The sequence below is a fragment of the Heterodontus francisci genome, chromosome 1, assembly GCF_036365525.1.
Source record: "Heterodontus francisci isolate sHetFra1 chromosome 1, sHetFra1.hap1, whole genome shotgun sequence".
Classification (NCBI taxonomy): domain Eukaryota; kingdom Metazoa; phylum Chordata; class Chondrichthyes; order Heterodontiformes; family Heterodontidae; genus Heterodontus; species Heterodontus francisci.
The window spans coordinates 171,007,528-171,249,210 of record NC_090371.1 but is presented as its reverse complement, the minus strand read 5'-3'; the positions used below and the strand labels follow the sequence as shown (position 1 = coordinate 171,249,210).

At 42.7% G+C, this 241,683-nt stretch overlaps 4 protein-coding genes and 1 non-coding gene across 15 annotated transcripts; 3 read left to right on the top strand and 2 right to left on the bottom strand.

Annotated features, from left to right (window-relative positions):
• Positions 1-17,908: 17,908 nt before the first annotated feature.
• ppef2a (protein phosphatase with EF-hand domain 2a) lies at positions 17,909-72,526 on the top strand. Its single transcript, XM_068014409.1, has 17 exons — positions 17,909-17,963; positions 23,364-23,387; positions 26,150-26,277; positions 30,746-30,803; positions 35,048-35,226; positions 42,887-43,001; positions 45,250-45,296; positions 50,484-50,650; positions 52,117-52,153; positions 52,237-52,386; positions 53,912-54,292; positions 57,908-58,093; positions 60,919-61,061; positions 65,809-65,915; positions 66,630-66,793; positions 70,501-70,588; positions 72,345-72,526. Exons 1-17 carry the CDS (start codon positions 17,909-17,911, stop codon positions 72,524-72,526), a joined length of 2,211 nt encoding a protein of 736 aa, XP_067870510.1.
• A 3,811-nt stretch (positions 72,527-76,337) lies between these two features.
• On the bottom strand, positions 76,338-141,033 carry nup54 (nucleoporin 54). 7 transcript variants are annotated; one of them, XM_068038585.1, is made up of 14 exons: positions 140,916-141,029; positions 111,399-111,682; positions 109,785-109,859; positions 92,673-92,753; positions 90,010-90,147; positions 89,392-89,615; positions 87,873-88,060; positions 85,843-86,039; positions 85,102-85,156; positions 84,031-84,124; positions 81,528-81,635; positions 78,359-78,478; positions 78,107-78,217; positions 76,338-77,733 (listed from the first exon to the last, which is right to left on the bottom strand). In XM_068038585.1, exons 1-14 carry the CDS (start codon positions 141,002-141,004, stop codon positions 77,605-77,607), a joined length of 1,893 nt encoding a protein of 630 aa, XP_067894686.1. In that variant the 5' UTR covers positions 141,005-141,029; the 3' UTR covers positions 76,338-77,604. The 7 variants fall into 7 exon arrangements, with proteins under 7 accessions (XP_067894686.1, XP_067894705.1, XP_067894695.1 ...); XM_068038604.1 differs by lacking the exon at positions 111,399-111,682 and adding an exon at positions 132,126-132,227 and having other exon boundaries at positions 140,916-141,002; XM_068038594.1 differs by lacking the exon at positions 92,673-92,753 and having other exon boundaries at positions 140,916-141,033.
• An 11,305-nt stretch (positions 141,034-152,338) lies between these two features.
• Positions 152,339-166,715, top strand: LOC137373576 (liver-expressed antimicrobial peptide 2-like). 5 transcript variants are annotated; one of them, XM_068038555.1, is made up of 3 exons: positions 152,339-152,420; positions 157,583-157,734; positions 166,258-166,715. In XM_068038555.1, the coding sequence occupies exons 1-3, from the start codon at positions 152,355-152,357 to the stop codon at positions 166,292-166,294; spliced, it is 255 nt and encodes an 84-aa protein (XP_067894656.1). In that variant the 5' UTR covers positions 152,339-152,354; the 3' UTR covers positions 166,295-166,715. The 5 variants fall into 5 exon arrangements, 3 of the variants coding, with proteins under 3 accessions (XP_067894656.1, XP_067894645.1, XP_067894665.1); XM_068038544.1 differs by having other exon boundaries at positions 166,255-166,715; XM_068038564.1 differs by lacking the exon at positions 166,258-166,715 and adding an exon at positions 158,042-158,105.
• Positions 166,716-167,131: 416 nt separating this feature from the next.
• LOC137373571 (lysosome membrane protein 2-like) lies at positions 167,132-240,530 on the bottom strand. Its single transcript, XM_068038534.1, has 12 exons — positions 240,313-240,530; positions 221,854-222,011; positions 212,638-212,785; positions 209,862-210,053; positions 208,877-208,968; positions 208,376-208,495; positions 204,126-204,304; positions 202,643-202,761; positions 192,110-192,183; positions 176,263-176,314; positions 175,006-175,164; positions 167,132-168,281 (listed from the first exon to the last, which is right to left on the bottom strand). Exons 1-12 carry the CDS (start codon positions 240,433-240,435, stop codon positions 168,240-168,242), a joined length of 1,458 nt encoding a protein of 485 aa, XP_067894635.1. The 5' UTR covers positions 240,436-240,530; the 3' UTR covers positions 167,132-168,239.
• On the top strand, positions 211,271-211,372 carry LOC137377893 (U6 spliceosomal RNA). The gene has a single exon (XR_010976508.1). It is a non-coding gene; the product is annotated as a U6 spliceosomal RNA (small nuclear RNA).
• Positions 240,531-241,683: the final 1,153 nt, after the last annotated feature.

The following is a 241,683-nucleotide window of genomic DNA, read 5'->3' as shown; positions in this document are numbered from 1 at the left end:
AAGTCTACCTCATGGCCTTCTTTCACTCCATTAAGGGTACCCAGGACGATTACCGCTGCTTCATGTTGCCGACCATTACCATTATATAGCAACCCGAGAAAGCATCAGTAAGTAGGGCAGACAGGATGGAAATTCTTTGGGAGCTATGCCCCTGTACCTCCTCTGCTGCTATTTTCATGGGTGGTGGTGGGGGGGGGTGGGGGGGTGGGGTGCGGTGGTGAGTTGCCAGGGGAAGGTAAATCCTGGTCAGCGTACTGATGTGATGGTCGGCCTTACCAACTGGATTTTCCATCATTCTTCAGTGTGATACCTCTCTGTTAACTCAGGTGGAATCACAGAGGAGAATCCAGGCCACAACCTACAAAACAATAGGAATGCTCCTAAGTTATGCAGTTGCTATGGAATTGTCAGCTTGAAATGAAGGTTGTGCAGAAAGAGTGCCAGACAGCAAAGTAGAATAGAATATGGATGTGATATTTCTTTCTATTTAAGCAATTTGATAAATGCTATTCTTCTTGGATATCTTTAAGTAATGTAAGTCAATAGAGTTTAGTCTATCCAATGATATTTACCATTATTACATGCTATTTAGAAATGGCAAGGCTTTCTGTAAGTAATGTTGAAGTGTAAGATTTTTGAAATAGAGCAAAATGAAAAGCATTTTAACATGCCATTGACGCCATCACAGCTTTCAGTGCTCCCTCTGAACTTTAGTCCCTTAGTCAATGGACTTGTGTATGCTTTTCACATTATCAGCAATAGTAAGCAGTTTTGAAATGATGTGATCTCCTTAGCTGAGCACAGCTAAACATACATCATAGCTCTCATCTGTCAAAGGTACAGGAAATAAAAAATAAATCACAACCTCAGTGACAGTTTGGGAGGGATTTTGATTACATTTATTCACAAGGTATTGGCACAGGTTACATCAAGTTTCATGAGCTCAGGCCTGTATATGAGCTAGTGTCATTGGCAGGAGGAAATAAACAGGAGGTTTAAACTAAAAAAAAATCCCTCTATAATCCCAATGCACTTGAGTATGTTGGCTCAATTAAACTAGTCACATGGGGACATGAAGCCACTTATAACAGCTTAAAATAAAGTGCCATACTACTGAGTGTTACTCAGCCTATTACCAGGAGAAAACATGATTCTGGCAAGGGAACACTAGCATAACCGTTAAATAAATCTGGCCTTGGAGTCTGAGCTCGTCTTTACTGTGATATTACAATAATATGAAACAGAATTTACTTCACCTAGCATCCAATACGAGGAGTTGTTCCACAAGCTTAACAGATTTATTTCACGTTGGAGAGAGCCTCCAAAAAACAGTTTCAAATGCTGGTCATTGTTAAATAAGACACGGTACTGTGAATGAGCCAGCTCACAGAGGATTCGTGGAGAATCTCAAAGCTTACTAGGGTCACTACTGGGACAGATACAGCAAACAGTTACCAGGTAAGGAAGTTATGTTTACTATTCCTATCAGTGCCATTTCCTCTCTGGCCTGGAGCAGTTGTGAATTAACTGAGCAGTGATTGAGGTTAATAAGGCTTACACAATGGAGTTTATTTCTGTGGCGGATTGGTAGATTACTAAAGTTGGCTCTTTGATATCACAGAAAAGGTGCTCCAATGCCAGTACCAACAACTCATGTCCGACCACTGACAATAGCTTGTTTATTTCCCTCCCCTTCACCTCCCACACTAAAAAGAATACTTATTTCCATGCTGGCGTTACATATAAATTGTAGAATTTACACTGCATTTATTATTCCAGCTTTGGTATAATGGAATGTATAAAGCTAATTTTAAAATGCTGATTGTTCTTAATCATTATGTGTCGGAGACAAGGACCTCCACAAGCACAAGGCAGCTAACCAGTCAACACTTTGCTCACAGGCTCTACAGTGTGCACTTAGTCAGTCTGTAAAGGATGCATTTGTTTTTTTTTTGGAAGCTATGTATCCTCCTCTATATTATTCTTTAAATATGTAAAGCATGCTCCAGTGACGCTATGGGGGCCCAATTGCAATTTTAACTGGAGGACTGCCCAGGGAATCCATTGTGGTTTCCTGACCAAGCCAACCTAACAGGAAGCAGAGCTGGGGCCAGAAGAGGCCTAAAAAGGTAAGCGGATTTTATATTTGTAACTTTCCTCATGGACCAGACAGTGCTGAAGAGCTGTTCTGGGCCCCACAAGGAAAGTTTAAACCTCCTCGCCTCAGACCTTCCCCTACCCTGATCTCAAGGTCCCAGACCACCCCGAACCCTCTCCCAACCACTTACCTGAGTGCCGGGGACTATTCCTTCAGCTCCCAACCAATAGTTTCCTGCCACCCAAGATGGCGCTCCCTCCCACGGCCAGCTATCGCTTCCAGTCAAGTTTGGACTGAAAACTGATGAATCTTTGCCGATGAGGGTTAGGAGTTAAAATCTCCTCAAGATAATGTTAGTTTACCGTGTCTCAGCTTCTATCAGCTCTCTTGTTCCCTACAAACCTTCATCATTTCCCATCCCTCCTGTTCCCACTGGTGCAACCCTCTTCATTGTTCCCTCAAATACAGGAGTGCCAACTTTAATGAACTTTGCGTTCAACTGGCTTAACCTTTCACTACCAGTTAGGGCTTGGCCACATCCAGCATTGCTGGGCTCGCTGCTACCGAAAATGCACACTGCTCATTCTTCCTCCTACTCCAGTCCTGATCCCCGTCTCCCTTTAATTTCTCCACCATCTCCTCCATGCCTGCTCTGGGGCCAATTTGTGTGTAAGACTTACCACTTGCACCATTCCCACTAAACCTCTATCTACTCAACCCAGGCTTCTTGGCCCCCATGTCAGCTGACATTATAAACAGTTCTTTCTCATTTGGAAAGAACTAAGAGGGCATCTTTTCCCCCTGTGTGCTTGTGAACTATTGTCTCAGATCCATGTTCAATGATCTTGGATAGGAGAGGGAGGCAAGGCCTCAGTGCCACCATAGGAAAGCAGCCATTTGGAATGTTGGATCAGGGAAGAGGGAGAACAGTGGCCATTGTTGGCCTGCAGTGGTGGGGTCTCTGCAAGGGTGGGCACTGAAGAACATTGTCTCGTATTCAGAGGGGAATAGCAAGAGGAAGATCCCAAGGCGAGACCATCTCTCCAAGGAGGGGGAGAGACCAACTGGCATGATTTTCATACACGTAGTGTTTGTAGATCCCCATGCTGCACAGCAGCAGCTCAGAGGGATGGAGGGCTGGAACCCAACTGGGCATGCCGGTGAAGCTCAAATAGGGGATGGACAGGAGCCAGCCACACCAAGGAGGGCAGGGAGTATACCGGACTCCCTCAACTACCTGAAAATGTCTGAGTGCCAGTGTCAGCAAAGACTGTGGCTCTCCAGGGAGGCTGTGACCAAACTGAAGCGCCATGTGCAGCTTGAGCGGTGACCAATGGGCTTTGGTGGACACCCAATGCCCGTGGCCCCGAAGATCACCGTGGCACTCAACTTTCAAGTGTCTGGGTCTTTCCAGGGATCCTCTGGGGACAGGTGTGGGGTCTGACAGGCAGCAGTGCATTGCTGCATCAATGATGTGACCAATGCCTTGTTCAAGAGGGCCAGCAACTATGCGCGCTACCTGACCGACCCTGACCGTCAGGTAGGGAGGGCCATTGATTTCGGGGCCATTGCTGAATTTCCCCAGGTGCAAAGTGTCATCGGCTGCACGCAGGTGACCATTGTTATAACCAGGTGAGAAAGAGGTCCAGGGTTCCCTTTCAGCCTTCACCTGGTCTTACTGTAAAAGGGTGTAATTTTAAACATGCCATGTTTTTAGCTCCTCCTTGGTGAATCCTTGTTCACCGCTTTCCAATTACAAGGAAAAGAAACCAGCACAAACAGGCTTTCTTAGGTTTAAAGAAGAAAAGTTGACATTTATTGAACTTAAACTCTAATTCGGTTAACGCTTACGGATACACGACACGCCCCATGCTAGCATGCATACGCGATACACACATGCAAATAGAGACAGAAAAGAGCAGAAGAAAAATAGAGTGGTCAGTTTGAGGCAATATCTGAAGAGGGTTTTTTGTTGCTGAGTTTTGAGCATGCTGTGGAGTCCTTGATTGTAGGTAGATCTTGCTTTTTGTTGGGGCCCAGTATTCTTCTTAAACCTTGTTCACTGTAAGAGACTTTTCTCTCTTGGGGTTCATGTGTCTTCAGTAGATTCAGATGCTTGTGAGAAAGAGATGGGAGCAGGCAGAGAGACAGGAGTTCTTCTTCAATCCAGGAGCATTCTGCTTTCTGTAGACTCTCAGTTCACAGCTGTCCAATTCAGAAAAACCCCCAGATTGCCAAGCAGGTTAGTCATGTGACTAACTGGTTTGACAATGTCTGTTTGTGGATTGTATTGGAGCAGGGGATAGCTCCTTTGTTCCAAGCACTGTCTGTTCATAAGCAAAAATGTCTTTCCAGCCAGGGGCCTGACAACCCCTTATCACAGGCCTTCTCTTCATCCCGGCAACAATTTGAAATTTAATGTCCATGTGGCAAAATTAATGTGCCTCATTCTTAGCAGGTGGGGGACCTGCATGACACCATCAAGGTTCCCATGGATCAGCCAGCTGCCTCTATCAGCAGGTATGGCTTCCTTTCCATGAAAGCTCAACTCGTCTGCAACCACCGGAAGCGCATCCTTCAGGTGTGTGCCTGCTTCCCTGGAAGCAGCCAAGGTGCCTACATACTTGAGTAGTCCCTGGTGCGTCAGCTTTTCCAGCCCCTACATGCCTTCAGGGATGGTTTCTCGGGGACAAGAGCTACCCATTGAAGTCATGGCTACTGATGCCTGTGAAGAACCCTCACACTGCTGCAGAGGAGAGGTACAGCACCTGCCACAGGTCCACCCGAGCGACTATCAAGCAGCCATTGGGCTGCTGAAGCTGAGATTTCGGTTCCTGGAGCGATCCGGTGGAACCCTGCAGTGTGTCCCAGTCAGGGTCTGCTGTGCTCTGCACAATCTAGCACTGCAGAGGCAGGTAAGCCTTGCATGAAGAGGATATGATTGACCGCCAGTCCTCATCCGATGAGGAGAATGTGGAGGAGGCTGCCGAGCAGGTAATGTGGGATGATGAACCCCTTGCACCAGAAGTGAGGGCCATTGACGGATGTGCAAGGGAGGCTTGGGACAATCTCATACATACGTGGTTCCTGCCGCCATGATGCTCTCTCAAAGTTGATGCAATAAGTCTCACCTCAGTGTAGTCCGCCTGTCACCTCCTTTCTATTGCACTCCAGTGCTGGCACCCAGGTTCACCACACAGACTCACACAGCTGAGATACTGACCAAACGTGGCCTGGGTTGACTTTGGCGGGTGTCCTCTGGCTGCCTGAGGCCTGGAAGGCCTCGGCTGGCTGAGGGAGTCCTGCACTGGTGCAGAAGCTTCTTCAGGCGTCGCAGCTACTGGAGGTAGGCTCACTGGCGGAGGGGCTGAGAAGCCGCTGTCCACACCGGAGCGCCCTAAGGGATGCCCCCAGCTGTGGAGGTCAACCTTTCCTCTTCCCTTTCAAGGCTCACTTGAACCTCCCTGCTGACCAGAGAAGGACTAGGATCTGGAGAAGACTCCAGGCACCTCGTCCTTCTCTCACCTTGCCATTGCTGCATTGAGCTCATGGCCAAGGCAATGATGTGCAGGTCTGTGCGCATCTGTGGGATATGACTGTCCATGAGTGAGGCCAACCTCTCGATGGAGGAAGCCATGTGCTTACACACCGGAGACATGGCAGCACTCCTGGCATGGATGGACTCCTCCATCGTCTGCTCATGGCCATGCATAACCTCTGACATCTCCACCAGATGTTCCCTTACTTCTCGCTGCAACTCCAGCTTGTCCTGTGCTGTCACCACCAGAGGCTTGTCATCGGCCTGGGGCTCGCCATGGACCTGGCCACCCACAATCTGACCTCCGACTGTCAGTGGCCTCGCAGGGCACAGCCTCCATCAGCTGCTTGTGCACCTGTGTGGTGCTCTCACCAGCTTGTGACCCTGCATCTACTCTCAAGCACATACTGTCTTCACCTGGTCTTATTGTAACAGGGTTTAATTTCAAACACAGTGTGTTTCGAGCTCCCCCTTTGGTGAATCCTTGTTCACCACTTTCTAATTATAAGGCAAAGAAATGAGCATAAACAGCTTTCTGAGGTTTAAAGAGGAAAAGTGAAATTTATTAAACCTTAAACTTAAACTCTAATATGGTTAACGCCTACGGATATACAATGCGCCCACGCTAGCATGCACACATGATACACACGTGCAAATAGGGATAGAAAAGAGCAGATGAAAAATAAAATGGAGAGGTTTGAGGCAATTGTGCTTCAAGGGCGGCACAGTGGCGCAGTGGTTAGCACCGCAGCCTCACAGCTCCAGCGACCCGGGTTCAATTCTGGGTACTACCTGTGTGGAGTTTGCAAGTTCTCCCTGTGTCTGCGTGGGTTTCCTCCGGGTGCTCAGGTTTCCTCCCACATGCCAAAGACTTGCAGGTTGATAGGTAAATTGGCCATTATAAATTGCCCCTAGTATAGGTAGGTGGTAGGGAAATATAGGGACAGGTGGGGATGTGGTAGGAATATGGGATTAGTGTAGGATTAGTATAAATGGGTGGTTGATGGTCGGCACAGACTTGGTGGGCCGAAGGGCCTGTTTCAGTGCTGTATCTCTAAAATAAAAAAAAATAAAAAAAGCTCATTGTAGTCCTTTTGTACGTAGTCTTGTTTTTCATTGGGGCCCAGTATTCTTCTTAAACCTTGTCTACTGTAGGAGACTTTTCTCTCTTGGGGTTCATGTGTCTTCAATGGTTTCCGAAGCTGGTGAGAGTTAGATGAGAGCAGACAGAGGAGAGGTGTTCTCAGTCCAGGAGAAAACAGCCTTCTGAGTTCAAAATCCCTGTTGGAAGCTCAAATTCAAAAAAACTCCAACAGTCAGCCATTCATGTAACCAAACTGGTCTAACCCGTCTGTTTGTGTAGTAGGCCATCTTAACCTGGAATGCTAGCTTCTCCACCTTCAACGTCTGGTAATCAAAAGTCCATTGAGGATTAAATTGGAGCAGGGAATATCTCCTTTGTCCTTTGAAGTACTTGTCTGTTGATATGCTGATGTCTCTCTCCAGCCAAAGTCTCCAGCTGTTTTTTTAAAGCAAGTTCTTTCTTCACCAACAATAGTTTAAAATCAATGTTCATGTAATGAAATTAATTTTCCTCATTCTTGGTAGATGGGGCCTTGCCTGACACAGGCAACAGCAAGGGCATTGGTGGAATGGCAGGAGTATGAGCAAGAATGCTGTCATTGTGACAGAGGTCAGCAAGTTTGTGTTTATGGAGGTACTGCCACTTTCCCGGAGTGGTACCTCAGCTTTCTTGTCTGATGGAGAACAGGTTGATGGACAGCTGTGAGGCCCTGGAAACCCCTTTGAACTATGGTATCCAGAGCCATGACGGCAACAGTCTGAGCTTGCACGGCAGCACTCAAACATTCGATGGAAGCTGTTTGTGCTGCAAGAGAAGCTGTGACATCAGCCATCGGACATTGCATCATGGTGGGTTCCACAGGTGGTCTGCTGCACTAGGCACCTGCTCCATGTTGGCTGGGCTCCAAGCTTTGCCCAAATCCCTTTGCTAAGTTGGTGCTCGACTCCTCCATGCTCCTCAACAATGGCATGCCTCCCAGTGCACCAAGTATTTGGTTAATACACTCATCATCCTTCTTCTGTAACCTGGCTCATCAAAGTCATCATCTGAGTCCTCTGCAGCAGAATTAGTGTGCGACCATGCCTTCCGGTAAGCTAACATGTTAGAATTAGAATTAGAATTAGAACATTACAGCGCAGTACAGGCCCTTCGGCCCTCGATGTTGCGCCGACCTGTGAAACCATCTGACCTACACTATTCCATTTTCATCCATATGTCTATCCAATGACCACTTAAATGCCCTTAAAGTTGGCGAATCTACTACTGTTGCAGGCAGGGCGTTCCACGCCCTTACTACTCTCTGAGTAAAGAAACTACCTCTCACATCTGTCCTATATCTATCACCCCTCAATTTAAAGCTATGTCCCCTTGTGTTTGCCATCACCATCCGAGGAAAAAGACTCTCACTATCCACCCTATCTAACCCTCTGATTATCTTATATGTCTCTATTAAGTCACCTCTCCTCCTCCTTCTCTCCAACGAAAACAACCTCAAGTCCCTCAGCCTTTCCTCGTAAGACCTTCCCTCCATACCAGGCAACATCCTAGTAAATCTCCTCTGCACCCTTTCCATAGCTTCCACATCCTTCCTATAATGCGGTGACCAGAACTGCACGCAATACTCCAGGTGTGGTCTCACCAGAGTTTTGTACAGCTGCAGCATGACCTCGTGGCTCCGAAACCCGATCCCCCTACTAATAAAAGCTAACACACCATATGCCTTCTTAACAGCCCTATTAACCTGGGTAGCAACCTTCAGGGATTTATGCACCTGGACACCAAGATCTCTCTGTTCATCTACACTACCAAGAATCTTCCCATTAGCCCAGTACTCTGCATTCCTGTTACTCCTTCCAAAGTGAATCACCTCGCACTTTTCCACATTAAACTCCATTTGCCATCTCTCAGCCCAGCTCTGCAGCCTATCTATGTCCCTCTGTACCCTACAATATCCTTCGGCACTATCCACAACTCCACCTACCTTAGTGTCATCCGCAAATTTACTAACCCACCCTTCTACACCCTCTTCCAGGTCATTTATAAAAATGACAAACAGCAGTGGCCCCAAAACAGATCCTTGCAGTACACCACTAGTAACTAAACTCCAGGAAACTCTTTGCACTGGAAGACCAACAAGTTTCAGGCAGACCAAAGAGCATCTTTCACCAAGTCAATGGTCCTCCAGCAGCAGTTGTAAGTTGTCTCGGTGTGCGTCCCTGGAAACAGCCCTGTGTTACGGAGCTGCTTGGGATGAACCTCAACAAAAACCACTGCAACTCTTTCCAGATCTTCTTTGCAAGGGCACATTTCAGTAGGAGGTGGGCAATGGTCTCTTCCCTGTTGCAGCTGTCTTGAGGGTGGCATGTGGTGGCACAGAGACTCCGGGTGTACATGAAGGATCTGACGGGGAGGGCCCTGCTCACCACCAGCCAAGCTACATCTTGGTGCTTGTTTGAAAGTTCTGGAGATGAGGCATTCTGCCAAATGAGTTTGACAGTCTGCTTGGGGAACCATCCAACAGGATCCACCATCACCTTTTCCTCCAGGGCCTTGAGGACGTTCTGTGTGGACCAAAGCCTGATGGACTTGTGGCCAAAGGTGTTTTTCTGCAAAACCTTTTCCACAAGGTTTAGAGGATATCGGACAGTCCAACTGAACAGAGCATTCTGTGGCCAGACCCATCCTTCGCAACACCGGGGACAGATAGAACCTCAGCATGTAGTGACATTTGGTGTTTGCATACCAAGGGTCTACACACAGCTTAATACAGCACATTGGGTACGCTTTTCCTCACCTTTATCTAGAGATTTGTATAGGGTGTCACCATGGACACGGTACATTTTCAACTTCCAGATAAAACAGAAGATGGCTTGGGTGACTGCCACAGCGCAGGAGTGGGTATTGGGCCAGATCTGCGCCATGTACAGTAAAACCAATAACGCTTCGCACCTGATGACCAGGTTTTTAATTGCAATGGAGAGGAAGTGTCGCTCCCACATGCCCAGTTTCTGTTTCACCATGGCTATACGCTCCTCTCAGTTTTTGGCGCATGCCCCAGCCCCTCTGAACCAGATCCCCAGCACCTTCAGGTAGTCTGACCTGATGATGAAGGGGACAAAGGATCAGTTAGCCCAATTCCCAAAGAACAGGGCCTCACTCTTGCCTTGATTTACTTTGGCTCCCGAGGCCAGTGTGAACCAATCACAGATGCTCATAGGTCTGCGAACTGATAGCGGATCTGAGCAGAAGACAGCGATGTCATCCATGTTCAGGGAGGCTTTGACTTGCGTGCCTGGCATCATCACCCCTCTTATGCTCACATTCTTCTTGATGGACTTGGAAAAAGGTTTGATACAACACATGGACAAGACAGAAGAGAGAGGACAGCCTTGTCTGACTCCTGACTTGATCAGGAAAGCTTTCCGATTCCCATTCATTGATTTGAACTGCACTACTGATGTTTGTGTAGAGCAATTGGATCCAATTGCGGGTTCCCTCCCCAAACCCCATTTTGGAGAGCATGTCTATCATGTATGTGTGTGATAGCCTTCTCCTGGTCCAAGCTGATGAGGCAGGTATCCGCCCTCCTGTCATGTGCATAGGCAATCATATCCCTGAGTAGTGCGAGGCTATCAGAGATCTTCCTGCTAGGTACAGCGCAGGTCTGATCAGGATGGATCACCAAGTCCAGAGCAGACTTGACCCAATTGGCAATGACCTTGGACAGAATTTTGTAGTCCACATTAAGCAGTGAAATGTGCTGCCAATTTCTGATTTCCTCCTTCTTCGCCTTCTGTTTGTCGATGAGGGTGATGATACCTTTTCTCTGGATTCTGACATGCTGCCAGCCAGAAGCGTACTCTCGTACACCTCCAGCTGGTCTGGGCTGATCCAGTCCCACAGTGTCTAATACAACTGGGCTGGTAAACCATCGCTTCTGGGAATTTTACTCATCTTGAAGGACCTGACAGACTTTGTCAGCTCGTCCAGAGTTAGTGGTTTGTCCAGACTCTCCAGCATACTGTCGTCTAAGACCTCTGCAATAGGGAACAGGAAGGACTGGGAGGCCATGCTGTCTGTGCACTTCACGTAATACAGGCCAGCATAAAAAGATTTGCTAATCCCTTGTATGTCAGGCTGCGATGACATTACCGAGCCGTCCTCTTCATTCAGACTGCTGATTACAGAGCTCTCTGTGTGTACCTTTTGGAAGAAGAAACACAAACATGTCTCATCCTGCTCAATGGAGCCGACTCAGGACCAGAAGGTGATCTTGGAAGCCTCCAGGGTAAAGAGTGAGGCCTGCTGGCTCTTTATCTCTTAGAGATCCTCCCCGACATCAACCCCCATTGACTGCAACAGGAACAGATTCTGCATGCTTTTGAGGATGAAGAATCTCTTTGTGTTCACCTTGATTGCTTACCACTGGTGTGTCGGGGACTCAGAGAGGGGTTTCACAGTTCTCTAACCTTTGTAATCCCTTTTGAGTTCCTCGATGTTTTCTGGGGTCAACAGTTTGATGTTCAGTTTCCATGGCCCTCAGGGTGGCACTGTGGCCTCACAGCTCCAGGGACCCGGGTTCAATTCTGGGTACTGCCTGTGCGGAGTTTGCAAGTTCTCCCTGTGACTGCGTGGGTTTTCGCCGGGTGCTCTGGTTTCCTCCCACCGCCAAAGACTTGCAGGTGATAGGTAAATTGGCCATTGTAAATTGCCTCTAGTGTAGGTAGGTGGTAGGGAATATGGGATTACTGTAGGGTTAGTATAAATGGGTGGTTCTTGGTCAGCATGGACTCAGTGGGCCGAAGGGCCTGTATCTCAAAATAAACATAAACTATAGACGCTATGGAGCCGAAATTTGCGGACAGGATTTCTCTGCTTTCTAACTCTTCCCCACGAGCTCCATTTCATTGTCTGAAAACCTTAGTACTCGCACTCTTGCCTGTTCAGCCATGATTCAAAGTATCTCAGCCACAAAACTCCCACCATTTCTTGCAGCCACAATACACCTCCCTTTTAAAGGTGTAGGCTGTCTTTAGGTAGCATGAGCCACTCGTGATATCGGCCACCCCCTGCTGATTCATGCAGCCAATGAACAGTACAGATAGTGCTGGCTGCAGGCAGCAATCATGTAAAGCAGCAGGCAGCACATATTTAACTTACTGTCTGCTTTGCAATAAATGGTTGCAAGTTAATTGCGTACTGCAATTCCCCACACGCATTTCCGGAGTTAGTCAATTTAACCCGCTATTTCCCGATATCCACCTGTAAGAATACACCATAATATAAGAAAAATAAAAATATCCTGGTCCCAAAAGTCTGCAAGCCAATGATTCCGGCACTGATGTCAGGATTGTGCCCCCACCAGGAAAATCTCCTGCTGATCCCATCAAACTTTCCAAGGTCGGAGTAGGTTCCCTAATTTATCTGCAAATTGCTGCTGTCTGCTCAGTTTGGGGAACATCAAGAATATCTTCCATCTGAAAGAAGCCAGAAAATTCAATATAGCTGCCCAAGCAAGTGGTTAGTGGTGGGAGGAGAGTGAGAGGGGTAGGAGGTGTGGGAGGGTGTGAGAGCGGGTGGGAGGTTGTGGGAGGGACAGGGAGGTTGTGGGAGGGGTTGGGTGGGTGTGTGAGGGGTCTGAGGTGGTGGGAGGTGTGTCAGCTGGTGAGAAGTATGTGAGATGGTGGGAGGTGTGAGAGGTGGTGGGAAGGGCTGGCAGGGTGTGGGAAGGGGTCTGAGGAGTGGGAGTGTGTGGGAGATGTGGGAGGATATGAGGGGGTGTGGGAAGGTGCCTGAGATGTGTGAGGTGTGGGAGATGTGAGAGGTGGTGGGAGGTGTGAGGGGGGTGAGAGGTATTGGGAGGGTTTTGGAGGGGGTCTTAGGTGTGGAAAGGTGTGTGAGGTGGGTTTTTTATTTGTTCATGGGATATGGGTGTCAGTGGCTAAGCCAGCATTTATTGCCCATCCCTAATTGCCGTTGAGAAGGTGGTGGTGAGCTGCCTTCTTGAACCACTACAGTCAATGTGGGGTAGGTACACCCACAGTGCTGTTAGGAAGGGAATTCTAGGATTTTGACCCAGCGACAGTGAAGGAACAGCGTTATATTTCCAAGTCAGGATGGTGTGTGGCTTGGAGGGGAATTTGCAGGTGATGGTGTTTCCATGTATCTGCTACCCTTGTGCTTCTAGTTGGTAGAAGTCATGGGTTTGGAAGGTGCTGTCTAAGGAGCCTTGGTGTGCTGCAGGGCATCTTGTAGATGGTACACACTGCTGCCGCTGTGTGTCGGTGATGGAGGGAGTGAATGTTTGTGGCTGGGGTGCTAATCAAGCAGGCTGCTTTGTCCTGGATGGTGTTGATCTTCTTGAGTGTTGTTGGAGCTGCACCCATCCAGGCAAGTGGAGAGTATTCCATTACACTCCTGACTTGTGCCTTGTAGAAGGTGTACAGGCTTTGGGGAGTCAGGAGGTGAGTTACTCGCCACAGGATTCCTAACTTCTGACCTGCTCTTGTAGCCACGGTATTTATATGGCTACTCCAGTTCAGTTTCTGGTCAATGGTAACCCCCAGGATGTTGATAGTGGGGGATTCAGTGGTGGTAATGCCATTGAATGTCAAGGCGAGATGGTTAGATTCTCTCTTGTTTGAGATAGTCATTTCCTGGCACTTGTGTGGTGGGAATGTTACTTGCCACTTATCAGCCCAAGCCTGGATATTGTCCAGGAGGAGTCGTAAATGGTGCTGAACATTGTGCAATCATCAGCGAACATCCCCACTTCTGACCTAATGATGGAGGGAAGGTTATTGATGAAGCAGTTGAAGATGGTTGGGCCTAGGACACTACCCCTCTCACACCCTCCCACCACCTCCCACACCATCCCACAGCTCCTACCCCTCGGACTTCCCTCCCACCACACTAACCACTGGTGGGAGAGGTGGTGAGAGGTGTGAGGGGGGTGGGAGGTGTGTGAGGGTATGTGAGGTGGTGGGAGGTGTGAGAGGGGGTGGGAGGGTGTGGGAGGGGTTGGAAGGGTATGGGAGGGGGTCTGAGGTGTGGAAGGGTGTGTGAAGTGGTGGGAAAGGGTGGGGAGTGGGGTCTGAGGTGTGGGAGGGTGTGAGGGATGGGAGGGTGTGGGAGGGGGTCTGAAGTGTGGGAGGGTGTGGGAGGTGGAGGGGGTGGGGTCTGAGGTGTAGGAGGTGTGAGCTGTGGGGTCTGAGGTGTGGGAGGGTGCATTGTCAAGTCATAAATGTTCCATTTAAAAATAAAAAAGGATTGCCAAGTCTTTGATGATCCCGAATTCAATGGCAGCCTGGACTCCCAGTTGGCTTCAGCCAGTGGGTCATCTGGTATGCCAGCTCTGACCAGGCTTTTCTTTATTGACCGTACACCAGCTCCCTGAAGGCTTAGGGTTGCTGTATCTCTGATGTTCAAAGTCCCCACCCACTTATGATGATAGTCATGCAAGGGTTGGAGGTGTTTCATTACTATTTAGCAAAAATCTAACAACTTTGCTGGTACGCTTTCAACCACTTTCACTGCTTTCTTTAGTAGATATAATATACTGGGTACTTCTGACTGTAAATTAGGTCCACTGAGCAATTAACTTTCCATGAATTCTAAGTGTCTCATTGACCTGCAATCCAATTCAGACTCTTAAGGTGATTGAGTTAAACAGTTTAGTAAACGTTGCTAAGAGACAGTTGGAAAGTTGGCTATTGCAGGTGCGAAACAAACTGGCATGCTGCCATGAATCAAAAATAATTTGTAAACACTCCTAAAACATCAGCAGTGTACTGACTTGGAAATGTCCTAAATTAGCATTGTGCAACTAATTATAATGATAGAAAAAAGAAAAAGCTGGGGAAAGCTCAAAACATTAAATAAAAACACCATTGGTCAGGAATTTCTTCAAGCCTTTTCCCACTCTGCCACCCTTCTTAACATAAGGAAATGGGGTTTCTGCTGAACTGCGGGCAAAGTTACAGTGGAAGAGCAGGAAAGCTATTGAAGAAATTGCCAGTTGATATGCTGGAATGGCAAAGCAGATCAGCCAGTAGTCAGGGAGAATTCCCTTTTCCCTGGTCTTGGGGGAAACGGCGTTCTACATATGTAATGAAAAAAGAAAAGGGGCAGACAGACTTCCTGATATCAGCTCTCTAGGTTTCCACTGGCACTGCCCTGTGATTTTCCAAACCTGTGCTGTTATTATAATGATGCAGAAGGGTATTCCCAGCTTCCCACCTAAGTTTCTATATATCTCACACTTTATCAATAACTGGAGATAGCTGGTGCTGAAAACCAAGGTCTGCAGGGGGTCCGGGGAGCAAACTGGAGATGTTGAAGGCAAATCTTGAATTTTTTTTTAACTTCTGCTGAAATAGTTGTGAAGATTCCTGGAGATTGTGTGGGTTGTTACTATGCAGCTGATAGAAGAAATGAACTGAATTTTACGATCAGAGTGACTCAAACGGTACTAGTTCTAATTAATTAGCTGAAACCCCATCTTTCACCTGGATTATGGAGGGGAAAATTCAGCAATGGTTCCCACTCCTGATCACTACCCAGTAATCCCTGCTGAAAATTATTCACTCAGCAAGGACAGGATCAGGTTCATGTCCCTCATGTATTAATAGTCTGCAAAACTCACTGCCTTGGTTCACACAGGAAAAATGGACACTTGGCTGAGGTTCTGAATGAATGCTGATGCCAGTGGAATAGTGAGTCACTGCTTTTAGGAAAAGGAGGGGGCAAAAAATTAAAACTTTTTTTGTGTGTAACAGTAATAATTTTAGTCACTTGTGATCATGCATTCCATAATCTAATAACCATTCGCATGATTTTTCCCCCCAGCCTTTCCTTTAAGCTGGTGGTTCAAATATTGATATTGATCAAACAGACAATTGCTGTCTGTACACAGAATGAATATTTGTGGTTGGAGAAAATGTTTAAGAAATTATTAGTATAACCATGAAAGCCCTGAACTTCCAGGAGAGAACATTTATGGAGCAGATCTGAGGCCAAATAAAACTTCCACCTGGCCAATGGATGTACCTCTTCCCATACCTTGAGTTCTGGGTGTGTTCTCATGCTATTGTCACCAATGAAGTGTCCCCTCAATTGGTGGTGGGGGTGGGGGGCGGGGTGGTGTTGTTGGAGGTGGGGCTGCTGCAAGGATTGCACTGTGGCACATTAATGTACATAAGTGGACCTGGACACCTAGACCAATATTTTTAAAAGAAATTGAAGGGTTGCTGCTTTCCCATTAGGCTGCATTGCTGAAATCAATCACCCCAAATTCGTCCCCTTCCTGACAGCCCAAATTCCAGTGGATTTCTGCCTCAGGCTCCTGAAATAACTGGACCGATAATGGTGTGGAGCTTAGAAACTTAGAAACATAGAAAATAGGAGCAGTAGGCCATTCAGCCCTTCGAGCCTGCTCCGCTATTCATTATGATCATGGCTGATCATCCAACTCAGTAACCTGTTCCCGCTTTCTCCCCATATCCTTTGATCCCTTTAAGCCCAAGATCTATATCTAACTCCTTCTTGAAAACACACAATGTTTTGGCCTCAACTGCTTTCTGTGGTAGGAAATTGCACAAACTTACCACTCTCTGGGTGAAGAAATTTCTCCTCATCGCAGTCCTGATAGGTTTACCCCGTATCCTTAGACTATGACCCCTGGTTCTAGACTCCCCCACCATCCTTCCTGCATCTACCCTGACAAGTCCTGTTAGAATTTTATAAGTTTCTGTGAGATCCTCCCTCGCTCTTCTGAACTCCAGCGAATATAATCCTAACCGACTCAATCTCTCCTCATATGTCAGTCCTGCCATCCCAGGAATCAGTCTGGTAAACCTTCGCTGCACTCCCTCTATAGCAAGAACATCCTTCCTCAGATAAGGAAACCAAAACTGCACACAATATTCCAGGTGTGGCCTCACCAAGGCCTTGTATAATTGCAGCAAGACATCCCTGCTCCTGTACTCGAATCCTCTCGCTATGAAGGCCAACATACCATTTGCCTTTTTTACCGCCTGTCGCGCCTGCATGCTTACATTCAGCGACTGGTGTACGTGAACACCCAGGCCTCGCTGCATATTCCCCTCTCTTAGTTTATAGCCGTTCAGATAATGATCTGTCTTCCTGTTTTTGCTACCAAAGTGAATAACCTCACATTTATCCACATTATACTGCATCTGCCATACATTAGCCCACTCACTCAACTTGTCCAAATCACTCTGAAGCCTCTCTGCATCCTCCTCACAACTCACCCTCCCACCCAGTTTTGTGTCATCTGCAAATGTGGACATATTACATGTAGTTCCCTCATCTAAATCATTAATATATATTGTGAGTAGCTGGGGTCCTAGCACCGATCCCTGCGGTACCCCACGAGTCACCGCCTGCCATTCGGAAAAAGATCCATTTATCCCTAATCTTTGTTTCCTGTCTGCCAACCAATTTTCTATCCATCGCAATACACTACCCCTAATCCCATGCACTTTAATTTTACATGCTAATCTCTTATGTGGGACTTTGTCGAAAGCCTCAAATAAACCACATCCACTGGCTCCCCCTCATCAACTTTACTAGTTAGATCCTCGAAGAATTCTAGTAGATTTATCAAGCATGATTTCCCTTTTGTAAATCCATGCTGACTCTGCCCGATTCTACCACTATTTTCTAAGTGCTCTGCTATAAAATCTTTGATATTGGACTCTAGAATTTTCCCCACTACCAATGTCAGGCTGACTGGTCTATAATTCCCTGCTTTCTCCCTACCTCCCTTTTTAAACATTAGCTACTCTCCGATCTGTAGGAACTGTTCCAGAGTCTATAGAATCTTGGAAGATGAGCACCAATGCATCCACTATTTCTAGGGCCATCTATCTTTTCATAGCATCAACCTGTTTCGCTCTTAATATTCTACTTGCAAACTTCCAATGCAAAATACAGGAATTCTTTTCCATTTCCTGAATTCTTGAGACTCGAAGCTGTACCTGTAAGTCATTGTATAAGTCCTTGTTGAGTCATTTTGAACCAAGTATGTACTATATCCACTAGTTTATTCCACTGTCCAATAGCTTACGTTAAATTTTTAACCTTCCATAAATAAGCAATTTTCTTCTCACAGCTTTTGAAGGATAGGGTGGTGAAAAAGAAAGAGATTTTGGAAGACCAAGGAGTCATGGGATGTGGTAGTTCTAGAGTTAATACTAAATCAATGAAGAAGACAGAAAAAGGTAAGACTGGAGTACTGCTTACTCACTTTCTGTTCATTGTGGCATAATAGCAGCTTTGGGGATTATATATCTGTTAGGAAATATATCAGACACATAAACCTAGGACACAATTTACATTTTCAGTGGTATTTTATCCTTATTAACTCTTGCTTTACTTATGCCATTTTTTCCTCATTATTGTATAGTGTGACTGCGACCTCCAACTGGGTCAGTATAATTCTTTCAGCTCTTTATGCTATGCATATTATTATTTTTATCTGCACAGAAGAATTTCCTGAGATACCACTGTTCCATGCAAAAACACTTCTCCAAGGATTATAAGTTTCCACATAGTCCACAGTGTTTTTAAGTGTAACTTATTACTATTTTATTCAAAATTACTTCCATGGATCCTCCTTTTGGTTGTGTGAGAGAGCATTCTACAAATGGCATTGGTACTGTTACTCTGTGTTCGGCCAGATGCATCTGCAATAGGACCACATAATGGATTGTGCGAATATGCCAAAAGGACAAAAATGTGGCATCAGTTGAGGTGTTCAAGAGGGGGACAGACACCCATTTGGGAATTAAGAATATTAAAGGGAGAAAAGATGGAGAAGTGGTATTAAAAGACATGGCCAACAAAATAGTATAGCAGTATCAATGGGCTGAATGGTCTATTCCAGTTCCTATGACCACTGTATGAAGACCAAGGTCCTACTTTCCTATTTGGCTGACATGGACATAACCTGATCCAGCCAGCAAAGACAACCAGTGAGAACTAGTAACATTTACTGCATATGTGGCTGGCAGATCACAGCATCATGTAGCACTGGTAATAGAGTCTGGGATATATATAGAATTACACAAATCACAAATTGAATTTGTGATGAACTTCAGAAAACATTGTTGCAGTATTACCACTAGCTTTTGTCATTGTTTCTCTCATTCATAACTGAGGACTGAAAACATATGCTTGAAAATCAGAACTGACGCTGTGGTGAATCTATTTAGAAATTTGCTAAACTCTCTTGAAGTAATAGAGGAAAAACAATAGGGTCTGATTTATGTGGGAAAGTTTCCAAACTGGGAATAAAATTCTTGCAATGTCATAATAAGCATATAAAAATCAAAGTCTGAAAACATTTTCCAGCACTTGGCCCATAGCCTTGTATGCTATGGTGTTTCAAGTGCTCATCTAAATATTTTTAAATGTTGTGAGGGTTCCTGCCTCTACCACCCCTTCAGACAGTGTGTTCCAGATTCCAACCACCCTCTGGGTGAAATTTTTTCCTCAAATCCCCCTAAATCTCCTGCCCTTTACCTTAAATCTATGCCCCCTGGTTATTGACCCCTCCGCTAAGGAAAAAAGTTTCTTCCTATCTACCCTATCAATGCCCCTCATAATTTTGTACACCTCAATCATGTCCCCCATCAGCCTTCTCTGCTCTAAGGAAAACAACCTTAGCCTATCCAGTCTCTCTTCATAGCTGAAATGCTACAGCCCAGGCAACATCCTGCTGAATCTCCTCTGCACCCTCTCCAGTGCAATCACATCCTTCCTATAGTGTGGTGCCCAGAATTGTACACAGTACTCCAGCTGTGGCCTAACTAGCGTTTTATACAGTTCCGTCATAACCTCTCTGCTCTTATATTCTATGCCTCGGCTAATAATTATATAAGGCAAGTATCCCATATACCTTCCTAACCACCTTATCTACCTATGCTGCTGCCTTCAGTGATCTATGGACAAGTACAACAAGGTCCCTCTGACCCTTTGTACTTTCTAGGGTCCTACCATCCATTGTATATTCCCTTGCCTTGTTAGTCCTCCCAAAGTGCATCACCTCACACCTCTGTCATTTTTATAATGAGACTGGGTGTAATCAGTTTGTTGTTTTGGGGGCAGTAGAAGGACCCAGTAACCCTCCACGCCCTCCCACCCCACCCCCCACAACTTCCTCTGGGTCGATGAGCTTTTTTTGTGTTTCACGGGTCTTTGGGTTGGAGGCAGCACAGATGAACTGAAAGCTGTTGAAGGCCCATTCCTAGATGCCTCTCCCAAACAACATGAACTTCAGTAGAATCAGTGATGGAGTTTCATAGTAGGCACAATCCTGATGGAACTGGATATTCTGGGCCTAGATAGAAATGATTGAATGACATTCTCATTCTAATTTCTGATATTCACCTGTTCTGTAGAACTATAGGGTAAATTCAGTGATCCTGCACCCCTGATCTAGAGCTATGCTCAAAGGGAATGCAGGCCAGTGAAATGGGGCTAAGTGTTGTATCCCTATCTCCCCACGAGTGAAGTTCCTCACCAGGACCATTGGTGAGGGGAATTTACCCAAATGGTGGTAGAGCTGTCACTTATTCCCACATTTGTACTTGTATATTATGCAGGTTACTTATATATATTGCCAGCTCAGGGGTCACAAACAGTAGAGGAGGTGCCTCCTCCAGACAGTATGGAGTTAGAAGCAAATCAGCATCGAGTTGCATGTTCTTCCTGAGTGGAATATCTGTGTTACTAAAACTCACCTGTTTGTTACTTCATGTGCCTCAATCAAATTTGCTACCAATAACACAGTACCAACCTCTCTCCCAAAATAGTCCACAACATACATGGAGATTATGGTTTCTTTATTTTATTATTTATTTTATTTAGAGATACAGCACTGAAACAGGCCCTTCAGCCCACCGAGTCTGTGCCGACCAACAACCACCCATTTATACTAACCCTGCAGTAATCCCATAATCCCTATCACCTACCTACACGAGGGCCAATTTACCTATCACCTGCAAGTCTTTGGCTGACACTTCACTCGTGGGGAGATAGGGATACAACACTTAGCCCCATTTCACTGACCTGCAATCCCTTTGAGCATAGCTCTAGATCAGGGGCGCAGGATCACTGAATTTACCCTATAGTCTTTGGTTTCATTCAGATTTTTTTTTTTGCATCTATGTACAAGCACACAGTAAGATGCTTGACTCTTCCTGATGGATTCCATTATGCCATGTTTTATTTCTTTCAGATGGGCAAAGTTTATAACATTTGAATTTGTTCAAACCTATATATTCAAACTTTTCCTCCAAATATTGATCTATCCCCAGGAACTCCAGCAAATACTAACCAATTCTGGAGAGACCCTACAAGAACTGACTCTGCATGGTGAAACTCCTATCCTGACTGTTAAGCAACAGCCCCAGTTCCCAAAAAGAAGAGTACTATCACTACATTAATACACAGTAATTGAAATATAGATCAATAAATACAGAAAAAATGCAGATCGCAGAACTGGTCAGACACTTTGCTCAAGTTATGGACAAAGAAAAGACTGATGACCTTGCAGTCTCCATACACCCTCAAAGACAGCCTAGTGTCCACAGAGACCCTAGTTTAACAACCTCTTTAAATAAGAGCTTAGCAGCTCATGTAGTTTATAGTTTAGTGATATTCTCTGCCACATAACAGGATATGCTAAAATATAAAAACATGACTAGTAAATTGGATAATTTGAACATGGCCCTTAAATGGACTGAACCCAAATAATTTCTGCTTATTAGCCTGGATATTAAATTGATCAACATGGTCACCAAGGTTATATTTACCAATGTTAACCATTCCTTATTAGTCCTGTGGTGTGGAGAAGCTGAACAGTACCTGCACCTACTGCAACCAGCAGTGGTTCAGCTCATGACAAGGATTGTTCACAGTGGAAATGGTGTGTTCTGGCTATAGTTTTCAGTTCTCAGACCACTACCTTTTCAATGATGTATTATAATAGTCTTAATCAAACACAAACTGGTAGTAAGACCACATGCATTTCAAATCTCGAAACAAGGAGCTATACAAGGGAATGGTTATGGATGGTAAACTATTATGAAAGTTTGAGATGTCATCTACTGCAGCTAAATCTTTAAGACAGTTTATTTATTATGACCTCTGTGAGATTGCTAACGTTAAAATTCAAGGAATGAACCCCCAGACCAGTTTAAAGAATTACATGACAAGATTTCACGTTTTAAAACTTTTATTAAAATAATTAAACTAAAATAAATCTCTGTTAACTAAATAGTACTTTGTAAGCAGCTGATCCCTGAAATTAGAAAGAAACGTATTTTCTTTACTTATTAAAACACTTGAAAACCTCACACCACACTTATAAATTACACAGTCCTTCTTGATGATGAAATTGTTGCGGTTAGAAGTCCCAAACTCCTGACAGTTGCAAAAGGTTTGACCTCCGAGACCTTTCTCAAAGTCAATATCCTCTTCGCTCACTTCTCCGAGCACTTTCAACCTCAACATCCGTGAATAAGGCAACTTCTGGTGATCCTGTTGGTCTTTTACTTCACTGTAAACCTCAACTTTCAAAACAGGTTCAAGTCTTTTCAGCCTTTTGCTGTAACAGTCTTCTCTGAGAGCAGGTGTTACCTGTCTCTCTCCCTTGAGGCTGCCACCGCTGGTTGTCTTCCTTTCCCACAGCCTGTTGTGGCTGCTACCACTGGTCTCCCATTTTTCTTACATGTCTGAAGCCTGTCTGCCTTCATAAAATCTCTTAAATTTATCTGGAATCAAAAGTCAATAGCTTATTATCCTTTTCCAATATGCAAAGTCCAGAAGTCTGGCTTCAGCAGAGCCACCTGGACCTTCCATCGTTTCCAGGTGTTAGCAGCTGCCATGCACGTTTGCATCCTCAGAGTCACTCACTCCTTGTTTACGATCTGAAAGTTTGGGAAGGTGAAACCCATTGTTCTTCAGGTGTTATACCCCTGCAGTCTTTGTTTTTCAAATAACTCTTTGATCTGTGTTCTCAGTTGTCCTGGTAATGAAGATTTCTGTCTTGGCTTCAAGCAGAGTTGATATGAAGTCACCTGACTTCTCTGACTCCATCTTAAACTTTAAACATCAGTTTTTAAAACATATTCATGTTACAAAGTCCAGCATTCAAAACATAGTTAACTGGAATACTATTCCAGATAACCTGCAAGTCAATGCTAAAATGGATAAAGTGGTCCTAGTTACAGAAACAAGATTTCTGATGTCCTGTGCTGCTGTACCTGCTACACACACGTGGAGCTCCTCTAAACTTTGGCTATTGACAAACTAGTTCTCCAGGCTTAAGTAGGTGTGGTGTGTCCCAAAGGGAGACAGAACATACTCCATACTCAGGCAAATAGATGCTCTATCTGTGTGGATCTCTTAGTAGCTTAATTTGGAGACTCTTAACCATGGCAATGATGACTTTCTGCATGTATTGATGGATCAAAACAATTAACATATTATTGAGCCATATACCTAGAGTGTACTCATATTTTACAGATGTGTTATTTGCATCATTTTCTTATGTAGCTCGTTCTCAATAAATAGTATGACTGAATTCACTTTTTTGTTTGTTTTATATATCCTAGAATATCAATGCACAGCTGGGACAGGTAAGAAATAATATCAATAATGTAATAGATCCTTGTAGCCAGCTTCCATTAAAATCAGGTTTATATTGGTTTTACTTATTGACACTAAATTTAACTGTGATCACTGTTTACACAGTGGGATAAATTCAGCAAGGATGCACTCCTGGTGCATAGCACTGCTAGTTTGTAGCACCACAATTGGAGCTGGAGGTTTATAGCAGTATCTCTGATCCATGTTCCTGTCTAATGAGAATCCAAATTGGAGCATGTTGTTGGTGTACAAGTATGTTTGGACTGGAGCTTTTATAAAAAAAAGATAAATGCTGTACTCGTAAATGGGAGCATCATTTTTGTCACACATTTAGAGCACTTCAATGTTATGGTAGAAAAATCAGCTGCAGAATAAAGCCCTATGAATTAATTTGTGGGATGCGGATATCACTGGCAAGACTGGTATTTATTGCCCATCCCTTGTTCCTCACTGAAGGTGGTGGTGAACCATATTGAACCGCCGGTAGAAGTCTGACACAAGTAAGTGGCTTACTAGACCAGTTCAAAGGGCAGTTAAGAAGCCACATTGGTGGGGACGAGTCACATATAAGCCAGAACAGGTAAAGTCAGCAGGTTTCCTTTCCCTAAAACACAGTAACAACAATAACAACTTATATTTATATAGCACGTTTAACATAATAAAACATCCCAAAGCACTTCATAGGAGCATTATAAAGCAATATTTGACATGGAGCCATGTAAGGGGATACTAGGGCAAATGACCAAAAGCTGGTCAAAGAGGTTGTTATTAAGGAATGTCTTAAAGGAGGAAAGCAAGGTAGAGAGGTGGAGGGGTGTAGGGAGGGTATTCCAGAGCTTAGGGCCTTGGCAACTAAAGACACAACCACCAATAGTGAAGTGATTAAAATCAGGGATGTTCAAGAGGCCCAAGTTGCAGGATAGCAGATATCTCGGAGGGTTTTAGGGCTGGAGGAGATTACAGAGATAGGGTGGGGGGGGGGGGGGTGGTGGCAGGAGGGGCAGTGGAGGGGTGAGGCCATGAAGCGATTTGAAAACAAGGATGAGAATGTTAAAATTAAGGCATCACTTTACTGGGAGCCAGTGTAGGTCAGTGAGCACAGGGGTGATTGGGGAATGGGGACTTGGTGTGAGTTAAGACATGGGCAGCAGACTTTTGGAGGTTCCCAAGTTTATGGAGGGTAGAACGTGTGAGGCCAGCCAGGAGAGCATTGAAATAGTCTAGTCTAGAAGTAGCAAAGACATGAATGAGGGTTTCAGCAGCAGATGAGTTGAAGCAGGGATGGAGTTGGGTGATCTTATGGAGGTGGAAAAAGGTGGTCTTAATGATAGTGTGGACATGTAGTTGAAAGCTCATCTCTCTGTCAAATATGACACTAAAGTTGTGAGCAAGCTGGTTCAGGCTCAGAGAATTGTCAGGGAGAGAGATGGAGTTGACGGCTAAGGAATGGAGTTTGTCATGGGGACGAAAGACAATGGCTTTGGTCTTCCCAGTATTTAATAGAAGGAAATTTCTGCTCATCTAGTTCTGGATGTCAGCAAGCAGTCTGACAATTTAGAGACAGTGGAGGAGTCGAGAGAGGTAGTGATTAAGTAGAGCTGGGTATCATCAGCGTACTTGTGGAAACTGATATAGTGTTTTCAGATGATATTGCCAAGGGGAAGCATATAGATGAGAAATAGGAGGGGGCCAAGGACAGATCCTTGGAGGACACCAAAGGTAACGGTGCGACAGTGTGACAGTAGTTCACCAATTGGGCTTTACAACAATCCAACAGTTTCATTGTCTCTTCTACTGATATCAGCTTTTCACATCCAGATTTATTTTAATACTTATTCAAATTTTCAAGCTGCAATGGTGGGATTATGAGCTCACATTCTGTGGATTATTAGAGGCCTCTGGATTACTAGTCCAGTTACATAACCACTACATTATCATACCCATGCATTAGAATGCCTTTATCCCCAATTTGAAAAAAAAAGTTTTATTGCACCAGTGTGAATTTTTCCACCTTCATCCTTATGGCCAACCTGATTGAAACTGTCAACTATTTTTGAACAAGAAGAATTTTTCTAATAGGAACTGAATTGAAGCTGCCAAAACTCATTTTATATAGGATTCTTACAGCCAGTAAAGAGAAGACTCCTAATCCAGCAGCTTAAATTGGATTTGAACCCAGGTTTTGGAAAAAAGGACAGTGAGATATTACACAGTGTGAAGTTCCACTTCACTGCAACCTTCCATCCCTATAACACTATCAAAGGGTTGTACAGCCAAGTTCTTCCATCATAAACCTCTTTGGTTTGCTCTTTTTCTCCCCACCTTAAAGTTTCACAATTCTGTTTCAAACTTTTTCTTTCCAAAGTGTCAGTTTCATTCTCTGAACACATTGGGAATGTTTTGTTTTCTCTGTTACCTCTGAAAATGGGTGGAGACAGGGCACAATGTAGCATTAAATTAGGTGGAAATCAGTTTTGGTTGAACGTGGAAATTCCTATTCAAAGTAGGCAGGAACACACCATGAAAATATATTTTAAAAAAGGGTTAAAAACTCCATTTTGCTGGTGGGGATCCTGTTGGGAGTTCATCCCGCATGAAAAATTAGCCTTGACCCAGGAAAAATGGGTCAAGGTTATGATGCAATGACAGCAGACAGGTGGAAGTCCCATTTCACTGCCACCCCACCAGGAAGGGGAGAATCCACTCTGTAACTGAACTATTTTCTGTGTATTCTGTGTATTCCTCCTCACAGCCATCAAGGCTGCTGTTCTAATTCAGAGGTGGTATCGTCAATATGTTGCCCGGATGGAAGTTCGCAGACAGTGCACATGGACTATTTTTCAATCCATTGAATACGCAGGGGAGCAGGATCAGATCAAGGTAAGGATGAACAGACTTGAATTATTTTTCACTACATATCTTCTCACCTCCTAAAGCCTCTAGCATAAGCCACAAGTTAATTGTTAAAAATCTGACAGATTCATACAGAATGAGGGTTCCTGAGCTAGATTGTAAAAGGGAACTGGAAAACAGGGCTGAATTTTACCAGCCCTTTGAGGACAGGCTGGGAGGCAGGAAGGCTGGCAAAATGGCACTGGAAGACATTGGGTGGCGTGCCCAACATCTTCCCACCACCGTGCCATTTTGGCACTGGCAGGAAAGTTGGCAGATGGCCCTCCCGCCTACAGCCCAATTGACCTAAGTAAGGGCCTCCTCCCACCTCCATTGGCCCAATGCCACATGGAGAGACCACCAGCAAAATCCTGGCAGCCTTTCAGCAGGCTTTGAAGGCGCATGGCCATCGATGTGTCCTCATCATCCAGTTGCAACCCCAGCAGTGGCCACTGCTACTAGTGGCACTGCTGAGTTGCTGGCCCTCAAGATTGGGCTGGCTGCTCTTGGGGGCAAGCTGCCATCCTGAATAGGGAAGGCAGCCACTTAATTGGCTGCTGCTGCCAAAATACGGCCCCAGGCCCTAACACCCGTCAAAACGGGATTGCCTCCTGCTTTTGGCACAGGCGGCAAGACCACTGCCACCTCCACTAAATCCAGCCCACCATTTGAGTCACAAACTGGACTGTGACCATCTCCACTTGGGAATTAAATTATAGTATTATTGGTGCGGAAGAAGGTAATTTGGCCCTTTGTCCTCATACAGGTGCTTAATAGACATCAAAGCTCTCTCTTCCAATCCATTTGAGCTGGGATACTGCGGGCAGAAACTGAAAGACCAGTAAGCATTAGATTTCTACAGAATTCAAGCCAGGCCCACAATCCATGATCCGAAGAAGTCCTGGCCAGGGCCTAAACAGAAAACTGGCTTGGAAAATTAATCATGGCACTAATAAATCCAATAGGGAATTCAGGAGAAATTTCTTCACCGAGAGAATAGTTCGAGAATGGAAATTGCTACCACAATGAATAGTTGAAGTGACTAATATAGATGCATTTAATAGAAAACTAGAGGGATAAAGAAGTCAAAGATTATGTTAATAGGGTTAATGTAAAAGGGGTGGAAGGAGGCTCGTGTGGAGCATAAACACTGGTATAGACCAATTGAGACAAATTATCTAATTCTTCATTGTAAATTTATGTAATTTTCAAGTTTTATTAATTCCCTCCTCAACTTTCTCTACTCCAGTGAATGCAGCCCTTGTTTGCAATTCTCTCATCAGTACTATTTCCTCTCAACTCTAGTAACATTCAGTGAATCGATGTCACACGCAGTACTCCAAATGTGACCTCTTAATATCCTGTACAGATTTATCATTAGCTTCTTGAATTTTTCATTGGTTATGTGTAAAATCCAGAACCACCTTTGCCCTCTTTGTGGCTTTTTCCCATCTTAGTTCTGCTTTTGAAGATCAGTGTGTCTACACCCCAGACCTCTCGATTCCATTGAGAATTTTATTGTTTATGTTATAGCTTCATTTTCCATTCCTTTTCCCAAATTGTACAACTTCATATTTATCTACATTTACATAAAAATACAAAAATATTTTCATAAATCAGGGCTGAGAGAGACTGAAATTCTTGAGCACACTTGATTGTATCTGTTTCTGAGTCTTAGAAGCAATTTCAACATTTAATCTGCAATATTCTTTCATTTTGCACCAGTGGACAAAAGAGCAGATAACTCACAAATTTGCCGGTCTTTGCAATGAAAAGACATATTGGCCTGTAAATTCAGCCATGCAGCACCCATTTTTCAAGCAATAATTGGCCTACTATGTGCTCCACATAGCAGGAAGTAAGCCTGCACACATTTCCAGCCGTAAATGTGCTGCTCATCATATTAATGACGAAAATAATACAGGTCAGATCCCCCCCACCCCCCCCACCCCCCACAACTGAGGCAGAAGTTAGGCTATTTGCATAAGTCCCACTACAAGATTGATTTGCTGTGAGGCAGCAGCACTGGCTGCACTGAGCAGAACCAAACCTTGGGACCACCATCTACCAAAAGGGTAAGTTTTTGAAATTTACTTAACCTGAATATGGAGCCAGAAGGAGCTGGACTGCTTCTCTCTACCCAGTATTTAAAGAACATGGGCTGCCATTTCCCCTCTTTCCAGGCCTCCTATCTCCTGGCACCTACTTCACTTACCTGAGGGCCACTGTGATGCTACCAGTGGTCTGATCTTGGTGTCCACTTTGCCAGCTGGCTGGTCACATCACATCACATTGACTCCATTTAATATTGGAGGTGCCTTTCATGTTCCTGAATTCCTACCTGTTAGATCAAACTGTTGAATACTACAGTAACAGCAGCACATTGTGAGACTAACAGGGATTTGAACTCTGCGACCTCATGCAACAAGACACACAGTTAACTGTGCCAGTGGGGACTTGCCATGCCAATGGCTGTGAAGATGACCTGAATGTTTTTGTGCCAGGGATATTCCAGGCTAATACAGTGAACATCACTCACATCTCACAGTCATCGGTGCACAGTGCAGCAAACAGATGACAAATGCACTACTTACCAGGTTAAATCACTACATCTCCTTCCCATTTGATGAAAACAGCCAAGGTGAGAGAGCCCTGAAGTTCACAGGAGTGCATGACTTCCCTTGAATGCAAGGTGCAATTGACTGCAGTCATGTTGCTATCAGTGAATCTCAGGACCAACCAAGATGTTGATGGAGAAAGAAAGAGTTGTATTTCTATAGCTCCTTTCACAACCAGTAAGTATTTTTGAAGTGTAGTCCTGTTGTAATGTCAGAAACATGGCAGCCAATTACATATAGCAAGCTCCCACAAACAGCAATGTAATGATAGCCTGTTAATCTATGGCCGGAATTTTACGCCCCCCAAATGAGTGAGCTGGTGGCCGGGGGTGGGGGGGGTTGGTGGGGGGGGGGGGGTCGTAAAGTTGACTTGGGGGGGTGGTGAAAGGCGGCCGTTCCTGACACCCTCCCACCCTCGCTGCAATTTTAGGGGGGACAGTGACGGCAAGAAACCGCCCGCCCACCCCAGGCCAATCAAGGCCCTTGAGTGGCCAATTAACTGGCACTTAAGTGCCTCCTCCCACCACCACAGGTATTTTACCCTCAGTGGCCAGACAGCGAAGCCTCAAAAAGCCTGCCTGGTGCAACCAGGAGGCCTTCTTGCGGGCTGGTAAGGGGCCCTCTTGATTGGGCACCCTGTGCCCCATGGCGGGCTGCCCCCAATGTCCCAACTACCCCCAATGCACAACACTCCCCCTGCGCCCTAACCGATCCCCCTTGCCTCGCTGGGGCCTGACCAATTGTCCCCGGCAAGGCCCTAAAAACTTACCTTTTTTCCGGGGACATCCTTCATCTTCCTTGCAATGGCTGGGTGCAGTCCCAGCAGTGGCCACCGCTCCCGGTGACGCTGCTGGGACTAAAAGCTGCTGGCCCACTGATTGGCAGCTCCATTAGGCGGGACGTCCTGCTTCAAGGAGGTGGATGTCCCACCTAAGGCCAACTGAGGGCCTGCGGAGCGAAAAATCCTGGCCTGGGTCCCCAGGCTCAGTGGAGGCGGGCTCGCCACCGACTTTTCAGCAGATGGACGGGGCCTCCCACCCAACAAAAAAATTCTGGCCTATTTACGTGATGTTGAAGGATAAACATTGGCCAGGACACTGGGGATAACTCCTCTGTAAAATAGTACCATAGGACCTCAGGTGGAGGTCCCTAATTTAAATCTCATCAGAAGGACAGCACATCTAACAGTGCAGCACTCCCTCAGTACTGCACCAAAGCATCAGCCTTATTTTTGTACTTATGTCCTGGAAGGGGACTTGAACCCACAACTTTTAGAGTCAGAGGCAGGAGTGCCACCAGATGAGTCACAGCTGACACTGCTAGTGATGGCAATATAAGTTATAAATAACATTACCAAATATAGCACTCAGAGGGGTTAGTACCCTACATTCTAAAGCAAGGACCCAGGATTTCCCAAACTGCTCAGCTAAAAAGACCAGTGAGTAGCTGAGCTAATTAGATCAGGTTTGATCCCCAGTTTTTGCTGAATGACGATCTCAGCGAGGGCTGTGGTTATGGACACTATGATTAGCTGCAGAGCCACCAGGATAAAGTGGCAGTAAATTTGCCATCAATCCTGTTTCTGTTTGCCATCCAGCATTCTCTTCTGGAAGTGCATGTGTCAGCATTAGGTGAGAGCAATTTGAGGCTCAACTGCAATCTTCCTTTTGATTGGACAGTGACATAAGGAAATGGCCACTTGGACGAGGCTTTGCTGTTTTTAAATGATATTCACTTGGGTTCATTAGACCACACATGGTAGAACCTTACTTTGCAACTGATGCTACTATTTTCATTCATTACTCCAGTGACAATGATGGTTTTTTTCCATTTAACAGCTCCACAACTTCTTCAGTTATTTGATGGACCACTTCACTCCAGCTTCTGGCAATGAGCGTAAGTCTATTTAAAACTCCTGTTGCTTAAGATCAATATGGCATATAGAATCTTCCTGCAATGGGATCCATTAAAAATGCAACCTTTGGTAAGAGTGAATTAAAGTACACATTTGTAAAAGCAAAAATATTTTCTGCTTCGATACTCAGGATATAATATCAAATAGCTTATTTTGTTTATTAACTTCATGGCAAAGGTTAAGGCAAGGGAAAAGTAGTTGAATGGATAGCAAATTGGCGAAAAAATAGAAGGCAGTGAGTAGCGGTAATTCAGATTGGAGGATGGTAGAAAGTGGTGTTCCACTGGGATCATTGCTGGGACCATTGTTATTCATAATTTATATTAATAATTTGCACTTGGGAACATGTAACTCAATATCAAAATTTGCAGATGATGCTAAACTGGGGGTGTGGTGTGGGTGGGGGGATAATTAACACAGAGGAAGAATGCAATGTAATACAAGAGGACATTAGAAAACTTGCAGACTGGGCAGTTAAATGGCAAATAAAGTTTAACATAGATAAATGTGAGGTGAAGCACTTTGTTAAGAAAGATAGAATCATCACCTATACCTTGGAAAATAAGAAACTGAATGGGGTAGAAGAGCAAAGCAATCCATGGATACAGATGAAGAAATAATTAAAATCAGCATCATAGGTCAACAAAGTAATTAAAAATACTAACAAAGCACTGGAAATTATTTCTAGGGATATAGAATTCAAAAGTAGTGAAGTTATGTTAAACGTGTATAGGACCCTGGTCAGGCTGTACTTAAGAGTATTGTACACAGTTCTGGTCTCCATACTATAAAAAGGACAATGAAGCACTGAAGAAAGTTCAAAAGTGATTTACAAGGATGGTGCCAGAACTGAGAGATTGCAGCTATTGGGAAAGATTGAACAAGTTGGGACTTTTGTCTTTAGAAAAGAGAAGACTTCGAGGTGACCTGATAGAGGTTTTTAAAATTATGAATGGGATGGACAGAGTAGATGTGGAGAGAATGTTTCCACTTGTGGAAGAATCCAAAACTAGGGGCCATAAATGCAAGATAGTTACTAATAAATCCAATAGGGAAGTAAGGAGAAATTTATTTATTCAGCGAGTGGCTAGAATGTGGAACTCGGTACCACAGGAAGTGGTTGAGGCAAATAGCTTAGATGCTTTTGTAGGAACAGGAGTAGGCCATTGAGCCCTTCGAACCTGTTCCATCATTCAATGAGATCATCTGCTTTGCAACCTAACTCCATATATGCGCCTTTACCCCCCCCCCACGCTTGCCTCATTTTAAAAGGAAACTAGACAAGTACATGAGGGAAAGGGAAATAGATAAGTATACTGAAAGGTGGAAATGGGTTAACTGGAATGGGAGGAGACATGTGTGAAGTATAAACACTAGTACAGATTAGTTGAGCCAAATGGCCTGTTTCTGTGCTGTATATTCTATGTAATTCAATATAACTTAGCATTATGATGGCTGCATTAATGCTATGTATTATTCTGTAGCTATTCACAGTTGTCTGATACATTATCTATATGTGATATGTGTTGCTGTCCTATCATGTTGAGATCTCTATGAAAATAGGCTTTGAAAGCCTAACCAGTTAGCTGGTTAAAATCCTCGGAGGGCTTTTAGGCAGATAACTCTTAAGAGATTTGGAAACCGAAACATAAATTCCGCAGTTCTTTTCACCTTTTATGGGGTCTCAACAAGATTGCTGTTATAGGATCATGGGAACAGGAGTAGGCCACTTAACCTCTCAAGCCTGTTCTGCTATTCAATGACTGATCTGTGACCTAACTCCATATACGTGCCTTTGTCCCACATTGGTTACCATAAATATGTTTGATTGATAATGTTTAATTTATTTAACAAAAACATCATTTGATACAATTCTGTGATTCTGTTTGTTGAGAAAATAAAATCCAGAATTTAAAAATCAACCACTGTGCTCCTTTAAATCACATGGTACATGTAAAATTACCACAGGTTTATTAGAGTAACTGATATGCAGTCTGGAGCCAATTCCCTTGATTAGGTGGTATAGTGATTGGAGAAGAAATGTTTTACTTTGGATTCCAGGGACCAGAGTCCAGGAGCCAGTTCATGCTACCAAATCCAGACCCCTCACCCTGATGGCAGACTTGTAGAACTACCAAAATCTGAATCTACAATTCTATCACCACATTAGTTGAACCTGATGTATCAGTGTAAGTGCTGCTGGCTGACTCACCAATGCTGTTCTTGCAGAATCCGAATTAAAACAGAGCCAACATAAAAGCAGCTTAAGTATAAAGCCCTACGTGGGAAACTCCAAGCTGATAAGAAAGGTGTGAAACTCAACTGTAGTAGCCAAAGTATGGATGATACAGGATCAACCATGGATTTCCAAAAAATATATTTTTATCAGGATAACACTCAGTGGGAATAATTATAATTTTGTGCAGTTTTGTAAAACAGATGTGAGCGAATCGTCAGCTCATTTCACAAGTCTCTTGATTTTATTTATTTTGAAGTCAATGGAAATAAAATTGGAGAGAGATGGAAAACAGGCAACATTGTTTTATGCCATTATACAAAGGCAAAATTACTCCCAGTGTTTGTCTTCTCTTTTCAGCAGTTGAAGCAGTTTCTGGTATGACACATGCCACAGCCATTTATATAGAAACAACTGAGTAGTTTGTTTAGGATGCTGAAGCTGGGGATTGAATCTATTCCATTTCTGTTCCCAGGAAATTCCACAGTACAGCAAGAGGAAAATAACTGTCTGGCTGGGGTTTGCTGAGCTGTGTGACAGTCACACTTGGGAACCTTCGCCATTGGTTGCAGCAAGTCCACACAGGACAGCGGGCCTTGAAACCAGGCCCAGGAATTTCCTCAGAGCTGCTTCGCTGCACCCATGGCTGAAGCTCCATTTCAACGGTGGAGCAGGAACACCTCTGAGGAATTTCTAAGTCTATATTGCTGGGCTGTACAGTTGGGCTGAAGTAAATGAAAAACATGTGCTGCTGGTGAAAGCCATTTGTATTTATGGTAAATGACAGTGATGTCAATGATGCAGCAGATTTACAGTTCCTCCTCAGGTGGTTCTCTGCTTCTTCACCAGCTACAGGGTACACAGATGACACAGAAATTGGGCTGCCATCCATGCCTACACTAGAATACTCACATGAGTGTCATGTTGTGGCTTCACAAGACATAAACCTGAATTCTCCTTACCAGTGTCACAGTCACAGTAACAGGAAATGCACTGAGTTTGTGTCTCAATGCAGTCTCCAGTGGTAGAACCAATGGCAGAAGAACTATCTGCCCAATTATTTTAATATTTATTGGGTGTTGGGGGTGGGGTGATGTCACTTCCCTCCATTCTACCAAGCTGGATGTCTCACATAAAGAATGCACCTTTGAAATGAGTGTCCAAGGTTGGTGGAGAGCAATAAATATCCTCGTGTTCAAGGACTATGGCTTTGTGTATTTATGCCATTTTAAAAAACAATTTTCCCTTACACCCCTCCTCCCCCATTGGACCTTCAGTTCATGACCCCTTGTGCCAGTTGACGTAAATTATTTTGTCCCCCCAACACCATTACCAGCACCAATGGGAATCATTGCATCCGCCATGTCCGGAAGAGGAAAGTCACAGCAGCCAGGCCTGACTGCACAAGAGATGCAGTGTGTCCACCTGTCAGAGCCCACACCCCTGTATCTGCAGACAGAAGTGAACATGCCTCTTCTTGGTAGACCATTCCTGCTGGTGGATGTTCCTCGTCACAGAGACAGCATTGACTGAATATCACTGACTCAGTCAGTGATTATCACAGTGTTCAGATGTAGTAACTGCTGCGATATAAACATACCCAAAGGGTCAATATGACAGTGTTCTGCCTGAGGTTTTTTTTTTTCACAGGTTGTTCCAAGAATTTAAATTGTTAATAAAGCAACAATGAAAGTACCACCAACTGCTTTCAATAGTACAGTAAGACTAAAAACAGCCTTCAAGTTATGAAATTTGGTGAATTGAGATAATACACTGTAAATAACTTTAAAAAGCACTTTAAATCAGAAATATGTAATTTTTATGCATGTCATAAAGCTAAAGTTCTTTTTAAAGATAAACATCAGCTTTGTAATGTATGTCTGTTCTGAAGCCCAAACTATAACTCTGTTGATGTAGTGAAGTCAGAATATCACACATTGCACTTATATCCTGGTTAGGAATCATTAACTTTTACCATTCCCTCCACAGAAGACCGTATTTCCCACATTTTCACTCAGTCTGATGAGTCTGTTAAGGATGTAGAGCGGGATAATCACTGCATCTTCAGTAACATTGAGGTTTCAGACTCTTATGCTGGACCCCAGCTCTGTTTTCCTCTCACTCCTGCACATGTAACTACCTTACTGGAAGCCTTCAAAGAAAAACAAGTAAGCATTCAGATATCAAAATCAAATTTTTTTTTGAGGTAGTACAAAGCCTAATATCACTGAAAAGGAAATCAGGCGGCATCTATAACGGGCAGGCAATCTGACATTGCCCCTTTTACAACAACACCGAAAGTTAAAATGATCCCCACTATCAAAAGCCATTGAAAAATCTGAAGAGGATAAATGTAAGGGCAGGTCAGAGGTCAGAGCCATAACATTGGAAGCTCAGTTCTGAAAAGGAAACCCAGTATCTGGCCAGAAGATAATGTTAGTCAGAATTGAGACAGAACAGGATAAGATGCTTGAGATCCTCAAAGAGATAATCATGGAGGGATGACCAAAGTAAAACAAAATTACCCTCTAGAATTTGTTAGCGAATGTAGAGAGGAATTAACCATTGCTGATGGATGATATACAATAGGATTAAGATTGTAATTCTGATAAGTTCATGTAAAGAGATGCTCCAAAAGATTCCTGAGGGACTCATGGAACAATGAAATGTGAAAAACCTGCATGTATGGGCTGAATTTTTAGCCCCCCCGCCCCGCCCCCCAAAAGTCAGGAATGGAGGCGGAGGAGTACCAAAAATACCAGTGCTGTGTCAATTTCAAGACGCTATTCCTGGCGCTAGCAATAATCACCAGGGCGGGGTGGGGGTGGGGGGTGGAATAGCATCACAGGAATCCCACTCTCCACCCAATTGTGCTGTTTAATAACTCATTAAGAGCTTGTCAAGGGGTGGTTTAAATTTTTAAAGGGGCACAAGGGTTAACCGCACCTTCAGAAACAGAGATCATCTGAAGGGAGGTGGGTAAAGAGTGAGGAGCCAGTTATGGCTACCCCAGGACATCGCCTGAACCCCATAAGAGGATCAGCAGGGCAAGGGGGACTTGGCACTTACTAAGGGGGTGCCCTTGGTGCTGTGCAGGTGGCAAGGAATGTGGGCACTCAGCGGCTGGGCTTTGAATGGGATGGGCACTCACCCCTTCCCAGGCATCGGGGGGGGGGGGGCAGAATAGCAAGGGGCAAAGCTGCCAAGGAGAATTTGGCAGCCATCTGCCCAGAAGGAAGGCTCCAGCTGGGAATGGGGGCACTACTGTCAGAATTTAGGCCCCCTGATGATGAAGAACAACACCCTACGCAGGAATGGCAGAGCCCTGGACATCAGGAGGGCGTGGGAGAGGAAAGAAGGGCAAGAAGGCAATAGAGGCCAAACCCTCAACACAGGATCAACCGCTGAAGACGGAGCTACCTGGAGATGACCGATAACGTGTCACAGGAGACTGCGACTCTCCAGGCAGAGAGTCACAGACATCTATGCCCTCGCACCTCACAGCATGGTCATCATGCCCTGCCAGTGGCCGTTAAAGTTGTTGTGGTCTTGAACTACTTTGCTTTTCCTCCTTCCAAGGATCAGCTTAGTGGTATCTCAGAAACGGCTGCACACCACTGCATCTCACTGGTCACTGACGCCCTCTTTGCCACAGCTGGTCAGCACATTAATTTAACAACAGACGCAGCCTCGCAGCGATAGAGGGCATTGGGTTTCACCTGCATCACTGGATTCTCCCGGGTGAATGGCATCATTGATTGCACCCACGTGGCCATCATGGCACCCAGTGACCAGACAGTGCAATTCATCAACAGGAAGGGCTTCCACTCCCTCAATGTCTGACTGGTCTGCGACCACAACAAGAGCTTCCTGTATGTGTCCATACACTTTTCCGTCAGCTGCCATGTTTCCTTGATCCTCCACCAGTCTGGACAGACGACCTCGGCACTGGAAAAAACAATGGCAAACCCAGCCCTGTCGCCCCTACAAACATACGAACATATGAATTAGGAGCAGAAATGGGCCATTCAGCCCCTCTAGCCTGCTCCGCCATTCAATAAGATCATGGCTGATCTGTCTGTGTCTCGAATTCCACACTCCCATCTACCCCCAATAACCTTTGATTCCTTTGATTAACAAGAATCTATCTACATCCGCCTTAAGATTATTCAATGCCCCTGCCTCAACCACCTTCTGAGGCAGAGAGTTCCAAAGTCGCACATCCCTCTGAGAGAAAAGAATTTCCCCTCATCTCTGTCCTAAAAGGGCGACCCCTAATTTTAAAACAGTGCCCCCTAGTTCTGGACTCCCCCTCAAGAGGAAACATCCTTTCATCATCCACTTTATCAAGACCGTTCAAGATCTTAGATACTTCAATCAAGTCTCCCCTCACTCTTCTAAACTCCAGTGAAAACAAACCCAGTCTATCTAATCTTTCCTCATAAGACAACCCGCTCATTCCAAGTATCAATCTAGTAAACCTCCTCTGAACCATCTCCAATACATTCACATCCTTCCTTAAATAAGGAGACCAAAACTGCACACAGTATTCGAGATGTGGTCTCACCAATGCCCTGTATAACTGAAGCATAACATCCTTACTTTTATTTTCAATTCCTCTCAAAATAAAGGATAGCATTCCATTAGCCTTCTTTATTATTTGCTGTACCTGGATACTAACTTTTTCGGTCTCATGCACTAGAACACCTAGATCCCTCTGCACCTTGGAGTTCTGCAGTCGTTCTCCGTTTAAGTAATACTCTGCTTTTTTATGCTTCCTGCCAAAGAGAACAACTTCACATTTTCCCACATTATAGTTCATCTGCCAGATTTTTGCCCACTCACAACCTATCTATATTGGTCTGCAACGTCCTTATGTCCTCTTCACAACATACTTTCCTACCTCTGATGAAGCATCAATGACCTGAAACATTAACTCTGCTCCTCTCTCTCCACAGATGCTGCCAGACCTGCTGAGTATTTCCAGCATTTCCTGTTTATATTTCCACTTTCCAGCATCTGCAGTATTTGCTTTTATACTTTCCTACCTATCTTTGTGTCATCTGCAAATTTAGCTACCATACCATCGCTCGCCCCCATCTAAGTCATTGATATAAATTTTAAAAAGTTGAGGCTTCAGCACAGACCCGTGAGGGATTCCAATTGTCACATCCTACCAATTAGAAAAGGACCCATTTATACATACTCTTTGTTTTCTGCCAGCCAGCCAATCTTCTATCCATGCTAATATGTTACTCACTACACCATGAGCTCCTACGTTGCATAATAACCTTTTATGTGGCACCTCATCAGATGCCTTCTGGAAATCCAAGTACAGTATGTCAATGGGCTCCCCTTTATCCACAGTGCATGTTACTCATTCAAAGAACCCTAATAAATTGGTTAATCATGATCTCCCTTTCACAAAGCCATGCTGACTATTCCAGATTACCTTGAGTTTTTCTAAGTCCTCCTTAATAACATCTGGGGGCTTGTGTCAAAATTGGGAGAGCTGTCCCACAGACTAGTCAAGCAACAACCCGAGATAGACATATTCACTCAATCACACCTTACATCTAATGTCCTAGACACCATCATCACCATCCATGGGTAAGTCCTGTCCCATCAGAGGTGGTGGTATATAGTCGGGAGGGAGTGGTCCTGGGAGACCTTAACATTGACTCCAGATCCCATGAAGTCTCATGGCATCAGGTCAAACATGGGCAAGGAAACCTCCTGCTGATTACCATCTACTGCACCTCCACCCCCCCCCCCAGCTGAAGAATCAGTACTCTGCCATGTTGAACACCACTTGGAGGAAGCACTGAGGGCGGCAAGGGCACAGAACGTACTCTGGGTGGGGACTTCAATGCCCATCACCAAGAGTGGCTTGGTAGCACCCATTGCTGGCCGAGTGCTGAAGTACATAACTGCCAGACCGGGTCTGTGGTAGGTGGTGAGGGAAAAACCTACATGACCTCGTCTTCACCAATCTACCTGTTGCAGATGCATCTGCCCATGACAGTATTGGTAGGAGTGACCGCCACACAATACTTGTGGAGACAAAGTCCTGTCTTCATGATGAGGATACCCTCCAACATGTTGTATGCCACTACCACCGTGCTAAATGGGATAGACTCAGAACAAATCTGGCAGCTCAAAACTGGGCATCCATGAGGTGCTGTAGATCATCAGCAGCAGCAGAATTGTCTTCAACCTCAATCTGTAACCTCATGACGCGTCATATCCCTCACTCTATCAAGGTAAGGGATCAACCCTGGTTTAATAAAGGGCTAGGCTTTGTTCCCAGCCCGACGTTAGGTTCCATGGTGGGGGTGGGGGAGGCCGGAAAATCGGAGCGACAGTGGCCGCCACATAACTCGGCGTCGTGATTGTTGGGCCCAATCTTCCCAGTGGCGGGGAAGCTTCATGGCGGCCCCTCTGCTGCTCTGCGATGGGACCCGACTTAGCATATTTAAATAAGATATTTGCATGAATTAAATGTAATCCGCAGCCATCTTACCTTCAATTCCCGATCCTTAACGTGACGAGTGGCGCTCACAGGCCTTCACTTTCCTCGGGAATGCTGCCGCCACTGAGGTGGGGACGGGGTGAACTCCGCACTCTGGTGGGTTTGAAGGGGAAGGGGTGAACCCTGCATTATGGTGTACTGATTGCAGGGCAGGCAGTCTATTAAAAATGGCATCAGCACCTGCTCCTTCAACAGGTGATGCCGTGAATATGTAAAATGGCCGCCTGCCACGTAATAATGTTGTTGCGGCGGCGCAGTTCCCATGGGGGACGGCCGCCATGTTCCGCGCCCGCCGCCGTACCCGGCGGCAGGAATACAAAATCCAGCCCAAACAGTGCCAGACAGCATGCCAGGAGCAGCACCAGGCATACCTAAAAATGAGGTGTCAGCCTGATGAAGCTACAACACAGGACTACTTGTGCCAAACAACTTAAGCAACATATGTTAGATGGAGCTAAGCGATCCCATGACTTACGGATCAGATCTAAGCTCTGCAGTCCTGCCACATCCAGTCACGAACGGTGGTGAACAATTAAACAACTAACCGGAGGAGGAGGCTCCACAAATATCCCCATCCTCAATGATGGGGGAAGCCCAGCACATCTGTGCGAAAGATAAGGCTGAAGCATTTGTGACAATCTTCAGCCAGAAGTGCCAAATGGATGATCCATCTTGGCCTCCTCCTGAAGTCCCCAGCATCAGAGATGCCAGTCTTCAGTCAATCCGATTCACTCCACGTGATATAAAAAAATGGTTGAAGGCACTGGATACTGCAAAGGCTATGGGACCTGGAACTCCCTTCCTAACAGCACTGTGGGTGCACCTATACCCCAAGGATTGCGCCAGTTCAAGAAGGCAGCTCACCACCACCTTCTCAAGGGCAATTACGGATGGGCAACAAATGCTAGCCTGGCCAGCGACGCCAACATCGCAGAAACAAATAATTTTAAAAATCATAAGGTCAGAAGTGGGGATGTTTGCTGATGATTGTACGACTTTCAGTACCATTCGCAACTCCTCAGATACTGAAGCAGTCCATGTTCATATCCAGCAAGACCTGGACAATGTTCGGGTTTGGGCTAAGAAGTGGCAAGTAAAATTTGTGCCACACAAGTGCCAGGCAATGACCATCTCCAACAAGAAAGAATCTAACCATCTCTGCTTGACATTCAATGGCATTACCATCGCTGAATCCCCCACTTACAACATCCTGGGGATTACCATTGACCAGATACTTAACTGTACTAGCCATATAAATACCATGGCTACAAGAGCAGGTTAGAGGCTGGGAATTCTGCGACAAGTAACTCACCCCCTGACTCCGCAAAGCCTGTCCACCATCTACAAAGCACAAGTCAGGTGTGTGATGGAATACACTCCACTTGCCTGGATGAGTACAGTTCCAACAACACTCAAGAAGCTTGACACCATCCAGAACAAAGCAGCCTGCTTGATTGGCACTCCATCCACCACCTTAAATGTTCACTCCCTCCACCACTGATGCACTGTAACCGCAATATGTACCATCTACAAAATGCACTGTAGCAACTCACCGTGCTTCCTTCAACAGCACCTTCCAAACCCATGACCTCTTCCACCTAGAAGGACAAGAGCAGCAGACACATGGGAACACCACCGTCTGCAAGTTCCCCTCCAAGCCACACACTATCCTGGCTTGGAACTATATTGTCATTTCTTTACTGCTGCTGGATCAAAATCCTGGAATTCCCTCTACAACAGCACTGTGAGTGTACCCCACCAGATGGACTGCAGCAGTTCAAGAAGGCAGCTCACCACCGCCTTCTCAAGTGCAATTAAGGACGGGCAACAAATGTTAGCCTTGCCAGCAATGCCCACATCTCATGAAACAATAGTTTTAAAAACTCTTGACAAGATGGCTACTGACCCTTTTGCAGGAGCTCTAGACAGAAGCACAGAGGTGATACAACCAATGCCACCTGCTCAGCAGGACAACCATTGAGCAGGCCAGGAGGCTTCTGAAGATGCGATTCCAGTGCCTGGACCAGCCAGGTGGCACCCCCCAAATACCCTCCTGCAGGGCTCTCAGTCATTGTTGTAGACTGCTGTGCTCTCCATTACTTGGCACTCCAGACAGATGCAGACCTTGAGGACATGAGGTCCTGGAGGAGCAGTAGCAGGAGATGAAAGAGGAGGAGGACGTGGAGGCGGAGGGAGATGACACTGAACAGAGCCCCTGCTGCATGATGACCTCCTCCTGTCACTCTCCGGGAATAGTACCTCCCTCCTCTCCCTCACGGACTCCAGCATTAGCTCCAGGTCGGCATCGATGAAGTGAGGGGGTGGTCTGCCCTGGATGCCAGGCCTCCAGCTCCCCTGTGACATTTCACTTCTCTCTGGTGCCATGGAAGGCTTTGGCACAAACTGCAGATCGCCCCCTCAGGACAACCAGCAACCTCAGCGATGGCTGCCATGTGAGTCTGAATGAGTCCCATACTTCATCTGACTCGCCTCCATTCCCAGCCCCATTGGCTCTAACTGGACAAGAAACCCATCTCCATTCCAATTCAGGGCTGCTCCATGCGAAAATCTTAACTTTAATCAGTTTCCCACCTCTGTGGCGAAAATTCAGCCCATGTATGTGTTAGTCCATAATAAATCAGGACATTGCCCACACCTTAACAAATTGTTCTTCCTGCTTAAGATACAAGACTAAGTGAATCAGTAAATTAATTTCCTGGAATAAGATGATCCAATGGCGACACTAAATATCCAGAAAGAATTAAACGGTAGAAATTGCAACGATGCACTACTGGCTCAGAGCCCATGAAACACAAGTATGGGTCCGAGATCGGGCTTCAACACTCGAGCCCGAATTCTGCACCCCACGCTCATGCCTGTATGACTCTGTACCACAATGAGGACCTTCCAATTTTTGGCTTGATTGAGATATGTTAAAAGGCAAAAGTTTCTAAATATAAATCATTATTAGTTTCATTTTTTCTTTATGATTAGTTTCAATAAATTAAAATGTATTACATTACAGGATCATTCAGAATGGATGCAAATGAAATACAATAAAAGAATCAACTTATTATAAATAAAGGTAATGAGGACAGAATACGTCACACCAGTTCTGTGTGAATTCTGAAAAAGGCATTGAGGCGTGACGTAGAGTATACTCTATAAGTTAAAAAGGATTTAAGGAAGGCTTCTGTACATTTAATTACATGAATCTATTCCTGTAGTTCAATTTTCAAATATGTTAACAAGCATGTTCCTGCGATTTCTCACACTCACTCCGTTTCTCTCAGTAGAAGCTTCACGCTCGCTATGTATTGCAGCTTCTGAGTGAAACCAGGAAACATCTGGAGCATTTGCCAAATATCAACCACATTTCTACCTGCTACAGTAAAGAGATTACGATTTGTGGTAAGCGGTTATGTCCTTGTATTTTTCCATTCCATTGTAGTTAACAGGATTACAAAATCTGTATGACCTCTCTGTCAATTATTTGTCAATCAGATTTATATATAGAATAATAATTCAGTTGGAGTGTTTTACAAGGCTTGATAATTGATGAGGGCTTCAGATGACATCATAAATCACAAGAACAAGATTGATGAGTTAGAGAAGGTTACTGGATTTTGTTACATCTTATAATTTACCCTAATATGGTTATTGTGGCTCAGATTTGAATCACAGAATCGTACAGCACAGGAGACCATTCAGCCCATTGAGTTTGTGTTGCGCCTTCCAAGAGCAATCCAATTAATGCTCTTTCCCTGTATCCCTGCAGTTTTTTCTCCCTGCAGTTAGGCACAGAAATAATTGGGCAGGTCCATCCAGTGGCAGGATGTGACCCTCCACCCACAGCCACTGCTACTGACCCCGCCTCGGTTTGTAGGGTCTGGGAATGTGGCCACGAAATGCAGGACATTGGCAATTAGAACTGGGCTGCACCTTGTACATAAGTGGCCAATTCAGTGGGTAGGGAGGAGTGTCTGCCCCAAAAAGAACAGTATCTGTGATGCCCCCTACACCCATTCACCCATTTTTAATTAGTTTAAAAAGAAACTACTCATCTTTGGGATTCAAAGCCCCAATCCCTGCTTTGACCCCACCGTCGCTCAGTGGGCCCAGTTGGGTCAGGATTGGGATATGTTACCACTCTTCACCCTTGATGTACCAGCCTCTGATATTACCCATGGCCCCCATAGTACCAGGGGCAGTCCACCCGCCTCGAACATCGGTACTAAAACAAGAGGGTGGAATCTCATAGACATTTCAGTCACTTTGGGGTTAATTTTAACTTTTGCCACAAGTGTAAAATGGGCAATAAAAACAGAAAGTGTTGAAAATACTCAGCAGGTCAGGCAGCATCTGTGGAGAGAGAAGCAGAATTAACGTTTCAGATCTGTGACCTTTCAGCATAATTCTGATGTGCTGTGCGCATTCTGTCCATTTGTACCTTAAGGGACTAAAACACTTCAGGCAGATTTTTTTGTGGGGTCAGGAGGAGCAACTATACTTTGGCCTGCTGTTTGCGCATGCTCGACATGTCCAGGACCAGCTCCCAAATCCGCACCCCATCCCCCCAGCTCCGTATAGGAGCCAGCCAAATTCATCTCCTTTCACAACCGCCAGGTATCTGATGCCTACAGCTTGCCAGCTACATTCAAATGAGATGAGTGCCTCCTGCGGGGCAGGTGGAATGTCCGATCCATTGACTTGGTGCCCATTTTGAACAGAAGTCGAAAATCCTACCCCTAGTGAAGGACAGAAAGTTATGAAGTGACTGGCACAGTTTAACTGATTTCTAACTGGAAAATAATGTAGGGACTTGTCTCTTGGGAAAGGTCTTATTTTAATTTTTTTTTAACAGTTGCTCTACCCCTTCCCTTCAACTTTCTTTTCTCGCTCTGACTCATGCTTGGGTGTGGTCCAATGTGGGCTGGCTGTTTTCTGGTAGCTCAGCCAAGTGGGCATATGTCATATGAGAGTCCAGGCGATGGGTGTTGACAGCCTATTTAACCATGGCTGAGCTCGATCCTGTCCTCATACATGCACCTTCCAGCAGGAGCTGCAGTTCTGGCTGATTTCCCCCCCCTATATATATATTAAGGGTAGTGAAGCTAATTTTGCTCACCTACTGCCTTTCATGGCCCACTCCAGCTGACAATTTCCAGCTCAGAATGAAGCTGTGAACCTGGAGGTTGGCTGGAGTCATCGGAAATTATACTATTTCAACAGGACTTATTACTTGGTGGATTTTTAAATTATTAGTGTGTTACATTTCTGTATCAAACAAATGGTGCACTTCTATGAAATACATTAAAATATAAGAATTTCTGTTAACAGTCAAAATAATGCAACATTCAATTCTAAAAATGAAAACTACTGGAAATTCACAGCAGTCAGTCTGTGAAATGACAAGTGATGGTATTTTCAGTATTACCCGCCATCAGAACTCACAATCACACACACCCAAAATGTCTAGACCTGTCTATTTTCTTTAGAGAAGCTGACTGGAATACTATGTATTAGCAGCAGTTTCTCTCTTTATTTTGGATTTTCTGTATTTGCAGTTTTCTTTCTTACGATACAATTTTGGATTATACCGTTTTCTGTTGGAACAATTAATGAAATAATTGTGTTATTTCCTCCACGGAATTTATAGGTGATTTACACGGAAAATTGGATGACTTATTTTTAATATTCTATAAGGTACGCCTGTGTATTTTTAAAAGCCAATTGCCAGAATGCTTTTGTATATAATGAGTTTTGGAAAAGATGATTATAACTATATCTATTCTTTAAGACCCCTAACTTTCCTTTAACACTCTTTATCTTCATGAATGTTTACATCAGCTTTAGATCAATTTATAAATAAAAACTCAATAATTTACAAAACAATTTAAAGCTGGTAAAAATTCCTAACAGCAGAATGGTCCACCAAAAATCCTTTCATTTGCTTATAAACTGGGTGAAATTATCACCCGTCACCCCTGTGCTTGCTGACTTACAATTGGCCCCCAGTTCAGCAAAGTCTCGATTTTAATATTCTTATCCTTGTTTTCAAGTCTATCCATGTCCTCATTCCTCCCTATCTCTGTAATCTCCTCCGGCCCCACAACCCTCTGAGGTATCTGCACTCCTCCAATTCTGGCCTCTTGAGCATCTTTGATTTTAATTGCCTCAACATTGGCAGCCGTGCCTACAGCTGCCAAGGCTCTAAGCTCTGGTAGTCTATCCTGTCAGGGAGTGCTGCACTGTCAGAGGTGGCATCTTTCAGATGAGACATTAAATCAAGGCCCTGTCTGCCCTCTCAGGTGGACATAAAAGATTCCATGGTACTATTTCAGAGAAGAGCAGGGGAGTTATCCATGATGTCCTGGCCAACATTTAGCGCTCAATCAACATTACAAAAAAACTCATTGGCCAGGATTTTATGTACCCCTGAGACATGGGGCATGGAGTATCGCGATGGGTGGGGGGGCGGAGTGGTGGTGATTGTGGGGAGGGGGGGGGGGGGTGTGTGTCACCTCCCTGTTGCCCAGAGGCCAATTGAGGCCCTTAAGTAGCCTATTAAAGGCCCTCCCTGTGGGCTTGGTGGGGGGAATACCTACTTTGTGGGCAATTTATGGCCTATGGAGGACCCCCACCAGGAACAACGTTACCCCCCATCCCAGACCCCTCTCCCCTGGACTGAACAACCAACCCCCCCACCTTCCCTCACCGGGGCCTTCCGGACTGACCCCGGTGACCGTGCCTCACCTACCTTTGTTCCGGTGTTCCACTGCTGAGCCTGGGTCTGAGGTCTCTGCAGTACCAACAGTGGCCACCGCTCCTGATTACGCGCTGACACTGCTGAGCTACCAGCCCTGTGATTGGCCAGCAGCTCTTGGAGACAGCGAGCTCAGAAAATAGTGGCCTGCCTGCGTGGGCCGCACGCCAAAGATCCGCCGCAAACTCACGTGCAGTGGCACATTTAAATAGCCGGGGCAGCCTGCGCCCCCCTCACCTCCCCCAATCTCATGGAGGGGGCGGGCTGTCTGTTCCCAGCAATGGCGTCAGGTGCCTGTGCGCAGGCGCTGGTGCCATTTTTATAAGGCAGCCAGCCCTGCTGTCCAATTTAAATTTTTAAAGTCCTATCCCCCAAAATTAAATAACTAAATTTCTAACACCCCTTTCCCACCCCTCCCCAATAACAATTACAATAACTATTTGCCCTTCCCCCACCCCCCCAAAACACTCACCTTTTATATCTGACCTTCACCCCCCCACCAAACTGCACAAAGTTTAAGGTTCAAACTTACCTCCTCCCCACCAGTGAGGCGCCATGTTTCCCCGGACGGGGATCTGAAGGCGCGGGAGCCGTCAAGATCGCAGGTAAGTCTATTTAAATTTAATAATTTTATTCATTTGAATATGATAATTGTGGTCCCATTGCCCAGAGGCGGGGGGGGGGGGGGGGGTGGCCGCCACAGAGCCTCGCTGCCGGCAGGAGGATTGGGCCGGGCCCTCATAGCGTTGAGGTCTGTGGCGGGCCTCATGCAGAGCCATCTTCAGGCCCTCTCCGCCACGGAAGCCAATGCCTGGGGGAGAACAAAATCCAGCCCTAGGTGTGAGTCTGCAATTCTACACTCACAGCTGGGATCTCCACTTGCAGGGGTCATGGATTGGAGAATCTGTTATCAGCCTTACTTGCAACAAATGCTTCCTGCTGGTGCAGCTTCTGTAGATGGAAACTCATTGGAGGAAATTGTGGTTTGACTGATAGTGTAAAACATTTTTTTTATTTCCAAAATATACTTTATTCATAAAAATCTGTAAAAAATACATGACAAAACAGTTCCAAACAGCACCAAGTCAAAAACTACAAACCGTGCAAAGTTTCCTTCAATACAATCATGAGTTGCCTCACAACCCTTCCATTTCATTGTCATGCCAGATACATTTTTACATTTTGCAGCAAACGAAAATTTTCCCGATACAGTTCGAGGGGTTTCCCATGGATCCAGCCCCTCTGTTCAGCTTGGTGGGGGGACCTTACACTGTGGTCTTTCCCCATTGAGCCTTTGCTACGGCTGCCCCAAGCTTTAGTGCGTCCCTCAGCACGTAGTCCTGGACCTTGGAATGTGCCAGTCTGCAGCATTCGGTCGTGGACAACTCTTTGCGTTGGAAGACCATCAAGTTTCGGGCAGACCAAAGGGCTTCTTTCACCGAATTGATAGTCCTCCAGCAGCAGTTGATGTTTATCTCATTGTGCGTCCCTGGGAACAGCCTGTAGAGCACAGACTCCTGTGTTACAGAGCTGCTTGGGATGAACCTCGACAAAAACCACTGCATCTCTTTCCACACCTGCTTTGCAAACACACATTCCAGAAGGAGATGGGCAACTGTCTCTTCCCCACCACAGCCACCTCGAGGGCATTGTGCGGAGGGGGTGACACTTCGGGCGTGCAGGAAGGATCTGATGGGGAGGGCTCTTCTCACCACCAGCCAAGCTACATCTTGGTGCTTCTTTGAAAGTTCTGGTGATGAGGCATTCCTTGGGCCTTGAGGACATTCCGTGCAGACCACTGCCTGATGGACTGGTGGTCAAAGGTGTTTTTCCGCAGAAACTGCTCCACGAAGGATAGGTGGTACGGCACGGTCCAACTGGATGGAGCGTTCTGCGGCAATGTGACCAGGCCCATCCTTCGCAACACCGGGGACAGATAGAACCTCAGCACGTAGTGACACTTGATGTTTGCGTACTGGAGGTCAACGCACAGCTTGATGCAGCCGCACACAAAGGTAGCCATCAGGATGAGGGCGACGTTGGGTACATTTTTCCCGCCCTTATCCAGAGGTTTGAACATCGTGTCCCTCCGGACCCGATCCATTTTGGATCCCCAGATGAAGCGGAAAATGGCTCGGGTGACCGCCATGGCGCAGGAGTGGGGTATAGGCCAGACCTGCGCCACGTACAGCAACAACATGAGTGCCTCGCACCTGATGACCAGGTTCTTACCCACAATGGAGAGAGATCGCTGCTCCCACATGCTCAGCTTGTGTTGTACCTTGGCTACTTGCTCCTCCCAGGTTTTGGTGCATGCCCCGGCCCTTCCAAACCATATCCCCAACACCTTCAGGTAGTCTGACCTGACGGTGAAGGGGACAAAGGATCGGTCAGCCCAGTTCCCAAAGAACATGGCCTCGCTCTTGCCGTGGTTAACTTTGGCTCCCGAGGCCAGTTCGAACTGGTCACAGATGTTCATCAGTCTGCGCATAGACAGCGGATCCGAGCAGAAGACGGCGACGTCATCCAAGTACAGGGAGGTTTTAATCGGAGTGCCTCCGCTGCCTGGGATTGTCACCCCTCTTATGCTCGCATCCTTCCTCATAGACTCAGCAAAGGGTTCAATACAGCAAACAAACAAGACCGGGGAGAGAGGACAGCCCTGTCTGACTCCAGATTGGATCGGGAAACTTTCCGATTCCCACCCATTGATTGAGACTGTGCTACTGATGTTTGTGTAGAGCAGTTTGATCCAATTGCAGATTCCCTCCCCAAACCCCATTTTGGAAAGCACGTCCATCATGTAGGTGTGTGATATCCTGTCAAAAGCCTTCTCCTGGTCCAGGCTAATGAGGCAGGTGTCCACCCTCCTGTCCCGTACATAGGCGATCGTATCCCTGAGTAGCGCGAGGCTATCAGAGATCTTCCTGCTGGGTACAGTACAGATCTGATCAGGGTGGATCACCAACTCCGGAGCAGACTTGACTCGACTGGCTATGACTTTGGATAGAATCTTGTAGTCAACATTAAGCAGTGAGATGGGCCGCCAATTTCTGATTTCTGCCCTCTCCCCCTTCCGCTTGTAAATGAGGGTGATGATGCCTTTCGTCATGGATTCTGACATGCTGCCGGCCAGGAGCATACTCTCGTATACTTCCAGCAGGTCCGGGCTGACCCAGTCCCACAGGGCCGAATACAACTCAACCGGTAAGCCGTCACTTCTGGGATTTTTACTCGTCTCGAAGGACTCGACGGCCTATGTCAGCTCGTCCAGAGTTAGCGGCTTGTCCAGTCTCTCCCTCGTGCTGTCATCTAAGACCTCTGTGATAGATGACAGGAAGGACTGGGAGGCTCTGCTGTCCGTGGGCTTTGCGTCATACAGCCCAGCATAAAAGGATTTGCTGATCCTTAGTATGTCGGACTGCGAAGACATTACCGAGCAATCCTATTCCTTCAGGCTTCTGATCACAGAGCTCTCTCTGTGTGTACCTTTTGGAAGAAGTAACGCAAGCATATCTCATCCTGCTCGATGGAGCGGTCTCTGGACTGGAAGATGATCTTGGAGGTCTCCGTGGCAAAGAGCGAGGCCTGCTGGCTCTTCACCTCTTGGAGGTCCTCCTTGACCTCGACCCCCATCGACTGCAGCTGGAGAAGATTTTGCATACTTTTCTGGAGTCGGGACATTTCCCTCTGTCTCTCTCTCGCCCTCTGAACACCTTTGTGGATGAAGAACCTCTTGATGTTCTCCTTGATTGCTTCCCACCAGTGACTGGAGACTCAAAGAGGGGTTTCACGGTCCTCCAACCTTTGTAATCCCTTTTGAGTTCCTCAACGTTCTCTGAGGTTAGCAGTGTAGCATTGAGCTTCCACGTCCTTCTGCCAACCCGCTGGTCGTCCTGTAAGTGACAGTCGGCCAGTAAGAGGCAGTGGTCGGAGAAGAACACCGGCTTGACATCGGTGATAGTGTAAAACGGCCGATATCAATTTAAAGGAAATGAAAAGTGGGGGAGATATATAACATTAAGTGGGAAATAGCTTGTGTGTTACCGCATCACCTCACCACTATCGTAGTCGATGTGATAAAATAGCATTTCTGTTACTAACATAGATTTTTTTTTCCTGACTAGAATGGGCTCCCATCACCAGAAAAGGTGTATATCTTTAATGGAGACTATGTTGACAGAGGGAAATATTCTATTGAGATTCTGCTGATCTTGTTTGCATTTCTACTTGTTTATCCAAAGGGAGTCTATCTAAACAGAGGAAACCATGAAGATTATGTCATCAACTTAAGGTACACAGTGTAATCCATTCACCATTGTGTTGGTTCCCTCCAATGTCTCAATGTGTATTCAGTGACCTTCTCAGTCATACAAACCAATAAGGCTATGTAGTGGCAGTGGGGCTGCTACATTTAGCTTCAGGATCACCTGGGCTAGATAGGGGAACATTAGCCAGAATTCCTGATCACTGAATAGAGACCATTTCTGGAAGTATGCATGTGAAACATTGGATGAGAATGGGATTGAACTCAGCTCTAATGCTTTCTCTCGTGAAATAACCCATCAACACTCATTATCAAAGCCTAGACATGAATAATAGTTACTTGAGTAAGGTACAGGAAAGTGACTGGCTACTGTGGAAGAAGTCAATACCTTAAAAGAGGAGAGGAAAATTTGTGAAGAGAGGAAAAGATGAATTGTCATCATCTCTATATGAGGAAGCACCTTTTTACACAATAGGTGGTAATGACTTGGAACTCGCTGCACACAAGGGTGGTGGAAGTGGAGATGATCAATGACTTCAGCAGGAAGTTGAATGGCCACCTGAGAGAAATAGACTTGCAGGGCTATGGGGATTGAGCTGGGGAATGGGACAGATAGCATAGCTCTATGCAGAGCCAGCATGCACTCAGTGGGCCAAATGGCCTCCTTTTGTGACGTATTTGAATCTATGACTCTTCAGAGATTCTGAATTTTCTTAATGAATTTCTAACAGACTTTGTAACTCATGTTCAGAGGTAGTTGTAACAGCTGGAATAAGGAATCCATAGGTTACTGATCTGGGCTATAGGAACATAGGAACAGGAGTAAACCATTCAGCACCCCCAGCTGCTCTGCCATTCAATTAGATCATGAGTGATCTGTGACCTAACTCCATCCAACCACTTTGGTTCCATATCCCTTAATACCCTTGGTTAGCAAAAATCTATTGATCTCAGATTCAAAATAATTAACTAAGCTAGCATCGATTGCTTTTGTGGGAGCGAGTTCCAAACTTCTACCACCCTTTACATGAAGAAGTGTTTCTTAACTTCTTTACTGAATAACCTGGCTCTGATTTTAAGTCTATGTCTTCTTGTCCTAGACTGCCTACCAATGGAAAGAGTCTCTTGCTTTCTACTTTATCAATTCCTTTCAACATCCTAAAATCCTCAATCAAATCATCCCTTAACCTACTAGATTCCAGGGAATCCAAGCCTAGATTATGTAATCATCCCTCATAATCTAACCTGTGGAACCCTGGTAACATTCTGGTGAATCTGAACTGCATTCTTTCCAAAGTCAATGTGTCTTTTCTAAGATGTGGTCTAACCAGGGCTTGGATGGATATGGATGGGACATTGCAGTATTTAGTTTAGTTAACCAGATACTCGCTAATCCTAAAATACGTAATACAAAAGGCATATATTACAGCAAACCATCCTACATCTCCTGAAATATAATTCTTCCAATACCAAGTTATATTTTACCATTTCAGGTATGGCTTCACAAAGGAAGTAATGTGGAAATACCAGGTAAGCATTTGGACGACTACTGTAACTTTTCTGCAATCATTGAATATTTTCTGTACTGCTAATGATTTTTATATTTGCTTTAGGTGCATGGCAGTAGAATACTGAAATTAATACAGAGTGTTTTCAGTTGGTTGCCATTAGCTACTATTATAGATGAAAAGGTATTGATTATACACGGAGGTATTTCAGAAACAACAGATTTGGATTTTCTGAGCAAGATTGACAGACACAAGGTACAATTTGACCTTTTAAAATAATTAAATATATATAATTTAAAGTCTGAATTAATAAGAAGTTATTCTAATTACTTTCATTCTGCAAAAAATCTCTGGATTTATTTTCTTTTGATTTTATTTAAGTATGCCGGAATATCCAGCAGACTTCTACCAATGTCAATTTATCCATCTCTTTCTATTTCTCAAACATAATGCCAAGATAATGACTAGTTGAGTATTAAGCCAAATCTGAGTCCAAAGTGACTTGAACTGAGCCAAATATCTAAGAATAAAATTTGGCTTATCTTTTTAAAATACACAGTGAAGGAGCATAATATTCCTTTATACATGTAGACTGTCCTTATAGCTAGAGCCACAGCAATAAGGATTAGTATATTTTATATATCTACCAGCTGGAGACCTGCAATAGGTGTGACAAGTGTCTGATTTTCTTGGTTTTGATGAAACATAATCTGATATCTAGTATGGGGTAAATATCCACTTATCTGATCCCTGCGAACCTAGTAAGGAATTCGGAAAGTTAGCTTGTAGTTTTGATGTGCCTGTCCAATCCCTGGCTACTTAGTTCTGCAGGTGTCTGCCCACCAGCTTTTGTTTGTTTAACTCAGCGAATTGAAAATAGCAATTGCTCTTACCTATGCTCCTTAGTGAATCAACTGTGTACCTTTGTCGAACAGTTAGACCTACGCCAGGAAAAAAATAATTAAAAGCACCATTATTTTGATTTGTATACCATAGTTTTAATATATAGCCATTGGGTTAATTCAGATCGGATTCAAATTTAGTGTCAGTCGTGCTAACATTTGAGATCCTCCCAAAAGCAAACATTTATTTCTACTCCAAGAACTATTCAGCAGCCCTACACTGGCACTATTTAGATTAAGTTCTCATGTAGTGACATGTTTGAAAGAAATCTGCAAGATTTCAATGAATTTGTCCACTTAATGACAAGTGTATTTATTGGATTGAAAACAAAATGGCAACCCATTACATAAGAGAGGTTGTTCTATTATATTTATTGTATACAAAGAAATGAAAGACTTGCATTTATATAGTGCGTTTCACAACCTCAGGATTCCCCTAAACATGTTAGAGCCAACAAAGTACTTTTTGAAGAGTAGTCACTATTATAATGTAGGAAATGTATTATTCTGGTTAACCTTCAGTGGTTTTTCTCACAGTTGTTTTTAAATGGACCTGTCACTTTAAAACCACAAAATCTGATTGCTGTAATGAAGTTAGTCACCTGTACAGATTTAACACAAAAGGCCCACCCTGAAGACAGTTTCTGAGGAAAATGACTGGTTTTCTTTATTTTTAAGATGCGACATGTTCTTGGTTAGTTCCCTGTCTGTTTAGATGTGTTTTGTTGCTGCTTCATAAATATCTTTAAACTAATCGGGGGCAAGTGCAGCTAATGTGCGCTAGGTGTAAGACTTTTAAATAGATGGATGGATAAATAGAATGCAGATACACTACAAGAGTGCTTCTTTCTGAAAATAAATTCATCTGTTTACAACAGTATGTTTCAACCTTGAGACCGCCCAAAAGGAAAAGAATTGAATGGAACAAGCAAGCCTTAGATCAGGAGCAATACTTCAGTGGGGACCATGAGCAGTGTGTGAACAAACCTGATCAAACTCAGAGGAAGAATTCAATGTCAGGCATCTTTAACCTTCATTCTTACGCATACAAGGATCAGAGGAGGAAAAGTTCTGGCACAATATGTGTAAAAAGAAAGGAAATCTCTAAAGGAGTACGACGCTCAGTTGACGAGGAATTAAAAAAATGTCGTAGAAAAGTGGGCTTCAGTAACACATATGAACATCATAAAACATCATGGTCCATGATGGATTCAGACACTCAAGAAATCCTCGACTCGGATAACCATGAATGGAAACAGGTGAGTCCACTTATTAAAAAAAAATAAAATTACATACATTGGTTTATAAGATATCAACTATAAAAGACAGATTTGTACCATACTAAAATGAGGCCTGTACATTTAAGGCAGACAAGAGATATCTATTTACACAAAAGGTACTCAGCAGGTGTGGAGCATTGCAAGGAAAGGTGATTGAGGCCAGGACACTAGACTAATTTTAAAATAGCTGCAACTGGCAAGACAGTACATTTGAATCTAATGGGCTCATCTGAACCTGGCTTGAAATCTGTTTAGGTGGGGCCCTAAAAATCCATGATGGCCACAGCCGGGCATAAATACTGGGACATGCCCACCTAAAGCCTCCAGCAATAATTCCATCAAATTTTTCAAGATCAGTGGCAAGGCCTTTCACTTAAATACAAATGGGTCACCATCAATTGAAGAGGTCACGTATCACGGTGCTGACTACAGGTTTGGGGGGAGAGGGGGGGTGAGCATGCTTGGTTCTCCCACCCAACAATGTAAGAAAGCTACTATCTTTGTAAGGCCAGGTCCCAGCAATTGACATTAGAAACCTCGATGTTAGAATGGGATCTAGTGTATCTCAGCCCCATCTATACTCCCACCGGAAATATGGTGGAAGTACATCAGACAGACTGTAGATGTTTGGAATGTAGTCACTTCTGAAGTTGATTGAGGTTAAGTTTGCATTACTGGCATGCTTATCACCATATACAGCACATATATGTATGTATTTCAGTGAAATCATTCACAAGATGTTTGGATTTGGTGCAAAATCAGAGTTTTTTTTCATATTTTCAATGACAGATGTTTTCAATGACAGAATTTTTGTGACTCCTAACATCACTATGACAATAATTGCTCATCAAAGTGTAGAGGGTTTCCATTTTTTGTCAAAACTTGAGAATCTATATTGTTATGACCGACCACTCCAGTCAAAGCACCCAATCAAAATATACGATTCTGATTGTGGTGGGAGAAATGCACTGTTAATTCAATTCTGCCCCTCCACAGATCGCCTAACATATAATTTTAAACTTTCCAAATTAAAGAAAGACTCAGCCAAATTGTACAATCTATTAACCCCCTAATGAGCTAACCAACAAATTCACTGTTTAATTAGAAAAACTAAATTCTTAAACACTACGAAGATATAAACAACATTTAAAATAGAAAAAAATTAGAGTCCTTGCAAACTTACACTTCCCGATGAACAATCAATCCTCTGATTAAAGTCCACGCACAATTGTCCAGAGTCCGACGAGGAAAGGAAAAAGGTCCAAAATCCAAAGTTTCAAACTCCTCTTTCTTCCAGCAATGACCACAGTAGATCAACAACTCGCAACCACTTTCAATAGAATCAATCTGGCTTTAGAATTTTTGAGGGACAAAAAATTGCCACAGTCTAACTTCCTTTCCTTCAGTTTAAATTATCAGAGATCTCTGTTTTGGCTTGACGTTTTAGAATTTTGAGAAAGAATAATAAATAAACAGACTAAATTCTCTTCCTTCAGTTTAAATGGGCTGAGAACTCTTCTTTCAGGTGCTGACACACAGCTGTCTGTCTGTGTCCTCTGTTTGAACAGGCTGTTTGCACTATAAGCCAGTTCAAAATTAAATTGTAACCAATGTATCTCTCGATGCTCAGACCGAGCAGCTGTATCCAAGGTAACGAGAATGCACCCTTTGAATCGCAGTCTCCAAATGGCTGTATCCAAGGCAACAAAAATGCATTCTTTGTCTCAGTCTTTAGAGCTTGCTGCCTTAAAGCAGTATGGCTCTTTTTCCAGCCTTAAAGGCACACTGCATTCTTCCCGGAAAAGAAAAACTACAGGATCATAACAATATTTTAAAACTGAAGAGGCTGAACATTGTGGTTGTATTTAAAAGAGGTTACCAGAAGATTTGGACTGAATGTAAACAAGTTTACTGGAAAGCACCTGTTTGCAAAGAACCCAGCAGGGGGTTGTGTTGTGACCCTGAAATAGCTAATTACAAGGAAATGACAAGTCAATATTTATGGGTGTCATAGGACTTGTTTCTGTAAAAAGTTGGTTTCATTTTGAGCTGTTCAAAAAGCCAGTTGGTTTTGGCTAAAAACAAAAAGAAAGAGGCTTGCTTCCTGACCTGCCAGGAGAATGGAAGAAGACAACTGATATCTCTCTCTCTTTGAAGAATTCCTGCATCAAGTTGTACTGTTGCCTTCTGTATTTGAAGAAATCCTGAATGTTTGCAGAAACCTTTCATCTTTGAAAGAATTTTACATTGAATGTGTGGGAATTGAAACCTTTGTTGTTGCACACCCGATGTAAGGCCTATGTGAAGCCTTCTGTGCTGAATCTCTTTGAACGCCTCCCCAAACTATTCATCAATTTCACCCGGAAAGAACTGTTCTAAGAAGATTCCTAGTGGCAGCCATCTATTTGCCTTTGGGACACTTCGCCAAAACAAATGACTTCCCATACCTTCTCTTCAGTCTAAGTTTTTTTTATCCCTTCTATTTCTTTGTAACAGTTGTAAACAAAAATCCCTTTTTTCCCGGTTAACTGGTTGTGTGTGTGAGTGTGTGTGTGTGAGTGCTAGGATAAAAATAAGGGGCTTTAATATTTCAATTCACATGTATGTTTACTTTATTATTGGTTAAGACTTGGGGTATAATAAACAGATAATTTTGTTGTTTATTAAAGAAACCTGGTTGGTGTGCTTTATTCTGGGGAAAAATAAAAGTATCTGATTGACTGTTTCGGTAAGTGGGAAAATTTAAATATATGTTGTGACCTGTGGAGAAGTCAGACAGAATTAACAATGCACTCTTCTTACCTCGGTCATAACAAAAGGAAGGGGAGACACCATAGTTAATGAAAATACATTTAAAACGCAATACGCTTAGATTTTATTTGTACTATGTCCCTTTTCTGCAGTGATTTCCAATTTGTTGAGCAGTTATGTTTTAAGTGAGATAAAAGCAAAATACTGCGGATGCTGGAAATCTGAAACAAAAACAAGAAATGCTGGAATCACTCAGCAGGTCTGGCAGCATCTGTGGAAAGAGAAGCAGAGTTAACGTTTCGGGTCAGTTCCGAAGAAGGGTCACTGACCCGAAACGTTAACTCTGCTTCTCTTTCCACAGATGCTGCCAGACCTGCTGAGTGATTCCAGCATTTCTTGTTTATGTTTTAAGTGAGGTCCTGAAGGTGCTAAAATGCTGTGAATGTACAAGGTTTTCCACATGGGACCACTCTGCACTGAATGCAGGATTGTGGAATCACCCCTAGATCATATGTGGCCTATGGAGTCGGCTCAGTGAGCTTGATGGCCCAATGGCTCCTCCACTTTTCTTCACTTCCATGTTTGATGTTCTCGTATCTTAATTTTTTTTAAAATTTGTTCTTGGGATGTCAGAGATGCTGGTGATTATTGCCCATCCCTAGTTGCTCTGAGGTGGTGATAGTTGGCTTCCTCCTTGAACCGCAGCAGTCCTTGTGCTTTGTGTTAGGTAGGCAATTCCAGGATATTGACCCAATGATGATGTAAGAACATGAAAGTGACATTAATAAGTCAAATGATTTCAGAACTCATATCATAGGATTGAAAAGTTTATTTTCTCTCAAGATTGTGGACATTTTATGGAGTGACCCAATGCATCAGGAAGGCTGTATCGCAAACACGGTCAGAGGAGGTGGGTGCTACTTTGGACCTGATGTAACTGAGAAGATTCTACAAAAACATAATTTGCAGCTCTTGATCAGGTCCCATGAGTGCAAGCAGGAGGGTTATGAGTTCTGCCACAACCAAAAGGTATGAATAAACCTCCCTGAAGCCCATGAAAAAGAAACAGCACCACAAGCACATACTTAATGCACAATTGGCAGTAGTTCTGATTATGATTATGATTAGAGATACAGCACTGAAACAGGCCCTTCGGCCCACCGAGTCTGTGCCGAACATCAACCACCCATTTATACTAATCCTACACTAATCCCATATTCCTACCAAACATCCCCACCTGTCCCTATATTTCCCTACCACCTACCTATACTAGTGACAATTTATAATGGCCAATTTACCTATCAACCTGCAAGTCTTTTGGCTTGTGGGAGGAAACCGGAGCACCCGGAGAAAACCCACGCAGACACAGGGAGAACTTGCAAACTCCACACAGGCAGTACCCGGAATCGAACCCGGGTCCCTGGAGCTGTGAGGCTGCAGTGCTAACCACTGCGCCACTGTGCCGCCTATTGCCCACTCTGTTGCCCACTTCATGTTAATTATGTTTTGATCACAGTCCTAGTATAACTAACTGGCTCCAAACGAGGCTACTGACTATACATCCAGGTACAGTGAGCTTCCACAGGACTAGATTGACATGGTAGGATAACCCCCCGACACTGAGACATTGAGCAGAATAAACCAGAAGACATGAGACTAATGAGGACAATTTTATACATAATTTTACAGCATGCAACCGAACAATGCAACACAACAAAGAAAATGAAGGTTCAGATATCGTTGTTACTGTTGTGATAATGAGAGAAAGACTTGCATTTATATAGCACCTTTAACATCCCTCAGGGCATCCAAAGTGTTTACAGCCAATGCTGTCACTATTGTCATAGTTGTAATGAAAAAAAGAATAATTGATTGTACCACTCAGTAGAACCTCATATTACAATCAAGCAAATACTCATGACACATATCCCATTACACTGGTGATTCCTGCTGCCAAATTGTAACATTGTCTTAAACATTCTACCAGCCAATTGTAATTATGGAAATGCAGCAGTTTATCCAAAAAATAGTTTAGGATCCAGGATCAGGGGTGAGAGGTGGAATCTTTTTCAATTATGAGGCTAGTGACATGGAGTTGGACCCCTGAAGATTCAAACTAAGTTTAAAAACTTGTTTTTAAAATTTGAACCCCTTACACAAAGGAGGCCATCATGGGCCAAAGCTAACTGGCCCCGACAAAACATAACTCCCAAGGCTGGAAACCAAGGCCTCATTTTATGGCTTCTTGGGGAAGATGGGCGATTGCTGCCCATATAAGTGAGATGACCTCTCCCTAACCCCAAATACCCCAGTGGGTCACCAACCAATATTGCCAGCAGACACATTCCTGGAATATGAACATAAGCAATAGGAGCTGGAGTAGGGCATGAGGCCCATTGAGCTTGGCCTGCCCTTCAATATGATCATGGCTGATCTTCTACCTCTATTCTACTTCCCTGCACTATCCCATATCTCTTGATTCCCTTAATCTCCAAAAATCTATTGATCTCTGTCTTGAACATATTCAACGACTCATCCACAACCTTCTGGGGTAGAGAATTCTAAAGATCCTCAACCTTTGAGTGAAGATATTTCTACTCATCTAGGTCCTAAATAGTCAACCCCTTATTCTGAGCATGCGACCCACAGTTCTAGACTCCGCAGCCAGCATCTACTCTATCAAGCCCATTTAAAATTTTATATGTTTCAATGAGACCACCTCTCATTCTTCTAAATTCCAGGGAATATGGGCTGAGTCTACTCAATCTCTCCTTGTAGGACAATACTAGAATCAGTCTAGTGAACCTTCTTTGCACTCCCTGCAAGTTGTTCCTTAGCTGAGGAAACCAAAATTGCACACAGTCCTCCAGGTGTGGTCTCATCAAGGACCTGTACAATTGCAGTAAGACTTCTTCACTCTTATAATTCAATCCCTTTGCAATAAAGGCTAACATACCTTATGCTTTCCCAATTGCTAGCTGAACCTGCATGTTAATTTTGTGATTTATGTACAAGGACATTCAGGTGTCTCTGAATACCAATATTTCCCAATCTCTCACTATTTAAAAAATATTCAACTTTTTTCTATTTTTCCTTCCAAAGTGGATAACATAACACTTCCCCACTTTATATTCCATCTGCCATGTTCTTGCCCACTTGCTTAACCAGTCTATGCCCCTTTGCAGCCTCGGAGAGCTTACCCTCCCACCTAACCTTGCATTGCCATCAATCTTTGATACACTCACTTTGTCCTTTTGTCTAAGTCATTGATATAGATTGTAAATAGCTGAGACCCAAGCACTGAACCTTGCAGTACCCCATCAGCTATTAGCCTGACAACCCGAAAAAATGACCCATTTATTCCTACTCTGTTTTCTGTCTATTAACCAATCCTCAATCCGTGCTAATATATCAATGCCCAATTCCATAAGCTCTAATTTTGTGTAATAACCTCTTATGTGGCAGCTTATTGAATGCTTTTTGAAAATCCAAATATACTACATCCACCGGTTCCCCCTTATTTACCCTGATAATTACATCAAAAGAACTCTAGCAGACTTGTCAAACATGATTTCCCTTTCATAAATCCATGTTGACTATGCCTAATCATATGATTCGCTAAATGCTCTGTTACCACATCCTTAATAACAGATTGTAGCATTTTCCTTACTATTGATGTCAGGCTAACTGACCTATAGTTCTCTGTTTTCTCTCTCCCTCATGAGTAAGAAATTGCTTGGTCAAGTTGTCTCCATTGTTGAAAAAGTGCCTGAACTGTACAAGTTTTGTTTCTACAGCATAATTACGTATTAATTTCCTTCATCACAATGTTACTCTTTTCGTTACTAATACAGGTCCTGACCATATTTTCTGCTTCTAACTATTATGAAATTGGCAGTAACAGAGGAGCTTATGTGAAGCTCGGTCCTGACCTTGTTCCTCATTGTGTACAGTATCAAGTCAGTCAAAGTACTCGGAAGCTAACCCTGAGACAAAGGTACGTAAACTACTACCAATGAGCTTCTCACAATGAGTATCAGAGAGGAATATCCTACAATACACTGCAGTCTCATAGCATTCTCCTTTCTGTAGCCAAATGCTATATCATTATATGTATTTTCATCATAATATAGTTACAGGATAATCTGGGGGAAGTGTACATGTTAGAATAGAAAGGGAACCTTTGTGGGGTAGGGCAGGGGGAAACAGCAAATGACTTCTAAACTGAATTGTATGCTTCTCTTTTTATTTCATTTCAGGTGGAAGGTGATGAGTAGTATGGCATGGTGAGGCAGGGAAAAGAGTCATCAACAGCTGCAGGCTGCATTTGGGTGCAAGGAAAATGCAGCCCTTTGTGATTACTTTTCCATTGCCTCCCTGAATCACTCATTCTTCACCTAGCCGCATCAATGTTTCCTACCTATCTACCTTCTCACTGTACCTTCCCCTTCCTCACTCCCATCACTACCCCTACCTCTTCCCCTTGGAATGATCCAGTCAAACCCTATATCTCTCTTTCCCCTTTGCTCTGCTGTCACTCACTTCACCCTCAACTCTCCATTCATTCCCCTCCCCACTCCCATTCACCTTCCCTGAGGTCAGCTGATTAGAGGCTAGAGATCCCTCACATTATATTTCCGACCTGTTCTCTCTGCTCCTACCTGTCCTTCATATCTGCTTTCCTCACAGAAGCTTTGTTTTCTGCCAAAATTCAATGTACTTTAAAAAAAATCAATTGGATGAAGAAAAACACTGTCTATCCCATAGGTGTTAGCAATGAGAAGCTTTGTCTTACAGCTGTAAGCAATTAGGAATTACCTTTTCTCACTCAACATTGCTGAAAATAATTAATAGGCTTCAATATTCAATTAAGTTAAAGGGGACTTAGGTTACTCAATACCTTGTACAAATGGGCAGAGTGCATGTACACACACCTCCCAAATGTACCTGAAATTTATAACGAGGGATCCTCCAACTGGTGTAGGAACCTAATTTGCATATTTAAGCAGCCTCTCGCCAGTTTCAGGTGAGTGGGCTGCTTATCATTTACAGGCTCGCCTGAACAATCACATCAGGTGGGCCTTCAGCACCATGGGTGGCCAAGATGCCCCCACCTCCCCATTTTCAATTGCCAGATACCTTTTTTTCAAGTGAGAAATAGGTAGCCAGCATTTGAAAATCCCTGTGGTGTCACTCTCAATATAACATATAATCTAAAGTGTGAAGGACACAAAAGGTATAACAGATGTGCAAATAAGAACATTTTTTCTTCTCTCGTGCTGTCTCTCTCTCACATACACACACCCATATGCACTTTCTCATGGAGTCATTTATGGCACAGAAGGAGGCCATTCAGCCCATTGAGTTTATGCTGGCTCTCCACGGAGTAATCCAGTCAGTCCCACTCTCCCACTCAATCCCATAGCCCTGCAAGTTTATTTCTTTCAAGTGCCCATCCAATTTCCTTTTGAAGTCATTGTCTCTGCTTCCACCACCCTTGTGGGCAGCAAATTCCAGGTCATTACAACCCGCTGCATGGAAAAAGTTCTTCCTCATATTCCCCCTGCATCTCTTGCCCAAAACCTTCAATCTATGTCCCCTAGACCTTGTACCATTAGTTAATGGGAACAGTTTTTCCTTGTCTAACTTATCTAAGCCCGTCATAATCTTATACACCTCAATTAAATCTCCCCTCAACCTCCTTCATTCTAAGGGGAACACCACCAGCTTTTCCAACCTAACCTTGTAACTAAAATCCCCCATCTGTGGAACCATTCTGGTAAATCTCCTCTGCACCCTCTCAAGGGCCCTCGCATCTTTCCTAAAGTGTGGGGACCAGATCTGAACGCAATACTCCAGTCAAGGCCTAATCAGAGCTTTATAAATGTTCAGCATAACTTCCCTGCTTTTGCACTCAATGCCTCTATTTATGAAGCCCAAAGATCCCATATGCTTTACTAACCACTCTCTCAATATATCCTGCCACCTTCAAAGATCTGTACACATGTACCCCCAGGTCCCTCTGTTCCTGTACACTGTGCTATTAAGTATATATTGCCTCTCCCTATTTCTTCTGCCAAAATGCATCACCTCACACTTGTCAGTATTAAATTCAATCTGTCACTTGTCTGCCCATTCTGCTATCCTATGTCCTATTGCAGGCAGTTTATATCATCCTCACTGTTTGCTGCACCTCCAAGTTTGGTGTCATCAGCAAATTTTGAGATTCTACTCTGTATTCCAAGATCCAAGTCATTTATATATAGCAAAAAAAGCAGTGGTCCCAGCACTGACCCTTGGGGAACACCATTGTCTACCATCCTCCAGTCTGAAAAACAACCATTTACTATGATTCACTCTTTGCTGTCCTTAAGCCAATTTTTTTTATCCAATTGGACACTGACCCTCCTATTCCATGAGCTTCAATTTTGTTAACCAGTCTTTTGAACAAAGGAAAGAACAAAGAAAATTACAGCACAGGAACAGGCCCTTCGGCCCTCCAAGCCTACGCCGATCCAAATCCTCTATCTAAACCTGTCGCCTATTTTCTAAGGGTCTGTATCTCTTTACTTCCTGCCCATTCATGTATCTGTCTAGATACATCTTAAAAGACGCTATCGTGCCCGCGTCTACCACCTCCGCTGGCAAAGCGTTCCATGCACCCACCACCCTCTGCGTAAAGAAATTTCCACGCATATCCCCCCTAAACTTTTCCCCTTTCACTTTGAACTCGTGTCCCCTAGTATGTGGTACCTTATCAAACACATTTCTAAAATCCAAATAAACAACATCCACTGCATCACTCCACGTGATATCAAGAAACGAGTGAAGGCAGTGGATACTGCAAAGGCTATGGGCCCAGACAATATTCCGGCAACAGTACTGAAGACCTGTGCTCCAAAACTTGCCGCGTCCCTAGCCAAGCTGTTTCAGTACAGCTACAACACTGGCATCTACCCGGCAATGTGGAAAATTGCCCAGGTATGTCCTGTCCACAAAAAGCAGGACAAGTCCAACCCGGCCAATTACCGCCCCATCAGTCTACTCTCAATCATCAGTAAAGTGATGGAAGGTGTCATCAACAGTCCCATCAAGCGGCACTTGCTTAGCAATAACCTGCTCAGTGACGCTTCGTTACAGTCTTGGTTCAAACATGGACAAAAGAGCTGAACTCAAGAGGTGAGGTGAGACTGACTGCCCTTGACATCAAGGCAGCATTTGACTGAGTATGGCATCAAGGAGCCCTAGCAAAACTGTTAATGGGAATCAGGGGGAAAACTCTCTGCTGGTTGGAGGCATACCTAGCACAAAGATGGTTGTGGTTGTTGGAGGTCAATCATCTCAGCTCCAGGACATCACTGCATGAGTTCCTCAGGGTAGTGTCCTAGGCCTAACCATCTTCAGCTGCTTCATCAATGACCTTTCTTCAATCATAAGGTCAGAAGTGGGGATGTTCGCTGATGATTGCACAATGTTCAGCACCATTCGCGACTCCTCAGATACCAAAGCAGTCAGTCTAGAAATGTAGCAAGACTTGGACAATATCCAGGCTTGAGCTGATAAGTGGCAAGTAACATTCGTGCCACACAAGTGCCAGGCAATGACCATCTCAAACAAGAGAGAATCTAACCATTTCCCCTTGACATTCAATGACATTAGCATCGCTGAATGCCCCACTATCAACATCCTAGGGGCTAACATTGACCAGAAACTAAACTGAACCAGCCATATAAATACTGTGACTACAAGAGTAGGTCAGAGGCTGGGAATCCTGCGGCGAGTAACTCATTTCCTGACTCCCCAAAGCCTTTCCACCATCTACAATGCACAAGACAGGAGTGTGATGGAATACTCCATTGTTTCCCTGCTTGAGTGCAGATCCAACGACACTCAAGAATCTCAACACCATCTAGGGCAATGTAGACCACTTGATTGGCACCCCATTCACCACCTTAAACATTCACTCCCTTCAACATTCACTCCCTTCCAGTGGCGCACAGTAGCTGTAGTGTATACCATCTACAAGATGCACTGAGGCAACTTGTCAAAGCTTCTTCAACAGCACCTTCCACACCCACAAACTTTATTGTTGAGAAAAACAAGCAGATAGGAACACTATCACCTCCAAGTTCCCTTCCAAGTCATATAATATCCTGACTTGGAAATATAATCACCATTCCGTTATTGGTGCTGGGTCAAAATCCTGGAACTCCCTACCTAACAGCTCTGTCTTGTGTTGATACTTCTGCAGACTGCAGTGGTTCAAGGCGGCAGCTCACCACCACATTTTCAAGGGCAATTAGGGATGGGCAATAAATGCTGGCCTTGCCACTTATGCCCACATTCCATGAATAAAAACAAATTTTGAAAAACTGAGCAGGAACTGCTGAAAGCTTAAGAAAAATATCCCATCACCTTGTCTAGTGGTATTGATGCATCCTGGAAAGTTTCAAGTTAAAGCCCAGGCTTATAAGAGAGACTGAGGCCTTCAAATAAAAAAAAGATGTTAAAATGGCCATTTCTCCGACGATCCCGACATTCTTCCGACAAGCTTATGGAAGGAGACTAAGAAACTCCTGTAGGAACTCTCAATATATTTTATGTTTCCTATTTCAATGTCTACTGTCTTATTAAGTTATTAGACATCAAATTTATATCACTGACATTCGAATTATATTCTACTTAATTTCTGCGTGTTATTTGATGTGCAAATATATTTTAATCGGCAATTTTTTTTTATTCAGAGTGAGTAGAGTTGAGAGGTCAGCATTAGGATCTCTGCGGAAGAAGATTTTTGCCCACAAATCAGACCTCATCAGTGAATTTGAGCATTATGATAAGAATAAAACAGGTAGGGTTACAATGTCCAATTGTAAACAAACTGATTCATTCACATAATCTGAAAGCCCCCAATTGGTGACCATTGTCCAGCCCAATCATTTAACACCTCTTATTTGGTAAAGAACTAACCATAAGCACAATTTTCATGCAATAGCAATCTAGGTTAAAATGTAGCAAAAGTTGACATTAAACTTTTACCATATAGCATGTTCAAGGTTGGCCAAATACACAAGAGCAGTCATATTTGATGTAATTTTGAAAAAATTATTCTAACTAGGACATTTTACAATGCAATGAATGTAAATTACTTTGCACGCAGGAATGTTTTTGCCTTAAAAGTTGATCTCCAGGCTCCAAACTGTTTCCGTTTAATATACTAAACAAGCCCATTCCAATACCTAGTTTTGAGCTGAAGAAAAACTGAAATTAATCTGTTTAACACTAAGCCACCCAAAGCCTTCAGTGCTGGATGCATAAGGCAGTTTGTGGAGGATGCAAACAGTTCAAAGAATGAAGAACCTATGTAGTAGCTAATCCATTTTTCTTTATGCTGCAACCTCCACAGACTGTGGAGGTAAACCAACATAGTACAGATATTGGAGCTAGAGGAATCATGACATCAGCTATTGTACCCCATCTCCCAAACTTAGACAACGTCTGATAGATGTACCAACATTTGTTTTTGATAACACGTGAACATGTGTTGTTTTCTTCCAATACATAGGTAAAATTTCACTGAATGACTGGGCAAATGCTATGGAGACAATCTTAGCTCTGGGTCTGCCGTGGCGTGTTTTGCGATCCCAACTTGTGCCCAGTGCTCCTAACGGACTTCTGAATTTTTACTTATGGTTTGATGATCTTGCCATAGAAAAACCCATTGCACAGGTAAGAAGTATGGATTTCACAATGTACTTTCATAGAGATACAGCGCCGAAACAGGCCCTTCGGCCCACCGAGTCTGCGCCGACCATCAACCACCCATTTATACTAATCCTACACTAATCCCATTTTCCCTCTCACATCCCCACCTTCCCTCAATTCTCCTACCACCTACCTATACACTAGGGGAAATTTTTACAATGGCCAATTTGCCTTTTAACCTGCAAGTCTTTGGCATGTGGGAGGAAACCGGAGCACCCAGAGGAAACCCACACACCCACACAGAGCAAACTCCGCACAGGCAGTACCCAGAACCGAACCCAGGTCGCTGGAGCTGTGAGGCTGTGGTGCTAACCACTGCGCCGCATAAATATTTGGAAACAATGAGACATGCATAATGTGCAGTGTTTTATGTCTATTTGGACTTTCCTAAAACACTTCACATATAATGAATTACATTAAACCATAACAACTGTTATATAGGCAAATGCTCAGTTAATCTGTTTTTGCTGGCAATGGCTCAGGCTGAACAGTTAGCCAAACTGAGATATTAGCTGTTAGATTAACATATTTGAACAATTAAGAAATGATAATTGTGTAGCTGTTGATATATCTGGGCTGACACTGCAGTGAAATTTGGTGGGAGTGCTGCACTTTCAGAGATGTTGTCTTTTGGATGAAATATTAGGAGGGGTAACTAAAAGCTTGGTCAGCGAGGTTAGATTTTAAGTACGGTCATAAGGGAGGAGAATGAGGCAGAGAGAAACAGAATTCCAGAGCTTCGGGCTTGATGACCGCAGGCACAACCATTAATGGTGGGGCAAAGGGTGCAGGGAATCCACAGTAGGCCAGAGTTATAGGAATGCAGAATTTTCAGAGGGATGTCGGAGATTACAGAAATTGGTAGGGTGGCACAGTGGCGCAGTGGTTAGCAACGCAGCCTCACAGCTCCAGGGACCCGGGTTCGATTCTGGGTACTGCCTGTGCGGAGTTTGCAAGTTCTCCCTGTGTCTGTGTGGGTTTTCACTGGGTGCTCCGGTTTCCTCCCACATCCAAAGACTTGCAGGTGATAGGTAAATTGGCCGTTGTAAAAAAAAATTGCCCCTAGTGTAGGTAGGTGATAGGGAATATGGGATTACTGTAGGGTTAGTATAAATGGGTGGTTGTTGGTCGGCACAGACTCGGTGGGCCGAAGGGCCTGTTTCAGTGCTGTATCTCTAAATAAAATTTTAAAAAAAAAGTAAGGCCACAAAGGGATTTGAACACAAGGAAGAGAATTTTAAATTGGAAGTCTTGTGGGACCAGGAACCAGTGTAGGTCAGCAAGCACAGTGGTGATGTTGCCCATGTTGCAGGATTTGATTGGGGTTAATATATGGAGAGCAGAAGTTTGGATGAGCTGAAATTTATGGAGGGTAGGTGGTCAGCCAGGAGAGCATTAGAATAATCAGGCCTGGAGGTGACAATTGCACGGATGAGTATTTTGAAAGCAGGTGAGTGATGCAATGGAGCTAATCTGATTCATTCCACTTGATATGAAGAAACAGCTGAAGGCGCTGGATACTGCAAAGGCTATGGGCCCTGACAACATTCCAGCAATAGTACTGAAGACCTGTGCTCCAGAACTAGCCGCGCCCCTAGCCAAGCTGTTCCAGTGCAGCTACAATACTGGCATCTACCCAGCATTGTGGAAAATTGCCCAAGTATGTCCTGTACACAAAAGCAGGACAAATCCAACCCGGCCAATTACCACCCTATCAGTCTACTCTTGATCATCAGCAAAGTGATGGAAGGGGTCGTCGACAGTGCTATCAAGCGGCACTTGCTCAGCAATAACCTGCTCACTGACACTCAGTTTGGGTTCCGCCAGGGCCACTCAGCTCCTGACCTCATTACAGCCTTGGTCCAAACATGGACAAACCAGCTGAACTCCAGAGGTGAGGTGAGAGTGACTGCCCTTGAAATTAAGGCAGCATTTGACTGAGTATGGCGTCAAGGAGCCCTATCAAAGCTGGAGTCAATGGGAATCAGACGGAGAGTTTTCCACTGGTTGGGGTCATACTTAGCACAAAGGAAGATGGTTGTGGTTGTTGGAAATCAATCATCTCAGTCCTAGGACATCACTGCAGGAGTTCCTCAGGGTTGTGTCCTAGGCCCAACCATCTTCAGTTGCTTCATTAATGACCTTCATAAGGTCAGAAGTGGGGATATTCACTGATGATTGCACAATGTTCAACACCATTCTACTCCTCCGATATTGAAGTAGTCCATATCCAGATGCAGCAAGAACTGGAGAACATCCAGGCTTGAGCTGATAAGTGGCAAGTCACATTTGCGCTGCACAAGTGCCAGGCAGAGAATTCAACCATCTCCCCTTGACGTTCATGGCATTACGATTGCTGAATCCCCCACGATCAACATCCTGGAGGGTCACCATTGACCAGAAACTGAACTGGACCAGCCACATAAATACTGCGGCTACAAGAGCAGGACAGACGCTGGCAATTGTTAGTGAGTAATTCACCTCCTGTCTCCCCAATGCCTGTCCACCATCTACAAGGCAAAGTCAGGAGTGTGATGGAATACTCTCCACTTGCCTGGATGGGTGCAGCTCCAACAACACTCAAGAAGCTCGACACCATCCAGGACAAAGCAGCCCACTTGATTGGCATCCCGTTCACCACCTTCAACATTCCCTCAGTCTGTAACATCTACAAGATGCACTGCAGCAACTCACCAAGCCGCCTTTAACAGCACCTTCCAAACCCGTGACCTCTACCACCTCAAAGGACAAGGGAAGCAGGTGCATGGGAACACCACCACCACCTGCAAGTTTCCCTCCAAGCCACACACCATCCTGACTTGGAACTATGTCGCCGTTCCTTCAGTCATGTCAAAGTATTCATGATCAACATCAACAAAATCCTGGAACTCCCTTCCTAACAGCACCCCAAGGACTGTAGCAGTTCAAGGCAGCAGCTCACCACCACCTTCTCAAGGGCAATTAGGGATGGGCAATAAATGCTGGCCTAGCCAGCGACACCCACATCCCACAAACAAATAAAAAAGTGAAAGTAGGCAGTCTTTGTGATAAAAGGTGACATGAGGTCAGAAGCACAGCTTAGGGTTAAATAGTACACCAAGGTTGCGAACAGTTGGCTTCAAACTGAGATAGTGGCCACAGTGGGAATCACTGGTGATGGTACAAAGTTTGTGGCAGGGTTAAAAGACGATTGCTTCAGTTTTTCCATGTTTAACTGGAGTTATTTATGACTCATCTGGGACTGGATGTCAGACACGTAGGCTAAAAACACAAAGGCACTGAAGCGAGAAAACTGAACGTCCTCACTGTTCAGCATTCCAGTTGGCAAAATCTGTGCAAAGTGCTTTATTTTGCATTGTACATTTCATTCTGCTACACCCCAGAACGTTCCACCGCTATTTAACCCCAAGCTGCATTTAGACATGTTTGATATATACAGGTTTTTTTGTCATCTTTGAAGTGGCTACAGAAAACTAATTCATGGTAAAAGACATTCTAAGAGTCTATAGAGAAAGCTACTAGCATGGGTAGAGTGTTGGCAATTGTATCAATAGCTGATCTGCCACCCAGATGTGACGAGTGTAAGAAACATGTCCATCTTGTGTCAGTAAAGGTTGCTGATCTGCCTGGCATCCTTTTTTTTTAATTATAAGGCCTTTTTATTTTTGCAGCACATACAACCCAGTTTGCTGGAAATGCTTTACAGAAGCAGGACCAATTTGGAAACCATTTTTAGAATTATTGACAGTGACAACTCTGGTAAGCGCCGATTCCAAAATAGAGTCAGAGTTATACAGCACAGAAACAGGCCCTTCGGCCCATCGTGTCTATGCCGGCCATCAAGCACTTCTCTATTCTAATCCCATTTTCCAGCACTTGACCCATAGCCGTGTATGCTATGGCGTTTCAAGTGCTCTTCTAAATACTTCTTAAATGTTGTGAGGGTTCCTGCCTCTACCACCCCTTCAGGCAGTGTGTTTCAGGTTCCAACCACCCTCTGGGTGAAAATTTTTTTCCTCAAATCCCCTTGAAACCTCCTGCCCCTTACCTTAAATCTATGCCCTCTGGTTATTGACCCCTCCGCAAAGGGAAAAAGTTTCTCCCTATCTATCCATCGATGCCCCTCATAATTTTGTATACGAGGAAACATCCTTTCCAAATCCACCCTGTCAAGACCCCTCAGAATCTTGTATGTTTCAACCAAGACACCCCTCACTCTTCTAAACTCCAGCGGATACAAGCCTAACCTGTACAACCTTTCCTTATTAGTCTAGTAAACCTTCTGTAAACTGCTTCCAACACATTTACATCCTTCCTTAGGTTAGGAGACTAATACTGTACACAGTACTCCAGATGTGGTCTCACCAATGCCCTGTATAACTGCAGCATAACCTCCCTATTTTTGTATTCAATTCCCCTCACAATAAAGGATAACATTCTATTAGCTTTCCTAATTACTTGCTGTACCTGCACATTAACCTTTTGTGATTCATGCACTATGATACCCAGATTCCACTGCATCTCCAAAGCTCTGCAATCTCTCACCATTTAGATAATATGCTTTATTCTTCCTGCCAAAGTGGACAATTTCACATTTTCCCACATAATACTCCATTTGCCAGATCTTGGCCCACTCACTTAAATTATCTATATCCCTTCATAGCCTCATGTCCTCTTCACAAGTTACTTTCCTATGTATCTTTGTCTCATCAGCAAATTTAGCAACTATATCTTTGGTCCCTTCATCCAAGTCATTTATATAAATTGTAAAATGTTGAGACCCCAGCACTGATCCCTGTCGCTTACCACTCATTACATCTTGTCAATCAGAAAATAACCCATTTATGCCTACTCTTTGCTTCCCGTTACCTCGCCAATCCATGCCAATGTTACCCACTACACCATGAGCTTTTATTTTCCACAATAACCTTCGATGTGGCACCTTATCAAATGCTGTGGGAAAAGAATCTTTTGTAGAGACTAAAATGTTTTAACTGCTACAAGTGTGGGCTGCTGTAATTCTGAAGTTACTATGATATAGCAGCTATCAAAGTATCAATGATCAACATGATCAGAAGACACAATGGATTGAATGACACTTAGGAAAGAATTGAAAACAATTTAACAAAATTACCTATTTGGTTGCTGGACAAATACTCAAACTGTATATAGCTTTGCCAACAGACTGCCAAACTCACCATGTTGTTCAAGTTACACTAATCCAGGTGAAAGGTTCCTACCTATTTCATGCTGGTGTTTCAGCATTACACTATGCCTGTGTTACCAGGGGTTAACCCGCAACAGAAATTTATATAATTTATCAGTGCCATTCTCAAAATGAGAAGCTGCAGTTGATAAAAATCAATGTTTATAATTGGAAATGTCAAATTGTACTCCAACAAGATATAGCATGGAGAAGGGGAGAGTGGGAAAATTAGCAAGAAAATAATGAAAATTTAATTTGTTGCTTGGTGTCATGGAAGCAAAATAAATTGCATTTTCATGTCTGTGACAGGTTTGATATCATTTGAGGAATTTCAAAAAACTTGGAAACTTCTCAGTTCCCACTTTAAGACTGAGATTAGTGATAAAGCGATTGGTGACCTGGCTCGCAGTATGGATTTCAATAAGGATGGAAGTATAGACATTAACGAGTTCCTTGAGGCTTTCCGTCTGGTCGATAAATCCAGTTACTAAGATGGAGATGCTGGTCTGCTGATAATTCCACAAAGTGAACAATTGAGCATGGTGGTTTACGCAAAGAACGAAAAGAAAGATAATCTCTCAGTGAAGTGGTCATGGTGACAATGGTAGATGGATTTATGTGAGCCTTAAAATCAAATGTAAACAAGCATCCCCAATCCAAGTACAGAACTTCAGCATTTGATCCCACCGTGTAGGTCTTCTGTCCTGATTTTTGGTAGATTTAGTTATAGATTTTTCCAGCTGTGTAAAAAATGCAAACTACACAACAATCTTTACCTGTGCCTGAAAAAGTGCTGCTGAATTGTGTCAGTGATCCATTTTCATATATTAAGCACTGAACAGTTCCTTTTATTAAAAGAAACCATCGCAAAGAATTTCAGTGCGTCAAGTACACTTTACTTGGGTCATGTTTGTGCTGGATAACATTGATAAAAAAGGATATTCCAAAAAACTCCCAATCACACCTCATTACTATAGTAAAAAAAGAATCTCACACTACCCATACAGCATATTAATGTGCATACTGTTTCAAGGAGCAGGTTAATTATACAAGGTGTCATCTGCCAAGAATGAGGCATATTAATTTTGCCACATGGACATTACATTTCAAATTGTTGCTGGGAAGAAGAGAAGGCCTGTTACAAGGACTGCCAGACCTTGGCTGGAAAAAAACATTTACATACTAACATACATTGAAGGTAGGGAAGCGCATTCCATTCCCTGCTAAGGTGATACAATACAGAGCCAAGATGTGGTCAGTACAGTTAGTCACATGACTAACTTGCTTGGCAGCCTGGGGGTTTCTGAATTGTACAGTTTGAACTGAGAGTCTGGAGAAAGCTGTTTGCTCCTGGATTGAAAAGACCTCTCCAGGCTGGCTCACCACAGCCTCTCCTGTCTGCTCCCATCTCTTTCTCATGGAACTCCAAAACTGACTGAAGACACATGAACCCTGAGAGAGAAGTCTCCTACAGTGAACAAGTTTTAAGAATAATACTGGGCCCCAACAAAAAGCAAGATCTACCTACAATCAAGACTCTACAGCAAGTTCAAAGCACAGCAACAAAAAACCCTCTTCAGAGATTGCCTCAAACTTTTCCACTTTACTTTTCCTCTACTCTTTCTGTCCCTATCTGCATGTGTGTATTGCGTATGTATGCTATCGTGGGCGTGGTGTGTATCTGTAGGCGTTAACCAAATTAGAGTTTAAATTTAATAAATTTCAACTTTTCTTTAAACCTAAGAAAGCCTGTTTGTGCTGGTTTCTTTGACTTATAATTGGAAAGTGGTGAACAAGGATTCACCAAGGGGGAGCTAAAAACACGGTGTGTTTAAAATTAAACCCTGTTACAGTAAGACCAGGTGAAGGCTGAAAGGGAACTTGAAACCTCTTCCTCACCTGGTCGGAACAAAGGGGATTATTGCAAATTCAATCAGATTAGTTCATTGACATTTCCGATTTACTACTTTTCATAGTAACTCAATGTATAAACTTCAAGTTGCTATGACCATTTAACTTCACAACTGTGAGGAGGGGTTAAGGAGATCCATGAATAGAGCAACAGGAGACATGAAGCCTCCCTGAATCCATGTATGCTCATATTTGCCATTTTCCTTACATTATGAATCTCAGTGAACTACAACTTCCATTTCCTCCCTGTACTTAGGTGCAGAAATTGTATAAAGTGGAATCCTAGGCAGAAGATTATAGTTACAGAGTACATAAAAAGAAGCACTTTGGTAAACTTTCAATTCTGGCTCATGGAGACCTACAGAAAGATGACTTGCAGTGCTAACATTTCCATTATTTAAAAGCCTAGGAGCAGGAGTAGGCCATTCAGCCCATCGAGCCTGTCCCGCCATTCAATATGATCATGGCTGATCATCCACTTCCATGCCTTTTTCCCACACTATCCTCATATCCCTTTATGTCATTTGTATTTAGAAATCTATCAATCTCTGCTTTAAACATACTCAATGACTGAGCTTCCACAGCCCACTGGGGTAGATAATTCCAAAGATTCACAACCTTCTGAGTCAAGAAATTTCTCCTCATCTGTGTCCTAAGTGGCTTCCCCCTTATTTTGAAATTGTGTTCCCTGGTTCTAGACTCCCTAATCAGGGGAAACATCTTAGCTGCATCTACCCTGTCTATCCCTTTAAGTATTTTGTAGATTTCAATGAAATCACCTCTCATTCTTCGAAACTGTACAGAATACAAGCCCAGTTTCCCCAATCTCTCTTCATAGGAGAATCCCGCCATCCTGGGAACAAGTCTGGTGAACCTTCACTGCACTCCCTCGAAGGCAATAATATCCTTCCGAAGGTAAGGGGACCAAAACTGCACACAATACTCCAGGTGCTGTCTAACCAAGGTTGTATACAACTGAAGCAAGACTTCACTACTCCTGTACTCAAATCCTCTTGCGATAAAGGCTAACATACCATTAGCCTTCTTAACTGCTTGCTCCACCTGCACGTTAGCTTTCAGTGACTTATTGACAAGGACACCCAAGTCCCTTTGTACATCTACAATTTCTAATCTCTTACCATTTAAGAAATACGCTGCACATCTGTTCCTCCTACCAAAGTGGATAACCTCACAGTTTTCCACATTATATTCCATCTGCCATGTTCTTGCCCACTCACTAAGTCTGTCAAAATCCCCTCGAAGCCGCTTTGCATCTTCCTCACAACACACATTCCCACCTAGTTTTGTGTCATCCGCGATCTTGGAAATACTACATTTGGTCCTCGCATCCAAATCATTGATATATATTGTGAACAGCTGGTGCCCAAGCACTGATCCCTGCTGTAACCCACTAGTCACAGCCTGCCAACGCGAGAATGACCCATTTATTCCTACTCTCTGCTTTCTGCCTGTTAACCAATCCTTAATCCATGCCAGTATATTACCTCCTATCCCATGTTCTTTAACTTTGCTAACCAACCTCCTGTGGGGGACTTTATCAAAAGCCTTCTGAAAATCCAAGGATACCAAGTCCACCGACTCCCCTTTATCAAATCTGTTAGTAACATCCTCAGAAAACTCCCAAAAGGTTCGTCAAACATGATTTCCCATTCGTAAATACATATTTAGACACACATGAACAAATAAAATCAGTTCTGCCATTACAAACCTCCAACCATTGAAAGAATCACGAACCTCAGCAAGCTGATACAAATTGAGAACCTCACTGAAAGATTGACCAAACTTCGCACTTAAATAGTCAAGTAGTCATTTGAAGTTCAGTCATTGTGAGAAAACAGCTACAAAATTACAAAAAAGCATGTACAGAGAAAGTCCATTCAGCTCACCAAATCCATTTCTTACACTCAGTGCTATTTGCAATTTGGCCCATTTTGGAATCTGCCCCACTTACTTATCATCTGAGGGAAGTTCTGCAAAATCTCTCCATAACCCTCAAAAGCAGTCTAATGAGGTGCTATGATATCTACACCATTCCATTATTTGAAAATCAACATTTGTTTTCTATAGATAGCATTTCCAGACTCTCAGTCAAACAAGAAGCACCATGTTCCATCCCCAAAGGAAATTAATCAAGACTGTGTATATACTGAAACACAATTCTCACTCAGCGTAAAGAACTGGAGCAAATCACTTGACAACAGTTAGCTTCGACTAAACAGTCCCAAGAGGGAAATAAGTTTTTTTCAGGCTGGAGATCTAGAGGAGGCTTGCGTGTCCAGGAAATGTCAATGGAATTATAAAAATGTTCTGTGGCTGAATGATATCTGGCTCAAACTATGAAAACAACATTAGAAGCATCAGAAGCAGAAGGTTATTAAAGCAAACGGTTTATTTAGAATTTATTTCCTCTTTGCATAATTATTACAAACATTTCACACACTAAAAGTAGTTCTTCAATAGAGATCCTTGTCTGGCCTGTGGCTCACAGTTACCACTCCCAAAAACTTATATTGTACTTATATGTTTCAAAGTGACCATTATCAGATACAAATGATTCAAGGGAATGATTTGTAAACCCGACTGCCACTAACTTAAACTCCCTGCTGGATTAAAAAAAAAAAGGAGCTGCATACATTGACGAGAAATATCATGACTAACATTTTTTTTTTTTTTAAAAGTCAACTCTCCAAGAACAAATCCAATTCCTGATGCTCCTTGTGATACTATAAATATGCTTGTATGAGTTTAAAAAAAATAAAGTGGGTTTGTATATCCAGCACGTGTGCTTCTCTGGCATTTATAACATTTAATTGTTTAACAATTCACCATTCCAGTCTCCAGGGCTATTAGGTCCAATAAAGTACACTTCAAATTTTCCACATTCATGACATATCAAGGTCACATTTTCAAGCTGTATAAACTATTCAAAAGTACTCAGAACAGTCAAATACACACTCATCCAATATAAGCAAAACTCCCATTGCATGCTTTTTAAAAAATATAAGGAAACCCCAATTTGCTCCTGACTTAGTCAGTACCAATATAGCCATTCCTGTTCAATGCAAGTCTGGTTATTAGCAGCATTTAAAAATAAATCTGTCCCAACCTATTGCATAGAACAGGAAAATCATCATATTTATACACTTTAAAAAATTGTAAAGAAAAGTTAAGATAGGAATCCAGAAATTACCATTTGCAGTATTAGCGGATAAATGCTCAATGCACTTAAACAGGTTAAAGCCTACGTTAAAATAGCAGATTGAAGAATGTCCTATAATTTAAACGTTCCTCCCCTAATATTGCAAACAGTAGTTTCTAAAAGCTATGCTTTTACACATGCTAAACAAAGTCAGCCATCAGTCACATCTCTATTGCAAAGTTTTGTAACTGGCTGCTCTATGAAAGGGTTGATGCACCTTAGGGTAAATATCAGAACCCCCAAAGCTACAGACTTTTCTGAGATGACTGCAGCATTTAATGAAGAATGGCAATAACATTTCTTTCTCCACTCCTACACCAAAGTTCTAGCTTGTAAAAATGGAAATGCTATAACTTTTGGGCAGGTGGGATGAACCAAAAAAGTTTGGACAGGGAGGAAAATATCCTTCTTAACTACAGTGATATTACAGAAAAGCCATCAACTGAAAAGGTCACGTCGAATATGAACACTCTCATTAAGGCCCAGCTCAATTAGCTTCACATCCTCCAAATCTTCTTTCAGGACACTGATCAAATGACTCAGCCCTTCCTGCTGCAACTTCAGGTGCTAGGAAGAGAAATGATCTATATTAGAAGGTGTTCATAAAGATGTTGGTATGTATATGTGAGCAGAATTAGCTTTGAAGATCAGCAGGTCTATAACAACATTTTTGTTGACAAAATTTAATAGAATGATAGTAAGCAAATTAAGATGACATTTTTTCACATTGGTATAATGATGTCTACTTGAAATTGTTTTTGATGCAACATTGCTTAAAACTTTAGTTTTACTTTCTAAAACAGCATGAAATATAAAGGACTAAGATTCTGTAGTGTCAAAATCTAATCTGCGCAATAATCATTCATATTCAAACATCAGTATATTTTCTTTCCATGAAATTTGTTCTTGCTAATTGGGAAAAGGTTGCAGCTTTTTTTACCTGCTTGATTTCTCCCAAGAGATCCACATCAACACTGTATCTCTCCTCTGATCTGACAGCTCCGACATGATTCTGCATTCTTATCTGAGACATCAGTTCATTCAGACGGCCCTGCACACAAACATCATTACTGCAACATGCTGCCTTTTCCATTTACATTTCTTAACGACCTCCCTAATCCAGTTAGAAGTGCTCATGGCAAACTGTTCTGGCTGTATTACACTGAATTCCAAGAAAATAATTATTTTGTACCTTAAACTGGGTTGGTGCATTTAGTTCACACTGGATAGTATCTAACTGCACACGAAGCTGCTCTTCTTCCGCCTGAATAGCATAACCAGCTTTCCTCTGGATTTCTTGTTTTATTAACACCTCGAGAGAGAAAACAACATAGGGACTTGAGAATTGATTACTCTTTGCAAGTTGCACACGTAGACCTCCATCCTTCCACAATCTATGAGAATACTCACAGAAGTTTAGAATGCAGGAGAAAGCACTCAGACCATCATGTCCATGCTGGCTCTTTGCCAGATTGATCCAAAATCTTTATTTTAGGTGATTATAAAGATTTCTCTTTTTGTGGGAATAAACAAAGTTTTATTTTCCTACTGCCCCATTCTCTCCCCATAATCCTGTATCTTCAAAATCTGGACCATTTCGAAGAAGAGCATGGGAGTTTTCCCCGGTGACCTGACAAATATTTATCCCACAATCAGCATCACTAAAAAAAAACCCCACAGATTACCTGGTGATTATCACATTGTTGTTTGTGGAAGTTTGCTGTGTGCAAATTGGCTGCCAAGTTTCCTACATTACAACAGTGAATACACTTCCAGAAGTACTTAATTGGCTGTAAAGCACTTTGGAACATCCTGAGGTCATGAAAGGTGCTATATAATTGCAAGTTTTTCTTCTTTCTTTTATCTTTTTCGGTTTACCCAATTTTCTCTTAAAAGATGCAATGGTGTCTCCCTCAACGTTTCCATGCTTCAAAAATCTGATGCATAAAGAAACTTCTCACAATATCCCCGTAATAATGTAAAACTGATTATCACACCTTAATAACTCCCCAAGTAGAGAAAATAGTCTTTACCCATCACTGTCAAAATACTTAATTTGAAAAACGTTTACAAAATCTCCTCAGCCTTCACTGTTTCAGTAAAAATAGTCTCATCACCTTCTAACAACAATTTTTATTTATATAGCACCTTTAACATAATAAAATGTCCCAAGATGCTTCGCAGAGGCATTCATTTTTAATTCTTCCTTACCGAATCAAGTTGTGCACTCTATGGCTTTAATATCCTTTCCATAAAACTGCACACAGTACTTTAACCGTGGCTGAAGCATTGACTTGCACAAATTTATCATTATCTCTCTGCTCTTATACTCTATGCCCGTGTATAAAACCCAAAATGTTATCACTGTTTCATTAATGGTTTTTATCTACTTGTGTTCACACTTTCAATAAACCACGTATCGAACTCAAAATTCTCTGTTCATCCACTCCTTTCAGTATCTTTCCATTGAGTATTTCTCTCCCAAAATACACAGCCTCACACTTGTCCATATTAAACTGTTTCTGCCCATTCTACTCATCTGTCTCTGCCCTCCTCACTGTTTGCAAAACCTCCTTTTGTCACTAGCTGCTTTCGATAGCATACTCTATGCCCAAGTCCAAATCATTAATATACAAAAGTAGATCCAGAACTGACTCTTGGCATTCCACACTTCTTCAATCCAAGCAAGGCTGATTAACCCCATTACTCTCTTTTCTTTCTAGCAACCAACTTTCTATCTGTGCTGATACACTTGCTCTTAGATAAATTCTTTGTTACAGAAGTTAGACTGCAAAATTAAATTCTGAACATAATCTGCTAAAAAATTACCATGGTATAAATATTCACAAAAAGAGAAACATCTAAAATAAAAGTGTGTGCAATTATTGGGTAAAATAGGGTGGAAGTTCCATTAAGATCTCAACTGCTTTCACAACATTCTTGCATCAAGCTGCAGTGGTATGGAATTATTAGTGATCAGTGACAAAGATAGGAATCATTTGTCAGAAATAAAAACAGAAAAGGTTGGAAATATACAGGTCAGTCAGTATCTGTCGAGAAAAGTTAGTCAAGTTCTGTTGAAAGATTACACACCTGAACTGTCATAACCTGTCTTTTTCTCTTTAATGTTGCTGACCGACTTGCTGTGCATTTCCAGTATATCACTTTTATTTTGCTATTTCTCAACACACTTGATCAGAATTCAATCTTCTGCTAGCATTTACAGCCAGATTTCCCATGTCCTGCAAACAGCTGATCTTGAGTGTGCTATCCAGTACAGCACTGCTCAAGAGGTGAGGTGCCTGGTCTGAAGAGAACTGACCCCTTAACCTCTCAGGCCCAAAGCCAGCACAGGGTAACTTTCTGTGTCTCAGGGAAGAGCTATGATTAATGACTTATTAACCTAAGGCTCTCCAGGCTTGGAAAGTGACACATAAAATAGGATTTAATCCAGTTATAAAACACTTACTGGGATAGGCAAAGTGAACCTGAAACAATGCATTCCTACAAGTCAGGGCAGCAAAGCAAGATGACACATTCAGGATTGTGACGGGAAAATTTGGGACAAATGCGCGGATTATTTATTTACAAAGTTTGTGATCAACAGCAGTGACAGGTTAGCAAAAAGAGTGCTTGAGGCCAGGACACTGGACACATTTTTTTTTAAAAAGCTAGATGTTGTGATGGGAAGACAGCAAGATTAGCATCCTGGAAAGGTGAGATCAAATGATCAAAAGGATACTCTTCAAACAAATTTATCCTGTGAAACAAAATTATGAGGATTCCACAGAGGATTTGTAGAGGCCAGACTGCCTAGTTACTCAGATCAGGAAAGGTTTGGGAGGAAGGAATGATGACACCATAAGATTAAGCACACAAGAGAGGGGATGGGAACTTTGATTATTTAGTGACTAAGACATTGTCATTTCACCTTTGACACTGGAGTTCAAGTTCAGTGAGACTTATGGAATGAGAATTGATGCTGCTGGCTTCAAGTGTCACACACAAAATCAGTTTGGGCAGTCCTCATTTTTGTTCTTAATGGGCATTTATCCACAGCTTAAAACTCATCCCTATTCAGCGCCAACTGTGAACCAATTTTACTCAGAGAAGCCTTAATGGTTGGTGTGGGAAATGGTGGAAAAAACACAAGTTATGTTGGGAATGCTCATTGGAAGTGGGAGATGAGACATTTGGGCTGGGGTACAGCACAGTAGTTCTGTCCTGTAATGCCTAATCCGTGAGAACTCCTCTCTGATGCTAAATATCAGAAGTCACATGTCAAAAAACCCCCAACAATGTATATTTTTAAAATGTTTTAAATTTGCACACACAAATTGCAACTAAATATATTAAATTACCTGCAAGACTTTATGAGCTTGGTCCATCAGTTTTCTCTTGTACTGGGAAATCTTTGCTACAGTTGTGGCCTGGTTCTTCTGCAGTTCATTTACATCCTCAGATATAATCTGTGTTTGTGGATGGAGAAAACACAGCAGGTGACTACTTTTTTGAATTTTACGAATATGTTAAATAAACATGTCACAGCTATGAAACTCAATCCATACAATGGCTGTATTTGAGTGATGGTGTAAACAGAAATCAAGATCTTGCAGGTTAGGTCTAATCTACCCATTACTCAAACTGTCCAGTAAGTGCAAGATGTACATCTGATTCCTGTTTTGTTGCATCGCATCAATGAAGAGTTTTGAGAGCATCAGTCACATCTTGCATATAACAACAAATCACAGAACAGCAAGCAATACACAAAAGGGAAAAGGAAACCCTGTGATATCCTGACCTCCTTCCTTCAAGAAAAGGAGCCAAACAGCTGCTAATGTAAAGAAACCTCCAGCAATTAGAATCTAGTTGACCCATGGGCCTATTTCAACCATTGCCTACAGGGAGTACCAGAGCAAAGTTCTTATAGGGACAGACAAGGTTCGCAGCTAAATATTACAAATATGCTCCAGACACCACACTCCATAGGACATCAGCAAGCATAAAATAAAATCACTGCCAGTCACAAGCAAGGTTTGCTCTGGAATAAAACATACATCAGGATTATGCTTTTCTAATCTCTCAGAAAACATGCTTCCTGCAGCCATGAGTCAGTATGTCAAGCGATTTGCTCCCAGGACTTAGCCATTGCTGCTTGAATCAACTGGTGGAAGCTGCGATGTAGCAGCCCAGCATTAACTTTTCTGACAATTTGACACCTCCCTCTCCCTGTAAGGAGGCAGCAGCTCAGGTTGGCATGTCCCCACAGTGACATACGAGAACTGAATCTGCATCCTAGCATTGCATGGTGCACATTAATGGTGTTGGACACAGCATCCAGGAGCTTTCTTATTAATATATCACACAAATGAGCATTTATCTCCTCTCAGTCCAAAGTGCTTCCCTGCTCAACTGTACAACCTTCTCCCCATCCCTCAATCTTACTTTTGGCTTTGTTCCCTTTTGCCCCAGCAACACAGAAGAGTTACAAGTTTTTCAACTAAAATGTAACATTTGTTGAGGACATAAATCAGGTTTTCATTCTAGCCTCCTTGAGATCACAAATTATTTATGTCTTAGAGGAAGGGTAAGCAGCCTACTCTCCTACCCAAATCACACTGAACTGGCTTTGAGGAACTTAACAGTGACCGGAGCACCATCCTCTGATTTAACTTGCTGGCAGGCAACTGAGATCAGCAACTAGCAGATTTAAACAACATTCTCAACTGCTGCACTGCCACCAACTGGTGCCTCAATGAGTTGCACTTCTCCACTGTCAATAAAAAAAAAACACAGATAAAGAAATTAATTTGAGATAACCTAAATTACTTATAGGCCGGGATTTTACCCTAGGCGGACGGGAGCTGTCCACCGACCTGAAAAGTCGGTGGCGAACCTTCTTCCGCCTAGCCTGGGGATCCGACTCGTATTTTGCGGGTCGCCAGGCTTTAATTGGTCTGAGGTGGGACTTCCACCCGCTTGAAGCAGGAAGTCCCGCCTAATAGAGCTGCCAGCCAATCAGTGGGCCGGCAGCTCTTCGTTCCAGCAGCGCGGGAGTGGCGGCAACTGCTGGGACTGCAGCCCAGCTACCTGATGATGATGTCGGGGAGCCAGGAATGCAGGTACGTTTTCGTTGCCCCTCTGGGGTGATCGGTCGGGTCCCGGCGAGGCAAGGGTGGTCGACTGGGTGTACGGGAGGGTGTGTTGGGTGTTGGGGGTGGTTGGGTCATTGGGGGCGGCCCTCCGTCGGGCACAGGGCGCCAGATCATGAGCCCCCCCCCACCCCACTCCCCAGGATGTCAGACAGCTGCCAGCTTTTAACAGGCGGCTTTTCTCGGGCCTGGCCGCCTGACCGGCCACAGGTAAAATCCCCGTAGAGGCAGGCGGAGGCCCTTAAGTGGCCACTTAAAGGGCCTTGATTGGCCTGGGACAGACAGGCTGTTTTGCGTTGCCGCCGCCCTGCGTAAAGTGGCGGAGATGGGTCGGGAAGGGACCCCTGAGCCTCCTGCTCCATTTTATGCCCCCCACCCGCCACCTTCCTGCTCTGGGGGGCGTAAAAGTCCAGCCATAAGTTTCTGTTCCCAAGCACGTTCAATGAGACAATGTTCACGGTACAGTGCTACGGACAGTTAGACTCCTAATTTCTTCCCAACAGCCACTGTACTGAAAAGATCTCTAACAAAAAATAATGGATGCTCAAGAATTTGTTCTGGCCCTAGTCACTTTCCAAAGCATCACTGCACAACTCACAACTCCATAATGATAACTGATAATATTAAGAATCCTGCAACAAGCAATATCTAAGTGCAGAGAACTGACACAATGGCATAAAAAATAGCTTTTAAAGCTGGAATCCCTACTCACATCCAGTCTGCTTTGATGCTGTTTTGTCATCTGTTCCTGGAACTTAAGCCTCCTCAGCAATTCCTTAAAACCAACCATGGGGACTGGTATCAGTCTTGGGGAGGAGAGAGAGAAAAAGAGTAGTTAGTAATCTAGTTCAACATGTCATTTATAATAATCCTTTGAAAGAGTTTTCAATTTTTTATATAAAATACACACACAAAAGGAGGTTTTCTGCAGAACATTAAATGAGCCAAAATGATTAAAATTTTGTAAAGTGAGAAAAAAAATCAAATATTTTGTTATACGAAGCTAACTCAATGGTTTGAAAACTAAAAAACATTAATGGCTATATACACTAATAAATTACACTGGGTCAAAGTATACTGTGGAGTAAAATCACAAGCGTTGAATGGATGAATGGTGCTCAAATGTGTGTGAGTTATTTAATTCAAGTGCACTGGTGACAGAATAGTCACTCCTTAAATATAAAGCGTAGAGAAAAAACATCAAATCTGTTTATAATTAGTGTATTCGACAATTTTTTGATGTTTCAAGTACAACTATAAATATCTCCTCTTTAACTAAGCCAGAATGTTCCACGACACAATTCATTTAATAAGTTTGGGAGCTCCATTGCTGTGTGGTGACTAACCTCAAATTACAACATTAAGAAGAATTTATAGATCACCTATAATGGGTTCAATTGTCATTTATTCGCACCACAAACCATTTTGGCTACTTTAGAACCATCACGTAATGAACACATGGTCATCACCCTGTCCCTGGTTGCAGTTAATGTATTACCATAAAAGGAACTGAGGCCTTGAAATTACACCCAAAGAGATTAATGAATGACTGCTTAATCTGTTCATCTCAAATCCCTCTCTGACCTACACCATTTGTTTTCAACAGGTTATCTCCAGCGCAAAAACAAAACAGAGAAATCTCAGATGAACACATTCAATATTTGCACACAACACATAAAACTTTATACAAATCATGTGAGCAAAAGCAAAAACAATTGTAATTTAATGATTTCCACTAGCCACGCGATGGGTTTTTCCAGAAGGAGAAGATAGAAAAACCTACTTTTCAGGATCAGGATTATCAACTTTGGCCTGTTCCCAAATTATTGGATCAACGCCTGTAATAGAAAATGACACCAGTAACTGTAACATTCACTGCCAGGGTTTCTTCAAGACTGAGGCTGTTTTGTTAAAACGGACAAGTGAGCAATAGTTTTGTATTTCTGCAACATATTACTGTGAGTCACTTAAGATAACTTCATTTAAGTCAATATTCCATCAGCTCTCAATTACAGCCCAGAGCAATATTGTTGAAATTTTAATAAAAACCAAATGGAAAAAAAATTAAAATACCTTTTATAACATAGAAGTAAAACTTCACAGAACTTTCATGAACCTACACTTTCAGTAGCATGGATGTTTGGAGCACTGAATTTTATAATAGGTTAAACTTTACTTCTGCACTCAGACATTTCATTGGGTGGCAGCAATGCTGCTCCCTAATCAAAACACCAAGGTGTATCCAAGTGGTGTAAGAGGTGTCGACATCCCTCGGAAATGTTACCTTCCTCTTCCTTCCCGATCATCAGGATGAGACTCTCAGAAATTGCCCTCTTGGGGGGTGGCGGGGGAGAGGAGAGAAGAGTCCAAGTGCATCAGACAGTTAACACCAAAATGTTATTGTGTATTGTAGTTCTTGAGTCCAGTACTGTAGTGCAGAAGCTATTGAACCACATTATCTGCTCATTTCTAGATAACAGGGATACAGGTAGTTGTTTTATAACACTAAAGTTTCACTACACACCAGCAGGGGGGTTCTGTAGCAGCTGTTTCATCTGAGCTGGAGAAAGTTCTGTCCTGGGCAGGGCAACAACCACTCCTAACTGCATCAGGTGATTCTTCACATTATTCTGCTCCAGTGAACTGTAGAGGTTTGTTGCTGAAACTCTTCTGGAATTCCCATTCGGAAAACGTTCAACAACATAGATTACCATTTCTGTTCTGAAAATCAAAAAAAAAATTGTCTTTACATCTAACTTTCCTCTGCAATTACAAGCACCACTCGTGTGAACTGATCAGTTAACCAAACCTTGGACATCTCTTGCATGCCTGTGTGTACAATTATTTTAGTCATCCCAGAAAATGCAATTGCGTAAGAGTCTCAATTCTCTTCATCTATAAACAGCAGCCCGCTTGATTGGCACCCCATTCACAAACATTCACTCTCTCCATCACCGACGCACAGTGGCAGCAGCGTGTACCATCTACAAGATGCACTGCAGCAACGCACCAAGGCTCCTTAGATAGCACCTTCCAAACCCGCGACCTCTACCAACTAGAAGGACAAGGGAGCAAATGCATGGGAACACCACCACCTGCAAGTTCCCCTCCAAGTCACACACCATCCTGACTTGGAACTATATCGCCGTTCCTTCACTGTCGCTGGGTCAAAATCCTGGAACTCCCTTCCTAACAGCGCTGTGGGTATACCTACCCCAAATGGACTGCAGCGGTTCAAGAAGGCAGCTCACCACCACCTTCTCAAGGGCAATTAGGGATGGACAATAAATGCTGGCCTAGCCAGCGATGCCCACATCCCATGGATGAATTTTTAAAAATGCATTTGGGGTAAAATGTACTTGGAAGGTCACTACTATTTAAATTTTTAAGCACCAATATGTTAACTTTGGGAAGCTTCAGATTAGTTACATTGTGATTTATTTACACAAACTTAGAGGGAAAGGGAAGAAACAATTTCAATATTTAGGTATAATAAAAACAAGAAATGCTGGAATCACTCAGCAGGTCTGGCAGCATCTGTGGAAAGAGAAGCAGAGTTAACGTTTCGGGTCAGTGACCCTTCATCGGATGAAGGGTCACTGACCCGAAACGTTAACTCTGCTTCTCTTTCCACAGATGCTGCCAGACCTGCTGAGTGATTAAAGCATTTCTTGTTTTTATTTCAGATTTCCAGCATCTGCAGTATTTTGCTTTTATTTCAATATTTAGGTCCATGCTTATCACCTTGGTCATACATATAATGGTCCACTTATTGCTCAGCACTGAATGTGCTTTTTCAAAAGGCTGAAGAAGCTTGCACAGACTAAGGAATTGTAATAGCTTGCTGATTACTTGATATATATTTTCTTTATTTGCCATCAATTAAACTCAACTCTCAAGTTATACTGATACTTTAGTTACAGTGCAGTGACCATCTCTTAAGATATAAAGCAGCTATGGATGGCATTGTATGTTGTATATGCTACTCTACCCTTTTACATCTGTAAGTTTGAATCCAGCCTAGACTGATGAGAAAGCATCTCCTTCCTGATGGTTGTAAGGAACCTATTTGAGATAAGTCCTATGTGAAAAAAGTTTAGACAACTTCAAAGAAGTGCAAATATTCAAACAAAACAGTCCACATGCAGCAATCTTACTGAGAGTGGTTATAAGGAAGGCTTGTGTGGGAAATGGGGGAATAATTACACTGATGTAATAAGCAAGGAAGCTTTGAAAATAATAGTTAAGAGAAATTAAAGGTCACCAATCTGAAACTTTAACTTTGTTTCTCTCTCTCCACAGATGCTGTCTGACCTGCTATGTGTTTCCAGCATTTCTGCTCGATTCAGATTTCCAGCATCTGTAGAATTTTGCTTTAGTTAGTCAAAATTGTTGGAGTAGAACAGAGAGAGTATTACCCTTTATCAGTGCTACAGCTGACGTGGGAGAGTTCAATGCTGAAAGCGAGTAGAAATGTATTCCCAGTCATTACTAATTTCCTTTCACCTTCAGCAGAATTACATAAAATAACTAACTGGCATACACTGCACTTACTGATCATCTGGCAATGCTCGGATTCCTTCAACATTCACCATGATTTGCTGCAACCCTCCAAGAATTTTGTGCAATGATTCCACGAGCAGTTGCTGCTGGTTTCGAATGTCTGCCTCTTTTTTATTAAAAGCCAAAGCTACCAGACCATCCTCATCCTTATTACTGGGTATGCAGCTGAAACCAACAGTCTATGGCAAGGTGAGAAACATAGGAGTTTTAAGGTTAATTACATTCACATGTCTTCAAGATCTGTCTTGAACTGCATAGAAACGTAACAAGACTACAGTAACAGGGATGGTAGTTCAGAGAAATATCTGCCTGACAATATCAACCATGCACACAGTTTTAAATGTTAAAATGCTAACCAGCATCAATCCCTGCAGCACCGTTCACAAGATAATTTATTTTAGTAGCCTATATCATTACAAGTTACAACGATGGGCTTCCAGGCCGAGAGGTCTGAATATTGGACAATCTTTGATAGAACAATACGATCTGGTTGCTCCAATAACAATCAGGTTGAAGTATAGTGGTCAGTTTTCAGATTGGGCTAAAATCTGGGTTGCTGTTGAACCCTGGTTTTGAAGCCAATCAGGAATTTAAATGGTGCAGAGTTTGATATAGAATGATAACATGAAGTTAGCACAAGAAAGAAAATTTAAACTTTACAAAAAATGGTATAACAGGGTTTGAAGTACTATGTTAAGTATTCAAGTACTTCAGCACAATGTTGGAAGATTAAAAACTATTTTTTTCCACTCAAGTTAACTATCCCAATTGCTTAGGGATTTTGCACAGGAGACGGGTAATTAAACCATTTCACTACCTCTATAAGGGCAACAAGAGCATCTCAGCTGTTAAGTTTGGTAGCAGCCATGTTCATTTGCTACCTGTGTCAACAGTGCCCGTCATACAGCAGGCACAGGCAGCATTGCCATCAGAGGTAAACCATTAACTCAACAGTGACAGAGCCCACAGCCTCTGACGCGCACTATACCAGTGGCTCACATAACAAAAAGATTGTTGCCAATTTCAAGGGTGCTGTCAGCAGCAAGTGTGCAATATAGAGTACAAGATATAGAATAAACTTCTAACAGTGTACCCAAGGTCACCTCTGCAATAATCAACACAAAAATTATGAAAACCCTCCTTAGTGCTCCAAAAAATTCCTTTCCTTGCCACCCTCCCTAACCCATGCATTCCACCTCTCCTAGCACACACAAATAATGTAAACATTTAACTGTAAAATTCTTTTTATTCATCCATTGGGTGAAATCCTTTTATTGATCAGGGCTCGCCTCTTTTAAATAGATGAGGTCTCCTTTATGGTTAACAGAATGGTTGGGTTTGCAACAAATCCATACTCACATTGTGCTGCACAAGGAGCAAGTGGAACTTATGGAGAACCTTTGCCCCCTTTCCTTTCCCAGAGGGTGAACACCTTCACATCCCATATTATCTTGCACTTCAATAATATATTAATACTCAAATCCAAACATTTAAAGTTCCTTTCACTCACCTTAAATCGACAGAAGGGATTTTCTTGAGTGAATTCGACGGGAGCCAAGCTATTATGGAAGTAGCCTTTTCCAGTTCCCCAGAACGCCTGAAGCTGGTTCCACTTGGCCAATATAGCATCTCGTTCATCTCCCAGTAGAGTTGGTGCAGAAAGGGCACTTGCTGTGTTGATCAGTTGAGCTGACTGGGTCTGAGGCTGTAATGCCTGTCCAAAAAGCCCTCCAACTATAAATGTACAATAGCAATATGATTAACTTTTGTCAGTGAGGGATGGGAAGGATAATCTAGTGACCAGAAGAATAGAAGGTGGAAAAAACTGCATTATACTTATGATGGGAATACAATTCATCTCTACTGTACGTGCCTATCAATTTACTACTACACAAAATACAAGTGTAACTTCCTCTTGCCATAATAACCTTGTAGGGAAACTCGGAAGACACTTTAAATTTATATAATACATCAATGTGATAACACCCAAAATAAACTCTTAGTGGGTACTGAAGATTTACTATTAATTGTTGAAATTATATTTGAAGTTTATTTTAAAAATATTTTATTTATGTTATCCCTTTTAAACTAAAATTTAGTTAGTGTCTTTGCCTTCCTGTGAACGTACTTTGCTGTTGCTGCTGAGTACCGAAACCACCAAATCCTCCAAATGTGGAACCAGCTGCTAAACCAGTTGCTAGACCTGTGCCAGTGCCAAATCCACCACCAAATCCAAAACCTTTATTCTGTGTATTCTGAAAAAGGCCTAGAAAACAAAGAAAACCATGTGGAATTACAAAAGCTTAAAAATGCATCACAGGCTTTTTTAGGGTTACCAAACTGTTACTGTAGTTCAGGTTAATCTAAAGGAAAAATTTTTATTTTATGTATAATTTAAAAAAGAAACTTAAAACAAAATCCCATAACAATGTCTCATGAAGCAGCTACTAATTTTATTTAAAACAAAGCAAAGGTTGTCACCAAGTTGTAAAAAAAGAAACTTGGCATTTATACAGAAGCCTTTCAATATCCTCAGGATGCCCCAAAGTACATTCCAATCAATTGGATACATTTGAAGTGCAATCACTGCTGTTACACCAGACAAATATGGCAGCCAAATCTTCACACAAGGTCTCAGACGGCCTTAATTCATCATCTCCTATAAAAGATTGCAACCTCTCACAACACAGCGCCAGCTTAGATTATGTGCTCAAGTCTGCAGTGGGGCTTGAGCAAATTACCTTCCTGACCAAAGGCCATCAACTGAGCCAAGCTGACATTTGAGTATATGGCCTACACTCAATGTGTGAGGTGGGGGGGGGGGGGGGGGGGGGGGGGGGTGGGTTCCAATAGCTAGAATGATTGGCATCTCTTTTTTCCCCATCTTTCTATTGATTTTAGTTTTCTCCTTAAAGCTACAGCTTCTGACTGCATCATGGAGGGAGGAGGAACTGACTTGGAGGAAATACTAAACTCAAACAATTTAAGAACTGAATTAACATTAAGACACAGCCATGAGAACCAATGACGTCATTTTGACTTCGTGGATTAATTCAAGTATCTTGCACTGTTAGGATTAGTGAATGATGCAGCTTATTCCCTAATGATTTCACTAACGACTGATTGAAGTTTCCCCCCCACCCCTCCTATTAATTCCTCTCTGAGGTGGTGAATAATGTTGTGTTGCAGATATGTACCCTCTGGTATCTCACCCAATTCCCCACGTGTTGAGCTGGACAAGAAATGCTGACAGGGCTCTTTGACTACAAGAGTGATTACAATCCTTTTCACATGCAGTTTTAGAAGGGGGGTGAAAGGCGACCAGTGGCAAATTGGCCAATTTTCTCACCTATAGCTTGGACACCTAGGTTAATTTTAACAGTCCCCACTGCCACCATCTCACTAGCTAATTAGTTAACACACAGAATAGGGGCTGGACCTGGGAATGACTCAATGCCACACCAAGTAGTGCATTTAGCTGAAGAGTCACCTGGTTGAAGAAAAGGCAGTTTAGTTTTTTTTTAAAGTTCTGACGACTCTCTTTAAAGTATCTGAATATCTGGGTGCAAGTCCCTTCTATAAGTTGCAATTTTCAATAGAAATCTGCAAAACAAAGTTATTTGATCTCAGTGGGTGGGGTTGAAGGCTGCTGTAAGCTGCTTCCAGCTGTGTCATGGAGGCAAAAATCATCCAGAATTCTCATAATTGCAATCCCATTGCGTGTCATATAGTCTGTTGATCCTCACAATCAATGTGCACACACAAACAAGAAGTCTGGCAAGCTACCTGGGAGCAGAAAGTACCCATAAAACTGCATTGCATCAGAAAATCTGTGCCTTCAGAAGAAGTTAGAAAAGAATAGTGCCATAATATATTATATATTTTAGGAATTCTTATACAGCTCAGTGTAGCGGCGTATAAACTGAAGGACTTACCCTACAAAGCTTACTACACCCATGGGCAAGAGCTAATTGGCTGAAGAGCCTTTGCCTGAGAGAAAAATTACCTAGGTGATATCAGCATATTTTCTCATAGAAAATGTATATGGAAATTTTAAAAATCAACAAAATATTTTATTTTACCTTTCTCCATTCCATCTACAGTCTGTTACTAACAATATCCAAATTAACTTAAAGACAAATCTCTCACACACACTAAACTGATTGAGAATTTACAGATAGTACTGCATTTTGTACTTTTCAGTCATCTAAGAAAGAACAGAAGCTGAGCAAAACACAAATTCAAATTATGAGCAGCAGCAGCAATGGAAACAGTAGACCATTGGGATCGAAAATCTATACAGAGAACCATTAGTATAACTAGGATTTATGGAGATACTACACATTCAGCAGCATCTGCGTAAATCCAAGGTAATAATATTCAACAAAATATAGATTTTAAAACATTTTGAGAGTATGTTCCAGCTCTTTTACTGCTGCACTGCACCTTTACAGGGATTTTTTTCTCAGTTCTTGCATTGTAAATTAAGCTGTAGAATCATCTGTCATGAGGTTGCTGCTGTTTTCAATAAGATATCAATTAGTCCCTCGTGCTGTTGCAAAGGTCCATTTATAAAGACACAGGTTCTAAAGAAACTTTGTCTTGATGACTTTCTGCTTCCGTTGATGCATAACCACGTTCCTTACTGCAGATTACCACTCCCTGCCCCTTTGGAACACCACCACAACACCCTCCTCAAAAAGCACAAATGGACAAAAAATTGCTTTTTTAAAAATAAAAACTTTTAATTTTCTCTCTGGCAAGCGATTACCATTTTGCTTTTTTTTTTACCTGTTACCCCTGTATTGGCAGGTGTTGAGAAATTGAATGCAGGAGCAGCTGTCGTAGTTGTGCCAAATCCTCCAAAACCACCTATGTGGACATTTGAGAAAAATCAGAGTTCAACAAAAAGTAACGTTATTAACTTTACACCTATATATTTGTGACCCACCATTATTTCAAAACATCAAAGTATTCAGAGTATTTCCAGGTTTAGTGAACCAATTTCTGACCACAGTATAGGAAATGCCAATACTTTCCTTCCCATAAGTGCATAACTATAATCGCCGGGTGTGGGGGTTATTGGACAACATTATTAGGAAATTATTATAGTGTGTGTGAATCATTCCATAATCTCGTTGCATTGCAGTGATGCAAGGCTAGAAATCCCTTTAGTTGTTTATTTCTAAAGTCTTTTGAATGTTTAATTCTTCCTTATAAGTGTAATGGCCAAGTTGGACGTAACATTCTGAAATCAAATTGACTAAAAAATGTGTTCCATCAGTGATACAGCATTCTCAGACTTCCAATCTTCTTGGAACAATGAATTTAGTTTACCTTATTCATCACCACTTTTGAAAACAAGACATCTTCACTAAATCACTCTCTTTTCCTTGTATTCATGATTTATATCTTTGCATATTTCTTATACATCCATCTACAATAACCTTCCTTTCTTAAAATTAGACCAACCTCTAAGGTTCTTCTGAAAGCTCTCAAGTAAGACAGAAGAGGTAACATGAAAAATATCCAGAAGATACACAATGTGCTGTCATGATCCTCTTCAGGTTTTTTATTTAAGCTCTAGGGTGCTCATACACAATGTGATGAACTGAAGAAAATTTCTATACATGGAGTTCTCCATCCAACTAACTTCAACACTGTTGAGTTGGATGTTAAGTTTAAACCAGTTAACTTTGGAAAATGTCTTTCAACACCTGCCTGAACAATATTTTAGTTGGCTTTCTGATAGGAAGATGTCCTCCTTTGAGCCGTTGACACTGGTTTAATGAATATTAACTGCTTTTGTGACCCAACACAAGGCATCAAACAGGCCATCAAAAGACTGCATTAAACAGAATCTATAAAAATGGCAGTTCTGATGAATGTCGTTGACCTGAAACTCTGTTTCTCTTTCATGCACAGATGCTGCCTGATGTGCTGAGTATTTCCAACTTTATTTCAGATTTCCAGAAGCTACAGTATTTTTCTTTTGTTATATAAATAAAATCTAGATTCAGTAGCTACATTAGGACATCAAGAAAGGAGGCAACTACAATAAAATAATTAGTCACATGCATTTCAAGTTTATAAAAAACAGACACTCAACAGTGCGATTATCTACGATCAGGACAATATAATAAAAACACTGTTCATGTTTGGCTCCGGTGCAAGTAGTGTAACGACTGCTAACCATAAAACAAGGACTAAGTAGTTGAGTAAGAATTTCTGACATGTTAATGCGTACTGGGTAAAATCAAGCAGATTAATTTTTTTTTTTAAGTAAATCTGGCCAGTTCCTGCCCTCTTGCTAGGATGGTAAAGGCAACTTTTGTATTTTAAAAATAACTTCTTACATTTATAATAGTGCCACTTTGAAATGATGGGTCACAAACACCTACCAATTGTATTCAAAAATACATTATTGTAGCTAGAAAAATCTACACACTGATGCTCCTTATTAACTGTATGAGTGTAAGGTGGGATAAATGTGTCATTTATGGGCTTATCTGATGACACAATTTTCACCCCAGATCAACAGAAATTATATCCTGTAAACAAGCAGTAACTGGGCAAAGACATAACTGGAAGAGAGAATAGCATTCACAAAAATCTCTGCACTGGGAATCATCCAAAGTGCTAACATGATGAGAATGAGAGGGAAAGACCATGAAGGTCACAGTACAAAGTAAGTACTAAGTGAACAGAAAATCTGACTTCAACTTTCATAAAATGTATCAAAAAACTTGAACAGTGACATTTAGTACAAAGCACAAGGTTTAAGACTGGGTAACTCAGAATCGATTATATGCAACTATGTCAGACTTGCATGAAAATATACACACCTTAATTGTTCTCCAAATTTATTAGGTTTTGAATAGCACCAATTAAACACAGGTGCAGAAAACTAATGTACACAATAAAAAGAACTGAAAAAAGGAACAGCAGTAAGGACACTGGCCTTGAAATGATGCTTTGTAAAACCTGCAAATTCCTTACCCTCTCCTTTTGCAGGCATTAACATTTAAAATAAATGGTTAACCTCTCCAGTAAAAGCAGAGGAAGGAATTTCGCTAGTACCTCACAGGATAATTTCAAGGCCTCTGACTTCAATATGCAACTTGCAACATAATGTCACTGTAACATAGGGACCCATGGACTATGGGTTCATCTATTCCAAATATTCCATGGCCAACTACTTTTTATGCAGTATCCCAAAATAATTATATCCTCAGCATTTAAAACATTTTAACTCATACAGGTATAGGAGCAAGTGTATTTGTCTAGCCTCGGTAACAACTTTGTTTCAATATTAGTTGTCCATGCATAACCCTGATCAGCAGGCCCTCTAAAGCTCAAATATTATATTACGCTTCTTTTCCCTAATAAAGTCTCAGTCAAATTTCCCATTCTTTGTAATGTCCTGAAACACTTAAAAGGGAATGCCAACCAGAATTTTACATGTATGATTTAGAATAAAAATAAATTTAAAATATAACAGTAAATAACCTTTTTATGAAAGTGACTCATGCTATACAATGGCGCAATGATATAAAAAAGCAAACATTTTTGACAATTTATCACAAACACAAATGAACCGAATCAGATCCAGCTAGGGAGCATCATGTTTCAAAATACCAGATATTCCCCCTTAAACTAAGCAATAAACATTCTCTTCCCCCACTGAACCACACACTTCACAACTGCTTCTGAAATAAGACAGTCTATTTAATACTTCTAAAATTTAATATACAGGTACCAGCTTTTTAAAAAAGGATCATCGAAATTCACATACACAGTAAAGGAGACATTTTGTCGAAACACCAGATACAATCCAGTTACCAAACACAAACTATTAAAGCTGTAATTATGAACCTGTGGTCTGTATAGCTCTTGCTCAGTAATTGGTACATTATATCGGTGAACCTAATTAAATGCTAATAATAAAGCAGGTCTAATAGCATATGTAAAGAGAAAAGACAGTTTAATGCTCCTGGTTTAATGATCCTTGTTTTGACAAAGTCACTGTTTTCCATCAGCAGGAATGTACTTGTATTGCAGTTTTGACATAACAGTAAAAAAAAAATCTTCAAAAAGATGACAGTGGAGCTTCCACAGTACCATATAAAAACAGTGCTGAAAATGCGTTCTGGATACTGGTCTGGGTCAGTCCTTGCTCAGCAGACACAAGTACTCCCATTCAGGAGCTGTGCTTCACTGCAAGTGAGTGCTTTTTCCGTAGAGGTTAATTGGGAATATTAATGGCAAAACAGACAAGATTTCCTTACTTAGGAGAGTGGCACTGCAATTGGTGGGTTTCTATACTTCTGAAGGTGGATTTTGTCTTTGACAAGCTTTTGAAAGATGCTCAAACCAGACCTCGGGTTTACAGAGGGTAGAATGTGGGAGGCCAGCCAGAAGTGGGTTGGATTAATCAAGTCTAGTGGTAACGAAGGAAAAATGAGGGTTTCGGCAGTAGATGAGCTGAAACAAGGCAAGGCAAAGTCGGGCAATGTTATGGAGGTGGAAATAGGCGATCTTACTGATGGGTACAGATATGTGGTCAGAAGCTCATCTCGGGGTCAAATTTGACAAAGGTTGCGAACAGTCTGGTTTAGTCTCAAACATTGCTGGGAAGAGGGATGGAGTTGGTAGCCAGAGAAGAGAGTTTGGAGCGGGGACCGAAGAGAATGGCTTTGGTCTTCCCAATATTTAACTGGAGGAAATTTCTGCTCATCTAGTACTGGATGTCAGATAAGCAGTCTGATAATTTCGTAACTTATTTTCATTCTCAACTTTCTCCCTATTGTCCTGAAGGCATCGACCCTCGCTGGGACTGAGTTCAACAGGAGCCAACACCCTTCAATCAACAGGCTGTTCTTCATGCGAGCTCTGAGACCAAGTATTAACATATTATGTGATCATTAGGGATATCACAGCAAAGCTCGACTTTCTGTTGTTACCTGCTGTTTGCATTTTGAAGAAATGCGTGCGGTGAGCAATCAGGTGTGAAAACCTTTGAAAATCCTTTCATTTTCCTAGTCCAAAGTAATGAGACCAAATGTTTCCCCCACCATCTTTCCTGATTACTTACTCACTCACTCACATGGACAGGCACACTTTCCTCCCTCCCATCTGAGACCAGTTAACTCATCACAGATCAGGGATTAAGCCTGGGACTTTACTGGACTATACACAACTCAGTGAAACACCATTTAGAAAATTTAGCACTTTCAACTTTTGTTTCAAGCATAATGAAGCATCTGTCAGTATCAGTGAAAATTTGTTCTGATTATTTATAAAGCCAGCAAGTTGCTAAATATGCACTACACTATAAAGGACTACAGAACCACTTGCTACCACTGATGTCAGTCAAGTTGCTGTTTTAAAAAAAAATTTGAATCCAGCAAAGATATCAAGCTAGCTGCAGGTAGGATTTAAGTCACAGGGTTGATGAGAAAAAAAAACTTTGATTTTGCAGGTTTAACAGATTTAGCAACAATTTCTGGAGCAAAGATTGACACAAGTTTTGCAAGTCGGTCAAGGAACAATTTATAGCTTATTACTGGAAAATTCTATGATCAGTATATGTTTAACACAAAACTTTATTAAATTCCCTCAATTAAAGGTCTTCTAAATCAGAGTGGAAAAACGAAGCACAATCTGCACAGCAGAATGGCCACATTTTTAGACTCGGTACTGAGAAAGTAAGTTAAGTGGCCTTAAACTAATTCCAGAAAGATTTCCCCGCAAACAAAAAATTAAATTAGTCCTTTTACAATGTAGAATTTAGGCTGTTAGGAGAAAAAAAACTGCAGAACAATTTAAATGACTAAATCCTTCTGGCTTTTCAAAATATTGGCTTCTATTTTATTTATGTGTAAAGATTTAAATGATAAAGTTTACTTTGGATGACTACCAAGAATTCTGAAAACCAGGTCAGTGAGTGCACATCAATACTGCAAAACAACTTGCTGTCCAATTAAGCCCTACTGTTTACTGCCAATATCACAAAGTCAAATTTATTAACTAAAAGTTTGTGTCATTTCCCAGAACATCAATAGAATGCTAAAATGGTTGCAGCAACAATGAAGTGTTTTGGTATTGACACATGGGGTAGTGGGGCACGGATTCACACCCATGCTTCACCAATCTTCACCATGATGCTCAAGGCAGACAATGAGCAGAAGAAGCACTTCAAGAGCAGAAAAAACATGTTGTTCCTTAAATGCAGAGTACGTCTGGGTCATGATCACACACCTGGATGTCTAGCTCAACAGCTGCACCTGCAGTGGCCCATCAGCAGGTAATTTGGTGACATAGAAATGATTCCGCAAGCACCTTAGAAGGGGAAAGAAATATTACTTTAAACACTGGACATACAATTCAAATGACTGTTCTTTTACGTCAGTGTAGAGAAACTGGGATTGTTCTTAGAGCACAGAAGGTTAAAGGGAGATTTAACAGGGGAGTCCAAAATTATGAGGGATTTGAATAGAAAGGGAGAAACTGTTTCCGTTGGCAAGAAGGTCATTAACCAGAGGACACAGATTTAAGATAATTGGCAAATAATCTACGGGGAAGATGAAGAGAATGTTTTTCTGAGTTCTAGTTGTTATGAGCTGGAATGCATTGCTTGGAAGGGTGAAGGAAGCAAACTCAGGAGTAACTTGCAAAAGGAAATTTGATATTGTACTTGAAAAGGAGAAATTTTTACGGTCATGGGGAATAAGCAAGTGAGTGTGACTAATTTGATAGTTCTTTGAAAGAACTGGCACAGACACAATGGTCCCCTTCTGTGTTGTATGATACTATGGTTAAATATACAATGCTTCCTTAAGCATGTATAGCAAATGGACTGTATTGTTATACCAAGTTTCCATTATGTCAGGTTAGATGCTAACTATGCAGGGACGAGTATAGACCGTGTACTACTTTGAGCTGTTGTGATCAACTGCTGCAATACAGATATTCATTGAACTAAAGCTAAATAAAAACCAGACGATAAATTGTAGAATATTTATTACTACAGTGCATGGTCCCCAAATGTGTGTACACCAAATTAACACTAAGCTACTCAGCTGTGGATCTGTTCGCTCATAGGTAACAATTTAGGTGTCAAAGGCTTGGTGAAAGCAAAACTCAGATGAAATGAGATACTGAAATGAATGAATCTATTAAAGATAATCTGCCACTTCGCTTGCAGTAGCAGGAAACTACCTGTGCCAGCCAAGCCACCACTACCAAAAGATGTGGTTGTAGCTGCACCAAAACTTCCGATATTTAAGCCAATTGCAGTGTTAGCGTTTAGTCCGAAACCCCCAAAATTAAAGCTACTGGCTGTAGCAGCTCCAAGCCCAACAAAACCTGCAGAAAAGGAAGCACTGTAAAACCGATGCAAGAAATGGTTAGTTAAAAAACAGCAGCCCCAAAACAAACATTGAGACCTTTCAATTTGGATTTCCCTGGAGCTAATAGAAATGGTATTGGGTTGTATTACAATGGAAAATACACATGGAACGCATTAGAACAAATACAAACCAGTGATGCACATAATATCTGTAGGATATACAATAACAAATCTACAATTATAACTAATTTGTGTTATATAAAAACATTATAGACCCAAAATACTCCAGTCTTAGATTTGGCCAATTAAAACACTAGAGGGCCAAGCCATCTAAAGGTTAAAGGTTATTGTGGTATTACCATACTGCTACTACAGATTAGTAATTATATATTATATTTATAATCCATGCTAAAAACATTAAGTAACTACTGTATTTTCTGTATATTAGGAAGCATAATGAAGTTCCAGTTGAACCTGGCAGTTACCAGAGGTCAAAGGGGTAGAACAGTTGTGCTGAGGGGCAAGTTCAAAGCTTCTCCAATGTCTGATTCATGCTCCAACACTGGCTTAGTGGGTGGTTAAATTTGTATTTAAATTTCTTTATACAAAAGGCACAGTCCTGTGCAATGACCCGATAATAGAATGTCACATGCAATTTGTATTTATATGGCGCCTTTAAAATAGAACATCCCAAGGTGCTTCACAGAGGCATAATCAGACTAAATTGGATGCTGAACCAAAGAAGCAGATATTAGGAGGGATCAAAGAGTGGGTGTTAAGGAGGGTCTTGAAGGAGAAAGGGAGGTGGATAGCAGAAGAATTTGAAGTAATTGAGGTCATGGTTCCTAGACGGCTGAAAACAGGACTGCAAATAGCGGGGTGAAGGAGGGAAGGGATATGCACAAAAGGCCAGAGTCAAGAGAACGAAAAGTTTGAGGGGGTGGGGATGTTAGAAGACTGTACAAGTTTAGAGATATAGAGCAGAGTGAACATGGAGGGATTTAAACACAACAATGAGAATTTTAAACTGGAGATGTTAGGGATCAGATGCCAATGCAGGTCAGCAAGCACAGTAGGTGACTGACAAATGGTGTGGGATAGAATATTGAGCAGCAGAGTTTTGGACAAGCTCAAATTTATGGAGGGTGGAAGATGGGAAACCAGCCAGGACAGTATTTGAATAGTTGGGTCTGGACGTAATAAAGATATGGTCAAGGGTTTCAGCAAATATGGACTGAGGCATGGTGGAGGCAGGCAATGTTATGGAGGTGGTCTTTGTCATGGAGGTTTTATGGAGTCAAGCTAATCCAGGGGTCAAATATGATGCAAAGATTGTGAGCAGCCTGGTGCAACCAGAGACAATAGTCAGGGTGTGGGGCTGAAATTGGTGGCGAGGGTATCAGGTTTGCAGCTGATGGCTTCAAAGTGTTTAGCTGAAGGAAACTGTGGTCCATCCAAGACTTGTATTGGACATGCAGTCTGACACATAGGGACAATGAGGGAGTGAGTGAGGTGGTGGAAAGGTAGAGCTGGGTATCATCAGCGCACATGTGGAAACTGACCCCATCTCTGTGGATTGCATGACCAACAGCCAGCATGGAGATGATGGAACTAGGGGCTAACAACAGGGAAACCCCAGGGGACAATAGTGCTGGGGCAGGAAGGTAAGCCAATATGAGAGATGGGCAAGAATACAGAGGTGTTTTCTCCCTGGAACATTGTAACATTGAAGTATTCCAACATTGAAGATGAATGGGGCTAAACATGGGCTTCCTCAAGCATCTCCTGCATAGGCATAGTGAAAACATTGAAATCTAAAGACTGAAGAAGACTATCGGTTCACACAGTCCTCCGTCCTTTATAAGCTGTTCTAATAACCAATCATCCTCTCAGTAATGTATCCTTATAGCCTGTCCAAATCTATTTCTTCCTACATAAATTAATTCCCCCTTGTACTGCTACCTTGTGCCAATACCAACAGCTGCAATTGCTTGTCTATATCCTTAAGCTAAACATGGAGGGGGAGGAGAACCAATCAAAGCAATTGTCTTTGCCCCCCACCAGCCAACACAAACTCTGCACCCTTGCCAACTCCAACCCCTCCCCAGTCACCATCTCAGGATGAACCAAACTATTTGCAAAGTTGATATCCTAGTCAACCTCGAGCTGAACTTCTGAACCCATATTCCGCGAAGACTCCTTACTTCCACCTCTGCAAGACTGCACAACTCTGCTCTTTCTTCAGCTCACCGGTCACTGAAATCTATGCCTTTGCCACCTTCAGACTCCATTACTCTAATGCTCTCCTGGCCAGACTCATCTTCCACCCTCCATAAATTTCCTCTCATCCAAAACTCTGCTGCTAATATCCTGTTTGCTGTCTTAACCCTCCTGGTCACCTAAAACACAAATTTAAAATTCTCATTCTTGTGCTCAGATCCCTCCATGGCTTTATCCCTTCCGATCTGTAAATTCCTCCAGTGCGATAACCAACCTCGAATTCTGACTCCAGCCTCCTGTGCATTTCTCCCTTCACTCTACGATTGGCAACAGTGACTTCAGGCACCTAGGTCCCACACTCAAATTCCCTGCCTGAACTCATCCACCTTTCCACCTCCCTCTCGTGTTTTAAGATCCTCTGTACATCCATCTTTTTGGCCAATTTTTTGGTCATCCCTAATCTTTTTTTGTTTATACAGCTGAGAACCATTTGGTTTCCAAGTTAAATGCACTATATAAATGCAAGCGGTTTCCGTTAAGCTGTTTAAAAAAAATCTCAACTATGTTTCCCCTGAATTTACTCCTTTCTAATGAAAGCATTCCCAGATCCTTCAGTCTATCTGGCTAGGCTTTATTCTTCGGATCCCTTCTTTTTGTATTTTTTGCAGTTTAGTTACACTGTTACATAAATTTCAAAACCACACACAACACAAAACCAATGCTCTGTGTATGGGTGGGATTACTTCCTTTATCTACCCTTCATTCTTACTTTCTTTCATCCCAGTATTCCACTTGCTGTTTTCACAGGTGCCAGATACTGGCTCAGTTATGTTAAGGGATACATCTACTACAACTCAATATTCCTTTCCTAATCTGTCTTGAGTAATTTTTCATTAATCATGCAATTACTCTGCCTATTCTTTATCCCCAAGTGCATTACATTATACTGTTCCACATTAAAGTGCATCTGCCAATTGTCTCGCCACTTCGCTGAACGATCCTGAAGTTTTTCCCATCCTCCATTGCATTAACCACTCCTTCCAGCTACTGGTCTCAACATCGAGTCCTACAGGACTCCACTCATCATATCTTTCCAACCAGGATATTTCCCATTAGCAGACACTCAGTCACCAATGCTCAGTCAACTTTCAATCTGTTTCAGCACATTGCTGCAAATACTGTCTGTTAATTTAATGATCTAATTTTCTATGAGGTACATCAATTGACTGACATTGGTAAGAGTATATCGATCCATACATCGCATCTTTTGTTACTTCATCAAAATTCTACTAAATTGTTCTATCTTCCCTTTTTATAAATTTATGGTGCTTCATTGCAATTAGTTCACAGTTCCCTCAGTACTCCACGATGCCGACCTTGGTGATTGATTCCAAAATGTTGAGATAACGATGTCAGATTAACTAGTCCACAGTTACTCAGAATACTCTCCACATATCCTGTTCCCTTTTTGAAAAAGAGCACGATAAATGGCATTCTAGTAGACTTGCAGTCCTGCAAGCCTGTTCGGCCATTCAGTTCGATAATGGCTGATCTGTACATTAACTCCATTTACCCACTTTTGCTCCATATTCCTGGATACCCTTACCCAACTAGTCCCTCAGTATTGTTCCTTTTTTTTTAGTAAATCCTAAATATCTCTTGGGAGTGTCCCATCCAGTCTAGATGCTTTACTTACTTGGATCTCATTCAAATTCAGTGGTAAAATTAATTTTATTACATACCTAATCTGTCTCTCCTAGATCATCCAATCAGACGGATGAATTGCCACTTGCAGTCAACTGTGGTAAAAAAAAATTGTTGGTGCCACTCAGTATTTTTCCACCCAGTTCTTTGATAACAGATGATAGGAACTTCAGAGGTAGATTGGATTCTATGTGGCCACATAAACTCACGAGACACTCCAAACAAAATGTTCAATGGAAGCAACATAACATGATCATTTCACCCTTTAGCTTTCTTATCCAAGATAACATTCTTTCCAAAACCTTTCATTGTGCGTGTTCCAACGCCACCTCACTTATCTTTTCAAGACAAATGTTCAACTTTCATGAACTGATCATAGAATGCTTATAGAACAGAGTGCAGCCATTCAGCCCATTATGTCCACGCTGACTCTCTGCAATAGCAACCCAACTACTTGCTGCGTAGAAAAGTTTTTCCTCATGTCATCGTTGGTTTTTCTTGCCAATCACCTTAAATCAGTGTCCTCTGGTTCTCACTCCTTCCACCAATGGCGACACTCTCTCGACCCCTCAAGATTTTGAACACTTCTATCAAATCTTCTTTCAATCTTCTCTTCTCTAAAAGAGAACAACCGCAGCTTCTCCAATCTATTCACATAACTGAAGTCACTGATCAATGAAACCATTCTCGTGAATCTTTTCTGCACCATATCCAAAGCCTTCACATCCTTCCTAAAGTGCAGTGCACAGAATCGGACACAGTATTCCAGTTGAGGCTGAAATATTCATCATAACTTCCTTGCTTTTGTACTCTGTCACAATTTATGAAGCCCAGGATCCCATATGCCTTTTTAACCACTTTATCAATCTGCCCTGCCACCTTCAACAATTTGTGTGCATATAACCCCTAGGTCTCTCTGTTCCTGCACTCCCATTAGAAGTAATCCTTTATGTTGCCTCTCCGCATTCTTTCTACCAAAATGTAACACTTCACACTTCTCTGCATTAAATTTCATCTGCCATGGGTTCGCCCATTTCACCAGGCTGTGAAGTATATCACTGTTCTCCTCACAATTCACAATACTTCCAAGTATTGTGTCATCCACAAATTTTGAAATTGTGCCCTGCACACCCAAGTTTAGGTCATTAACACATCAGGAAAAGCAGCAGTCCTAGCAATGACCCCTGGGGTACCCCACTGTATACCTTCCTCCAGCTTGAAAAACAAACGTTCACTGCTGCTCTGTTAGCTGTCAGTCAACTTCACATCCACGCAGCCTCTTTCCCTCTTATTCCAAGGGCTTCAACTTTGTCGAAGCCTGTTATGTGGCACTTTATCAAATGCTTTTTGGAAGTCCATGTACACCACATCAACCGCATTACCCTCATCAACTATAAGTTACCTTATCAAAAACCTCAAGCAAGTTAGTTAAACAGAATTTGCCTTTAACAAATCCAAGCTGGCTTTTCCTAATTAATTACCTAATTTTCCTAATTACATCCTCTTAGTAAATTATGCATCTAATAAAACAGCTCACACAGCTGTAGCACAAGGATCCAATCTGCTTCCTGGTGAGACCAGAACCACATCCTGGCTGAATATTCTATAAATAGCAAGGGACTACTGCATGACATCATAGCATCAATAATGTGGGCTAATTCCTTGGGAGCATGGGGTCAAATCCCACCATGGCATTTGATGAAATTTGAATTCAATTAGCAAAATTTTGAAAAAAAGAAAAAAATACATTTCTGTAGCAGGAAAGTTGAGCACAAGTTGACTAGTTTAAGAAAGAAAGCACTTGCATTTAAATATAGTCACAGTTGTAATGCAGGGGAACACAGCAGCCAATGTGCACATAGCAAGCTCTCTCAAATAGCAATGAGATAAATGACCAGATAATCTGTTCTAGTGGTCAATGCAAGTCCAGACTCCAGGAGAACTCCCCTGATGTTCTTCAAAGTAATGCCATAGGATTTATTATGTCCACCTGAGAGGGCAGATGGGGCCTCAGTTTAACATCTCATCACAAAGACAGCACCTCTGTGTCAACCGAAATTATGTGCTCAAGCCTCTGAAGTGAGGCTTGAAATCATGTCCTTTTGACTCAGATGAGAGTGTTCAACCACTGAGCCAAGGTTAGCACCCAGTCAAGCAAAGTATGAATTTCAGGAATTTTTTTTGATACATGAATCCAATAAAAAAGTGAGGTTTAGTGTCATATAATGACTACAAAACCATGTTTAGTTTTGATCACAGGAGACAGAAAAACCACGTATGAATCCTGGACCACAAACTCTGTTGCTTTACTTAAACAGTTGAAAACAAAATTAAAGCATCACAAGAGCTCTAATACATTTATTGCTGACACTTTAATTTATCTGGAGAGTAACTGAACTGCTATTGTAAATTTCCATTATCGAACATGGGGCAAATTTCTCTCCAGTTTTGACTAGATATAAAACAAAGCAACTCATGAAGTTTTATGGAAAAATCAGTAACTATTCCTCCATCACCAATCCTGCACATCTTCCGCTGTTACACTTGATCCTTTCTAATCTGTTGTAGCTCTTTCCCACCCTACTGAAAGACTATCTCACTCTCTACATCAAAAGAAGTTTTGTTTTATTCCTGAATATAAAAGCAAAATACTGCAGATGCTGGAAATCTGAAATAAAAACAAGAAATGTTAGAAATACTCAGCAGGTCTGGCAGCATCTGTGGAGAGAGTAGTAGAGTTAACTTTTCAGGTCAGTGACCTTTCATCAGAACTGGCAAAGGTTAGAAATGTAATAGGTTTTAAGCAAATAAAGTGGGGGTGAGGCAAGAGATAACAAAAAGGAAGGTGTTGAAAGGACAGCAAAAGTTTATCCTAGTCAAAAAGGACTCTATGAGAAGGATGAACCACCAGTGGTTAACAAAGGCGGTCAAGGAGAGTATCCAATCAAAAACTAAGGCATACAAAGCGGCGAAAACTAGTGGTAAGCCAGAGGATTGGGAATTTTTTTTTAGGAACCAGCAGCGGATGACTAAAAAACTAATAAGGAGGGAGAAAACTGATTATGAAAGTAAATTGGCAAGAAATATAAAAACAAACAGCAAGAGCTTCTACAGGTATATAAAAAGAGAGTAGCTATAGTGAATGTGGGACCCTTGGAGGATGCGACTGGAGAATTGATAATGGGAAACAGGGAAATGGCAGATAATTTAAACCAATATTTTGCATTGGTCTTCATGGTGGAGGACACTATAAACATCCCACAGATATCAGATAAGCAAGGAGCTAATGGGAGGAAAGATCTTGTAACAGTCTCTATCTTGAGGGACAATGTATTTGACAAACTAATGGGACTAAAGGCAGACAAGTCGTCAGGACCTGATGGCCTGCATCCAAGGGTTTTAAAGGAAGTGGCTGCAGTGATAGTGGAGGCATTGGTCGAAATATTCCAGAACTCACTGGATTCCGGGAGAGTCCCAGCGGATTGGAAAACCGCTAAAGTGACGCCCCTGTTCAAGAAGGGAGGGAGACAAAAAGCAGGAAACTATAGGAAAGTCAGCCTAACATCGGTCTTTGGGAAAATGCTAGAATCCATTATTAAGAAAGAAATAGCAGGACGTTTAGAAAATCTTAACACAATCAAACAGAGTCAACATGGTTTTGTGAAAGGGAAATCACATTTGACAAATTTGCTATAGTTCTTTGAGGATATAACAAGCAGAGTTGATAAAGGGGAACCGGTAGATGTAGTGTATTTGGATTTCCAGAAGGCATTCGATAAAGTGCCACATAAAAGATTATTGCACAAGATAGGAGCTCACGGTATTGGAGGTAATGTATTAGCATGGATTGAGGATTGGTTAACTCACAGAAGACAGAGAGTCGGGATTAATAGATCTTTTTCAGGTTGGAAAGACCTAACTAGTGGAGTGCCACAAAGATCAGTCCTAGAGCCTCAATTATTTACTATCTATATTTGTGACTTGGAGGAGGGGGCAGAGTGTGATATATAAAAATTTGCTGACGATACAAAAATAGGTGGGAGGGATTGTTGTGATGAGGACATAAGGAATCTGCAAAGGGATATAGACAGGTTGAGTGAGTGGGCAAAAACTTGGCAGATGGAGTTTAATGTAGGAAATGTGTGAGGTCATCCACTTTGATAGGAAGATTCAAAAGGCAGATTATTATTAAAACGGAGAGACTCCAAAAAAGTGCAGCACATAGGGATGTGGGATCTGCATGATACACAAAAAGTTAGCATGCAGGTGCAGCAAGTAATTAAGAAGGCAAATGGAATTTTGTCCTTTATTGCTAGGGGGTTGGAGTTTAAAAAGAGGGAAGTCTTGTTACAACTATACAGGGTGTTGATAAGGGCGCACCTGGAGTACTGTGTACTGTTTTGGTCTCTGTATTTAAGAAAGGATATTCTGGCATCAGAGGCAGTTCAAAAGAGATTCACTAGACTGATTCCTGGGGGTTGACTTATCAATAACGGCTAAACAGGTTAGGCCTTTATTCATCAGAATTTAGAAGAACGAAGGGTGATCTTATTGAAACGTATAAGACTCTGAGGGGGCTTGACAGGGTAGATGTTGAGAAGATGTTTCCACTAGTGGGGGAATCTCAAACTAGGGGACATAGTTACAGAATAAGGGGACACTCATTTAAAACTGAGATGCGAAGGAATTTCTTCGCTCAGAGGGTAGTGAATGTCTGGAATTCTCTACCCAGAGTAAAGGCCGACTCGGGTCTGCAAATGAAACCCGACCCGAGCCTGACAGAACCACATCCGACCCCGAGCCCGACCAGAGTCCTTCCATATTTTCCCGCGCCCAACCCAACCCAACCATCAGTTAACCTACCTTCCATTTTTCACTCTGTTACTCATCTGCACAAGCTTAAAATAACTGTAATAAAACCACTTTTTAAGCCCAAAAAGTAAATTAACAGTGGAGTCACTTACCTGAGGTTGTAATAAAGCATGTCCAACCCGGCCCGGCCTGAATGCCGGACCCGGAAGTGCAACCCGACCCAAACCCGACACGTCGTCGGGTCCCGCTGGGTTTGGGTCGGGTAGCCGGCCTTTACCCCAGAGAGTTGTGGGGGCTAGATCACTGAAAGTATCTAAAGAGGAGGTAGTTAGATTTTTGAAATATCAGGGAGTTGAGGGCAATGAGGAGCTGGCACAAAAGAGGAATTGAGGTCTGCAGCAGATCAGCCATGATCTTATTGAATGGCAGGGCAGGCTTGAGGGGCCGAATGGCCTATTCCTGATCCTATTTCTTATGTTATGTAAGAAGGTGGCCCACCTCCACCCTCTCAAAGGCAATTAGCAATGGACAATAAATGCTGACCATGCCAGCGACGCTCAGATCCCAAGAACAAATAAAAAGAAATTTACTCTCCTCACTCCAGTAGTGTCTGAAAACAGTAGTGACTTAAATATTGTAGACTTTTTGGGAGTGGGTGAGGGGAATCTTTAAACGTGCAACATATTCCTAAGGTTCTGATCTGCTTGTAAAGTTTCACACTGCTCTTCAGTCTTTGTGGTTCATGAAGAACTAGCATCGACATAGCATATTTAACATAGAAAAACACAAGACACAACACAGAGCAGTGAGGAAGAAATAAAATGCCAAAACAAAGAATGAAATTTGAGAAGGATTGACAAAAGCTTAGTTTTACAGAAAAAAAGGTGGAGAGGCAGAGTGGTTTCAGCATGAAAGTCAAGGGTATGGGGTCTAGGCAGCTGAAGGTTGCTACTGGTGAGGTGAAAGGCAGGGAATGCACAAGAGGTCAGACGAATGGAGAGTTTGAGTGTAAAGCACAAAAGGAGGATACAAAGATGGGGCCCGGGGGGAGGGGGTGGGTGAGGCAATGAAGGCATTTTTTTCAACACAAGTATGAGAATTTTAAATTGAGACACTCAGGAACCAGATGACAATGTAAACATCACCTTGTAAGACAGGGACAGAGGAATAGAGAAGTAGGCCATTCAGCACCTTGGGCCTATCCCACCATTCAATTAGACCAGGGCTGATCTGAACCTCAAGTCCATTTTCCCACGTTTGCTCCATTTCCCTTAGCATCCTTACCTAACAAAAAAAACTCTCAATCTTGAAAGCTCAAAGTGACCCAACGTGCACAGCCTTTTGTGAGGAAGAATTCCAAATTCTAACCACCTTTTATGTGAAGTGGTGTTTCCTAATTCCAAGCCTGAATGGTCCAGTTCTAATTTTATTATTATGTCCTCTTGTTTCTTGATTCCCCCACCAGAGGTAACCACACAGGAATACTCCTAGAGATATAAAGAATTTATTTGGCTATACAATTATTTACTACATCATGCTTCCTTTTATTTATCAATAATTTTCATTAAATGGACTGGTTTCATTATCTAATAACTGGTACTATTAATGAATGTCAAGTCACACTCGATAAAGTTGCATCTTGTTAATGGGAATTATTTCCACAGAAACAAGTTACCAGCAAGTTCACTAAACTTAGGGTAGGGGAGTGCAAGATGGCTTGCAGTAAATGCCTAGCAAAATAAATGCTGAATTTTAAACTGCAACATTTGAGTAACAAATATCTGTGAAATAAGTTGATAAAATAAACGTTACCATACCTGTGGATGCTCCAAAAGGAAATCCTGCTGTTTGTCCACTGGTGGTAGTGTTAGTGGTTCCAAATGGGCCAAAACCTAACAAAAATACATAATATAGCACACAGAATGCTAATTTAGAAGGAACTTACATTTTATTGTATTAAATTTTAAACAGCAAAGTGTTGGTAGTGCTAATGAAGCAAAAGACTAAGCTAATTTTCTCTTCAGAGGTCCTCAACTACCTGCTCTGCAAGCCCAATAGTGGTTGTTTTTGGGCCAGTTAAAAAATCAGTAGCCCCCCACCCACCCCGCTACCTCCCCTTGCTGGTGATGTCACTGAAACAGTCTGGTAAGGATCGAGGTCCAAGTCAACAGTCTCAGTGCGGTTAAGAAAAAAAAGTTAATCAAAATTCTAACAGTTTAATATTTTTTCCTCAACAAAATGTGTTCTTTGAAAAGGTGAAGAATTCTGATGTGTAAATACAGCAGAAGACATAAAAAGATATCTGGCCCAGGGTAAGAGACACTTCAGCAGGCTAATATTTGCAACATGGTTTTATAAGCAATGCAGTGCAAGTGACTTATTTAGGAATTTCACAGATGTAAAAGACTCCTTGGCACTACACAAAGAAGAGCATAGGAATTCAGCCCAGTGTCCTGAACAATATTTATTCCTCAACCAACACCTAAAACGGATGATCTGATCATTATCTCATTGCTGTTGGTGGGACCTTAATGAGGAAATCAAATGGCACATTTCCTACATTACAAAAGTACTTCATTGACTGTAAAGTGCTTTGGGACATCCTAAAGTTGTGAAAGGCGCTACATAAATGCAAGTCTTTCTTTCTTTTATAAGTATGATGCAAATGTTAAATTAAACTAAATAAATAGCTTTAATTTGTAAATCGAGCTATGATGTAAGCAACAATTTATTATACCTTCAGTAAAGAGGCAACCTTTGAGATATGAGAATGTAGCGTTACGATCATTGGTGTTGGCAGTTTTATTACTCAGCTCTTCCAGCCACAGTTTCGCAAGAGACTGGACATTTCTTAATGAACCAGTTTTTTTTTTTACACAAAAATCAAGTCGTTTTTATGGTCATTTTTTCCGATGCTAACCCACAGAACTCAGTTTCACAACTTGCCATGGTGGGCCTTGAACTCATGACCTCTGTGTTGTCCAGTGCAATAACCCTATGCTGCTGTTACCTATGAACATGAATTTTCAGTAATGCAAGCCCCTATACAAAAACGTGAAAGTAATTTTTACACATAAATACACAGCGAGTCTTCCCAAAAGTCAGACCCCGATACACACAAAAAATGAAGCCCCAATACACAACCAAGTAAAATTCCCTATCAAGACAAAAAAAAACCCTCCCAAAAGTAAGGTAATCCCTCCCACACCTCTCCACAAAGCCAGAATACCCAAAAGCTTCAACTGTTCAGTTTGTTTGAAAGTAGTTTATTTCTTCCCCTTTAAGCTTTACAATGAACAAAATTTGCAATATTAATATTGAACAAAGCTTGGGACAAGTTTATGATCAGTTCCTTTTTAAAAAAAAATTCTAACTAATGACTGAATTAAAGCAATATCTAAAAAACCAAAAACAGAACAGAACTGTTTCACCTTTGTCATAATCCTTACTCCCTGCTTTTTGTCCTCTAACCATCTCTCTGTCCAGACAGATAATTCTCTTTGATATATATGCCTTAATTTGCACTGCACATTTCTCAAGTGGGTCCTCGATCTTCTGAAATTCATGGCCTGGGTTTTGCAGTAAGAGTAATGGTGAGGCTATCAGCAGAGACCAACTTCCAGTGTTCTCACATGCACAGTTAAATCGGAAAATCAGGAAGGTGCCGATTTGCCCCATTCCTCCACATATCAGAGTCTCGCCAAAGAAGTTGCCACTGAAACACATGAAGAGCATGAATTTGCTGTACGTACTGTTGCGACTGACCGATCCAGTCAAAGCCCCCAATCAAAATATACGATTCTGATGGTGGTGGGAGAAACGCACTGTTAATTCAATCCTATCCCTCCACAGATCGCCTAACATATCATCTTAAACTTTCCAAATTAAAGAGCCAGCCGAATTGTACCATCTATTAACCCCCAAATGAGGCTAACCAAACCAAGTCAACAAATTAACTCTTTAGTTAGAAAAACAAAATCCTTAAGCACTACAAGGTTTTAAACAACATTTAAAATAGAAAAAATTAGAGTCCTTGCAAATTTACGCTCCTGCCAGAGTTGAAAAAGTCCAAGATTGCTTTAAGTCCTCACAGCCGTCCGATGGGGGTGAAAATGGTTCAACAGTAGAACAGTCTGTAGTCTAATTCCAGCAGTAAGTGATGCTTTACTTCTCCAGCGATCACCGCTGTAGATCAACAATTGACAACTTGCAAACACTTTTAATAGAATCAATCTGACTTTAAAGTTTTTGAGGGATAAAAGATTGTCACAGTCGAACTTCCCTTCCTTCAGTTTAAATTATCAGAAATCTGTGTTTTGGCTTGACTTTTTTTTTAGAATTTTGAGAGATAATAAATAAACAGACTAAATTCTCTTCCTTCAGTTGAAATGGGCTGAGAGCTCTCCCTCAGGTGCTAACATACAGCTGTCTGTCTGTGTCTCCTGTTAGAACAGACTGTTTGCACTATGTCAGTTCAAAATTAAATTGTAACAAATGTATCTCTCGATGCTCAGTCCAAGTGGCTGTATCCAAGGCAACAAGAATATACCCTTTGAATCGCAGTCTCCGAATGGCTGTATCCAAGGCAACGAGAATGTACCTTCTCGGTAACTAGAGGCCTGCTTGTTCTTAAAGCAATACTGACCCTTTGCTATCTTAAAAGACACACCACATATTTCCCGGAGAGAGAAAAAAAAGACAGGATCATGACAGTACTCATTAGTTATCCACTAAGCACGCCGTAAAAAGTTATGGCTTGTCCATTCAAGTGTAAGTGATTTTTTAGCAGTATGATATAGTCTTAATTACTACCATGCAAAAGCCTATTTAAAAATCTATGGGCAGTTGTAAGCTAATGAACGGTAAGCACTATTAGTTTGCTGCTAACCACATGTTGTGTCTATGCCAAGTAAAACTAACATGAGGTCTTAACTGGGAGCAGCCATGTTGGAATTTTATTTACACCTCCCAACAGAGGGGGCAGCAGAGAGGCAGTATAGCAGTTTACAAAAGATATCACAATACAATAAGCCAGTATAATACAGTATACTACACCCTCTCCCCACTTAAAAAACTTCCATTAAAATGTAAAATGGTACTTTTACATAATTTCCCAGAATACAATACTCTTCTGAAATTTAACACATTGGGTTGCATGCCTATTACTGCAATCACAACGAAAACATATATAAAATACAAACATATGAATTAGGAGCAGGAGTAGGTCACTCAGCCCCTTGAGCCTGCTCTGCCATTCAATAAGAACATGGTTGATCTGTTTGTAACCTCGACTCCACATTCCCACTTACTCCTGATAACCTTTCACCCACTTGCTTATCCAGAATCTATCTATCTCTGCCTTAAAAATATTGAAAGACTCTGCTTCCACTGCCTTTTGAGGAAAAGAGTTCGAAAGACTCTCAACCCTCAGAGAAAATTGTCGCCTCATCTCTGTCTTAAATGGGCAACCTCTTATTTTTAAACAATGAACCATAGTTCGAGATTCTCCCACAAGGGGAAATATCCTTTCCACATCCATCCTGTCAAGACCCGTCAGGATCTTGTATGTTTCAATCAAGTCACCTCTTACTCTTCTAAACTCCAAATACAAGCCTAGCCTGTCAAACCTTTCCTCACAAGGCAACCCCTTCATTCCAGGTATTAGTCTAGTAAACCTTCCAATATTTCCAGAGTTATTCACATGCAAAAAGAAATTGTTTTCCTTAACACCAGTATGTCGTTAACAAAAATATCATTGACAAGTAACGAAAGGAACAACTTATTTCTTCTTCCTTCCAATATTCTTTCAATTAATCTATCTGTCTTCTTCCTCTTTCTGTGTGGATGTCTTCTTCCTTTCTGTCTGGATATCTTCTTCCATTTCCATTAGCTTGACTCTGCTCTCCCAACATCTCAGACTGTGTTAACCCTGAATTTTGACTACCAACTCCGCTTAAGGGTTGGGACTGTGAAATTAATTGAGTAGTCTTAATCAAAGACCCTGACTCACTTTGCTCTCTCAGTAGATTCTGAGATACTGGCAAACTTTCAGCTTCTTTGTGACTTGCACCTTCTTTCTGACTTTCACTTAGAACTGTAGGAATTTGGACCATAGAAGGTTTCTCGGGCTCTCCCTTTGTCAGATTTCCTCTTTCAAGCAAATGATTTAAGTGACACTGAGTCTCTTTCTCCAATCTGTACTAGATATGCGAATGCACCTTGTCTTTTTACAACAATTCCAAACACATACTTCTCCTTATCACCTCGGTGGCTTTTCACCATGACCTTCTGAACTGCACTGAACTCTCTAAGTTGCATACCTCGAGTATCATGACTCATCTTCACTCTGTCTTGCTTCTCTCTTACTTTGCTATTGATGTCAGGCTTAAGTAAACTAAATTTTGTCCTCTGAATGTGTTTAAACACCAACTCATCAGGTGAGCAACGTGTTATAGCAACCTGTGGGGTTATTCTGTAAGAGAACAGAAAACTGTCTAGCCTGCGTCAAAAAGAAACATGAAGATCACTGCCTAGCTTGTCACCGAGCAAATACTTCTACATACGAACATGCAAATTGGGGGCAGGAGTAGGCCACTCAGCCTGCTCCGCCATTCAATAAGGTCATGGCTGATTTGATTGTAACCTCAACTCCACATTCCCGCCCATCCCCAATAACCTTTCAGCCCATTGCCTATCAAGAATCTATCTAGCTCTGCCTTAAAAATATTCACAGACACTGCTTCCACTGCCTTTTGAGGAAGAGTTCCAAAGACTCGCAACCCTCAAAGAAAAAATGTCTCCTCATCTCTGTCTGAAATTAAACAGTGACCTTTAAGTCTAGACTCTCCCACAAGAGGAAACATCCTTTCCACATCCACACTGTCAAGACTCCTCAGAATCTTATATGTTTCAATCAAGTCACCTCTTACTCTTCTAAACTCCAGAGGATACAAGCCTAGCCTGTCCAATCTTTCCTCATAAGACAACCTGCCCATCTGCCCATTCCAGGTATTAGTCTAGTAAACCTTCTCTGAACTGCTTCCAACACATTTACATCCTTCCTTAAATAAGACCAATACTGTACACAGTACTCCAAATGTGGTCTCACCAATGCCCTGTATAACTGAAGCATAACCTCCCCTACTTTTGTATTCAATTCCCCTCACAATAAATGATAACATTCTATTAGCTTTCCTAATTACGTGCTGTACCTGCATATTAACCTTTTGCGATTCATGCACTAGGATACCCAGATCCCTCTGCATCTCAGAGCTCTGCAATCTCTCACCATTTAAATAATATGCTTCTTTTGTATTCTTCTGGCCAATATGGACAATTTCACATTTTCCCACATTATACTCCATTTGCCAGATCCTTGCCCATTCACATAACCTGTCTATATCCCTTTGTAGCCTCCTTATGTCCTCTTCATAACTTACTTTCCTACATAAAATAAAAGCAAAATACTGCAGATGCTGGAAATACTCAGCAGGTCAGGCAGCATCTGTGGACAGAGAAGCAGAGTTAATGTTTCAGGTCTGTGACCTTTCTTCAGACCTGGCAAAGGTTAGAAAAGAATTAGGTTTTAAGCAAGTGAAGGCATGGGGGGAGGTGGTGGTGGTGGGTAAGGGAGCAAAAGGGAAGGTGTGTGATAGGGCAGAGGGCAGGAGAGATTAAATAACAAAAGCTGCCATGGGACAAAGGCAGAGTGCATTAATGCATTCGTCCAGAGACAGTTTTAATGGCAGAATAATGAGATGCTGCTCCTTGAGCTTGCGTTGATGTTCACTAGAACACTGCAGAAGGCCAAAGACATAAATGTGGGCATGAGAGCGGAAGAGGGTGGGGGGGTGGTGCTGAAATGGCGAGCAATCAGAAGCTCGGGGTCATGCCGTCGGACCAAGCAGAGGTGTTCTGTAAAACGATGACCCATTCTGCATTTGGCCTCCCCAGTGTAGAGGTGACTGCGTTATTAGCGGCAATCGATGGTGCAGAGAGAAGGTAAAAGAGCAGGTATTACACCTCCTGCAATTTCTCTCCTCACCATCCAAGGCCCCAAACACTGCTTCCAGGTGAAGCAGCAATTCACGTGTACTTCCTTCAATTTAGTATACTGTATTCGCAAGCTCGAGGAGCAGCCCCTGATTTTTTGATTAGGCACTCTACAGCCTTGTGGGCTGAACGTCGAGTTCAGTCACTTCACAGCATGACTAGCCTTTTATAAAAATATTTTTCTTTTATTATTTTATTTCATGCGCCTGTTTTTCATGTAGACAGAGCTGCTCATTATTCTGCTATTAACATTCTCTCTGGACTAATACTTTGTCTTTCACCACAAGTATGAACACACTCTTTGCCTTTGTCCCATGACAGCTTTGTTATTTAATCTCATCCGCCCTCTGCCCTGTCACACACCTTCCCTTTTGTTCTCTTCCCCACCACCACCAGCCCCGCCACCACCACCCCCCCCCCCCCCCAACCATCTTCACTTGCTTGAAACCTAATTCTTTTCTAACCATTGCCAGTTCTGATGAAAGGTCAGATCTGAAATGTTAACTCTGCTTCTCTCTCCACAGGTGCTGCCTGACCTGCTGAGTTTTTCCAGCATTTTCTCTGTTTTTGTTACTTTCCTACCTGTCTTTGTGTCATCAGCAAATTTTGCAACCATACCTTCAGTCCATTCATTCAAGTCATTTATATAAATTGTAAAGGGTTGAGGCCCCAGCACTGATCCCTGTGGCACACCACTCATTACATCTTACCAACCAGAAAATGATCCATTTATGCCTACTCTGTTTCCTGCTAGCTAGCCAACCTTCTATCCATCCTCTACACCATGAGCTTTTATTTTCCGCAATAACCTTTGATGTGGCACCTTATCAAATGCATTCTGGAAATCTAAGTACAGTACATCCACCGGTTCCCCTTTATCCACAGCACATGTTACTTCTTCAAAGACAAGAAAACCGTGAGAACGAGTACATGTCAATTTCTTTGACGTGGAAGGTAAAGTACACTTCTGCAAAGACCTCTTCACAATTTGTACATTTCTTTCTGTAGCACCATTCGATGCTGGGTGATATGGTGGTATTAGAGTGTGTTTGACTCCATTCTTATTCAGAAATATTTCAAACTCTTCTGACGTAAACTGTGGACCATTATCTGACACCAACACTTCTGCTAACCCATAAACTGCAAACCAACTTCTCAAAACCTCAATAGTTTTGGCACTTGTGGCATTGGGTATAAACTCAACATTTATCCACTTGTTACAGCTATCAACCAAAACAAAATACTCTTTACCTCCCATTTCAAAGAAATTGACATGTATTCATTCTCACAGTTTTCTTGTCTTTGACCATGGAATTAAGTTTGGTTCATTTCTCATTCCGAGACACACTTTAAAGCTTTTCACCAACTCTTCAATATCTCTACCTACCTTTGGATACCAAAAATAGCTTCTTACTACTGCTCTCATACAGACTATCCCTGTGTGCTCGTGATGAAGTTCCTCTAACAATCTCTCCTTACGCTTTGGCAGAATAATGACTCTTAAACCCCATAGGAGACAGCCTTGATCTACACTCAGTTCATTTCTACATGTGAAATACTTCTGCAGTTTCCCATCATCACACTCTTTAGGCCAGCCATTCATGACATAATTGAGTACTTGACTGAGGACCAAATCCTTGCAGGTTTCTTCAGAAATTTCTCTGGCAGACACTGGCATGTCATTTGTATATGTAAAATAATTCACAGGTAACTCATTTGCTAACAATGAATCAGTTTTCACAGGAAATCTCGAAAAAACGTCCGCATTTGCATGATCTGCTGACTTACAATATTTTATACTGTACTGATGAGCCATCAAAATCAAAGCCCATCTCTGAAGCAGTGCTGCTGAAAAAGATAACACTCCCTTCTTTGAATCAAAAGGGCTTAGTTGTCAGTTAACAAAATGAACTTCCTACTGTACAGGTATTTATGGAACTTTGTAACACCATATATATGATGGCTAATACCTCTTTCTCAACTTGAGTAATTTTGCACTGTCTACAGGCTTCACCACACCTAACCCCTGTGGTGAGGCATCCCACACTAAAACCAATCATTTCTTGGGATCATAGTGGGTCAAAACAGTATCACTAGTCAGTACTTTCTTCACTTCTTCAAATGCTTTCTAACACTCCAAATCTTTCCATCTTTGAGCAGATGATACAATGGAGTGAATGTATTAGCTAAGTCAGGGATGAACTTAGAATAATACACAACAAGTCCTATGAATGTTCCAAGTTCTTCTGTGTTCTCTGGTCTCTTTGCTTTCCAAATCCCCTCAGCCTTCACCATTTATTTGGTGGCCCTGATACGTTACACTCGACACCATGAAGCAACACTTGTGTTTTTTAGCTTTGATGCCATACTGTTGAAGTCGACTTGGGATTTTGTTTAACCTTACAATGTGCTTTTTCTCCGTCTTAGTGCTAATTAAAATGTCATCCAATAAACAGCACACTCCCTTCATCCCATTTATTACCTGATCCATGATGCTCTGGAACACTACAAAAGCAGTAGGTAACCCAAATAGTACCTTTTCTACTGGTGCAAGCCTTTGTGTGTACCAGGCATACCTCAAAATGAAGTGTCAACCTGGTGAAGCTACAGCCCAGAACTACTTGCGTGCCAAACAGCATAAGCAGCATGCGATAGACAGAGTGAAGCGATCCCACAACCAACGGATCAGATCTAAACTCTGCAGTCCTGCCACATCCAGTTGTGAATGGTGGACGACAATTAAACAACTAACTAGAGGAGGTGGCTCCACAAATATCCCCATCCTCAATGATGGGGGAGCCCAGCATTTCAGTGCAAAAGAGAAGGCTGAAGCATTTGCAACAATCTTCAGCCAGAAGTGCCGAGTGGATGATCCATCTCAGCCTCCTCCTAAAGTCCCCAGCATCACAGGTACCAGTCTTCAGCCAATTAGATACACTCCAGGTGATATCAAAGTATGGCTGAAGGCACTGGATACTACAAAGGCTATGGGCCCTGACACCATTCCAGCAATAGTACTGGGGACCTGCGCTCCAGAACTTGCTGCGCCTCTGGCCAAGCTGTTCCAGTCCAGCTACAACACTGGCATCTACCCAGCAATGTGGAAAATTGCCCAGGTATATCCTGTACACAAAAAACAGGACAAATCCAACCCAGCCAATTACCGCCCCATCAGTCTATTCTCGATCATCAGTAAAATGATGGAAGGTGTCACGACAGTGCTACCAAGTGGCATTTGCTCATCAACAACCTGTCAGTAACGTTCAGTTTGGGTTCCACCAGGGCCATTCAGCTCCTGACCTCATTGGTCCAAACTTGGACAAAAGAGCTGAACTCAAGAGGTGAGGTGAGAGCGACTGCCCTTGACATCAAGGTAGTATTTGACCAAGTATGGCATCAAGGAGCCCTGGCAAAACTGGACTCAATGGGAAGCAGCTGGAAAACTCTCCACTGGTTGGAGTCATATCTAGCGCAAAGGAAGATGGCTGTGGTTGTTGCAGGTCAATCATCTGAGCTCCAGGACATCACTGCAGGAGTTCCTCAAGGTAGTCCTAGGCCCAACCATCTTCAGCTGCTTCATCAATGACCTTTCTTCAATCATAAGGTCAGAAGAGGGGATGTTTGCAGACGACTGATCAATGTTCAGCACCATTATCGACTCCTCAGATACTGAAGCAGTCCGTGTAGAAATACAGCGAGACCTGGACAATATCCAGGCTTGGGCTGATAAATGGCAAATGACATTTGCACCACATAAGTGCCAGGCAATGACCTTCTCCAAGAGGGTATCGAACCATCTCCCCTCGACATTCAATGGGATTACGATCGCTGAATTCCCCACTATCAACATCCTGGGGGTTACCATTGACCAGAAATTTAACTAGACCAGCCATATAAATACCGTGGCTACAAGAGCAGGTCGCAGAGTCGGAATCCTGCGGCGAGTAACTCACCCTCACCTCCTGACTCCCCAAAGCCTGTCCACCATCTACAAGGCACAAGTCAGGAGTGTGACAGAATACTCTCCACTTGCCTGGCTGGGTGCAGCTCCAACAACACACAAGAGGCTCTACACCATCCAGGCCAAAACAGCCTGCTTGATTGGCACCACATCCACCACCTTCAACATTCACTCTCACCACCACCGATGCACAGTGGCAGCAGTGTGTACCATCTACAAGATGCACTGCAGCAATGCACTAAGGCTCCTTAGATAGCACCTTCCAAACCCATGACCTCTACCACCTGGAAGGACAAGGGCAGCAAATGCATGGGAACACCACCACCTGCGAATTCCCCTGCAAGCCACACACCATCCTGACTTGGAAAAATATCACCGTTCCTTCACTGTCACTGGGTCAAAATCCTGGAACTCCCTTCCTAACAGCACTGTGGGTGTACCCACCCCACATGGACTGCAGCGGTTCAAGAAGGCAGCTCACCACCACCTTCTCAAGGGCAATTAGGAATGGACAATAAATGCTGGCATAGCCAGCGACACCCACATGCCATGAACGAATAAAAACATAGTTTCCTTTTATAACAAACTGATTTCCTCAAAAAAAATCAATTATATTAGTCAAGCACGAAACATCTGATAAAGGGTTGGTTGCCTCGTTTGAGAATTTGCCCAAGTTCAAGATCAGAAGGTTTGCCCATTTCCAAGTTAAATACTAATTGCCTAAACTTACTAACCTTAAAAATTAGGAACCATGTAGAACTTAAGAGTTCAACCACCATTCTCTGGAAATTGGGAATGATTTAATCCATAAACAAACAAGACTTTTTTTTATAAAAGGGGGAGGGGGAAAAAACTATGACCATCAAAAAAATGTTCTATATTTTACTGTAGCAGGATATCTTACAGCTTTGGCTGTTAGAATTGCCCTGGCAAATTTGTTATTTAAACTTTTTTTTAATGTTGCTGAGAGTTGACAACGTTGTAGCAAGGGAAACCGGGCAACTGGAACAAGGCAAGCAACTGTGTATCTCCTGTCACAAAAGGTTTTATTTTTGTACTAAAATCTTAGACTTCTATGTGTTTTAAAAACTGAAAAAAGGATTTTCAGTAGACTTGGACACCAGCAAATAGCTGGAATTTTTGGATGTTGACTTTGTATACAATAATTGGAAAGCAAGCAGTTTCAAGGAAGCTAGCCAGGGGTTTGACCTCCTCAAAGAAACACTTTGAATGACAATGGAGACTCTGTCTGGTCACGTGATCAGCTCAGGAAGGCTTTGTGCTTTCATTTTGAACTTTTAAAAACCAGTGAGTTGGACAGAGAGCAGGCATTTTGAAACTTAGACTTGACCTGCCTGGAGACCCAGAAAAAGACCTCTCTCTGTAAAGGAGACTCGTATCTCCTAAAAAAGAAAACTGTACTTGAAAGGTGGCAGATTCCTATTGCCTCCTACCTCTGAAGAATTCCTGCATCCAATGAGAGTCCTGTTGCTTCCTGTGTTTTGGGAAATCTTGGAACGTGAACAAAGCTTCTACTGCTGTGAGTCCTGAGCAGACCGGTTGCTGCACCCCACTGCTCAAAGATCTGTGCTACGCCTGCTGTAGTTGAATTACCTTGCCTGCCTACCCAAAGACTGTTCATCAACCTCACCTGGACAGACTGCGAGTGGCATACAACTATTCGACTCTGGGACACCTCACCATACTGAAAACATCCTACCATAATGTGATGAACCGGTTTATTTTTATTATTCGTTCTATTCCTAAGAAACAGCTGTAAACCAAAATCCTTTTTCCCCGGTTAACCTTTTTAAAAAATGTATGTATGAGGGCTAAGGAACTAAAGAGTTTTTCATATATACAAATTTACCTAGTAGTTAAGACCTATTATTTATTTTCTAATAGTCAATGTTGTTGCTGTTTAAAGATACCTGGTTTGGTGTGCTTTATTCTGGGGGACAAACAGTGTGTCTAATTTGGCTATTCTTCGGAAGTGGGACATTTTATTGATATGCTGCAACCCGTGCAGTAGTAGGACAATTAACAGTGCATTTCGCCTACCTTGGTCATAACACTCCTTAATCAATCAGATTAAAAGATTGAGAAATAAAAGATAGGGGAAACATGATTGGGTGAAGAGAGATAAAAAAAAAAGAGACAAAGGAAAAGTTTTTTTCTACATTTTTAAAATCGCCAACATCAATTTATACCTGTAGGAATGAGACTCCACTCTTCCAATAGTTAATTTTCAGTGCCGGTGTAATGTAGGGAAACCCAACAGTCACTTTGCACTCAACAACATCCCATAAACGATTGGAAGCTAGCAAATCTAACACCTCTATTCAAAAAAGGAGATAGAGGGAAAACAAGGAACTACAGGCCAGATAGCCTGACATCAGTTGTCGGGAAAATGCTGGAATCTACTATTAAGGAAGTCTTAACAATGCACTGAGGAAGATCATAGTATGAGCAAACAGAGCCAACAAGGTTTTATGAAAGGGAAACCTCATGTTTGACAAATTTATTAGAGTTTTTTGAGGATGTAACTAGTAGGGTGGATAAAGGAGAGCCAGTAGCCAAAAGGCATTTGATAAGGTGCCACACAAAAGGTTACTAGGCAAGATAAGGGCTCATGGAGTTGGGGGTAATATATTAGCATGAATGGAGGATTGGTTAACAGACAGGAAGCAGAGAGTAGAGATAAATAGGGCATTTACAAGTTGGCAGGCTCTAACAGAGTGCCACAAGGATCTGTTCTGGGATCTTAGCTATTTACAATCATAGGAACATGAGAGCAGGAGTAGGCTATTCAGCCCTTTGAGCCTGCTCCGCCATTCTAGATAATGACTGATCATCTACCTCAATGCCATATTCCCGCACTATCCCCATATCCCTTGATGTCATTAGCAACTAGAAATCTATGGATCTCTGTTTGAACTTACTCAGTGACTGAGCTTCCACCACCCTCTGGGACAGAGAATTCCAAAGATTCACCACCCTCTGAATGAAGAAGTTCCTCCGCACCTCAGTCCGAAGTGGTTTCCCCTTTATTCTGAGATTGTATCCCTGGTTCTGGACCCCACAGCCAGGGGAAACATCCTTTCTGCATCTACCCTGTCTATCCCTTTAAGAATTTTGAAAGTTTCTACGAAATTGCCTCTCATTCTTCTGAACTCCAGAGAATACAGGCCCAGTCTCCTCAATCTCTCCTCATAGGACAATCCTGCCATCCTAGGAATCAGTCTGGTGAACCTCTGCTGTAGTCCCTCTATGGTAAGTACATCCTTCCTCAGGCAAGGGGACCAGAATTGCACACAATGTTCCAGGTGCGGCCTCATCGATACAATTGAAGCAAGACTTCTTTGCTCCTGTACTCAAATCCTCTTGTGATAAAGGCCAACATACCATTTGCCTTCCTAATTGCTTACCGCACCTGCATGCTAGCTTTCAATGACTTATGAACAAGGACACCCAGCTACTTTTGGACGTCAACATTTTCCAATCTCTCACCATTTAAGAAATATTCTGCACATCTGTTCCTTCTACCAAACTGAATAACCTCACAATTATCCACATTATATTCCATTTGCCATGTTCTTGCCCACTCAGTCAGTCTGTCTAAATCCCCTCGAAGCCTCTTTGCATCCTCCTCACAATTCACATTCCCACCAAGTTTTGTGTCATCCGCAAACTTGGAAATATTACAATTGGTCCCCACATCCAAATCATTGACATAGATTGCGAACAACTGGGGCACAAGCACTGACCTTTGCCATACCCCACTGTTTACAGCCAGCCTACCCAAGAATGACCCATTTATTCCTATTCTGTTTTCTGCCTGTTACTCAATCTTCAATCCATGCTAGTATATTACCCCCAATCCCATGCACTTTAATTTTGTTTACTAACCTCCTATGTGGGACTTTATCAAAAGCCTTCTGAAAGTCCAAATACACCACATCCACTGGTTCCCCCTTATCCACTCTGCCAGTAACATCCTCAAAAAACTCCAACAGGTTTGCCCCTTCATAAATCTATATTAACGACTTAGGCGAAAAGACAGAATAATGTACCCAAGTCTGATGACGATACAAAGCTAGGTGGGAATGTAAGCCGTGAGAAAACACAAATTAGTTGCAAAGAGGGCAACAAGACGGCAGTTGGAATAAAATGCGGCTAAGTGTAAGGTTCTTCATTTTGGTTGTAAGAATAGAAAAGCAGAATTTTCTTTTAAAAAGCGTGAAATTTCTAAATGTTGATGTTCAGAGCGACTTGGACATACTCGTACAAGGAACACAAAGTTAGCATGCAGGTACAGCAAACAATTTGGAAGGAAACTGGCATGTTGGCCTTTATTGCAAAGGGATTGGAGTAAAAGACTGACTTGCATTTATATAGTGTCTTTCATAACCACCGGACCTCTCAAAGCACTTTCCAGCCAATGAAGTACTTTTTGAAGTGTAGACACTGTTGTAATGTAGGAAACACAGCAGCCAATTTGCACACAGCAAACTCCCACAAACAGCAATGTGATAATAACCAGAACAAAGAACAGTACAACACAGGAACAGGCCATTCGGCCCTCCAAGCCTGCGCCGATCTTGATGCCTTCCTAAACTAAAACCTTCTGCACTTCCGGGGACCGTATCCCTCTATTCCCATCCTATTCATGTATTTGTCAAGATGCCTCTTAAACGTCATTATCGTACCTGCTTCCACCACCTCCCCCGGCAGAAAGTTCCATGATAATATGTTTTTGCGATGTTGATTGAAAAACAAATATTGGCCAGGTCATAGGGGATAACTCCCCTGCTCTTCTTTAAAATAGCGCTCTGGGACCTTTTATGCCCACACAAGCAAGCAGATAGGGCCTTGGTTTAACATCTCATCCAAAAAAAAAAAGCATGTCCAAAAGTGTAGCCCTGCTGCACTGGAGGAGTGTCAGCCTTGGGTTTTGTGCCCTGGAGTGGGACTTGAACCCCTAAGTTTGTAGCTCAGAGGTAAGTGCGCCATCAACTGAGCTTCAGTTGACACAGGTGCAAGTGAGTACAAGAATAAGGAAATTTTGTTACAACTGTATAGGGCTTGGGTGAGATCACACCTGGAGTACTGTGCAGTTTTGGTCTCCATATTTAAGGAAGGATATACTTGCCTTGGGGGTGGTACAGCAGAGGTTCACGAGATTGGTTCCTGGGATGAGAGGGTTGTCCTATGATGATAGGCTGAGTAAATTAGGCCTATACTCTCTGGCATTTAGATGCATGAGAGGTGATCTCATTAAACATACAAGATTCTGAAGGGGCCTCAACAGGGTAGACACCGAGAGGTTGTTTTGCCTGGCTGGGGAATCTAGAATACAGGTGCATAGTAGAGGCCTGCTCCCCGACACGCACCCGACGGGACCTGTCGGGTTCGGGTTGGGTCGGGCCCATCTTCAGGGTCCGACTTTCGGGCTCAGGTCGTGTCGGGCTGGACAGACACGGTAAGTGCTCTGCTGGTAAGTGTTAAAAATAAAAACTTACCTGAGCTGGGAGTCCGGGACAAATCTGAGTCTGCGCAGTGCGTGATGACATCATCGCGCATGCGCTGCAGCTTCGTGGAGCTTCCCAGTCGGAAGGTAAGTAAAGGGATGATTGGGTCAGGCTCAGGTCGGGCCGAGGAGGGGCAGGTTCGGGTTGGGTAGGGCTCGGGTAGAAATCGGAGGGACTCGGGCCAGGTCGGGCTCGGGTCCGCTGTGGATGGGTCAGTTTCTTTTTTGCCAACCTGAGCAGGCCTCTAGTGCACAGTCCCAGGGTAAGGGGGTCAATCGTTTAGGACTGAAATAAGGAGAAATTTCTTCACTCAGAGGGTTGCAAATCTCTGGAATTGTCTACCCCAGAGGGTTGTGGCTGCTCCATTGTTGAATGCACTCAAGACTGAGATAGTCAGATTTTTGGTCTCTTGAGGAATGAAGGGATGGAGGAGCAGGAGGAAAGTGGAATTGAGGTAGAAGATAAACCAAGATCATAATGGCTCGAGGGGCCATGTGGTCTACACCTACTCCTACGTTCTTATAAATAGCAATGAGATAAATGTCCAGGTTTTGGTGTGTTGGTTGAGGCATAAATGTTGGCCAGGACACCAGGATAATTTCCCTGCCCTTCTTCAGATAACGCCATGAGATCTTTCACATCCACCTGAGAGGGAATGCAGAGGTACAAATGACAAACATGTCAACGTGGCAACTATTAATCAGAAATCTTTGAGAAAATTTTGTGAACAATGAAAATGGCATAGTAAAACGGGCATGGAAGTCACAAAACAGGCCAAAACCTGATATACTGCACGATCATGTTGACTTGGAAATGTTAACAGGAAGAAATACAAAGCAAACCAACCTTGAGGTTAGTTTCACTCTAAAAACTATCCAAACAAAATGCCTCAAAGATGTGCACAAATGAGACAGGCCTTTCAACCCAACTAGTTCATTCCTCCATGGAAACCTATGAACTATGACAACTTATAATGTCAGTGTGACCTCTCAGGAGATTCAACGCTGAAGTATCTCCCATTGCAGATACACGTGGCACTGGAAAGCAAGTATTTACTTGTGAGAGGAAATAATCCAATAGGAAGCAATGGAAAAGGGAAAAACAATTATTTTCAGTATGGAGTTACTTCATTCTGCACATTCAAAACATATGGGGCACCTGTACAAATCCACCATATAAATCTGGCATAATCACAACTGGTAATTGGTAAGCCACATAACATTATAAAACCAAAGAAGAATTATAGAATGGCATAATGTCCAACGTATTAAAAAAAGGTCACTTCTCCCACTTAAATTCTACTTGTCCAAGAAATAACTGAAAGAAAACCCGACACACTCAAGATATCAGAGCAACCTAGAAAATCCAGACAGTAAAATCATCCATTTATACAAATGTGAGCTGACAGAGAAATATATTATTGTTGGGCTGAGATGAGGAAACTGTACGGCATACATTTCAATCCCACATTTTACAGTCTAGTTTCACATAATGTATCATGAATGCTCACCATCTGGCTTTTACATGGACTGGCGGCTGGGATTCAGCACCCACTTGGCAATTTTTGTAGATTAACAGGGGTTCATTTTTTTTTTTTACTGAGGTCACTGGATAAACTACCATGACTCAATTGTAATCGTCCTACTCTGCCCAGGTTGCACGCCTATTTTTCTCATCGGATTGGCCCCTCACCACTGCCTCAGTTTCTACTTGATACTATGATTGAGAACTGAACTCTGCTTCACTCTGCTGCAAGGAAGGAAAAGGACAACAAGAAGCGGTGTCAAGTGAACGTTGCTTATCCGCCTGAATTGTTATAAAGTGAACTTAAGACATTGGTGGCCGAGAGGGACAGGGAATTCGCCATCTCACCACAGTGACATCAGGAACTCCCAACTACAGCGGGCAGTGTAGTTTGACCCTCAGAACATCATCAGGTAGGGGCTGGAGTATGAGTAGGTGGGGGTAAACTGGGTAAGAATAATGTTCATGTAAACTGGGAATGGGGAGGGGGCGAAGAAGGGGGAAGCAGAGGAACAGAAAATAAAAGCTAAAATTAAAGTTCATGGAATTGAAGGCAAATGATGATCTGTTTAGGAGATTCATTAGCTGGTAGAAGACAAAGAATAGGGATAATGGGCATGTACTCAAATTTATTGGAAGAGACTTAGTAGTGCCCCACAAGGATCTGTGCTGGAGCCTCAACAATTCACCATATTTATTAATGACTTGGGGCGGCACAGTGGCGCAGTGGTTAGCACTGCAGCCTCACAGCTCCAGGGACCCGGGTTCGATTCCGGGTACTGCCTGTGTGGAGTTTGCAAGTTCTCCCTGTGTCTGCGTGGGTTTTCTCCAGGTGCTCCAGTTTCCTCCCACAAGCCAAAAGACTTGCAGGTTGATAGGTAAATTGGCCATTATAAATTGTCACTAGTATAGGTAGGTGGTAGGGAAATATAGGGACAGGTGGGGATGTTTGGTAGGAATATGGGATTAGTGTAGGATTAGTATAAATGGGTGGTTGATGTTCGGCACAGACTCGGTGGGCCGAAGGGCCTGTTTCAGTGCTGTATCTCTAATCTAATCTAATCTAATTACAAGAGAGCCATACGTTACGACCAACTGAGAAAGAGGTCTAGGGTTTACTTCAGCCATCACCTGGTCTTACTGAAACAGTGTTTAATTTTAAACACACTGTGTTTTTAGCTCCCCCTTGGTGAATCCTTGTTCGCCGCTTTCCAATTATAAGGCAAGGAAACCAGCACAAACAGGCTTTCTTAGGTTTAAAAAAGAAAAGTTGAAAATAATTACACTTAAACCTTAATTCGGTTAATGCCTGTGGATACACGACGCGCCTCACACTAGCATGCATATGAGATATACACATGCAAAGAGAGAGAAAAGAGCAGAAGAAAAATAGAGTGGAAAGGTTTGAGGCAATATCTGAAGAGTTGTTGTTACGGTTCTTCGAGCTCACTGTAGAGTCCTTGATTGTAGTTAGATCTTGCTTTTTGTTGAGGCCCAGTGTTCTTCTTAAACCTTGCTCACTGTAGGAGACTTTTCTCTCTAGGGGTTCATGTGTCTTCAGTAAATTCAGAGGTTTGTGAGAAAGAGATGCGAGCAGACAGGGGAGAGATCTTCTCAGTCCAGGAGCAAACAGCTTTTTGCTCAAACTGTTTGTAAAAATTCAAAAAACTCAGGTTGCCCAGCAGGTTAGTCATATGACTAGCTGGTTTGACTATGTCCATTTGTGTATTCGGTCATCTTAGCAGTCAACCTGGAATGCGAGCTCTCCCACCTTCAACATCTGGTGATCAAAATTCCACTGTGGGTTGAATGTCAGGGAATGGCTGCTTTGTCCTTCCAAACATCGTCTGCCAATATGCAAACGTCCCTTCCAGCCGATCTGTTCAACAAGTCCTCCCCTCACTCCAGTAACAGTTTCAAATCAATGTTCATGACAAAATTAATGTGCCTCACTCTTGGCAGGTGGGGGCCTAGCATGACACATATATCCAAGTTTGTTACAGACACAAAGATTGATGGTATAGTAAGTAACAGACAAGAGCATAAAATTACAAAAAGACATTGATAGTTTCACTGAGTGGGCAAAAGAGTAGCAGATGGATTTCAGTGCAGCTAACTGTGAAGTCACCCATTTTGAACCAAAAAGGATAGATCCAAAAATTATGTAAATGGTGAAAAGCTGGCGATAGTGGAGCTCCAAAGAAATCTGTCTAGCAAAAATCTATCACTCAGAATTAAAATTATTAATTAAGCTAACATCCACTGCTTTCTGTGGCAGACAGTTCCACACTTCTACCACCCTTTAAGAAAATAAAGACTTGCATTTATACAGCACCTTTCAGGAACAGAGGGTGCCCCCAAAGTGCTTTGCAGCCAATGAAGTCATTTTATTGACGTGTAGTCACTGCTGTAATGTAGGCAATACAGCAGCCAATTTGTGCACAGCAAGCACCCACAAACAGCAATGCGAGGAACAGATAATATGTTGTTGTGGTGTTGCATTCTTCCTCAGTGTTAGCTATACTCCCCAGTTTTGTATCATCTGCAAATTCTGATATTGAGGTACTTGCTTCCAAGTCTAAATCATTATTGTAAATTATAAATAACAATGATCCCAGCACTGATTCTTGTGGACCTTTGCTTTCTACCTCCTCCAATCTGAGTAACTACCCTTTTCCTCTACTCGATGCTTTTGATTTTTAGCCAATTTGCTATCCATTCAACTATTTGTTCCCTAATTCCAACACGCCCAAACCTTTGACATGAGCCCAAACTGTGGTACCTTGTTTAAAGGCCTTTTGAAAAGCCAAGTATATGCCATCTAGTGTATTACCCTTATCTACTCTTTCCATTACTTCTTCAAAAGAATTCCATCAGATTAGTTAAATATGACTTAGACTTTCAGAATTCATGCTGGCTATTTTTTATTCTATTTTCTGAATTTAGATGCTCTCTGTCACTTCTTTTAGTATAGATTTTGGTATCTTTCCCATCACTGACATTAAGCTGATTGGTTTACAGTTCAGATTTTGTTATATATATATATATAAAAACTAGCGCCTCTGCCATCACCTCCCTAGTCTTCCTAGTTTCCTTGAGTACGCGTGGGTGCATACCATCTGGACCTGGGGTTTTAGCCTCTTAACTTTGCGAGCTTGTCATTTTCTTCCCCCTTTCTTTCCCAACTGTATTAATATCCTCTTTAAGCCCATCTCCAGTGGTATCTATTTCGGTAAATCTTTGGTAAAAACTAAGCTAAAGTAGTTATTTAATACTTCTGCCATTTCTCTATTACCCGAGAGTCTGTCTTGCTTATCCTTTAGTAGCCCTATCTCTACTTCAATTTTTCTTTTGTTATTTATGCGACTATAGAACACTATTTTTTTTTATATTGCTTGATAATTTGATTTTGCAATTTGCATTTTGCCTTCCTGAGTTTTTTTTAAAACTTCTTTCCTAAGTTGTTCATATTCTCTTTTGTTCTTTCTCCTTTCATATCTCAGTACTTCTTCTATGTCTTTTTTCTTGAGATTCAATTTTCCCTTCAGTCCTTAATGAATACAGTGAAAAGCTAAGGCCTCAGCACAAATCCTTGTAGGACACCACTAGTCATCTCCTTCCAAATTGTGTATGTACGCATTATCCCTACTCTCTGGTTAGGCGCTAGAAGACAATCTCTTAACCAGGTCAGTAAATTGCCTTCTATTCCATGATCTTTAATCTTAGATAACAATCACTTATATGGAACCTTATCAAGTGCTTTCTGAAAGTCCATATAAACCACATTCCCCTGTCTACTACTTTAGTTACTTCCTCAAAAAAGTCAAGTTTATTAGACATGGCTTATGCTTTACAAATCCATGTTGCCTCCCTCTAAGTCATCAGTCATTCTGTCCCTAATTATAGATTCCAATAACTTCCCCACAACAGATGTTAGACTAACAGGTCTATAATTTCCTGGATTCTCTCTCTCACCATTCTTAAAGAATGAAAATACATTTGAATTTTCCAATCTAAAAGAAAGAATTCTTGAATCGATGTTTAAAGTATCTGCAATTTCCTCACCTACTGCCTTTAAAACACTAGGGCGAAAACCATCAGGTCCTGGGAATTTGTCAGTATTTAGTGCCAGTACACTTTCTAATACTGTTTTCTGGCTTACGTTAACTTTAGTGAGTTCCAGTTCTTGATTAATTTATTATTTTCCCTGGAATGTCAGGTATATTATCCTCTTCCTCTACTGTGAAGACTGACAAAATAATTATTCAACAACTCCATTTCCTTATTTTCAATATTACCCACATATATTTTTTAAAGGGTCTACATTATCCTTAACTATCCTTTCTCTTCTAATATAATTGTAAACCTGTGTGAATTATTCTTGATATCGCTCACAAATTTCTTTTCATATTCCCTTTTTGTAGCTCTTACTATATTTTTTGTCGCGTTTTTATCTTTCCCAGTCCCTTGGACCTACCCTATTCTTTTCACTTGTGTATGCTCTTTACTGCTAAGAGTTACTGAACCCAATGTAATTGCACTCTCCCCACACTCATGAGATCAATGCATGTCTCATCTGCCACATCGGGCTCAGTAAATTCGACCATGTTAGCAGTTTTCACTGTTTAAACAAAAACTTTCAACAGAAATTGATGGGGAAACAGAAAAGATGAAGTTAATAGAATGCATGGTACTATAATGGTTTAATTTTTAACAGGGGTGCAGATAGTGACAGTTCTTTGTCATCCAAATAACATTGAGGAGGCTTAGCCAGGTTAACGTTTAATGATTAGATGCCAACAATGAAATGGAAAAAACTAAAAACACATTAATAAGTTAATCTCAGAGACTTTTGTCCAAAACAGTCCAATAATCCAAAAAATGAAAAGCTTTTACAAATAGAAAAAGGCACTTCAAATACACTCAGAAGATCAAATATAAAATTCTGACACAAAGTAGAAGAGTATTCCATGTGCATTTATCAATATAAAAAAGTTACCCAATGACAGGTGGAAAGTTACTGCAAAGTGTTTTCTCTGCACTCACCCAACTCCTGAAAAGGCAGAACTGGAGAAAAATATTTGCATTACCTCCAAATCCTGAGGAGGCTGTTGTGGAAGTAGTTCCGAAACCAAAACTGGGCTGTGCTGTGGTTTTGGCACAAAAAGAACCAAAAGAAAATCCAGTGGTTCCTAAAAAGAACAGATTTATCACTAAGGAGACATGGGTACAGGGTTTTTTTTCTGTGGGAAGGCGGTGGGGGTGTCATGAGAGCAGGATCTGCATTGATGCTAAAGCTATATAATCAGACTTAGGAATACATGAGCTTTTAGTTATGTTGGATAAAACATTTCCTCATCAAGAAATGGATGGCATAGTGACTTAGAATATTATTTTTCCACCCATGCAGTCTGAAATTATATACAATGCAGACTATTGGAGTGAAAATCTACTCCCTTTAGTAGCTTTAAGGGTTCTAAGCAAAATCTCAAGCACAATCTTGATGTAAAGACAAACCTATAGTATCAAATTGTCAATCTCATACATTTCAACAGCTCTAAGGAAGCGTCTCCTCCAAAAGAATTAAATCATCTTTCTCTTTCAGATGTCACGGTGAATTTCCAGCTGTTTCCAAACTCTATAATCCATAGAGATACTTTCATTATTTCAGTGTATGGTTGGTTCAAACCCCGGTTCCAAATGGGATCTATGCATATCTATTCTGCTCTCAGCAGGGAGCTGTTTTTTCCTCGACCACCACCATTACCATTACTGGAACTTCAAGATGAAAACAGAACATATGTACCCTTATGTAGAGGTAAATGAGCAAAAATATCATTCAAATCTGACAAGTTGTCTTCTCAACTTGTGCCAGTTCTGTCTGTATCTGCTTTCAGCAATGCAATCACCGATTTTAAACCCATGTTTTCAGTGGGGACGCTGCAGTGTAAAGACACAAGGGGGAGAGAGAAAACAGTAGACCTGACATGCCAAACCCATCTCCAAAATACTAATTACAAAGAGCACTTAAACTAATTCTTTTTAAATGATTTCCACTTTTAAAGGAGGTACAAATATCATGACTAAATCATACAATTTTAATGGATGTCCCAAATACATGAATAATCATATAACTGGGTCACAGATTTGTATTTTCCATTCTGTTATTTTTAAAGGGTTTATTGAATTCAGAATATCTATTGCAGAAATCATACAGTCACACTGATTTTTATCTGAAATTTTTTTCTGTGAGCAGAAGAAAGTAAAACCTATTTTTTCATGCTTCAAACCCAACATGGTATAAAATCCTGGGACTCAGTTCTGAGTTTCTCGTGAATACTCATTGACCCTAAAAATGAATATATCCACATAAGCTAAAAGCACAGGAATGAAGAGGATAAACTTTTCTTACTGAGTTTATATTGGTTAACTGCAGACTTACAATGGACCAATATAAAAGCCACTACAAAATGATCTCCAAAACCAGCAGCAAAGAGCAAAATGGGGTAGTGTTTCCACTAGAGACACAATCAGCAATCTGGGTACAAATTGCACCCATTTGGAGGAGTTTTTTCCCTCGATTTCTGCTCAAATGGATTTACATATCCCCAAATGCAAAATCTGCCATGAATCAGCACAATAAAGCAGTGTAATAAAAATTTAAGAAAATTACTTCAAAAATATTTCTTGCTATATTTTAGAGTGGCAACTTAGTGCAGTTTGATTAATACAGCTAAAAATGGGTTCATCACACAAAAAATAAGCATTTTTAATCAGTTTCAATGCACAATGTGGATTGAAGGGAGAAATGTAATTTTCAATTTAAAATTATGTTTAAAAACATGAGAAAACTACTTGCTAGTTACATTAACGTACAACACTCAGTTTCTTAGTAAATTAAAAACATAACATTCAAAAGCTTTTAAAATGTGGCCATTGGCGTCCTTGTACTCAGATCAACCATCATAATTTTTAGTGCCTCCTCAAAGAGCACAATTAGTGGAAACTTGTCATGGTAATTAACTTGATTTGGGGGCATGGCTAGTTTAGTGGGGGCTGCCAGCTTCTGGCGCAATGCTTTTAAACTAACGCGAGGGATCACAAAAACTTGATTTGTACTGACAAGGGTAGTGTGTGGCTGGAACTTGCTGCATTTAAGGGCGGCAGAGACCCTCATAGCATGCAAGAAAAATACTTGGATATGCACTTGAAATGCTGCAACCTACAGGGGGATGGACTAACAGCTGGAAAGTGGTATTAGGCTAAATAGTTCTTTTGCAGCTAGCACAGACATGATGGGTCAAATAGCCTCCTTCTGTGCAGTAAATTTTCTACGTTTCTATGTTTCTAATTTGTACTTAAAATTCTGTGATTTCTTTTTCTGTGGTTTAAACAGATTTTAGGCAAATTGTACTGAAAATATTTGTACAACCTAGCAGAAACTCTAACCCTCTACTTGTTAGTTGTGCTAATATAAAATCAAAACACATGGCTACGGCTAGGCTGAGTCACTCCCGCCTGTATAGGTCGACAAATTACTTTGAGTAACACTGATGCATACAAACTTTCCTCGCTTATTGCTTTGGGTACCATCACCTGCACAATACAAATGCTACTTATGTATTCATCAGGTTGCACATGCACAGCTCAAGAGGCTTACAATGTTGCAAAAAATGGTAGCAAGTCTGAGGAATGAGTGTTTTAGAAACCAGCAAAGGACCACCAAAAAGTTGATAAAATGGGGAAAAAATAAAATGAGAGTAAACTAGCCAGCAATATAAAAACAGATTGTAAGAGCTTTCACAAGTATATAAAAAGGAAGAGAGTAGTTGAAGTAGATATTGGTCCCTTACAGGCAGAGACACAAGAAATCATCATGGGGAATGTGGAAATGGCAGAGGCATTGAACAAATATTTTGTGTCTGTCTTCACAGTAGAAGACACAAGTTCCATACCAGAAATAGGTAGTAACCTAGGGGCTAAAAAAAAAGTGAGTAAATTAAGGATATTGATATCAGCTGAGAAAAAGTATTGGAGAAACTTGAGGGACTAAAATCTGACAAGTCCCCAGGACCAGATGACCTTCACGCTAGGGTTCTAGAAGAGATAGCGGATGTGCTAGCTATTATTTTCCAGAACTTCTTAGATTCAGGAATGGTCCCGTCAGATTGGAAGTTGGCAAATGTTACACCGCTTTTCAAGAAAGGAGGTAGAGAGAAAACAGAGAACTACAGTCCAGTTAGCCTAACATCAGTCACTGGGAAGATGCTGGAAATTATTATTAAAGAAGTCTTAACATTGCACTTGGAAAAGCATAGTATGATTAGAACAAGTCAGCCTGGTTTTACTGAAGGGAGATCCTGTTTGATAAATTTATTAGAGTTTTTTTTGAGGATGTAACTAGTAGGGTAAAGGGGAACCAGTAGCTGTAGTATACCTGGATTTTCAAAAGGCATTTGATAAGGTGCCACAATAAAAGATTAATAGGCAAGATAAGGGTTCAAGGTGTTGGGGGTAACATATTAGCATGGATAGAGGATTGGTTAACAGACAGGAAGAAGAGGGTGGGCATAAATGGGGCATTTTCAAGTTGGCAGGCAGTGAATATTGGGGTGCCGCAAAGATCAGCTATTTACACTCTATATTAATGACTTGGATGAAAAGACAGAGTAATGTATCTAAGTTTGCTGATGACATAAAGCTCAGTGCAAAGGTAAGCTGCAGGGAGGATGTAGAGAGGCTGCAAAGAGATACAGACAGGTTAAGTGAGTGGGCAACAAGATGGCAAATGGAGTATAATGTAGGGAAGTGTGAAGTTGTCCACTTTGGTCGTAAAAATAGAAAAGCAGAATTTTTTTTTAAAAGGTCGAAACTGTTAACTGTTGATGTTCAGAGAGACTTGGGGGTACTCGTACAAGGAATGCACAAAGTTAACATACAGGTGCAGCAGGCTATAAGGAAAGTAAATGGCATGTTGGCCATAATTGCAAGGGGATTGGAGTACAGGAATAAAGAAGTCTTACTAAAATTGTATAGGACTTTGGCGAATCTGCACCTGGAATACTGTGTTCAGTTTTGGTCTTATCATTTAAGAAAGGATATACTTGCACTGGAGATAGTGCAGCTAAGATTTACTAAATTGGCCCCTGGGATGAGGGGGTTGTCCTATGATGAGAGGCTCAGTAAATTGGGCCTATATTCTCTGGAGTTTAGATGAATGAGAGGCGATCTAATTGAGACATACAAAATTCTGAAAGGGCTTGATAGGGTAGAAGCTGAGAGATTTGTCCCCACTGGTCGGGGAATCTAGAACACGGGGACACAGTCTCAGGATAAGGGGTCAATCATTCAGGACTGAGATGAGGAGAAATTACTACATTCAAAGGGTTGTGGATCTTTGGAATTCTCTACCCCAGCGGATTGTGGATGCTCCATCATTGAATACATTTAAGGCTGGGATAGATAGATAGATTTTTGGTCTTGCAGGGAATCACGGGATATGGGGAACAGGCAGGAAAGTGGAATTGAAGCCCAAGATCAGCCATGATTGTATTGAATGGCAGAGCAGACTCGATGGCCCATATGGTCTATTTTTGCTCCTATTTCTTGTGTTCTTGTGTGCTTCAACATGCAGAAACTGCACTGCAATAGGGCATTTCTACAACACGGCGTGTAGAAACCCAGCACTGGAGACTTGGCTCAGCATTTCAATATTTCAAAACAACATTTCAATAAAGAGAGACTTTTCTCTCCATCTAGCAAACTGGACAGGAAGAAATTCGGAATTAAGTGGATTGTATTAATTACAGAAACAGCCTAAATTCTAAGCCTCTAAGAAACAAATGCAGTAGTTTCTGTTTGCAGATTGTTGTTTTATCTCATTGAGATGCAGGAAGAATATTTGAAGTTCTTGCTGGGCCAGCAGTATTGCTGTTTTTTTACGTTTTGTGACAAGTTGTTGGAAGCAGCTCCAATAGGGAGCCATCAAATGTTTATAGAAAAATAAATTTGGATTCAAATATGTTAATATAGGACATAATATAATAGACATGCTAGAATATGTAATGATTTAACTTAATAACTAACGGGTTAGATACACTCTACACTGTTCCATCAAACTGATCCATTGGATTCATTGAGCAGTCAAGGCAATATTAATGTGTTGAACCTCTCCAGGTGATAGTGGTAGAAACTTTGTGACTGAAAATTGGTGACTTCACACCTCTGTCTATATCTTTTAAACCTCAAAATATTTCTGAAGAAGTCTGAAGAACAGTTCAGTCAGGTCAGCCTAAATGATCTGTGTACCTAGACCCCCAAATCTCTTTGGACCTCCACTGTTTCCAGCTTTTCACCTGTTCTATCTTTTTTAGGTCCACAGTGGATGACCTCACAGTTGCCTGCATTGAAATCCATTTGCCGATTCATTTAATCTATCAATATTATCAAGCTTTGTAACTTTATGCTTCATAGAATATAATCATAGAAAGTTTACGACACAGAAAGAGGCCATTTGGCCCTTCGTTTCTGCTTCCATCTACACTGCTTACAGTGCCACCTATCTTTGAGTCATTGACAAACTTAGATATGTGGCTCTCAATCCCAGCATCCAAGTTGGTAAATACAGTGAATAGTTGAGGCACTAACGCAGATCCGTATTTAATGCCAGCAATTACTTCATGCACATTATCCCTATTCTCTGTCCCCTGCTGCTCAGCTAATTTCCTAACCAGATCAATAATTCGCCTCCAACACCATGAGCTTCACTTTAGCAAACAGTTTCTTATGAGGGACTTTATCAGATACCTTCTGGAAGTCCATATAAATAACATCCACAGACATTTCCCTGTCCACTACTTTAGTCACCTCTTCAAAAAATTCAATCAGGTTCATCAGGCATGATCTACTCTTTACAAATCCAAGCAGGTTCTCTCTGATCAGCTGAAAAATTTCAAGGTGTTCAAGGTATCCTTCATTATAGACTCCAGTAATTTCCTGACAACAGATGTTAGGCTAATTGGTCTATAATTCACTGATTTCCCCCTCTCACCTTTCTTAAATAGCAGAGTGACATGTGCAATTTGTGAGTCTAAATGAACAGTTCCCAAATTGAGAGAACTTTGGAAGATTGCAGTTAGGGCATCTGCAATGTTTTCGCCTACCTGCAGCGAGGCGAGAGGCAAGCAGTTGAGAGGGGAAGCGGCGAGGCGAGGCGCCGAATGGGGAAGCGGCAAGGCGGGAAGCAGCAAGTCAGGAAGTGAGCGGCTAAGGGAAGGCAGCTGGAAATTAAAAGCGGCAAGTGAAGCTGGGATGGCAGGAGGGAGTGGGGTACTGTTAGTAGGAATCGAGCGATCACAGCAATTGAGGGGTGAGGACTTCATTGCGTGGTATCAGCACGCACATGCATGCATTCATACTGGTATGCTGGCAAATGCTCACACGCACTGATGACGTTTGCAATCACTCTGCGCTGTCAGGAGTCGCTGTGTTCTCCATAACATCCTCATAAATTTCAGAATCATCTCCTTTGTACCCTCTCTAATGTAATCACATCCTTCCTGTAATATGATCAGTACTCCAGCAATGGCCAGATTAGTGTTTTAAACAGTTCGAGCATAACCTCCTTGCTCGTATATCCTATGCCTCGGCTAATAAAGGAAAGTATCTCATATGTCTTCTTAATCACCTTATCTACCTGCCCTGTTACCTTCAGGAATCTGTAGACATACACTCCAAGATCCCTCTGTTCCGCTACATTTCTCAGTATCCTACCATTCATTGTGTGTTCCCTTGCCTTGCTTGACCTCCCCAAATCTTACACTTCTCCGGATTGAATTCCATTTCCCACTTTTCTGCCCACCTGACCAGCCCATTGATACCTTCCTGTAGTCTACAGCTTTCTTCCTCACTATCAGCTACACGATCAATTTTTGCATCAAATGCAAACTTCTTAATCATGCCCCTTACAGTTAAGTCTAAATCACTGATATACCATGAACAGCAAGGGACCTAGTACTGAGCCTTCCGGAACCCCACTGGAAACAGTCTTCCAGTTAACAAAACACCCGTCAACCATTACCCTTTGCTTCCCGCCACTGAGTCAATTTTGGACCCAACTCACCACTGTCCCTTGGATCTCACAGGCTTTTACTTTTCAGATCAGTCTGCCATATGGGACCTTGTTAAGCTTTGCTAAAATCCATGTAGACAACCTCAAATGTGCTACCATCCTTGTTACTGCCTCAAAAAATTCAATAAAGTTAGTCAGACACGACCCTCCCTTAACAAAACCATGCAGACAGTCCTTGATTAATTCATCCTTTTCTAAATGATATTGTCTCAATTTTTTCCAATAATTTGCCCACCAAAAAAGTTTGGCCTGTAATTACTCACTCTATCCCTTCCTCCCTTTTTAAACAATGGTACAATGTTAGTAATTCCCCAGTCCTCCAGTACCACATCTGTAGACAGAGGGGATTGGAAAATGATGGTCAAAGCCTTATTTCCTCCCTTGCCTCTCTTAGCCGCCTAGGATTTATTTTCAAAGATACTAAACACCTTAACAGTTCCTCTCTCACTATGTTTATCCCACTCAGTGTCTGCAACATCCCCCTCTTTTGTGAAGACAGACGCAATGTATTCATGAAGAACCATGCCCATGTCTTCCACTTCCATACACAGGTTATCTTTTTAGTCTCTAATTGGCCCTCCTCTTTCTTTAGTTATACTTTTGCTTTTTATGTTTTTATAAAACAACATCTTTGGGTTTTCCTTGACTTTACTTGCCAATATTTTTCATGCCCACTGTTTGCTTCTCCAATTTCCTTGTTAATTTCACCCCTGCACTTTGTATACTCCTCTCAACTTTCTGCAGTATTGAGCTTAGTATCTGACGCAACATCTAGGCTTTCTGCACTGTTGAGTTCAGTCAGTAGGTAAGATAGTATAGTGGTTAATGCAACAAAAACAAGAAATGCTGGAATCACTCAGCAGGTCTGGCAGCATCTGTGGAAAGAGAAGCTTCTCTTTCCACAGATGCTGCCAGACCTGCTGAGTGATTCCAGCATTTCTTGTTTTTGTTTCAGATTTCCAGCATCCGCAGTATTTTGCTTTTATTTTAGTGGTTAATGCAGATGCTTCCAGACCTGCTGAGTACTTACTGCATTTCTTGTTTTTATTTCAGATTTTTAGCATCTGCAGTTTTTTGCTTTTATTATTGTAATCCAAAAGACTGGACTAATGATCCACATGTGCTCCAATCCTACCACAGCAACTGTGAAACAATATTTCCTGATTTAATTCCTAAACAGCCTAAGATTTATCCTATTGTTCTGGATTCTTCCACACCAGAGGAAACAGAATCTCTTATCTATCCCGTTGAATCATTTTAAACACCTCAAATAGATTGCCCTTCCATCTTCTAAACTTAAGGGAGTACAAGCCAAGTTTATGCCGCCTGTCCTCATAATTTCACCCTCTCAACCCCGGTATCAATCTGGTGAATCTGCTCTGTACCCCTGCCACGGTGAGTATATCCTTCCTGAGATGGGGAGCCCGAACTAAACGCATTACTCCAGACACTTAGTCTGACCAAAACTCTATATTCCAGCATGTTACCCATGTGTAAGTCTTCCCTTCCGTGTACGTCTCTGGTTAAACTAAGGCCCAAGGTAACAATGAAGTTCCATTGTCTCCCGGATCCGGACCACATTCCAAATCCTGGGGCTCCACACAGGCCTCGCGCCACCGGCTGCAGCCTGAATGCAGCAAAACGCCTCCGCCAGCTGCAAGACCACGGGCAGCACCGACCTCGTACATATTTTCAAACACTCTCTGTCTGCTGAACGCCATCCTCTTTTCGCTCTCTTGCCCTCACTCACCTGAGCTCCCACCGCCCAGGTTGAACGCCATAGTGCAGCACACCGCTCCGTGCTACATTCTGATCCGGGTGGAGTGACAACAGCACCATTAAAACGTTCCGCCCGTCTTCCTGCACCCGGAGCTTTTAGTCAGGTCACCAGCATTGTTGAATCATTTCACTTGGGAGGATTGCAAGCGGCAAGCGAAAACATATCATCCAGATATTCATTTCTTCCTCGTCTCTGTAACATTACTGATGTGCAGGAGTAGGATATGTTGTCACAAAGAAGCATGACATGAGGTGTTTATATATATCAAATCACAGAAAAGACCAAAGGTACACTTTATGGGAAATGCGGAATTAACACTTCTCTTGGAAAGAATGGCCAATTGTTTTAAAACTGTAAAATACATCATAATTGCTGAGTTTTATTCATGGAATAGTGAAATAAAACGCGAAATTTCACTTATGTGGCAACTCATTAATTCAGGTCACGACAGGCATTCAAGTAGGATCTGTACTCACATTGTTTAGTGGAATGTGTCTCCGACAACAATATAAACCAGTGCATTTGTTTACAAAATAGTTAATTTGAGACAAACCACTAAATTATTTGAATCTGTTAAGTACATCTTTTTAGAAATGCAATTTCAGCTTCAAAACACTCACACTTGTTCTCAAAATTGCTATCAGTACCGGCCCAGAGCGACAACCAAAGGGAGCAGAGAATTCAACACTTTTTTTTTGTTTAAATGTAATTTGTAATTTTTTGAGTAAGTGTCAAGGACACAGTTGAGATGATCTTCTGTTAAATATATTGGAATTGTCAAAAAGAGATGAGTAAAACCATAACTTTCAATGTTTTTTCGCATCAGGTCACACAGATCTTCAAGTGCAAGTTTACCTTAGCTATCTGTTCCCACTCTGGCTTATAAATCATAAGGCGATGGATTCAAGACCTCCAATATTTGCACAAAATCTTAAATTAATATCTCAATACATTACTGAGGGAGTACTCTCCAGACGGATGTGCTTTCCTTTACTATGTTAACATTAAGCTGTATCTGCTTGTTCATGTAGATGTGAAAGTTCCCATAGCATGAATTGAAGAAAATAACATTCAACCAAAAACTAATTAATTGGCCATTTACCTCATTTGCTGTTTGTGGGAACTGGCTATTGTATTTGTCTCAAATCAAATGTAAAAATACTTAACTGGAAGAGAGCTAATTTCAGTGAGTTGAAAAGGGACCAAGCCAAGGTAGCTTGGAATCAAAGATTGACAGGGAAAACAGTAAATGAGCAATAGGATGCCTTCAAAATAGAGATAGTTCGGGTACAGCTGAGACACACAGGAAGTGCATCCAAAAACTAGAGTCCCCTGGATGATTTAACGATATAGAGATTAAAATTAAATATAAGTGGAGACTTATAATAAATATCAGGTACATAATTCAGCTGAGAACCAAGCTGAATACAAAAAGTACAAAGGAGAACTGAGAAAGGGAATGAAGGGTAAAGAGAGAATAAGAGAATAGATTAGCGACTAACAAAAAAGGGAACTCAAAAATCTTTTATAAACATAGATAAAGGGTAGTCAAAGGAAGGATGGGGCCAATTATGGACCAAAATGGAAATCTTCTTGTGGAGGCAGAGGACATGGTTGAATACTAAATGAGTATTTGCATCTGTTTTCACAAAAGAGGATGCTGCCATTGTCACAGTAGAGGTAGAGAAATTGGATTGGATGAGATAATAATGCTTAAAAGATTGGCAGTACTCAAAGCAAAAAAGTCACCCAGTCTGGATGGGAGGCATCCTAAATTGCTGAGGGAAGTAAGCTTGGAGATTGTGGCAGCTATGGCCACAATCTTCCAGTCCTCCTTAGATAAGGGAGTGGTGCTAGAGGATTGGAGGATTGCAGATGTTACAAAACTCAGAAATGTAAAAAAAACAGTGAGGAGGATGGTAACAGATTCCAGGAGGACATAGACAGAATGGTGAAATGTGGCAGACACGTGGCATTTGAAATTTAATGCAGAGAGTGTGAAGTGATTCATTTTGGTAGGAAGATAAGGAGAGGCAAAATAAACTAAATAGTATAGGGTTGCAGGAAGAGAGAGACCTGGGGGTGTATGTACACAAGTCTTTGAAGGTGGCAGGCCAAGTTGAGAAGGCTGTTAAAAAGGCATGGTATCATTGGTTTTCTACATATGGCATAGAGTACAACATTCTGGGCATCACTCTCTAGGAAGGATGTCAAAGCCTTAGAGAGGGCGCAGACCAGATTCTCTAGAATGGTACCAGGGATGAATGACTTCAGGTACATGGAGAGACTAGAGAAACTGGGGTTGTTCTCCTTAGAGCAGAGAAGATTAAGGGCAGATTTGATAGAGGTGTCACTGGACTAATAATCCAGAGGCCCAACTAATGTCCTGGGGACACAGGTTCAAATCCCACCATGGCAGCTGGTGGAATTAAAATTCAATTAATTATAAATTCAATTAATTACTTAAAATCTGGAATTGAAAGCTAGTCCCAGTATTGGTGCCATGAAACTATCATCAATTGTCATTAAAAAAAATGTGATTTATTAATGTACTTTAGGGAAGGAAATCTGCTGTCCTTACCTGGTCAGGCCTACATGTGATTTCAGCCCCACAGCAATGGGGTTGACTCTTAACTACCCTCTGAAATGGCCTAGCAAGCCACTCAGTTGAAGGGCAATTAGGATGGACAACAAATGCCGGCCTGCCAGTGGCACCCACATCCCGTGAAAGAATTTAAAAAGTAATAAAGGGTTTTGATAGAATAAATAAGGAGAAATTGTTTCCAGTGTCAGAAGCTTCAGTAACCAAAAGACACAGAATTATGGACTTGACAAAAGAGCCAGAGGCGACATCACAATTGTGAATCTGGTATCTGTTCTCCTTTTCTGTGATTTAGGTGACAGCTTATTCATAAATTAACAACAGGTTACAGAATGGGTTGGTAAATGGTGTTGTATTAAAATATACCTACTATAAACAGAGAATTATCAATGGTATTTTATGGAGTATAGCTAGCTTAGAAAGAACTGAATAACTCAAGTGGTGAAGGAGCTGTGTAGTTCCTCTTTATGTATGGAACACTTTCCTTAATTTGCAGTTGAAAAATATAATATTCAAATTAATTTTATTTCATTTTAATTTGATTTCATGCAAGAATATGATTATCATCATCACTTCAGCTCCTTCTAGAGATATTTGGTTTAAAAGTCCCTTCAGCAAGATTCAAGTTAGAAATTAAGGGCAGGTTCAGTCTCCAAAACAGTATTGGGCAAAATTTTGCAAGGTGTGGTCTCTGCCATGGGTCCTCATTGAACAGGATTTCAAGGTCACACAATAATGTTGGATAGTTTATAAAAGGAAAAAAAAATCTGAAAAATAGAAAATTCTGCAAACAAAGATCAGCATGCATTTGTAAAGAAAAAAGACACATTTCAAAGCAGTAAGGATAGAGAAGTTTTAGGAAACATGAAATGTAAGGAACAGAAAACAGTTCACCCAGGAAGCATGCTTCTTTATTAGTGATCTGAAATCCACTTGCTTGTCTTACACCATAAACGTATCTAGTTGCCTCCTGAACACAGTTATATTAATTCCTTCAGTAGCCTTCCTTGGGAATTTAGTCTATTTGTTTATCCTCCTCTGTGAAACCATTCTGCCAATTCCATATTTATTTCTGATTACTATATTTCTTAAAATTACAACTTCTTATAATTCCTTATAAAAGGAACAGAAAAAGGAGTGGTTACTTTGCTGGGTATTTATTATCAACCTGAATGTTGACTAGGTCTTGCTGTGTGCGGAGGAAATGCGAATTGAACTGAACAGTGTGCAATCATCAGTGAACATCCCCACTTCTGACCTTATGATGGAGGGAAGGTCATTGATGAAGCAGCTGAAGATGGTTGGGTCTATGACACCACCCTGAGGAAATCCTGCAGTGATGTCCTGGGACTGAGATATTTGGCCTCTGACAGCCACAACCATCTTCCTTTGTGCTAGGTATGACTCCAACCAGCGGAGAGTTTTCCCCTAATTCCCATTGACTTAAATTTTTCTAAGGCTCCTTGATGCCATACTCGGTCAAGGGCAGTCACTCTCATCTCATCTCAAATCATCTGGAATTCAGCTCCTCTGTCCATGTTTAGACCAAGGCTGCAATGAGGTCTGGAGCCAAGTGACCCCGGCAGAACACAAACGGAGCATCGGTGAGCAGATTATTGTGAGTAAGTGCCGCTTGATAGCACTGTTGTTGACTCCTTCCATCACTTTGCTGACAATTGAGAGCAGACTGATGGAGTGGTAATTGGATTTGTCCTCCTTTTGGGGACAGGACATACCTGGGTAATTTTCCACATTGTCAGAAGATGCCAGTGCTGTATCTGCACTGGAACAGCTTGGCGAGCAACATGGCTAGCTCTGGAGCACAAGTCTTCAGTACTCCAGGCAGGATGTTGTCAGGGCCCATAACCTTTGCTGTATCCAATGCTTTTGCCTGTTTCTTGATATCACAGGCGAACTTCCTTAATCAGTATATTTCAAGCCCAATGAGGAAGAAAGCAGTGCTGGATCTAGTTCTGGGATATGAAGTAGGGCAAGTGGAATGTGTTGCAGTGGGAGAACATCTTGCCAATATTGATCATAATATAATTAGGTCGAGAGCAGTTAGGGAAAGGGACAAAGAAAAATCATAAGTGAAAATGCCCAACTGCAAAAGAGCAAATTTCAGTGATTTGAGAAGGGATCTAGTGTAGGTAGATTGGAAACAAAGATTGGCCAGGATATCAATTAATAAGCAATGTAGGCCTTCAAGACGGAGATACATTGACTACAAACTAAGGATAGCCCCATATGGAGGAAAAATGAGACATTCAGATCTAGAGCTCCCTGGATGACAAAAGAAATAGAGGTTAAAATAAAACAGAAAAAGGTTTATTTTTCCAGCAACAGTACAAAGAGTGCAGGGGAAATTAATAAAGGATATAAAAAAGACAAAGAGAAAGTATGAGGAAAGATTTGCAAGTAACATAAAAGAGAATGCAAAATCTTTTTATCAACATATAAAAAATAAAAGAATAGTTAAAGAAATAATGGAGCCAATTCGAGACAAAAAAGGAAATCTTTTGGAGGCAGGGGGTATGACTGAGGTACTGAATGCATCCTTTGCAGTTGTCTTCACAGAAGAAAAGAATGAGGAAGCAGAGATACTGGAAGGATAAAAATAGATAGAAAGGAGATGCTAAATAGGTTGGCATCATTCAAAGTTTCATCTGGTCCAGATGGAAAGCATCCTAGGCTCGTGAGAGAAGGGAGGGTGGAGATAGCAGAAGCTCTGAACACAATCTTTTAATCCCTCCTTGGACATGAGAGTGTTGCCAGAGGACTGGAGGATTCCAAATGTTACATCCCTGTTCAAGAAAGGGGCGAGAGGGATAAACCTGGTAACTACAGGCTAATCAGTCTAATGTCAGTGGTAGAAAAACTGCTAGAGACTATTGCCAAGAACAAAATTAATTCTCACTTGGAGAAACCTGGGTTAATAAGGACAGCCTGCATGGATTTTTTTAGAATTAGAATTAGAATTAGAACATTACAGCGCAGTACAGGCCCTTCGGCCCTCGATGTTGCGCCGACCATCTGACCTACACTATTCCATTTTCATCCATATGTCTATCCAATGACCACTTAAATGCCCTTAAAGTTGGCGAGTCTACTACTGTTGCAGGCAGGGCGTTCCACGCCCCTACTACTCTCTGCATAAAGAAACTACCTCTGACATCTGTCCTATATCTTTCACCCCTCAACTTAAAGCTATGTCCCCTCGTGTTTGCCATCATCATCCGAGGAAAAAGACTCTCACTATCCACCTTATCTAACCCTCTGATTATCTTATATGTCTCTATTAAGTCACCTCTCCTCCTCCTACTCTCTAACGACAACAACCCCAAGTCCCTCAGCCTTTCCTCGTAAGACCTTCCCTCCATACCAGGCAACATCCTAGTAAATCTCCTCTGCACCCTTTCCAAAGCTTCCACATCCTTCCTATAATGCGGCGACCAGAACTGCACGCAATACTCAAGGTGCGGCCTCACCAGAGATTTGTACAGCTGCATCATGACCTCGTGGCTCCGAAACTCGATCCCCCTACTAATAAAAGCTAACACACCATATGCCTTCTTAACGGCCCTATTAACCTGGGTAGCAACTTTCAGGGATTTATGTACCTGGACACCAAGATCGCTCTGCTCATCTACACTACCAAGAATCTTCCCATTAGCCCAGTACTCTGCATTGCTGTTACTCCTTCCAAAGTGAGTCACCTCACACTTCTCTGCATTAAACTCCATTTGCCATCTCTCAGCCCAGCTCTGCAGCCTATCTATGTCCCTCTGTACCCTACAACACCCTTCGACACTATCCACAACTCCACCGACCTTCGTGTCATCCGCAAATTTACTAACCCACCCTTCTACACCCTCATCCAGGTCATTTATAAAAATGACAAACAGCAGTGGCCCCTAAACAGAACCTTGCAGTACACCACTAGTAACTAAACTCCAGGATGAACATTTGCCATCAACCACCACCCTCTGTCTTCTTTCAGCTAGCCAATTTCTGATCCAAAGCTCTAAATCACCTTCAACCCCATACTTCCGTATTTTCTGCAATAGCCTACCGTGGGGAACCTTATCAAACGCCTTACTGAAATCCATATACACCACATCCACGGCTTTACCCTCATCCACCTGTTTGGTCACCTTCTCGAAAAACTCAATAAGGTTTGTGAGGCGCGACCTACCTTTCACAAAACCGTGCTGACTATCGCAAATGAACTTATTCTTTTCAAGATGATTATAAATCCTATCTCTTATAACCTTTTCCAACATTTTACCCACAACCGAAGTAAGGCTCACAGGTCTATAATTACCAGGGCTGTCTCTACTCCCCTTCTTGAACAAGGGGACAACATTTGCTATCCTCCAGTCTTCCGGCACTACTCCTGTCGACAATGACGACATAAAGATCAACAACAACGGCTCTGCAATCTCCTCCCTGGCTTCCCAGAGAATCCTAGGATAAATCCCATCTGGCCCAGGGGACTTATCTATTTTCACTCTTTCCAAAATTGCTAACACCTCCTCCTTGTGAATCTCAATCCCATCTAGCCTAGTAGGCTGTATCTCAGTAATCTCCTCGACAACATTTTCTTTCTCTACTGTAAATACTGACAAAAAATATTCATTTAACGCTTCCCCTATCTCCTCTGATTCCGCACACAACTTCCCACTACTATCCTTGATTGGCCCTGTTCTAACTCTTATCATTCTTTTATTCCTGATATACCTATAGAAAGCCTTAGGGTTTTCTTTGATCCTATCCGCCAATGACTTCTCGTGTCCTCTCCTTGCTCTTCTTAGCCCTCCCTTTAGATCCTTCCTGGCTAGCTTGTAACTCTCAAGCGCCCTAACTGAGCCTTCATGTCTCATCCTAACATAAGCCGCCCTCTTCCTCTTGACAAGCGCTTCAACTTCTTGAGTAAACCACGGCTCCCTCGCTCGACAACTTCCTCCCTGCCTGACAGGTACATACTTATCAAGGACACGCATTAGCTGCTCCTTGAATAAGCTCCACATTTCGTTTGTGCCCATCCCCTGCAGTTTCCTTCCCCATCCTACACATCCTAAATCTTGCCTAATCGCGTCATATTTTCCTTTCCCCCAGCTATAATTCTTGCCCTGCGGTATATACCTGTCCCTGCCCATCGCTAAGGTAAACCTAACCGAATTGTGATCACTATCGCCAAAGTGCTCACCTACATCTAAATCGAACACCTGGCAGGGTTCATTACCCAGTACCAAATCCAATGTGGCATCGCCCCTGGTTGGCCTGTCCACATACTGTGTCAGAAAACCCTCCTGCACACACTGGACAAAAACAGACCCATCTAAAGTACTCGAACTATAGTATTTCCAGTCAATATTTGGAAAGTTAAAGTCCCCCATAACCACTACCCTGTTACTCTCGCTCCTGTCGAGAATCATCTTCGCTGTCCTTTCCTCTACATCTCTGGAACTATTCGGAGGTCTATAGAAAACTCCCAACAGGGTGACCTCTCCTCTCCTGTTTCTAACCTCGGCCCATACTACCTCAGTAGACGAGTCCTCAAACGTCCTTTCTGCCGCTGTAATACTTTCCTTGATTAACAATGCCACACCCCCCCCCCCCCCCCCCCTCTTTTACCCTCTTCTCTGTTCTTACTGGAACATCGAAATCCCGGAACCTGCAACATCCATTCCTGCCCCTGCTCTACCCATGTCTCTGAAATGGCCACAACATCAGGATCCCAGGTACCAACCCATGCTGCAAGCTCACCCACCTTATTCCGGATGCTCCTGGTGTTGAAGTAGACACACTTTAAACCAAGTTCTTGCTTGCCAGTGCCCTCTTGCGTCCCTGTAACCTTATCCCCTACCTCACTACTCTCAACAGCCTGTACACTGGATTCCCCTGCTGATTTAGTTTAAACCCCCCCGAAGAGCACTAACAAATCTCCCCCCCAGGATATTGGTACCCCTCTGGTTCAGGTGAAGACCATCCTGTTTGTAGAGGTCCCACCTACCCCAGAAAGAGCCCCAATTATCCAGGAAACCAAAACCCTCCCTCCTACACCATCCCTGCAGCTACGTGTTCAACTCCTCTCTCTCCCTATTCCTCTCTTCGCTAGCACGTGGCACGGGCAACAACCCAGAGATAACAACTCTGGTTGTTCTCGCTCTAAGCTTCCACCCTAGCTCCCTGAATTTCTGCCTTAAATCCCCATCTCTCTTCCTACCTATGTCGTTGGTGCCTATGTGGACCACGACTTGGGGGTGCTCCCCCTCCCCCTTAAGGATCCCAAAAACACGATCAGAGACATCACGTACCCTGGCACCTGGGAGGCAACACACCAACCGTGAGTCTCTCTCGTTCCCACAGAACCTCCTATCTGTTCCCCTAACTATGGAGTCCCCAATGACTAATGCTCTGCTCCTCTTCCCCTTTCCCTTCTGAGCAACAGGGATTTGTTAAAGGGAAATCGTATCCAACGAACCTGATTGAGTTCTTTGATGCAGTAGCAGAGAGGGTTAATGTATGTATGAACATTCAAAAGGCATTTTATAAAGTACCATATAACAAACTTATTCAGAAAATAAAAATGCATGGTATTAAAGGAAAGATGTTAACTTGAGTACAAAATTAGCTAAGGGATGAGAGGCAGAGAGTAGTAGTGCAGAATATCTATTTTTCTGACTTCAGTGACGCATGCAGTGGGGTCCCCCAGGGGTCGGTATTAGGACCATTGTTTTTCTTGTTTTATATATTTAAATGACCTGGATTTGGGTATAGGGAGCTCAATTTCAAAGTTTGTGGATGATACAAACCTTGGTACTGTAGTAAATTGTGAACAGAGTTGGTGACGACATCAGGAGGACATGGACAGACTGGTGAAATGGGAAGACACATGACAGATGCAATTTAATGTGGATAAATGTTAAGTGTTTTACATTGGGAGAGGCAGTATTACCTATTTTGAGGGGTGCAAGAACAGAGGGACCTATGGGTGCATATTCACAATTCTTGAAGGTGACAGGACATTTAATAAGGTGCTTAAGAAAGTGTATGGATACTTTGGAAATAACAGCTTTGAATTCAAAAACAAGCCAGTCATGCTAAACTTTTACAAATCACTGGCCAAGTCTCAGCTGAAGTATTGTGTACAATTCTGGGCATTACTCTTTCGGAAAGATGTCAAAGCCCTGGAAAGGATACAGTGGCAAAGGCCTGCTTGGGTCTGCAAATGAAACCCGACCTAAGCCCGACCCAGCCCGAATCCTTTGACTTTTTCCTGCGCCTGACGTGACCTGACCCAACCACCAGAATATAATCAACTTTATTGAAGGGGTTGTGCTCTACCTAGGATAGAATCGCTCACTGCAGACTAGTGCAGAGTCTAAATGCACGTTTCCCGCCTTGACGTCCTGGCTGTCACTGTGTCCAACCTGGCCCGACCTGACCCGAGCCCTAATGATGGATCCAGAAGAACGACCCTACCTGACTCGAACCCAACACATGTTGTTGGGCCCAGTCGGGTTCGGGTCAGGTAGCCATGCTCTATCTGGAGGTTTACCAGGATAATAGCAGGGATGAGGAAGTTCAGTTGTGTGGAGAGATTGGAGGAGCCCGGAAGTAATGTAAGGAAGATTAAGAGGAGACCTAATACATATATTCAAAATTATGAGGGTTGTGATAGTTCCTCCCTACTTGCTTTATTTCCTCTGGCAAGTGGATCGTAACCAGAGATCATAGATTTAAAATAACTGACAAAAGAACTGGAGGGAAAAGAAATGAGAAGAAATTTCTTCACACAGAGGGTTGGTAAAAATCTGAAACACTCTTTCTGAAAGGGTGTTGGAATCAAATTCTGTGGGAACTTTCAAAACAAGCTGGTGTGTGGAATTAAATTGGCCAACTCTTTCAAAGAATCAGTACAGGCACGCCGGGCCGAATGGCCTCCTCCTGTGCTGTAAGATTTTATGATTCCTTGTATCTTGAACCCTTTATTAGTACAAACTAGTTGATTAAATGTCGTCCATCCTTTTCTTGAATTGTGAAAAGCTCCAATTAGATCACATTGAAACCTGTTTCCCCAACAAGAACAAGCCAATTTATTTCATCTTTCTTGTAACTTGAAACCCTGATACCTGTTAGAAAACCCTAACTGCTGTATACAGTGAAGGGGAATGAACGGAGGTTAGTTCGGAACAGCATATTAATGAAAGGGATATTATCCCCACTGATTTTTCTTGAGAAGAACCAAACGAATAGGGATTTGTGATATCAAAGACATGCTATCTCTTTCGCAGATAAACTAACAGCCCATTTTGTTTACTTTTTTTCTCTAAGAAGCTCATGGAAAAATACTGTAAACAAATAAAAGCTGTGTGAAATATTTTACGTTGTTTGCAGATCCTCGATGTGCTGAATCCATATTTACAGGCAGTCTTTCCACAAGTAAAGTTATGAAAGTTTTTTAAAAAACACCGTTATTAAATCTCAGTTCATAAACCGATCACACAATTGCGTAATTTATGTCACTGGAACCAATCCCGGGCCGGGACGTTGCTGATGTTGCGCAGCTCGTTCACACTCCAGCTCTTGCCGGCAATGATAATCCATTGCCAGCAGAACTTTCCCAGGCTGTCCGGTCTGTCGTCTGCTGCCCTGTGGACAGCTTGTGTTCACATCTCCTGTTAACTGGCTGCTTGCCTTCATACTGATCAGGTGACAGTCGAATGCCTCTAATAAATAGTTGCAAACCGCCCATGCATATATGCGCAAACCTGAGAGTATTGAATTCAAGAGCTGTCACCATGAGGGCTCTGCTGAGCAAGGTGCTTGCGGTCACAGGCACACTTTTATTAGTCTGCAGCAGTACGGTAAGGAACTTCTTTTAAACAAACACTTACATTGAAACCGTGAAGAATAAACCAGGAGTCCCGACAGGTGTGGAAGGGGAAAACGCTTTGAAGGTGTTGTGCTGTGCCAAAATAATTCACTCCGGGTTATCTCCGAATCGCTTCCTCACAGTACAATAATTTAGAAAGTTCTCAGGTAAATACAGAATATGCATAATACACAATAGGAAAACAAAATGTGGCTCATTAGAGGTTACATCTGGTCAGATATGAAAATTCCAGCGCAGTCTCAGCCAGTTATCTTACAGTTGTGGAGAATGTCTGCTGCCGACGTGCTGGACCAATAAGTCTATTCGAAAACAGTGCAAGTTAGTATTTTCAAAGTGTTAGGGTTATTGCAGGAACGTGTAAGTCCCATATATTCTGAAGAGCGAAAACACCAGTGACTTAAATCTGGCATAAATAAGATAGGGGCAGGAAGCCACCATCTGTCTGATGTTTTACATATTAATAATGCAACTTTGAAAAACAGAACTTAATTTTTTTAAGTTTTCCATTTGCGAGCAGTGACAATTCATACAACGCTCTGATAGTAAACTAGTGCATTTAAAGCGTTATCACTTTCAAGAATATTCCATCTTTTTGTTTTAGAGGGAGAAGGGCCTGTAGAAATTGAGTACTTTTTAAAGTTGACGTATTTCAGCGATACTAAGCATGTAAGTGAAATGGAAAAAACAAGTTCACTAAATATTTTTTTTCAACGAGACAATGCTGTTTTAGCACCAGGAGGTAACGACCCAGTATTGGGAGCACGGAGGAATTCATATATAACTGGCAGAGGTTACAATAAGAGTTTGTTAAAAATGCTTTTTTGTGATGGCTCTATTTTCAACTGTATTAGTAAAACTGCATCAGGTTACCACTCTTGATCGCAGAATACTTTTTAAATGGAGAGGGAGAAAAGAAACAATTACGTTTTATTACTCTGGCCAATTACGCTGGAACATGGAAGATTTTACATTTTTAATTTTTCAATATAGCTTTCATTACAACTGTTTTCATTCAGCTGGATGAAAGACAGTATATCTGTTACATAAAAGGAATATCTTACAGATAAAGAATTGACACCAATTTATTCTGTGTTGTAAAATTATTATAAACAACAATGGTTATCATTAGACTAGCTTTTAATTCCAGATTTATTAATTGAATTCAAATTTCGCCATCAGCCATGTGCATTAGCCTAGGCGCTGGCTTACTTGTCCAGTGACTTTTCTCACTACACCACAACATAAAGCTGACCGTGCATTTATCCTTTTCAAGGTAAAATTCACCTCACAACGAGACTTGGACCGGCTGGGGATTGAACCCAGGACATGCGAAGCAGCACTCTATCACTGAGCAACAGCATCAGGACTGAAAAGTTGCCGTTATGAGGAAAGATTGGATCGGTTAGAGTTGTTTTCCCTAGAACAGAGGAGGCTGAGGGATGATTTAATTGAGGTGTACAAAATTATGAGGGGCCTAGATAGAGTAGACAGGAAGGACCTATTTCCCCTAGCGGAGAGGTCAATTACCAAGGGGCACAGATTTAAGGTGATTGGTAGAAGGATTAGAGGGGACATGAGGAATAGCATTTTCACCCAGAGGGTGGTGGGTGTCTGGAATTCACTGCCAGGAACAGTGGTGAAGGCAAAAACCCTCAACTCATTTAAAAGGTACCTGGACATGCACCTGAAGTGCTGTAACCTGCAAGGCTAAGGACCAGGTGCTGGAATGTAGGATTAGATTGGGGGATAGTTTTTTTCAGCCAGCACAGACATGGGCTGAATGGCCTCCTTCTGTGCCATAATTTTTCTATGGTTCTAATTTTACTGATGAATTTTAGTGGAAATTTGTAGTGGACCCTAACCAGCACATGTTCAAACATATTTTGGGTGTACTTTTCCGATTGCACCGAAAGTGGAAACTCTACCCAGAGAACTTTAATAGTCAACTAAAAACCGAACAGTACTCTCCATGTAGCAAGAGCTATTATCGTAGAATTCCTCTCTAGCCCAGAAATCGGAGACCTGACACACCATTTTAAAAAAAACTGCAGATGCTGGAAATCTGAAATAAAAATTGAAAAATACTGGAAATACTCAGGTCAGGCAGCATCTGTGGAGCGAGAAAGAGAGTTTACGTTTCAGGTCTGTGACCTTGCCTGACCTGCTGAGTATTTCCAGCATTTTCTGTTTTTATTACACGGTTTTGAAAACCACACAAGCATGGCCAAGTTCCTGTTCTTTTGAAACTGTCCTGCCGTACAAACAGAGCAGTTTCATGAAATAAAGCAAACTGATGTCAGATTTTAATTCACATTTCATGTCTTGTCCAGTAAACTGGGCATTTCAAAATGGAACCAAAGTAGAGGTTTTATGGTGTATTGTTGTCTAGTTAAGGCGTTTCGAATAGAGATGGTATTATAGAAACAATTTTGTGCATTCACATTCGGTGTGTAGTTTATTAGAGCGAATTGACCTCACCGTTACACTAACCCAAAAACACAAGGCACTTTGTTCACGTCGGTGGGTTCTTTAGGGATGGCAAATATTGTAACAAAATATTGTTATTCTGGACTCAATTCAAATTTCTTTACAGATCTGTATCAATCAACCTTTAATCTTAATCCTTTATTATATCCTGCTAATTTAACAGCAACTGTGTATGCATCAGGGCCTGACTGCTCAATTGAGGGAGATAGGTTTGCTTTGTAGTTTTGTTTGTTTCCTGGGATGTGGGCGTCACTGGCCAGGGCAGCATTTATTTCTTTACATAATTGTCCTTGAGAAGGTGGTGTTGAGCTGCCTTCTTGAACCGTTGCAGTCCACCTGGTGCGCCTGGTAATCACAATGTGAAGTTACATAGTACCTTTTAACATAGAGAAATAGACCAACTCACTTCAGAGGTGGAATCAGACAGAAATAAACCCAAGACAAAAGGAACAGATATTAGGAGGGATGGTACTAAATTTGGCCAGAGATGAGTTTGAAGGATGATCGTGAAGAAGGACGGGAGATTTCGCGAGGGGGAGGAGCTTATAGAGATCGAATGGGGAAAATCCATGAAGAGGTTTGAGTATGAGGATAGGAATTTTTAGCTGGAGGGGTGTGTGTGTGGTTGGAGCTAGGAGGAACAGGAAGATACTAAGTTAACAAGGACAGGAGTGATGGATAATTGCGACTTGGTATGGGATAGCATGGCAGCAGCAAAGTTTGATTGGCACCCCATCCACAAACATTCACTCCCTCCACCACCGACGCACAGTGGCAGCAGTGTGTACCATCTACAAGATGCACTGCAGCAACGCACCAAGGCTCCTTAGACAGCACCTTCCAAACCCGCAACCTCTACCACCAAGAAGGACAAGGGCAGCAAATGCATGGGAACACCACCACCTGCAAGTTCCCCTCCAAGTCACACACCATCCTGACTTGGAACTATATCACCGTTACTTCACTGTCACTGGGTCAAAACCCCGGAGCTCCCTTCCTAACAGCACTGTGGGTGTACATACCCCACATGGACTGCAGCGGTTCAAGAAGGCAGCTCACTACCACCTTCTCAAGGGCAATTAGAGATGGGCAATAAATGCTGGCCTAGCCAGCGACACCCACATCCACATGAATGAATAAAAAAAAAGACGACAGTATGGAATTGGAAGTAAACGGCTTTTGAGTTGGAGTGGCAGAGGGCACCAGGGTTGCGAACATTCTGGTTGAACCTGAGACAGGGCCCAGGGATGATAATGGAGAGAGTCCAGACTTTCCGCTAGGACTGAAAATAAAGGCTTCCCTATGTCTAGCGGGAGAAAATTAGTTTATAAATTTAATGAAAGTAATAATTAAATAGCATTACTTGGTGTCTCTGACATCATATGAATTGTTTTTTTTAGTTTTTAGAGATACAGCACTGAAACAGGCCCTTCGGCCCACCGAGTCTGTGCCGACCATCAACCACCCATTTATACTAATCCTACACTAATTCCATATTCCAACCACATCCCCACTATCTTTCCCTACCATTTACCTATACTAGGGGCAATTTTTATAATGGCCAATTAACCTATCAACCTGTAAGTCTTTTGGCATGTGGGAGGAAACCGGAGCACCCGGAGGAAACCCACGCAGACACAGGGAGAACTTGCAAACTCCACACAGGCAGCACCCAGAATTGAACTCGGGTCGCTGGAGCTGTGAGGCTGCGGTGCTAACCACTGCGCCACTGTGCCGCCCCCGTAACTAACATCCTCGCAGGGAGATTTTCCACACGTTTGCGCAGTAAATTGTTCAACAACAACTTACATTTTTAACGGGACTTTTATATATTAAAATTATACAGACCTTTAATGTATAAAAACAGAAACACATTGAAACACAAATGGGTACTGGGATAAAGAAGATTTAACAGGATCAAATGCTTGATGGAAGAGGTAGACTTTAAGCAAGGTCGACAAAGTGGAGAGGTTCAGTGATGAATTCCATAGCATTGGTCCTAGCGGAAGCTATGGCCACCAAAGGAGGAATTTTAAAAAAAACTCAACACCCCAGCCCCCAAAGATTTCTTGCCCTTTTTTACCTTTCCATCTCCCAGATTAATTAATCACCAGGTTAGCAGATAGTAAATTAACCAGGGTATTAAACAATTCTTTTGGAAACGTGAATCAGATCAACATTGCTTTTGTATGCAAAAGACCTACCAGATGAAACGTGTCAAGCAACAGTTCTCAAACTGGTCCATTGGTTGGACAGAGAACAGTCTGCTGGGTTGCCCCGTTTATTTATTCGCTGCATTTACATGAACTCAACGATACGCGGTTAGACATTATATATAAAGATGTTCACATAGAAAATGTTAACGAGATAAATCAAACAAAAATGTCGGCCAGGATTATGACATTAAGATTGATAAATGGCCAGAATCTGTTGAGCAGTTTCCATGATTTATCAGCATAATTCGAAATGAAAGCAACCATTTGTCAGCTAAATTAACAAGTAGAATGACATTCTCAGATCGCAGTAATACAATTCAAAACGAAACAAAAGAAGTCAATTAATTGAAAGTTTGCCGATGTAGATAGTGTTCATCTGAATGGGACAATTGAGCGTTAAACTGGCACTAAATACTGCAATTATTTGCAGGTCCAGTCGTCTCCAGTTTCCAACAACCCAAGACCGTTAGTTCAGCGGATGAGGAGATCGATGCTTTGGCGCTGGATCACTGAGAGACCCATTGGTGCGATTTGTAGAGTGGACTCTGAATGTATCACCAATTACTGTGAAACTCAGGATACGTACGTATTCAAGTATCATTTCCAGGCATATAAATGTTTTGTCTAAATAAAAATTGCTTAAAGACTTCTGAGAAACATTTAACCCATGCTAAATAGGCATGTCGTTTACAAAGTGTAATTTCAGTAGTATTGCATGCCAGTTTGGCCAATGTTAATTTCAACGCACAACTAGGCAGGTTTAGAGCAAGTTCTTATCTAGAGTTCCCCAAGATAATCAGAAAATGCTCGGTTACACGAGCAAACTTGTTTTGAACCGTTCTGAAGAAAAATATATATCGATAGATTAACAGGTCTTATTTCTTTCCAGATGTTAACAGGCCTACTGTGCAGGTGCAGCATTTTTTAAAAAAAATTTGCTGCCTTTCAGACTCTGGAATTGAGAAAACTCTTGCCAAACAAGTTAGTGATTTTAACAAAAAAAAGACATATATCGTGTGTAAGTCATGGGCTCTATTGGTCGTTTTATATTTTATGTACTATTTTTACATCCAGTTTGTTAGGATCGCTTGGCGGCCGGAGCTCCTGAAGTGGTACATCAATATTTACTTTTCTTTTGTTGACTTTGAACGACAAAAAATTAATACTTAGTACCAAAAGCTATCCTTCGTTTTCTTCGTACAGGCTGGAGAAGTTTGAAAGTTTACATGAATTAATTTGCCCACACAAAATTCTGATCTTTTAAGCAAAATACTGTACTGCTGCTCAGTTGAGACATTGCGTTCACCCACTTCAGTCACACTCATTTAAGGCAAGGGGATGGTATGCATCGAAAGCCATTGTTAAATTCGACATCTTTGTACAACATTTATATATCATGTTTTATAGTGGCTACAGCATAGCAGCTGAAAGCAGACACCCTGGTAGCATGAGTTGTGGGAATCAAATTAAAATCAATTAACTCTCCACACCATCTAATAGAGGTTAACAGTGTACCGTTTACTTTTCACTTGCAAGGGAGAAGGCTCTGCAGGCTCCTGTTCTCCAGGGATCGCAGCTCCTTCTCAATAAATCTTACAGCCACAAGAGCTGATAAAAATCCTCAAGGGGCCGGCAGCAACGTACACTTACCCAAAATGCTGCTGTCATTTCCCATAATGCTGTTGTGTCTGCTGAATATACTGAGTGTATTTTTCACTCTTTCAGTCCCCCCTTTTGGCCCTTGGCGACTACTTGCCCAAGATGACCACGCTAACTATCTACCACTGCTCTGGACTGCCTGCCCCATGCCATTAGCCAGGTGGCTGGATAGTGTGGTCCAGGGCTTTGCTTTTTGCTACTCTAAATTACGCTAAGGCTTTGCATTTCTTTAAGGTTTTGCCTCCTTCTCTTCCTACTGTATGACTTACAAGCCAGGGTTACCCATACTAGGGACAAGACAAGTTGTACAACCACCAGGGCATGGGACACTATCCTGATCCAGGGGTGGATGTTTACCCCAATTCCAAATCTGTTGGTACCAGGGGTCTGTGCTTAGGGTATGATCTACATACTCCCGGATGTCTTGTAGCTCCTCCTCCAACTGGTAATACCGCTTGACCATCCCCTCTTGCTCTGTCCAGAGGGTGTTCAGCTTCTCTGGCAGCCTGGGCAACAGTGGTGCTGTCGGGGAAAGGTATTGGTATTGGTCTAGGTCTCCTCCGAGGTCGTCTGTAGCATGCAGACAAACTTTGTCTCTCTTGTGTATGCAGACCAGATGGACTTCCCCTATGGTAGTTGTATCCCGCGGGGATAGGCAGAAATTGAGGCTTGGTACTGGGCATCTTTAGGGTCCATTTAGGTGCTCCGTTTCTGCAGTAGTCACATAGTACTCCCCTTTTCCCCTGTATGCCACATGTGTGGGCTCATGTCTTGAGCTGCTGACTTGTACAGTGCAGTTCGTCATCCTGCTAAATCCTCACAATGCCCTCTCTCCCCTTCTGACAGGATGGGGGCATATGATGTAGTACCCTGCCTTTCTACATCCTGTCACTATCACCATTCCTGTCAATGGCATAGGTGGGCACCTGGTGGTACTGTATGTACTTGTCCCTTCTTATTACTCCAATGTTTTCAACCGCATATTGTGGGTAGGCTCCCTGGTCGTTTGGAACCACCGGTATCATCAGTATTTGCCCTACCATCATCAGATTTACAGCAACACATCCTTGGAATACAAGATACACTCTGGTTAGACCCTTGAGCCTACAACCATTCATATTGCCTGGATGCTGTGCCATTCCCTTAGGTGGGTGCTATTAATCCAATCTGGGATTTGTTGTTCCTGTATCTGCCTGAGGCTGTGCCTGACCTGTCCCACTATCCATGCTCTGTACACATGGCATGCAGCAGTCTTTTGTTCCTCTCTCCCTTGCTCCTCTGTACAGTCTATCAGGGAGTTAATGGCATGGGCATGACCCTCAATAATGGTTATCCCCTCCAATATTTCTTCTATGGTCTGTTTGCCCAGTGCAGTCCCTTTCTGGACAGCATCATTGGCCCCAAGACTCAGCTGCCTGAAGTTTTCCTTGAGGGTCTGGGTCTCGGTGCTTAATCCTGCAATGTCTAGCGAGTTGATGGTTGACATGTCTGTTGCCCACTCGGTGGCAACAACATTCACCAGGCTTTGTTTGTGCCAGCTGAATGGGTCTCGCCCCATCTTGGTGTAGTCATATGCCCCAGCAGCACCCGCTTCCTCCCTCACTACTCTATGTACCATTCTCTGGTATAATGCCCTTATCTCGGGCCACTTGCACCACTGTGGGAGGGTCAGTGGCATCAGGTCGATTACAACTGGTATTAACTCATGGTGTATATTATCATATAATTCGCCCCTTTCGCACTGCATTACCAGCCCATTAGTTGGACCAGGGTCCATGGTGGGCATGTCCATGGGGTTGTTGTGGGGGCTAAAGTTCTTGTCGGTGACTAGGCTGTGGGATTCGGCCCCTCCTGCCCCCAAAGTGAGATGGTCTGTATTCGGTTCTGTACCGCCTTGTCCTCGCCCTGACAGATGAACATGAAGGTTTTACAAGTATTGGGTTTGTAACACATCAACTCACAGTCATTGTCCTTGCATGGCGATACCAAGACCCCCTCCATGACGGCCTCGCAGGACTTAGAGCCCTTTGGGAATTCGATACATATCCATTGTCCCACACTGACGTTGACTATTGTGAATTTTCTCTCGTTGGTCTCCCTCAACCCCTGGTAATTGCCAGTCTGTCTCTACCAGTTAGACGTCATCATCCAGATGTCCTCCTCTGAACCAATCTCCGCTACAACACTGAACGTTATGTGGTCTGTCATTCCCTGTTGACACGTTGGAGGCCACAGCGATTGCCAGGAGAAATGTTGGGGCCCACATCCTGTAAAAACAAAAGATTATGGGGCACTCTGTGAGCCCCCAGTGTTAGGGGGTTTCAATTGGGTCCAATGTTTCCATCAGCCTTTGCCTTTCATTTCCACGCACGCACAGGTGTCATGGTCATAATTATTGGGTTTGGACCCGTCCAACATGGGGCAAACCCCGGCTTCTGGAGTAGTTCCTTAACCATTACCATGTCCCCTACCCCAGGCATGTCTCACACCTCTGGATCTAGCTCCTGATCCTTTGCCTGGTGTTGATCTCTAGCCTCCTGCCTAAGATCTTTCAATTGTTTAGGTTTCCCTCACATATCTCTGCACCCTATCCCTCAACAGTCCCAAGTCCTATCCCCCATGATGATAGTCTCGGGGAGCTGCATGGCCCTCCCGGTCATTAACTCATAGGGTGTAAGTCCTGTCATCCGATTTGGGGGGTGGGGGTGTGGTCACCTGCAACTTCATTAGGACTGTTGGCCGCAGATCTGCCTATGCCTGCCCAGTCTCCTTGATGGATTTTACCTGGGCTGTCTTTAGGGTCGTGTTCATACACTCCACAATTCCCGAGCTCTGAGAGTGGTAGGTATCAAGCAGAGATTTCACATACCCCAACGTTTTACAGGTTTCCTTAATGACCCTTTCCGTGAAGTGGTGCCCCTGGTCCAGTTGCACCGGGACTCCCCACCTGGGGATGATCTCCTCGGCCATTATTTGTGCCACGGTAGTGGCAGTGCTGTCCCAGGTTGGGAAGGTCTCCACCCACCATGTGAATTGGTCTATGAGTTCCAGACAATGTTTTCCCCCTACTCGGTGGTGGGGTCCCGTAAAGTCTATCTGTACATTCTCCCAGTGACCCCCCTCGGCCTAGCTGGTGTGACAGCCTAACTTTGAGTGGCTTCCCGGGCTTGTACTGAGCACACATCACGCACTGCTGGCAATATTTTTCTACGTCTTGCCCCATTCCCGGCCATCACCAATCCTGGGCAAGGGAGTGCATCATAGATTCCCTTCCCGCATGACTGGGCCTGTGGTGCAGGTGAAGTAGCATTCCAGCACCACCACCCTCTCATCATACCACCAGATACCATCTGGCCCGGGCGCCGCCCCCTTGCTCTCCCACATCGCCTTCTCTGCCTCCGGTGTGTTGGTGTAGTATGCTGAGGTCATTGTCTTCCACGTTGTTTAGTGCAGCACTTACCTTCAGCTCGGAGTCAGCAGCTTTCTTTGCCTCCTCATCCACTCTTTGGTTCCCCTCCTGGATTTCGTTAACTACCTTCTGGTGAGCTTTTACCTTAACGGACGACTTCTTCGGTAACCTGGTTGCTTCAATAAGATTCCATATTATCTGCTCATGTCTAACGGGCTGTCCTGATGAGGTATTAAAACCCGTCTCTCCAAGGCCCCATATAATCGTGCACTACCCCGAAGGTATACCCACTGTCGGTGTACACGTTTACTCTCTTTCCTTCCGCATATCTCAGGGCCTCCATGCCAGCAACCTGTTCCGCCACTTGGGCAGATTTGGCCCCGTCTAACAGTCCCACTAGTATCAGTTCTCTGCTCCCTCCTACAACCACCCACACGTCTTTGGGCTCCCATCCACATACCTCTTGGATCCGTCTACAATCAGGTCCAGTTCTGCCTCCTTAAGTGGGTCCTCCACTATTGCTCCCAGGGTCTCGTACAAGTCCTCTTTGGCACATTCCGAGATCAAACTCTCGGCGGGGTTTGCTCCTGTGTCCCGTACAATCTTAATGGATTTGTCTCTCGGTAACAGGACAGTCTCCCATATCACCCTTCGGGCGTTGGAGACTGTTCTCAGTCTTCCCATATTCAATAGTGCTACCAGGGTATGTCGGGTATGTGGGACTATGTCCCCTAGAATAACCACAAGCTCACTAGTCCTGACTGCCTACGCTGCACACAGTAGCCGCTGGCTTACGACGATGTGTAGCAGCGCTAGACTGAGTTCTGTCTTGTTGTAGTATGCTACTGACCACTCTTTATCCCTGAGCAACCACAGCGCAGCAAAACTGTCCCTCATGTGGAAGGGACACTTTGAGTGCCAGACTGAGACCAGGGCCCGTTTCAAGGCCCCGTAAGCCTCATCATATTCCCTTGTCCACTCTAGGCTTTCCTGTGCTCCTTTCCCCCCACTTTAGGAGGTTCTGTAGGGGTTGGGCCTCTGCACATAGTTGGGGATAAAGTTCCAACAGATCCTCATTGTCAATTTAATAATGTCAAATTTAATAGACACACTCTCAATCCCATTCACACTTCCTAATTCCAAACAATTTAGAAATATTGATTCCTGTAATAGTTTAGTTTAGTTTAGTTTAGAGATACAGCACTGAAACAGGCCCTTCGGCCCACCGAGTCTGTGCCGACCATCAACCACCCGTTTACACTAATCCTACATTCCTATCACATCCCCACCTATCCCTATATATTTCCCTACCATCTACCTATACTAGGGGCAATTTCTAATGGCCAATTTACCTATCAACCCACAAAAATATATAACAAGCAACAGACTCATGCTTTCACTATTAAATCCAGACTACAAAGTGTTAACAACTGCTAGCTCTGCAGAACACTGATAAGGACATTCATTCGTGGAAGCTTCCAACATCCATACATACTCGAATGAAAGACACAGTAATTTTCTCTTACTCACTTTAAAGTTCCTGCCTGAGTTTTATTTTCTCAGCCTCATTTCTCCTACACTGTCGCTGATATGCCATCAGCCAAACTGCTTTCATCAAGGTCTGTGTACAAGTGGACCCCTGTATCCACTGTTCTGCCTCATCCACCAGATCATCCCACTTTGTTCCTAATCCTCAACCATTTAACTGGTTCTTCAAATTATTGCACTTAAATACCAGGTCCTTGCACCTTAAATCAAGTTCTTTAACCTTCTCCTTGGCTCGTTTTGAGTACTCTAGATACCTGTTAACTGCCTTATCACCTTTATCCTTTTTCTGTCCTTGCTACCACTCCTTCTGTTATAAAAACAAGAAATGCTGGAACCACTCAGCAGATCTGGCAGCATCTGTGAAAAGAGAAGCAGAGTTAACGTTTCGGGTCAGTGACCCTTCTTCGGAACTGACAAATATTAGAAAAGTCAAAGGTTATAAGCAAGTGAGGCGGGGGTGGGGCAAGAGGTAACAAAGGAGAAGGTGTAGATTGGACCAGGCCACATAGATGACCAAAAGGTCATGGAGCAAAGGCAAACAATATGTTAATGGTGTGTTGAAAGACAAAGCATTAGTACAGATTAGGTGTTAATGCACTGAATATTGAACAGCAAGTGCAAACCTGAAAAAAAACAGTGGGTAAGCAAACTGAACAAACTAAGATGAAATGAAATAAATGCAAAAAAAATTGTAAAAAATGTAAAAAGGAATGTAAAAAAAAAGAAAAAATAACTAAAAATGAAAGTAAAATGGGGGCCTGTTATGCTCTGAAATTATTGAACTCAATGTTCAGTCCGGCAGGCTGTAGTGTGCCTAATCGGTAGATGAGATGCTGTTCCTCGAGCTTGCGTTGATGTTCACTGGAACACTGCAGCAATCCCAGGACAGAGATGTGAGCATGAGAGCAGGGGGGAGTGTTGAAATGGCAAGCAACTGGAAGCTCAGGGTCCTGCTTGCGGACTGAGCGGAGGTGTTCTGCAAAGCGGTCACCCAGTCTGCGCTTGGTCTCCCCAATGTAGAGGAGACCACACTGTGAGCAGCGAATACAGTATACTACATTGAAAGAAGTACAAGTAAATCGCTGCTTCACCTGAAAGGAGTGTTTGGGTCCTGGGATAGTGAGGAGAGAGGAGGTAAATGGTCAGGTATTACACCTCCTGCAATTGCAGGGGAAGGTGCCATGGGATGGGGACGAGGTGGTGGGGGTAATGGAGGAGTGGGCCAGGGTGTCGCAGAGGGAACGATCCCTTCGGAATGCTGACGGGAAGGGAGGGGAAGATGCGACTGGTAGTGGCATCACACTGGAGGTGGCGGAAATGGCGGAGGATGATCCTTTGGATATGGAGGTTGATCCTTTGGATATGGAGGCTGGTGGGGTGAAAAGTGAGGACAAGGGGAACCCTGTAACGGTTCTGGAAGGGAGGGGAAGGAGTGAGGGTAGAGGTGCGGGGAATGGGCCGGACACGGTTGAGGGCCCTGTCAACCACAGTAGGGGGAAATCCTCAGTTGAGGAAAAAGGAGGTCATATCAGAAGCACCGTCATGGAAGGTAGCATCATCAGAGCAGATGCGTCGGAGACGGAGAAACTGGGAGAATGGAATGGAGTCCTTACAGGAGGTAGGGTGTGAAGAAGTGTAGTCAAGGTAGCTGTGGGAGTCGGTGGGTTTATAACAGATATTAGTAGACAGCCTATCCCCAGAGATGGAGACAGAGAAGTCGAGGAAGGGAAGGGAAGTGTCAGAGTGGTTCGGATCCCACCTGCCTTTATCCATTTTGTCATAGATTTTCTTTCGCCTTTTTCATTACTATTTTGGTGAGTGAGTCCTCCCGGCCCCACTGGGGCTCCAATTCCATCATGACTACCAAAGCCTGGATTCCACCGAGGTCCACCTAATCTCCTGGTATTCCCACAACTTAACAAGAGTGGCTGATACACACTCGTTGCTGTTGTCTCATTGTGCGGTGTTCCCGACTCTCGGTGAATCCTGCTGACTACGCCAAAATGTTGTGGGAATCAAACTATAATCAATTAATGACTCCACACCGTCTGATAGAGGTTAAGAGTGTAGCATTTATTTTTACTTGCAAGGGAGAAGGCTCTGCAGTCTCCTGTTCTCCAGGGAATGGCAGCTCCTTCTCAATAACGCTTAAAGCCACAAGAGCTGATAAAAATCCTCAACGCGTCGGCAGCAACGACGTACACATTACCCACAATGCTGTTGTGTCTGCTGAACATACTGAGTGTATTTTTCACTCTCTTTCAAGGTCAAGGTACCTCTTCTTACTCATATTCTGTAGGATACCAGCTTTCATTTATCCTTCCTACATTTGTAGACCAGTAAATACTCCTAGAAAACATGAGAATTCTGTCCATACAAGTCCATACTACTGATCAGCCATAAGAAATACTCTTGTACAGCAGGATAAGTTCAAGAATGATGTGAACCAGTACAAATTGTGAATGAGTTTTTTTCCCCCCCACCAGCAGGATTGCACTTTGTTCATTACAAACGTTCTCGGCCTAAACCAGCATTGGCCATGCGGGCCCATCATCGGTATTTTGAAGTAAAGGAACCACACTCTAAAAACTACACTTACATCCTCCTAAAAGGTGATCTTCAGAAGCAAAACTTCCCTGAGAGTGAAAGAAAACTCTGATCACGGGAAACGAATAGAATCATGAGGCCACAATAATAGATCCTAGTACTTACTGTAGGAAATGGTGATTTAATACAGACCAACATTGATCATCTGCTGTAAAATTGTATGAACAGTTTATAAATGATTAAAATGCACAAATTGAATCACATCTTTTATTAATATTTTGGAAGTAGCATTGAAATGACAGACATGCAGCAGTGCCAAACATGGGTCATCTGTGTTATAAAATGTTTGAACCACAAGCAAGTGGGTATGTGTTGTTGTTTTCTTTAAAAATAAAAGCATTATCTAAAACATTTTTATCCATATAAAAAATATACAACAGTGCATTATTTGTTAACACATTCAAATGTATGGCATACAGGGTGGAAGTAAGTAAGAGCTCTCCAAACAGACACATGAGGTTGCGTTCCTAGAATTTTGTTCATATTTTGGGTAGTACTTAGCTCCACATCATTGGCGTGAACCAGAAGGATGAGTTCAGAAGTTTAGCCATGTCATCGAAGTGATAAGGATGGATTCCTGACAGAGATTCAACGATGGATGCCAACTTGGCTATAAACCACACAAGTGGGCCAAGAACTGACTGTTTAACAACTTCTACAAAATATTAATTTGATGCATATACACCTTGGGCCCTTACCTTCCCTTTTGCTCATGCACCAAAACTTGGTGCATGAGCAAAAGGGAAGGTAAGGGCCCAAGGTGTATATGCATCAAATTAATATTTTGTAGAAGTTGTTAGACAGTCAGTTTTGGTGCATCACTATTCATTGGTAAAACTTTCTACATTACACTAAATATGCAAGTATCAATCTTAAAACTAATTTGTCTACAATCCCACCTCTGGATTCATTTGAACACAAAACACAGGGGAAAAAAGGGCTGCTTGAGGAATAAGAGGCCCTTCATATCTTTTCTATTACATGTTAAATTAAATCTCATAATTGGGCTGCTAATGGTGGCTGGAGCATGTTGAACGAACAGAGTACACATTAAAACCCACTAAGTCCAGATTCATATGTAAGATCAATCAGAGAGGGAATATTGTTTAGCATAGGCACTCCACATCAATTTTGACCATATTCATCCACTCTTTTTCTCTGAATAACATATGAACAAAACCATTATTCCATTTGCACCCATATACAAATTGGCATTGCTTGACTGCATCAATGTAACCCTACTGTCTAATATCACAAGGTGCTCATTCAAAAAAAAAATCAAGAGTTTCAGTGTATGTGGTAAGTGCAGAATAAATATAAAGTGCAAACAAGGTTTTTTTGATGGGGTAGGGGAAGAAAGTAAAGGTGGATAGGATTAAGTGTCATCACACCCAAACAGGCTAGCTCTCTCAGAATAAAAGAAATCACCCATGTTACATATACTCCAATATATACACAAAAAATTACTTGGAAATCCCATGGAGGGCCATGCACAACATTGATACTACAGCACACAATCAGAATTAATGTAGATTATAAGCAAAGACTGTTCTACCTTCACAAATGTCAATGTTGCAAAACTGTAGTAGTTAGTTCCATTTGAAATCATTCTAATCACATTACTGAAATTTTTAAAAGCTCCATTTGATACTAGAAGTAGCGTTATATACCCTCAAGGCATGATTTTGCAAGTTTAACCTTGGAAAATAGATGACTTCATTTAACACAGAATTTGACACTTTTGGGAACAGCCTGCGCTCAATGAGACTTTGATACCTTTGCAACTCTAGAAAATGTAAAAAAAAACATGCATCCTTTGCATAGCTGCTCTCACTCAGGGCTGCAGAAATGCTGGCACGGAGGTTCAAGATGGTTTCAACAGGGGTGTCCTTTCTGCTTCTGATGCCTGTTTTAAAAAATATATATACATCATTATAAAAACACAAGGACAGAGCAAGAAAAGACCATCATTAAGTGTTCCAATGTAAACTCCTGAGGAGGATGAATGTTTGGTTTCATATTTGAATATGGGTATTACTCATTATTACTCATAGGAAAGCTTGTTAAGTGCCAATTTTAAAGGGGCAAGTACCATGTAGGTGAGGGCCGAGGCTGATAGCAAACCATCCGAACCACCAGTACGTGAGGCCTGAGAGATTTTGACTACTGGGCTCATTTGTTTAGACTGCAAGTCTTGAACCTGTAGGGAAGCTGGCTGGCTCTCCTGCTCCTCCTGGAAGAGTGGGACACACAGGCCATTTTAACAGCCTTCTCATCTGGTTTCTGTCAGGTGAGTGGAGTTAAAATTAGCCCTTTAATTTCAGGTAGTCTAATTTTCAAGTTACAGTTATATTTAGAAGTTACTTTTTTTTTTAAATGAGGGTTTAGCAACATCTAACACATGACAGATTCCTTATTGGACTTCATAGTTAAGTTTGGTTTAATTTTATACAAGATAGATTTATGGTCGCTAAAATTGCCATCCAAATATTCTATTGGCTTACAAATTTGTAGAGGCAATATAGAGAAACATGCCTTGATTTTCTTGCTATTAACAGATTAGAGACCATTACATGCAGAATTTATCATTGCATGCTGTGACCATTATAAACCCGTGTCCATTCATGTCACAATTTTGGGTGCTGCTCCAAACCAGAGTCGATGACTTCTATCTCCCTTTCTCTTTTCTTCTCCCAACCCTTCTTGGGCCCTTCTCTCTGTCTCCTCCCCATCTTGTCACTGAGTTAGTTCACTTTTATTTCTCTGCTACTGGGTATTTTTTCTTCCCTAATCCCCATCCCAACCCATTGCGACTATTCCATTGTCCTGCTCTCCTGCCACCATTCCAGGCTTGAATCCTGCATGGATAAGTCCACAGCTTTCCTGCATCTCTCTCCAAATTCTCTGAAGGGCACATAGAGGACCAGCAGCTGCTTCCTTATGAGGAGCAACTGCATCCTCCTCTCTCCACTTCCTACTCAGCATGCCTGCTGGGGCTAATCTCACCAATATCTTTCCTGTCCCACTCATCACTTCCCCGTTGGGCACTGATGGCAAACCAACAATCACCACCCTTTTCCACATTCCCCTCCAGAATGCCTTCAGTCACAAACAAGGTTTTTGCTTTCCATTACCTTGTGTAGATGATTGCATCAATATCATGGCGTTGATGGAAACTTGGTTTATGGGCATTATTGTTCCCCTTACTGAAACCTCCATGTCCAGCTTATACAATCCACCATCTACCCCACCCAAACTGCCTTGGGGACATTGTGGCCCTCACCATTGATTCACATCTTGGTTCCCCGCTGCCCCCCTACTCTTCTGCTCCGTTCGGCACCTCACATTATTTCACCCCTCTTGCCTCTTCAAAATCCTCATTTCCCCCAAACCCCACATTACTTACTGACATATCCTACCTCCTTGCCTCCCCAAACCTATGAATAAAGGATAAGAAATCACTCAATAATTTCAATCTTCATCACAGCCCACCTTGCCCACTTGCCTCAGATTTCACTCCTCCAGTAACCTCTCCCACCATATAAACTCCCATTGCCATCTCTTGAAGGTGAATGTTTGGTTTCACATTTGAATATGGATATTACTCATAGGAAAACATATCAAGGGCAAATTTTAAAAGGGAAAATGCCATGCAGGTGAGAGCCGAGGCTGATGGCAAACCATCTGGACCTCTGAAGCCACCCCCACGAATTGGCCATCCCACATGGCCTCTTGTCTGGATCACAAATAAGGTCATCTCTAGCTTCTTCCTTGCATTTTCTACCACTCACATCCTCCTTCTAACTCCATGTTTTTCTGCATCCATTCCTGGAATAAGATCCCCAAGTTACTCACAACTGCACTTTCAAACTCCCAACTGTCTAGCATTTGGCTCTCCATTTTGCATGTCAATTTGCTCAACAACTCCCTTATCTTCACCTTGATTTTTTTGTCATCAAACACTTATTCTCTCCCACCCTATTTGTTCCCCTGATATGGCCCCCACCTTTATTCCCTCGGGTTCAAGGCACACAACTGGTTTTACCATCTATCAAAAGATCTGGCTGGACCACACCAAGTACAATTAGGCCTTGCCAAAACCGTTTATTCCAAGATCTATTGGGAGAGCAAAGATAACCTCCAGCTTCTTTTCTTCAGTACCAATTATCTTATTAAACCCCTCTCCCTACCATCAACCTTACCTCCAACAGGTTCAAGGAACTCACAGATTTCTTTATCACTAAGATTCAGGCAACCACCCCACCCCCCCCATTTTCTTGCTCACTAAGCCAAACATTCCCCAAGCTCACTGCTGCCCAGGCCCTGAACCCATTCCCTCTATCCTGGATCTTCAGAAGAACATTAAAGATTCCATAGCAGCATTGAAGAGAAGCAAGTTCATCTGATGTCCTGGTCAACAGTTTTATTTCATGAGCAGGAACAGAGGATTCTTGTTGCACATTATATAGTTATTGTTTATTATTCTACCATGTTAACTTAACAGTTAATTTCTCAATTCTAATTCCTCAATTAATATTCCTCCATCAACCACTATCAATAACAACAGATCAGTTTGTCACTCATCTAACTGGTGTATGAGACAAATTGCTGGATACAAAGTGGCTGCAAACTTGAAAATAGTTGTGATACATGAAATGCTTTGGGGTGCTTAGAAACATTATGCACTATACAAATGCAAGTTCTTTGTTTTCTTACAATGCAACCTTAAGAGCACCAATATTCTTTCCTGTTGGACTGTAACCCAAACTGCACATGCTACTCCCAATGCCATGTAATTAGTTTCTTTCATAATAATGACTCCTGTTTTCACTCTGATAATGCAAGCCACTGCTTTGTTTGCCCATCTTATTATAGCTACACTAGTCAAGGGAGTTTTCAAATCTTCCCCAATAACTCCCAAACCTAATTTTTGATGTGTGTTGTTCCATTCAACATGCTAAGTTTGGTTCCTTGCTCCTATTCTAATTTTACATTTGTGTGCACAGTTTTCTCAATTGATGCAGGTTGCACTAGACAGATTCTTAAAATGGCACTGGGTGTTAAAAATGGCACAAGAATTTTTTTTTTGATTTTCAAAATGAGGTAAGGAAATTGTGAGTGTAACTAAAGGACCAAGGAAGACGCTACTGATTTTTTTTTTAAGAAAGGTGAACAGATAAGTAGATACTTAATATGTTTATGTTGTGGAACACATTTGGGCAATTTTTTCTGTAAAAGTTAATGCTAAAAATAATGGCAGGGCTATGGGGAAAGGCAGGCAAGTGGAACTAAATGAGTTGCTCTTCCTGAGAGCCAGCATGGACACGATGGGCCAAATGGCCTCTTTCTGTGCTGTAACCGTATATGTCATCTTGCCTTTTCCGAGAACATTTTGCAAGATAAGGTATCGATTAGCTAAAAGAACAAAATGTGCTGGTCACAGTTCACATCAGAACAATGACAAATACTGTAACTTTCAGAAATATTTAAATCAGCCCAAAACATTTCAAAACAAGATGCAGTCTCAATGAGATAGCGTCTGCCACCAACTGCTGCCGCCGCCACCCCCACTTTCGGTACTGTTAAAATAGCCTGATCTAGGTTTTAAAAAAAGTAGATTGCAATGATTTTATACTGCTATTCTCAAAGTTTATAACCAGGACCTTGGACTACGATCGAGTGAAGTCATAAAATAGAGGGAGAAAAGTTGGAATATTCAAACATCAATTATTTTTCAAATTCTTAAACTGCCATGATGGGATCTGAACCCACGCTCTCGGGATATTAGCACAGGCCCCTGGATTATTAGTTCAGTAACATAACCACTAACTGTGCCCAAAATCTAAACACAGACCTAAAATTTATTAAATTGGGCCCATTAAGGATATGTATTGTGTCATAATTCTGTTGTGTCAATGAAGTGAAATTCTACTTTGAATCCCTGTTTACACCACCATTTCACTGGGAGTTTGATAGAGTCACATGCAGGAGGGATAAGCAGAAGCTTGTGTCTTGAAAATTGACCACCAGAAGGCCACCAGAGTTCAGACGTCTCCAATAGATATGATCAATGCAGCTCCTTTTCAAGCTGAAAAGAGGCAAGTTTAGGTAGTAGTGAAAGGCAATCTTTACTCTTTTCCCATTCAGCCTCTATGAATGCAGTGCCAATATCAGGCAAGATGAGGCTGCAAACTAGAATCTTCTGTCACAAGTTAAAACTGTTGTAATCAAAGTAACAATTTTGCAATTAATGCAGTTGGGCATGTTGAAAATAGGCACATGTTGCTTTCTTTTCACATTAGAACTGTTTTTCGTGAACTTTTGTTTCCATCTAGCCTCTGGAAGCTTAGTGTTTTGACTGATCTATGGGTTTTTTTCTCAAAGGTGCTTTTTAAAACAAGTTGTTTTTGTTGGATTTGTCATTGGGCTACAATCAAATGCTACCCTCAGCAAATAGTCATCTAAGACTCTCACCAGTTTAAACTTAGGCCAGGCCAAATAGATTTTCACAATGCAGACACTGCAAGAACAGATTGAAGGTATAGAATCTATTTTTGGATCATAATTTCTTCATATGGTGGCAGGTAGCTTCATCCTAAATTGCCTCTCCTTTTTTAAAATCCAAGGAGGGCACAAGCAATCTAACATAAACCGATCTTTACTAGAGGCTGAGGAATTTGGTGAATTGAACCCTAAATGCAGCAGAGCCTACCAGCTTCAAGCCTTTATTCTCAGGACATTGAAAAATGTCTCTTCCTCTATACATGAAAGGTACTTATATCTAGGCTTTGGGATTCAGTTTGGCAAATGACTGATGTTTGAGCAAAACTGGAAGCATTCTAGAGTTGGGCTGGTGGGCGAGAAAGAATGGGAGCAGTTAATACATGAAAGACAAATTTAAAGATACTTTTTTTCCTTCATTTGCTTCTTTGTGCCATGGAAAATTCTTCTGAAGTAGTATATTTAAGGAAGAGGGCAGGGTTATTCAGGAACCACAGTGGAGGTCTGAAGACACAAAATAACGCACACCCCAGTTTCAGTACACTCCCAATAATATCTGACGCCAGAAATTTCAGCATTTTTAGTCACTAAATGTGCATTTGCCTTGGAAGGTACCTGCAAAATAGGTTAAGGAGAAATTATGTTACAGCTTCAATGTACTGCACTGTTGTGTGTACGCCTTTAAGAGCTGTGGTTATGTTATCATGCCAGCAGTGTAAGAGCTGTGATGTAACACACCCTGTGACTTCTGGGTGGGGGCAGTCTTAAGTACCTGTGTTTCCATGCAGAACCATCCGCAAATACAGAATCTACATTACTGCATTATTGATCACATCTTGAGTGGTCAGTGCTTTGTGTATAGTGGCAACTAACACAGAGGTTAACAGAACACATAACAGGCATCACAGGGTTGTAGGACAGAAGTTCATTCCTGGAATGCTTGTGTGCAGACTCCCAAACTGAGCTATATCATGCATTGTGAGCTGCTGCTGATTAGGGGTTAATGTGCCTCTTTAGTATGAGTCAATAAAAACAAAAAATAAGTGGAATTGCCATCCTGTGCTGCTCATAAACCATATATTTCCTGATTTCAAAGTGCACTAAAAAAGATCCAGGAGCAAGGTGCCCACTCAACCTCTCAGCTGGAAATACTGCATGACAAGAAAGTCAAGAAGGATAAAAAGGAATGGGAATCAATACATAAATGGAATTGAGAAAAAATGTTTTGAAAGCCATATTGGAAAATTGAAACACCATAATGTAAAATGAAAGCAAGTTTAACTGTACAGTTATTTTCCCTTTATCATTGCAATTGTAGGGATTGAAGGTCAATTGTTATTTATAGCAATTGATTATAGATACAGTTGACATCATAGTTAATATCAGTGCCAAGCTCAGCAATTTTCAGGAAACAAAAAGTTAACAGTCCGGCCTTTATCTTAATTAATGTGCTCAACATCTAGCACACATAATGTGATACTGATGGAAAAAGTACATAAATCTAAAAAAGCAGATTTTAAGTTTGTGACAATGGAAAAGTTTGGTCATTCCATCCTCTACCCAAGCTATTAATGGGAGTAATTTTAGCTCAAGATTACTAAATCCTCAATGTATGCAGCCTTCCTATTTGTTGTTAAGTCTCAAAGTGCAATGTGTTTAGTGCGCCTAACATTTCCTTTCTTCTCCATTGTTTCTCTTCTTACCCACTTTTCCTGAAGCCTGTGACTCTTGCTGGACAGTGGTGCTTAAGAGGGCACCAGCTAGATTTCATAAACAGGACTGGACATGGCAGCACAAGGGGGTGATTCTCACAAGGGACCAACACGGTTGATGCCTAACTATGTCCTCATTCAGCATCCACATATTTGAATTGACAATCCGAAATGCTGGCAATTTGTAAGGCACAGACTCCACAGGAGCTGAAGTCAGTTAACAGTGCAGACCAGCAGGGTGAAGCAGAAACTTGCTTGCTCTGTACAGGTTATCACTACTCCATATAGTAAGTTTAAAAGAATAATCCAATTGAGTGGATAAATGTATTATTTACTGCCATAAACTTAGTGTTGTGTGTAATATAAACAAGATACAACAAAATTAGAGCACACTTCATACAGATCATGAGCACCCACCTCATTAGCCACATTGCGATTAGTGCACACAAGTATGATGAAGATCAATCCAAGAAGAATTCCCAGACCCATTATCATAAATGGAATCACAGTTACCACTTCAGACTCCAGGAGCATGGAGTTTAATTTAGCAGCCGATGCATCATCAATCAACACACTCTGTAACAAGGACAAAAAGCACATTAAACAATACCAAAAAAACCTCATTGGACAAGATATAACCACGTAACCGTGATCTACAACACAGCAACATTCATCGCTCTGAAACGATTAAAACATTTATTATTGCTGAAAACAGACATTTTGTCAAAGCTTTTCATCTTGCACTCAGCAGGACAATTCGCAAGAATACAAATGTAAGGGAAAGCAACAAATTTATACTGTATGAGAAGAGAGTGCTGATTGGTTGGCAAGTGGACTCTGATTGGTAGGGGCGTTGCCGTGGAGAATGCACCAGTTTATGGTGACTGACAGTTAATTGCCAAGCTTTGTTTGAAATTTAAACCAGGCAGCTTGACTCTGATTGGTCAAGGCATTGCCCTGAGGAATGAACCAGTGAATGGCTGTCACTTATTTTGTTTAGCTGAAACAGGCGCAATGTGCGTACATGTTCTTTCTATCTGCAAAGAACAGGGCCCTGTGTATAACATATGTAGCTTCCAGTCCATGCAAATGCACCACATTGTACTGGTAATTTTGATGACATTGCACAGAACTACTTGTAAGCAGTCTCTACAGCATAAATCATGTTAAATTTATAGATGCAGGGTATTTTATTAATACAGTATTTTCACTATGTATTTTGGAGTAGCCCAGCATCTATAGTATTGTCTTGCTTTCTCACAGGAGAGGGGAATAAAAGTGTTTAGATTGTTCATATCTTTCAAATGTCCAAATACCATTAATTTCTGCTACAAGACTGATTAAATACTCAAAACAACAGTTCCAGTCAGCATTTTGTCCTTGGAATAGGAGTGCTCAGGACTGAATCGTGCATGTTTTCATGTGGAAACCTGCAGACCTCTGCGTCTAACCACCCCCCACCCAACCCAAACTTATAATGAAAAAGAGAGGAGACTTCATAGACAGAACCCTGGGTCAGAGGTGATTGTAGAGGTATGAAAGGAAAATCTATTGGAAGGCAATATATTGTCTAGGTACAAATACTTCAAACAATGTCTTCACATACTGGCAATAATAAGTGTACCTTCACTCTGAATATTTAGATTTCATTTGAGCGTTCTGAAATAGTCTTACCTCATTGAGATACATCATAGGAAAGACAAGTGTTTGAACATTCCCAGTCTGCCTGCAGAAATAAAGTAGAAAGTTTTAGTAATAAAATGGAAGAAATTACTCAACTCCAGTTCTGCAAGTTTCAGAAAGTCCTTCTCTCCTCGTCATTTCCTCTCCTTTTCTGAAGAGAACTATCTGGAGCATGATGTTGCAATCTAACAGCACTTCATACATCTTTGACAGAGGAGTTTAGAAAGTGAACATCAAGCACGTTTAGCTGTGGCGGGGAGGGTAGGTGGTGGGATATGTGTGAGGAAAAGAGGGAAGAGGACATCACCGCTGAGCCAGGCCCCATTCTCATCCAATGCATTTCTAGCAGGGTGTGCTGGATAGCAATAAGTGTAGGAATTCACTCTTCTCTTCCACCTCCCCCATGCAAGTCAAAGGCACTAAGGCCAACTGAAGCACCACCAGCTGACTGACAGCTAATATAGGTCAGGTAGGTACTCAATGTCTAGAATCAGCTGAGGCATCAAAGGAGAACTCAGTCTAAAGGTACAAAAAAATTGTACATTTATAAGTTAAAGAACTTTTGCAATTTAAAAAAGTCCCTCCTTCCAGAGTACTGGCAGCTCATTGGCATGAACCCAACATTTGCAAGTCTGTTGCTTTGAAAATCATACACTCTTGTGAATTTGTTTAGGCCTCTGGATCCAGAATGCCACCTGCATCCTAATTTTAAGCCCGACCATATTTTTCCAACAATCTGAACATCAACTTTCTGGCAAGATTCAGTTCAGAATTACATTACAGAAAACAGTTTCATATTAAACCACATTTGATGGTGAGATTCTTGTATAAATCAGTAACAAAATGCTGAACCATGTCACGGCTAAAGTCCACTAGAGAGAAAAAAAAACAGTGTAACGAATAGTCTAACAACAAATGGTTAAAATAGTCACAATTCAACGTGTTTTTTTAAAAAACAGGAAGTCACTCAAAGTAGAATGACATGTAAAGTATCAGTATTTTGATTTAATCTTAATATTTATTTGAGAACTATAACCAACATAGTCGGTGTTCACAGGATTGGGCAGTGAAATACACATCCATTTTTGATGCCAAACAGTCTATATTCTTGTAGTCTTTCCTTTTTAGGGGTGGTGTTGGGTTGAAGGTAAGCTGCATTTCAAGAATTTCTATTGGAAGCTAGACCTTGGCCTGCTGGAGACCCCAGTACTCTGAACAATCTGCCTTAAATTACTGAGGAGACACAATCATAAGCACAATATTACATTTTCATATGTATATTACAGCTGATCAGGGAAACAATGAACTTCTTTGCATAGTGCAGGGAGGCAATGGTTAGATTTGTGTCCACCTGGGAAATGACAGTAGGGGAGAAATTTCTCTCTCAACTCTAGCATGTCGGGAAGGCTTGCTTTTCAGAACATGTGCTTTGTGTGGGTCACTATTGAGCGTCCTCCAGTAGCCATCCTTTTCCAGTTTTTAAATACATAAAAGTGGATCAGGTTGACATTCTCGCATTTTTATCTTTAAAAAAAAAACTGCCCATAAGTATCAATTCCAATGAAAGCCAGGACATAAAAGGTAAGTAACGATAAAGTGAAATAGAAAGTTAAGATAAATGAGAAGATATGAGAAATAGAAAAAGTAGAGGAAAATAGAAAATTGGGTCATAAACAAGGTCAAGGGATAATGTGGCAAACAAAACTGAAATGCTTAAAAAATTCAGTTTTAATTCTGAGATGTTACAACACAAGCTACTCTTGCCATTTGAGTAAATTATTATTTCAGCTTCACTGTACACAAGCTAAAAGCATACAAAACCATCCAGCACAAGGAGACTAAAATTTCTCTGAGCTACTGCAGTTTATGGGATTGATCTGTAGCCATTAAACCAACTGCTAACTCTGGATGGAAATTATTGATCCAAACAGTTTTGAGTCCACAGTATAATATAGAATATGCTGCAAACTAAATTTCTGGTGCATTGCATTTAAAAAATACATTCAATTCAAGGCAATATGCAAATGATAACTGTGCAAAAGCAGATTACTTCCATCATTTTTACATTAATATATGCTTGTATGCTTACATTAGTTAAAATTAGTTTCACAACTGTGTTTTTGCATATCAATTTCTCAAAAACTGTTCTTCCACATTTGAAAAAGCGCTTGAAGAGGTAGTGAAAGTTTTAATCGGTGATGCAGGAAGTACATGTTTCCATGTTGCCGTTTAGCAATATCTGCCAACTGGACTGTACTTTATAACTCACTTCAGTTTCATCAACTGACGGCCATTGCACTGTACTGTGGAATTGATTAGAGGTTATATCTTACAATGACTTACATAACTGCACCTGTTATATAACTGAATCATTACCAAAAAAAAAAACTTTCCTTTAGTGTGGGAAAACACCCTATGAGCGTGATCAGACAAAAACTGACATCAAGCATAAAAAAAAGAGATACTTGAAGAGGTGACTAAAAGCTTGTGTAAAGCTGTGGGTTTTAAGAAGGGTCTTAGAAAAGGAGGAAGGAGAGGTTATGGGAGGGAATTTCAGAGCCTGGTGCCTGGACAGCTAAAACATAGTTACCAAGAGTGGGTCAAGAAGAGTGCAGGAGCTGCACTGAATGTCAGTTTAGATTTTTGTGCTCAAGTCCTGGAGTGGCACTTGAACTCACAATCTTCTGACTCAGACAACAGTGCTGCCAACTGACACTCATGTAGGATGCAAAGCACGAGAAGGGATAGTTTACTATGTCACAGATTGTTATTTCTGACTTTGATTAGGCCAATTTCAGTACTATAACAGGGTGCAATGGTATGCAAAGGTTCAAATATGGAATTGCAGAAAAATTGGCCATAGATTTGGGAAGTGACAGCATGTTCAATGGGTTGAGTGAAGGGAGTTTGGAGATGGGGTGGTAGTTTTCAAGGATGGAATGGTTAACGTTGGGTTCTTTGAGGAGATAATGAAGGCAGTTTTGAAAAGGAGGGGCAGTACCTGAGAAATATGGGTGTGTCAGCAGTGGTTCAGTTGATAGCATTCTCGTCTGAGTCAGGAAATTGTAGGTTTAAGTCCCACTACAAGACTTGAGCAAACAAAATCTAGACCGACACTCCAGTGCAGTACCGAGAGAGTGCTGCACTGTCAGAAGTACTGTCTTTCAGATGAGATGTTAAACTGAGGCCCTGCCTGCCCTCTCAGGCAAGCATAAAAGATTCTACGGCACTATTTCGAAGAAGAGCAAGGGTGTCCTGGTCAATATGTATCGCATAATCAACATTACAAAAAAGATTATCCGATCATCATCACATTGCTGTTTGTGGCAGCTTGCTTTCTGCAAATTGGCTGCTTTATAACAGCGACTACATTTGAAAAAGTAGTTCATTGGCTGTAAAGTGCTTTGGGACGTCCTGGGGTCACGAAAGGCACTTTATAAAGTCTTTCTTTCCTTCAAACCATTTGCTTTCTGACCTCGGGGATCTACATTAAAATCCAGTTCAGATAGCTAGGATTCAAGTTTCTACTTGGCGATTCATAATAATTGTTTGGGTAATCTCCATCCAGTTTGAGCCTCACATCAATGCACATCATACAATTTCCTATAATTTGGAGTTAATTGGACAATCACAGTTAGTCATTCTACAGGGATGCAGAGTGTGGGAAATGGAAAGATCATACTTGTGCAGTGTGGTTTACTCAAGGTTGAGATAGTGTAAATGTAATTTATCCCGCCCTCTGAATCACAACTTCAAATGTTTGTTACTATCATCTGGTTTATATATTTTTTTAAAAAGTCACTTTTAGTTTTGGGGAAATTAAATTTGTAGAAGTAAGGTAATTGAAACTCTAGAATTTAAAAGTTGCCAGACCACCCAAGAAATTTAAGCTTCAAAGGTCTTTCCATGTGTACTTACAGAGTCAGAGTTTCAGGGGTGAGAGCCATAAAACACCAGGTGGACCTGTTTAGTTGGGGAACTCAAGTCAGTAAGTTTGAAGAGAATTGCCCTGTCTTTGCTAGCAATGTGAATTATTCATGTAGGCTCCGGATCAAAGGTTTTATTTTGAAGCTAGAAGTTAAATTAGTCTAAATTTCTATCCGGAACATCCCAAATATACCACATTGCAATGGAGGTAGATTATGCAAGGAGATGCCCCTTTTAGTCCGGTATTTTATCTCTGATTTCTCTCAAAGTCAATCTGTGTTTTGGAGCAGCTTGAACCTGATGGAGAGAGAATTGGGACAAGGAGCAGAAAGGCCATCAGGAACCAGGGCTGTTTCTGATTTGAAGTCACTACATCAGATGCAAGTGAGGCCCATACTCAGGCTGGAGAAATCCAAATTCATGAGGTCTTGGAGGGTTTGCCTAGCTGGATACTAAAGGGAGAACCCCAAGAAATGCCTCACCTCAGAAGATATCTGGGAAACTAAGGGAAATTGGAATGAGTTCCTGAGAGCTGTGATATGCATTGTACTGGTCCCAGGAGAAGTGACTGAACCTTCAAGATCTTGTAAAGCATAGGGGAACTCTTGGGTGGAAGCAAAAAAACAGGGAGTGTTCTGTTAAGATTTTCGGGATTAAATGTAAGACTTCATGTTCAGTTGAGACTTTGGGTTTAAAGTATAAATGATTACAAAATATAGCGTTTTAAGTTAGAAGTACTTGCTTTAACTCTTGTACAGTAAAGGTGCTTGCTTAAAACATGAAATCTTGTGGTGTTATTTTTTCAGTTAATAACTGGGAGTTCAAATTTCTTTTAAAAAGTTACTGTTCTTTAACCAGATTGTAACACACTGAATATGACAATACTAGATGCAAGAAAGTGGAAACATTTTTAAAAAGGTTATAAAATATATTACTATTAGCACATTTTGTGCATTTAGAGCAGTGGTGTCTAAGCTACAAATGTTGGGCAACATAAAGCCTCATAGCCCTAGCAACAGTCCTTTGTGTTTATATTTCCTATTTGTTAGTTTGTCCTATTCCAATGTCATGGGTCTGAATGTTTGGAAAGGTCTGCTGTCAAGTATTGATGCCTCACTGGCAGATAAATCCTAAATCAGAAAAGCACAATCTGTTAGTATCAACAACTTGGATACATATGCAATATTAATGAGAACACATATTTAAACCAGTCCCAGGTTTCACAGTACATATCCAGGTCAGCCATAAAAGCAAAAGCTTGGATTAGAGCTTTAGTACGAGAGTAGTTTAAAAAAAAATCAACTCCTGATAGTGCAAACCACCGACACTAGCAAACTGTTCTAGATCCATAAACAATGCAGAAACATCACAGCACACAAGACATACTGAAGAACCTATACTGCTGAGAATACTCCAATCCAAGAGCTGAGTATACAGAGCTTTATACAGAATCTGCATTGCACGCTCATTTTAATGTCTGAAATGAGGTTTTGAAGTGCCATCCATAGCATTAATCTCATTCACTTCCAGGTGGCTAGGAGTTGTAGGTACTCTTAGTATCCATTCAGTATAATTCTTTTATTAATTACACTGGTTTCAAAGACACAGTTCAGTCATCTAGACATCCATAGAGATCTGCAGAATCATTTACAAAGCCACATCATACATGCACTGCACTTTGGTCAGTCTGTATTTTTCTAAATCTTGCTGTCTGCCCCCAATTTCCATCAGCTGATAATTAAATGCATTTTATTCCATGAAACTTTAAACACCCTTCAGATAGGTAACTGCTGTTGTATGATTGCCTTAAGAGTGATGTGCCTTTAAAAATATTGGTATGCTAATGAGCTAAGTGCCAGGATGTAGTCATGTGAATACAAGCCAGCATCACTCTGCAACTGTAACAACCAGACAAAGCTTCTGTAAATAGTTTGCTCTATACTGTATATAATAGTTTAGCTGTTAATAAACCTGTTAGAGATCTTCAGCAAACTGGACTCCTCGCATCTCATTTATGTTGCATTAGACAACATAAACAACTCATTACATGGTGGCAGCTGTGGTGAAAAGACAAAGTCCAAGATTGAAAACCACAAGTAAAACATCTCTGAAAACAATCCTTCCAAAAGGCAAAATAGAAAGTTCAAAAGAAATAAATGACCCACAACTGAAGGCACCGTGGAGAGTCATCGTAAAAGGAAGGCCTGATATAGTAAAAGAGGTACCAGAAACTCTCAGATGCTTTTGGCCTTATAAAGATGAACTTGGTATCTTGAGAGGCATCATCTTCAAGGGAAAACAAGTGATTGTGCCCAAAGCTCTCAGAGAGGACATCTTGTCACAACTTCACCAAGGCCAGATGGGCATAGAGCGAACAAAATGACTGGCACGAAACACTGTTTATTGGCCAGGGATCAACAGTGACATTGAAAGGCTAGTGAAGATGTGCGAGGCATGCAAGAGCCACCAACCACAACAATGTAAAGAACTTCTACACCATCACGAGATTCCATCAGTCCCTTGGTCCAAAATCGCCACCGATCTATTTTCCATTAATGGCGACGACTTTATCTTAGTCACCGATTATTTCTCCAAATTTCCAATTGTCAGACAGGTAAGACACTACAAGCATGGTCGTTGCAGACACATTGAGTGCCATATTCAGTCTATTCAGTGGATCTGAAGAAATCATTTCTGACAACGGGCAACAGTATACGGCCAAATGGGAGATAAAACATGTGACATCCTCACATTACCCGAGATCTAATTGTCTTGCCGAGCGAATGGTTCACACAGTCAAATCACTTATCTTGAAGTGTGGGACAAGGGAACAAGATTTTCGTGTTGCCCTGTTCCACCTCAGAGCTACAACTCTGTCACCAGCAAAGGTCATGTTTGGCAGACAAATGCGGAAGACTCTGCCAAAGCATCATCTGTCCAAATTCTCTGAGATGCAGGAGACACTGCTTGAAAAACAATGGACAATGAAGATGATGCATGACCGATAAGCAGGGGCAGAATTACCTCAGCTACACGTAGGATAAAAGGTCGGGTCATAAACCCCACAATAAGAACATGGCTACCCGCAGAGGAATCGAAGCATGCAGTGAGTCTAGGTCCTACAAGATTACAACATCTAGTGGAGCGGTGTTGAGAAGGAACCAAAGCCAACTAAGAGAAGTGTGCAATACTCCAATTGCGCACAGCAGACTCGAAAGAACACACTCCGACGATGAGGGTGTGACGGAACAACAGGACAACAACCAACACCATGCCTGCAAACCAAAAACAGGCAAGGGTGAAATCCACACTCCCCAGAAGTTGATACCATAACAAAATCTGGAAGAGTTGACAAACCACTGAAATGATTATATGGACTTCTAAGCCTCTGCACTTGTAAATTTCACAATCTCTATCCTCATACCTGTAAACTGTATAATCTATAACCCGTATAACTAATTTTGATATCTAATTTTATGTGTTCTTACTTTTAGCATACGAGACATATCTTTGGAAAGAAAGGGGATGTTGTATGATCGCCTGAAGAGTGATATGCCTTTAAGATTTTAGTATGCTAATGTGCGAAATACCAGAACATAGTCATGTGACTACAAGCCAGCCTCATTCTGCAACTGTAATATCCAGATGAAAGTTCTGTAAATAGTCTGCTCTGTACTGTATATAACAAGTTAGTTGTTAATAAACCTGTTAAGAGATCTTCAGCAAACTGGACTCCACACATCTCATTGGTGTTGCATCAGACAACATAAACAACTCATTACAACCATAGTATGTCCAAATCTGAAAGCGGGAAAAGCTTATTTCATTGGAATGAAAGTGCCCTCAGATCACGTTTCATTTTTCAACAGATGACATTGTCTTTAAACTATTCCATTTTGTGCTTTTTCTCTTCGGAAAACAAATGAAATAGGACTTTGTACTTGCCAATATTTTTGTTATGTACTGTATGGCCAGGCCATTGTGGACAACTGATTCCTTAAAAATCTCCGCCATTGCTGTGCTTAGCAAATTATCAGGTGCCATTAACTTGCCAAAGAAAAAAAAGTCACAGAATGATTGCATCTCAGGATAAAATTCACTTAATTTAAAAAAAAAATGCTATTGTTAGAAAACTTGAGAACTCAGTCCTGTCAACACAAAACCTTTGTTCATACAATGCCTCTGCATGGCAAACAAAGGTGACTGCTGTGGGGTTTATCCCTGATCTCTGCCAACTGGGCATGGTCTTCATTCAGTTAACTGTGAACTTCTGGTTTTACTTTAATGCTAAATGTAAGTTTCCAAAGCCATAAATCCCAGTTGGAGCATGAGTTTTTATTTATAATATTTACAGTGGCAGTCAGCTTTGAACGGTCTACTGGTTTTGATTCACTGAATGTAAAAGTACTGATGGGCCACCGTTCAAAGGCCAAGTTAAATGTTGGAAATGCAAAATAGTATGTTCATAATCTATAAAGCAGATAGCTCTGCTATTAGGAGATTGGGGTCAGACTGCACGTGTGTAAAGACTAATCGGCTAAAGTACAGTGCCACTGCTCTGTGATATGATATGGTATATGATTCTGCACATCTCTACAGAGATTTAAAAGACTGGACTGTGTCTCAGTAACTCCATTTGTTGGTAAGAGATACTGATACTTAAAATACTTTCAACTCACATCCTGGAAATCAATGTAATTAATATGAAAATTAGACATATTGACTGATGACAGATTGATACATTACTGAGGATTACCCAGCCCCTCTCGGGGGATCCTATGGATGGTGCTTTATTAATACATTTTAATCTATGAAATTAGTTTTTCATTTTCATTATCAAATGAACTGCTACAAATGTACAGCAGTTCAAGAAACAACACCATCAACTTCTTAAAAGAAACTAAAAATGAGCAATAAATGTGGCCATTGCAACAACACCCGCATCAAAGAACAAAGAACAGTACAGCACAGGAACAGGCCATTCGGCCCTCCAAGCCTGCGGCGATCTTGATGCCTGCCTAAACTAACACCTTCTGCACTTCCAGGGCCCATATCCCTCTATTCCCTTCCTATTCAAGCATTTGTCAAGATGTCTCTTAAATGTCACTATCGTATCTGCTTCCACCACCTCCCCTGGCAGCAAGTTCCAGGCACTCACCACCCTCTGTGTAAAAAAACTTGCCTCACACATCCCCTCTAAACCTTGCCCCTCGCACCTTAAACCTATGTCCCCGAGTAACTGACTCTTCCACCCTGGAAAAAAGCTTCTGACTATCCATTCTGTCCACGCCGCTCATAACTTTGTAAACCTCTATCATGTCGCCCCTCCACATCCGTCGTTCCAGTGAAAACATCCTGAGAATTCATTTTAAAAAAAACGTTGCACTAGCTTAAGTCCATGTTCCTACTAATTTACATGCATTGTGAGTCGCTAATACAGAACTTGGTGTTCTGGATTAGGATTTTTCTATCAGCAAAGCATCACTGCTAAAAACAGTTGGCAATTTCCTTCAGAGCACCAGCACCCAGGCACCAACAGTAATGGATAAAAAAAAGGAGAAACATTAACAAAAAAAAAGTAATTAAATCACATCTTCTCCAGCTATAGATATAGCTGAAAAGTGAACACTGTGCTATGGATTCTGGATTAACACCTGAACTTGTTGTGCCACCAGCATTGTTACATTGCCAGCTCCACGGAGTGCTCTCGCACCAAAAAATGAAGGAAAGAAAAGTGTGGAAAGTTTCTTGGTTGTGACAGAATTGGATTTTTAAAGTTTTATTTTTAAGCATCAAAACAAAGTTCACTATGGAGAAGGACGATGTAGGTGTAGAGATCAGGGAGGGGGATTATGATGCACTTGAACATATTAGCACTGAAAGGGAGGAAATATTAGCTCTTTTACCAGGCTTACAAGTGGATAAATCCCTAGGCCCAGATGAGATATATCCCAGGATGTTATGTGAGGCAAGGCAGGAGATTGCAGGGGCTCTGACACAAATTTTCAAATCCTCTCTGGCCACAGGAGAGGTACCAGAGGACTGGAGAACAGCGAATGTGGTACCATTATTTAAGAAGGGTAGTAGGGATAAACCAGGTAAATACAGGCCGGTGAGTCGAACATCAGTGGTTGGGAAACTATTGGAAAAAATTCTGAGGGACAGGATTAATCTCCACTTGGAGAGGCATGGATTAATCAGGGGTAGTCAGCATGGCTTTGTCAGGGGGAGATCGTGTCTAACTAACTTGATTGAATTTTTCGAGGAGGTGACTAGATGTGTAGATGAGGGTAAAGCAGTTGATGTAGTCTACATGGACTTCAGTAAGGCTTTTGATAAGGTCCCGCATGGGAGATTGGTTAAGTGGTAAGAGCCCATGGGATCCAGGGCAATTTGGATCCAAAATTGGCTTAGTGGCAGGAGGCAAGGGGTAATGGTGGAAGGTTGTTTTTGCAAGTGGAAGCCTGTGACCAGCGGTGTACCGCAGGGATCGGTGCTGGGATCCTTGCTGTTTGTAGTGTACATTAATGATTTAGATGTAAATATAGGAGGTATGATCCGTAAGTTCGCAGATGACACAAAAATTGGTGGTGTCGTAAAGAATGAGGAGGAGAGCCTTAGATTACAGGAGGACATAAACGGGTTGGTAAGATGGGCGGAGCTGTGGCAAATGGAATTTAATCCTGAGAAGTGTGAGGTGATGCATTTCAGGAGGGCTAACAAGGCAAGGGAATATACAATGGATGGTAGGACCCTAGGAAGTACAGAGGGTCAGAGGGACCTTGGTGTACTTGTCCATAGATCACTGAAGGCAGCAGCACAGGTAGATAAGGTGGTTGGGAAGGCATATGGGATATTTGCCTTTATTGGCCAAGGCACAGAATATAAGAGCAGGGAAGTTATGATGGAGCTGTATAAAATGCTAGTTAGGCCACAGCTGGAGTAATGTGTACATTTCTGGGCACCACACTATAGGAAGGATGTGATTGCAGTGGAGAGGGTGCAGAGGAGATTCACCAGGATGTTGCCTGGGCTGGAGCGTTTCAGCTATGAAGAGAGACTGAAAAGGCTGGGGTTGTTTTCTTTAGAGCAGAGAAGACTGAGGGGAGATGTGATTGAGGTATACAAAATTATATGAGGGACATTGATAGGTTAGATAGAAATAAACTTTTTCCCTTAGCGGAGGGGTCAATAACCGTGGGTGGGGGGGGGGGGGGCAGAGATTTTGAGGTATGGTGCAGGAGGTTTAGAGGGGATTTGAGGAAAAAGAATTTTTCACCCAGAGGGTGATTGGAATCTGGAATGCACTGCCTGAAGGGGTGGTAGAGGCAGGAACCCTCACAACATTAAAGAAGTATTTAGATGAGCACTTGAAACGCCATAGCATACAAGGCTACGGGCCAAGTGCTGGAAAATGGGATTAGAACAGTTAGGTGCTGGATGGCTGATGGGCCAAAGGGCCTGTTTCTGTGCTGTATAACTCTATGACTCTAAGTTCCCCCACCTGTGTCTACCCCAGGCAAATATAGGGGCAAGGGTGGGGAGGGGTTAATATAGAGTAATGATTCATATTCAAGAAAATAAGCAATAAGGACCAACGAAGGTGCAGTGAAGCAAAAAGACAGCCACCATTACTTATACAATTCACAACACCTCCAAGGGGCTCAACGTTAGATTCGGATCTCCTAGAGATCTTTTTTCTCAAATAAAAAGTTAAAAGTGAGGAACCCATTCTTATTATTGTGACTCTGGCCAGAGATCAACCACAATGACCATGGGAAAAGAAATATTTATGGAGATTAAGCTAAGGGAGACAGTTGAGATGTTTTTTCAGGAACAAGCCTTGGTGCATGGCCTGTGTTGACCTTTGATGGCCTCAACCAATGGGGGAACTATCAATCAATGTGTTAACTGTCAGTGTACTGCTGTCCTTCCACCATGTTCAATTAGGAATGAAAGACCAAGGTTTGCTGCAGATTAAAGACATTCTTCTCTCAGTACCTACTAAGGACCATCAATGTTGCCCCACTCCCACCTTTTAAAACTGCTTTGATCCAAATGACACAACTTTGGTTTCTTTCCCTACAGAAATCCATGCACTTGCCAAAATTCAGAAATAAAAACAAACTTCTTAACACCAATGATTGATTAAATAGACAAGAAAGTAACTTACTGACCATATGGAGTCAAAACACTATGCATGTGCGTACACTTGCAATAAATAAATGAGGCAGTGGTTATCATTTTAAAAACATAGAAAGATATATTTTGTAGAGTTATTAAAAATTATTGACTAATGTTCCTCAAATTCCTGAACTTTTTGTTTCACTTGGTGAGGCAGCCATAAACAAACAAGTCACCCCCAAATGAGGTGGTGACTTAAAAACCATTGTTCCAATACCAAAACAAAATAGATTCCAGAGATACACATGTACAAATCGCAAAAATCATATCAGCACTTCCAAATAAAGAGTGACACTTTGGGCACTGCAGGAGAAGCTGCTAGAGTAACACCTACGATGCAACACGACAACACACCACTGTAGTGGAGGGTTACTCAGGCAAAATTGAAGGTGATGACAGAGGTGGAAGAATCATCTGTGAGCTCTGGCTGCAGTTGTACTGGGTTAGATAAAGACTTTAACAAGAATGGTCTTATTGTGGGCAGGATGTCTGATTGCAATTTTTAAAAATTCATTTATGGGATGTGGGCATCGCTGGCTAGGCCAGCATTTATTGCCCATCCCTAATTGCCCTCGAAAAGGTGGTAGTGAGCTGCCTTCCTGAACTGCTGCAGTCCATGTAGAATATGTACACCCACTGTGCTGTTAGAAAGTGAGTTCCAGGATTTTGACCCAGCCACAGTAAAGGAACGGCAATATTGTTCCAAGTCAGGATGGTGTGTGACTTGGAGGGGAACTTGCAGGTGGTGGTGTTCCCATGCATCTGCTTCCCTTGACCTTCTAGGTGGGAGAGGTCGCAGGTTTGGAAGGTGCTGTCTGAGGAGCCTTGGTGAGTTGCTGCAGGGCATCTTTTGATGGTACACACCTCTGCCACTGTGCGTTGGTGGTGGAGGGAGCGAATATTTGTGGATGGGGTGCAATTAAGCGGGCTGCTTTGTCCTGGATGGTGTCAATCTTCTTGAGTGTTGTTGGAGCTGCACCCATCCAGGCAAGTGGAGAGTATTTCATCACACTCCTGACTTGTAGATGGTGGACAGGCATTGGGGAGTCAGGAGGTGAGTTACTCGCTACAGAATTCCTAGCCTCTGACCTGCTCTTGTAGCCACGGTATTTATATGGCTGGTGCAGTTCAGTTTCTGGTCAATGGTAACCCCCAGGATGTTGACAGGAATGCCATTGAATGTCAAGAGGAGATGCCTAGATTCTCTTCTGTTTGAGATAGTCATTGTCTGGCACTTGTGTGGCACGAATAATACTTGCCACTTACCAACCCAAGCTTGGATATTGTCCAGGTCTTGCTGCATTTCTACATGGACTGCTTCAGTATCTGAGGAGTCACGAATGGTGTGAACATTGTGTACTCATTCCACTCAATGGCCAGCGACAGGGGTCTCGACTACCGGCAAGAGTGCTGGCGAGAGTCCCACGTTGGCTCCTCTGGGGATAGCCCACCAAATCAAGTGCCAATTAGGATCAAGGACCCCGGCGACGGAAGTCCCGCCCGCTGAGAGCTGTCGGCCAATCAGAGGCCGGCAGCTCTTTAACTGAACAGCGCCACTGGCAGAGGCAGTGGCTGCTGCCGGTACTAGACTCACCCAAGGCCCTGGAATCAGGTCACACAGCAGGAGGGTTTCGTGGGACGGGGACGGAGGGGTGTTGCAGTTATGTAGGGATGTCAGTAGCAAGCGCAGGGGGGTGGCTATCAGTGGGTTACCCTCTTCTCTAAGGCACTATGTGCCTTGTAACGAGGGAGCCCCCACCCCCATAACCCCCGGAGCCGACGAGCAACCCTTGGCGTTTGCTTGGCGTGCCCCCGTGTGGTGATAGGCCTGCCCGCTGCTGGGCTAATTCTGGATGAGGCCCACTTAATTGCCCACTTAAGGACCTCAATTGGCAGCAGGGCAGGAAGGCTACTCCCAGGCCTTCTCACCCCAGACTTAATTTGGGTGGAGGCGGGGTCTCCCCCATCCACCATTCGGACTGATTATATGCTCTCCCCGCCTCCAAACCCGACTTGGGGGGAGAGCATAACATTCCACCCCCACCCCCCATTGAGACCCTTCCAAGATTTTATAATTATTTTTGGATATTGCAGTAGTTGTTAGAGCTTTTATTGTTGGTGGGGGGAGGGAGGTGGAGGGGAAGCAATGATGGCAGTTTCGAAAAAAATTTATTTTTTGGAGCAGGCTTCTTCGACAGCTTTACTGAAGGCTGGGGGGGGGGGGTGGTGATATGGGGGATACTATAGGGCAAGATGTGGGGGAACTGGAAGAAGGTTTAAGAACTAAATGAGCAAAAAAGGTGTCCAAAGGAGAAGTAAGACAGTGTGGAAAAGCTGAACAGAGGAGTCAAATCACCAAGCGTGGTAGGCCTAAGTTGATGCAGGATGGAGTGTGATAGGTCACGTGATCAAGCCAGGATGGTATGTGAGGTGGAGGGGCAGGGGGTCCATAGAATCGATGGGGTTCCCTCACACTTACTGCCCTTGTCCTTCTAGAAGGTCGGGGTTGTGAGTTTGAGAGGTGCTACATCTTGCACCAGCCCTCAGCATCAAATTCAGAACGTTATCCCTCAGCTAGAACAGTCTCATCCCTCCCTGTCTCTACAAACTCCTACGATTCTACATTCTTGTGCCTGCCCTCCACTCTTATGACTGTCCTCCTTTGCATCCACACTCCACTATCAGTGGCACAGCCTTCAGCTGCTTCAGAAATACTCTTCTAAAACCACTCTGTCCTACTATTACCTGCATCTTCTACAAAAAGCCCCTTATATAAAAACAAAATACTTCTTTGACCATATCTTTGGCCATGTTCCCCAACTCTATTCCCATCACGACATGCAAACACTATTCAGACCCTCGAGCCTGTTTTATCATTCAAGTAGATCATGGTTGATCTGCATCACAACTCCAGACACCTGCCTTGGTTCCAGAATACTTAATACCCTCGCCTAACAAAAATCTATCAATCTTAGTTTTGAAATTTTCAATTGTCCTCCCTTAACAGCTTTTTGTGAGAGGGATTTCCAGACTTTCACTATCCTCAGTGTCCACTTTTCATCTCTGAAGTGCTCTGGGAAATTTTATTAAAGAAAAGACATTAAAAAAGTTGTAAATCCATCCAGGATGAACAATAATCTGGGGCCAGTGGGAAAAGGTGTTGATCAAGGTGTAGCAGCAAGTGGGAATGAGCAGCAGGTACACAGATGGGTCGAATAGACAGAGGAGCCTGAGCCCTGAGTGGTTGCCAGTTTGCAATGGAGACAAGAGCTAAGGTTATGCATTTAGCAGCAGTAATCAGTGGCAAGTTAAAAGGTCAAATTGTCTCATCAGCCAAATCAATTGAATAAACTTACTGTATGCAATAAGAAAAGAAGTCTGAAATGAAAATAACCTTAAAATGAGCTTCTATTTTTCCAATGCTTTGTGATCAACTTAAAGAGAAAATCTTCAAAACCTGGGTGACAATAAAATTGGATAGAAACCTAGCCTTTCTGTCTTGAATATTGGGATTAAAATTTTATAGGAACAAAAAAGCTATATATTGGTTTCAAAACTTTTAGGAATCATAAACTTCAACTTTACTGTGCAAATCTTCTATTCATAGAAATGTGTTTTTGTCAAAAATTGTAAGTAAATGTAATGCTAACGATGTACAAAAACAGTACATCCCTAAAATCCTCATTACCAAGCACTAATGTTGCACAGTATTTCAGAACCTACTTACTGAAAGCCATCTATTTTCTCAATGTAAACATTGATCTGGACTCGTTTCGCTGCCCTCACGAGGAGTCCTGTAAGCTGAACAGTAAAAATAAGTCAGCACAGACAAATATATGCGTTTGTGTATTTAAATAGAAATAAAAGTCTATTGTTTCCTATATGCTATTCACCAATCTGCAATATGTACACACCCATTTATATTATTTTATAAATGAGCAATTCTGCACTGTCTTCTTATATTTCATATACTTGCCTTTCAGTCTTAACATTAGGTGGCACTGTGGCTATTTACCAGTGTGTCTGCATTAAATGGTGTTCATGCTTTACATTTTATTTTAAACATCAAGAATTATTTGCCTCCCAACATTTACTTCTCTTACTTTGTTAACTATAATCCCCATTCCCAACCTCACTCAGAGGAAAACCCACTGGCACACTAACCACTCACAGGCCTCACTCCATGATCTAAAACTCCTCTTCAGCTCCCTTTTGCCTTGTCTTGTTAGATTTTTGCCCCTCATTCCTGGCCCCAGAAATACCAGCCAGATTGGAAGCAGAATCCATTATGTCTCAAGCAGTGAGATAAGTACTTGAACAAAAGGAGTTATGAATTTTTGGTCTGCTGTAGGTTTCTGCTCTGGTTCAGTAGCATCGTCATCCCATTAAGAGGCTTGGTAGACGGCCATTTTGCAGTAATGCCAGCCTCACCATCCCATAAATCCAGAGGCAAACCCTTAAAAATCAAGAAATTTGGTATAAAAATCACGAGTTGCTACTTTTTCAAAAATAAATCAGTATAGATGGTTGGTTTCTAAACCTCACTATCATAGAATGGTTACAGGACACAAGGAGCCCATGTGTCCGTGCCAGCTCTCTGGAACAGCATCTCACCTAGCTCCACTGCCCTGCCTTTTCCAAGTAGCCCTGCAAATGTTTCTCTTCAGATAATTGTCCAGTTCTCTTTTGAAAGCCAGGATTGAATCTGCCTCCACCACACTCTCAGGCAGTGCATTCCAGATCCTAACCACTCACATTAGTGGATTATTTAATCTCTAACAAGTCATATGAAACTTCCACAGTTTACCTATGGTTATAAAAGCAAACCCAGAGTGGGGTGATCCTTGATCTCCATACACACCTCTCTCAATTTAATTTTCTTCCTGCTTTCATTCCAAATGAATGCTAATTAACATTCCTCTAAGGAAGGAAATCACATTCCATGCTTTTATATTTGTTAGTTCTGCACTTTTGCTCTTTGGAGAGTGACTCCTAGATTAACATTGCTAAAACTGTCTCCCATATCCTGTAGACTCAAGTGGATTTGTAGACTCGGATTTTCATGGATCCATGATTCTATTGTTGGGATACAGTAGAAGATTTTATAATGGAAACACGGGAAGCCGAGGTACATGTCATTCTCCTGCAAAAGCACCAAAGAGCATGTTTAGTTGTAAATGGAGAACTGATGACAGCATCAAGACTCAGGACAAACTAGGTCTCCCGTGTCATTGAGTCTCCAGACTTTGTGTCACTTTTATGAAAATAAACCATCCTAGTCACAGAAAGGGGTATACTCTGTTCCCCACACTTCTCTTGTAGCTGCCGAATGGAGAAGATCACATCAGATTTACCGGCACGGAAACTGCACTGTGCTTCCAGGTATAATTGGTCTGCAAGTAAATGGAGTCTTTTAAGTATGACCCTAGCAAAGGCCTTCCCCATAATGCTAAGGAGTGAGATGCCCCTGTAGATGTTGCAATCTCTTCTTTCGCCTTTGTGTTTGTATAGTGTGATGCGTCTCCTGTGGAATAAAGCCTACTTTCCAGCAGAGAAGGAGAAGGTCATAAAGGTGTGGAAATAGGTGGGATTTTCTGTGCTTGAGTAGCTCGGGTCCTTGCCAGGTGCCCTTCTGTTTGCTAGGCGATCTATGGCCTTCAAGCTCCAATGATGAAGGCTCTTCATTTAACTCATCCATAATAGGAAGTTGCAGGAGAGCATCAAGCGCAGACTGGGAGATGTCCGACTCACAGCAGTACAGCTCACAATAGCGTTCAGCCCAGTGGGACATCTGTTTATTTGTCAGTGAGTACTTCACCATCTGCCGAATTCAGGGGAGCAACTTTGGTGATGGCAGGGCCAAGTAGAGACCTGCTTTAGGTCGGGAAAAAGAACCCGACCCGAACCACAGCGGGCCCAAGCTCGACCCGGCCCGAGTCCCTCCGATTTTGCACGGGGCCCAACCTGACCCGAACCCGCCACTACTCGGCCCGACCCGACCAGACCATCTATTTACTTACCTTCCTTACATCAAACCTGCAAGAAGCTGCAGCACATGTGCAAGATGTCACAGTGATGTCACTTGCTCACCGCGCAGACTCAGTTTCGTCCCAGACTCCCAGCTCAGGTAAGTTTTTTTTAAATTTTAATACTTACCAGCAGAGCACTTACTGTGTGTGTCCGGCCCGACCCGACCTGACTCGATCTGGACTTGGCCTCACCCGACCAGAGCCCGAAAGCCGGCCCTGGAGGATGGGCCCGACCTGACCCGAGCCCGACACATGTCGTCGGGTCCAGTCAGGTTCGGGTCGGGTAGCAGGCCTCTAGGGCCAAGCGCCTTCTTGACCCCTTCACACAAAGCTCGTAGCTTTCCTTTGTCGCATGCAGTTTGGATTTCTTGACATAAACTGATCCTTTGCACGGCTGTCTTGGCTACTTTCAGGTCATGCAGTGTCTTAGCTGATGGGTTGATGTTGTCCATCATGTAGGCTTTGTCCTTGGCATCAATGACAGAGATCTTCTCAGCTGAGTAGGTCTCAAATCAATCCTCGTTGCAGGCATTGTGTGTATATCCTGGCAGGACAAAATCACAAATCTGGCAGTCTTCTCAAAGGCAGAGCTCCCAAGTGTGTTGACACTAATCAAACAGAGGTGGCTTCAGTGGATTGGACACACCGCAGGATGGAAGATGGTCGTGTACCCAAGGACTTCCTGTATGTTGAGGTAGCCAGGGCCAGACTACCAAAAGGGCGTCCTAAGCTCTGCTTCAAGGATACTTGCAAGTGTGACATGAAGGCCCGAAGTGTCGACTAGCGCACCTAGGCGTCATTAGCTGATGAAAGAGGGAAATGACGCCACATCCTGTGGAATGGTGTGCACTACCATGATGACCGGTGATTACAGCAGCTTGGCAACAGACACCAACGCCGAAAACAACTACTCACAGCGTCACATGACAGCTTCACGTGTGGGGGTGTGGAGGGGTGGGGGGGGGCGGTGTGGAGGGGAGGGGAGGGAGAGTGCGTGGAGAGTGGGACGGGGGCATAGAGGGAGCGGGGTGGGGGGGGGGGGGGGGGGTGGTGTCGGGCGGAAGAGGAGGCGGAGGGAGGGCCAGGGGGGCGAGGGAGAGGCCAGAGGAGGTGGAGGAATCGTCAGAACATGCACCGTCACACCACTCTTTGCCCCTTCCACTCATGCAGACACTCTCACATTGGAGGGTATGAGCTTGGGCTTAGACTCAGGATCACAAGCTGGTGAGACTACGATATACACGCCCGAACAGCTGACGAAGACTGTGACAGCCAAGACCACTGGCAGTCGCAGGGCTGTGGGTAGTCAAACTCATGCTGAGGTCCAGGCTGATGACGAGCCTCTAATGTCAACAGCACAGGGCAGGCTTGAGTTGCAGTGAAAAGTAAGATAACATCTGGCGAAGCTACCAGAAGTAATACAAGGCCACGAGTGGACAATGGAGCAATTTATCTATGCCACGAGTGCTGCCATGTCTCAGGTGTGTGAGCGCATTGCTTCCTCTATCGAGAGGTTGGCAACCCTCATGTAGAGCCAGATCCCAGAGGTGTGTGCAGACCTACACACCATCGCCTTGGCCATGAGCTCAACGCACTAGTGGCAAGGTGAGAGAGTATGAGGCACCTACAGTCTTCTCTGATCAGCAGGGAGGTTCAAGTGAACCTTGAAAGTGAGGAGGGGAGGCTGACTTCCACAGCTGGGGGTGTCCCTCAGGGTGCTCAGAGTGCGGACAGTGGCTCCTCAGCCCCTCCGTCAGTGAGCCCAGCTCCAGTAGCTGTGATGACTGAGGAAGCTCCTGCACCTGTGCAGGATACCCTCAGCCAGCCGGAGCCTTCCAGGCTTCAGGCAGCCAGAGGACGCCCACCACATTCATCCCAGGCCACAGGACAGTGTGTGGGGCGACCTCCACCTCAGCTGCCAGCACAGCAGGAGCACTTCATAGAAGCACATGGAAATGCATGAAGGTCAAAACCTAGACACACTTGGAGTTTCACAGGTGTGTGCAACTTGGTCTCGTTATTGAGCATTGTGTACATTTAAATAAACGGAGGTCACTTTCAATTCTGAGAATCTCTCGTGCTTTTCCTGCTGCCCTGTCAGATGCCACCTTTATTCTGAAGCCCGCAATGGGCTGCCAGGGCAGGGCACGTATGGGCACCTTCTCAGCTTTGTACATCCACCTGGGCACAAGAGAGATAGGAAAGAGGTGACAGATGGAATGCAGAGAGGTGAGTCTTTATTGAGTTCACTCGGAACGGGCATCATGGTGGCAGAAACAGTATATGTAAGATTGTCCTGTGCCTCCCTTGCGTGTCCCTCAATGGCCGTCGCTCCAGTACAAGGGCTTCATCATCCCGCAGTGCCTGCTTGGCATCCTCCTGGTCAGATGTGGACTGGTGTTCAATCATGTCCTCTTGATGGAAGGTCTCCTACCTTGTCTCGGTACCGTCATCTTTAACCGGGTGGGGACCAGGAACACGTGATCTCCATGTGCCATTGATTGATTTTATGAAGGATTTTGAATTTAAAGTGAGATCTGTTCAAATGCATATTAAGTATCTGCTCAGCAATTCAAATTGCAGTCCTGCTACATCATAGCGGCAAGCCCACCTTGGACCTTTCATGCCACTGACAAAATGCAGAACAGTGTCGCAATGCCTGGTTTCTGGGCAAGTGCATCCCCTCCTGATTTTTTGACCCGCACCCCAACACCCCACTCCTGCTCCTGCTGGCTGGATAACATTCAGCCTATTGTTTCAAATCAAGCCAACAATAGCACTGTGATGCTCCAACCTTCACAGCCCTACCAGTGCAACATATTGCTAATAACATTTTAAGTAAACAGAACTAACCGAGTTTCAAACAGCTATTAAAACTGTAACTTTCCAGGCACATTCTGGAAAATGTTTAAAAACATATTGATTGCAGTTCCAATAATTACCAGTAAGTGGCATAAGATAGTTACCAACAAAATGTGACAAGTAAGCAAACTATTATAAAATGCAACAAACTAAGGAATTAAATCTTTTGCTTTAAGAATGATTATCCTCCTTCAATAAATGTGATTATGTCTGTTAAGATAAAATGTCAAGGAAATGTCTCACCCATTTTTATTTGAAAGTTCTAGCTCTTAGGTTACATTATACTTATAGAAACATTGAAACATAGAAAAATAGGAGTAGGCCATTTGGCCCTTCCAGCCATTCAATAAAATCATGGCTGATCATCCAAACTCAGTACCCTGTTCCCGCTTTCTCCCCATTTCCCTTGATCCCATTAGCCCGAAGAACTATATCTCTTTCTTGAATATATTTAATGATTTGGCCTCAAATGCTTTCTGTGGTAGAGAATTCCACAGGTTCACCACTCTCTGGGTGAAGAAATCCCTCCTCATCTCAGTCCTAAATGTCTTACCCATTATCCTTAGACTGTGACCCCTGATCCTGGACTCCCCCGCCATCGGGAACATCCTTCCTGCATCTAGTCTGTCCAGTCCTGTTAAAATTTTATAGGTTTCTATGAGATCCCTTCTCATTCTTCTAAATTCTAGCGAATACAAGCCTAATCGACCCAATCTCTCTTCATACATCAGTCCTGCCATCCCAGGATTCAGTCTGGTGAACCTTCACTGCACTCCCTCCATAGCAAGAACATCCTTCCTCACATAAGGAGACCAAAACTTCACACAATACTCCAGATGTGGTCTCACCAAGGCCTTGTATAATTGCAGCAAGACATCCTTGCTCCTGTACTTGAATCCTCTCGCTATGAAGGCCAATATACCATCTCCCTTCTTAACTGCCTGCTGCACCTGCATGCTTACTTTCAGCGATTGGTGCACAAGGACACCCAGGTCTCGCTGCACCTCCCCCTTTCCCAATCTATCGTCGTTCAGATAATCTGCCTTTCTGTTTTTGCCGCCAAAGTGGTTAACCTCACATTTATCCACATTAGACTGGATCTGCCATGTATTTGCCCACTCACTCAACCTGTCCAAATCACACTGGAACTTCTCTGCATCCTTCTCACAGCTCACATTCCCACCCAGCTTAGTGTCGTCGGCAAACTTGGATATATTACATTTAATTCCCTCGTCTACATCATTATTGTGAATTTTATATATTGTATATAATTATATATAATATATATATATATATATATATATATATAGTGAATGTTTTTAAAATTCATTCATGGGATGTGGGCGTCGCTGGCCAGGCCAGCATTTATTGCCCATCCCTAATTGCCCTTGGGAAGGTGGTGGTGAGCTGCCTTCTTGAACTGCTGCAGTCCGTTTGGGGTAGGTACACCCACAGTGCTGTTAGGAAGGGAGTTCCAGGATTTTGACCTAGAGACAGTGAAGGAACAGCGATATAGTTCCAAGTCAGGATGGTGTGTGACTTGGAGGGGAACTTGCAGGTGGTGGTGTTCCCATGTATTTGCTGCCCTTGTCCTTCTAGTTGGTAGAGGTCATGGGTTTGGAAGGTGCTGTCTAAGGAGCCATGGTGCATTGCTGCAGTGCATCTTGTAGATGGTACACACTGCGTCGGTGGTGGAGGGAGTGAATGTTTGTAGATGGGGTGCCAATCAAGCGGACTGCTTTATCCTGGATGGTGTCGATCGTCTTGAGTGTTGTTGGAGCTGCACCCATCCAGGCAAGTGGAGAGTATTCCATCACACTCCTGACTTGTGCCTTGTAGATGGTGGACAGGCTTTGGGGAGTCAGGAGGTAAGTTACTCGTCTCAGGATTCCTAGCCTCTGACCTGCTTTTGTAGCCATGGTATTTATATGGCTACTCCAGTGCCATTTCTGGTCAATAGCAGCCCCTAGGATGTTGATAGTGGGGGATTCAGTGATGGTAATGCCGTTGAATGTCAAGGGGAGATGGTTAGATTCTCTCTTGTTGGAGATGGTCATTGCCTGGCACATGTGTGGCGCGAATGTTACTTGCCACTTATCAGCTCAAGCCTGGATATTATCCAGGTCTTGCTGCATTTCTACATGGACTGCTTAAGTATCTGAGGAGTCGTGAATGGTGCTGAACATTGTGCAGTCATCAGTGAACATCCCCACTTCTGACCTTATGATTGAAGGAAGGTCATTGATGAAGCAGCTGAAGATGGTTGGGAGTAGGACACTACCCTGAAGAACTCCTGAAGTGATGTCCTGGAGCTCAGATGATTGACCTCCAAAAACCACAACCATCTTCCTTTGCGCTAGGTATGACTCCAGCCAGCAGAGGGTTTCCCCCTGATTCCCATTGACCTCAGTTTTGCTAGGGCTCCTTGATGCTATACTCGGTCAAATGCTGCCTTGATGTCAAGGGCAGTCACTCTCACCTCTTGAGTTCAGCTCTTTTGTCCATGTTTGAACCAAGGCTGTACTGAGGTCAGGAGCTGAGTGGCCGTGGCGGAACCCAAACTGAGCATCACTGAGCAGGTTATTGCTAAGCAAGTGCCGCTTGATGGCACTGTTGATGACACCTTCCATCATTTTACTGATGATTGAGAGTAGGCTGATGGGGCGGTAATTGGCCGGGTTGGACTTGTCCTGCTTTTTGTGTACAGGACATACCTGGGCAATTTTCCACATTGCAGGGTAGATGTCAGTGTTGTAGTTGTACTGGAACAGCTTGGCTAGGGGCGCGGCAAGTTCTGGAGCACAGGTCTTCAGTACTATTGCCGGAATATTGTCAGGGCCCATAGCCTTTGCAGTATCCAGTGCCTTCAGTCATTTCTTGATATCACGCGGAATGAATCGAATTGGCTGAAGTCTGGCATCTGTGATGCTGGGGACTTCAGGAGGAGGCCGAGATGGATCATCAACTCGGCACTTCTGGCTGAAGCTTGTTGCAAATGCTTCAGCCTTATCTTTCGTACTGATGTGCTGGGCTCCCCCATCATTCAGGATGGGGACAGATGTGGAGCCACCTCCTCAGTCAGTTGTTTAATTGTCCACCACCGTTCACGGCTGGATGTGGCAGGACTGCAGAGCTTAGATCTGATCCATTGGTTATGGGATCGCTTTGCTCTGTCTATCACATGCTGCTTATGCAGTTTGGCACGCAGATAGTTCTGTGTTGTAGCGTCACCAGGTTGACACCTCATTTTGAGGTATGCCTGGTGCTGCTCCTGGCATGTCCTCCTGCACTCTTCATTGAACCAGGGTTTGTCTCCTGGCTTGATGGTAATGGTAGAGTGGGGGATATGATGAGCCATGAGGTTACAGATTGTGGTTGAGTACAATTCTGCTGCTGCTGATGGCTCACAGCGCTTCATGGATGCCCCGTTTTGCATTGCTAGATCTGTTCGAAATTTATCCCATTCAGCACGGTGGTAGTGACACACAACACGATAGAGGGTATCCTCAATGTGAAGACCGGACTTCGTCACCACAAGGACGGTGCGGTGGTCACTCCTACCAATACGGTCATGGATAGATGCATCTGTGACAGGCAGATTGGCGAGGACGAGGTCAAGTATGTTTCACCTCCTGCCGCAAACCCAGTCTAGCAGATATGTCCTTTAGGACTCGGCCAGCTCGGTCAGTAGTGGTGCTACCAAGCCAATCTTGGTGATTGACATTGAGGTCCCCCACCCAGAGTACATTTTGTGCCCTAGCCACCCTCAGTGCTTCCTCCAACATGGAGGAGTACTGAGTCATCAGCTGAGGGAGGGCGGTAGGTGGTAATCAGTAGGAGGTTACCTTGCCCATGTTTGACTTGATGCCATGAGACTGCCGGTGGAACAGGACATACCCAGGGATGGTGATAGCAGTGTCTGGGACACTGTCTGTCATGTATGATTCCATGAGTTTGACTATGTCAGGCTGCTGCTTGACTAGTCTGTGGGACAGCTCTCCCAACTTTGGCACAAGTCCCCAGATGTTAATAAGGAGGACTTTGCAGGGTCGAAAGGGCTGGGTTTGCTGTTGTCGTTTCCAGTGTCTATGTCTATGTTGGGTGGTCCGTCCGGTTTCATTCCTTTTTATTGACTTCGTAGCGGTTAGATACAACTGAGTGGCTTGCTAGGCCATTTCAGAGGGCAGTTAAGAGTCAAACACATTGCTGTGGGTCTGGAGTCACATGTAGGCCAGACTAGGCAAGGACAGCAGATTTCCTTCTCTTCAGGACATTAGTGAACCAGATGGGTTTTTACAACAATCGACAATAGTTTCATGGCCATCATTAGACTAGCTTTTAATTCCAGATTTATTAATTACATTCAAATTCCACCTTCTGCTGTGGTGGGATGTCAATCCACCTCCTTTCGCTTTTTGCTTGTCCTTCCTAAATATTGAATACCCTTGGAGGTTCAGTTCCCATCCTTGGTCACCCTGCAGCCATGTCTTCGTAATCACAACCATATCGTATCCATTTACATCTATTTGCGCGGTTAATTCTCCTACCTTATTGCGAATACTCCGCGCATTGAGACACAATGCCTTCAGGCTTGTCTAATATTCTTAGTCATCTTAGCATTATTTCGCACTATGGCCCTATTTATTTCTTGCCCTTGATTTCTACCCTTCCACTTTTGCCTTTTTGTTTCCTGTCTTTCGTTTCTATCCTTGTTTCCTCCTCCTCAGTCTCCCCGCTCAGGTTCCCAACCCCTTGCCATTCTAGTTTAAATCCTCCCCAACAGCACTAGCAAATGCCCCTGCGAGGAAATCGGTTCTGCTCCTACCTGAATGTAACCCGTCCCGCTTGTACAGGTCCCACCTTCTCCAGAACCGGCCCCGATGTCCCAGGAATCTAAATCCCTCCCTCCTGCACCATTTTTCCAGCCACGCATTCGTCTGGTCTATTCTCCTGTTTCTATACTCACTAACACATGGCACAGGAAGTGATCATGAGTACTATCTTTGAGGTCCTGTTTTTTAATTTAGCTCCTAACTCCTTAAATTCATCTTGCAGGACCTCATCCCTTTTTCTACCTATGTCGTTGGTACCGACATGTACCACGACCACTGGCTGTTCACCCTCCCCCTTCAGAAAGTCCTGCAGCCTTCACTGTGCACCATCTACAAGGCACAATGCCAGTGAGTGATTCTTGAAGTGAAGCTTAGCTTGCAGAGGACACTAGGCAACAGCAACTGTGCTGATGTGCTACAGCACATGTCTTTGTGCAATAGACTTTGGTTTTGCTTTAGCTGTATGAGGTACTATATACAGGTGATGAGACACATACCTTAGCCTTAATTTTCATTAAGTGAATTGCCTTTACTTACAGGATTTATGTCCAGAAAAGTTTCATGATTGGCCTTATCTGGATGCATTCCTTCGATATCATCAATATATTTTTGATCTGCCTGGTAAAAGTGTGGAGATGAAAGAATAATAGGTGCACCTATTGTAGCAAAAGAGAAAAAAAAATCAGTTGTTTGAGAGTATGGTGCAGTGGTTAGCACCGCAGCCTCACAGCTCCAGCGACCCGGGTTCAATTCTGGGTACTGCCTGTGCGGAGTTTGCAAGTTCTCCCTGTGTCTGCGTGGGTTTCCTCCGGGTGCTCCGGTTTCCTCCCACATGCCAAAGACTTGCAGGTTGATAGGTAAATTGGCCATTATAAATTGCCCCTAGTATAGGTAGGTGGTAGGGGAATATAGGGACAGGTGGGGATGTGGTAAGAATATGGAATTAGTGTAGGATTAGTATAAATGGGTGGTTGATGGTCGGCACAGACTCGGTGGGCCAAAGGGCCTGTTTCAGTGCTGTATCTCTAAATAAATAAAATAAATAAATTGATTGATTTTAAATGGTGATCTGCCACAGTAACTAATAAAGTTAGATATGCAGGAACAGAGAAACAGACACCAGCACAAATAATGCCTTCACTGGCAGCTTGGCCCAGTGGTAGCGCACTCACCTCTCAGGCGAGTTTATATATGTTAAATGCCCTGAGCCATTTGCAAGAGAAAAACTGTCCGTTTTCAGTGGAAGTTTTAATAAAAAGTGCATCATCTTTTGAACTTCACATGCTAATTATGAGGTCTGCAAGAGCGGCCTCAGGCTGCAACACCTGCCACTTCCAATTCCCCATCGCAATCCCACTCTGATCTCTGAAACAGCGTAGAAGGCCAAGGACAATGAAGCTCAATGCAAGTTCAAGGAACGCCTTATCTTTCCAAGAGGCAGGTTGCAGCCGTAATAATTTCAGACCTAAACCCAGCTCCCACTTTGTCTTCAGCAAGAGGTGCAGGTGATATACAATGAGTTTACCAGGATAGTAGGGTGTGAATAAAGGGGGTGAGTGTGAGGAACCTCAGTCAGAACCACAGCGCTGGTAAATTGGTCTGAAGCCTTGGTGTTGGGATAAATGTTTGTCAGGAAACTGGTGAGAACTCCCCTTCTCTGCTTCAAATAGCACCGTGGGATCTTCCAAATCCATCAGAGGGGGCATACAAGGCCTCGGTTTAACATCACATCCAAAAGGCGGCACCTCAATACTGCACTGCATTGTCAACTTAGATTAATTTCAGTATCTAAATCGGGAGTGCAGTACGTGGCTAAAGTGAGTTTTATTGTGCTTGGTAACTTACTACTGGTATCACAAGTTGCAATGATAAATACTTCAAAGACTACAAATCTTTAAAAAAAAAACACTAGTGTTGTTAGTCAATAAAAACTTTAATTTCATCTTGGAAGCTCTAGAACTTCCCTCCCCAAAAGGCCCTCTCACCATCATTTAAGTACAGATGACTTTAAGCTGGTTACCTTGCCTGCACGTGCTCACGTTCAATACACCTGATCCCAGGCAGTTGCCAGCTGGAACACAGAATCCAGAATTTGCTGGGTTGTCAGAAGAATTCGCAAAAATCTCACTTGGCAGCAGGAATCGAAAGACTGGTACCCCTTTGACACTAAGCTCCTTCTCGAAAGTTGCATAGAGAGACCTATTTTAAAAATAAAAAACAGACACACATTTAAAAGCAGACATTATTACAGTTTTCAAAAGGAAGATCGACATCAAAGCAACGCAAAAACAGTTGTATTCTGTCTCAATGCCATCTAGCACAAATATGGAACCAGTAACAGAAGCTGCTCAATAATATTAAAAAGGGATAATAGTATAGTATACAAAAGGGTTTTAGCTGCTTCACATTGTCTGTTTTAAAACGAAAATTCTTCACACTGATGCAACAACTCACCTTAATTTGAATCATGTGCTGGATGACAAAGAATTCTCAGCTGTTTGCCAAATATCGTTATATGGTGGGAGCCTTCTAAACAATTCAGCAATTATACTTGCCCTCTTCTCTTGAAGGCATGAAGCAATTCCACAGATCACTGGTAACTCATATTAAAGCCTGGCTCCGGCATAAAATTAAAACCCCACCTGGGCCCGACCCGACAACAGCCAACCCGAACCCGACCCGGGCCCCAGTCCTTTCATTTTTTTAAATGCCCGACCCAACCAGAAAATAACATATTACTGAAACAGAAAAAAAAACGTAGATTAAAACGAAAACAATACAAAACAGTACAGTCCAGCCCGACCCGAGCCCGAATGCTGGACACAGAATACAGACCCGACCCAAACCCGACACATGTCGTTTTGGGTTGGGTAGCCAGGCTTTGACTCATATCTGTTGCAGGCTATTCACTGCAGATTGCACCAGAGTCTGTTATCAACAGATGTACAGTCACACGCACGATAAGGAAAAGGACTTTCTCCTCCTTAAACAAAAAGAGATTTTGTGCCAATTACAGCATCACTCAATACCTACAATGAGATAAGCCAACTCAGCATAGGCCGGGTTGGAACTAGGGTTATCCTGGTCAGTATGCTCAAGACAAGTAGCCGAGACAATCAGGAAGCCCAGATAATAAATGCACACTCAGGTAAAATTGTAATGTAGTTCCAAAGTCCCTAAAGTACAAGCTACATTGGGCACAGAGTACAAAGGTAGAGAAGTTCTGACAAACCTTTGTAAGACATTGGTTCAGTGTCAACTGGAATGTTGTGCCCAATTCTGGGCACCACAATTTAGGAAGAATGTGAAGGCATCAGAGACAAGGCAGCACAGTGGCGCAGTTGGGCAGCGCAGTGGTTAGCACCGCAGCCTCACAGCTCCAGGTACACGGGTTCGATTCTGGGTACTGCCTGTGCGGAGTTTTCAAGATCTCCCTGTGACCGCGTGGGTTTTCGCCGGGTGCTCCGGTTTCCTCCCACAGCCAAAGACTTGCAGGTTATAGGTAAATTGGCCATTGTAAATTGCCCCTAGTGTAGGTAGGTGGTAGGGAATATGGGATTAATGTAGGGTTAGTATAAATGGGTGGTTGTTGGTCGGCACAAACTCGGTGGGCCGAAGGGCCTGTTTCAGTGCTGTATCTCTAAATAAATAAAAAAATAAAAAATAAATGCAGAAAGGATTCACGAGTATGGTTCTGGGGATGAGAGATTTCAGTTATGTGGACAGATTGAGAAAGCTGGGCCTGTTCTCTTGAGAGAAGGTCATGAGGAGATTTGATAGAAGTATTCAAAATCATGAGGGGGCTGGACAGTGTAGATAGGGACAAACTGTTCCCATTGGTAGAAGAGTCAAGAAACAGAGATGAATGGCAAAAGAAGCAAAAGCAACATGAGGAAATTTTTTTTTTTGAACAGCGTGTTGTTAGGATCTGGAATGCACTGCTGAGAGTATGGTGGAGGCTGATTCAATCATGGCTTTCAAAAGGGAATTGGATAAATATCTGAAGAGGAAAAAATGTGCAGAGCTACGGGGAAACGCAGGTGAGTGGGGCTAGCTAAGTAGCTCTTGCACTAAGACAGTTTGGATACGATGGGCCAAACGGCCTCCTTCTGTGCTATAACCATTCTATAATTATATGACTCTATAAATCAAACTCTTTGCTCTCAAAGATTGGAAATCATCCTGAATTGCACACAATTCCAAATGTGTGCAAAGGCACTGGAGTTCAAAGTCAATGGATTGCAAAATATTCTTTCCGGTTTCCCTTCCCCCATCCCAATAAGCAAGTCATGCTCCTCTTTAAAGTGGTCAGGAAGTATAAACAACTTGCATTATAAAGCAACTTTAATGTAGTAAATATCTCAAGGTAGTTCACAGTAGTGCTTTTAAATCAATATTCTAAAATATAATAAAAAGTATATGACAACAAGTGCGAAAAGAGAAAATATCTTAACAGTGGCGCAGTGGTTAGCACCGCAGCCTCACAGCTCCAGCGACCCAGGTTCAATTCTGGGTACTGCCTGTGTGGAGTTTGCAAGTTCTCCCTGTGTCTGCGTGGGTTTCCTCCGGGCGCTCCGGTTTCCTCCCACATGCCAAAGACTTGCAGGTTGATAGGTTAATTGGCCATTATAAATTGCTCCTAGTATAGGTAGGTGGTAGGGAAATATAGGGATAGGTGGGGATGTGGTAGGAATATGGAATTAGTGTAGGATTAGTATAAATGGGTGGTTGGTGGTCGGCACAGACTCGGTGGGCCGAAGGGCCTGTTTCAGTGCTGTATCTCCAAACTAAACTAAACTAAAAGTAGGGGAAGATGGTGGCATAGTGGTAATGTCACTGAACTAGTAAACAGAGGCCCAGGCTAATGCCCTGGGGAGACAGGTTCAAATCCCACCACGGCAGATAATTGAATTTATTAATTGAGTTTAAATTCTATTAATTAATAAAAATCTGGAACTGAAAGCTAGTCTCAGTAATGGTGCCATAAAACGACTGACTGCCGTAAAATCCCATCAGGTTCACTGCCATCCTTACCTGATCTGGCTTGCGTGTGACTCCAGACCCACAGCAATGTGGCTGCTCTCTGAAATGGCTTAGCAAGCCACTCAGCTCAAGGGAAATTAGGGATGGGCAACAAATACTGGCCATGAAAGAATTAAAAAAAGAATGGAGACACATACAGTTGAGCAACAGCTGAAGTTGTGCAGGCCTCTTCTTGGTGGGACACAAACCAGTAGCTAAAAGGTGACCAAAACACTTCAGTTTGAAGGAAGGGTTTTCCCTGCAGTGTCCCTTTCCAGCCAGTAGTGGTTTGAAAATCAAAAAGTTGTTGTTTTTCTTTTAAATTGCTGTAGCATGAATTAAAGATCCACAAGAGTGGCTTTAGTTTGCAAAATGATTAATATCAGCATCTAGTGGACAAAGGTGGCCCTCAATTTGTCATGTGGAGTGAGAGTGTTAGGCATGGAGGCAAAACAGGTGAGCAGCACTGCTGTGGTGAGTACCTGAAGTCACTTGTCAACTTCAGCTTTCCTTGCGTTCAGAGGATCTATAGATACTCCTTTACAGGCATCCTGTTGGGCTGCTTTGGTGGTGGGGGAGTTGGATGGAACTGGAGGGAAAGGTGGCTTCAGCAGTCTGTGTCTTATTTTCTTTTGTACTTTATCATGGTATTCACAAGGAAAGTGTGGGAGCTGGGGTGGAGGGGGAGGGGGAACAGGAAAGGGAAAAATGAGAGAAAAAGTGACAAATTTTCCCTGAGGAAAAAAAGTGCTCAAATCCTTCCATGACCACACCACTCCCTAACACTGTCAGCTACTTCAGCCCTACAACCCACCTGAGATATCTGCATTCCTCCAATTCTGGCCACTTGGCACATGCCACATTTCCTTCACCCTGACTACAGGATGCCATCTGGGCCCTAAGCTCTGGAATGTCCTTCCCACACCTCCCATCTCTGTAACTCTCTTTCCTCCTTTTAGGTTCTTCTTAAAACTTGTGTCTTTAACTAAGCTTTTAGTCACCGCAACCCCCCCCCCCCCCCCCACCCCCCCAAAATAATTCTTTGGTTCAGTGCCAATATTTGTCTGATAATGCACTTGAAGACCCTCAGGACGTTTTACAATATAAAAGGCACAATATAAATGCAAGTTCTTGTTGCTATCAGCTTTGCATATTTACCAGTACTTCTAGCTAGTTGAGTGTAACAAAACCATGAAAATGATTTTGTGGAATGCAATACACACAAAAAAAAAATCAATATATTCTTACCGGCAAAGATCTGAAGAAAAGAAGAGAAGGGTTTCATTTTTGTTAATTAATGGATGAAAGGAAGTACCATCAGTACCATTGATCATATTGCATGTATCTGTTGTCCACCAATCCAATGAGCTAAAGATTTTTTTTTTTGGGGGGTGGGGGGTAGAGTGGGGGAGAAGGGCAGAGAAAATGAGATATAAAATCTTGCATTAGAGCTATAATAAAAAGGTACAAAACAACCAACATTTATAAATGCACTAGAAATTCTACTTTTAAAAACTGAAACTGATCTGTACATTACACTTCATTGGGATCAAAGAATTTCCTTAATATTTCTGTATATTATCACACTTCAAACTGGTAGCACTTAATATTCTACCGCAAACTGATTAGCGAGAACTCAATCCTGGTTTAAAGTTCCAGATCAGCAACATTTTTTTTTTGGTTTCATTTTTACATCGAAATGACCAGGTTTTAAATATTTAATTGGAAAACAAAAGAAAAAACACTTACATGTTGCCCCTCCACTTGACGATTCGAGTAAAATTTTTATAGTTTTCTTTCCCCGTGAGAAAAACATAATCACCGTCAGCTGTCCCATTCATCTAAAAACGGTGCATTACAATGGATTACTGTAAAGCAAACTAGCACACAAAGAAAACAGATCATCTGACCCCATGTTAGAAACCTTTAGAACACAAATTTAGTCATTTAATTTCCCCCCTCTCCACACAAAATCATTATTGAAATACTGATGATACATAAAATATAGGAATGTACAGACTCATTTGATAAGTCCCCAGGAAAGTACACAGCTTAAAAATACTCATGGACTGAGGAATTGGGGAAAACTGTATTTTATTCATTTTTTTTTAAAAAGAGGCTACATTCAAGAGTGTGCTTTTGAGAGTCTTTCATGAATTCAGATTTAATCTACTCCATTCAAGAAGGAAGCATTGCAAAGGAAGGGAATCCTTCTTTCTTCCCTGCCCCCTCCCCACACATAATGGAGGACAAATGGAAAACTGTTGATTCTTTTAATTTGTATTCCCAGTTCTGAGACAAAACAAGTTGTTTAAATGTTGTTTTCCTACACAAGAAGAAATTCAGGTCATCACTGATGTCCTGTATGCAACCTGATGTGTGTATTTTTCTTTAAAGCTGTTTTGAGCACATAGGGATCAACAACTCCAAGAGCTATTTATATTATGCTGGGAGACTTCCCAAAATGTCAGTTAAGTAGGTAGTCCCAAACAAATAGGCACTGAGCCATCCTACATTAAATAGGGAGGGTAGGATCAGATCATAGTCAGTATCTGAAGGGAAAGATGGCCAACAGTAACTTAGACCCTATCACTGGAATTGGGTTCAGAAGGTTCCTCGTCTTTCTTTTCAAAATGTTGGCTGAATTGCTGTGCATTTTCAGTTTTCATTGCAGATTCCCAGCAGTAACATTTTATCTTCATCTACGCGTGAGCAAAGTGCAAGAATGACTTACATTATAATAGAGCCCAAAGTAATCATCAATGTCCTTTTTGAAGATCTGAAGAGCTTCAAGTACTGGATCTTTGTAACCCCAGAGAAGCTCATGTACTGTTCGTGTTGTAAAAAGACCTTCTTTTTTGACCATTAACAGAGCTTCTAGCAGTAAAATCTGTATATTGGAATATCTGGCCATGTTCATAACAGTCTATTTACAAAAAGAAAGATAAATCAATTCAAGTACAAGTCAAAATTAAAATAATTTCCAGCATTCATATATAGCTGATTTAGAACAAAATTTTCTCTCTATATGATTGAATACAAAATAGGGCAGATATTCTGTCATTTAACACCCACTTTGCACTAACGCTTTGTCTTTCATCACACCATTAACACACCCTTTGCCTTTGCTCCATGACCTTCTGGTCAGTTATTCTCTGTGACCCTCTGTCCTACCAACACCTTCCCTTTTGTTATCTTTTGCCCCACCCCCACTTTATTTACTTAAAACCTATTACATTTCTAACCTTTGTCAGTTCTGATGAAAGGTCACTGACCTAAAACGTTAACTCTGCTTCTCTCTCCACAGATGCTACCAGACCTGCTGGGTATTTCCAGCATTTTTTGTTTTTATTGCAGATTTTTGACTGCCTTGCCCCTTGTGGTGGTTGGCAAGTTTGGGGGGGGGGGGGGGGGGCGGGTGGGGTGGGTGGTTGGAGTGGGAGAAGACATTCCTCAGGTGCAGGGCAGAGAAAACAAAATATGGACACACCTGTTATGTCAGATCCCTTCCCCTTTGATCCACTGGTTGTGCCCTCTACTTACATAATAGTTGCACTTGTAGGAGGTGCAAACCCAACGTGGCTATTCTAAAGGATGCTGGAGAGGAGTTTCCAGCCTCCTGCCTCATTGTCTAACAAGGTTGCTCAACAGGCACTTCAGCACAGCAGGGTTTGTGAAAAACTGGCTCTACAGCCCACCATACACCCCACCCCAGGACAACCACAGGAGTTGCAAGGGCTAATTGGCAGGATATAACTAGTGTTCTTCAAGGATCTATATTGGAAGGCTCAACTATTCACTACTTATTAACGACTTAGACAATGAGATAGAAAGCCACATACTCAAATTTGCTAATGACACAAAGATAGGCAGCATTGTAAATAGTGTAGATGGAAGCATAAAATTACAAAGAGACATCGATAGATAAAATAAGTGGGCAAAAGTGTGACAAATGGATTTGAATGTAAGCAAATGTAAAGTAATGCACTTTGGACCTAAAGAGGTTGGAAAAGGGTACTTTCTAAATCGTGATCACCTAAAAACAGTGGAGGCTCAAAAAGAGACTTGGGAGGTGAGATACATAAATTAAAATGTCATGTACAGGTACAGAAAATAATCAAGAAGACTGTGCTCGCTGTTGTTGTGCTCGCTTCAGCAGCACACATACTAAAATTGGAACGATAGAGATTAGCATGGCCCCTGCGCAAGGATGATACGCAAATTCGTGAAGTGTTCCATATTTTGAGGGTGGCACAGTGGCGCAGTAGTTAGCACCGCAGCCTCACAGCTCCAGTGACCCAGGTTCGCTTCTGGGTACTGCCTGTGCGGAGTTTGCAAGTTCTCCCTGTAACCTCATGGGTTTCCACTGGGAGCTCCAGTTTCCTCCCACAGCCAAAGACTTGCAAGTTTATAGGTAAATTAGCCATTGTAAATTGCCCCTAGTGTAGGTAGGAGAATAGTGGGGATGTGGTAGGGAATATGGGATTAATGTAGGATTAGTATAAATGGGTGGTTGATGGTCGGCACACACTCGGTGGGCCGAAGGGCCTGTTTCAGTGCTATGTCTCTCTATGACTCTATGACTAATGGAATGCTGGCTTTTATATCTACAGGACTAGAATACAACGGGGTACAAGTCATGCTTCAGCTATACAACGTCCTGGTAAGACCACACCTGGGAGTACGGTGAGCAGCTCTGAGCATCATACTTAAGGACAGATATACAGGCCTTGAAAGGTGTGCAGCATCGATTTAGCGAAATTATACCTGGACTTCAAGGGTTAAACTACACAAACTAGGTTGGGATTTCTAAATATTGGAGCCAGACCTTTCAGGAGTGAAACTAGGAAACACTTCTGTACACAAAGAGTGGTGGATGTTTGGAACTCTCTTCTGAAAATGGCAATTGATGCTAGATCAATTGCTAATTTTAAAACTGAGATTGCTATATTTTTGTTCGCTTTTAAGTGATATGGGGAAAAGGCAGGTATATGGAGTTAGGTCACAGATCAACCATGATCTCATTGAATAGCAGAAGAGGGTCAAGGGGATAAATGGCCTACTCCTGTTCCTATGTTCCTAGAGGCAAGGATGAAGCAAGTACCTCACACTCTCGAGATCATTTTAAGTACTTGGTAACCTTCTGGCTACTAAACCCAAACAGAAAGCCCCGACGTCCAAAGTTCAGAGCATGGTCGCAGGCCCCAGTTTTCACTTTTTTAAAAATATAAACACACAGACCCAGCCTGGAGTTCCTGAGTCATTTGGAGTTAGCTGCCTCCTCAGGGTACAGTGCACCTCAGATATGCTGCACTGTGCCGACAGGGATTTAAAAAAAACCCTTTCAATAAAATCAGGTAGTTATTCCTGAAACATTTTCTGGTTAAGTCCATTAAAAACCAGAATCAGCTCACATTTCAAAGTCTCTCTCAAATACTTGCAGGTTACTCTTACAGTATCTTGGGATATTTGTCAAAAAGTGATTTTTTAAAAAAAAGCCAACAACTCACCACAATTGGAATATTCACTGTCCTAATCAAGTCAGTTTCAGGATCTCCTTTAGACAACTCAGGAACGAATACATAGGTCTTTGAGGTCATAGCAGACACCATCTCGCCATCATCCACAAATGTCACATTTTCTTTAGGTTGATACTCTCTGAAAGATTATGCCAAAGCTCGTTACTATTTAGGTAAATAATTAAGGCTCAAAACACATGGATAACTACTCAAGCACATACAAACCACCCTCCCTTCCCACCTGCACCCGCCCCCCCCCCCCCCACCACCCCTAAAGACCCACTCCATCTGTCTTGATGCCACAATGGGTTCAGTCAGCCTGTCCTTTGAACCATACTGACCCAGTAAGGAGGGAGGAGGCCAAAGGCTTTCACAACGTCTGTACACCACAAAGCATTTCACCACCAATGAATTACTTCTGAAGTTTCCGTCACTGTTTTGTCGGCAAATACAGCAGCTAATTTTTCCAGAGACAGACATGAGACAAGGGAAGCTGATGCATGGGAACACCGGCAAGTTTCCCTCCAAGCCACACACCATCCTGACTTGGAAATATATTGCTGTTCCTTCACTGTCGCTGGCTCAAAATCCTGGAACTCTCTTCCTAACAGCACTGCAGCAGTTCAAGAAGGCAGCTCACCACAACCTTCCCAAGGGCAATTAGGGACGGACAATAAATGATGACATAGCCAGCAACACCCACATCCCCCAAACAAATAAAAAAAAAATGATGAATGGCTAAATGGCTAGTTAATCTGTTGTGGTGGAGTTGGCTGAGGGATAATGTTGGTCACAACATTAAGAGCAGTCCCTGCTTCAAAAAATATGCCACATGATCTTTTACGGCCACCTGAACAGGCATACAGAATCTCAGTTTAGCATCTCCTGGACACAGTGTGCCTCCAACTGAATTGTCAGCCCAGGTTATATCCTGGAGCAGGGCTTGAAGCTACCTCTTTCTGATTCAGGAGAGTATTACCTACTGATCTAAATTGACACTTTAATCCCTGGTGTTACAGACAGATGGTAAGTGGTGTGGATGGCTTCCACTATTGATCTCCCAACTGACCGCAATCGTGCTTTGGTAAAAATGGTGCTTCAATCCCCGAGTAGTTTCAGGGTCCAATAAATAGACAGGTTTTCTCGTAGGTTAAAAAATTACTTTGTAAACAATGCCTGAAATTGTTTTACACAGACACACAGACACAAATAGAGAGAAAAGGGTAGATACAAATGAAGTCTAAGATGATGTAGAAGTTCGTGGTTTACAGAAACCTGATGAATCTTCTCAGGAGGAAAGTCTTTTTAAAAAGGTGCAGGCCTGGATGTTTCAGTCTTGAACTTGTTGAGGTGTTGTATAGTTGCAGTGGTTACAACTCAGCACAAAGCTGGTGGAGTGAATTTGGGGACCTTCATAGATGGAGAGTCTCAAAATCACTTTGTAATCTCTCTCATGTAGTTCAAGTTGATGTTCAGCAGGGTTCATCTTGCTTAGCTGGATCTCTCTCTCAGACTCTGGCTGGAAACTGGCTGTTATCTTGGCTTGATCTCCCTCTTTCACTCTCCAGAAGGCTACCTTTTCAGGTAAAAATGAATCACATTTGACTTTCTGTTCGGTGACACATGGTCCTCTCCCCTGGAGTGACCACACAATGGACCAGGATATTGAAACCCTGGTTATCCATTGATGTCGGATTGGGGGCCATTCTATTATCATGGTGCTATTTAACACCTATTCATTTTGGTTTGAGCTGTGAGTCAGTCTGTGTCCAGAACCTTTTGTTAGTTCATTCATGTCGACAGGAGTTATCAATATGCAATGGTGCTCCTTTCAATTTCAATCAGTTCTCCCCAGAGCTATTTCAGACACGGCTAATGAGTTTCATCCTCAACAGATGGAGGTGTATAATATCAATATAGGAGAGGTCACCTGACCACTACTCTATTTTGCCTGTGGTAACAAGTATTCATGTTCTTGTGGTTCAGTTTAACAGCTGACTTTTTATTTTCATGATTCCTCCAATTCATTTCTTATTTTATCATGGCTCCTTCCAAGCATGACACTAGTCTATGCCAAATTAGCCATTCTCATCCTGGGGAACAGTAGAGATAAAATTGCCCTGAAAAGCCCCAGATTAGGGAAAAGAGGGGAAGAAAATGGCAGTGTTTGCTAATTATTGGGGAGTGGTGAGAGGCAGAAGAGGCGCAGAGTCAGGGGTAATGGTTTCAGGGAAGGAGTCTCGAGCTGGGGAATTTAGGGAGGAGTGAGGAAAGGCTTTAGAGAACAATTTTAAGTGAGTCATTGGAGACTGAGCAAGAAGGGGGTAAATGTTTGGAAGACAGTTTGGGTGAACTGGACAGGGTTGGTAGGGAGAGTATTAGACTAAATTCAAAACTAGAAATAATAGAAGTCACTTAAGAGAGTCTCAGTTAAAAAACAAATGTTAGCGGTGGACACAGGTGACGTTACGGAGGTAGAAGTGAGTGGTCTTGGTGATGGAGAGGAAACAAAGTCGGAGGAATCATGGAGGTAGCTAACAGGCTGGACCAAGGATTGATGGCAGGGAAGAATATGGAGTCCATGGGAAGACTGAATCCATCATCATTCCCCATCACAAACTCCACTCCTGCCTGAGCCATGTTTAGCTGGAGGAATTGAAAACTCACACTTGGCGTCAGGCAAACAGTCTGACTGCAGAGAGCTGTGGAAGGGACACCTCACAAAGGTTATTTGGAGCAGCTTCATGCTGCTACTTGCACAGCCAACAAAGTCCTATGTGGCAGACACCCATTCCAACCACAAAAACGTGAGGTTTAACTCCAACCTGTTAAAAGTACAGAGGCCCAACCAATCCCCATCCACCACCACCCTCCTCCGCCTGGCTGAACTTGTTCTCACATTGAACAACTTCTCCTTCAACTCCATGCACTTCCTTCAAGTAAAAGGTGTTGCTATGGGTACCTGCATGGGTCCTAGTTATGCCTGTCTTTTTGTGGGATATGTCGAGCATTCTTTGTTCCAGTCCTACTCAGGCCCCCTCCCCCAACTCTTTTTCCGGTACATTGATGACTGTATCGGTGCCGTTTCCTGCTCCCGCCCCAAACTGGAAACCTTTATCAACTTTGCTTCCAATTTCCACCCTTCTCTCACCTTTACATGGTCCATCTCCAACACTTCCTTTACCTTCCCTTCATCGACTTCTCTGTCTCCATCTCTGGGGATAGGTTGTCTACTAATATCCATTATAAGCCCACCGACTCCCACAGCTCCCTCGACTACACTTCTTCACACCCTACCTCCTGTAAGGACTCCTTTCCATTCTCCCAGTTTCTCCGTCTCCGACGCATCTGCTCTGATGATGCTACCTTCCATGACGGTGCTTCTGATATGACCTCCTTTTTCCTCAACCGAGGATTTCCCCCCACTGTGGTTGACAGGGCCCTCAACCGTGTCCGACCCATTCCCCGCACCTCTACCCTCACCCCTTCCCCTCCCTCCCAGAACCGTGACAGGGTTCCCCTTTTCCTCACTTTTCACCCCACCAGCCTCCATATCCAAAGGATCATCCTCCGCCATTTCCGCCACCTCCAGCGTGATGCCACTACCAGTCACATCTTCCCCTGTCAGCATTCCGAAGGGATCGTTCCCTTCGCGACACCCTGGCCCACTCCTCCATTACCCCCACCACCTTGTCACCATCCCAGGGCACCTTTCCCTGCAATCGCAGGAGGTGTAATACCTGCCCATTTACCTCCTCTCTCCTCACTATCCCAAGACCCAAACACTCCTTTCAGGTGAAGCAGCGATTTACTTGTACTTCTTTCAATGTAGTATACTGTATTCGCTGCTCACAGTGTGGTCTCCTCTACATTGGGGAGACCAAGCGCAGACTGGGTGACCGCTTTGCGGAACATCTCCGCTCAGTCCGCAAGCAGGACCCTGAGCTTCCGGTTGCTTGCCATTTCAACACTCCCCCCTGCTCTCATGCTCACATCTCTGTCCTGGGATTGCTGCAGTGTTCCAGTGAACATCAACGCAAGCTCGAGGAACAGCATCGCATCTACCGATTAGGCACACTACAGCCTGCCGGACTGAACATTGAGTTCAATAATTTCAAAGCATGACAGCCCCCCATCTTACTTTCATTTTTAGTTATTTTTTCTTCCTTTTTTTTCCCCATTCTTTTTTACATTTTTTACAATCTTTTTTTTTGCATTTATTTCATTTCATCTTAGTTTGTTCAGTTTGCTTACCCACTGTTTTTTTTCAGGTTTGCATTTGCTGCTGTTCAATATTCAGTATATTAACACCTAATCTGTACTAATGCTTTGTCTTTCAACACACCATTAACATATTGTTTGCCTTTGCTCCGTGACCTTTTGGTCAGCTATGTGGCCTGGTCCGATCTAGACCTCCTTTGTTATCTCTTGCCCCACCCCCACCTCACTTGCTTATAACCTGTGACTTTTCTAATATTTGTCAGTTCCGATGAAGGGTCACTGACCCGAAACGTTAACTCTGCTTCTCTTTTCACAGATGCTGCCAGACCTGCTGAGTGGTTCCAGCATTTCTTGTTTTTATTTCAGATTTCCAGCATCCGCAGTATTTTGCTTTTATAAAAGTATATAGATGTTATTCTTAGGCAAACCATATTAACTATATAGAAAATATTAAAAAGAACCAATCATGAGAAATATTTATTGAAAAAAAATATTGTTAGAACTGGAGAAAAGTTTTAACAGTTGACAAGTTAGTGTTCACTCATGACAGACAACACCATGACCCGCATGTCTGCATTCACTGTAGAGTGGGAGGAAGAGGGAAAATTAAGTCAGTGGAAGAATTTGCTAAGTATCAACCATCACAATAAATATGTTTCCTGCTGAGCAAGAACCACGAGATCAGAGAAGTAGGCTTTTGTTAAAGGCATGAGTCATGAAAACAAAACCCTGTTTACAGTGCAACAACTTTCAGTCAGTAAAAACAAACTGAATTTGCCAGATAATCACCAATGCCACTTAGATTTAGGCTAAAACAAGTACTCTTTTAAAAAAAGCACTTTGTATTGTAATACCAAAGTCTTTCATTTCAGTACTTAGAATCATGCCTAAATGTTCTAATTTCCAGATACTGGAGGAAAAAAAAAACTGAAGCAACCAATTCAAAGAAGAAACAAAAAAGAACTGAGTGCAAGGATCAACGGCAAAGTGCAGATACAGATGATGGGAGCATTTAGTCAGATGAAAGTATTCCAAAGATGATGTAGACTTAGGAGCTTTGCACTGTTCGACTTTGAGGAACAGAGAGAAACATAAATGCTCGTGCCCTGAGGTCACAGCCTGCCTATTAGTGTTTGCGAACAGAAGTATTGGCCGCTCCCATCAGTATTACAGCTAATGCAAGGGATACCGGCTGCAGCATATTAGGGTTGAGAATATTCCCAGGAACATGAGTTCTTGCCTGCAACATACCATTGCCCAAATCACTTTCCTTAGCAGTAGCAGGGACAGGAGAGGGAAGGAGGTCTCTGAGCTATGACCAGATGAGTTGGAATGCCTCTGAACTGGCTGGGGGTGAAGGAAGGAAATAGGGGCAATGTTCCCTCTAAAGCCACACAGCAGTCTGGAATGTACCACATGTTGAAATAAACTGGCCTCTCACAACGTCTTCAGTTCATTGGTGAGAAATTTCAAGCATAATGTAAGTTGTGACTTTTAAATGTCCATGCACGAAAACAGAATGTTCACAGGAGATTATAGTCTGCCCAATACAGACTACAGAAAATGTAAAGGGAACATTGGAAAGGGGAGAGAGAAAAGAAAAGGGAGATGTTCTAAGTAACTATAGACTTTGGCTGAAGGTTGCTCTGCTGGAAAATCCAAAATGTGACTTAGATCATTAAGTCAACAAAGAGAAAATTGTGAGGTGTTTAAAAATTATCCAAAATGCACCCATATTTAAAATGGAAACATTCAAAGTTTTGGGTTGACTCTTAAATGCCCTCTGAAATGGCCTAGCAAGCCACTCATTTGTATCAAGCTGCTACAGAAAAGTCTATAAGGAATGAAACCAGATGGACCTCGGCACCAGAAATGACAAACGGCAAACCCAGCCCTGTTAACCCTACAAAGGCCTCCGTATTAACATCTGGGGGCTTGTGCAAAAATTGGGAGAGCTGTCCCACAGACTAGGCAAGCAACAGTCTGATATAATCATATTCACAGCATCATACCTTACAGACAATATCCCAGACACCACCATCACCATCCCCGAGTATGTCCTGTCCCATCAACAGGACAGACCCACCAGAGGTAGCTGCACAGTGGTACACAGACGAGAGTCCTCAACATTGACTCTGGACCCCATGAAGGGATGGCATCAGGTCAAATATGGGCATGGAAACCTCCTGCTGATTACCACTACTACCACCACCACCATCCTCGACACCCCCTCTCAGTTGATGAATCAGTACTCCTCCATGTTGAGCACTAAGGGTGGCCAGGGTGCAGAATGTACTCTGGGTGGGGGACTTCAATGTCCATCACCAAGAGTGGCTTGGTAGCACCACTACTGATCGACTGGCCGAGTCCTAAAGGACATAGCTGCTAGACTGGGTCTGCAGCAGGTGGTGAGGGAACCAATAAGAGGGAAAAACATACTTGACCTTGTCCTCACCAATCTACCTGCCGCAGATGCATCTGTCCGTGACAGCATTGGCAGGAGTGACCACCGCGCAGTCCTTCTGGAGACAAAGTCCCAACTTCACATGGAGGATACCCATCATCATGTTGTGTGGCACTAACACAGTGCTAAATGGGATAGATTTCAAACAGATCTAGCAACGAAATACTGGGCATTCATGAGGTGCTGTGGGCCATCAGCAGCAGCAGAATTGTATTCAACCACAATCTGGAACCTCATGGCCCAGCATATCCTCCACTCTACCATTACCATCAAGCTGGGGGATCAACCCTGGTCCATGAAGAGTGCAGGAGGGCATGCCAGAGCAGCACCAGGCATACCTCAAAATGAGGTGTCAATGCAGTGAAGCTACAACAAAGGACTATATGCATGCAAAACAGCGGAAGCAGCATGCAATAGGAAGAGCTAAGTGATCCCACAACAAATTGATCAGATCTAAGCTCTGCAGTCCTGACATATTCAGTCATAAATGGTGGTGGACAATTAAACAACTAACAGGGGTAGGAGGCCCCACAAATATCCCCATCCTCAATGATGGGGAAGCCCTGCACATCAGTGCAAAAGACAAGGCTGAAGTATTTGCAACCATCAGCAGCCAGAAGTGCCGAGTGAATTATCTATCTTGGCCTCCTCCTGAAGTCCCCAGCATCACAGATGCCAATTCGATTCACTCCACATGATATCAAGAAACGACTGAAGGCACCAGATACTGCAAAGGCTATGGGCCCTGACAACATTCCAGCAATAGTACTGAAGACCTATGCTCCAGAACTGGCCGCGCCCCTAGCCAAGCTGTTCCAGTTCAGCTACAACACTGTCATCTACCCGACAATGTGGAAAATTGCCCAGGTATGTCCTGTACACAAAAAGCAGTTCAAATCCAATCCGGCCAATTACCGCCTCATCAGCCTACTCTCAATCATCAGCAAAGTGATGGACGGTGTCATCGATAGTGCTATCAACCGGCACTTGCTTAGCAATAATCTGCTCAGTGACGCTCAGTTTGGGTTCCGCCAGGGCCACTCAGCTCCTGACCTCATTACAGCCTTGGTCCAAACATGGACAAAAGAGCTGAACTCAAGAGGTGAGGTAAGAGTGACTGCCTCAGACATCAAGGCAGCATTTGACTGTGGCATCAAGGAACCCTCGCAAAACTGAAGTCAATGGGAATCAGGGGGAAAGGTCTCCACTGGTCGCAGTCATACCTAGCAGAAACCAAGATGGTTGTGGTTGTCGTCGGTCAATCATCTCAGTCCCAGGACATCACTGTAAGGAAATCCTCAGTGTAGAGTCCTAGGCTCAAACATCTTCAGCTACTTCATCAATGACTTCCCTCAATCATAAGGTCAGAAGTGAGGATGTTCACTGATCACAATGTTCAGCACCATTCGCGACTCCTCAGATAATGAAGCGACCCGTGTCCATATGCAGCAAGACCTGGCTTGGGCTTGGGCTGAAAAGTGGCAAATTACATTCGCGCCACACAAGTGCCAGGCAATGATCATCTCCAACAAGAGAGAATCCAACCATCTCCCCTTGATGTTCAACGGTATTACCATCACGGAATCCCCCACTAACATCCTGGGGGTTACCATTGACCAGCAACTAAACTGAGCCAGCCACATAAATGCTGCGGCTACAAGAGCAGGTCAGGGCCCCAACCATGCATTTAATATTTGTCTTTCTCCCGTCAGGCTTTCAGGAGCATATATTTTCCCTTCCCTCCAATAACAAGTGAAGGAACATTGTGTATCCCTATATCTTAAATTACAAGCTTTTGTAACTTTGTCTTCATATGCCACAGATTTATAAATATCAGGGCTGCTTTTGAGTGGTCAGCTTTTTTGGGGCACTATCAGCTTTTTTTTAAGCTGTTTATCAGCTTTTCCTGGGTTGGCATGTATGGAGAAACTAATGCAGCTTTCAGGAGATTGAATGCATTGGATGGAGTACTCAATGGCACACACTATACACATGGTCTATGGAAGGAGCAGACTTCAGGGACCAAATAGTCTTCCTCATTCCATATTTTTATTTTGCTTTTAACATAGCAGTAAAATAAAAAGCAGATTTTCTCCAAATCTATGAAAAGTACAAAAAGTTTTAAGTAACATATTGAAGTAGCTTTCAGTTAAACAGACTAGAATTTCATTTATCGGCAGGCGGCACAGGTTAGCACCGCAGCCTCACAGCTCCCGGGTTCAATTCTGGGTACTGCCTGTGTGGAGTTTGCAAGTTCTCCCTGTATCTGCGTGGGTTTCCTCTGGGTGCTCCGGTTTCCTCCCACATGCCAAAAGACTTGCAGGTTGGTAGGTAAATTGGACATTATAAATTGCCCCTAGTATAGGTAGGTGGTAGGGAAATATAGGGACAGGTGGGGATGTGGTAGGAATATGGGATTAGTGTAGGATTAGTATAAAATGGGTGGTTGATGGTCGGCACAGACTTGGTGGGCCGAAGGGCCTGTTTCAGTGCTATATCTCTAAATAAAATAAAATAAATACCTGTAAGTATAAGGGCCTTTTTCTTCAAGAAAAGGTTTTCCTCCATTTAGCACTTCATCAGGGTTTGTGACATTGAAGAAGTAAAACTGCATGTAAATTGGTGGAGGAGGATTTTTCCAAGTCTCATAGGCAGTCGTACCATTCCTCAGTTGTACTTCCTGCAAAAAGATACAAGCAAGTGACAGGATAGCAACATGGATGGGGAAAATCTGTAAAATAGGAGTCATTATTTCTATATTCTATTGTTAAAGCAACAAGGAATAGATTAAATGCACAATCCAATAGGAACACGAATATGAAGTGTCAGCTTTAGACAATCCTGATTAGCATGACATTCTTTTAAGTGAAAGAAATATGAACTTCTATGTTCAATTTCCTACAGTGAAATCCCGATTTGGCAAGTACTGTTGTGAAATGAAAGTAACCGACAAACGGAGGAAATGTACCCACCAGTGGGAGAAGCATGTGGAAACAAAGCAATCCCGGTCAAACTTGCAACTGTCTCGCAGTTGCTCAAGTACTGGAAAGGCTTAGATTGGGGAGGGTGGGTGGTGGCAGAAAGGGAAGAATTTAAGCAACTGTAATGAATACATTATGTTAAAATGATTTATAAAATCAGATACAGACAGTGAATAATTAAATTACAAGAACAGAAAGCCACATTTTCAAATCTTTCTTGCATTGAGTTAGCCAACATTAGCCAGGGTAACCTCAATGCTTCTGAGCAAGGGTTGAACTGAATTGACTGAAGTCCATGTGATATTAAGAAAAGGCTCAATGCATGGACACAGCAAAGGTTGTTGATCCTGGCTGTAGTGCTTAAGGCTTGCATATTAGACCTAACTGCCTCCCAGTCAAGTTGTTCCAATTCAAGCATGACCATTATCTCTATCCGAAAATATGACAAATTGCCCAGGTAAGTCTCTATAAGAAAAAGGATAAATGTCATCCAGCCGCTTACCACTCTTTCAGCATCCCAATAATCAGCAAAGTTATGAAAGAAAAATAAAATGTCAAGCAACATCTGTTCAAAGTTTAGTTTGGATTCTGATCGAAGCATTTGGCTCCACACCTTAAACTGGCCCTTGGAGAACCATGCACCTAAGAGCTGAATGAATGCCAGAGTGGTGATGCAAGTCTAACATCTCTCAATATCAAGGCAATGGTTGACAAGAGCGCAGCATCATGGAGTTCTAGCACAACTGAGGTCACGGGGAAAAACCCTCCAGCAGTTGGAGTCATAGCCCATATGCAAGAAGGTGCTTGTCAGAGGCCAGCTGTCACAGATCCAGGAGACATTACTATAGGAGTTTATCACGAAAACACCTTCTGCCCATTGATAATAAGATGCTTCATCAACCACCTTTCCTGCAGCATAAAGGTCAGGAGTAGGGCTATTGATTGACAATTCCTGTATTCAGTTCCACAATTCCTTTGATAATGAAGCAGCCAATGCTAGCCTGCAGTAGGTCATAGACAATATCCACATTCAGTCTGACAAGTGATAGGCAATGACCATCTGCAATAAGAGAGAAGGCCAAACATTTCCCCTTGACTTTCAATGACCCCATCATTGAATTCACCACAATCAACATCTTGGAGGTCACCATTGACCTTAAATGGAATGGCCATATCAACAATATAACTGCAAGAACAGGGCAGGGGGTGAATATGCTGTATCATGACTCTACTTCTCTCTCCTTCTGCACTCACCAAGGCCCCCAGCCCAACACAGCAGCATGACTCATTGCATCAACCTCCCCACCCCCACCACTCAATTATCTACACGGCTCAGTCAGGAGCATGATGAAATACTCAATACTTCCCCAAATGGATGCAGGCACAAGACTCAAGATCAACAAAAACCAGGACAAAATAAAGCATGATCAGCACCCTACCACTGGATTCAATACCCATCTCTCAAACCAGGAATGTACAGTGGCTGCAGTATGTACCAGTACTAGTAACCCAGAGACCCAGGGTATTGCTCTGAGGACATGGGTTCAAATCCCACCACAACAGAAGGTGGAATTTGAATTCAATTAATAAATCTGGAATTAAAAGCTAGTCTAATGACGGCCATGAAACCATTGTCGATTGTTGTAAAAACCCATCTAGTTCACTAATGTCCTAAAGAGAAGGAAATCTGCTGTCCTTACCTGGTCTGGCCTACATGTGGCTCCAGACGCACAGCAATGTGGTTGACTCTTACATGCGCTCTGAAATGGCCGAGCAAGCCACTCAGTTGTATCTAACCGCTACGAAGTCAATAAAAAAGAATGAAACCGGACAGACCACCTGGCATCAACCTAGGCACTGGAAACGACAACGGTAAACCCAGCCCTGTGGACCCTGCAAAGTCCTCCTTACTAACATCTGGGGGCTTGTGCCAAAGTTTTATTTATTTAGAGATACAGCACTGAAACAGGCCCTTCAGCCCACCGAGTCGGTGCCGACCAACAACCACCCATTTATACTAACCGTGCAGTAATCCCATATTCCCGACCACCTACCTACACTAGGGGCAATTTACAATGGCCAATTTACCTATCAACCCGCAAGTCTTTGGCTGTGGGAGGAAACCGGAGCGCCCGGCGAAAACCCACGCGGTCACAGGGAGAACTTGCAAACTCCGCACAGGCAGTACCCAGAATTGAACCCGGGTCCCTGGAGCTGTGAGGCTGCAGTGCTAACCACTGCACCGCCCCCAAGTTGGAATAGCTGTCCCACAGACTATTCAAGCAACAGCCTGATATAGTCATACTCACGGAATCATACCAGACAGACAATGTCCCAGACACTGCCATCACCATCTCTGGGTATGTCCTGTCCCACCGGCAGGACAGACCCAGCAGAGGTGGCAGCACAGTGGTATACAGTCAGGAGGGAGTTGCCATGGGAGTCCTCAACATTGACTCTGGTCAGCAATGCAAAACTGAAGTCTCATGGCATCAGGTCAAACACGGGCAAGGAAACCTCCTGCTGATTACCGCCCTCCCTCAGCTGATGAGTCAGTACACCTCCATGTTGACCACCACTTGGAGGAAGCACTGAGGGTGGTAAGGGTGCAGAATGTACTCTAGGTAGGGGACTTCAATGTCCATTACCAACAGTGGCTCGGTAGCACCACTACTGACTGAGCTGGCCAAGTCCTAAAGGACATAGCTGCTAGACTGGGTATGCGGCAGGTGGTGAGGGAACCAACAAGAGGGAAAAACATACCTGCTCATCCTCACCAATCTGCCTGGCACAGATGCATCTGTCCATAACAGTATTGGCTGGAGTCACCACTGCACAGTCCTTGTGGAGACCAAGTCCCACCTTCACATTGAGGATACCCTCCATCATGTTGTGTGGCACTAACACAGTGCTTAATGGGATAGATTTCGAACAGATCTAGCAATGCAAAACTAGATATCCATGAGGCGCTGTGGACCATCAGCAGCAGCAGAATTGTACTCAACCACAATCTGGAACCTCATGGCCCGGCATATTCCCGACTCTACCATTACCATCAAGCCAGGAGAACAACCCTGGTTCAATGAAGAGTGCAGGAGGGCATGCCAGGAGCAGCAGCAGGCATACCTCAAAATAAGGTGTCAACCTGGTGAAGCTACAACACAGGACTACTTGCGTGCCAAACCGCGTAAACAGCATGCGATAGACAGAGCTAAGTGATCCCATAACCAATGGATCAGATCTAAGCTCTGCAGTCCTGCCACATCCAGTCGTGAACGGTGCTGGACAATTAAACAACTAATTGGAGGAGGTGGCCCCACAAATATTCCCATCCAAGTTCCCCTCCAAGTCACACACCATCCTGACTTGGAACTATATTGCCATTCCTTCACAGTCACTGGGTCAAAATCCTGGAACTCCTTTCCTAACAGCACTGTGGGTGTACCTAACTCACATGGACTGCAGTGGTTCAAGGCAGCAGCTCACCACCACCTTCTCAAGGGCAATTAGCGATGGGCAATAAATGCTGACCTAGCCAGCGATACCCACATCCCATGAATGAATAAAAAAAGATTTCCAGGAAGCACTGCAGCAACTCATGAAGCTTCGACAACACCACCCAACTGTGTGAATTCGACCACAGAGAAGGACGAGAACAGCAATATCAGAAGAATACCTCTGAAGTTGCTTTCCAAGTCATACACCATCCTGGCATGGACATTCATCCTCATTGGTGCTGGGTCAAAATCCTGAAATGCCTGACCAAATTAATACTACTGTAGGAGCACCGTAGGCATGAAGACTACAGCAGTTCAAGGTGGCCAAACACCACATTCGGGGCAGCTAGGGAAGGACGATAAATGTAGTCTGGCCAGCACTGCTTAAATTCTGTTAAAACATTTTTTTTTTAAGTTTCTACTGGTTCTGGAAATCTGATATTTCACTCAAGAGACCATCTTCAGGAGAGATCAGATAACAAGTCCCAGCAAGTTATTTGACGCAAAGAACACCACAACCAATCCCGAAAAAAATATTTTACATCTACAAAACAAGACAAATCCTAGCTAGTTTTTCCATCCCAAAACTGGGGGCATTGAGGACAAGTGTACTGTCCTAGCCAGCAGGTTAGTTTTAAGCAGTTTGAACCTGGAATAAGAGTTTATTTTGTTTTTTTCTTGATTTTTCCACAAAGAACAGTACAGCACAGGAACAGGCCATTCGGCCCTCCAAGCCTGCACCGATCTTGATGCCTGCCTAAACTAAAACCTTCTGCACTTCCGGGGACCATATCCCTCTATTCCCATCCTATTCATGTTAATGAACAGATGATAAAATATTTTTACTTTAAACATTTGTGGCTACTTACCAAGGAGTATGGAGTCAAAGAATCATTTATGGCACAGGAGGACGACATTTGGCCCATCAAGTCCATACCGGCTCTCCACAGAGCTATGCAAACGTACAATCATCTTTCCTCCCACAGCTCCCCTTTCCCAGGTTAGCATCAATAAGATTCCATCTTTGTTTATTTTTTATTCTATCAAATTCTTGGTCTATTTGCTTTGACTTTCAAAATTCAGAATTATGTCTTCCTGCCCATGGGAAAGTGTCTGGCTTCTGCTTGTTGGTGTACCTCTCTCTCTCCTTCCTGCATCTAGATTGATTCTTTCACAGCACCTCTTATTTACACACCAAAACAATGGGTTTTATGCCAAGTACAAAGCTCCATTGCCTCCATCAGTACTGAAGCTTTAAGCGCAAAGGAAAGAGATCAGTTTCATCCAGAACAAGATGGAAATAAATAAATAGTCATTTCGTAGTATAGAACCTGAGTATTGCTGAAAATAGAGACATGTTGTTGAAGCTTTTTGTCTTTCACTCATCAGGACAATCCACAAGAATAATCAATGCAAGGGAAAACAACTACTTATACTGCACGTAAAGAGAATGCTGATTGGTTGGCAAGTGAATAGGTAGAGGCATTACCATGGAGAATGTACCAGCTTATGGTGACTGACAGTTAACTGCCAGGCTTTGTTTGAAATTTATAACAGTCAGCTTGACACTGATTGGTCAAGGCATTGCCCTGGGGAATGAACCAGCAAATGGCTTTCAATTATTTTGTTCAGCTGAAACAGGCGCAATGTTTGCACATATGTCTGCAAAGAACAGGGCCCTGTGTATTAATATATGTAGCTTCCAGTACACGCAAATGCGCCACACTGCGAGCCCTACTGACAAGCTTAAATTGGTTGTCAGCATAATTCTTAGCACACTGTGGATTATTGAGCAAATGTTGTCCAATTATGGAATCACATCTAATATTGGACACTGTGATTTGAGTTTTGCAAGTACGGGCTGGTTGGGTACAGCCCATGCCTTGCCCGTTGTGAACAGCGAAAGGGTCACTTTGTTTGATAGAGGTGTGCAAAGGAAACCCGACCCAAGTCCAAATGCCGGACCCGGAAGCCCGATCCGACACAAACCCGACACATGCTGTCAGATCCCGTCGGGTAGCAGGCCTTTACCCATGTACTGATGTAAAGGCCTGCCACCCGACCCGACGGGTCCCGACATGTGCCCGGTTCAGGTCGGGTGGGGTTGGACTTCCGGGTCCGGAATTCGGGCTCGCGTTAGGTTTCCTTTGCACACCCCTACTGTTTGCTACGATCCGCCAGTCTTCGGGACGTACGGCCTATGTACCTAGCATCACACTAGCACTGAAATTCACATATCACATTATTCATTTGTGTGATAGGCAGAAAGTATTTTTGGCTTGACGGCAGCATCCTGTTAGTGGCGAACACCACACATGTTGCAACTGCACAGTAGCAGCATGAAACAGCTAGCTTTAACTGTTGCTCAAATGTTTGGGATACATTACCCTTCCAGGGTAATTTGAGGTAGACTGGGCACTTTTCAGGGCCAAGGAAGATTGACTTAGGCCTATTCTTATGTTTGCACGAAATACAGCAAGTATTGGTGGCCCTTTGCTGGTTTCTAAAACACTCCCAATCCTCAGACTTGCTACTATTTTTTGCAACATTGTAAGCCTTTTCTTTTAGTCTAATACTCTCTAAGTTCCTGAGTGAGCCACGGATGGGTCTTTCTTGATGAGTTTTTGTTTTTGAACTGAATGTACTTTTGTTGAACCCTTTGAATTGTTTCTTTAAATGTTTCCCACTGTTCACTTACCACCATACCTTGCACTCAATTAACCTTAGCCAGTTCTCCCTTCATACCTTTGTAATTGGCTTTGTTTAAGTTTAAGACTCTTGTTTGTGATTGAAATGTGCCACTTTCAAACGCAACATGAAATTCAATGGTATTATGATCACTATTTCCCAGTGGATCTTTTACTATGGCATTGCTTATTAACCCTGCTTCATTACACAATACGAGATCTAAGATAGTTATATCCCTAGTCAGTTCTACAATGTATTGCTCCAAGAAACCGTCACAAAAGCATTCTACAAGTTCATCTTCTACACCACTGTTGCCAATTTGATTGTCCCAGTCTATATGCAGATTAAACTCCCCCACAATTAATACATTACCTTTTTACATGCTCCAATAATTTCCCATTTAATACTCTGTACAATAATATAACTACTTGTTAGGGGGCCTGTAAACTACTTCCACCAGTGTTTTCTGACTCCTGCTATTCCTAATTTCCACCCAAACCGATCCTACTTCACGATCTTCTGAGGCCAGATCCCTTCTTATTAATGTCCATATGTCATCCTTTATGATCAGGGCTACCCCTCCTCCTTTGCCATTCTGTCTTGCTCTCCAAAATATTGTGAACCCTGTAATATTCATTTCCCAACCTTGAGCTCCTTTTAACCATGTCTCGGTAATGGCAATTACATCCAGGTCATTTACCTCTATTTGTGCCACCAGTTCATCTATTTCATTACAGATGCTTCGTGTTTTCCAATAAAGGAACTTTAATTTCATTTTTTTAACCTCTATTCCCCGTAATAACCTTATTTGCCAATGTACAATTTTTGTTAAACTCCCTGTCGCTTCCTATTGGGAGTTACCCAAATCACAATCCTGCTCCAATGCCCTGACCTCTCTCTTTGGATTTCTAGATTTCCCTTTACCCAACCCCCCCCCCCCCCCGTTAGTTTAAAGCCCTTTCCACAGCACTCATTCTGCAATTGGCCTGGAATCTGGTTCCAGCCCGGTTCAAGTGAAGCCCATCTCAACGGAATAGCTCCCTCTTCCCTGAGAACTGATGCCAGTGCCCCAAGAATAGAAATCCTTTCTTCCCACACCGTTCTTTGAGCCACACATTTAGTTCTCTAATCTACTTGACCCTGTGCCAATTTGCACGTGGCTCAGGTAACAATCCAGAGATCATTACCTTTGATGTTCTGCATTTTAGTTTGGACCCTAACTCCTCAAATTCTCTAAGCAGAACATTATTTCTGGTTCTACCTATGTCATTGGTTCCCATATGGACCACGACAACTGAATCCTCCCCTCCCACCCCCCTCCCCCCACTCCAGGTTCCTCTCCAGCTGCGAGATGTCGTCCATAACCCTGGCACTGGGCAGGCAACATAGCCGTCAGAGTTCCCGGTCGCGGCTACTGAGAACAGTATCTCTCCCCCTGACTATACTGTCTCCTATCACTACCATTGACATGGTGCCAATGGTCAGTCTGCTCATCCACCTTGCAGTCCTTCTCTTCATCCACACAGGTAGCAAGGAATTCGTACCTTTTGGACAAGGTCAGAGGCTGAGGCTCGTCCATCACTACCTGCTTATTTCCCCTACCTGCTTCACTCGCAGTCACACCCTCCTATCCCTGACCATTGGCCATCTCTAATCACCTCCCTGCACTAAGGGGTGTGACTGCCTCCTGGAACAAAGTGTCCAGGTAACTCCCCCCCCCCTCCCTGATGCTCCGCAATGTCTGCAACTCAGTCTCCAACTCAACAATTCTGAGCTGAAGTCGTGCAAGCTGCAGACACTTACTGCAGACATGGTTGTCTGGGACTGCAGTGCATTCCACAGATTACCACATGCTGCAGTTGCAACACACCGCTGGCCCTGCCATCTCTGTGCACCCTTTTATTTAATTAGTCAATTAGTTAATCATTCAAGTTGACATAATGAAAAGTTGCACTCACCTACCTTGGAGTCAAAGGAAGAAAGTGTTCAAATGTATTTGATCACTAGGATGAGAATCCCAATTTAAAAGACACACAGCGAGTGGACCAAAAATAATCCAATTTTCCCTGGCCTTCACATCTCCAGAGATATATACACATGGTGTTAGTGACAACACACACATTATGTGATGAAGGATCACTTCATGTACACGGTACAACATTTGTTATGGCATTATGAATGTAATGTGCGAGACTTGAGAGAGAAAGACTGGGGAGAATGTTATTGTTCAGATTAGAATCAGGAGGACAAAAAAAGTCTTATTAATCGAGATTCTTCTTTTAAAAAGTGTAAAGCGGTTTTAATGACCACTTTAAAAAAGTACTGGCCAGTGGCTAACATGTAAATTTGATTGAAGAATTATATTACTCATTCTACTTTACTAAAATCAACTGCATGGTCTTCTTACAACTGCTCTTGATTAAGATTTATATTCTCACATATTTGTGCTAGGACGATACAATGCAGCTTGTGGAGAGGACATGTAATGGTGGTGAGTTTCTGAGTATCTATCCAGCTAGCAGCATTTCTACAGTCAGTTGAACTATGTGAACACAACCACAGCATTTGCTTGAGAGATCTGGTTACTTGACTCATTATGTCATGCTTCATTTTAAGATGAGGAACATTACACTGGTGTGTCCTTCACAGTATAGTTCCATATGAATAAACATTTTCCTGTTAATTTTTTTTCCTAAATCACAAGGATGCTTTTTACAGCTCAAATTTGTGAAACTTCCTATTCCCCATCCGAGTTTCTCCCCCTTCTGACGACATTTAATTCTTGCAGCGTATGTAGTACTCTATAACATCTCACCCAAATAAGACACGATTCACATCTGAGCTTTGATGAGTGTTAGCAGGCCAGTCAATCATGGGGGGCACGACTATTGAGCCCAATTCTTTTCTTAAGACAGCTACACAAACACTTCTGTCAATGGTTAAAAACAATAACCTATCCTAATGCACCACTTCAAGGAAAACTGTAGTGACACTACAAACTCACAATTGAAGCTAGGGACTTCATGACCTCTACAGCTCTGCTACTCCTTGGATGAAACTGGCTAAGCTATTGGGAAAAGCCCAGTTTAGTTTACTTCGACAATATAAAAATAAACAAGGTCCTTATTTCCACCACCCCCACCCCAATCAACTGGAGCAGTTATTAAACTTTTCCACACTACTTATTGTACTTGCCGAAATAGTTAATCATTTATTACAGAAATAATGAGCCTAACAAAAATCTAAAAGTAAAACAGCTTAGCCATGAAGACGGAACAAAAACCACAATGCAACTTTAAAGTGGGCACCATTTTAATTACTTTCTGTTTGAGAAGCAAGCACAACAATGAGTTCTTTTTGCCAACAAGATTGGCTTCAGTGAGATTCAGTGAGTGTGATGTGTTATTACTTACAGGATATCAATTTTGGCTTTGTAAGCATTCTTCCCCTAAAACATGTCCCTTTACCAGTGCTTCAGCACAAACGTGGACCTGTTTCAGGGGGGTAGGTAGCACCTACAACATTTTAAATTGTTTTTTCACTCATCTAAGTGACACCAGTCACATGATCGCACAAATGAAACTAATGACAATATGATTCGGATGAATTCTGCAATTTATAATTTTGTTTAATAAGGTAACTAACATTAGAATAAAAATCATTGTCATTTACACAGAATTTACAACACAGAAACAGACCACTCGGCCCAAATGTTTTTGCTCCACACAAGCCTCCTTCCAACTCTACTTTATCTAATCCCATCAACACATCCTTCTATTCCTTTCTCCCTCAACTACTTACGCAGCTTACTCTTAAATGCATCTTTGCTATTTATCTTAACCACTATACGTGGAAGCAAGTTCCACATTCCAAGCACTCTGGATAAGGAAGCTTCTGCTGAATTCCTTATTGGATTTGTTAGTGACTATCTTATATTTATGACCTCAAGTGTTTGAATTTACTATTCTGTTTGCTCAATACAATCAAGCTGCATCCTTCCAATTGTAAAGAACACTATGTTTAGTGATCGAATGGGGTTCCTCACTGGCTATTATTTACATATCCATGCGCCACTAAGACTGCCTACTTCTACCTCCGTAACATCACACAACTCCACCCCTGCCTCAGTGCATCTACTGCTGAAACCCTCATTCATGCTTTTGTTAGCTCTAGACTTGACTATTTCAATGCACTCCTGACTGGTCTCCCACAATCTACCCTTCATAAACTTGATGTCATTAAAAGTTTGCTGTCCATGTCCTAACTCGCACAAAGTCCCATCCATTCATCACTGACCAAATATGGCTCCTGGTTAAACAACACTTCAGTTTTTAAATTCTCACATCCCTCTATGGCCTCGCTTCTCCCTATCTCTACAATTTCCTCCAACCCTCCGAGGTATCTGCTCTCTAATTCTGATCTCAAGCATGCTCGATTTTCATCACTCCACCATTGGTGGCCATGCCTTCAGGTGCCTAGTCCCTAAGCTCTGGAATTCCCTCTTTAAACCCCTCTGCCTCTCTAATTCTCTTTCCTCCTTTAAGACACTCCATAAAACCTCTCTTTTTGATTAAGCTTTTGGTCACATGCCCGAATATCTCTGTGGGCCTGTAAATCTGAGTTCTTTTTGCATTCAGTCTGGTTCAGTAAATATACCGAGTCAGATGTGTAGGTAAAATCAATTACTTTATTTGCGCATTTAGCCGGCTGACTTACTCTGACACGGCGGCACTGACTCCAACAGAGTCTGTCGGGTCCACCAGAGTAAGTGACCGTTTGTGATACAGATACTACTGTTTATACATTAAGATTCATGCTACACCTCCTTGTTTAACCAATCAGTGCGGTACAAGGCATGGAATGCCTTGCCCGGGGAAGTTGTTGAGTCAGAAACTTTAGGGACTTTCAAAAGGCTTTTGGATAGGTATATGGATAAAGGAGAATGATGGGGTATAGATTAAATTGTCCTTGACAGAGGACAAAGGATCGGCACAACATCGTGGGCCGAAGGGCCTGTTCTGTGCTGTATTTTTCTATGTTCTATGTTCTAATTCAACTTCACCCATGTGGTGACATGCAGTACATCTGTTACTTAGGTTAACAATACACTCTATTCTCAATACATACTTGTTACTAATAAAATATCGTTTTACACAAGCAAGATAAAAGGAATTAGACAAGCAAGATAATTAGCAAGAGCATAGGAATCATCAATAAACATTCTGGTCTCACTCCCTACATTGATCATGAGTTCTGTCTCTACCTTGTGACAATTAATTGCAGCGCATCCTGCTATCTCTATCAGGTTTGCATTCCTGAGTGCTTTGTGCAGTCTGCAACTACATCAAGCAGTGACAGTACACGAAGATAAGAGAGGCCCTTCATTCCTTATTATCACTCACACAGGGATGGACAGCATTTGTTTCACAGGAGTCCATTTGTTTCAAACCACAGGGAGTCACACAATCAGGCCATAAAAGAACAGATGTCCTTGCAATTACCAGTGTCGGCTAGTCTTTACAATCTCACACTCTCTGCCTTTACTTTTAACTATTTCATTGAGGTTTCTGCCACTTAAAATCATACTATCAAAGCTCAGCAAAGCTACTATTCCTAACTTGGTTATATTTCCCATTACGCATAGGGCCATGCCGTTCTGCTCAATTCTACAGCCCATTGTCAAATCCTGTTTGATAACATTCCTGTGAAATGCCTTCAGACATTTTCTTACATTAAAGGTACTACATAAATACAAGTGTTGCTGCTTAGTTTCAGACTCCACTTTTGACCATAAAGCATGCAGCAATATTTGTTTATAATGGTATGAAATATTACAATAACTAGCAGACACCACACACACCACACACCCGATCAACATGGGGCCAAGGCGACCTCTCCAAATTCTTTAGCTGCATCCCTTTTTAAAAAAAAACACAAAATAATAGATTACTAAATATGCAGGATTGTGAACTCAAAGCTGCTTATAATCATGGTTTTTATTTACCATGAAGAATTCCGGTCTATAGTGGAAAGTATGACATGCTTGAGCCAGAATTTTGAATTCAATGGATCTCACTGTAGGAGGTAATGGGATGGTCGCTTTGAATTCACAGCCATTCGCAAGTTTCCTTTTATTCTTTTTTATTGTTTTTCAACAAATCTTATGTAAAACCCAACTATTCTCTCAGAAAATATATACTATATTGCACTGGAAGAGGCTAATAAACCTGTTATTCCCCAGTGAAACATTAGAAGTTTCCTCTGCCAATGCTTTTTCAGTTAGTTGTTAGAAACACATGGGCACGAGGCAGCCATTCGGCCCCTCAATCCTATCTCACCATTCAATTAGATGATCTGTATCTTAACTGCGTTGGTTCTGTCACCTTTAATACCCTTGCCTAACAAAAATCCATCAATCTCATTTCTCAAATTTAATTGACCACCCACAACAGCTTTTTGGAAAGAGTTTCACATTTCCACTAGTCCTTGTGTGAAAAGGTGATTCCTGACATCGCCCCTGAATGGCCTAGCTCTAATTTTAAGGTTTGGCAGCGTTAATAAAAATATACAGGCTTTAAGTAACTGGTATCCATTTATCATCTGTTATAGACTCAGCTGGATGCTCAGCACAGCACAATATCAAATATTTTTTTTTATTCGTTCATGGAATGTGGGCGTCGCTGGCTAAGCCAACATTTATTGCCCATCCCTAATTGCCCTCGAGAAGGTGGTGGTGAGCCATCTTCTTGAACCACTGCAGTCCATGTGGGGTAGGTATACCCACAGTGCTGTTATGAAGGGAGTTCCAGGATTGTGACCCAGCGACAGTGAAGGAACGGCGATATAGTTCCAGTTCAGGATGGTGTGTGGCTTGGAGGGGAATTTGCAGGTAGTGGGTGTTCCCATGCAATTGCTGCCCTTGGCCTTATAGGTAGTAGAGGTCAGGATTTGGAAGGTGCTGTCTAAGGAGCCTTGGTGCGTTGCTGCAGTGCATCTTGTAGATGGTACACACTGCTGCCACTGTGCGTCGGTGCTGGAGGGAATGAATGTTTGTCAATGAGGTGCCAATCAAGCAGGCTGCTTTGTCCTGGATGGTGTCAAGCTTCGAGTGTTGTTGGAGCTGCACCCATCCAGGCAAGTGGAGAGTATCCCTTTACACTCCTGACTTGTGCCTTGTAGATGGTGGACAGGCTTTGAGGAGTCAGGAGGTGAGTTACTCGCCGCAGGATTCCCAGCCTCTGACCTGCACTTGTAGCCACGGTATTTATGTGGCTATTGCAGTTGAGTTTCTGGTCAATGGTAACCTCCAGGATGTGGATAGTGGGGGATTCAGCGATCGTAATGTCATTGAATGTCAAGGGGAGATGGTTAGATCCTCTCTTGTTTGAGATAGTCATTGCCTGGCATTTGTGTGGCACGAATGTTACTTGCCACGTATCAGCCCAAGCCTGGATATTGTCCAGGTCTTGCTGCATTTCTACACAGACTGCTTCAGTATCTGAGGAGTCGCAAATGGTGCTGAACATTGTGCAATCATCAGCAAACATATCCATCTCTGACCTTATGATTGAAGGAAGGTCATTGATGAAGCAGTTGAAGATGGTTGGGCCTAGGACACTACACTGAGGAACTCCTACAGTGCTGTCCTGGAGCTGAGACGATTGACCTCCAAGAACCATCTTCCTTTGTGCTAGGTACAACTCCATCAGCAGAGAGTTTCACCCCCCCACCCCTCCGATTCCCATTGACCTCAGTTTTGCTCGGGCTCCTTGATGCTATACTTGGTCAAATGCTGCCTTGATGTCAAGGGCAGTCACTCTCACCTCACCTCACCTCTGAGTTCAGGTCTTTTGTCCATGTTTCGACCAAGGCTGTAATGAGGTCAGGAGCTGAGTGGCCCTGGCAGAACCCAAACTGAGCAACTGAGCAGGTTATTGCTAAGCAAGTGCCGTTTGATAGCACTGCCGACAACACCTTCCATCACTTTATTGATGATCAAGAGTCGACTGATGGGGTGGTAATTGGCCGGGTTGGACATGTCCTGCTTTTTGTGCACAGGACATCCAGGGCAATTTTCCACATTGCTGGGTAAGTGCCAGTGTTGTAGCTGTACTGGAGCAGCTGGGCTAGGGACACAGCAAGTTTTGCAGCACAGGTCTTCTGTTGCCGGAATATTGTCAGTGCCCATAGCCTTTGCAGTCTCCAGTGCCTTCAGTCATTTCTTGATATCACATAGAGCAAATTGAATTGGCTGAATACAGGCATCTGTGATGCTGGGGACTTCAAGCGGAGGCCGAGATAGATCATCCACTCAGTGCTCCTGGCTGCAGATGGTTGCAAATGCTTGCAAATGCTACAGCCTTATCTTTCGGACTGATGTGCTGGGCTCGCCCATCACTGATAATGGGGATATTTGTGGAGCCTCCTCCTCCAGTTAGTTGTTTAATTGTCCACCACCATTTACGACTGGATGTGGCAGGACTTGTGGTTGAGTACAATTCTGCTGCTGCTGATGGCCCACAGCGCCTCATGAATGCCCAGTTTTGTGTTGCTAGATCTGTCCGAAATCTATCCCATTTAGCCCAGTGGTAGTGCCACACAATACGATGACACAAGACAAGACTTTGTCTCCACAACGACTGTGCGGTGGTCACTCCTACCAATACTGTCATGGACAGATGCATCTGTGGCAGGCAGATTGGTGATGATGAGGTCAAGTATGTTTTTCCCTCACCACCTGCCGCAGACCCAGTCTAGCAGCGATGTCCTTTCGGATTCAGCCAGTTTGGTCAGTAATGGTGCTACTGAGTCACTCTTGGTGATGGACTTTGAAGTCCCTCACCCAGAGAACATTTTGTGCCCTTTCCACCTTTAGTGCTTCTTCCAACTGGTGTTCAACATGGAGAAGCACTGTTTCATCAGCCAACGGCAGGGGGGGGGGGGGGGGGGGTGGGAAACAGGGGTAGTAGGTGGTAATCAGCAGGAGGTTTCCTTGCCCATGTTTGACCTGATGCCATGAGACTTCATGGGGTCCAGAGTCGCTACTGAGGACTCCCAGGGCAACTACCACTGTGCCACCACTTCTGCTGGGTCTGTCCTGCCAGTGGAACAGAACATACCTGGAATGTTGCTGGAGGTGTCTGGGACACTGTCTGTAAGGTATGATTCCGGGAGTATGACTATGTCTGCTGCTTGACTAGTCTGTGGGACAGCTCTCCCAACTTTGGTACAGCCCCCGATGTTAGTAAGGAGAACATTCCAGGGTCAAAAGGGCTGGGTTTGCCATTGTCATTTCTGGTGCCCAGGTCGATGCCAGGTGGTCCATCCAGTTTCATTCCTTATTGACTTTGTAGTGGTTTGATACAACTGAGTGGCTTGCTAGGCCATTTCAGGCGTATTTAAGTGTCAACCAGGCAAGGGCAGCAGATTTCCTTCCCTAAATGACATTTGTGAACCAGTTGGGTTTTTATGACAAACAACAATGGTTTCATGGGCATCATCAGACTAGCTTTTTTAAATTCCAGATTTATTAATTGAATTCAAATCCACCTTCTACCATGGTGGATTCAAACCCATGTCCCCAGAACAAGGGTTCCCCTTGTCCTCACTTTTCATCCCACCAGCCTCCATATCCAAAGGATCATCCTCCGCCATTTTCGCCACCTCCAGCGTGATGCCACTACCAGTCGCATCTTCCCCTCCCTTCCCCTGTCAGCATTCCGAAGGGATCGTTCCCTCCGCGACACCCTGGTCCACTCCTCCATTACCCCCACTACCTCGTCCCCGTCCCAGGGCACCTTCCCTTGCAATCGCAGGAGGTGTAATACCTGCCCATTTACCTCCTCTCTCCTCACTATCCCAGGCCCCAAACACTCCTTTCAGGTGAAGCAGCGATTTACTTGTATTTCTTTCAATGTAGTATACTGTATTCGCTGCTCACAGTGTGGTCTCCTCTACATTGGGGAGACCAAGCGCAGACTGGGTGACCGCTTTGCGGAACATCTCCGCTCAGTACGCAAGCAGGACCCTGAGCTTCCAGTTGCTTGCCATTTCAACACTCCCCCCTGCTCTCATGCTCACATCTCTGTCCTGGGATTGCTGCAGTGTTCCAGTGAACATCAACGCAAGCTCGAGGAACAGCATCTCATCTACCGATTAGGCACACTACAGCCTGCCGGACTGAACATTGAGTTCAATAATTTCAGAGCATGACAGCCCCCCATTTTACTTTCATTTTTAGTTATTTTTTCTTCCTTTTTTTTTTAACATTCCTTTTTACATTTTTTACAATCTTTTTTTGCATTTATTTCATTTCATCTTAGTTTGTTCAGTTTGCTTACCCACTGTTTTTTCAGGTTGTTTTTCTTCAGGTTTGCACTTGCTGCTGTTCAATATTCAGTATATTCACACCTAATCTGTACTAATGCTTTGTCTTTCAACACACCATTAACATATTGTTTGCCTTTGCTCCGTGACCTTTTGGTCAGCTATGTGGCCTGGTCCAATCTGCACCTTCTCCTTTGTTATCTCTTGCCCAACCCCCACCTCACTTGTTTATAATCTGTGACTTTTCTAATATTTGTCAGTTCCGAAGAAGGGTCACTGACCCGAAACGTTAACTCTGCTTCTCTTTCCACAGATGCTGCCAGACCTGCTGAGTGATTCCAGCATTTCTTGTTTTTGTTTCAGATTTCCAGCATCCGCAGTATTTTGCTTTTATCCCTAGAACAATACCCTGGGTCTCTGGTGCAGTGACATTAGCACTATGCCACCGCCTCCCCCAATTCATACAACAAAGACTTTTCTTAAAATGAAACAGAGTTATGGAACTCCAGCTTTTTGTATATCTTCCCCTTCACCCCACCATTCGCAGCTGACTCTCAGCTGCTCTAGCCTTGCCCTCTGAAACACCTTAGACCCCTGTACCCCTCCTTCAAGAAAACCATCTCACAACTAAATATTTTAAACCAAGCTTTCAGTTATCCCTCCTAATCCTTCCTTCCACAGGTCAGCACTCATTTCTTTACCTATTTTCATTAGTGAAGCACCTTGGGATTTTAAACATCAAAGGAACTTTATGAACATAAATTGTTGTACAGGAATCATGTGTCAGCCCAGCAGCATGACTCAACATTGCAGGTTGATAGGTAAATTGGCCATTATAAATTGCCCCTAGTATAGGTAGGTGGTAGGGGAATATAGGGACAGGTGGGGATGAGTAGGATTAGTATAAATGGGTGGTTGATGGTCGGCACAGACTCGGTGGGCCGAAGGGTCTGTTTCAGTGCTGTATCTCTTAAAAAAAAAAATTCCAAAATATTCCAACTGCCAAAACTCTGATAATTGCATTGTCCATCCCCAATTGTATAAACGACACAGCAGTAGAAAAACAGATGAAAGTAAAACTACATTAAGCCACCCAACTGAACTACACTTTTGCCTTTAGAAACAATAAACAACATTTTCTCCAGGTCTTAATCACCAATTCTGCACTGTATACTTTCCACTCCAGGCTTGTTGTGCAGCATACTTAATTGAGCAGAATATTCTTTTGTATTTAAGTGTCTGCTTGTGTCTAAGTCTGGGACAAAGCCCAATAAATAACAAAAGTATCCATTGTATACAAGGTATACATTGATGTAGCGGCCCCTATTGATAATTTCCTGGTGTCAGTATCAACCAAAAACAATCAATGTCACATCACCAGGAGCATGCAAAACAGGTGGAAATGAGAATTAGCAAAACGGAATGCAATCCTACGCGTGTTCCCTCCTCGATATGTAATACAAAAAATGTTCATAATCCCAGACCTTACCTTCTTAACGTAATTCTCGACGACATTAAGGAAGACGTTAGTGACGAGGAGAGCAATGCTCACTATTAATAAGATAATGCTAAGGATGCCAATCGTGTACGTGACTGCAGGCCGAATACCCATTGTAAAAATTGAAGGGGGCAATGTGGACACGTCAACTACCTGCAGCAACAATACTGCTGCCAGTGTCACTCTCCGGCAGCAGATTGATTGACAGGCGGCTCCGAGCCAATCGCAGCTCAGCTCACGCGCAGCCACTGCAATTCTGCCCGGGCACACAGACCCCGCCCTGCGGCTGCGCACTGACAAACAATCAACACGCACGCGCCGGAGCAAGTACTCAATGATACAGATTGGAACGTGGAATGATGCAGATGCACAGACAGGCAGCATCTGGAAAAGAAACAGATGTTGCTTAAAATTTCAAACGCGCCCTCTTGTTAGAAGTACGTTGACTGATCTGCTGTGCATTTGCAGCATTTTCTGTTTTTACTTCAGATCTCCAGCAATCCCACTTTTCTTATATAATAAAAGCAAAATACTGCATTTGCTGGAAATCTGAAATTAAAAACAAGAATGCTGGAAATTCTCAGCAGGTCCGGCAGCATCTGTGGAAAGAGAAGCAGAGTTAACGTTTCAGGTCAGTGACCCTTCATCAGAACACTTTTTCTTATCTCTGATTCACACATGCCAACCTTCAGCATTTCACACAGACTCAGCATTTATGGGAAAAAGTTAACAAAGAGCCCAGGGTTGCCAACTCAGGGTTGTTCTGGAGTCCCCAGGAATTAAAGGTTAATCTCCAGAACACTGCTGTGAGCAACCCAGAAAGAATTATAGGCATGTAAAATTACTTGTTTTCTTCATTTTCTCTCAATTTATTTAGTTGTTAGAAAAATTTGGGGGATTGGAAAAAAGGCTGTTGATGAGGTGGGAGATCATTGATGAAACCTGTAGGAATCTGTCTGACCAGAGTTGGCAACTCGAACTGGGCCCCTCCCTAATCCAGCTCTCGCCTGAGTCCAATAGCTAAAGTACAGAGGGCTGGAGCAAGACTTGGAGGAGAAGGAGCAACAGCAGCCTCAGCAACCACCACTAACACCGAGCAGTTGGGCATCTCAGAAGATAACAGGTAAGGGGGGGCTGCATGCTGGAGGACACATCCAGCACACAGTGTGTATAGATAGTCATCTTCTTGGAGCTTTTTGAGCAGTAAGACTGGAAGAGGTTGTCCTTCTTCAGGTGGGATGCCACAGACCTCTGCAACTTCCTGCAACAGGACTTGCTACCTGCTGGATTGGGTGGGTGTGGTCCTCAAAGTCAGTACAATGCTGAATTTTTACTCAACTGAATACTTTCAATTAGTTACAA

Excerpts from the sequence above, each read along its gene's own strand:
- ppef2a (XM_068014409.1), top strand. The coding sequence starts at position 17,909 with ATGGGATGTGGTAGTTCTAGAGTTAATACTAAATCAATGAAGAAGACA. Across the intron at positions 58,094-60,918 it reads AGTTCTGCCACAACCAAAAG|GTCCTGACCATATTTTCTGC; the intron begins GTATGAATAAAC and ends TTACTAATACAG. Across the intron at positions 66,794-70,500 it reads TAGAAAAACCCATTGCACAG|CACATACAACCCAGTTTGCT; the intron begins GTAAGAAGTATG and ends TTATTTTTGCAG.
- nup54 (XM_068038585.1), bottom strand. The coding sequence starts at position 141,004 with ATGGTGCTGTTGTCACTCCACCCGGATCAGAATGTAGCACGGAGCGGT. Across the intron at positions 109,860-111,398 it reads GAGTAAGGATTATGACAAAG|GTTTTGGCCCATTTGGAACC; the intron begins GTGAAACAGTTC and ends TATTTTTGTTAG. Across the intron at positions 86,040-87,872 it reads CGAGCATTGCCAGATGATCA|AACAGAAATGGTAATCTATG; the intron begins GTAAGTGCAGTG and ends TTTGATTTTCAG.
- LOC137373576 (XM_068038544.1), top strand. The coding sequence starts at position 152,355 with ATGAGGGCTCTGCTGAGCAAGGTGCTTGCGGTCACAGGCACACTTTTA. Across the intron at positions 152,421-157,582 it reads TATTAGTCTGCAGCAGTACG|GTCCAGTCGTCTCCAGTTTC; the intron begins GTAAGGAACTTC and ends AATTATTTGCAG. Across the intron at positions 157,735-166,254 it reads TACTGTGAAACTCAGGATAC|CAGGATTGCACTTTGTTCAT; the intron begins GTACGTATTCAA and ends CCCCCCCACCAG.
- LOC137373571 (XM_068038534.1), bottom strand. The coding sequence starts at position 240,435 with ATGGGTATTCGGCCTGCAGTCACGTACACGATTGGCATCCTTAGCATT. Across the intron at positions 210,054-212,637 it reads CAGTGAATATTCCAATTGTG|ACTGTTATGAACATGGCCAG; the intron begins GTGAGTTGTTGG and ends TTTTGTAAATAG. Across the intron at positions 175,165-176,262 it reads CTATGATGTATCTCAATGAG|AGTGTGTTGATTGATGATGC; the intron begins GTAAGACTATTT and ends TCCTTGTTACAG.